The sequence below is a fragment of the Desmodus rotundus genome, chromosome 8, assembly GCF_022682495.2.
Source record: "Desmodus rotundus isolate HL8 chromosome 8, HLdesRot8A.1, whole genome shotgun sequence".
In the NCBI taxonomy this organism is placed as follows: Eukaryota; Metazoa; Chordata; class Mammalia; order Chiroptera; family Phyllostomidae; genus Desmodus; species Desmodus rotundus.
In genome coordinates, this window is record NC_071394.1 from 106,205,032 (window position 1) to 106,493,389 (window position 288,358).

A 288,358-nucleotide genomic window follows, 5' to 3' on the forward strand; every position below is an offset into this window, starting at 1 on the left:
GTTTATCGCTCCAGGCTAGAAATGAAGGAGAAAAGGTATTTAAAAGATCAAGATCTTTTAGTAATATAATCTAGAATAATCATTGTTAGAAAAATAATTTTTAACCAAATGTAATATCTACATGAATTTTCTGCTGTAGAAGAAATCTTCTTTCAAAAGATTACATATTAACAACTTATAAAAGGTAGAACAAGTGAGGAATCATATGTCCCGCTTGCTTTGATTCACTCTAATCACACATTTCAGACCAAGACCCTCTATTTTTTAATCAAAGTTCTCATATTTAATATATCATTTTCAAATAATCTACAATAAATATTTGCTTTCGTGCTACTTTGGTTCTAAGCCAGTGTTCGTTTGCCGAATGAAGTCTGCTCTTAAGTGTATTAGAAATTTCAAAAGGTTTTGTTTTAAAGCACTAAACATATTGAAAAATAAACAAACATGCTTTGTAGGCAAAACACACTCTCACATACACACACACAAATACACCTACCCTCAGTTTTAACAGATCGTTAATAAGACGAACATGACTCACTTATTGAGTGCTTACTGTGTGCCAGCCCGGGGTGAGCACTTCACAGATACTATCTCCTACCACGCACTACAGCTTTCTGAAGCAGACTATGTTTCTGCTCCCATTTTATCATCATTTGTATAATTCTGATAAACTACTGGAGCTTAAAAGTGTTGAACAAATTGCTCAAGGTCATATCCATTAAGAGTAATAACCTTAGTTAAATAAAACATTAGTCTGAAATGGAACCCTTAATACATACGAACGAACAATATTGTTAATTGATTTTGGGAGAGTTGCTGAGGATTTGGCTTTCCCACACACGCACCTTCAAGGTGACCTAAAGTACTGTACGAAGGAAATAGCTGCAGAACAAACAAGAGGCTGATTAATACATCACCCTTTCCATCCCAAATAGAGATCTCCATTTATCTCACTCATAATTATAATTCAAAATGACCCTGTAGGAAATATCAATTAATAGTTTGCTGTGAATAAATGTTGACTTGGTCTCTGATTCACGTTCTGGAAATAATGAGTTGGTTCTAGTGGAGCAGTTTTTGCTGGTCGCTGAATTTCAAGAAGCACAATATGAAGTTCAACATAAAATAGACATAATCATCAGGGGATTGGGTGACGGTCGCCCCTCTGAATGATCATTGTCATTCTGTCTGTGTTTCTATTGGAGTTTTAGTGAAATTCTTAAACAGTCTCATGTTTGGAAGTTTTGTCTTTCCTGATTCAATAAGTAGCCTCATTTGAGGGCAAACTTTGCAAAGTAACTACTATGGAGAAGTCACATTATTTCAATACTTGTCAGGGGCCATCTTCATCCCTACAGACCATGTGCCCTCACTCCACGCTAGGGCTCTGTGCCGGCAACACCCTGCGCGCTGGTCTCGACGCAGTCAACGTCATTCCTTTCTTTAAGCATCACACAGCACGTTGCCCAAAAGTAATTCTGTGGTTTCCACTCTACTAAACTGAGACACGTGTCAAGTTAACATCATGGCTAGACCGGCAGTGCCCTAGAATTTCAGAAGAGAGTCTGCATTGCCTCACTCTCCTCATTAGCCAGGCACTCCCATTTCTGATTTTATCCTTCTTTCTCGGGAGTGTGATTCGTACTTCAGAACGCCCTGGGCGCTGCGGCATGTGTGTCCCTTGACCGAGAAAGGAGAAACTATGATAGGTTTCCTGCTGACTTAACTCCCAGAAAAATACCTGTTCGGTAAATTCAGTTCCTTAACAACATCTTTATATTTATTTTTTGAAGAAAAATGTGACAAAATGAAAACACCAAGTTTTACCTCGGTTTAGTGCTGCTACAGCTGTAACTTATTCTCAGCCTGAGGTGACAGAGGGGCTCTGGACCGGGTGTCAGAAGGCGAATTCTAGATATCGAGCACTCTGCCATTTGCCCTTTCAACCTCCTGAAGAATTCGTAGACGCTCTCCCCCCTCAGCTGAGTTTATTCACCTCTGAAATGCGCTCATAGTGAAAACCCCACACCAACTCATTCATATCAACTACGCAAATAGTTAGTTACTGGTCCAAGGGTTCAAGAAACCAACAACAGACACTTAATTCAATAAAATGCAAATGTAATGGCCAGTACGGCACTGCAGTTTATTCTGTGAGAATCTAATTAGAGTATTTTAATGTTCTGTAGGAGACTGTGATGGGAAATAAATGGGTAACTTAGCTAAGCTAGGCTCTCCGAGTTACATATGTTAACTGTACTGTTAAAATCCTGTACTCAATATCTTCCTGATTAATTTTCAGAAAGAGTCTCAAAAAATTTCAGATTCCTTTATCTTCCAATATGTCTATATGGACACTTACCTATGGATGAAACATGAGAGGAAGTAACTGAATGAGTAGCATTTAGTTGGGTCATTTTTTGACTGGGAAGTGCTAGAACTACATTATGTCCAAATAACAGTCGATCTAACTTAAAATAAATGCAGATAATAACAAGCTTTCCACACAGCCTACAAAAAGGAGTTTATTTTACAAAGTTCAGCGGCTCGGTCCCATGCCACACCGCACTAGTTAACACTAGTGTAGGTAGCACGTTTATCACTGTAACACCAAATGGAGTTTTCCTTTTAATTCATCATTGCAACAACTTACTTAGTTTGCTGTAACAAAGCACTGGCTTAAAATGCAGCAGTGAACTTCCCTTCCGATTGAAAAGATGTATGTATCTCCAACAGTTCTGAGCAATGCTTTCTATGGTTTTGTTTACCTTGTTCTAAAATAAAATGACAATTCATTTTTCACAAACTAGCTGAAGAGTCTTGCAACATATAGTTTTCCTTTGAGGTAAATTTAAAAGAGGTTTTCATGTGTATGTATTTTTTTCTTAAGTGGCAAATGGAAAATATCTCCAAAAATGTTGCCTTTTGACATCTGGTAAAAAGCCTTGTAAAGCGGGGGGATCCACTCTATAAGCAAACGACAAGCTCTGAGCACCATAATTTGCCCCTCTTTCAAACACACAATTTTCCACATGCTAGAGATTGGTGGTTTCTTTCTTGCTTATTAGAAACACAATAAAATTATTGCTTTTGAACACCGTTCTTGCACTAATGCATTTTATACTAAAAAAGTACGTATTCTAAAGTGTCCTATTTTTTCATTTTGAGGTAGCTATGCTTTTTAAAATTTACTTACTTTCTTTACTCAATGTAGAACTATGAAAAACACTCCAGAGTAGAAGGCAACAGATTTCATGGCTGGTCTGGGTCCAGGCATTAGCTTTTAGGAAATACCAGTTTTTGGGAAAATATTGAAACTCATTGAACCTCTTCTTTCACAACAATAAAACTACACGAGTTAAGTCTTCCAATCTTCCAGGTCTACAATTCTAGGAGTCTATGATTTCATAATCTAAAGTAGGCAATTTTATATATGCAAGACTGTGTGAGTCCATAAGGCATATTAGTTAATTCTGGTGTAACTACCAACAGGAGTAGCTTCCCACTGCAAGGTTTCAGAAAGCAGAGCTGTGTCTGACAGTAAAAGGCGTCCTTAGAATGCATCCTCTTCATTAAGACTTCTCTTTCTTCCTGGTTTCTGACAGTATTACGTACAGCTATTGAATTTGCTTCCAGTGACCTATCTTTTCTTTTAGGGAACTGTTTATCCTAAATATAATAGATTTACTTTTATCATAAAAGTCAAATGAAACATGCATTTTTATTACATTAGTATCTCTTACAAATATACGAAAAGAAGGAAAATGGGTCTGTACCTAGCACATGATATGTACACTAAAATAGCTTGCATGCATAATATTGTGCATTGAACTATCCTGTACTATCATTCAGGAGTCACATAAATTTTTGGTATTTACCCATAGGTATGTAGTGTTACCTGTATTTTATACATGGGAAAACAGGCAGAGGATAACATGGAATCTACTTATGATTACATAGTCTCTCTGAGTAGGTCAAAGATGAAAATCCCTACTCTACCATCCCAGGGTAGATAGCGCTCACCACTGCTATTTCCCCCCACCTCTGAAACTTCATAATTGGTATATTTATAATTATCTTTATAGCACTGATGAAACTTTTGGGAAGAAGAGCACTAAGGACATTCTAGAAAGAAACAAGCAAATTTTCTGAGTAGATTAAATGTTCTCTGTCATCTGCCACAGCTGCCATTAGAAAATACCACAGATTTGGAGGCTTAAACAACAGAAGTTTATTTCTCACGGTTCTGGGAGCTGGAAATCCAAGGTCAAGGGTCTGGTAAGTTTGGTGCCATGGCGAGGGATCTTCTCTTGGCTTGTAGGCGGCCCCCATCTTGCTGTGCGCGCACGTGGCCCTTCCTCTGTGCGTGCAGAGATCTCTAGTGTCTCCTCTCCTTCTTGTAAGACACCAGCCCTACTGGAGTAAGGCCCACCCTAATGACACAACTTAACCTTTACTACCTCCTTAGAGAACCTACCTCCAAATACAGTCACACCGCGGATTGCAGCTTCAAAGTATGAACTTTAGAGGGACACAATTCAGTCTGCAACGGTATGGTCACATGAGTAGATATATTTGCCAATACCATATGCTTCTGATTTGTCTTTTCAATGTTTGTAAATTCTACCTAAAAATGTTGGTAAAAAAATTATAAATTGAGGGTTGGAGAGTGAGTAGAGGAATAGATAAAACAATAATTACATGAAATAATAATTAGAATGTTGAATGGTTTTAAATGTTGGTAATATGTATAAGGAGATTCATTATTCTATCTACTTTGTATATGTAATCATTCTGTTTATTTGCATACATTTTAAATTTTTATAATAAAAAGTATAATAAATGAAAATGACATGGGTCAACGGAAGATACTTTGTAGATGAAAAGTCTATGTCATAATCCCCTGAGCTGAGCTCCAACCGAGCTATGTGTGTATTGTGTTTCTTGGGCAGGTCATCTTCTAGGCTTGATTTAGAGAATGCACTCATTATATAGATTTATTGAGTGCTCATTGCATCCAAAACACTAGGGACTCCACAAACATATGAAAAGATGCTCAACATCATTAACTATCAGAGAAATGCAAATTAAAACCACAATGAGGTATCACCTTACACCTATCACAATAAAAGAATGGAAAATGCAGAAAACCTGTAAGAGACATATAAAATAAGGTAAAAAGCTCAAACAGACATTTATTCAAAGAACCATAAAAGGAAGAGAGAGATTTGGGCAAAAATAATACATGAATCAGAGATTGGCTGAGAATTTGTAACAATGATCAACTCCAGACATCAAGCCTTATGCTTAAGAAACTCTAAAAATCCCAAGCAGGACACAAAAAACTTATAGTCAAACTGCTGAAGGTGAAAGATAGAGAGAAAATCGAAAAGCAGCCACACAGGGCAGGGAGACATTGTCTTCAAGTGCTCAGCAGTGAGACTTACGGATGACGGTTAAACATAAGCAATGAAAGCTGGAAATCAATAGAATGATACGTTTAAAATTCTGAAAGAAAAAGATTCCAGCCTAGAATTCTATATCCAGCAAAAATACCCTTCAAAAAGATGTGAAAAAATATGTTTTAAGACAAACAAAAATAGAGAGAGTTTGCCACCAGTAGACTTACCCTAATATATATATATATTATATATATAAATGCACACACACACACTAGAGGGAGTTTCTCAACTGACCGAAGATGAAAGCAGGATAATGCAGCAAGTAATGGAGAGCAACAGAAAGGGGAGAAAAGGCATAGATATGAATAAAAATCAACTGTATAAAATAATTACGTTTTATAGGACTTTTAAATACATGTAAAAATAAAGTGCACAACAAAAGCACAGAAGTTGAAGGAGAGTAAATGAAGTTCCAGTTTTTAAATTCTTGCTTTCTATGAGAAGTGCTAAAAGTTCTAATTCATAATAAACTCTAATAAGTCAAGGATAGATGCTGATATATTTAGAGCAACCACTAAAAGTTTAATACATAAATGTATAACTAACAATTATAGAGAGATGGAATAATGTTTTTAAATACTTGATTAATCTAAATACTGGTAAGATATATATTTTTTTTTTCCTTTTTTCCTTTTAAATGGAAGTAGAACTCCAGCATCCATTGGAAGTAGATCTTTGGTTTATTTTTGAGGTGAATAAAACAAAGGAGAGAAATTAAAAATTAAGTCATGAGTATTGACAATAAATATTGTCAATTTATATGTGGCTTCTAAGGATTATAAAGTACTTTTTAGGAATTATGGGAAGCTTGAAGTTTTATTTCTTAAGGTGAAGAAGGATCTAATTTACTCAAAGGAGGTCTGTTCATAATCCAAGGAAATAATATTTGATAGATGTGACTTTATCTCTGACACCTCACTACAGCGTGTTCTGTGAAACTACACTTGAATTAAAATTTTTTATTCTTTTGAGTAACTGCATCTCTCAGTGCAGTGTTCAAAGAAGATATTTTTATGTGAGTATATTATCTGAAAGCAAAATCTCTTAAAGGGAACTAATCATATGCTTGTGAACACACACACTCAGAAGCATGAGTGGAAGTGACTGACATCACAGATGCTCCACATACTGAAATTTCAAAGTAACTGAAATTTCTTGAAGGGCCATCAACATCTTTCTTATGAACGCCTATTAACTATTTACATATTAACTACTTCTTTGGAATGGAACATTTTAAAAAATGATTACACACTTTATAATACACTTAACCCAACTAAAAACAACAATATGTATTGGGTTGGCCAAAAAGTCTGTTCAGTTTTTTTCCGTAAACTAAAAGGCACATTTCTCATTTTCACCAATAACTTTATCAATTTGGCTATTTTGACTATGTCAGCTGTCTCCTGCGTGGTATGACGTTGGTTGTTCTCAACGTCTCAGTTTGATCCCTATCAACCTCAACTGCTCTACCTGACCATGAAGTCTCATCCAGCAAGAAATCTCCAGCACGAAACTTCACGAACCACTTTTGACACACTTGATTAGTAACGGCACCTTCTCCATATGCTGCACAAATCTTTTTTCTGTGTTTCAGTTACAATTTACCTCTCTTGAAATAATAAAGCATAATATGCTGGAAATGTCATGTATTTTCATCCCATCTTCAATATTAAAATGGCTACACATAAAGTCACCAATTTTGATAAGCTTTTTAAAATGCACATTGATATGACAGCTGTCACAATATAATCTAATAAAATTGTTTCAAACTTCATTTGAAGTTTGTCTTTAAAGACAACTAAGCGCTATTAGAGCCTTCTTACAGAAAAAACCCAAATGAACTTTTTGGCCAACCCAATACTTCACATTCTTGTATGTGTATTTGGGTAAATGTACATATGCATTTCTGTAAGAATTATGCCTGGGACTAAAATAGCGCGGATATGCAACTTTAAGCAATACTTACAGCAACTTTCCCAAGTGCTTACATCAATTTATACTCCCTCTGACAGGGCAGCAGAGTCCCGGTTGCTCCAGATCCTGTCCTTGGGACACTTAGAATTACCTCTGTTTTTCATGTTTTTTAGCTGGTGTTTGGCTATGTAGTGAAATTGCATTTTTTCCAGCTTTACGAGGTATACTTGATAGATAACATTGTGTGAGTTGAGCACAAAATGATGAGTTGCTATACATATATTGTGACGTGATTACCACATAAGATTAGTTAACGCATCCATCACGTCATATAGATATAACTTGGGGGTGTGTCATGAGAACAAAGATCTACTCTCTCAGCACATTTCGAATTCACAATATTATTAACTACAGCCACCATGCTTCACATCAGATCCCCCAGAACTCATTCAGCTTACACCTGAAAATTGGTATGCTTGCCATTCCATAGGTTACCTTTTCATTTTGTTGATTATTATTTTGTTTGTTAGTTGGTTGTTTTTGCTGTACAGAAGCTTTTTAATCTGATGAAATTCCACCTGTTTATTTTTACTTCTGTTGCTTGTGCTTTAAGAGAAAATCACTGCCAAGACCATTACCAAGGAGCTTTTTCCATAGGTTTTCTTTGAGTTTTATTTTTTTCTAGGTAAAAGTTTGTCACAGTTTCGTTTATCGTTTCATAAAGCCAAACCTTAGCTGTGTTGACCTTTTCTATTGTTTTTCTATTCTCTGTTTCATTTATTTCTGCTCTACTCTCTCTGATTTCCTTCTGTAGGTATCCTGTTCGTGGTGTCTAGCAGGCCACAAACATGAGCAGAAGGAATATGTAAGACTTCGCGACCCAAAGGTGGATGTGGTCCTAAATAATTCGAGCGAATATGCTAAAAGCTTGGTTCCATAGAACACACATTATAATGGTGTTTGAATTGTTTTTACTCTGCAGTTGGCATAAAAAGCTTTCTGTGTGCTGAGCTGAAACAATAATCAGCTTCTCTAGCATTGTTTCTTGAGAAAATATACTTCAGATACTAAATATCAGTTTATTAAATTAGCCATTTAATACTACTCATTTACACATTGAAGAACACAACTCAATTACAGATTGAGGTTATAATGTGTGTATAAAGGCTATCAGTGTTATGATAAAAATTACTAAAATTTTATAACCATGAATAAATCTTATCTAAAAGAAAAACTCCTACGTTTTAAACTCTGAAAGTTAAAACCTGCTATCTTTGCATGTATAGAAGTATAGTATTTCCCCCCTAATTACAGACCTCAGCTAACTTTCTCCTCGGCATCTGACTTAAGTCAGAACAGCACATCCTTTCTCAAAGTTAGACAGTAGTGAAGAAGACTTCATTTCTCCCCTGTGGGAGCTGATTGCATCTGGCCCCTTGACGACTTCCTGCCACGTGGGTCAGGAGGGTCAGGAGTGTGGGAAAGAGTGATGGTCACTAATGACAACCTGAAGTGCACACTGGCTACCAGACTTGGAGCAAACGGGCAGTTCCATGAGAGAAATTAAGCGGAGGTTATATTCAGCTCCAGAAATGAACTGAGTGGAGGTGCAGCAGGGAAGAGAACAGCTCTGAACTCAAGAAACAAAAGGACATTCCTCAGCAAGCAAGACATAAATGGCTTCTTGCATCCCAGAGGCTGCTTCTGCTCCAGAGAATTAGAGTTGCTTTATTTGTCAAACAAATGTCCAAAATACACAGTGTGCTTTAGGACCCCAAGTAAATAATGTTATCACATTATTACCGAAACCCATTGCAGCTCTTTTTAAAGCACGGCTTTCTGTACACCCATATGTTTACTCAGTCCAAGGTGAAACAGCCCACAGCAACCCTATCTTTAGAGAACACACTGCATGAGGCATGGACACTTCTTCTTTAAAATATTCTTATCTAGTCTCCTTCCCCAAAGTATCCCTGTGTCGCCCTTGTTTCACCACGTACTCACCTAGGCATTCAACTCCTCCCCTTCACTGATTTCTGCAAAAAAAAAAAAAAAGAAAAAAAAAAGAAATCAAAAATCCAATTACAGCAAGTCTTATGAAGTTATATATTTATCGAAGATGTGGAATATTTGGAGAGATACTACAGAACATTCGACCATCTCTCTAAACTCTTCCTTCTCTCTGTACCACTATCTTCAATTTCCTCCCCTTCTCTGTTCGAACTGATTCAGTGTGCCCCTCTATCGGTCAGGACAGGCTAGGGTGTGCTGTGGTACAAAACAATCCCCAGACCAGTGGCTTAATACAAACATTTACATAGGAATGAGACCTTCACTGATGGCCTTGGGGGTTACCTATAGAGATAACCTGAGCCTGAGATTAAATTATATCTTTTATACCATGGATAGTTATTGAGATAGTGAAAATATTATAATAGGCCAAGGAAGGCCCTGCAGTACCTTAAAAGGGGCAATTAACTTTATTTTGGCATATTGGTTACTAAATTAGTATTTGTTTTAGAACCACATGGGGACTTTAAAAAAAAGCAGATATCTGGGCCCCATCCACAGTTACTTTGATTCAGTAGATATGATGTGGGGTCCAGGATGCTAAATATTCAACAGGCTCTCCAGGTATTTCTGAAAATTATCCGTGTTTGAAAATTACCCCTCCAGTTCAGGGATCAGAAAACTATATATAGCCCTCAAGCCAAATCTGCCTCCTCACCTGTTTCATTTTTTTTTAACTTTTTAAGAAGTTAATTTATTTGAGTTGATTTTTTTTGAAATATAAAAATTGGTTGTATTTTCCCACCCCGCTTTTGTAAATAACGTTTCATTAGAATGCAGACACACCCATTCATTTATGTATTGTTATAGCTGCTTTCGTGCTATTCTGGCACAGAGTTGAATAATTAAGAAAGAGACCATATGGGCCACAGAGTAAACTATTTACTATCTGGCCCTTTGTAGAAGAAAGTTTGCAGACTCCTACTCTAGTCTGTTTCATGACTAATTTCCAGGTTCAAGTTATTACTGGAGATGAGAACTAAGTACGGCAATGTGGATAATCACTACTGAAAACAACACCTGAACTGAATTCTTTACAGATTGTCTTCATTTTTTTTACATCTATTTGTATTTATTTTTTAATTGTTATTCAGTTACAGTTGTCCTCATTTTCCCCCCCATTACTCTCCCCTGCCCTACCCTCCTCCATCTTCCACATCCAGTCCTCCCCCTCAACCCCGCCAGACTTCCCTCATCTTTATATGAGAAATATGATTCTTTTATGTACAGGGGCGGACAAAAGGAGATTTACAGTTGTAATACAAATAAATAAAATAATTAAGAAATAATAATAGAGGAATAAATCGTGTTCCGTGTACTCACAGCAACAAACCTACTTTTGACCACCATGTATATACAGATTACCAGCCAAATTAATTTTTCCTGAGTTATACTGCCCCCTAGTGGTATAAGTGTTAAATCACAGATGTTTGATCAGATAAGATATTGCCCATCATTATGTAATTCCTGAAATCAGAGTCATACATAGACTTTGTGGCAAAGGACTTTGGGAATCAGAGTTCACTTGGTAGAACTGAGGAGCATTAAACAGCCGAGGAAAAGGTTAGCAACTTTCATGAGAATTAGAACCCCTTCCTTTTATAAAATTCCTTTCTCTTCAAAGACTATTTCCCCATGTAGAATTACTGGATAGGACATTTATCCCAAGGTGATACATTTTCTCAGGGATATTCTGCCCACTTGTGATGCCATGTCTGTCTCTAAAATTGAAGCACAAACTACCAAAGTGGTCAAAACCGCAGGTGCGTTCTCTATGATGACCTGTGATAAAAGGACAGGAAGTGTAAACAGGAATCTGGATACATGCAAACATATGTTAAGGTTAACAAAGGGGATCACACACATGTTGGCATTAATGAGACAGCAGTGGATGAACCCATTGGTTTTCCCCCTCCACTATCGATTAAAATCTTCTCAGAAGATTTTAAAAATAATGATGGCTGGATCCCCACCCCCGGAGATGCTGATCTAATTGGTCTGAGGAAAGGCCTAGGCGGCAGTATTTTTTTAAGTTATCTGAGTGACTGTGATGTGCGGTTAAGACTCATCATTCTACAGCAGTGCTTCCCAAATGTTAAGGAATATTCCAGTCACCTGGGGATCTTCTTCTCCACACTTTGTGATTCAGTAGGCCTGTGATGGCACCTGAGAATCTGATTCCTAACGAGCTTCGAGGTGATGCTGATGCTGCGGTCTGTGGGTCACGTTTTGAATAGCAACGAATTAGGTCATCCCTAGCCAGTTTTTATACAATTTCAGTGGTTCTGAGATCTTAAATTATGTAAGTACTTTTTGGGAGTTAACTAAACATGAAAATTTGCAAGCTCCAGTCTCAGAAATTAAAATTCAGCAGATCTCAATTTTTAACAACTGTCCCGAGTGATTCTGAGATTCATTGTCTGAGAATCACACACACACTAACCTGCACAAGTAACATTTATTTTTACAAATGACACTTTTTAAAAGGTGGCAACAGTATTTGTAAATTTTACGAGCTACCTTGACCTAATGTGAGAAAATTTTTCTCTTGTTTCAGTTGTGAGAAGACATTACTCCCAAAGTCAGTGGCTTAAACCAATACAATTTTATTATATCTCATGATTTTGTGTGTCAGTAGGGGTTGGCCAGGTGATTCCTCTGCTCTGAAGTCACTTCGTTGTAAAGAGCTAGCAAATAGGCTTGACTGGAGTCCAAGATGACTTCACTTCATGTGCCTGATTCCCTCCTGGGGGAAAGCTTGAGGGTAAGAGAAAGGATGACTAGCTACTTTGATGGAGGGAGTGAGAACTGGCCTGCATCCCCAGAGTTCTTTGGGGCAAAGATTGTGTTTCCTATTGCGGCAGATGTCATGATAACTGAGAGATTTTCTCTAGCCCCTGGAAGGGATGCCAGTGGACAGCCCTCAACCGTCAGTCCCCACAGGGATTGTTTTGGCTGAAGAGAGCTGATAACTGGCTGGTGTGGGGGTATAAAGTCCCAGGCCCTTCCCCCACCCCAAGTTAGGACAACTCTACAGGGTATTCTCTGCTTCTGAACTCCCAGACTGGCTGAGGTCTCCATTGAGACTGCAATGAAGCTCAACTTCTCCGGCTTCCCAGTTTTGCTTCTTTCCCTTTCTTTCCCTGTGTATTGAACCGAAGGTCACTCCCCAACATGCATCGTGCATGGTTATGTCCATCTCGGAGTCCGCCTCCTAGGAAACCTGACCTGTAACACCTGTGGATCAGGTGTGAGCCCCCGGGGGTAATAAACCAAGTTGGATGATCTTGGGTCCGTGGAAGGGACACCCTGGAGAGATGAACAAACATCAGCAGAGAGGATGCTTAAAGCTCACTCCTCCCACTTGAAAGCTGGGGAAGGAGTATAGAGCTACACGGGTCTGTGTGAAGAAAATTGAAGATGAAAGATTTCCAGTTATGAGGGGGAGAAACGTCTTTCCAGACTTACAAAACCACCTAAAAGGGCCAGCTTTAACAATTTGCCTACGGTTCAAAAAGCACCAACATCCAGCCCACAGCAGTGTCAATCAAAGAGGAGCCTTTCCTGCACTCTCTTCGGTCCTCTCTCCCAGGGCTCCAAACCTATAGAATTTACAAGGCAAGAGTTAAGCGGAGGGGCAAAAACACAAGATACGGGGGAGAAGATGCCACCCCTCTCATCTCTGACTTTAACGTCTAAAACAGTCCCCCTCTCTCTTTTCCTTTTTAGTCACCTAAACCCTACCCCCCCACCCCATATAGCAATAACCTATCTTTTCCTTTATTTGGTGAGTTATCCCACAGTTTCTCTGATATGCAGTTTCCATCCAGTATCAGTTGTTGCAAAACATCAAAAACCTTCACCTCATGTAAGGACTGTTCCTGGTGGTCTCAGGCTGCAAAGCCTAATAGCTTTTTCTTGGCTGGTATTCTGTCTTGCCGGACTTTCCAACTGTTGGCATACCAAGAGACTCGTAGTGAGGCACAGACCCGGCGCTCTATAAATTCCTCAGATTTCCCAATTGCCTTCAGAGAAGAGCGCTTTTGGCAGGGCGGCCGCGGGACACAAACAGCAGCAGCGAGGGGTAGGAGCTGGAAGCCCAAAGCCAGTGCTCAATGTAGGGTACGCACCAGTCAGGGAACCACGTGCTCAATGTGGGGTACGCACCAGTCAGGGAACCACGAGCTGGTGGGGGCAGCTAGGAGCAGCCTTGAGTGTGCGCTCCACCGCAGGCCCCGACCTAGAACAGCGCAGGTCCCAGCGGCCGCTCGCCCCGCCCCTTTCTATACAAACACTCGGCCCACCCTGGTCCTGCTGTCCCGCCCTATTCCGTTCATCCCGCCCCTCTCCCCGCCCCATACTTCTCGCCCCGCCCCTCTCCCCGCCCCACACCTCTCTGGTTGCCCAGCCCGTAGGCTTCCGCTGGACCCGCCCCGCTTGCTGTGTCCCGCCCCTCCTAATATTCGAGGTAGGGGCAGCTTTGGGCACCATGGGGACCGCTTCGTCGCTCGTGAGCCCTGCGGGCGGGGAGGTAATCGAGGACACGTACGGGGCGGGCGGTGGAGAGGCCTGCGAGATCCCGGTGGAGGTGAAGCCCAAGGCCCGCCTGCTGCGCAGCTCTTTCCGCCGGGGTGCGGGAGCAGCGGCAGCGGGGGCCGGGCCGGGGTCGCTGAACCGCGGGGCGGGCGGCGGCGGGCTGCTGGGGGCTAGCTTCAAGTCCACTGGCTCTTCGGTGCCGGAGCTAGAGTACGCGGCGGCTGAGTACGAGCGGCTGAAGAAGGAGTATGAGATCTTCCGGGTCAGCAAGAATCAGGAGTTGCTGTCAATGGGCCGCCGAGAGGCCAAGTTGGACACGGAGAACAAGCGGCTGCGGGCCGAGCTGCAGGTAACGCCGGGCTTGGGCGCGCAACCGGGAGGCCTCCACGCCTGGGGAAGTGAGGTCCGGGCGGCCTGCGCTTGACTGCGTAGCTGTTCCCGGATCCATGCCCATCCTGTCTCCTTTCCAAACCAAGTAGTTTTGCAAGATGAGCAGAAACGGCTGTGCATATTAATTTGAAGGGGCATATTATCTTGGGGTCTAAACTGATTCCTTAACTAATGCCACCCCTTTTCTATTTCTGGTTCATTCATTCAGTGGCCTTGAAGCAATTAACCTGAAAGTGTCCCGAAGCAGCAAATGCCAATCTCCATGGGGCCCTAGAGAAGTAGGTTCACACAGGGCACACACACACACAATACTCTGATACCATCTGTTGAAACAATTCAACAAAATCTTCCCTGGAGTCTTTAACTCCCCCCTCCGCTAAAATTTTACAGACCTCTAAGGTGGGATATATGTCTCGGTTTCTTTGTGTGGTTCCATTGCTCTTGGGTTTTAATGACCCTAAAATGAATTTTTCTGGAAGCCCCTGATCGTCACCATCTTAACTTGCTGTGGTTGAGGTATAGTCCAATTCCCTTAATCCATTTAATTTACTAAAAAAAAAAAGCCTGACCTCCCTGTAGCAGATCTGTTTTAACTCGTTAAAATAGTATGTAAAGCGAAAGGTTTCTTTTCTGTGATCAGAGTTGTGAGACTTTGTGCCATTGGTTTGGGGCCCCTTTGAGAGCTGTCGTTTGTTTACTCTCCTTCTTTGCTATGGAAGACACTCCTGGACAGTCCAAGTGTCTTGGGTGCGTCACAGCAGGAATTGAATAAATACCTCAGACTGAGTTTTCTAAAAGGAGGAAGCCTTCTTTTCCTCTAGACTAGGCATGCTGGTCAATCCTCCCACCCCCCACATTAGCTGTTGTATCATCAACACTTGTTCCCTGGAAAGACATCCTTATCAGCAGTGCATCTGTTGTCTTACCAGTTTTCCCCCCCAGCATTCTTAATGCACTTGCTTGTACAAAATGGTTGTATGCATTTCACGTATCTGATTTCATGGGTCCAAGCCACTGTCCAATAAACTCTGCACATTGGAAATAACTGTGAGATGGAGGTAGAAGAGAACCAGTGTCAAGTGCAGTAAGGGTGGGCAAATGCCACATGCAGTCTCAGGTTGCTCCTGTTACCAGTACTGATTCCTTATGTAACCTTTTTAATTACTTTCTCACATACCTAGGCATAAAAAAGTCTTCTGTATTTATTTAATGCATTTTGTCAGACATGCAGTGGAGGAGGTCTGTGGATAAGATGAATAAGACCTGGGGACAAGGAGCACATGGTCTTACAGAATTATCTTTCAAGTTAAGCTTAGAAATTATACTTTTTGTTCTCTGAAAGATGGGGGTAAGTGAGGTGTAAGATTGAGAACTTGTACAGTAAAGAGCCCTGGCTGGTGTAACTCAGGGGACTGAGAGCAGGCATGAGAAGCAAAGGGTTGCCGGTTTAACTCCCAGTCAAAACACTTGCCTGGGTTGCAGGCCAGGTCCCCTCAGGGGGCCACGCAAGAGGCAACGACACGTTGATGTTTCTCTCCCTCTCTTTCTCTCTCCCTTACCCTCTTTCTAAAATAATGAATTAATTTTTTTAAAAAAGAACTGTACAGTAAAGAAAAAGTCTTTTCTATGGAAAACTTAATGTGGAAGTGTCTTCATTACAGTTCAAGCATGTTTGCATGTTTTTATTATGTGTTTAAATAAAATGGCAGTATATAGTGCTTGATCATTGGTAAAGTAATGATAAGTAAATTGTTAAAATTCCGATACATAATATGTATGTAAGATAATGTAAAATTGGGGAAGAAACAACAAGGTAAATTATTTCAGGCACTTCAGAAAACTTACCAGAAGATACTTCGGGAAAAGGAGAGCGCTTTGGAAGCCAAGTACCAAGCGATGGAGAGGGCAGCTACCTTTGAACATGACAGAGATAAAGTTAAGAGGCAATTCAAGGTATTCCTTACATTTTTATTCTCAAAATGATAGGGAATAATAACTACCTATATTCAAAGTTCATATAATGCTGTGATAAAAGTTATAGTAAGTAATGTAGGAGTCATGAAAATTCTAAGAACTAGAGAACACTTCACAGTTTTGAGTTGAACCTGATAAACTTGAGATAGTTTCAAAGAAAAGGTACAAAAGTGAACATTTTAATAAGGGTTTTTAAAAGAAGTGGAGTGTTTCTCTGTGGGGGGAGGCATGCGGAAATGCTTGGGGATGTTTTGAATGGGAGGGCATTCCTGGCCTTCAGTGGAAGCGGGGGACACCTTCGCTAACCGTTTCACAGTTCACAGGACAGCCCCACTGAACGGACATGCACCCTGCTGTCATCCAGCGGCCCAGCTGGAACCAGTGGGGCGGGGGTACTCAGGTTATTCATCCTACAAAGGAGGGGAGCAAGAACCAAATGGATGAGAGATTTTCCCCTTAAAAGTTGAAGACACTGTTTTTATTATAGCAAATTTTCAAAATCTAAATTCTTCTTTCCAAGATTTTTAGGGAGACCAAGGAGAATGAAATTCAGGACTTACTGAGGGCCAAACGAGAGTTGGAGAGCAAACTTCAGAGGCTACAAGCTCAGGGGATCCAAGTATTTGATCCTGGGGAGTCTGATTCAGATGACAACTGTACAGATGTTACTGGTGAATGTATTTCCTATTTATAATATCTTGGGCTTTCAGTATAGGTATGATGCTATTGTAGAGCCAACTTTGAATCCTTTTACTTACCAGTGATTGCTGTTGTAGAGTTGCATTTTTTTTTCTCTGGTTCTCAGCTCTTACAAAAGCTCTTTTCCATGAAGTACATCATGTTGTCAGGGGGTGAGGTTTCTTGTGTCTTGTCGCTCTGCCAGCCTTAACCCACAGCTTTTCTCTCTCTAGTCTAAGATAGCTCCCCCAGGTGCCACCGTCACATCTACACTTTAGCCAGGGGAAGAGGTAAGGGTAACATTCCCTTCCTTAAAAGCAGAGTCTAATAGCTATACAAGTTACTCCTACTCAAATCCCATTGGCCAGAACTACCCCTGGGATAATTGGAAAGTATAATCATTAAAAGGAGAGCCTTGTATCCACCTAAAGTTTGGGGTTCTTATAAGAGGAAGAAGGGGAAAGTGGATATTGGTGGACAGTTCGTAGTCTCTGTCACGTTGTTTTTCCACGTAATGGTGTCGTCTTTGCCACTATCAGTTAGAATGTCTGCGTGGTAGTTCTCTGTGCAGTTTCCAGCGCAGTTTTGTGAACTATTCAAAAAGTTTTTATTTTATAATGAAACATAGGAAATATGTTTTTTTCTAGAAATAAAGAAAAGCCTGGTCCTGGCTGGTGTGGCTCAGTGGATTGAGCACCAGCCTGCTAAACAAAAGGTTGCTGGTTCGATTCCCAGTCAGGGCACATGCCTGGGTTGCAGGCCAGGCCCCCAGTTAGGGTCTTGCAAGATGCAACCGATCGATGTTTCTCTCCCCCTCTTTCTTCCTTCCTTTCCCTCTCTCTAAAAATAAACAAAATACTAAAAATAAAGAAGAAAGAAACGCTTGGAATCACAGAATGAAAGCGTCTACTGTGTTCCAAGAAAATAATTAATAAAGTGTGATTGATATTGAAAAAAAAAGAAAAAAGATTCTATTTTAAATGTGGTAGGAAAATACACACTCCCATTTATTAAAAAAAATTTAATTATATTCTTACAAACTGATACATTTTGGGGTGAAGTATGGCAACTGATAATTCCTTTTAATCTGTATTTTAGTACATTTGGAATCTGACCAGCATTCTAGGATTTTCTTTACTAAGTTTTCAGGGTGGTGCGGAATGAAGTGTTTCTTATCGGCTTACGGTGACTAAGAAGATGCTTTTATGCCCCACAGTAATCCTGGTGGTTATTTCAGATTTGACACATGTTAAAAATGTACAGTGTTTTAAAACTATGGTATTGTTATCTTGGCAAGTTAATATTTCCTCCTAGGTCTTTCTTCATATTTTAATTTAAACGTGAACAAACAATGTCTGAAGGAATGTCACTCATTTGAAATTCAGAGACCTACAAATAATCGTATCAGTTTTGCCAGAAATTTAGCCCAACCTCCAGTCTACTTATGATTAGATAAGGATGCTTTATAGGTATTCTGGCAAATATAATTTACATAAGTACATATAGATTCAAACAATTTTGTTGCTCTGGGACATTAAAGACAATGTATTGTGTACATCTTTAGCTTACAGCCTAATGAATTACCAACATTAATTACTATTGTGCTAGTAATAAGTAATAGTATCCCTTTGAAATTCTTTCCTTCAAATTTTACATTGATATTTAAACCATATAGTTAGAAGTTTTTTAGAATTTTTGTGTGGGTGTGTTTTTATGTCTGTTATTACAACCCCTTGGGCTATTTTTTAAATTAAAGCTATGGCGGTGACATTGGTTAATAAAATTACATAGGTTTCAGGTGTACAGTTCTGTGAAACATCATCTGTAATTGCACGGTATTCTTAATTTTTTCCATCTTTCTTTCTCTTTTTAATTCCCTCTTTGAAACTGAGATGATAACCAGAATTACATTAACCTGCACCTTAGAACTTGGCAGAAATGGGTGACAAAGTACTTTCACAATCATTAAAGTTCAAATGTATGTTGTATTTATAATACTGTAGTTTTTTTTAAAATTAGAAATCTTGTTCATTATGCCTGGTAAGTTTTTGAACATTCAGATAAAATCTCTTGCTTTCACAGCTGCTGGAACCCAGTGTGAATATTGGCCGGGAGGCGCCTTGGGAAGTGAACCTTCCATAGGGAGTATGATCCAGCTTCAGCAGTCCTTCAGGGGCCCTGAGTTCGCGCACAGTTCTATAGATGTGGAAGGACCCTTTGCAAACGTCAACAGAGGTAACACACACCATTTGCCGATTACCGTGGCTAATGGTAGTGACTGTTTATGTACTAAAATCTGGTGCTGGGACAGCTACCATTAGCAGAACCTGAGATCTGTATACTGGATGTCTTCCGTTGTCAAACCGTCATGACCTGGTGCTGTCACTGACCAGGGCTGATGACATTACCTTGTTCACCTCAGGATCGGGTGGTGCTCCATGGCCAGACTGTCCGTTCGTGTTCCAATAACTGAACTGATGGCCTGCATTCTCAGGTGTTTGAGCTGAACAATGAGAGTCTAATGTAGAGCCATTGAGAAATAGTAGTTTTTAGTCGTTCCCTGTGCATCTTTGATGATGTTAAAGGTCAGAGCAGGTTGCAGAGTAGAATACAAAACCTCAGTTATGTAATGCAGTTTTCTTAGTCAACAGTAATGTCATTATTTTTTATACTTTGGTATCTAAAACAGCTCTAAGATCTACTTAGAATTTCAGTACCAGTGCAGATCTGGGATGTTATAAGTAGCTCTGCTCTTTTTTCTTAGAACTGTAAAATTATTTATCTATTAGCACAATAAAAAGTATTTTTTAAATTATGCCTTTTGAGTTAGCTAAATATTTCTTTAAATGTTTTCACACTAAATAGCAAATGGTTACCATCATTTTACACCATTCTCGTACTTTCCTTTTGACTTAATATAATTCAAGAATAATAAGTAGGTAAAACCATAGGCCAGCCTGGTAATGTAGGCTCTTCTCAAGTAACAGACTTTTGAACAGCCCATGTGGCCGAATTCCATGACATTTGACTGAAACCACCAGCACCCCAGCAAAAACCACTGGTGACACTGATTGCTTTAAGTCCCAGAATAGAATTTCACGTCAGGGAACTGATTGCCTTCTAATATGTTATTCTAAAAGTTACGCCAGTATTAACACGTGAGATCAGATTCCATTCTCAGTGCCTGTTATGTTTTTCCTGACTTTCTAAAAATCTTGTCAGATGCTTTCTGGTGATTTTTTTCATGAACTTATGAAGGATTTTATTTTCAGATGACTGGGATGTTGCTGTAGCTAGTTTATTACAAGTTACTCCCTTGTTTTCACATTCTCTATGGAGTAACACTGTCAGATGTTACCTCATTTCTACAGATGAAACCCAGCCTGAAATGGATCTTTTCCTTAAGGTAAAGATATTTATAAATTCTGCATTCACTGATTTAAAATATAAAGTAATATTGTTTCCTATTTCTGATTCTACTACATTTAAACCTAGTAGTTTGCTACCTACTCAATTATATGTCTTAAAGAGCAGGAAGCATTTTGGTCTTAAGAGAAAATCTCGCTCACTATTGTCAGTATTTTTAAGTTAAGGTCTTGGAACTTTGTGCTTTTGAATGCTTCATTACACATTTCCACAATGCGTAAGTCCCTTGTAGATAGTGCCTGCTTTAGTTAGTATCTGTCTGCTCTATCCTTGAAGCTGTACCGGGTTATAACAAAATTTAATCCTTGTTACGGCTTTTAATTTTTCAAAGCAGCCATTGGGGTTGATGTAAGGCAGGGGTTGGCAAACTACAGCCTGTGGGCCAAATCTGGCCGGCTGTCTACTTTTGTATGACCCGGAGGAAAGATTGTGTTTTACATTTTTAAATGGTTGGGAAACATCAAATAAAGAATAATATTTTGTGACATGAAATTTAAATGAAATTCAAATTGTAGTGTCTATAAATAAAGTTTTATCGGAACACGGCCTTGCTGGTTTGTTTACGTTTTGTCTGTGGCCATTTCTCACTGCCATGGCGGAAGAACTTGTGGCAGAGACTGAATGGGCCACAAAGACCTCTGCTGAAGCAGCCAAGTTGTTAGGCTGTTATTAATTTGTGAAAATATTTGCCATCTGGCTTTTTACAAAAAACATTTGCCGACTACTGTCTGTTTTTTCTAACTGAATTTTAAGTAAATCTGCATGTCACATGCTATACCTGGTATATTAACATCTTTCAGATTGTTTAATAAGTTCATTCAGTGCTTTTTTTTTTATGTTATTCAATTTTGGTAAAAAGGTTAATATTTTGTGAACCAAAGTTTTCACTCACTAACTGAATATAGGTTATTCCCAAACACATGTTGAAAGAATTACTAATATATTGCAGAATGAGAGTCATCATTACTTAGTAACTTAGTTTGTTATGACCAATGTTTTTATTTTATACATGTTTGTTTAGTGTTCTAATATTTCATGGTGGGTACTTTTTTCCTATATAGACCTATGGACTTATATTTTTCATTCTTTACAACAATAAAACATAAATCACTTGGAATAATAGTAATAAAAATAAATACCAAAGCAAAATAACCTAATATTTTTCTCCCATTGTTTTAGGCTTTATCATTTTCTGAGCTAGGAAACAGCCAAGTTATTAAGCTATTATTATTTTCATTTTATAGAGAAACTTGCCTTTTCTCTTAAAGATTTTTTAAAAATATGATTGTATATTTTTTAATCAGAAAATATCCAACATAACCTGTTATAAAGCATGCTTTCTTTATTTTAAGTAGTATGAACTGACTAGATCTGTAGTTAAATATGCTGTGCTTTTATATGTTTTAACTTGTTTTTAGGACTATTCACCTAAACTTAAAAGAATGTGTGAGACAATGGGATATTTTTTCCATGCCGAACATTTTCCAATAGATACTGAAAATCAATACCTCACTGTAAGAAAGTGGGAAATTGAGAAGAGTTCATTAGTTATCTTATTCATTCATTTAAGTTTACCAAGGTAAGCTGAAAATTTTGTAATTTTTTACAGGAGTTTAAGCTTCTAACTTTTCCATTATTTGCAAAGTCTCATGAATTTGATCCATCATTGTGAGCCATGTTTCACAGTATGAGAGTTTTTTATATTAGATTTAAAAAGTTACATATGCTTTAAAATTTAATTTAGTGCGCTCTCACCATCTAGTAATGAACATGTTCTATTTTAACGCTAAGCTGGAACAGAGCTATAAAAACATGCATTTTTGGAAAGCTTCCCTTGTTCTGCACCTGGGCCTTTTTTGGTCCCTTGTCATTGCGGTAACTCCCATTATGGACATTTAGGTTGACTGACTGCTTGTTGCTGCAGTGCAGTAGAGTTAAAGAAATACTGATTTCCAATCTAGCTTTTTGTCGGAAGACTGCGAAGAAGCTTTCCTGAAAAATCCTGAAGGCAAACCACGATTAATTTATCATCGTTTGGAGGATGGGAAGGTCCGTTCTGATTCTGTCCAGCAATGGATTGATCAAGTTTCTAACCAGAACAAGACCAACAAAGTCAAGGTAAAATTCATAGGGTTGGTTTTTATGAACATGCTTGGCAGAGGCGAGTGCTGGAGCAAAGGCCATGACACGGAAGTGATCTGGCACGTTCGGAGAGGGGAAGGCAGGCAGAGTGCGTGGAAGGCAGAGTGAGAAGAGTAGAAAAGGTAAGAAGAGGCTGATCGTGAAGAACCCTGGAGACCATTTTAAGGACCTTGTTTTTATTTTACTTGGAGTGAGATGGGAAGCCATTGGAGGACTGTAGCAGCAACAGCAGAAGAAATTTAATTCTCAGAAGGATCCCTTAGGCTGTTAAATTGAGAACTGACTGTGGTTTAGGGCTTGTGGGAGAGGTCAGAGTTGGAGGCATGTTGTAGTCATCCAGGTGGGAGATGCTGGTGGCCCGGACCAGGGTGATGTAGAGGAGGTGATGAGAAATGGTAGGATTCTGGATAGAGTTTAACAGTAGAGTCAACAGATTTCCTAACAGATTGTGAACCTTGAGAGAAAGAGGAATAAATAGCAGTATGTGGCTAAAAAATATGACCTGTGAGTAGACAACTCAGATTCTTTTCTGATTTTTTTTCCAAACTTCTTTTTCTTTTCTCTCTTTTTGGTTTTCTGTCTACCCCTGACCAAGAATTAGTGTAAGGAGGAGCCCTTTTATAATAACCTGCCCTAAGAGCATGGGGAAAAGCAAAAAACTGGTGAGTGGAGAAGGACTTGATCACCCCTGCCCTGATGGTGAGGTGCACTTCAGAACGCAGATTGCAGGCTCTGCCTGACTGCACACGGAGTTAGTTTGGTAAATGTTTATAATGTTAAGACTACAATAGAAAACAACTCTAGGATTTTTTTTCTTTTCAACTCTAGAATTTTTTAAGTTTTTAGTTCTCTTTATTTCAGCCAGAAAATAAGATCAAATGTGAATACAAGCATTTTTATTTTATTTTATATTTTTTAAAGATTTTATTTATTTATTTTCAGAGAGAAGGGAAGTGAGGGCAAGAAACACCATTGATTGCCTGTCGCACACCCCCAACCAGGACCTGGCCTGCAACCCAGGCGCGTGTCCCGACCTTTGGTCTGCAGGCGGGTGCGCACTCCACTGAGCCATACCAGCCAGGGCACAAGCATTTTTCTTATATCATTTAGTATCGAAAAGGTAGCTTGAGACCAGCATAACATTAAACCAAAGAGCCTAAGCCAAAAAAGTGCTTTTTTATTATAGTTAATCCCCAGAACCATTTCTGTCTTTGTTTTTCATTTTTTTATTATCAGCTTACTCCACCAGGCCTCATGAGAAAAGATGCTAATTCATCTTTATCTCTATTATTTTAATTCTATAAATCTTGCTTTTACAAATTCTTGTACCAGAAGGATGAATTTATGAAAGTAAGATAAAATAAGGTTCTACCATGTTATAAATGTAAATGCATGCTAAACCATCATGGAAGTTTACCTGATAGGCTTTCTAAAACCGTTGTCTTATTCTAATCTTAACAAATGTCAATCATTTTAGCAATACTCATGTTCTTTACAGATAGGGCCTTCTTGCAGCAAACTCACAAGACTGTTGTACATCACCAAATAGTATTTTGCTTTTTTTGTTTTGTGTAATTAACTTTACTGGCATAAAAATTGATTTTGATGTATTTTGAAGGTTATGTATGTTGAATTGTACAGAAATATGTAGACAAAATTTGGACACATAAGCAAAAAGCACACACTGTTAGATAATAGCATTGTTCACACTAAATCCCTTGTGTGACCTTGGACAAATTGCTTAACTGGCCTCAATTTCCTCTTCCATAAGATGGGAGTGATCATAGGGTCCCCTCAGAGGGTCGTTGTGAGGGTAAACGTCTAATACACGGAAAGTACTTAGAACAGTTTATGGCGCGTAAGCACTAGAAAAGTGTTTACCACCCCCACTTCCTCCTGTTATTAATGCTTTTTCTTCTTCATGTTAAACTTTTTTTCCCCCCAGATCATTGATCACTCAGGAGATCCTGCAGAAGGTGTATATAAAACTTATATTTATGTGGAAAAGATTATTAAACAGGTAAATATGCATCCCCTGCAAGATTTCATCTAAAATATTTAAAGCTGCTTTCCATAAAATTGGGTTTTCCAGAGAAAATCACTTGTTTTCTGAAAACAACGCTCAGGGAGAGTGCCGTTGTTTCTGTGGGGGTTTGTCCTGTGGGTCATTGCGGAATTACTAGTACCGTGTATCTCTCTCTCTCTCATCTGTCCCACAATGCTGTTTGATGCGTCAGTACCGAGAAGTATAATATTTATTACCAAAGTGCTAGTTAAAAAGTAAGAGAAAATGTTCACTCCTTCAACTTTCGTGTATTTGAAAACCCCCCAAAATTTTCTACTATATTATTCCTAACAACACAGAGGGGTGAAAAGACCTCTCGGGGTCATGGAAGTGTCTGGAGCTGAAAGTTTCTATGATGTCTCAAGTATTACCTTGAAAATGTATGAGTATTATATATTCTGCTTGATGGTATATCTGTGGTTTGTTTTTTTTTAAGATTTTATTTGTTTATTTTTAGAGAGAGGGGAAGAGAAGGAGAGAGGGAGAGAGAAACATCAATGTGTGGTTGCCTCTCACACGCCCCCTACTAGGGGCCTGGCCCACAACCCAGGCATGTGCCCTAACTGGGAATTGAACCAGTGACCCTTTGGTTTACAGGCTGGCACTCAATCCACTGAGCCACACCAGCCAGGGCTATTTTTAACATAGAATATTTAAAATCACGTATCAGCAAAAATGTTAATAATGATGAAAAAAAAATAAGCGTTCACCTTTAAGTCAAATGGGCACAAGAGGAAGATGTACCATGTTTAGCCTGTGGTTGCCGTACCTGCTGAAACCTCCCCTAGGGGCTGGGGGCCCAACTTGAGAAGTGTGGAGATATGTTATCGGAGTAAAAGAGTGAGCCCCAAAGCATAATGATAAGACTTCTGGCAACACATTTTGTACGATGTTCTTTAGTATAAATTTTGACATCATCAGTTTTGATTTTCTGAACAACCATTTGAACTTCAGGACCAATTAAATAAAATGACTTGAGCATAATAAGTGCCAGCAAGTGAGATGGACATACTTGCCATTTTCACCCCTGGGAGGACCACAGATTTGTAGTGATATAAATGCTACAGATCACAACAGAGATATTTGATGTCAAGAACCTCATCTAAGTCATTACATCCTTATAAAAATGCAAAGGAGCATGTTTCTTAGTATTTGTACAGCCTTTAAAATTATCATCAGCCAGACAGAACCACAGATGTTGTATGACATTTTTCAGAAAGCAGGTCCCATGGGAGTCAGGTACCCTTCTAACTCTATTGTTAATAAAAGACAGCGGTCTTTGTCTTCATTGTTTTAGTATTTCTTTTTCTATTTTAAGACTAGTGTTTTTATAGTTACAGTTTATTCTTGTAGGCACTATACCACAGCCGTGGTTTTGGACTCGGTCCCCCCAGTAGGTGAAGTCCACCTCGGCCTTTGTGCTAATGCCGCTGAAAGGTTTTCCTGTGTTTCATTAGTTTTCATGTGCTTGCTCTTGGTGCCCAGGACGTCCTAGGCTTTGAGGACACAGACCTGGAGACTGAGGGTTTGGGGAGTGAAGATTCCATTCCCGAAGACGACGACTTTGGTGATGTTCTGTGGGACATACATGATGAGCAAGAGCAAATGGAAGCTTTTCAACAGGCTTCAAATTCAGCCCACGAATTGGGATTTGAGAAAGTAAGCATCTAGAGTATCGTTCCAGCAAAGATCAGTCTGCATGTAAAGGCTGTGTGATGACTGTGTCTTCACCTAAATATAGTCAAGGTTAATATGTGTGTTAGCGTCTGCCCTCATGGCTTGATTATCTGTTGTGAGACATGGGCTTACACACGTGTCATGTGAAAGGTACGCGAGATGAAATATACTTATGAACATCAATCAGTTTTAGTTACAGATTAGAATTCATCAACCATATGTTCATTGTGCTACCCTCTGTCATTCACCAGGTCAAGATTAGGACATCTAGGAAATTTAGTAAACACAGTAAGCCTGTCTGTTCTCCCAGTTCTTGGAGAAACCAAAGTATCAGGCGTTCAGAAAACAGCACAGTACTTAATGTGATGGGCAGACCACTCCTTCAGCACCCTTAAATATCTAGAAATGAGCTAACAGAATTTGAAGTGCTCAAAGGGTCTATGTCCACGTTCAAAATATTCCGAGTGCTTTTTAAATTAATGTCAAGAACTAGTATTTTAAAAAATATTGTATAGTAGCTGTCACAAACAGCTATATTTTTATAGAAATTTTATAATTTAAACTGTGTGTGTTTATGTCCCGATTCTTCCATTTCTAACCATGCTTGGTCAAGTTACTTAGCTCTAAACTTTGACTTTCTTGTCTATAAAATGAGAATAACTAATAGTACCTACCACAGGGTTGTTGGGTGCATTAAACCAGATTATACATGTAGAGCACTTGGCATAATGTCTGGCACATGATGAATGTTAAATTGTTGTTACTTTTTTATATGAGGGGGGGGGACCCAATTTACAAAAAGTTGTGTATTCTTACATGTTTAAACTTTAGTCACCTTCAAAGTGCGCTCAATTTGATGCAACACACCTATCAGGACATTTTTTCCACTGCTCAAAACAGTTTTTGAGTTCGTCTTTTTTGATGCCTTTTAAATGCTTCTGCCATTTTTTGTTTCACTTCTTCCACGTCAGCAAAGTGTTTCGTTTTGAGGACTTTTTTCATACAGGGAAACAAAAAATAAGTCACTCGAGGTGCGAGACCTGGTGAATAGGGAGGGTGGGACATGGGGGTCATGTTGTTTTTTGGTCAAAAACTGCTGAACACTCAGCGCAGTGTGGGCAGGTGTGCTCGTAAATCACCCATCGTGAAATGGGCAAACACATTGAGAGAGTCTTCACAAAAATTCTCTGAAGCTGAACGCAGCCTTTCACACCACCACCAGCTGGTGCACTGATACAGATGTGTTCCTAGAACACTCAGCTAGTGGGAGAAGCTGGCACTCAAGGGGCCTGCCTTCCAGAAGTTCACTGGGGGGGGGGTCCACCCTTGTAAGAGAGGTATTATCATCATTATTTTATAAATGAAGAACCTGAGATGCAGATTATGGTTTGCCTAAGAGCACACAGTGAGTAGATTGCAGACCTGGGATTTGAACCAAAATCTGGCTCTAAATCTTACACTTTTTCTTCTATAGCAAGAGGTCTTAATTTGGGAACCATGGGTCAATAAATGGGCTTTATGTGGGACAATGAATTAAATTGTTAGGATATGCGGGGTCATAAGTCAATAAAGCTTTTGCTTCTTCAGAAACTCATTGCTACCATTTTGAGATCCTGGATAATATATTAGGTATTTACATTTGACAAACAGAGGAATTGAGAAATTATACCAGGTAATTATTTATTGGTATTGCTGGAAATTTCTGCTGCCCTAAAGCTAGCCACAAACTATTCACTACAAATTCTTTTAAATCCTTATCAGCTGTCATTTAGACCACTGTTCCAATTAATAAACATTTCAGCCCTCCTTAACTTGAAAAGGAGATTCAAGTTAACTTTGGAATCTCCTTAATAAGTACTAAGATATTTTGGTTTTCTGAATGTTTCCTTTTCATCTCTGCACCAGTTTTTAGTATCTGGGGAAAGCCTGGGAAAAATGGTTCTTGGACTTTGCCCAGAGCTCAGAAAGATCTCAGGTGGCCTGTCCTAACCTGATTCTCTGTAGCAAGCCTGCTCTGGTTTGGACCTACCCTCAGGAATCCCTGGACACTGAGGTGGTCTCCAGGACAGGTGTATTGACCGGGAGATCAAGGATGCCTGCGGGTCGCCCCCTCAAGGCATTCTTTGCTCTTTTCTGTAGTTTAGGGGCCTCCCTGCAGCATGGCGCAAAACACCCGAGTCTTGTAAAACCCCACGGGGATCTTAACTGTCCCTCCTTCATTTTTATGTGTAGAAGAAATTGTGGCCCATTTGTAGTTTACTGCCTCAGGTATATTTTAACCAACCATAAAAATGAGCAGTGACGAGGGTGCTGTTGACTACAGGTAGGTTTCATTTTCTCACGCAGCTTTTCTCCAAAGAGTTCAGAGGATAATCAGAAGTTGACTCTGTTGGCTGTTCTAAGAAGATGTGCTTCCTTACAATTTGAATTCATTTTTATTTCCAGTATTACCAACGCCTCAACGACCTCGTGGCAGCACCGGCGCCGATCCCACCCCTTCTTGTTTCTGGAGGACCAGGTTCTGGAAAATCCCTTCTTTTATCAAAGTGGTATGATGCGCACAGCCAAATTGTTATCATGGTATCATTTGAATTACCGAATTCATTCAGTAAAATGTAGTATCGCCTGTCTGCCTTGCTGCATAGTCTGTACTGAGCATTGAAGGAGCAAAAAGCGGTGAAATAATAGCTTTGTGCCCTGAAGTGTACACAATTTAGATGTCAGAGAGAAGATACAGAGTGAGAAATGAATAGAAATTTGTGACTGTGTAGATAAATGTTGTGGGTCAGAACTAAGGGAGCGCTTCGTAGGGGAGTGGGCAGTGTGGCACAGAATGAGGTGAATTCTAGAAGGGATGTGCCTTTATTCTCAATTATTGGCTTCATCTTAAAAAAAAAGTTTCATTGGGATTTTAAATATGTGAAACAAGGCAGAGACCATTTGAGTCATAAAGAATATAAATATAAAGGATAACCTTTACTATGAATGTAAACTAGTTCTTCAAATTATGGGCTAAGGTTCATATAAGCTAATAAATTCTTTAAGTTTCATTTTAGTTCATATTATATAAAGATAAGTAGTAAGAATATTTTTATTAATAACTATTGACATTGAAGAGTTAGCATATGTTCTTTCTTATTCTCTTTTTATTTAAAGTTATGTTTGGAAAATACTATTTTTGTATTTAACTATTTTTGTATTTAACAAAGAAACTTCTTTTTCTGTCTAATACCATATTTGTAATTAGAGGTTGATGCTCATTTTACTAATACTTTAAAGTCAAATATACACTATTTTGGCTTACATTTGTGAATGTCAATTTGTAATTAAAATGAATCTATAATTTTTAACAGTTAATTTAAAAGGATCTAAAAGTAGAGAAAAATGGAAATTTCCCATATTTTTAAAAAATTGGCCCTGTGATTGCTGATAGGTAGCATGTGAAAATTAATGCACTGTGAACCCTTTTCTGTGACAGTAAAGTGAGCTTCACTCTTTCAGGATTCAATTACAACAGAAGAATTCCCCTAATACGCTCATTCTTTCTCATTTTGTGGGGAGGCCCATGTCAACTAGCTCAGAGTCTTCCTTGATTATTAAACGACTTACTCTAAAGGTATAGTGTGCCATCTTTTGGAATTACCAGAGTTTTTATTTAGATTCAGATGTTACTGGGGCTAAGAACCTGACGATAAACCAATTTGCAATATTACCCATTTGTTTTGGTTTTGCATAAGGTAAAAAATACTAGTCAGTGCAATTCGTGGCTGAATTTTGGGTGAAAGTGCAGAGGTAGAAACACTTGCCACCACCAGCTGTGATAAAGCGTAACTGTGTGTGTGCTTTACCTGTGTGTGTTCTCATCTGGTAGCTGATGCAGCACTCTTGGTCGGTTTCTGCTCTCACGTTGGATCCTGCTAAGCTTCTAGAAGAATTTCCACGCTGGCTAGAAAAACTCTCTGCCCGTCATCAAGGCAGCATCATCATCATCATCGATTCCATAGATCAAGTTCAGGTACTGTTTTTACTTTGCAGCCTATTGATATACTCAGAACAGTACGAAATATCAGTAATACTATAGCAGGCATTTAATTTACATGTTCGTGAGAAGAAAATGTTGATGTTGTTTCTTTTACTTCTGCTTAATTTCTAAAGAGGAAGCATGTGGATAAAAAAAAAAATACCATTTGCCAGTAGATGCTGATATCTTGTTGGGAAAGACCAAATGAATTTTCTCAAGTAGCAAAAGTTGTTAATTTTGACATATTTTTAGGGCCTGGGTGTTTCCTTAAGTGTCCAGAATTCAGATCGGCAGCAATTACCTTTTGCCACTTGTTGTTCGAATATTCTGAGATAAATCATCCAAAAAATAAGATTTTATCTTTAAGAGTAGCGTGAAACTTACAGAGAATTTTTATTTAACTTGGGGAGCTATTACTGGGTTGTTTTGAAATATTTTGAATTAATAGATTGAATTTTGTTTTTATATTTTTAAGCAAGTTGAAAAACACATGAAATGGCTGATAGACCCACTGCCAGTGAATGTAAGAGTAATTGTTTCTGTGAATGTAGAAACATGCCCTCCAGCATGGAGGTACGGCGCTAACTTCAGTTCTTTCCGATTGCGTGAAATGTTTTAAGTGCAAACAAGGCAAGGTTTTCGATAAGTGTGTGTGTTTTTCATATTTTTTATAAAAGTGGCAGTGAGGATGGGGAGAAGTGGCCCGTATCAGGGAAAAGATGCAAACTGTAGGATTCGGGGGGAGGTTAAATCTGGGATGTGAGAGAGCGGAAAGCTGGGATGACTCCCAAGTTTCTGACTTGAGAAATCGAGTAACCTGTGGTCCTGTGAACTGGATGGGAAGCCCAGAGGACAGGGAGGTTTGTTTTCCCACATGGTTAGTTGGCGGTGCCAGTCATAACTTGATGTCTAGTAGGCAGTTACATTTATGGATGAAGAAAACGGGGAGAGGGCGGGACTGAGACACCTGTTGTCCTGAAATGCGAGCTCACTTCGACAGTCCTCCCAGAAGGGGTGCCGTGTGGGCTTCCATGGGGCAGTATTTCCCCACCTATTTTTGCTCCCACAGGAGCTTTTTCAGTAAATGTTCTCACCTCCCCACCGAGAAGTTTAATACCACACGTATTCTATGTTAGTTTATGCATATAAACAGATATGTGTGTATATTTGTGCTTCACCCATAAAGAGAATAAGATTTTTCACCCCCTCCCCCAACAGTCTTCACCATTCCACTGAGAATGCGTGTTGTAGAGTGATTAAATTTCAGTTGGATTACAAGTAACTTGTGGGCAAGGACTGGTCCTGTACTGTTCCTCGTGGGTATAGTACACAGAACTAGAAATGTTGTACCACTTCACTATCTCATGTACATGCTATTTTATAATAGTCTTTGTTGTGATTAACTGTTGAAAATAATGATACACATTAGAATAAATGAAATAATATTACTCAATCGGATTGACAGATTAGTTTTGCTTTATTTTATAAAGGCAGTATATAAAATTAATTCTTGTAATGGATTTTGACTTGTGGGTAGAGTACAGCTTTTGTGGTATTATTAGAAGAGAATTTCATTTTTCTTTTCTTTAAATAAAAGGTTGTGGCCTACCCTTCATCTTGATCCTTTAAATCCAAAAGATGCAAGATCTGTTATAATTGCAGAGTGCCACTCTGTAGACATTAAATTGAGTCAGGAGCAGGTGAGTACTTTGAATTATGCTGCTGTCTTTTACTCTGTATCAGCTTTCCTGTAAAACACCTTACATGAGACCTAAAAGTCAATATTCTCTATTTTTACAAGGAAAATTGAGGTTAGTAATTACTTTGTTAATTAAGTGCATTTGCTCTTAAGTTTATAACAGATACAGAAGAAGCAATAAGAAAGATTTTGGTTGTAGGTTTACTTGACTGTATTATATTAAGCAGGTATTGTAAAAGCCATACAAGCATTTGCATGTCGCCCTCCCCGTGGCCCAGCACCCCTCGGCAGTGACGCTGCTGATGAGATGGCAGGACCCGTGTCCTTCCTGCAGGGACATTTGTCGCTGGCTCGGTAGTAAAGACCGCTTAACCCCAGGGTGGTTTTGTATTTGTTTTGTTTTTTGGTAAACTGGTGCAGGAGAAGCAGCTAGAGCGACACTGTCGTTCTGCTACAACCTGCAATGCTCTTTATGTCACCCTTTTCGGCAAAATGCTTGCGTGGTGGTAAGTGGTGATTATTTTACACGATCTTCTGCATGTTTCGTGTTTGCTGCAGACTGCTTCCTCACCATGTGACACGGAGAACTGATCACTGTGACACTGTCTTGGGCCACTCCGATTCTCTTTATTCTAACAGTGATACTATCATCCTGTGCGAATGTGACTTACGGCTGAAGATCAATAATCAATAGCCCATGAATTACCATGACTCATTGAATATGTTTGTGTAATTTTCATCATACTAACCTTTTCCCTACTGGGGGTTGCAAACGAAGGCCGTCTTTGCCCTCATTTGGAGCCCACCCATGAGGGCTTATTGTTACCTGCTTGAGACTCCCTAGTTTTGGCGAAGTGAGGAATCAGCTGAGTCATAAAAAGTTATTTCCGGTGCCCTTGAATATTAGTAGGTAGATATGTAGGTAGGAATTTTTAGTTGTCTCTGTTGGCAAATCCTGATAAACCTTTGGTTTCAAAATAGATTATTTCCTTTTAGATAATTCATTAGAAATTTGCATTTAGATAAGCATTAAGAAGCTACACTACTTTAATTTCTTCTTTAGTACTGCCTCAGCCTACTTGTTTGTCCATATGCAACCAGAGTTAAAAATGATTAATTGTTTTGGTATTCATTACAACAGATGGTAATCCTAGCACAACTCATATTCTAGACACTGAGTCTAGTGCTCTTGTCTCTTAATTCCACATTCTCATCTTAAGTACCAAATTTGAAATGAAAAAATCTTCTAAAACGTTGACTTGCCTTTGGTACTTGCCCTGTTCTTTCCCACTGTTCCCATGGTTGCGCAGTACATCTGGCCTCTGTGAACATCAGTAGCTTGAATAAGTACAGTTCAAGAGTGCAGGTCCCTTTCCATATATTTCACAGTGTTTATTGAAATCATCTATTTGAGAGGGACTGTGGGCCATTTGTTTTTTTTTTGGGTTTTGATTTTTTCTCTTTTTTAGATGTCTTTTTAATTAAAAAACAAACTACTGGTAAATATTGTGTAATAATTTAAAACAAACACCCCTGTTTACTAATTTTCTTTAGCCTGATATTTTCCTAATTCTGTCTCTAAAAAATTTAATTTGCATGGCTAACTAATATTTAGGTGGCATGCTTCTAGATGATAAGAAACACATCTTACTCATTTTTATCTCCTGTAACGCATAGTAATTATTTGAATGTAATAAGAACCAGCATTCATTTATTGAATTGAATGAAATGCTACACTGAGATAAACTTGACCCTAGCAGCCCCATAAAACTACCATCTTCCTCCATCATGTTTCAGAATTCCTGTGTAAAAAATAGAGACCATGTTGATTTTAATCTACCCCACGTTTTTCACAGATGTGGGCAGTCCGTGAGGGGTTAACTCTGTTCTCGATTCCAGCAGCGCTGGGAGAGCAGGCGGTTTGGATGACACCCTTCGTCGGTGTTTGCAGTGCCAAGATACTGCGTCGTTGTACAGGCTTGCTCTGCGCTCTCTCCAGGAGTCCGTGGCAAGTGATGCGGATAAGGAACTAATGAAACAGGTAAAGTGCGGTACACTTGGAAAGGAAGATTATTTTGCTTTTCTCGTATTTGTGTGAATTGAAATAAATAGCAAATAACAAATTTTGGTAAATTTGTGCTTGAATACATTTCAAGCAGCTCTAGGAATGTGTGCTTGTATCCAGAACCGGTATCTCAGGAAATTTGCATTTTCCTAATTATTGGTATTTTTTATCTTTTCATGTTTATTGGCTATTCTTGTTTCCTCTGATGTGAATTTTTTGTTCAAGTCCTTTAAACATTTGTTAATTGAGCTGTTTGTCTTTTCCTTATACATCAGTGGGCATTCTTAAATGTTCTACATACTGAGGACAACTCCTTTGTTACCGAGTTTACAAGGAAATGCCCTGTTCCTGTTTTTTGTTTCTTATCCCCTAACTTTATGGTGTTACTCATTATGCAGAGTTTTATTTTGAAGTCAGAGTTATCGACAGTTGCTTTTATGGTTTATGCCTGAGTATCTTCTTTTTAAAATCCTTTGCTATCGTGAAAGTGTTCTCATTTTCCCTTCAAATCAGTGGACAGTTTTGCCCTTCAGGTGTAAGTCCCTAACTCCTGTTGATTTGTTTGTGTTTATTGTGTGAGAAGGAGTCTACTGTTTAATCTTTTACCAAATAGTGCATCTTTTCTACTGATTTGGTTGCCATCTGTTGATAATAGACACATGAGTTCGTTTGTAGGGTTTTCTCTTCCAGTTTTGCCTATTTGTTGCCATTACCAGTGTCTAAACTATTAGAACTTTAAAGGGAACTTCAATATTTGATTGGGCAAGCCCCTTCTTAATATTATTCTTCACAATTGTCTTGGCTAATTTCCCATGTGTATTTTTAGAACCAGCTCAGCAAGTGCCATGGAAACTCAAAATAAATTTTTGGAATTGCTTTGAATTTAGAGACTAAGTTGAGGAAATTACCAATAAGTCTGCTCCTTCATGGAAAGCTAGATGGCTCTCCGTTTAGTTGTTGTCTTTAATGATTTTCAGTAACATTTTCCTTCCTTCTCCATAAAGGTCTTATATGTGTTTGGTTAAGATTTGTTTCTAAGGACTGTATAATTAAAATATTTTATTTGTTTTTAATTTTTATTGAAGTTTAGTTGGCATAAAGTAGTACATTTGTTTCAGGTGTGCAACATAGTGATTCGATATTTATCTGCCTCGTGATGTGATCACCACACTAAGTCTAGCAACCATTTGTCACTTGCCAAGTTATTATGACGTATTGACGATAGCCCCAGTGCTGTATACTGCATTCCTACAGTATATTTTATAACAGGAAGTTTATAACTCTTATTTCCCTTCACCTTTTGTACACATCAAGGATGTGGAAAAAAGAAAACCCTAATACACAGTTGATAGGATTGTAAATTGGTGCAACCACTATGAAAACAGTACGGAGATTCCTTGGCATTTAGAAGAAAACAAAAGCACTAATTTGAAAAGATATATGCACCCCTGTGTTCACTGCTGCATTATTTACAATAGCCCAGATCTGGAAGCAACCTACGTGTTCATTGATAGGTGAATGAATAAAGGTGTGTATATATACACAGGGGAATATTACTCAGCAATGAAAGGAATGAAATCTTGCCGTTGTGACACCATGATGGACCCAGAGAGTATTATGCAAAGTGAAATAAGTTAGAAAGAGAAAGACAAATGAAATGACATTGTAAAATTTGTTAGTTAAACTCAATTTTGATTTCTGAAAGCTTACTTTATATTTAGCAACATTGCTGAACTCTTAATAGTTTGAACCTGGGTCCATTTCTATGTTAATTTCTCAGGTGGGGGTTCCATGGGGTTTTGACTTTTCATCTTACTTCTAGCCCATAAGTGTCCTTGTCTTTCCCCAATGTCTGTGGGCTGATGTTTCCCTCTTGTATCCCTTCCCTGAGGGGACAGCCCTTGGAAGGTCCTGGTATTGGCGAGCGTTCTAGTTCCAGCTGCTTGTCTCCTGGGGCATGTCGGCCCACCTTCCCCTAGGGACAGCACCCTAGCACTTAGCCCTCTGATTTTCACTTTCCTATCATTTTTGGCACCTGAAGTATTTCCCCTTCTTTTCCCCAGGCTCAACTGTGCTTTTGGAAATGTTTTGTTAGCTGTTGTCTGATATTAACAGGGATTTGTAGCAGAAAGGCTATTTTCTTCCACATCTTCCCAAAGAATTGGAACTGTTTCATTAGTTTTAATAATACATTTCCTGCAGTTGTACTTTTCACTAAGCTTTTCTGTATATGTGTTATCTTTGGCCTGCTGTATTTCATATATGCACTATTGTCGACATTAAAAATAAAACTACCGGTCTTCTGTTCAAGATGGAGGCGTAGGTAGACACACTGCGCCTCCTCACACAACCAAAAGAAGGACAACAACAATTTAAAAACAAAAAACAACCAGAACTGACAGCAAATCGAACCGCACGGAAGTCCCACAACCAAGGAGATAAAGAAGAAACATTCATCCAGACCGGTAGGAGGGGCGGAGACGGGCAGCTGGGCGGAGAGGACTCAAGGCAACGCGGCTGGTGGACCCAGAGAGGTGGCGGATTGTGGAAGGGGACAGGCAGTGCGACAGCTAGCAGACCCCGCGGCCCCACATTTTTGCGCACAGATAAACCAGGAGGAACAGCGGGGGAGCGAAACAGATCAGGCAACCCAGGGCTCCAGCGCGGGGAAATAAAGCCTCAAACCTCTGATTGAAAACACCCGTGGGGGTTGAGGCAGCAGCAGGAGAAACTCACAGCCTCACAGGAGCGTTCGTTGGAGAGACCCACAGGGGCCTAGAGCGTACACAAACTTACCCACTCGGGAACCAGCACCAGAGGGCTCAATTTGATTGTGGGTAGCGAAGGGAGTGACCGAAATCTGGCAGAGAGTGGAGCAAGTGCCATTGCTCCCTCTCGGCCCCTCCCCCACGTACAGCGTCACAGCGCAGCAACCAGCATTACCCCGCCCCGGAGAACACCTAAGGCTTCGCCCCTTTACGTAACAGGTGCACCAAGACAAAAAAAATGGCCCAAATGAAAGAACACATCAAAGCTCCAGAAATAATTCAACTAAGCAACGAAGAGATAGCCAACCTATCAGATGCACAGTTCAAAACACTAGTAATCAAGAAGCTCACAGAATTGGTTGAATTTGGTCAAAAACTAGATGAAAAAATGAAGGCTATGCTAAGAGAAACAAAGGAAAATGTACAGGGAACCAATAGTGATGGGAAGGAAACTGGGACTCAAATCAACAGTGTGGACCAGAAGGAATAAAGAAACATCCAACCAGAAAAGAATGAAGAAACAAGAATTCGAAAAAATGAGGAGAGGCTTAGGAACCTCCAGGACATCTTTAAATGTTCCAACATCCGAATTAGGGGTGCCAGAAGGAGAAGAGGAAGAATAAAAAATTGAAAACTTATTTGAACAAATAATGAATGGGAACTTCCCCAATCTGGCAAAGGAAATAGATTCCAGGAAGTCCAGGAAGCTCAGAGAGTCCCAAAGAAGTTGGACCCAAGGAGGAACACACCAAGGCACATCATAATTACACTACCCAAGAGTAAAGATAAGGAGAGAATCTTACAAGCAGCAAGAGAAAAGGACAGTTACCTACAAAGGACTTCCCATAAGACTGTCAGCCGATTTCTCAAAAGAGACCTTACAGGCAAGAAGGGGCTGGACAGAAGTATTCCAAGTCATGAAAGGCAAGGACCTACATCCAAGATTACTGTATCCAGCAAAGCTATCATTTAGAATGGAAGGGCAGATAAAGTGCTTCTCAGATAAGGTCAAGTTAAAGGAGTTCATCATCACCAAGCCATTATTATATGAAATGTTAAAGGGATTTATCTAAGAAAAAGAAGAGAAAAAATATGATTAGTAAAAATGACAACAAAATCACAGTTATTAACAACCACACCTAAAACAAAAACAAAAGCAAACTAAGCAGACAACTAGAACAGAACCACAGAAATGGAGATCACATGAAGGGTTATCAATAGGGGAGTGGGGGGGGAAGGTACAGAGAATAAGTAGCATAAATGGTAGGTAGAAAATAGACAGGGGGAGGGTAAGAATAGTATAAGAAATGTAGAAGCCAAAGAACTTGTATGTATGACCCATGGACATGAACTATAGGGGGGGAATGTGGGAGGGAGGGGGTGTGCAGGATGGAGTGGAGTGAAGGGGGGAATGGGACAACAGTTAATAGCGTAATCAATAAATATATTTTTAAAAAATAATATTAATTAGAATAAACATGATCAAATCCATAATATATATATATATATATATATATATATATATATAAAGAAATAAGCCAGGTGGCAAAGACAAATACCCTATGATCTCACCTGTAAGTGGAACCTAATGCGCAAGACAAACAAACTAGAAAAATAGAACCAGAGATGTGGACATAAGAAACAAACTAACAGTGACCAGAGAGAAGTGAGGAGGCAATAGTGGGGAAAAGGAGGGGAAGGGCCTAGTCAAGGAACATGTATAAAGGATCCATGGTCATGGACAATAGGGACTGACTTAGGGAGCGTGGCGGGGAGGGACAGGGGAGAGCAACAGGGAAAAATTGGAACAGCTGTAATTGAATAACAATAAAAAAATAAGCTACATTTGGGGAAAAAATAAAAATAAAACTACCAGTTATTTCATTAGCAAAATGGGTTTATTCAAGAATAGCAGAGATTTGCAACTGCGGATAAGCAGGCCATGGCAAAACCATAGGCCAGCCTAGATAACAAAGGAGAGGGGCTTGCTTTTACGAGGTTTAGGAGGAAATTGGGGAGAGTTGTTTTGAACAGAATCATTGGAGAACAAGAATTCAAGGTTGTGACACTTTCTCACTGGCTGCAAGCGGTGGTTAGCACGTTGTTGCTGGGGTGGAAAGGGGTCCCCCTTTTTCTTAAACATGGGAGAAGAAATTCCCATGTGATTAATATCCTCTCGTCAAAATAATTATCATTCTCCTTCCCGCTCGTTATGCAGGCTGCAGTGAGTGATAGGTGCATGAGATGATGTCCCTTCAGGGCTTCCCAACTCGAGTTTAAGTGAGGTTTCCTTTATTTATTTTCACTCTATGTTATTCTTTAAAAAAAATTTTTTTATTGTCGTTTAAGTACATTTGTCTCCATTTTCACCCCACTACGTCCCCCTGCCCCACCCTCAAACCCACCCCCTTTGGCTTTGTCCATGGGTCCTTCGTACATGTTCCTTGATGGCCCCCCCCCCCGCCCCAATTATCCCCTATTATCCCTCTCCCTCCTCCTCTCTGGTTCCTGTCAGATTGTTCTTTATTTCATTGTCTCTGGTTATATTTTGCTTGCTTGTTTGTTTTGTTGATTAGGTTCACTTAGAGGTGAGATCATTCGGTATTTCTCTTTCACCGCTTGGCTTGTTTCACTTAGCTTAATGCTCTCTGGTTCCATCCATGCTGTCTCAGAGGGTAGGAGCTCCTTCTTTCTTTCTGCTGTGTAGTACTCCATTGTGTAAATGTACCAGTTTTTTGATCCACTCATTTACTGATGGGCACTTAGGTTACTTCCATCCCTGGCTACTGTGAATTGTGCTACTATGAACATTGGGGTGCATAAGTTCTTTTGAATTGGTGTTTCAGGGTTCTTAGGATATAATCCCAGCAGTGGAATTGCCGCGTCAAAAGGCAGTTCCATTTTTAGTTTTCTGAGGAAATTCCATATTGTTTTCCCCAGTGGCTGCACCAGTCTGCATTCCCACCAACAGTGCACTAGGGTTCCTTTTTCTCCGCATCCTCTCCAACATTTGTTGTTTGTTGATTTGTTTATGTTGGCCACTCTGACTGGTATGAGATGGTACCTCATTGTGGTTTTAATTTGCATCTCTCTGATGGCTAGTGATGCTGAGCATCTTTTCATATGTCTCTGGACCCTCTGTATGTCTTCCTTGGAGAAGTGTCTGTTCAGGTCCTTTGCCCATTTTTTAATTGGGTTGTCTGTCTTCCTGGATTGGAGTCATGTGAGTTCTTTATATGTTTTGGAGATCAGACCCCTGTCTGAGGTATCATCTGCAAATACATTTTCCCATATGGTTGGTCTTCCTTTGATTTTAATGCTGTTTTCTTTAGCTGTGCAGAAGCTTTTTATTTTGTTGAGATCCCATTTGTTTATTCTTTCCTTTATGTCTCTTGCTCTAGGGGAAATATCAGTGAAAATATTGCTGCCTGGAATATCTGAAATTTTCCTGCCTATGTTCTCCTCTAGGACTTTTATGGTGCCACAACTTATATTTAAGTTTTTTATCCACCTTGAATTTATTTTTGTGTACGGTGTAAGTTGGTGGTCTACTTTCATTTTTTTGCATGTAGCTGTCCAGATCTCCCAACACCATTTGTTGAAGTGTCTATTTTTACTCCATTTTATGCTTCTGCCTCCTTTGTCAAATATTAATTGACCATAGAGACTTGGGTTTAATTCTGGTCTCTCTATTCTGCTCCACTGGTCTCTGTGTCTGTTCTTATGCCAGTACCAGCTGTTTTGATTGCAATGGCCTTGTAATATAGTTTGATACCAAGTACTATGATCCCTCCTACTTTGTTCTTCTTTCTCAAAATTGCTGCAGCTATTCTGGGTCATTTATGGTTCCATATCTTATTCTTGATTAGTGTCTTTTGGGAAGTGTGTTTCATTCTAAAATATCTGTTTATCAGTTTCTTAAATCATTTGAATTACAAATTTGAATAAGAAATCAGTGAGCTTAAAAGAATTATGGAAATTTTAATGACTGTTAGTGTGTGTAGAAGTACTTTATGATCATTGTTAACTTGTTTTTCTATCTAGATTCTCTGCCTCATAAATGTTAGTCATAATGGTGTGAGTGAATCAGAACTGATGGAACTCTATCCAGAGATGTCCTGGCCTGTCTTGACCTCCCTTATTCACAGTTTATATAAAATGTGTTTGTTGACTTATGGTTGTGGCTTGCTCAAGTTTAAACATCTACAGGTAAATGTCATTTTAATGAGTATTGTTTTGTGTAGTTTTTACTTACAAATGTCAACATATTGCATGCTGTATCATACCATATAAATATTATTTTAAGTTTCAGTTATAAGACAAAATTGAAATCTGAAATTTGGTATTACAAATTCTTTTGTAATGATTTTAGGTTAGATGTAAAATTTGGTTAATAAAATTTGGCTTATATTTAATATTATATGCAGTACCTTCATGAGATGATTATTACTTTAAAAGGTAATTTCTTTCTGGAAGAGAAAGTATATTTTTTCCTACTTTGTAATTCATTGAATTGCAGGGGTAGTTATATATGTGGCGTAGTTAGGTATGTATTAAGAGCTTGGACCCTGTCAGTCAGTTGGCCTCTGCCTACAACCAAGCTCGTTAGAGCTTAATAGCTACGTAACCTTGGGCCAGTTTTTCAAGCCTTGGGCAGACTTTTCCAGTCGACCACAGGGGTTGTGAAGAGAATTAATTGCCGTGGTCCTTGGTCCTTGTGAGGTATGAGACATGGTGTCTAGCACATAGTAGTAAATGTTTAGGAAATATTGACTAATATAATTTTTATCTGCAATGCCGTGGTTGGTTTATATGTGGATACAAATGGAAACAAAGTCTTTATTATATTTGTAGGTATGAAATATTTATAATTTTACAGGCTTATCTTTCTCCTTTATTGTTTTCTTTTTAGTACTTTTTAAATCCACATCTTTAGTAGTTTTATTGAAGTATAGTTGACAATACAACATTAGTTTCAGGTGTACAACAATGATTCTACCCTTACATTTCTGAGATTTTTTAATATATTAACTAAAAGTTTGAAGTAAATTATGTTTTGAGTTCTTAAAATATTAGTACAGGAATTTTTATTCTTGTATCAGTTTATCACATAAATACATCCTGAATTTTAAAATATCCTAATAGCATTTTTAATATATGACAATAAGAATGAAATCATTGTAAAATACAAAAAGAGACTGCAGTATTTTCTCTTTTTCCTCCCTAGGCTTGGGAAACCGTTAGACTGGAGTACATGGAAGATGCCGCCACTGCTTCCTCTTACAGGCAGAAGCTAATCAATTACTTCAGCAGGCAGCTGAGGTATTGTCAAGGCCCACGGTGTTCTTTGGAACTTCTGCTGCCCACTTCACCTCTGTGTCCTTAGTGCTCTTTCTTATCTTACAACTTAATGTATAAATATTTAATTACTACAAAAAGATTAAATTCTCTCCCTATTCTGTTAATGTCACAGGACAAAAGGTAAAGATTTTAACTTATGCAGGATCATTTCATTACTTTCATCTTATTCCAGTTAAGTAGTTTTTTAAAAAATATGCTGTGTATATCTTTGTGTGTATATGTGGGTTCATTGAGGGTCAGTGTTTTGTTTTTTTGTAATTCAATTTTAGGAAAATACTTTTACAGTTTGGTTGGTGTCCCTGAATGTAACTTTATATATTTCTCTAGTTATATTGGTAAAGTTTCTACTGTTGGTCATTAAAGAGTCAGAGGTACATATTAAATACATTCCTCCTCCTTCAGCATCGGTCTGAAGCCTTTTGAAGCGTTCTCACTGTAGTAGGTGCCGTGAGTGTTGTCCCTTCTCTCCTGCAGCCAGGACCCAGTGACTTGGAGAAGCGCCGATGAGCTCCCATGGCTTTTTCAGCAGCAGGGAAGTAAACAGCAGTTGCACGATTGCCTTCTCAATCTCTTTGTGTCTCAAAACCTCTATAAAAGGTAAGAAACTTTTTTGTGGAATGCCTTTCCCCAGAAAAACATATTTAAACAGGTGTACAGCTTAACAAAGAAAAATAGCATTTTAAAATTAAAAATTGGTCCAATTTCAGTCCTACCTGAAATATAAGACAATGGGGGAGAAATTTAAGACAGTTTGCAAATTACAGCAAGATCTAGTTTTTTCTAGGAGGAAAAAAGTAAAAAGATAGAGAATGGCTACTTCATGAAATCAGAGCTAGGATGATCTTTTTCTTTTTTTTGATTACATTTTATTGATTATGCTATTACAGTCCTCCCAATTTTTCTCCCTTTGCCCCCCTCCACCCAGCACCCTCCACTCCCTCAGGCAGTCCCACACCATTGTTCATGTCTTTAGAGTCATGCTTCTAAGTTCTTTGGCAGTCCATTTCCTATACTATGCTTTACGTCCCATGGCTATTCTGTAACTACCTATTTGTACTTCTTAACCCACTCGCCTCTTCACCCATTCCCTCACACTCCCCTCCCACCTGGCAACCATGAAAACGCTCTCTGCATCCATGATTCTGTCTCTGTTCTTGCTTGCTTATTATGTTTTTTAGATTCAGTTGTCGATTGATGTGTATTTATTGCCATTTTATTGTTCATAGTTTTGATCTTATTTTTCTTAAATAAGTCCCTTTAACATTTCATATAATAATAATTTGATGATGATAAACTCCTTTAGTTTTCTCTTATCTATGAAGCTCTATCTGCCCTTCGATTCTGAATGATGTATTTGCTGGGTAGAGCAATCTTGGTCTCTACTTTTCATGACTTTGAATATTTCTTGCCAATCTCTTCTAGCCTGAAAAGTTTCTTTTGAGAAATCAGCTGACAGTCTTCATGGGAACTTTCCTATAGGTAACTTTTTTTCTCTTGCTGCTTTTAAGATTCTCTCTTTATCTTTAATCTTTGGCATTTTAATTGTGATGTATCTTGGAGTGGGCCTCTTTGCATCCATCTTGTTTGGGACAGTCTGTGCTTCCTGTCTATTTCCTTCATCAAATTAGGGAAGTTTTCTTTCATTATTTTTTCAAATAGATTTCCAGTTTCTTGCACTTTCTCTTCTCCTTCTGGCACCCCTATGATGCGAATATTGGAATGTGTGAAGTTTTCTCAGAGGCTGCTTACACCATCCTTGTTTTGGGGGGTTCTTTTTTCTTCTTGTTGTTCTGATTGGTTGTTTTTTGCTTCCTTATGTTCCAAATCATTGGTTTGATTCTTGGCTTATCCACTCTACTATTGTTTCCCTATAAATTGTTCTTTATTTCACTTAGTGTGTCCTTCGTTTCTGGCTGGATCTTCTTTATGCTCTTGAGGTCCTCCCTAAGTTCCTTGAGCATCCTTATAACCAGTGTTTTGAACGCTGTATTTGATGGACTGCTTATGTCCGTTTTGTTTAGCTCTTTTTCTGGAGTTTTGATCTGTTCTTTGTTTTGGGCCATGTTTCTTTGTCATTTGGCAGCTTCCCTGTGTTTGTTTCTCTGTATTAGGTAGAGCTGCTATGACTCCCTCTCTTGGTAGTGTGGCCTAATGTAGTAGGTGTCCTATTGGGTCCAGTAGCACACCCTTCCCTATTACCCAAGCTGGATACTCAAGGTGTGCCCTTTGTGTGGGCTGTGTACATCCTCCTCTTGTAGTAGAGCGTTGATTGCTGTTGGCAGGTCAGTGGGAAGGATTTACCCAGGCCAGTCAGCTGCAAGGACTGGCTGTGACCAGTGACCTCCAACCTGTGCCCTCTGTGGAGGATCCGCTGTGCAGGGGCAGAGTGATGGTGCTTCAAGGACGTCTGTACCTATCCACTGGGTGTGCAGTCTCTGGGGTTTCCTGGGTGGTAAATGCCAAGGTCATCCATCCCCTTGTGTTCTGCCCAGGACCACTCTGCAAGAGCTATAAAGCAATCAGAGATGGGTGCTACTTGTGCTGGGCTTGGAGATTCCAAGGCAAAGACAAGCTGTGAACCTAGGCTGGCTGCTGCTAGTGCCAGGCCTAGGGCCACTTAGCAAGAAGTATGGGGACTGGTGGCTCAGTGAGGCCATTATTGCTAGTTTGAGGATTAAGGAAGTTGCAAAGCATGAGCCAAAACCAGCCATTCATATGGAAAAGTCACTGGGGTGGACCCATAAGCTGGGTGGGACAGTGTCTCAAGGGATTTGCAGGGAGGGGCAAATGGTGTTAACCAGGTTGATGGAGTCTCAGGTGTGGCACCATCCTGCCAACTCTGTGGCTCTGTTGGGGGGAAGATTCAGAAAAGGGACAGTGACCTCTGCTCTCCTTTCTGTCTGGGAGAAAACTGCCCCCCAGGTCTCACCTTGATGCCAGATACTTCAGTTCCTCCCTGTGTGCCACTGGTGCCTTTCAAGCTGATACCCCAGTGCTGGAGCTCAGAGGGATTGAGTCTCAGTAAGTCCGTGTTTGGGTTCTTGAAGAAAAACCATTTGGGACTCTAGAAGTTTCTTCCACTGACTCAATCCCCTCTGGTTTTTGCAGCCAGAAATTATGGGGACTTATCTTCCTGGCACTACAACCCGGGACTGGGACTCCTCACTCTGAGATATCCCTCCTGAATTTTTATCCATCACATCTGGGTGTGGGACCAGCCTGTCCCTCCTATGCACCCTTCCTACCAGTCTGGATGGGTGTGGTTTCTTTAATTCCATAGTTGTCAGACTTCCATTCAGCTAGATTTCTGACAATTCTGAGTGATGGTTGTTCTACATTTTAGTTGTGATTTTGATGTGGTTGTGTGAGGAGGAGAGCTGTGTTTACCTGTGCCACCATCTTGTCCGAAGATCTAGAATGATCTTGAGACAGCTTTATATCTTAATCTTGCCTTTAAGCAGGTTTGATTCTAAATCACCTGGAGAGGCAGTTCGTGATGTCTGACTCTCCAGGCTGTCAGATACCTGAGAGTGTACTGGGCTCTGCAGAGAACCTGACTGGTGTTGAGTTTAAAGAAGCGAATACCCTTTTTAAATAAGTTTCTTTTCTGGTATATTTGAATTTACCAGTGTTAGAACCACACATTCTTATGAGCCAAGCTTCTGACCCGCTAAGCCTCACAAGGGAATTTTTCTTTCTTTCTTAGAAATTTTGGCATTTCTCATAACAGCTGCATCATTTGCTTTTCCTCCTGAGTGAACTCTCAAATTTCACTGTACCTTTGCTGTACCTTATAGCTGATTTCTCATCTTCATTCCAATTTTTTGTGGTTCTTTTGAAATCAGATTCATGCTTTGGTTTACCAACTCGCGTCCTTCTTATTATCATCTACAGACGATTAAACTTACTTTTATTATTCAGTTCCTTGATGAAAATACAAAGTAGATATCCTGTGACCGGTTGCCAGCGTTTCATTCATTTCTTCTGTCCTAATTTCCATCACTTAAAATACTTTTTGGGGGGTGAACTCAGCAGTAGACTACATATCCTGAAGTACCTACAAAGAATTTTGTAAGTTTTCATTGATGAGTAACGTAACGATGTTACTGGTAACAACCCCTACTATGGAGTATTTTCTAGGTGCCATAATCTCCTCACAGGAACACCTGAGGCAGGTAGTGTCAGTGTCTCCCATTCTGCGGAAGAAGTTGAGATCTCAGAGGTCACCCATCCTGTCCATGATCACACACAGCTAGGAGGCAGAGACTCGGGTGACAGTCGGCGTCCACAGTCTTACCTCGCTGCACTGTACTGGCTTACTAATAGATTGTCCATGACTTGATGTGAATTCCAGCATTTTCACTTGGTAATGGCTGTTAACGTTTGTTTTTCATTAATTACTGTTTCTTGTTGAAACAGAGGACACTTTGCCGAGTTGCTGAGCTACTGGCAGTTTGTTGGCAAGGACAAAAGTGCGATGGCAGCAGAGTACTTCGATTCCCTGAAGCAGTACGAGAAAAACTGTGAAGGCGAGGAGAACATGATTTGTTTAGCAGGTCTCTATGAAACCCTGGGGCGATTTCTCAAGGACCTGGGCCTACTCAGCCAGGTAACTCTAGCTGGAGTAGGAGCCAGCGTGGGCTTTTCCTGCTTACTCGGCTGTCCTTCCTGGGAGTTTCCGCAGGCTTCATTTGTTGTGCTAATGAGACCTAGGCCTTCCAGCCTTTCACTCACTTTAGTTGGCCTTTAATCTTTTTTCCCCCCAGGCTGTGGTGCCTTTGCAGAGGTCTCTAGAAATTCGAGAAACAGCTTTAGATCCAGATCACCCAAGAGTAGCTCAGTCCCTCCACCAATTGGCAAGTGTGTACGTGCAGTGGAAGAAGTTTGGCAATGCAGAACAACTGTATAAGCAGGCATTGGAAATCTCTGAAAATGCCTACGGTGCGGACCATCCACATATTGCCCGTGAACTTGAGGCACTTGCAACTCTGTACCAGAAACAAAATAAGTAAGATTTAGATCACTAATACTCTGGCTTTGTGACAGGGAGTTACAGCTCTAAATGTAGTCATGTGGTAGGCTCATTTTGTGGCTGTGTACCTTTCCTTATCCTGTGTCTTTAGAATGCATCACGTTTAAATACTCTCTGTTGGCCTGCGTCTTCATGGGGTGAACAGAAAATGAGAATTGTAAGATTCATCTCTATCTGAAGATGAGTGATGGGTAGAGCATGGAGTTTGGAGTCATAGAGTTGTTGGGTTTGAATCTGGGCTCCTTCACTGACTACTAGCTTTGTAACATTGAGTGCCTTTATAACACAAGGGGCTGCAAACCCCTGCCTTCAGCCAAGTCCAGATGGCCTCCTGCTTTGTAAACAAGGTTTAATTGAAACACAGCTGCATATTTTCATTTACGTATTGTCTGTGGTTGCTTGCTTGATTCAGCCACAGAGTTCTTTCAGTAGTTTTGACAGAGACCACAGGGCCTGCAAAACCTAAAACACTATCTAGCCCTTTGCCGGCCCCTGGTATAACAAAAAGTATCTATTAGGCACCCACTGAGCGGCATCTTTTCCTCTATCAGAAATCATTTCTTTTACTCCATCAAAACTAATACATATTGGAATTTTTTTCTTTTAATTTTCAGAAGTATTGTTCATGCAAATTTTGTATGAATTTCACATTTATATTTGACCAAAAATTAGCCTTTACAGAAGAAGGTGATATATATAGTAAACTAAAATTTTAGATTTTCATTTAGTTAGGTTGTCCTTTAGAGATTCAGAGTAAGTCAAATTGGTTAAAAATCTGTTAAACGCCTGCTACTTGGAGGACTAGATTTGTTTTGTTCGATTTTGTTTTATGAAGGGTTCCGTTAAAAGATTTTTAATTCCACCCTGGCCAGGTGGCTCAGTTGGTTGGAGCATCATCCCGTACACCAAGAAGGTTGCAGGTTTGATTCCAGGTCCGGACACATACCTAGGTTGTGGGTTCCATCCCTGGTCGGGGCGCGTACGACAGGCAACAGGTTGATGTTTCCTTTTCACGTCGGTGTTTTTCTCTGTCTCTTTCCTCCTCTCTCTCTAAACAGTAAACATATCCTTGGGTAAGAATTTTTTTTTTAAATATTTTAAATTCCATACGACTTTTAGCAAAAACACTATTTTTTTTTTTTTAAACCACTGTTTTGATAGCCAGAAAAACTTTACAGTAGGTAAGGAGTGCTTTCATGTCACTGAAGTATGATGCTTTGGATATGTTTCTTTTGTTGGACTCACTTTGCTTTTTTTTTTTTTAAGATATGAACAAGCTGAACATTTTAGGAAAAAGTCCTTCAAAATTCGTCAGAAAGCTACAAGGAGAAAAGGCAACTTGGTAATGAGAGATTTCTTTTGTACTGTGTTGGACCAAAGGGGAAAGGAGCCTCCTGACTAGCATAATGTAGACGCATAAGCCTCACGTGTTTTAATAACTTTGGGTGTTGAAGCAACTTCTAGAAAAATGCCGATTAATATTTTCTTACTCATGTAGAATGTGTTTCAGTATTGTGTTGCTGAGAGGTACAGCCTAGTAGACTCCTAAGAAGTAGAGCTGTGCACTGTGGTCATTGTTTCGCGGAATCATCGCGCCGTGCACTTCAGACTTACACTGTGTTGTGTGTCGCTGTTTTTTAAGTGAAAACCGTAACAGTCATTTGAAGGTTAGACTTTGGAAGATAGACTTGAAAGCTGCTTCCATTCTTTTCTTTAAGAGGTTGGAAAAGGTAGTAAAAGAAATTTAGTTATCGTTTTATGTTGGATTCAAAAGCAAAGAAATTATTACCCTTGAGAACAAAAAAATTATTTTCACATATCTAAGCTGTTGATAAAATCTGAATAGAACATGTTTGTTTTAACTCGAAATGCTATGTGCAATTTTCTAATTGAAATATATTTGACAGATAAGTGTAAGTTTAAGGAATACAACATAGTGATTTGATACATTTATGTATTGTAATGATTGCCACTGAAGTGATAATTAGCACCTCTATTCACATCACATAACTATCATTTCTTTCTTGTGGGAATTATTATGCTTTAGTCTCTTAGCAAGTTTGATGGTTATAATACATTACGGTTATCTATACTCATTATACTGTGCACTCATCTCCAGGACTCATTTGTCTACTAGTAGTAAGTGATCTGTACAATCTAAGTGTTTACCAGTTGGCTTGGTGACTGTTTGCAAGTTAACTCTGTTTCCTGATCTTTTCTGAAGCTTTTCGGGATCCAGTTCACTTTGCTAAAACATCTCATAATTATTTTCACAATAGTTTTTAACAAATTTTTGAATGTGATGCTATGGAGAGATATATTTTCAATAACCATTAGATTAGTTTAGTGTGATACCTAAAATAATTGTAACCTTCCCTAGAGGGAACAGAAGCAGAAAGGCATTTTTAGAGCCCCACTATATTGTTTGGGAACCAAAGACCGCACTTGCGTAGTGACTGCTGCGAACTCTGTGTCTGCTGCAGTACGGATTTGCCCTTCTGCGGAGGCGGGCCCTGCAGCTGGAAGAGCTCACGCTGGGGAAGGACAGCCCTGACAATGCTCGGACCCTCAATGAACTGGGCGTTCTCTACTACCTTCAGAATAACTTAGAGTGAGTACCACGGCGTTAGTAATGTAAACACGTGTCCATTTTTTTCTCTTAGATGCAAGCTGTTCTACATTTCTGTCAGGTCAAGCTAGAAGAAATAGGTAGAACCCGTGCCACACTTCCTGCACGACATGTTATGAAGATAGCCACACCTGACAAAATCCATGACGTCTTCTCTTCTGCTCTTCCACATTGCTTCCTTAGTAACTACACAGTCATCTGTGGCTTCCCTAGTGTTTCGTATGTTTGTGAAAAGCGAGTTTGTGTAGATATGGTACATGAGCCTCACGGAAGAAGAAACTTGGGACTACAGGAGAATAAAGAAAAGACTGTAGATGGATTCTAGTTTTATTCTTCAGTTTATTGGACATAAAAGACAAAATGATAATATTTATGCTTTCTGAAAAAGAAGTGTATTGGGGCTTCTCTGGATGTCAGAAAAATATAACAAATTTGATAACTGTGGATATCAAAAAATATAACAGGTTTTTTAGTCTACTTCACAAAAAGGTTTTCTAATTTAAAATTATTAAATACTAACCCCAAAGGAAGAAAGAGCGAATATCAAAATCTTTTGTTTGCATTCGTTCTAATTACTTTAAAGATATAAAAAGCTTCTTTGGAAAATATTTATAGGTGTGTCTTTTAGGAGAAGTGAAGTGGAGAACTGAGGCAATCACCCAGTTATTTATGACCTCAAACTAGCAGGGAAGCATTTGTAATTTTTGGAAAAGAGCAGGAAGGGAAGAGGGCTGGGAAAAAGGGAGAAAGGATTTTGAGCTGAATCCTTCATTTTAATTCCCTTGGATTTAAGAATAAAAATGCTTCAGTTCTCCACCTGACACGGACTAGGGATTCTGCTTTCTAGAGAATGAGCTGTTTAAACCATTCTGGGGTTTTGTTCATAGAACAGCTGACCAGTTTCTGAAGCGTTCCTTAGAAATGAGGGAGCGTGTCCTAGGACCAGATCACCCTGACTGTGCCCAGTCTTTGAACAACCTGGCGGCTCTGTGCAATGAGATGAAACAGTACGATAAAGCGGAAGAGCTCTATGAAAGAGCTCTAGACATTCGGAGGCGAGCACTAGCTCCTGACCACCCTTCTTTGGCTTACACAGTGAAGCATCTTGCGATCTTATATAAGAAGATGGTAAGTAATCCTTGGCATGCTTACATGTGTATTACAATATACCGATTCAACCATAATTGCTATGAGCAGAGCCATTTGTTTTCTGATGGGTAGATTATTTGCTATGAGCTTTAAAATCATAATGTCATTTTTTAACAATAGCTGAGTGGACTTACCTAAATTAAGGTAATGGCTTGGTTTTGTTAAAATGCATTCATCAGTATTCCTTTTTTTTTTTCATCTTCACCTGAGCACATGCTTTTTGATTTTAGAAAGAGGGGAAGGGAGGGAGAGAGAGAAACATTGATTAGTTACTTCTTGCATGAGCCCTGAACCCACAACCCAGGTATATACCCTGATTGGAAATCAAACCCACGACTTTTTGGTTTTGGGGATGATGGCTCCAACCAACAGCCTCACCGGCCAGGGTTCATCAGTATTCTAATTAAACTCAACTCTTCTATTACATTTCAGAAGTTCTAAAATTCAGCCAGTGTTAAGTTTGCTATGTTAAGCTACTGTAAACATAGATCACCCAGTTGTTGTAGCTGAAGGAAGAGTTTTTGTAGTTGATTAAATGAGCATTTTAATGTCACTCTCTTCTTTGTCTACAGTTATATATAGTGAACTAAACACCATTCTTTGCCAGAGGGTTCTAGTCAGAGTGATGTTTGGAACTTTCATAACTTTTCTTTAAAAAAAAAAAAAAAAAAAGCCAGAGAAGCTTGCTTTCATTCAGCACCATTTACATTCATTGTTAGACTGTCTCGAGACCTAGTGAGACCCTTCCTGGTCCTCCAGGCACAGAAGTTGTTTCAGTAAAAAGGCTGCATTGTTGTTATTTGTCCGTGACAATTAAAAATTAAATAAGTGGAAAAGTCTGGAAAAGATTTGGTGGGAAATTAGTTTTTATTTTGATGCCATCTCTAAATTATGTATAGTAGCAAACATACAGGGTGGGGCGAAAGTAGGTTTGCAGTTGTTCATACGGCAAATAATACAATAATTAATAAATAATAATACCAGAAGAAACTGTGTTTCCTGTACTCACAACTGTAAACCTGCTTCTACCCCACCCTGTACTTTGTCATGTCCTTACTTTACCAGCGAAGATGAGTAATAATAGGTAATCCTAAAGGGCTTTCTGAATTATCAAAGAAAATGTTTCTGTATTTAATACAGTTTTACTTACATATTCTATTAGATTTCAGTTGTCTATGAACTTAACCATTGAACTGGGAGGTAATGCATCTGAATTTTTTTCTCCAAAATTACTTTTTACTACAAAATTTTATTTATGGAGAAGCTCCGAGAGTATTTGTTGCTTTAATATTTTTGTTAGATTTCCCTTTTATATTTCAGGGGAAACTTGACAAAGCTGTACCTTTGTATGAATTGGCTGTTGAAATCCGGCAGAAATCCTTTGGCCCAAAGCACCCCAGTGTAGCTACTGCCTTGGTGAACTTAGCTGTCCTCTATAGCCAAATGGTAAGTTCCCACACTTTCTCTCTATAAATGAATGGTTTTAAGGTAGGAAATAGAGGTAAATATGATGTGGCAGAGTAGAAATAATTAAAGGAAATATAAGGTTATCTCCTAATGCTACCTTTAATACTTGAGAAATTATTGACGTCACATTCTTCTTGTGTAAAGCACTGACTGACTGTTTAGTGCGTTGCATAGGCTTAGTATTTTTAAAGTCTAGAGACTCCCTGCATCTCTGTATCTAATGTTATCTTCAAGCTGGGATACTTGCCTGTGATAGGTGAGAAACAGGTTTGCACCCACTGGTCAGTAAAGAAACAAGTTTGTGTTCATATAATTGGATTAAGGTGAACGGTTACCAAGCCAGATCTAAAACTAGTTTCTGATTTTCCATGTACTGCTTCTCCCATTATGATTAGTCATAAATTAATCTGTTTATCCACATATTTTAGAAGGATATTAACATTTTAAAAGTACTTATCCAACTTGGTCAGCTTAATCCGGAGTGCATTAATAGTGATTTCATAAACCCACTGTGTTAAAGTGAGTGTTGTTACCTTTTTCAATAAGAAAAAACACATCAAAGCATTGCCACTGTATGAAAAAGCATTAAAGATTTACGAAGACAGCCTGGGTCGGATGCATCCTCGAGTTGGAGAAACATTAAAAAATTTAGCTGTGCTTAGGTAAGAATGTTTTCACTTTCCTCATACAGCCGAACTCCCTTTTAGAATACCTTTTAATTTGACTCATAACAAGATGACAAAAATTACTTGTTGCTGAATGTTTTTTCTTGGAGGTGGAAGGGTTTCTGGTTGATTTACTTCAAGAGATACAGTAATAGTATAGAGACGCAAAATGAAGGTTGCACGATGCATTTTGCAGAGGAGCTTACTGTGGCAAATAGTGAAGGATGGTTCACATTTGCAGCCAGATGGCTCTGGAATAATATGAGCAATGTGCTGTCCTCAGAGTTAATGTACCATTACGTACATGGTGACTCCTGCTTTGTGTTTGTTTAGCTCAGGATACAGAGAATACCCGACTTCCCTTGGCAGTTTCCCTGCACCCTCCACAGCACGGCTTTAATGGTGCCCGTATGAGGCACTGAAGTTCCTTAGCAGCACAAATAGAAAGGAAAAGAGTTTGGGTATCCTTTTTTTTTTTTACCTGAGAAAATCAAAAAAAGTACTAGGGGAAAAAAGAGCAATTATTCACTTGTTTTTTGTTGGGTTTTTTTTTAATCCTACAAGGTCATTTAGAATTGTTAGAAGGTTATATTTTGACTTTAAGAGGTTTTTCTCCCCCTCTCATAGCTATGAAGAAGGGGATTTTGAAAAAGCTGCCGAACTATACAAAAGGGCGATGGAAATAAAAGAAGCAGAAACGTCACTTTTGGGTGGAAAAGCTCCTTCCCGACACTCATCAAGTGGAGATACATTTAGTGTAAAAACAACCCATTCTCCTAATGTTTTCCTTCATCAAGGACAAAGGTAGTAGCAGCAAGTACAACTCATTGCAAATGCACCTCAGGATAAAATAATGAAAAAACATTTGGAACATTAGAACTTAGAACTTATTAAAATGTTTTTTAAAAAATTTATTTTTACTTTATATGACTGAAGTGGTATTTGTATGAAATTCGATTGGACTTCATTGACGTTTGAGTCATGATTTTGTCAGTTTCGGTTGAAAGAACTAACCTCCCTGTTGTATGGGATCCGAGGCTGTAGATACACCCGAGTCCGCAGGTGACATGAAGAATAGATTGGCCTCTGTTCAACAGGAGCTGGCAGAGTCGTTAAGACAAGGAGTTCAAGAATTCCATGTCCTTTTCATCTCTCAGACGCTACTGTACCTCACCATTCCTTATCTTGCTTTTCAGCAGTCGTCTGGCCCAATTCTCTACCTCAAAGAAAAGTTTTAAGAAATAAAGGGATAATGTTTATAAAAAGTATGACTTGTCGTCTGTAAAATGAACTAGTAACAGGAATCTCTGCTACATGTTTCTTATTCTGTCTTTTCCTTGAGCAGATTGGGCCAAGCCCTCTGCTTTCTGTGCGCTCTCCATTGTATAGTATTTTACTGTGTAGTATGTCTGTGTCATCTGAAATCATTAATGCAGTAGCAAATCAAGCTTGTTGGCATTCTTTGACCTCACCTAAAATATGGACACGGCGTTCTACTCTGTCCTTCCTTAAATGACCTAAATCCATCTCCTTATTTATCTCAAACTCAAATTAGTCTGCCATTCTATACTGCAAATTGAATATTTTTATAGGTTTTATAAATACTGTCATTTTATATTGTTTTGTACCATTTATGTATTTATATATAATAAAATCTTCAATTTTAATACTTGTAAGATTCTGATATGTAGTAATTGTAAAAGTGAAAAGATATAACAACCATGCTTTGCTGTTTTAAAATAAATGCAATTTGATGTTCCCTTTTTTTCCCACTCGTTTATATGAGGGTTATAGTTACATAATTAAGAAATGCATTGAACATTATAAAAAGGACTTAAATGTCACTACTTGCTGAGTAGTTTCCTTAACTTGAGCTTTGGTGACTATAGGATTTTAGTGGCTTTAAGGCCTGGCTATTTACAGGTGGTCCATGAACTACCATCTGTGAGCTTATTAAAAATTCAGACTTTTGAGCTTCCCCCGTACCTACTGAGTCAGAATCTGCAATTTAGCTAGATCCCTAGGTGATTCGGATGCACATAAGCTTAAGAAGCAGACAATGGTGACTTAAAAAGAAATTAGGTAGAATCTTATGAAATGAACATCCTTCTTCTCCTTTTTGAGAGAAGTTCAAGAGGGGAAAAAGATCAAATATGACCATAATACATGTTTATGGGTTTGCCAGCTATGAAAGGCACAAAGTAATTTAATTTACAAATATACTGGACATTAATTTTATAATTAAGCTATTAAGAGTTTAAAATTTAATTATGTAGTGATAATACATTATAAGTAATACATTAAGTTTAAATACCTTGAAAACTGCTTTAGGAAATAATTTGAGATCATTATTAAAAGAACCTTGAAAAAAGGCAAAACTAGCAAAAGAATAATATCCATTTATTCTTTATTCCTATAAAACTTGGACTTGAAAAACAAAAAGTGGAAACTTAATATTTTTCAAGTTACTAATATTATTCAAGTGACTTTATAGTAAAAATTCACTAATTACATTTGGGGTGATTATATTTCAAAAGATTTAGGTTTAAATATAATTTTTAAAACTATTTTGATCATGTTTTCACATAAAATACATACTTGAAAAGAGAGCTGGGACAGATATGTATGTGTATTTGAGGTTCTCAACCAGGGATATTATGTTCACGTTAATATACTCCTTCACCGAAAAAAAGAACCTTCAACAACTCAGTTATAAAACTGAATTGGTAGGATCCAAATTTTGGTAGTAATCATTTATTAAGAGTCTGTAGAAAAAGTCTTTAATGCAGTCTGGGTGGGGCTCAAAGCTTCCTCAATACTCTTCAGTGGTCATGACCTTTTTGTGTTGGTCAGGGTATATACCTTTTTGTAGGTATTCGGGGAGGATTTTTCTATAAAGAAACCAGAGTACCTATTTTCTTTACTACATAAATCATTTGAGTAATACCACAAACCATTATCAATGAGGGAAAGGGATTAAAGTTGAACATACTGTTTTACTAGAATTTAGGTATTTTGTTCTAAGGCAATCTTGGGAGCGTATCTGCATCTTTCACATTAGAAACAACAGTATTAAATCTTGTCGAGCACTACGGGTTGATTTAGTCATATAAATTTCAGTAAGGATTCATGTCTTATAATCAGCTGCCTGCATATACAAGTTTTCAAGATAATCAGACTGTCAAGAGAACACTCTAGATTACAAAAGATACCTGTTACCAGTTTTCTGGTGAAATAATCCAATAACTTTTTAATGGAAGATATATCAAAAAATTAGACAACTTAGCCCTGGCTGGTGTGGCTCAGTGGATTGAGCGCTGGCCTGTGAATCAAAGGGTCGCTGGTTCTGGGTTGCAGGCCAGGTCCCCAGCAGGAGTGCAAGAGGCAACCACACATCGATGTTTCTCTCCCTCTCTCTCCTTCCCTTCCCCTCTCTCTAAAAATAAATAAAATGTTTTTTAAAAATTAGACAACTTAGACAAGATCTGTTGATATAAGACGTCAGGAGTATGCAGTACCAAGAGCAGACAAAATGTCCTTAAAAGATGGCAAATTCTAGCTATTATACTTTACCAAACTATTAAAATTTTAAATGATAAATAAAGCCTTCCCAAATTAGCGTACCAGAGGTTACGAAGGAATAGGATTTAGGAAGGCTGAATTTCTTTTTTGAAATTCAAAACATCTCTAGTAACTAGAAAAGTTTTTTTATAATGAATGCACTAAATTCTTTAAATATGTCAAATGACCTACACCAAGGCAACATACATTTCAAGGCTAGAAAACGATCCCTCTACTTCCCTGACATTCCTCTAAACCGAAGAATCACAATACGGTCCTAGAATCTCAAACTAACATATCGAACACATCTGATACCTGGGGCTTTCTGAAATAAGTTCTTAGAAGTTTATTTTACAAGAGGAGAATGCACTTTTTAATTTTTTACTAACATTTCCCCCCTAAAGATACAATTTAGACATATTTTCAAAGCAAAAGGATCATCAGAATAGGAGATAAGCATAACAACAGCCTACAGATCTTGTCTTGGGTTGTGGATCTTCCTCCCTCTGACACGGAACACAAGTGAGATGGGCGCTCGCTCGGATAACAGTTACACATGCATGACTTTGTACTGATCTCCCAACCAATGGGGATTTGTCACAGCCAAGGCTCTCTCAGCCTTCGGTATTTGTATGTAAGTCCAGAGAAAACCGGTGTATCAATTTATGATTTAGTGGTCATGCCTGGGGAAAATGGTACACTTCCAGTGAATAAGTATGTGTCAGTCACTGCAGAGGCACTTTAGGCCTCTTTGACGCCCACTATCCAGGAAAAACCCTTGTCAATACTAGGGAATCAAATTTAAATGGAATACAGTGTTCAGAAGGTAACCCATATGAGGGTTCTAATCCAGATGACTAGCCTACAAGCATCCCTTGCTCCTCAGTGAAGCACACTGATTCCAGACATGTGTCCCACAGCGCCATGGTTTCTTTTCCTGGGTCAGTGGGGAAATAGTCTGTACTTCCTCAAAGTAGCTTTATCTGTCTATCCATGAAAAACATGTCCTTTGGGTTGCCCGACTGGCTTTGAATATATAATTCACAAGTTTACAAACTTTTCCAATGACTACATTTCAGTTTGTAATCAGGAAACGTTTGAGGGAATGTTTGCATTTCATAGGTTAACCATTTTAAATTCATTGTTGGTCAAGTTAGTAGTGGTGGGCAGTTTTCTTGTAGAGAGCAATTCCAAAACACACGGCCACTAGCGCAAACCCACCAGTTTTACTTCGTGTCCTTCCCCTGCTATTTCAGGACCCCACGCTGCTTCACTGCCCGTGACCACAAACCAAAGGATTACTGGAAATGAAAAGCATGTGTGTAGCATCAAATCGGTCCTTTCTTCCATCCTTCACAAAGGCCAAAACATCTCAATGGCTAAGTTTTCAATAAGATTTATAACTGCCTAAAATAATCCTTTGAAATTTTCTCACTAGAATGAAGTTACTGACTTAGTTGAGGATGGGGTAACAACAAGCAACAGTTAAAAGTATTTTCAAAAAGTATAACAATTTAGCAAGGAATACACATCAATTGCTATTGCCCTAAATTTTGTCAGTTTTTAAAATGACTTTTTTTTTAATTGCAAAGGAACAGGCTTAAACACAGAAAATAAATGTAGTCCAGTCCATTATCTATATATTCTTCATCTTGGCCATGAGATCTTCCAGGCTTTCACCAGAATCTTCTACTGTTACCTGAGGTACGGAATCTTCTTGCTATCAACAGAGGAGGAAAATGTAGTGAAAAAATAACCATATACAATTCTTGATGCTTAGAAATATAAGCTTTAACCATGTTCAACAAGTTTACAAAGTAAATTTTTTTTAGTAAATACGCCCTCTAATTTTTAGGAGAGACAAAGTCCTTTTACTTTCCACATCAGTCTTTTGACTACCAAGGCAGTAATTTCAATACTCCTGAGCTATACTCTTAACTGGTATTGTGGCTAAAACCACCAACTTACAAAAATATTTTATCAAAATCTATTTTACTTGATCCATTAATGAGTGAAGAAAGTTTAAATGTGCTGTGCACATGTTCATATTAGCACCGACTACTTCTCTCGCACATCTTAATGCCTATAGTGTAAAGTATCTAATATGGGAAATAATACATTGGCATTATAAAGCTGGATGAAGATGAAAGATAAACATTTTCTCTGATATGATATTTACTTATGGTAAATCAGATTTTAGATGTACCTTTTTGGGAATTGTGTAGGCCACTGTGATTCCTTCAGGTAAGTTGGGAACTGGACCTGAAGAATTTTTCAGTTCCTCTTCTGAAACCTCAGATACCAATTCAATACCTGCAGAGTTAAATTAGACCTTTTAACAGTTTTAAAGGAACTTAATAAGCAATAATAACTCAAAACTTGTATACCCTTAATTATAATTAGATTCTCTAATTATGTCTCATGCTGCCCTTTCAATTTATGAAAGGCTTCCTACCCCACTCATTGTCTTCATGTATTATCTCTTCCTCTTCCTGAACGGCCTCCTGTTTGGGCAGTGCTGCTACTTTTTTCTGTAGAAATCAAACAGTGTCAAAGTGTTTTTACTCATTCTCAGATGCATTAAATCAAGAATTCAGACAGGCTTTTTATCCTACCAAAAGGAAAAAGGACTTCGAACAGAATTTTTTATTTTTGAAGCATGGTGAATAAATTAAAAGTTTTAAGAATCCAGAATTCAATTATTATTCCACATCTAAACAATTTTTCTTTTCAAAGTTATTATCCTATGCAAAATGCTGTCTCATACATTCTGACAGACTGACATGTACCTTGTATTCTTCCTGCTGTCTCCTGCAATTTCTGTCATCACACTGAGGATTTGGCTTCATGGACATAGTAGGAAAAAAATCCTGCATTGCATTGTATCCAAGGTAAAAACTAACAGTACCAAAATTTAACAGAAACCTAGAGAAACAAATCAAAGTAGACTTAAATACACAAAAGTAATTAAAAGAAAGTAATCAGATTTTTAAAAACAATTTTGAAATAGGTAATGAGTTTTGCAACAAGAAACCAAGAAAACAAAAATTTATTGTCTTATTTACAGGGCCTGGTTCATAGAAAATATTTGTTGAATGACATTAAGAAAAGATTACTTTTATCAACCATAGAACTCTTATTTTTCAATATCTAATAAAGATTAAATGCTGCCAATTAGACTATGGTATGTTAACAGCTTTAAGAAGCATACTGATTTCAGAGAGATTAAAATATCACAGAAGTGTATCTTAAAAATTCCTGAGATATGATACTAAATCTAATTTTAAAAAAATTGTATATATAACTTACTATAAAGTTTACAATCTTAAAAGTACAGCTCAATTAAATTTTATAAAAGTCTTCACCCATATAATAACTACCAGATCAAAACACAGAACATTTCCAGCATGCATAAAGCTTCCTGTACTTGCTCCCGGTCTAATCGGATTCTTTTTAGAAGCTTATATATACAGGAAAAATCATATATCTATATAAGATAAGAAACAAAAGCAAAAATACTTGCAAATGTATGTTCTTAATATACAAGGAAAAGCAAAAAAACTGAGTGAAGAATATGAACAAATAATTCACAGAAAAACTTCAAATCACAAATAAAATTAAGAGAGATATCCATTTTTCACATATCATATGGACCTACATTAAAGAGTTTTACGATGTCAAATGATATCAAAGGTGCGGGCAAACCAGGTATGCTTACAACATGATGGAAATGTACAATCCCTTTGAAAGAGAAAGTTAGTGTGTCTGTCAACATAAATTTTACATAAACCCAGAAATTCCACTCCTAAAAATTTAAACTGTATAAAAATCTAGTATACAAAAATAGACAAGCTGTTGTTTGCAGCATTATTAATAACAGCAAAATATCTGTAAGTAGCCTAAGTGTCCCCCAACAGAGGGGCTTGCTAAACGTGACATCCGTAAGAGAACACTTCACAGCCATGATTCTTTCCCCCTTTCTGTGTCGTTCTACCAACTGTTTTGTTTAGACAGGGCCTACCGAGGTCAAGCCATCTGCTCCTATATAAAATAGCTCCAGACAGTCACCTTGAGAGTTCTCATGTAGGCTTTTTATAGTACCTTTGCTGGTAGCGGACACTTCTGATATCAGAGTGCCCCCTATATCATGTCGCACACAATAAGCTTATTAACGTTGTCAAGTGACCAAAAAAATGACCTGAGAGAGAGTGCACCTAAAGGAGTTTTACTTTAAATTAAGTTTGAGTTGATTAAAAAACTCTTTGACATTAATTTTGGCTGTGAAGAAACTTTTATCCTATTTAGCTACAGTGTAGATCTGAAATTTTCAACCAGTGTGCCCCAAGAATTTTTAAAATGTAGAGTACCTGACTATTTAGTCAGGGGCACTGACCTCTTTTCCCTGAGGTTGTCAAATAAAAAATGACAATAGCCAACACAACAACAGCTGTCCTATGTGAATGAGTCAAAATTATACCCATTTTTGTCAGATCAGCAAAAAATATATTTTTTGGTGTGCTGCAGAATTTTAGTTTACATGTGCCATGAGATGACAAAGGTTGAAACCAGACTTAGATGGTATGGTTGCTGGATATTTGTTTTGGGATAATGGAGATATTGCCCTGGTTAATATTTAATCACATTCATATTACTTTTAGTAAGAGTTAAATCCAGAGAGTGGAAACACATGAGTTTATGCCTAAGTCTCCAACCTCTGGTCAATAGAGATTTATATCATTTGGTTAAGGAGTCATATATAAACATACCAGTACCATTATACCATTTAACAAAAGCTTTTCCAAATGCAGACAGTGACACAAGCGTGTATGCATATTAATATATTACACACATTAGTAATACAGTTGAGCCTTGAACGGCACAGGCTTGAGCTGCACGGGTCCACATATACGTGTTATTATTCTTTCAGTTATATAGTCAACCCTCTGTATCCCTAGGAATGTGCAGATGCAGAGGGCCGACTATATGCATTGTTCGACACCACTTTATATAAGGGACTTGAGCATCCTTGGATTTGGGTATCCGTGGGGTTCCTGGAACCAATCCCCAGCAGATACCAAGGGACTAGTATTAACTGGTTAAGTTTTGGGGCGAGTCAAAAGTTATATGCGGATTTTTGACTTCACAAGGGTAAGTGCCCTAACCCCTGCACTGTTCAAGGGTCAACTGTCCATTTAAATTATGTCTATTAATGTACATTACATACAAGTAAAAGTATGTGAATATTATACATAGCATATAAAATTAAAAAATATATGTATATTTATGACTAAATTTCAAAATCTAAATTAAATACGTATCCGGTAATTCCAATACTTAAAATACTTCTTAAAATATCTTTATTTGTATCAAAAGCAACAAGACTATTCAGAAAAATTACTCTTCACTCACTTCAACACATTCTGTACCAAGATCCCAGCAACCACTCCCATCGTGGTAGGAAGGCTGGCTGCACAAACGCCCTCTCGTTTCAGAGTCTTTTCATCAATATTGGCAGCAACTACAAGTGGTGGGGCGCACTGCGGGAAAAAGGAGAAAGTATATGCCGAAAAGGGGAAAATGTGTATGTTCCAAAGAATATTCCACCGTATTCAGTTTGTTTTTTCTTTGAACTGTAATATACTCTCAATGCCTGTAGGAACTATAGTACTTAACAGTGAGAAATAACCCCAAATGAATTATGCATACCGCAAAGCAAGCAGATTCTCCAGGAATTATGAGCTGTATGTGCCCCGAAACTGCATTTTCACTGACCCCAGACTCCATCCACGTTTGTGCAAGTTCATTACAAGCCTTGGTAGAAATAGGTAAAAATAAAAGAACATAAAAGAGCAAGAAAAACTGAGGTTGAACTAAGTGTATTTTAATTTTCTGAATTAAGTGTAAATTAATAAGTGTAATAATAAGTGTAAATTAATTTTATTCCAAAATTAATTTCCAGAGTAAAAGGGGTAAGTTGCAAATAATGGAATTCCTTGGCCATCATCACTCTCTGTTTAAAATAAACTGGCAGGTAAGCAGTCATAAGTAACCTAATTAAATTGAAACACAGTTCATTGGCTTTCTTATTAATGTAAAACTTCATTTTTCTAAAATTATTTCAGCAACAAAAAATGCCAAATGTCATTTGAAAAGCTGAAAACACAATAGTTTAAGAAGAATTCAGTTTTATTTTTGAGAAACCATTTTTAAAGGCAATTTATATATATTTCTACATTTACAAGTAACAAAAGTTAAAACCAAAGCTGACAAGAATAACAGTATTATAAGAAATTCCTTTATTTAAAAAATTGTACATCACAAGTATCTGCTATTTTATTTCCTCTACAAGTAGAGGAAACTGGCATGAGAGAGCAGGACGTTGAAATATATGCCCCAATAACAAAGCTAGACAGGGGCCCCAGCTATTACAGTACATTTCAAAGGTAGGCAAGGGGAACATTAAAAATAAATAGAACCCATTATAAAAGGGTTTAAATGCAGAACTACTTTAGGATGGGGAATATACACGGATAGAATAGAATACACAGGAAAATGGATAAATCCGTAAGTACGACATTTCACACAACAGGAATACTCACTGTATTTATTGCCATTCGAGCTTCAAAATTGTCCACACAGCTAAGAACTAGGTCAACAGGTTTTCCCTCTTCTAATCCACCATTACTTAAATTTATTTAAGAAAATAAATTTATTAGGAAAAAAATCAGGACACAAAATACATTCAAATTTATTTGTTCAGTCACACATTTATTGTTTCAGTAAATGTTTAAGTATAATTATGAAATAGTAAGTAATATTAAAGATCTAATATAAAAAGAGTATAAAGTAACTATTAATATAACATCAATGATAGTTCAGTACTTCTTATGAGATGTACAAGGATGCAAGTATAAAGTCTATTTACAAAAGTTACCATTTACCTATCGGATGCTTTCAGACTTTCATTCAAATGTAATAAAAAGTTAATTGAATACAATTCATTATTTCAGTGGTAATACAAGAGTCTCTGCAGAAAACCACTTTCAGATAGAAATATATTATAGAACTCAGAATGTATAATTGAGGATTCCTTGTTATACTATTATGATAATGGGGTTTTTTGGTTTGTTTTTTATTTTGTTGTTACCACTGTATTTTGGACAATATATACATACTTTTAACTGAGCTCCCACTATATAAAAGCTATACAAAAATTAACTTTCAAAAACAAAAATACATTTCACTCTACCAACTCAATGAATTAATCAACAGTATTTTTTCTAATAATACTTGTTTAACTGAGCTGGACATTGTGCAAAATATTCATAAATAAAATTTTACCTTATTCTATCCATAAAGTGTTGAAAGTTTTCTACTGTGGTTATATTATAGTTGTGTACTTCAAAAAGAACATCAGGATTAATGTTCCTAAGAGGGAAAAAAGGAATGAATATAAAACCTACTAGTAGGAATAGTAAGAGAAGGCAGGAAAAAAAACTAAAGATCACTTAACAGAGATCAGAGAAATGGAATTCAAGCTATTTAATGAAAATCCTAAGTAGTCTTCTATCTCTTAATACATAGATTATCAGAAGGCTTACAAAAATGTTCCCACAATCTGTGTGCTGAGAATTAAGCCTTATCACCTCTGTTAGCTATGTCTCAGCCTGACATAAGAGTTTCTTTGTTCCTTCATTCAATTCCGTGCAAGTATGTGCAGGCCCACAAAGAAACTTCCTAGAATGAGGGTTGGCCTACTGTGGCCTTTGGGCCAAACCACCCTGCCACCTGTTTTTGTAAGGTCTGCAAGCTAAAGAGTGGATTTACATTTTCAAAGGGCTGCAGGAAAAAAAGTCAAAAGAACAACTACTTCATGAGATGTAAAATATATAAAATTTTAATTTCAGAGTCCATAAATAAAGTTTTATTGGAGCAGAGCCATGCTCATTCATTTTTATATTGCCTACAGCTGCTAAGGCATAGTTGAGCAGTTTTGAAAGAGGTTATGTGGCCCTCAAAGCCTAAAATACTTACTATCTAGCCCTATACAGGAAAAGGTTGTCAGCCCAGATCCAAGATATAAGAGAATCTTTTGTGTAAGTGAAACCTGCATTTTTATAGAGAAAAGTCAGGTCTATTTATACATTAGGCTAACTCATACCAAATACACAAAGTAAGATTTCAATAAATATGGTCTTTAATTGCTATTCCATTTACCTCAAAGTATGTTCTGCTGCTTGAACTTTACTTAATCCTGCTTGATGAGGTTGAAAGAAAAGTCTATTCATATTGGCCAGTTCCACCTTGTCATAGTCAAAGAGTAGCAACTAAAACGAAAATAGTGGTATTCTGATGAAAAGTATAACACGGAATGAAATAGTAGGCTTTACATTAGATGGGTTTAACAGTTTGACAGTAATAATAAACTCTGAAACATTGGGTGCCATATATTAACTCATTTAATGCTCATATGAGGTAAGTGTTTAACACACAGATACTGTTATCCTCATTTTAGAAATGAGATTAACCAGAGCACTTACTCAAAAACCACCCAGCCAATTTGTAGTGGAGAAGGGATTCAAATCCAGACAGTTTCAGTCCAGCATCTGCACCCTAACCATGATGCTGTACTGCCTCTCCAAATGATTAATGTTCATTCCATTTCATTCCAAGTTCTTGCTAAAAGCCAAGAACCATTAACAAAATTTCAATAAGATAAAAAACAAATGCCATAACTTAAAACTATAGTATAGCACGACTCATTTTGTGAATATGACACTGTAACTACCCATGATGCTATGGCTACAGCATTATTCCAAAAAGAATTACTAACTAGTCACTTCCTGTTTGCTGCTATATATTTAGGTACCACACACCACACACACACACACACACACACACACACACACGAGACTTTAACAGGGCCCAAAGATCCTATTTCTTATCAGTAAGACCAGGTTGGACCCAAGGATTTCCAAAGTCCCTTCCTTGATCTAAAATTCTGTGACTTTGTAATACAACTCCCAGCATCCTAAACTTAACAGTAAAATAAAAAATGAATTTTTCTTCTTCCCAATATGGAAACTAAAAAAAATTAACCCAGTGCATAAAAACAACACCTAGGTAACCCTTAAAATCTTGCTAGAAAAGATACCACTTATGTCCCCTATGATAATTTTCTAACCCCAGAGTCTCCAAAACATGATTTATTTAAGTTCATTCAACAATATTTATTAGATCAGGCCATTAGATCAGGCCAAGCATTAAGTTTGAATGTCGGCCTCATAACTGATTTATGAGTAAATTACAGGAAACCCTGTACTTGGAGTTAGGAGGAGTGAGTTGTAACTCTGCCACTAATTAGCTCTGATTATGCGTGAGCCACTTTCACTTTTCAGGCCTGCATCCTCATCTGTAAAATAAAGCAGCGGATCTGGATCTGGTGATCCAGGGAGCACTAGGGATTCCAGAAACTTTCAGGGATAAAAAGGGCTCTGGCTCTCTAATCCTCCACTTTCCTACTTTCCTATGTAAATCCTTAGGGTACAACCTTAAGTGTGCATTGGAATCACTTGGGGAAGTTTTTAAAAAATACAGATGTTTGGGTCCCATTCCCAGAGATTCTGATTAACTTATTATGTGGTGCAGTCCTGACATCAGAATTTTTTTAAACTTCCCAGGTAATTCTAATTACAGCAGTATTTGATAGTCACCGTTCTAGACACTTGATACTCAAAATGTGTCCTGGGCTAGCATCGGCATCACCTGGAGCTTGTTAAAAGACAGGAGCACTTCCCCAAGTTTAATATGCATACAAATCATCTGGAGATCTTGTTAAAATACAGGTCCTGATTCAGCATGCCTGGGGTGGGGCCTGTGAATCTGCATTTCTAATAAGCTCCCAGGTGATGCTGATGCTACTACTTCAGGGACCATACTTTGAATAGCAAGGATCCAAAGGTTCTTAAAGTGCCATCCCTGGAACAACATCAGAATCACCTGGGACTTGTTAAAAATTCAAATTCTTAGGTCCACCTGAAACTTTCAGGATCAAAACCACTGGGGTAGGGTCTGGTAATCTGTGGTTTAATGAGCCTTCCAAGGGAGTGTGATGCACAATCAAACCTGAAAACCATGGATCCCCAGGACCTGTACTGTCCTTGGTGGGTCGGCCAGGGCACTTCCGTCAGCTATAAGCAGCTGTTGGCTGGCTTTTGTGAGCCTCTTCACAGACTTTAAAATGTTAATAAACACTTAGTATTTTGGAGTTGTCTTGTTTATATTGATAAATGAGTGACAACTTTGAAATTACTTTCTTTTCAAAATTTTGCATGTGCAGTGAACCAACATATTTAAAAACCAGGGATAAACTTTATGGGAAAATGCATGCTTTATGAAAATGACAAATTAAAGGGTACATAATTTGTGGAAAGCTTATGTATTCAACCACTGTATATCTACCATCATGGACTCAAGCTTTGTAAGTCTAAGACTGGTAGACTGATACCTGCAATAAAGTTACTTCTCCTTCCAATCCACAATCTAAGCCAATTTTGGAAAAAAAATAACATACATACATACATGGGTTTAAAAAATCTGGAGCATTCTCCAGTTCAACTTCAGATACTTAAGGCCAACCTGTTTACACATTACCCCAAACAAAAACATTCCTGAACACAATTAGGTAGTCCTTGTTTAATCAGCACTAATACCAGCTTCCATTTGGGTGGGGCTATGTCTTAACCCTCTTGGGTAGAAAGAACAATCTGAATAAATATACCACAAATCAGTAAACCATTAGTAATAAGGGGAGAAAAATCCTAATTTGTACCTGATTTACTCCAGAAGTGAGTAGTTCTCTACCTAATAGGCAAAGAGAAAGGTTTTTACCTTACCAATGCCACATCTTGTCAGCATTTCAGCAGTCACACTACCAACTCCACCAACACCTACTATCGCTACAGCAAAGGTACGGATTTTCTGTAAAATGCAAAATTATATGTCTTGATCAATTAAGTCTTCATCAAAAATTATTTTCATTTATCGAAATCATCTTCAAAAAAACTTGGGAAGGTTTATCATACCTCATAGTCGCTTACAATGCCCATTCGTTTCAATGCCATCAGGCGGCTTAAAACAAAGAAAAAAATGTTTTTACAGGTTACAATCTTAGTGACATAGGTAAACATACATCACAGAAAATAGACACCAAAAGTCAATCATTACTAATCCATTAAAAGAGAAGAAATCTTTCAGCTGAGTTTTACTAGATGAAACTAAATCATTAGGTCAGCTTTAAAAACACTAATGACTAAGTACCTTCCCAGACCATGCAACAAGATTTTTAAAAGATTTTATTTTTATTTATTTTTAGAGAGAGGGGAAGGGAGGGAGAAAGAGAGGGAGAAAAACATCAATGTGTGGTTGTCTCTCGCACACCCCATGCTGGGGACCTAGCCCACAACCCAGGCAAGTGTCCTGACTGGGAATCAAACCAGCGACCCTTTGGTTGGCAGGCTGGCACTCAATCCACTAAGCCACACCAGCCAGGACACAAGATTTTTTTTTAATTGGAAATAATTTCCCCTCAAAATTTCTAAGCTATAACTCCAGTGTCTTCTGGAACTTCATGATATGCCTTAATGAGAATCTATTTTCATCTATTGTGCTGAGTACTTAGTGGACACTATCAAATTGGGTACACATTTTTCAGTTCTGGGAAATTTCCTTGAATAATTGGATGGTTTCCTTGTTTGTTTGGTTTGTTTTCCTGACTTGTTTTCCTGGAACTCTTTATTATTTGGAAGTTGGACCAGTTGGACTGGTCCTCTTATTTCCTTTCTCCTATTTTCCATCATTGTAGTTTTCTGTTCTATTTTCTGGATTTTTTTTTCAACTTTATTTTCCAACTTTCCCATTGAATTTTCATTTTTGTTATTCTCCACTTTCAAAAATTCTTTTTAATCATCTAAATGATTTTTACTTTTTGGTATCACCTTGTTCTGTTTCATTTACAAAATATCACCTCTCATCTGGGGATAATGTTGGGGATGTATTCCCCTTACATAGTCTATTCAAGTTAACATTTTTATTTTGCTTCTTTCATGAGAGGAGCTTCTCTTATCCTTTGTTCTGCTCATACTTAGGAGCCAGACACTAATAAAGGCAAAGATGTGGGCAATCCTGTTTGACTTTGGGCTTCACTGTAGGGTGATCTGGCTGGGCTCTTTAGTTGAAACCCACAATGTCACCGCCTGTCAGTCCTTCTTCTTGGCTCTCTCAGATTCCCTAGAGAATCTTTCAATTTCCAGCATGACAGGTGTTTAAGGCTGTTAGTGTGCAGGTGTTAAGTGGAAGAGCAAGGCTGGGAGTCCTAGCACTCAATATGTAAACAAAGACCTGCTTCAATTAATAGGAATCCTCTATTTTACTCTCTTTAATGAGTAAATCTCTAGTCTTCATGTAGGGAAGAGGCATTAGCATTACCTCAGCTACAAAAAGTGATATAGGAAACCTGGGATCTGTTTATTAAATATACTTTCAACCATATCTTTTTTAGTCCTACTTAAGCCCTTGTAGAAGTACTGTGCCCAATCCTAAACCTTTGGGCAATTCTGTGATGTAAACTGTAGGCTTAGGAGTCGACCTCACTGGATCCACTAAATCGGTTCATTGGTCCCTTTTCTAGTTTCTAAAATTTTGTTACTATAATCTTCAAATACAGGGTCCCGCCCATCCTGATTATTAATAGAAACCGTCTACTGTCATTTTGGTGGGACTAGGTAGACAGTGATAATAAACACCTGTGATCAATCTGCATCTTCACCATGATGCTCTCCTTAATCTTCATAAGCAACCCTGAGAAGAGTGTACGGCAACCCCCTTTTACCAATGAGGAAAAGATTCAGGTTCATTAACTTGCCCAAGATCAGCCAAATGGCAAACAAAGATTCAGAGCTGGGTTTTTAAACTAGTGTTTGAAACCAAGTTTTCTCATTTTTAAGCCTCTGCTCTCCCTTTCAATTTTCTCCATATGCTTATAATTATATTCTATTTCTCATAATTTTACCATTATTTGTGTTATTTGATCATTATTTCACAACCACTGAGTCTCCCAAACTAAAGCAAAGGTCTTTGAGGGTCTGAGGCTTTATACTTCTTTTGAATCACTTGATGCAGTTGAATGATGTTAAGTACCTACAAACCCCTGTCCTGCATTTTTTGATAACCCCGTACTTTACCATAATTCTTACCACTCACACTGCAATCCCATGTTTAACTTTCTATCTCACACTCACCTTGTAATATCTGGAGGGAAATGATCATGTTTACTTTGTATTCCCCAGTGTCTATGCATAAGGAACAGGCAATAAATGGTAGATAATACCATCCTGGAGGGCTAGAAATGAAAAGGGGCTCACTGAATGTTTGCTGAACGAACACTCAAAAAATTAAGGCTGACCTTTATCAAATTTCCATGTACTAATGAAGAGCTTTGGGTGAAAACCGCCATCTCCTATGTAGCAGTTTTAGTAAAAACAAATGGTGCCATTAAGATAGAAAATACTAAATGTTTGTATTTGAGTTTTGAAGGTTTGGTTGCAATTAATATAATGTCAATGGATTGTCTCACATTAAAATAATGCCTGAAAGATGATTCTAAATATATGATCCACATCTCCTTGCTTTCCATTCTTGAATGGAAAAATTTCAAAATTTTCATTTGTAAAATTACAAAATGTTTAAGGATGCCAAATGGAACAGTTTCCACTCATTCTTATTAGAGATGTCAGTTCATACTTACTCAAACTCTCAAAATTTTGGATCACAAACCCTTCATATTTGGAAACAGTCAAAATACATGCACCCTATCAATTATATCTCAATAAAATTGAAAGAAAAAGGAAAAGAAGAAAACAGAATTAAGACAACATGCTAATTTATTAGATCTGATGAATGAGAGGAAAACAAGAACCTGGAATGATTTCATTTGATTTGGGTTAAAATGAACTCTTCTGTAATTATGGAACAATTAGAACTTTGTCAGGTTTCTCTATTATAAACATTGTAATTAAAATCTTTGTGCCTAAATATTAATTTTCATTTCAGGTTGGTTAAAAAAAACTCATGCACTCCAAGACTTCCTCTGAGGCTTTTTATGTCATAAATAAAACCTTTAAAAAAGTCGAAACTCTCCTGCTCTTTAAAGGAAAAGAGCAACAATAACATCTTTTGTCACCTACTTTAAAACTTTCACCTACTTTAAAAAGTATCCAAATTTTAGCCACACTACTTAGTGGCTTATTTATTTTTACTGGGGAGACAGTTCCATGTGAATTTCGGAGTAAAATAAATCTAATGCCAGTCCTTCCTGTGTACTACCAGCTCCCTGACCTGAGGCAAGTCACAACAGCTCTCTAAGCCTCAATTTTCTCATCTATAAAACGGGGTAAAATAGTAGCGGCCATCTCCTATAGCTGTGGGGGGGGAGAAAATGCAGAGTGACGACGCATGAAAAGTGCTTGGCAGGTAGGGGAAGCTCACCTAACACTAGTATACGCAACTGAGCAGTAACGTCTCGTACAAAGCTTAGCATATACAAACTCGTCTAAGGCTCTTACACATACATTTCCAATCCTCCCAACTCTGACAGATAATACCATTATCCCCATTTTACAAGTGAGGAGTTGAAGCAGTCAGGTTCATAACTCGCCCAAGGTTACTCAGCTACTAAGAGCTGGGGTGCGAATCCGATTAATCTGAGTCTGGAGGCGTTACTCTGAACCACTGCGCTGTATTCGGCTGCGGAGTTAACTTGCGAAAACAAAGAAAGGAGGAGGGGACGAACTGGTAAAACTCAAAGGCTTTAGAGCTAATCAAGCTATTCCCACCACGCCCCCAATTTAAGAAACATTGAGAAGCCTTTACGAAGCTCGAAGGTTATGTTTAGCGGGCTTTACGTGCGATGTCATCTTTTGAAAGCTGTTACTATCCATTTTCTGAGGCTGAGCGGTACAGCCGGGAGCCGTAGAAACCTGCAGACGTGGCCCGGACGGGCGCAGGAGCAGTACCATATGGCTGGTTCACTTGTCTGGGTTTTTGGTTTCTGTTTGGTTTTGCTTTAAGCGAAAGAACATCTTTTGACTCGTACTAAGGCTTGGCCTTGTCTGTTGGGGGCCAGGACCCCCAGAACAAGAAAAGGGAGAAGGGCTGCCATGTGAGCTGGACGAAAGGGAAGCGCTTCACTCCGGGCCGTACGGAGACCTCGTCCTCGCCACCCCCCTCCCCCCGGCCCCTCTCCGACCCGCGGTCACCTGTAGGGGTTGGAGTCCACCACCTCCGGGCTCATCTTCTCGATGCGGGCCCGGCCGCCTCCTCCGTCGCCGCCCCCGAAGGCCCGCCGACTTGTTTCTTGGGCCAGTTTTCGCTCCAGCTCCTCAACCCGCCGCTGCAGCCACTCCACAGACTCGGCCATGGCTGGGACGCCGGTCGCCAACGCTCCCAGCCCCGGCCGCCGCCGCCGCCGCCGCCGCCCCACGCTGACAGGTCTGCGGGGCTCCTGCGGAGTATATAAGGAGGCACCTAGCGGCCTTCCCAGCTCAGAACCCTGGGGAAGTGCTCTCGGCGCCTCACGGAAGGACACGTCTCGGCCACTCCCTCAAGCCTCCTGCGGTACCGGTTCCGGTTGCAGTCATCCCTCCCCCTCAGGACACAAATGATCAGAAGCCCCTTTTAGGTTCTTTCTTTGTGGGGTCCTAAGAGACCGGGCAGCAGCAGAGCCAGCCTCCTAAGTGTCCAGAGCGGGTGGCCAGCGATGTAGCCTTTTAAGTTGGTCGACTAGGAGAAACACCAGGATCTTTTATCACTGGGCTCGAGGTCCGGACGGGCACTTTTCTGAACGGACCTATATAGGTCTTCCGCCTGCGAGTGCAGTACATTTAGAAGTAGAAGAGGCCTCTGCGTTCTTTTTTGCCGGTAACGACTAGTGCGGCTTTGCCATCTTGAAAATTGAGGTCTCCAATTCTGACGCTGACTGATCATTTAAAATCCTAAACTACAGAACGTCCTACCGGCGTTGCGCCACTGGAGCCGGAATCTCCAGAGTCTGCCGGCCGGCGTTGCTCAGCAACCGTGCCCGACGTGTGTGATTGGCGTGTGTGATTGGCTGGAGCCCCGAGCGCGTGCGGACCTCGCCCCCCGGCCTCGCCCACTGGCTGTGGAGTAGCAGTTCCTCGCGCCGGAAGTATTTGTGGATTCAGCAGTCATGAAGACAAGTCCCTCTGGCGATCGGGACGCGGCCGAAGTGCTGCCTCAGCACAAGTTCGACTGCAGGTCCCTGGAAGCCTACCTCAGCCGGCACTTGCCCGGCTTTGGGGCAGAGCCTGAGACCAAGCTGACCGTTGCCCAGTACAGGTATTGATGCCAGCTTTCTCCACCTGTGCATTGTGATTTTCTTCTTTGACCCCGGGTGGATTCCCAATTCCCCGCACCCCAGTTTCTTTTCCCAATGACGCATTCTGCAGGCAGGAGCTGGCATCACCCGTCCCATGCATTCCATTCGGGGTATTTCCAATTCGCGGGCGATCGTGGAAGTGATCGTAGTCACGATTCCAAAACCATGAGAAGGAATCTTGGTTAAAGAATACAGTTATGTACCTCGAAGGTTCACTGAGGCTTGGAAGCTCTGTGGGATATACAGAGGCCTTGTCTCAACTTTTGGTCTATAACCATAAGATCTTCCCCCCCGCCCACCCCCAGAAACAGGTGAAATTCCTTTATAATTGGCCACAGTCTAAGAGGCTGAGTTAATGGCACCAACTAGGGGATCCGAATTCTAATGCTAGATCTTCCACTTGGCAAATGACAGCGCCACTTTGGGCTTTAGTTCTTTTTGAAGTGAGGCACTGAAATGGCACTGAAAGATGATCCTGAGAATACTGTTCCCTATTAGGGTGTCCAGTGCCTTGGGCTGTGAAAGAATTCACAAAGAGAAGAAAAGGCAGAGATCAAAAGTTTTGTTCACTTTCCAAGGAGAGAAAGGGGCTGGTGCGAAGAGATACACCCACTGCAAATTGCAGGGGTTTTAAGTTTTTATTGGGTGACAAAGGGGGAGGGGGATGGAGCTGGAGCTCGGCAGTCATGTCAATTAGCTGTAAATCAGGAGGTTTTGGGCTGATTGTGCAGGCTTCGGTTTGTTTTACTGTTTTCTTTGGGGTCAAGGTCCAGGCCTCCGGTCTGATTTGTCTTGTTTATTAGGTTTTGAAACAACTGTGTGGGGATACTTTTAGTAATCTCGTCCTGAGAATAGAGGCTCAGAGAAACAATAGTTACTTATGCATGACAAGCTCAAGGGAAGAGATAGCCAGCTAAAAGGGGTTTTCTGTCCTTTCTTTTTTTCAAATATCTTTTATTGATTAGGCTATTACAGTTGTCCCTATTTTTCTCCCGTTGCCCCCGTCCACCTGGTATCCCACTTCCCTTCAGCAGTTCCCGTCCTTAGTTCACGTCCATGGGTCGTGCATACAAGTTCTCTGGCTTCTCCATTTCCTATACTATTCTTAATCATCCCCCTGTCTATTTTGTACCTACCAATTTTAATCACTTTTTAATCACTGCTCCTTTCCCCTATTCTTCCCCTTGCTCCTCACTACTGATAACTGCTAAATGGACTCCACATCTATGATTCTGTTCCTGTTCTGGTTGTTTGCTTGTTTTTTGTTTTTGATTCAGTTGTTGATAGTTGTGAATTTGTTGCCCTTTTAATGTTTATAGGTTTGATCTTCTTTTTCTTAAATAAGACTCTTTAACATTTCATGTAATAATGGCTTGGTGATCATGAACTCCATTAGCTTTACCTTGTGTGGGAAGCACTTTATCTGCCCTTCGATTCTAAATGACAGCTTTGCTAGATAGAGTAATCTAGGTTGTAGGTCCTTGCCTTTCATGACTTTGAAAACTTGTTGCCAGTCCCTTCTTGTCTGCAAAGTTTTTTCCGAGAAATCAGTTGGTAGTCTTACGGACACTCACTTGTAGTTAACTCTCTGCTTTTTTTCTTGCTGCTTTAAAGGTTCTCTCTTTATCTTTAACCTTTGGTATTTTAATTATGATGTGTCTTGGTGTGGTTCTCTTTGGGTCCAATTTCTTTGGGACTCTCTGAGGTTCCTGGACTTGTACGTCTATTTCCTTTACCTAATTAAGGAAGTTTTCTTTCATTATTTTTTCAAGTAAGTTTTCAATTTCTTGCTCTTCTTATCCTTCTGCACTCTTATGATTTGGATGTTGGTAAATTTAAAGTTGTCCCAGATACTCGGGGGTTTTTTAATACTTTTTCTTCCTGCTGTTCTGATTGAATGCTTTTTCCTTCTTTGTGTTCCAAATCATTGATTTGATTCTCAACTTTAATCTCTCCACTATTATTTCCCTTCAGTTTTTTTTTTAAAGATTTTATTTATTTATTTTTAGAGAGAGGGGAAGGGAAGGAGAAAGAGAGGGAGAGAAACAGCAATGTGTGGTTGCCTCTCGTGCACCTGTACTAGGGACCTGGCCTGCAACCCAGGCAGGTGCCCTGACTGGGATCAAACCAGCAACGGTTTGGTTTGCAGACTGTCACTCGATCCACTGAGCCACACCAGCCAGGGCCTTTGTAGATTTTTCTTTTTTTTCACTTAATGTAACTTTCATTTCTTTCCCTATTTTTTTGCCGTACTCAATGAGTTCTCTGAGCATCCCGATCACTAGTGTTTTGAACTCTGTATCTGATAGGTTGGTCATCAATGTTTCATTTAGTTCGTTTTCCTGGGATTTGTTCTGTTCTTTTATTTGGGCCATATTTCTTTGTCTCCTCAATTCAGCAGCTGCCCTGTGTTTGTTTCTGTGTATTAGGTAGAGTTGTTTTGACTCCTTGTCTTAGAAAAGGCACCTGTAAATTGTGTGGGATGGGGCCTTAAGTAATCTCTAGGGTGGGGCAACCTACCTCACCCGCTTTGTGGCTCTGTGTGGGAGAAGGGCTAGGAGAGGGGACAGTGCTGCTGCCTGGCTTCTAGAGGTTTGCCTGGCATGTGCCCCATTTCTAGTCACTTTACCCACTTCCTATATGTAACTGGTGCCCTCCCAGCTGCTGCCCTGGTGGTGAATCCTAGAGTGGAAGGGTTTGGGTATGTTCTAAGTCCTTGTGGGGCCTTTAAATGGACTCTCCTGAAAATCTGGCAGTTTCTTTCACTGCCCAAATCCCCACTGGTTTTTACAGCCAGAAGTTATGGGGACTTACCTTCTGGCACTGGAACCCTAGGCTGTGCAGTTTGGCCTGGGGCTGGCATTGCTGGCTCCTAAGGTATCCCTTCCGATTTATCCACCACATGTGAGTGTGGGACTGCCCATTCCACTACCGCTGCCACCGCCTCTCCATGCCACACCATGTCTGCTATCCTCTCTGCCCTTGTCCGCAACTCTGCCCCTCCTACCCATCTGGATGAATGTGGCTTCTTTAAATCCTTGGTTGTCAGAATTCCATACAGCTCGATTTTCTGACAGTTCTGGTTGTTATTTGTTTTGAGATATAGTTGTAATTCTCTCTGTGGTTGCACAAGGAGACAAAGCATGTCTACCTATGTCTCCCATCTTGACCAGAGGTTCAGTTTTGGGGTTTTTTGTCCTTTTATCCTACACTTTGAATCTGGCTCTAGTCTGATGTTTTATAATAGGAAATAAATTTTATTCTAAAAATAGTGTTTAGATAAATAGAGAGTTAGAGAAACAGTCCTAGCTTCCAGAAAATTATTAGAGATCTACCACTTGCTGAATGGAATTTAAATATATTACATAAACTCTCTGAATTTCCTAGTCTATAATAAATAAACACCTGTTCTGAGTAATCCTGAAATTAAATGAAGTATTTTACTGTAGGTAAAAGGAATTAAATATTGCACCAGAATCATGTATCAGTGGCATTTATCACTAGGGCTTATATTCCTGATCCGTGAAAAAAATAATGGCAAAGGAGATGGATCAAAGAGAGTTTTGAGTTATAGAATTAAAAGGTCCCAATAGATGATGTAGGATGAAATAGAAGGTAGAATAAAAAAATAGCTGAGGCTTTAAACAAACTAAAACAGATCAAAGTTCAAATTTCAACTATTCCACTTGCTTGGGAATCTGGACAAGTTATTTAACTCTTTTGAGCATTGAGTCCTTCTTTGGCAAAATAGAGATAGTAAGATTTATCTCTTAGAGTTGTTGGAGAATTATCAAACTGAAAGATACTTAATTCTGAGTTAGGGTCAATGTTACATTAATCAGGTTGTGCTTGATAAATGGAATTAGTTGTTGCATAAATAGTATAGACACACCTCGCTTGTGCTTAGCTTTCTTCACTTCACAGATGTTGTGTTTTCTACAAATTGAAGGCAAGACCTTTCACCAGCAAAAAGATTTAAGACTCACTTTACTGCAGTAATCCATAACTGAAGCCACAATACCTCGAAGTTATACCTATATGGATGGAGATATTGCACAGAAAATGTGCATTTATTTCCAAGACACATGAAAAAGTTTATGAAGATTAAAGACATGTTAGGCCATAAAGGAAGTTTTAAAAATTCTGAAATTGCCCTGGCTGGTGTGGCTCAGTGGATTGAATGCCAGCCTGTGAACCAAAGGGTGGCTGGTTCGATTCCCACTCAGGGCACATGCCTGGGTTGCAGGCCAGGTCTTCAGTATGGGGTGCATGAGAGGCAATCACACATTGATGTTTCTCTCCCTTTCTCCCTCCCTTCCCCTCTGTCTAAGGAGAAATAAGTACAATTTAAAAAATAAAAATAAAAATTCTGAAGTGTCAACTTAAAAAAAATTCAGAATATAAATGCCAAAAGTTTAGAAATCAGACGAAGGAAGTTATCAAATACATGTTTAGAAACTAAATGACTCATGGAATTAAAAAGCCAATAATCTATAGGAGACTGTTCTGCCTGGCGTGATCCCAGCTCCCACTCAGAAAGGCCAGTGGAGAGTGAGGTCCAGCACACAGGACCCACACCCACCTCCCGTGGGGAATCAGGCCCTCATTGTACCTAAGCCCCTGTAAGACTGCTCTTGCTAAAACTCCCTCACCCTGAATTGAGGCAGCAAAAGTTTACTGCATATCTTTAAAGTAGCTTCCTAAAATCTATGCTAAACCTTCCAAGGACCAGTGTAACCAGCTTAACCACTTTTCCCTTTACATTTGTAAATATCTTTCCTTTTTTTTTTTATGTAATCAGCAATGCCCTCTCCTTTGTTTTCTGTAACCGCCTAAGGCGAACCTGTGCATAGTAAATGAGGATCATCCTCAATGTAATGTGCTGAGAAAAGCATTAAAAGCCTGTCAAGGCAAAGGTCGATGGGCTCTCCTCTTGAGAGAGTGGCCACGCAGTCCCTTTTCGTCGTCCTCCACAGGACTCGGTAGTTCATGTGTGTTTGTCTATTGCTTCCACAGCACAGGATCCTGCTGGCCAGGGTCCATGTCAGTAATCTATGGATAATAACAGAGTTTATTAAAGTTCAGCATGCAAAAACCAATTGCATATCTGTACTTTAGCAACAGTTAAAATGTTATCTTCAAAAACATGCAGTTAATAAGCTCATCAAAAATATAAATTGTCTAAATATTAATCTAATATGTGGGAGGTGTTTGCAGAGAAAATTATAAAACTTTACTAGGATCTTAGGATCTTAAAACAATTAAATTGAGAGATGCCAATGTTTATGAATAGAAAATTTCATTAGTAAATTTCTTTTTTCCCACCTGATGTATAGATTCAGTACAATGGCAATCAAAATCTTAATTTTTTTCTCTAATTTGAGAAATTACTCCTAAATTTTATGTGCAAGAGCAAAGAACTAAGAATAGTAAAAAACTTACAAAGAGGAACAAAATAAGAAATTTGAATTAAGAAGGTATGATATTGACACAGATGTAATTCAATGAAATCATAAAGTACCCACAAAAAGATCCACATATCCGTAGAATTTTGATATATGACAATGCTGGCATCAAGAATCAGTATGTGTAGGGGTGGACTTTTCAATAAATTATACAGGTATAATTATTATTTGTATAAAAACATTGAAATTAGACCCTTTCATTACTCTGTCTCACAAAGTTCCAGGTAAATTAGTGTTAAAGCAAAACTAAAACCATTTGGAAGACATATAGGATATGATCTTTGACTTTGGAGTAGAGAAGAAAATTTTTAAAAAGATGAAAGCACAACCATAAAGGAAATGATTGATACATTTGCAGTGAAAGACACCTTAAAGAAAGTGAAATTAAAAAAGAAATGTTTGCAATATATAAAAATAATGGATCAAAGATTAATAACCAGAATGTATAAAGAACTCCAATAGCCCAACAGAAGGATGGTTAAAAGACTTGAAGATGCCCAAGGTCATTTGCATTGTAGTAATCAGGGAAAGGCAGGTAGAAACATGAGAGACCATTTCACACCTCCGTATTGACTTTCTTTTTAATATGACAATTTCAAACATTGCTCAGGATATGGAGCAACAGCGACTCATAACCACAGTTGGTAGGAACATGATTAATACAACTGCTTTGGAGAACAATTTGGCGTGATTTTGTAAAGATGAAGATAAAAAGATATACATGCCCCATGACACAGCATTTTTATTCTTAGGTATATACTCAAGAGAAATTGTATTAGGGTATCGAGATAATCTACAAAAATGTTCATTGCACTGTTCATCATAGCAAAGATACAGGAAATGATACAATGTTCATCAGCAGAATGGATGAATAAATTGTAGTATATTTATATGACGGGATACCATACAGCCCTGAAAATGATTCAGCTGCCACTATATAAAACAACACAATCACACAATGGACAAATAAGCAGTATATTGTTTAAGGATCTAAACTTCAAGGGAAAGGTAAATTTAAAAATCAGGACAGCAGGTATTCTGAGGGGGGAGAGGCACACAGAGGGCTTCAGAGATACAGTAATTTTCTTGAACTGGGTAGTGAGAACACTGGTGTGTGTTTTGTTATTATTCTTTATCCTTTACAAATTTTGTAAATATCCTTTTATTCATGCAAAATTTACTTTTGAATTTGCAAAAATTAAATCATATTGGAAAAACAAAATATTTAGAATTAAATATTGAAAGCATTTTATATAGCTTAACAAAACGGACATTTTGCTGCTAAGTGTCTAATATGCACCTGGCACTGCTCCTATCACTGGGGCTATCACAAACAAAAAATCTTGCCGCCTTGGAACTTTCCTTCTATCTACACAATACAGACAATACATAAAATCACTTTCTAAATATTACAGTGTAGGAGAAGGTGGTATGTATTATGGAGAGAAAGAATAGGCAGTGTTTGGGGGGGGGGTGGGAGCAGGAAGACCTCATTGAGAAGGTGACGTTCAGCAAAGACTTGAAGGAGATGAGGATATGAGCCATGCAGTATGTGGGGTAGACCATTCCAGGCAGAGGGAACGGCAAGAACAAAGGCTCTAAAGAGGGAGTGGGCCCAGTCTGTTGAGGGAATAAGCCAGTGTGTCCAGAGGAGTAGAAACAAGGGCAACAGGCCCCTGTTGGCAGTTATAAAGACTTGGGCCCTTACTTCAGGTTGAGATGGGGAGAGAAGGGTTTTGCAGGCAGAGGAGGGACTGAGTTGTCTTTTAAAACAAATTTCTTTGCCTGTTGTGTTTGACTGAAGGGGGCAAAGTCCAGGAGACCAGTTTGGAATATGGTGCAGTGATCCAGCAGAGGAACGTTAGTGGTGTGGATCAGGATGGTAGTGTAGAATAGGTGCAAAGTGATCATATTTGGGATTTATTTTGTAGGACCGATCAGATGTTGGGGGATGAAAGAAAAAGAGAAGAGACAACTAGTATTCCATTTTTGTCTTGGTAACTGGATGGATGGAGTTACCATAAAATAAAGTAGAGGTGACTATAGAGAAGCAGATTTGGGGAGAAATGTCATAACTTACTTCTGGAATGTTAAGGTTTAAGATGCCGTTTAGATATTCAGGTGGATATGTACAGTCAACCAATATGTGAGTCTGCAGGTCAGGGCAGAGGTCTGGACGAGACATGTACATGTAGGAGTCCTTGACATAGAGATAGTATGCAAAGCCATGAGACCATAGAATTTACTTAGACAACGAGTCTACATAAAGAAAGAGGTCTAGAAACTCAGTCGCAGCCCTGCAATAGTAAGAGGTTGAAGAATTAAGGAGGAGGCTGCAGAGGAGCATATGAAGGAGGGCTGGAGCAGCAGGGAAAAATCGTGGTTTGGTACCATTTAATAGTATTAGTGACCTTGAAAAAGTAGTTTTGGTGGAAAGATAGGAATGAAGCTTGATTGAAATGCATTTAAGGGTAAATAGGAGAGGAATTGGAGAAGGGAATGTAAACAACTCTCAAGTTTTTCCACAAAGGGGAATAAAAACATTCTAAGTATAGGGAGAAGTGAGGTCAGGAAAAGTCTTTTAAAAAAAAAAGAGGGGGGAGCAGGCAGTGAGTAAGGTACTCTCTTCTACCTGCGTTAGTTACAGGTTCTCCAGCTGCCACTGTGTTACGTCTGCTTTTTATCATCCAAAACCCATGGTCTGAGCTTCTGGTGGCGCCAGTCGGCTTTCCAACACTGAAATGGATGTATTTGCATTTTGTGTTTCTTCTGACATTTCAGTAGGATTTGGGGAAGAAGGAAAATATATCTTTGGAATTGACCTTTCTTTCCTCTTCTCTAGGGCAGGACAGTCCAATCCAACCTTTTATCTCCAGAAGGGCTTCCAAGAATATGTCCTCAGAAAGAAGCCACCAGGTTCACTTCTTCCTAAGGCACACAAGGTATGGTATGCAGATGCAGTAATACCTTCTTTGCTGACAAATAAGTGCCTTTTATACACACAAAACCCATTTAAATTGCTTTTAAAAGTCATCTCCTAATTATTAAATAGTAGAGAGTACATTTTATTCCTTAAGATAAAAAATTTTACTTGAATTATATTTCCCATTTTTGTTTTGAAAAAGGATTTGAGGCTCAAATTAAGTTTATCTTTAGGCTGTTAATCTTGAACAACACCCAGTCCTCTTATGAATTTCATTCCTTCCTGTACAAGTGGCCTGTATAGTCATCCAGTGGATATTTTTAAAAAATTTTATTTACGTACTTTTAGAGAGAGAAGGGAGGGAGAAAGAGATGGAAAGAAGCATTGATGTGAGAGAGGAACATTGGAAACATTGATCGGTTGCTTCTTGAACATGCCCCCACTAGGAACCAAACCTGCAACCCAGGCATGTGCCCTGACTGGGAATCAAACCGGCGACCTTTCGCTTTGCAGAATGACATCCAACCAACTGAGCCATACTGGTCAGGGCTCCAGTGAATATTTTCAGTGCTACTCATTTATAGATGTTTTGTACTTTGGTTATATATTTAAATAATGTTTTTAAAAGCACACTATATCTTATAATGATATCTATTCACTGAATTATTTTAAAATATTTCCTGTGACAATCCCCTGATCTTTTGGTGGTAAAAAGAAATATTATTGAATGCTCATTTTATATTCTTTATTCTTGTATTCTTTAAATATTAGACTTAGTGAGAATTATAATTTTTTTTAATTGAATCTTTCTGTTTTCAGAAAACGTTATCTATGAATTTTTAGAGAAGAAAACAGGAGAATACAGGAATCAAAGTCCTGGAAAGCATTAATATTTGTAATTAGAGTATTATTATAGCCATAGGTGCTTCCCTGACCCAGCTGACTTCTCAGGCTGTTAAGGAGCAGGCTTAATATCACAGTGATGGAAAATGCTGATTTTGATTTTCTTGATCGCATATCATATTCCCAGAAACATGAAGTAACTTGGATGTTTAAGAGCAAAAAGGTTGGGTAACTTGTATTACGCCTCAACATGGCATGGCTGAAGGAGAATCCCTACCTATCCAGAGATTAATGCTCCCCGAAACAGTTCTATTTGTCTCTCTTTTTGATAACATCCTACCGGAAGACATTAGAGCATAATACAGTGTTCTCAGCTCAAGGGTCTGGAGTACTTTGTTTCAACTTCCTTTATTTTTCCCAAGTCGACACTGAAAAAAAGCAAGGCTCCCACACCATCATCCACTTTGTGACTCCCTAACCCATCTGTCCCCACCACCACCATCCCATCCCATCCCACCCTCATTTCCAAGCAACAAGGTGTTACAAACACTTCTTTTCTACCGCCACTGGCACCACTGGCTTCTCTCACCTTGGTCATGGATTTAGCCACTTCCCTGCTGCAGTTACTGCAGCAGCACCTGCTTATCCCTGCTATCACAGTGAGCTGCATGGCTGCTTCTCCTTAGGAGTGATCAGTTGCCACCGTCTGAGCCTGGGGCAAGGGGACTTTGCACGTAGATGGGTTGGCATCACAGTTCTTGTGTAGGCTGTGTCCTCAGCCTAAGTGAAAGGCCCATACACCTGTCCTGGTCAGGAGACCCATTTCTCCTCACCATCTTATTTGGGCTCCTGCTGCAGTATATGCCTGCTTCTCATTGCCTCCTTCCCCAAGAGTTGTCTTGAGCTCTACAGCAGCCTCAGTTATTAGGAAGGATCCCCATACCCCTGCTACCTCCATTGATCTCCAGAAGGAGCAGTTGCTTTTTCCTTCTTCTGGTACCCACTGGCTTGCCTCAGCATCCTGTGGCTGACTATGCCCAGGGCCTTAGAATAGAGACTTGCCTGAGCCCCCAGGGGAGACATGAGAGAGAGAGAGTGAGCCAGTGATCGGGGAACTGCTGAGAACAAGAGATGTTTTATGATAATATCTGGAATATGGCGGTCAGGACCTGTTGCCTTCATATTCCCAGAGCCAGGATTAAGCCCCATGAATATACCTATTCTTTTTAGCTTAATTAAATTATGTTTTACAATAATACTAACTTGACATTATATAACTCAATATTAAACTTTCCATTGTTACATGTCAATTATACCTCAAAATAAAAACTATTCCTGCCCTGGCTGGTGTGGCTCAGTGGATTGAGTGGGTTGCAAATGAGTAGGTGCCTGGGTTGCAGGCCAGGTCCCTGGTAGGGGGCGCAGGAGAGGCAACCACACTTCGAAGTTTCCCTCTCTTTCTCCTTCCCTTCCCCTCCCTAAAAATAAATAAAATCTTTTTTAAAAAATTCCTCCAGAAAAAAAAATTATTATGTTTCAGTGCTGGTCCAATTTATAATAATTGCACTAAGACTATGTTTAAAGAAAATAATAAGGAAATTATTATCCTCTGGGTTATTTCAAAATTGAATTCTAGCCTTAATGTTAACTCCCAAGTAGTTATTAAATTTCTGTTTCTAATTTTTAATAATCTACCATCCTATTTAGATTGATAGAGAATTTAGAGTCCAGAAAGCTTTGTTTTCGATTGGATTCCCTGTCCCCAAGCCTTTGCTGTACTGCAGTGATGCTTCCATCATCGGAACAGAATTTTACGTGATGGAGCATGTGCAGGTAAATTAACCTTAATCTTACTTTGGTGTGGCTTTTATTTGTAATTAAGAAGTTAGATGTTGATAATGATAGTTTATTGTCAGCATTTTAGGTGATTAGTTTGCTTGATGAAGGCTTAAATTTTGGTTTTAATTTGAGCACAGTGTTTTCCTCTAGGTGTCAGTAAAGAGCTATGTGTAATGGTAAAAACCAAACTGTCCAGATGGTGGGGGGAGAAACTCCAAATTGAAAATCAGTCCATTAAGAACAATATTTTAAATTGTTTAAAAGATTTTTTTGGTAAAATATAACTTGAGAGTAATTTTTTTTCTTTAAATTCATCTTGTATTTTCCCTTGTGCATGTACAGTCATATTAGACATATTTCACAAACGAGTGTTTTTCTAGGGTATTCTACAAAGAATTGGTTTGGGTTGCAAACTGTTACCCTGGTATTTTTATAGGCAGTAGGGGATAGCAACACTAAAAAGAGTTGGTGAAAAAAGCTTTATCTTGTTTTAAATTATCTATTGTAATTGCTTCCATAGGGTCGAATTTTTCGTGATTTCACAATTCCTGGAGTTACCCCAGCAGAACGCTCAGCCTTATATGTGGCCATCATAGAAACCTTGGCTCGGTTACATTCTTTAAACATACACTCACTGCAGCTGGGAGGATACGGTGTAGGTGCTGGGTACTGCAAAAGACAGGTAATGGATCCACATCACTCTTTTTCTAAAGTTCTCAGAAGTAATATACATTATTGGTCAACATAAAAACCTATTACTTTGTGGTTCTCTGAAACTTGATTCTAACATTTAATATCAGCCTTTAGTTGACTTATTTTAAGTATAAAACAATTTTATATTTTTAGATCTTATTTTGTTTAGCAAGCTTCTGTAACTGACAGAATGTAAATGAATGCAAACTTAAAGCTATTTCAGTCCTTTCATCTACCAGCACTTTACTAATATATTTTTATACAATTTTTCCTTTTTATGTTGCTTTAACAGATACTTATTTAGCATGACTATGTTTAATATGTGCTGAGTACTGCATTAAATAGCAAGAAAGCAGAAATAAATTCTCTCCACAAAGGAACTATGGTCATTTTAAGAGACCAATACATGAATCTCACTTATATGAAACAAGAAAATGGTATAAAAGAGTATATAATCGGAGAACCAAGATGGCAGCATAGGTAGACACACTGTGCCTCCTCGCACAACCAGAACTGACAGAAAATCGAATGACAAGGAAGCCCGACACCAAGGAGATAAAAAATAAACATTCATCCAGACCGGCTGGAGGGGTGGAGATGGGCAGCCGGGGTGGAGAGGACTCGCGTGGCTGTGGCGGGACTAAGACGGGCGGAGTGTGGGACGAACGGGGCAGGCAGTCTGACCACTGGCAGACCCTGCGGCCCCACATTGGCGCACAGATAAACCGAGAGGGCCGGACTCAGAGTGGCGGAGAACTCGGCAGGCAGAGAGGCGAGTAGCACCTCGCAGCCCCACATTTGCACACAGATAAACCAGGACAAACAGCGGGAGCAAAGCAGACCACACAACCCAGGGCTCCATCGCGGGGAAATAAAGCCTCAAACCTCTGATTGAAAACACCCGTGGGGGTTGGGGCGGCAGCAGGAGAAACTCCCAGCCTCACAGGAGAGGTCATTGGAGAGACCCACGGGGGCCTAGAGTGTGCACAAGCCCACCCACTCAGGAATCAGCACCAGAGGGGCCCAATTTGATTGTGGGTAGCACAGGGAGTGACTGAAATCCAGGTGGAGAGTGGAGTGGGCGCCATTGCTCCCTCTCGGCCCCTCCCCCACGTACAGCATCACAGCGCAGCAACTAGCGTTACCCCGCCCAAGGTAACACCTAAAGCTCCGCCGTTTTAAGTAATAAAAGCACCAAGAAAAAAAAAATGGCCCAAATGACAGAACACTTCAAAGTTCCAGAAATAATTCAACTAAGCAGTGAACAGATAGCCAACCTATCAGATGCACAGTTCAAAACACTGGTTATCAAGACGCTCACAGAATTGGTTGAATTTGGTCGAAAACTAGATGAAAAAATGAAGACTATGCTAAGAGAGACAAAGGAAAATGTACAGGGAACCAATAGTGATGGGAAGGAAACTGGGACTCAAATCAACGGTGTGGATCAGAAGGAAGAAAGAAACATCCAACCAGAAAAGAATGAAGAAACAAGCACTCGGAAAAATGAGGAGAGGCTTAGGAACCTCCAGGACATCTTGAAACGTTCTAACATCCGAATTATAGGGGTGCCAGAAGGAGAAGAGGAAGAACAAAAAATTGTAAACTTATTTGAACAAATAATGAAGAATTCCCCAGTCTGGCAAAGGAAATAGACTTCCAGGAAGCTCAGAGTGTCCCAAAGAAGTTGGACCCAAGGAAGAACACACCAAGGCACATCATAATTACATTACCTAAGATGAAACAGAAGGAGAGATTCTTAGAAGCAGCAAGAGAAACTTAGAAGCAGCAAGAGAAAAGAACACAGTTACCTACAAAGGAGTTCCCATAAGACTGTCAGCTGATTTCTCCAAAGAGACCTTACAGGCAAGAAGGGGCTGGCAAGAAGTATTCCAAGTCATGAAAGGCAAGGACCTACATCCAAGATTGCTCTATACAGCAAAGCTATCATTTAGAATGGAAGGGCAGATAAAGTGCTTCTCAGATAAGGTCAAGTTCAAGGAGTTCATCATCACCAAGCCCTTATTATATGAAATGTTAAAGGGATTTATCTAAGAAAAAGAAGATAAAAAATATGAACAGTAAAAATGACAGCAAACTCACAGTTATTAACAACCACACCTAAAACAAAAACAAAAGCAAACTAAGCAAACAACTAGAACAGGAACAGAACCACAGAAATGGAGATCACATGGAGGGTTATCAGCAGGGGAGTGGGAGGGGGAGAGGGGGAAGGTACAGAGAATAAGTAGCATAAATGATAGGTGGAAAATAGACAAGGGGAGGGTAAGAATAGTGTAGGAAATGTAGAAGCCAAAGAACTTATAAGTATGACCCATGGACATGAACTATAGGGGGGGGAATGTGAGAGGGAGGGGGTGGGCAGGATGGAGTGGAGTGGGGGGTGGGGAAATGGGACAACTGTAATAGCATAATCAATAAGTATATATTTTTTAAAAGTATATAATCTAGTAGTGTTTATGTACTCATCATGAAAGCGTTTCCATTCAGATGGTAGATATCAGTATGCCCTTGCTTAAGTGGGGAAAGCTTCCTGGTAGAGAGAGATCTTGCACTGTGTATTTAAGGAAGTATAAAACCTAGAGTGATAGGGAACCGGTGGCGAGCATTTATAATCAAAGGATCAGCAGAACCAGATATGTATGGGGCTGATTTCCTTTGTGTGTCTTTTTGAGGGGGTTGAGGGGAGAAAAAAGAGAACTAAGGTTTAGAGAGTACTTACTATATGCCATGTCCTTTTAATCTCTGTAACAGCCCTAAGACAGGTATTGTTACTCCTATTTTGCAGATGGGGAAACAGGTTTGCAGGTATCACAAATAAGTATCTTAGACATAATTTAAACTCGGGTCTGTATGATTCCAAACATAAAGATCTTTACTGCATTAAATTGAACAGATAACCTTGAGGAGTGGAGACACTGATATAAGCAGATAAATAATGTGGTCTCAGTTGATGGGGGACTTAGAATAGGTTGACTTGTTTACATTCAAGTCTAAGAACAATAAAAAGTCTTTACACTTCTCATACTAATAATATATTTAGAAGATTCAATGGGTAATAACAAAGAGTATTTAAATGAAAAGTAAAAATCTCCCTTCTTCTAGCTTCCATATTTCCTTTTTTAGGGACTGTTTCTTGTGACTGTTCCAGAGTTTTTCTGTGCCTATTTATTTGTGTGTGTCTATACGCACTCTTCTTTTTCTTCCACAAAATAGTTGCCAAATAAAAACAATAACCCACATCTCTTGATTCCTAGGCCAGTATTGTGTGTGTGTGATAAAAACCTATGTAAGTAAAATGGAGCTAGATAGAAGAAAGACTTTAAGTTTTTAGGCTGATATTAGTGTTTTAGACTGATAAGACCTTCACTTACAGGCATTTGTCTTGAGCATTTAAAAATAAAACTAAATTTGGTGATTAAATTGTGCTTTAATTTTAGAAGTACTAGATCATACATTCCACTCTAGCCGTATCATTTTTCTTATTTATATGCCTTCAGGTATCGACCTGGACAAAGCAATACGAAGCCGCAGCTCACCAGCACATCCCTGCCATGAACCAGCTCTCTGACTGGCTCATGCAAAACTTGCCAGAAAATGACAATGAAGAAAATTTGATTCATGGAGATTTCAAACTGGATAACATAGTTTTCCACCCGAAAGAGGTATTGTAAGCCATGTTCACAATGAATTAAGTAGGTCTGACATGGACACAAGTTCTAAGCAGATGTTCCCCGCCTGGGGTGCTGAAGGAGGCCACCCACCCCCACTTCCCCCCCACATTCGGGACTGTCTTCACCACTCTAACTTCTAGAAACGAGTCCTGCGGATTTTCTGACATGGGTAGTTGCCTGCCTTTGAGGATGGGTCTAACTCTGAGTGATACCTGACTTATTGTTTAAATAGGATGTGGGGATTTATGTGTGTGTTGCTGTTTTCTTCAAAGACAAATTTTACTGTTTATACCAACAACTATATATGACTTAGGACATTTAATTTTATGTAATAACCTTACTCCTAGTTTCATCTTTTTATTAAAAGTTCTATAATCTTCTTCTTTGCCTTCTTCATCTACTGTTTGTCCTCTAGGCTTGCATATGCTTCTTTTGTTTTGAAAAGGTAAGATACATACATTTTAATGGAACTCAGTAGTACAAAAAGCATACATAGAAAAATTTAAAAGTGTAGAACATGATCAACAAAAAGAAAAACATTCATTTGTGCTGAGGTTTCAGGAAAACTGTCATAAATCATTTTGTTAATAGGTTAGCAAAATGAACTAGTTTAAATGTTCATCTCAACCACTAGGAGTTATACTGAGCTTTTTATAGCTCTGTACACAAGCAGGCATAGAGGGGATGCTAATAAACGATTGCTAATTAATTTACACTAATTGATACAATTTGATTAACCATCAACTTTTCTCACTGGCTGTTGTTTTACAGCTTTGTGGAATTACCTAAAAAATATTTCAGATATCTTGAAATGTAACTGTAGAGGAATTTCCAATTTCCACTGAGGAAAAAGTTAACCATTTATAGCATACAATAAGTATCTCATCTTCTCTGGATGTTAAGAGCACAGAAGCAAATAGAATGATAAGAGAAAAATGTACATTGTTTTTCTTTAGCTGATAAAATCTAGCTAGTATAGTAGTTTGTAATAACAGTATAAGCACAACAATGAAAGGTCTTATAACATCAAATCATGGTGGAAGGAAGTGATCTATTTTCCCATGGTCCTAATAGCAGATTTTAATTGCCTGTTATATACCAGGCTCTGTACTTATTCATTGAATAAATACATATTGACCACCTACTATGTGCCAGGTACTTTGCTAGGAACTGGTGGAAAAACAGACATGCTCCCTGCCCTCCGTTAATTATGACATTTAACCCTATGCAAGGAGGTGTCTGTTGTGACTGAGAAAATTAAGGATCTGAGAAGATAACTGTCCTGTCTAGAACTATACAGCTAATATATAGTTAGGTCTGTCTAATTCCAAAATCCACATTTTTCCACAAAGCTACAATAATACATATAAGTGTGCCAGAGGAGCAAGGGAGGTCAGGCATACACAAAGTTACATAAAGGCCAGCAATTCACACTGCCCAGATGACCTCTCTTGTTTTATCTGGCGTGGATAATTTTAACTAGATTATTGCTGTAGCCTCCGCACTGGCCCTCCTGCAGTCCATTCAAATGCCAGAGTGACCCCCCAAGGCAAACCCTGTCATGCCACTCCTCTGTGCCGAACAGTCCAAGGGATGTTCCCCTCCCTATACCCCCCACACTCCTCAGCCCCTTGAAGTAATTCATTTGTAATCTTTTTATTTAAACAAAAATACTATACATGTTATCTGCAAATTGCTTTTCCTCTTGTATTTATAGTTGACTGTCCTGTGTTCTTAACATAAAGATATATATTCCCTTGATACATATTGTTATACAAAATAGAATGAGGGACATGTTCTGTTTTATTGATTCCAAATTACATGACTCTCTTGTTGCTGTATAATGGTAGCCTTTGTATTCGTAAACCAAACAACATCTTTTATAACAATTACATTTTTTATACTCTGGGTTCTCTTTAGAACACACAAATCTTTCACCTTTTTATAACAATTACAGTTTTGTCCTTACACTGTAAAATAACTTACTTTAAAAATTATGATTGCTATAAGATTGTAATATTTGTTATGTCATAAGATTCATCACCAGAGCAAACTCTTAATTACATATAGCATAAATTCTTAAGCCATGAGAAGTTATCTTACCAGAACTTCTTCTTTACCACACTTATTCCCAGCTGGGAGGTTTCCACTCATTTCGTCTCTGCCCATGATGGGGGAGATTAAGGCTGTGTAAAGGAAAAGCTGGAGAACTGGTGGATCAGAGGACGCGGCTCTACACAATCAAGGCTTATAGTTAGTTTGTAAATGAGATGTGCCACTGTGGGTAAAGCTACAAACTATGGCCTCGGCTTTGCTTTTGATGGAAAATATGATTTGGAATGGATTCTGTTTCACTTATTTCCTCATTTTAGTTGTTTTCTATCTAAAATGTTTAATTCTTTTTATTTTTAATTACAGTCTCGAGTTATAGCTGTACTGGATTGGGAGCTTTCAACCATTGGTCATCCTTTGTCAGACTTAGCTCATTTATCCCTGTTCTACTTTTGGCCAAGGACAGTTCCAATGATAAATCAAAGTTCTTATTTTCAAGAAAACAGAGGTATGAAAACATAATGATGCCTAAGTTCCTATTAATATAAAATTATCTTTAATATTCCTCATGATTTAAAAATAGGATTATAGCCTTGGCTGGTGTGGCTCAATGGATTGAGTGCCGGCCTGTGAACCAAATGGTCACCTGTTCGATTCCCAGTCAGGGCACATGCCTGAGTTGCAGGCCAGGTCCCCCGCTGGGGCTGTGTGAAAAGCAACCAATCAATGTATCTCTTGCACATTGATGTTTTTCTCCCTCCCTTTCTCCCTCCCTCCCCCTCTCTCTGAAGTGTAAGCAAATAAAATATTTTAAAAATAGGATTATATTACAATTTTAGATAAATAGCTTTTATTTGTTTTTTAAATGTATCTAAATCATTTTTTATTGCTTTTTCTAATATTACATTCAACTTCCAGTAATTTATGATAAAATGTAATCGTTCGTATATGGTTTTATTTTGGAAATCAACATTTAGATGTTTTGTTATGTGGACTAATAGTTATTATATTTAATTTTATAAACATGCAATATTACGACATTTTGAAATATTCACCATGAGATTTTTATTAAAGTTCACAGTAAGTGTTGTTTTTATAGGAATACCATCAATGGAAGAACTAATTTCAATATATTGCCGCTGCAGGGAAATTACTTGTATTCTTCCTAACTGGAATTTCTTTGTTGCCCTTTCATACTTTAAAATGGCTGGAATAGCACAGGTAATTAATTGTTTTTAACATGTGTTTCACCATTATTTATTATGGTACTACTGACAGTAATTTCTGGTGTTCAGGGGTTTTATATTTCTTTTTTTATCCTTAGATCAATTGGCTTTTCATAATGACAAATACCAGGCATGGTTAAATATAAATTCAGAATTGAAAGAATAGGAATTTGCAAGGAAAATTTTGAGTAGCAAAATTTGTTACCACTTTTTGGTATATTAAAATTAAAAGATAGAAGAAGGGAGAAAGACATAATGATAAAAAGAGAAACGTGTATGAAAACTGGTTCTTTTGTGAATATACAATGTGAGACACAGCTAAAATCTTTTACTGTTGTGTGCTTCAGACTTTAAAAGCATTTATCAGACTTCTGGTCAAGATGGCAGTGTAGGCAGGCATGGCTCACCTCTTCGCACAGCCATATCAAAATCACAACAAAAGTATAGAGTAATCATCACTCAGAACCATCAGAAGTCAAGTTGAATGGAAGTCTGACAACTACGGAATTAAAGAACCCACATCTATCCATATTGGTAGGAGGGGCACAGACACAGAACTGGCTGGTCCCATACCGACACGTGGTGGATAAAAATTTGGGAGGGGATATCTCAGGAACAAGGAGTCTCAGCCCCATGCCAGGCCTCCTAGCCCCAGGTTCCAGTGTCAGGAAGATAAGTCACCACAACATCTGGCTGTGAAAACCAATGGGTATTGAGTCCATGGAAGAAACTTCTGGAGCCCCAAGCAGTTCCTCTTAAAGAACCCACACAAGAACTCACCTACTCAGACTTGCTCCCTCTGACCTCCACCTCCAGGATGGCAGCTTGAAGGGTACCAGTAGCACACAGGGAGAAACTGAAGTGTCTGGCATCAAGGCAAGCAGAGACCATTGTCCCTTTTCTAAACCCTCTTCGCACAGACCCAGGCTGGTGCCATATCTGATATTCCATCAACCTGGCTAACACTGCGTGACCCACCTTGGTGATCCAGAGAGGCTCTACCCCACCCAACTTACAGGCCCACCCAAGCTGCTCTTCCATAAGAATGGCTGCTATTGGCTCCTAAATCCTATCAAACAGGCAACAGCTGGCCTCAGTGAGCCCTGGCAGCAGGCAGATTAGAGTCACAGCTTGGCTTCACCTGGGAATCTCCAAGCCCAGCACAAGTAGCAGCCATCTCAGATTGCTTTACAGCTCAGGCAGGGTGGTCCAGGGCAAAACACAGGTGGGGAATGACCTTGATCTGCACCACCATGGACCTGTGCACCCAGTGGACAGCTACAGACCACATCAGAGCACCACCACCCTGTCCCCGCATAGCTGATTCCACAGAGGGTGGAGGTTGGTCGTCAGTGGTCACAGCCAATCCTTGCAGCTGACTGGCCTGGTAAATAACTCCCATTGATCTGCAAACAGCAACCAAGGCTCAGCTGCAAGAGGAGCATGTACTCAGCCCACACAGAGGGCTCACCTTAAGTACCCAGCTTGGGTGATAGGAGAGGCTGTGCCACTGGACTCTACGGGACACCTACTACATTAGACCACACTACTAAGACACGGAGTCAAAGCAGCTCTTTCTAGTACATAGAAACAAACAAGGCAGGCTGCCAAAACAAAGAGACAAAGAAACATGGCCCAAATGGAAATCAAAACTCCAGGAAAAAAGCTAAACAAAATGAAGATAAGCAATCTATCAGGTGCAGAGTTCAAAACACTGCAAGAAACTTAATGAGGACCTCAGCAGCATAAAAAAGATCCAGTGAGAAATGAAGGATACACTAATTGAAATAAAGAACACTTTATGAGGAAACAACAGCAGAGTGGATGAAGCTGAGAATGAAAGGAATGATTTGGAACATAAGGAAGCAGAAAACAACCAATAAAAACCAACAAGAATGAAAAAGAATCCTAAAAAATGAGGATAGTATAAGCAGCCTCTGGGACAACTTTAAGAGGTCCAACATTCACATCATAGGGGTGCCAGAAGAAGAGAAAGCAAGAAATTGGAAATACATTTGAAAAAATTATGGAAGAAAACTTCCCTAATTTGGTGAAGGAAATAGACATACAAGTTAAGGAAGCACAGAAAGTCCCAAACAAGATGGATGCAAAACAGCCCACTCCAAGACATATCATAATTACAATGCCAAAGGTTAAAGATAAAGATAGAATCTTAAAAGCAGCTAGAGGAAAAAAAAAAGTTACCTACAGGAAAGTTCCCATAAGACCGTCAGCTAATTTCTCAAAAGAAACTTTTCTAGAAAGGACTGGCAAGAGTTATTCAAAGTCATGAAAAGATAATGTATCTTGTCCTATAGGCAAGATTGCTCTACCCAGCAAAGCTTTCATTTAGAATAGAAGGGCAAATAAAGTGCTTCCCAGATAAGATCAAGTTCAAGGAGTTCATCATCACCAAGCCCTTATTATATGAAATGTTAAAGGGGCTTATCTAAGAAAAAGAAGATGATCAAACAGTAAAATGACAACAAACTCACAACTATCAATGACTGAACCTAAAAACTAAAACTAAGCAAACAACTAGAACAGGAACAGAATCACAGAAATGGAGATCACATGGAGGGTTATCAGCTATCATTGGGGAGGGGCAGGGGGAGAAAGGGGAAAAAGGTACAAGGAGTAAGAAGCATAAATGGTAGGTACAAAATAGGGGGAGGTTAAGAGTAGTACAGGAAATGGAGAAGCCAAAGAATCTATATATACAATCCATGGACATGAACTAAGGTGGGGGAATGCTAGTGGGAGGGAAGGTGCAGGGCAGAGGGGAATAAAGAGGAGAAAAAAATGGGACAACTGTAATAGTATAATCAATAAAATATACTTGAAACAATTGAATCTAAAAAACAAACTAAGCCAACAAGAACAGAGACAGAATCATGGATACAGAGAGCATTTTGATGGTTGCCAGATGGGAGGGGGATGTGGGGGAGTGGGTGAAGAGGTGAGGAGTTAAGAAGTACAAATAGGTAGTTATGGAATAGCCATGGTGACGTAAAGTACCGTATAAGAAATGGAGTATCCAAAGAACTTACACAAATGACCCATGGACATGAACAGTGGTATGGGGATTGCCTGATGGAGTCGGGGGTGCTGTGTGGAGGGGTGTCAAGGGGGAAAAATTAGGAAAATGTAATAGCATAATCAATAAAATATAATTTGGAAAAAAGCCATTTATCAGTCAGGTCTGTTGATGAGGAAAGAATTATCTTTGAACTTCCCCAAATCTAGCATAGTACCTATCAAAGACTAGCCTCTTAATATATGTTTCTTAGTGAATAGATAAGTTTTTCCATTTTCTAATGTCATATTTATGTGATTGAGCATAAATTCAGTTTTTTAAAACCACAGCTTAACCTAAACAAATGCATTCTTTATTATAGTAATTCAGTTTCTGTATACTTTGAATATTGGGGATTTATTTAAGAAGTTGAAATACTTCAGTGGCAAGGGGCTAGGGCTTGGAGGAAGAAAAGGTAAATAAGAGATTTTCGAGACAAAAAAGAATGAGAGGATTAAGGAAACTAACGGTTATTTTTCTCTGTCCTCGGAGTTCATGCCATCCAAAAACAACTGAAATATCTTTTAGGAAATGGTTGTGTTACACGTCATCCTGCATTTTACAATCATATTAATCATATTAGTTAGTCAAGTTGATTGGATGGGTTTCTCAAAACACGGTTTATGTGATGTTTCTATATCTGTCAGTTCCCATGAATCAGATATCAAAGAGGCTTTGAATTGTTTTTAATCCTCACCTGGGGATGTGTTTTCCTTGATGAGAGAGAGAAACAGGCAGACATCAATCCATTGCCTCTGGTACTCGTCCCGACCAGGGATGGAACTGGCAGCCTAGGTATGTGCCCTGACCAGGAATCAACCCCACAACATTTTGGTGTACAGGATGATGCTGCAAGCAACTAAGCCATTCAGCCAGGGTTGGGCTTTGAATTTAAAATGGATTTTCATTTCAAATAAAAGTTTGATATGAGTTATGATTGAAATTAATATCATAAATTATATAGTGGTAGTCTTAGAGATGATCATAAACTTTTAATTCTAACTATAAATATGAAATAGAAATGATGGAAAACCTGTTAGTATTTTATTACATAAAGAATTGTATAAAAATAATGAGATTCAGTGGATTGTGTTTTGGTGGGGAAGGAGGGGAAAGGAGAGAATATATTATGTTGGAAGCACAGAACATGGAGAATTAAGAAAAAAAGCTGGCCCTGGCAGATGTGGCGCAGTGGATTGAGCCTGTGAACCAGAGGGTCACTGGTTTGATTCCCAGTCAGGGTACACGCCTGGGTTGCGGTCTGGGTCCCTGGTGGAGGGCGCATGAGAGACAACCACACGTTGATGTTTCTCTTCCTCTCTTTCTCCCTCCCTCCCTCCCCCTCTCTCTAGAAATAAATAAATAAAATCTTTTTAAAAAGAAAGAAAGAAAGAAAAGTTAGGTAGCATTCTGCTAAAATTGTTCAAAGGAGACAGTTTCACCTGAACTCTAGGTCCAAAAAATGAGGTAAAATATTCTTAGAGGTCATCTCATTGCTTTCTCTTTGGTTTTACAGTTTTTAAATTTTGTTTTGGTTCCTTTAGATTTTCCCTCATTATGAAGGGAGAGCGGTGGTTTTTAGAGGTGGTGTGATTTGTGAGTTTGGTATCTTTGGTTTCTGTTGAGCTCTTTATCAAGTTTGGTTTGATTCCCAGTTAGTTTTGTTAGGATGCGAGTGTGTTAACCAGATGACATAAGTATGACTATTTAATTTAGGAGGTGATATATAATTATTTCTTCATGTAGATTAATGGAATTGATCATCTCAATCTCATTTTTATCTTGGTGCCCTGTGAGTTTAGTGACTCACAGAGCTGGGAAACTACAAAGACTGGATAGTTGAAGAACAGTTTTCAATAATTTTTCCTTGTTCTCTGTTAATTTACTTACAGGGAGTATATAGTAGATATCTTCTGGGGAGTAATGTATCTGAGAATAGCTTTCAGTTTGCCAATGTTGTGCAACCTCTGGCAGAAACTGGATTGCAGCTTTCAAAAAGGTAAGCAAAATAGATTCTTTGGCTAACTCAAATTAGAGCCCCTACTAGGTAAAATTAGGTATAGTTGTAAACTTGAGGGGAATGGAGATTGCTTTTATTTCTTACACCGGGATTGCTGCTGCCAATCAGAATAATTTGCTTGGTCAATGTCTTACCTACCTGAAAATAAATTGACTTCAAATACAAAGAAAATACTCGTATTTGTGATTAAAAGTATTTTTGACAACTTGAGTATATAAACTTTTAAGGATGTAGATAAAACTCCCAAATGTTTCCTTCTAATATTTGTTACTTATATATACCTATCTAAAATTATAAATTACATAAGGTAATTTGTTAAATTTAGAAATACTGCTTTCTTCCACTATTGCATGCCATGAAATTTTATTCAGATGTCTTGTAAGCGTCATTCAAATCCATGTCTCCATCAGTGAAGCACTTTTGAGGCATCTAATACACTTTGCCAGCCACACTCCCATCTAAGTGGTGTGATATGTGGCACTTACTGAATTCATGGATGATGCTGTCCCTGGAAATTCTGTCCAAGCGACAGGTACTTATAGCATAATGTTAGCACAGTCTTGTTTTTACAATTCACTTTATAGACGAATATTTGTAATCTCCACAACGTAGCTGACTGTTGCTCATCATAGTGATCTTTAGAGGTGTTGTTTATAAGGATACCCAGCAGTTATACTTGTGAGGCATATACTAAGAGTAACCATTAAATTTATGTACAATTTTTTTTGTTCCCCACCCCACTTTTTTAGATTCTAACCAGTGACTTCAATAAAGGTTCAAAATTATCATTGATTGAGGTCATGCCAGGCTTATGTTTTCCCCAAATAATGTTTAGGCATTAAAGTTTATGTTCAAGATGAAGTGATTCTGCATTCACCCCATAATATGAAAGACTTATGAAAAAATTCAAAATGTGGCAACTCCTCCTGAGTGCTATTTTTGGGGAGTTAGGGAAGACTTCACATCATATTCAGAAATACAATAATTGGATATCTTCATAACTTCTTTCTACAAAGATCTTTCAGAACTGCACTACCGCAGATGGAGAATACCCACAAGCTGTTTGTGCAGACGAGGAGAGGCCAGGAACTTCTTACTAGGGTGAAGCGTTTCGTGAAGCAGCACATCCTTCCAGCTGAAAAGGTAAACATCTGTGAACAGCACGTATTTATGTTCAAGGACTATGGAATTACTTCTGTTGTCTCTGCTTCTAGGAGTACCATGGTATCGCATCTTTGCAGGCAGTCCTTAACTAGGTGCGTTCCTGACCTTAGCACTGAGCCGCTCCAGAACCTGATCCTGAAAAATCCCAAGCTTCTAAAATATGCCAAGGGAATGCTACAGATAAATCTGTGGGATTAAAATGAAGTCAAAAGGAATTAACTTTTTTTGTAAAGTTGAGATCCTTATTATATTAGAGTAAAACGCTACTTTGGGGGCCTTTGCCCAAGGCAGTGACTTTAAGGTGTTTGTTTGGTTTTGGGTTTTTTTATAGACCCCTTTGAGAACTAAGAGAACTGTAGAGGAAACAAGGTAGGCACACCCAGAGAATTCTGAATGTCATTTCAAGCAGTTTACAAATACTACCACCCTCTCCTCACACGATACTATTTTAAGGTATTAAGTTTCAGTCAGTTCACTGAGGGTAAAGAAGTAACATGGTACATTCATTCATTTAGTTAACAAAGAACTATCAGGGATCAAATAACGGGTTAGACACCTGGAAAGCCATCATTGAAAGGAAAAGAATGAACAGAATAGACAGGGCTTATACTCCTGTGGGGCTTATACTTTAGCGTGAAAGACAGACATTAAATAAGAGATGATAAAGGCTGTGAGGAAAAGAGAAAACTATTACAAAAACACGTAAGGCGGGTGGGATGAGGTGTATGTGGATAGAACACCGGTGTAGCTTGTAAGGGTCCGCTTCTAGCCCGTTTCTGCCTCAAGTTAGTGGTCCTGGGCACACAACAGTGTCTCTTAGAGCCCCGGTTCTTTATCTACAATGTGAATAGGTGTGACTAAGTGCACAATAAATTCCCATTTTAATCTTTTATAATTCTGAGAGATCTAGAAATTTGGCAAAATCAAATAGGAAACTGAAAAAGAAATTCTTTCAACAAAAAGTTCAGTCAATATGTGTTTATAGGGTGGTTAATGTTATTGCTTGAATTATATGAATAATTATATTTTAGTGAAGATCTGGTATGAGATTAATTTTGCTCATACAGTGGGGTATAGTGTTTTTGTGGCTTATATTTATTTTTTATTGTATTTTTCCATTACCATTTAGTCCCCTTATACCCCAGCAATCACCACTCTGTTGTCCATGTCCATGAGTCCTTTTTCCTTTTTGCTCAATCCTTCCACTCCCTCACCACCCCCACTAGCTGTCATCCTGCTCTCTGTGTCTGTCCCCATTTTCCTGTTCATTAGATTCCACATATGAGTGAAATCATACGGTATTTGTCTTTCTCTGACTGGCTTATTTCACTTAGCATAATGTTCCCCAGGTCCATCCATACTGTTGCAAACGGTAAAATTTTTCTTTTTTACTGCCAAGTAGTATTCCATTGTGTAAGTGTCTCATAGTTGTTTTATCCACTCATCTACTGATGGACACTTGGGCTGCTTCCATATCTTGGCAATTTTAAATAACGCTACAGTGAACATGGGGTGCTTATGTTCTTTCGAATTAGTGTTTTGGGTCCTTCAGATATATTCCTAGAAGTGGGATAACTGGGTCAAAAGGCAGATACATTTTTAATTTTTTGAGGTATCTTCTTACTGCTTTCCACAGTGGCTGCACCAATCTGCATTCCCACCAACAGTACAAAAGGGTTCCCCTTTCTCCACATCCTCGCCAGCACTTGCTGTTTGAGGGTAAACTTTTTAAAAGAAAATACCACTTAAATATGAAGAAATCCCTTCTAAAATACTCAGTTCTTATTTGTGTTCAGTGTTTAAGTTAATCACTTTGGAAACTTTCTGCTCTAGTTAGTATGTATACAATTTTGAACTTTAAAATTCTGCACTTTTGGGTATCAACAAGAAAATGCAACATTTTTGGTTCAAGATAGCAGCATTTACCTCTCCTCCTACAAATGGAATAAATTGGTGAAAGCATAAAAACAGGAGGGGGACATATCAGGGGACTAAAGTTTCGAAAAGAGAACAGAGAAAGCCATTCTGTGAACTTGTCACAGAATGTAGTACTGATACTACTGCACAGGAAAAGGTAGCAGGGCCCCTGGAAGAACGTGGCAGTTAGAGACAGTTGTCTCTGGGTTGCAGTATAAATTCTGCCAGTTAGTGATACTGAGTGACCACGAGCAAGTCTTCTTTGAGGGGAGGGGAGGCCAGATAGTATCATGATTAGGAGTGAACACTCTGGAGTCAGATTATTTGACTCCACTTTCCAGATGTGGGACCTTGGGAGTTTTAAACGTATGCTTCAACCTTCTTTAGTGTGAATTCATGCTTCTCATTAAAATACAATATTAATATTTTAACCCTGGCTGGTATGGCTCAGTGAATTGAGTGCCGGCCTGCAAACTGAAAGGTTGCCATTTCAATTCCCAGTAAGGACACATGCCTGGGCTGTGGACCAGGTCCCCAGTTGGTGGCAGAGGCAACCAATCGATGTTTCTCTCCTCTTTCTCCCTTCCCCTTCTCTAAAAAAAGTAAACAAATAAGGATAGAATCTTTAAAGCAGCAAGAGGAAAGGAGAGAGTTACCTACAAAGGAGTTCCCATAAGACTATCTGCTGATTTCTCAAAAGAAACCGTGCAGGCGAGAAGGGGCTGGAAAGAAGTATTTGAAGTCATCAAAGGCAAGGACCTACATCCAAGATTGCTCTATCCAGCAAAGCTTTCATTTAGAATGGAAGGGCAGATAAAGTGCTTCTCAGATAAGGTCAAGTTAAAGGAGTTCATCATCACTGAGCCCTTATTATATGAAATGTTAAAGGGACTTATCTAAGAAATTGCAGAAGATCAAAAACTCTGAACAGTAAAATGACAACAAACTCACAACTATCAACAAATTATCCTAAAAAAAGAAAAACAGCAAAACCAAAAACTAAGCAAACAACTAGAACAGGAACAGAATCAGAGAAATGGACATCACATGGAGGGGTTTCAGTGGGGAGGGGAAGGGGAGGAATGGGGGGAAAAGGTACAGCTAAGAAGAAGCATAACTGGTAGGTATAAAATAGATGGGGAGAGGTCAAAATGGAACAGGAAACAGAATTCAAAGAACTTACATGTACATGAAAGAGCCCATGGACATGAACTAAGGGGGGGATGCTGAAGGGTTGGGGGGTGCAGGGCAGAGGGGGGATAAAGGGGGGGAAATTGGGAAAACTAATAGCATAATCAATAAAATATACTTAAAACAATAAAATATAATTTAAAAATTAAAGAGGAACCTTAAAGTCATATAAAACAGGATTTGGGGTACTTTTGTGTCATCAGAAAACCCATCACATTTTTTATTCATAAAACAAATACTTGATTGTAGGCAATTGCATTAGGAAGTTGCATTGACTTGTGGGAGCCAGTGTTTCTCTTGGTTTGATGAAAGTTTTAAAAATTATTTGTAAGGTAAAAAGCTTATCAATTAAATTTTTAAAAAATAGTCTTCTTGAGGGCTAGAATTTTGGAGGCCAGCCATGATCTTTATCTTTTTGCCAGCTTTTTGGAGATATAATTGACATGTAACATTGTAAAAGTTTAAACGTGCACCACCTGTTGATTTTATACATTTATAAATTGCAAAATAATCATCACTATAGAATTAGCAACCACTCTATCCATCCCATCACTTAGTGACCATGTCTTTTTTGTGTGGTGAAAACATTAAAATCTACTTTTAGCAATATTCAAGTCCACCATCTTTATTTTAATCTGAAGGCTTATCATTTTGATTTTCTCCCCCCAAATTAAAAACATTTTTTTTAACTTTAAGGAAATAGGAAATATATGTATAAAAGTTTTTTTTATTTCTATGGGTCTTCTTTGAGATTAGTTTCCCTTAATAGTTAATAACATTTCTTTCTACCCTTGTCTTTGAAGATATGTATTACCATTACTATTACTGGGTATTTGTATTCAGTTCTTTCTAGATAATTATTTTTGTTTCTTTTGAAATTTTGCTGATAATTTAGGATTGAAGATTTTTCCTTGCATATAGATTTCTAACTGGGTCTTATGGCTTGTTTCTGTAATAACACCCTTGGAAATAACTTCTCCCTTTTTCTTGATTCAATTTAGCTTCAAACATTGTTCACCAATTTTGTTCCTGTTTGTTTTTGGAAGGCTCATTTCTTTGTGAATTAAAGATTAGAATAAATTGTCAATTGGAATATAGTTTGCTTTCTGGCTCTTCTGGTCACCAAATAATTATTTTATTATTGGTAAATTACATTTAAATATAGTAAACTCTCAGTTTCTAGACTCCAAAAAACTAGAAAGATAATTTACTAAAAAATAAGATTCTGCCCTGGCTGGTGTAGCTCAGTGAATTGAGCACCAGCTTGTGAACCAAAAGATCACCAGTTCGATTCTCAGTCAGAGCGCATGCCTGGGTTGCAGGCCAGGTCCCCAGTAGGGGGCACATGAGAGGCAACCACACATTGATTTTTCTTTCCCTCTCTCCTTCCCTTCCCCTCTCTAAAAACAAATAAAATCTTTAGAAAATAATATTCTTTTAGTAATACTTAATATTAAAATATCCTGAAATATTATTATATTTCATATTGCTTTGAAAAATGTTTTATAAGAAGATGTTATTCAAGATAGGTTCAGGATTATGGATTATTGTTTTCTAATATGGTGTGTAAACTATGAATAAAATATTCTGAACCTGAAAAAAATAAGAGAATGGAAATTGGATTTGGAAAGCAGAACGGATCATATCAAAGAATAAACCACAACATAGGAAGCCACATCTCAAAAGAATTTGGAAGTAAGAGAAGACTATAGCACAGCTGGTAACTTTTTTTTTTTTTTTAATTGAAGAGTTAACCTATAGGTGGGCTGCTTGGGTTGGTCTCTAATACTCTTAGGTAGCAGTGGTGTTTGCCCTAGACAGAAGGCTGCAAGAGTACTCTATACAAGCAAACGATCTGTTTCAAAGAAGCCAGGGCTCCAACATACCACTTAGTGCTCCAGAGTAGAATCCCCTGTTTTCTGGCTTTTTAAAAATTCTGGTGGGGATTTGGTGCAGACTCCCACTTGGCCTATCAGCTTGCCAGATTCCTACCTGCTCACCCTAAACAGAAGCCTGTCTGTTGACATGCTCATGCTTGCAAGCACAAGCCACGTAGCCTTGCTCTTCCATTCATAAACATGAAAAGGTAGTCAAGGGAGCTCAGAAGTCTCACAACTTGGGTTAGGATGCATCTGCTGAATTTAATATCATGCAGCTATTAAAACATTTATAAAGAATTTGCAGTAAAAAATGGTTATAAGTAAAAAAACAACCGGACTATAGCTTTAAAGGGAAGATTGTCAGTACTTTGTGTGGCAGGGAAAGCCACAATCACTTTGTAGTTGTAGATCTTTCAGATCTGGAATAGATGCACTTCTAATAATGTGAGCTCTTTCTTCCTTTAAAAAGTTTTACCAGCATCTGTAAAAATGGTTTATACTGTAGGATGATTCTGAACAATAATATTCCCTATCTGTGAACATACATTTTTGAAGTGATATTTGGGGAAAACAAATTTGCTTTTTCAAAATGGAAGGGGGAAAGCCTATAAAATGCTATCAAATACTGTAAGTTTACAAAGACTAAAAGTTAGGTTTAGAAAACAAGATTGCATCACATAATACAGAAACATTTTAATAGTATATAACTTTAGCTAGTAAGCCTATTAATCACTTTTTCTTGGTACTTTTACATATTTTCCCAATTTTCTATAACAGGAAAAAATAAGCTTTATTTAAACTATTTTAATGACTTTTTGAAACTCCTTGGATATATCATAAAGGTAAAACATAATTTCATTATCTATGAAAATGTTAAAAGCAATTCTTATTTAAAATGTATAAGGATAAGGAGTCCTGAAAATAGCATGTAAAACATGCTAGCAATAGGAACAATATGACATGTTACTGAGAACACACTTTAACATAATAACATTCATCTTTTTTTCCTACTGAGTCTAATAACATACTAGTAAAGAACTATTGCTTCTTTCTACAGACTCAAATTTAACGTGAAAAATGTAGTAAATTGCAAATTATTTGTAGGCTCAGATTTAAGTTTCGGAACCAACAGACCCCATCACAGTATCTCAGTCAGTGAATGAGGTGGTTAGGTGGTAAAGGTGATATTTTGGGAAAATTGATCAGGCATCAAGCATATTTTCTGCTTTCTTCTTCCACCAGTAAATTCTTTTTTAGAACTAAACTCTTTAAGAACTAAAGGAAGCTCTTTGTAATGAGGTATTTTATTTTAATCCTGACCCTTACTGTGCCACAAACAGAGTTTGCAAATCTCTAAATGGATAGATTTTAGAACAGGGAGTGTTAAATAATACACGTTTTCAAATAATCATATACCATATTTTTTGGACTATAAGACGCAACCACCCCCCAAAATTTGGGAGGAAAATGGGGTGCATCTTATAGTCCAAATGTAGCTTACCTGGCTCGCTGCAGGGAGGGGACGGCCATGGAGCGGGGTCACAGGAGGCAGGAGCAGGACCACATTTTTTGCTTCAAAATTTTTTTTCCTGTTTTCCTCCTCTAAAACCTAGGTGCATCTCATGGTCCAGTGCATCATATAGTCCGAAAAATACGGTAAACTCTGGCAGCATTTCTCAGAACTGTAGTATCACAGGCAGTCAGAGAAGAGGAGTTTGTAAATGTATTGCATAATGTGTTTCTTATCAAGCACAACAGCATTGACTATTTCTGTGGCAGTACGAGGCATGGGAATAATAAACAACCCTAAACAGGAAATTTCAGTGGCTTCCTGACAGAAATAACAAGTGCTGTTCATCCTGGTGCCTTTGAAAGAGCCGTTCTGTGTCTTCTTGAAGTTTTTACTAAATGTAGCAGTTACCCAGACCAGCAATTCGCAACCGTTTTCCTGTCACGGCACACATAACCTAATTACTCAAATTCCGCAGCACCCTGTGATATGTATTTTTTGCCAATCTGACAAAAAAAAAGGTATGATTTTGATTGATTAACATTGGACAACTATTGTGGCGTTGGCTGTTGTCATTTTTTAAATTTGACAATGTGAGGTAAAAGGGGTCAGTGGCTCTGACTAAATAGTCAGGTATTGCATATTTTAAAAATTCTTGCGGCTCGGCTTCCGGCCAAGATGGAGGTGTAGGTAGACACACTGTGCCTCCTCGCACAACCAAAAGAAGGACAACGATTTAAAAACGAAAAGCAACCAGAACTGACAGAAAATCGAACTGTATGGAAGTCTGACAACCAAGGAGATAAAGAAGAAACACTCACCCAGGCCGGTAGGAGGGGTGGAGACGGGCAGCCAGGGCGGAGAGAACTCGCGGCAAGGCGGACCCAGAGAGGTGGTGGATTGTGGAAGGGGGCAGGTCATGCTGCAGCTAGCAGACCCCACAAGGTGGTTGGAGGCAGACCATGAGGCCGCACATTCTCACATAGATAAACCGGGAGGAACCTCGGGGGAGTGAAGCAGACCGCGCAACCCAGGGCTCCAGCTTGGGGAAATAAAGCCTCAAACCTCTGATTGAAAACACTCGTGGGGGTTGAGGCAGCAGCAGGAGAAACTCCCAGCCTCACAGGAGAGTTTGTTGAGAGACTCACAGGTGCCCAGAGTGTGCACAGGCCCACCCACTCGGGAATCAGCACTAGAGCAGCCCAGTTTGATTGTGGGTGGCAGAGGGAGCGACTGAAATCCAGCAGAATGGAGCAAGCGCCACTGCTCCCTCTCGGCCCCTCCCCCACGTACAGCATCACAGTGCAGCAACCAGCCTTACCCCGCCCCCAGTGAACACCTAAGGCTCCGCCCCTTTAAGTAACAGACGTGCAGAGGCAAAAAAAAAAATGGCCCAAATGAAAGAACAGATCAAAGCTCCAGAAATAATACAACTAAGCAGCGAACAGATAGCCAACCTATCAGATGGCACAGTTCAAAACACTGGTAATTGGGAAGCTCACACAGTTGGTTGAATGTGATTGCAAATTAGATGAAAAAATGAAGACTACGCTAAGACAAACAAAGGAAAATGTACAGGGAACCAATAGTGATGCGAAGGAAACGGACTCAAACAAATCAACAGTGTGGACCAGAAAGAAGAAAGAAACATCCAACCAGAAAAGAATGAAGTAACAAGAATTCAAAAAAATGAGAGGCTTAGGAACCTCCAGGACATCTTTAAACGTTCCAACATCCGAATTATAGGGGTGCCAGAAGGAAAAGAGGAAGAACAAAAAATTGAAAATTTATTTGAACAAATAATGGAGAACTTCCCTAATCTGGCAAAGGAAATAGACTTCCAGGAAGTCCAGGAAGCTCAGAGAGTCCCAAAGAAGCTGGACCCAAGGAGTAACACACCAAGGCACATCATAATTACATTAGCCAGGATTAAGCAGAAGGAGAGAATCTTAGAAGCAGCAAGAGAAAAGGACACAGTTACCTACAAAGGAGTGCCCATAAGACTATCAGCTGATTTCTCAAGAGAAACCTTACAGGCAAGAAGGGTCTGGAAAGAACTATTCCAAGTCATGAAAGGCAAGAACCTACATCTAAGATTGCTCTATCCAGCAAAGCTATCATTTAGAATGGAAGGGCAGATAAAATGCTTCTCAGATAAGGTCAAGTTAAAGGAGTTCATCATCACCAAGCCCTTATTATATGAAATGTTAAAGGGATTTATCTAAGAAAAAGAAGATAAAAAATATGAACAGTAAAAATGACAGCAAACTCACAGTTATTAACCACACCTAAAACAAAAACAAAAAAAGCAAACTAAGCAAACAACTAGAACAGGAACAGAACCACAGAAATGGAGATCACATGGAGGGTTATCAACAGGGGAGTGGCAGGGAGAGAGGGGGGAAAGGTACAGAGATTAAGTAGCATAAATGGTAGGTAGAAAATAGACATGGGGAGGGTAAGAATAGTATAAGAAATGTAGAAGCCAAAGAACTTATATGTACGACCCATAGACATGAACTATAGGGGGGGAATGTGGGTGGGAGGGGGTGGGCAGGATGGAGGGCAGTGAAGGGGAGGAAATGGGACAACTGTAATAGCATAATCAATAAATATATTTTAAAAAATTCATGCAGCTCACCAGTTGAAAATCGCTACTCTATACTAACCATCCTTCAATAAAAGGAACATTTTAGTACATTACATATATGACTAAATTGGTGGAACAATTTTAGAAAATAATTTTGTGATCTGGAGTTTTGACAATGTTCATAGCTTTTAATCCAGTAAAGCAATTCTAGTAGCCCAAGTATAGGTGTAGAGGGAGGAAATTAGGTACAGAGATGCTATGCTAGCAAAATATTGGAGAATGCCATTATAGTCCAAGCTTTTAGTTCATCCTGATGTTTCAGTTGGACAACTTAGAGACTACTGTTACTGTTTTATGCGGCTATTACCCATTGTGTTTATCACTTTATTTCCTGTTTATTCCTTCCTGCAGCTCAGATGTTTCTTCAGGTTCCCTTAATGAGAATCTTCTTTCTTTTTCTTCTTTTTCTTTTTGCCCCAGGGGAGGGAAGTAATGATGTATCTTCATCTCTTCTCTCTCTATATCTGTCTATCTCTGTGCCTCTATACCCCTCTGTGTCTCTGTTTCTCTCTTTCTAATGCCTTTATTTTGCCCCAATTCTTGAAAGATCATTTTATTAGATATAGAATTCTAGATTAACTGTTATTTTCTCTCAGCAATTAGAGATACCATCCCACTGATATCTGTCCTCATTTGTTGCTCTGAGATGTAAGCTCTCAGTCTTGTTTAATGATATGTGACCTTGATCTTGTCCCTTTAAGAGCTTTTCTTCCCCTTTGCTTTTCTGCAGTTTGACTGTGCTCTGGCTTCATAGTGCTTTCTGAATTTGAGGGCTAATGTCTTTTAGTTCGGAAAACATGTCAGATATCTTCTCCAGCATTCTATCTCTCCTCATTCTCATCTGAAGCTCCAATTAGGCTTATGTGAGAACTTCTCTGTGTTCGTCACATCCCTTAACCACTCATATTTACCTTCTATTGAATTCTGTGCTTCATTCAAGAAAGGAGGAATTTCTTCAGATTCTTCTTCTGATTGTTTTCTTTCCAGCTGAATCTAATCTCACTTTTCAACCATCCAAAGAGCAGCAGTTTTCAAAATGTGGATTGTGTCACAATTGCCTGGAAAGCTAGTAAAGAATACAGAAGCCCCAGGCTCACTGAAGTAGGAGAGGGCCTGGACCCTGGTTTTTTACCAAGTGCCCCAAGTGATTCTGAAACCTGCCAAAGTTCAAGAGCCACTGCCACTGAGTTTTTAAGTTTAATTACTATTGTTTTTCTTTTCCTCAAGTTGCACTTAGTTCTTTTCAAATTTGTCCAGCTTGATAATCCTTTGTCATATTTTTATTTCCTTCCTTTATTCTTGAAATCTGTTAGACACAACTACTTTATATTCTGTGTCAGATCGTTATTCTATCTATAGTCTTTGGGGAGTGTGTTTCTGTTTTGTTGAACAATTGTTTTTGCTGATTCTTGCGAATGGTGGCTTGTTTTCTCAAGTGTTCGGTAATTTTTCATTTCGAACTCATGTTCTTTGAAGTGGAATTTAGTTTTATCTGCTGGGATTATTTAAGGCTTTGTTTAAAGCTCTTTCCCCAGAGAGGATTTGCTTTGGATTCTGCCAGGTCCTTTTTAGTCACTGTCACCAGGAACAATGTAAACTTAATTTTTGGCTTGAGATTTTAGGGCCCCACAGTTCTCTGAATTCAGATCCCAAACTTGGGCAAAGACAGGCTTCAGGCTAGAAATGTGTTTTGGGTTTTTTTTTTTTCCTGTTTCATCCTGTTGTACATATGGCCTATTCCGCATGGTCTGCCTCTGAGGGGTGAGGTTTTATTTTCTTTTTTTTTTTTCCACTTAGCTTTTGTCCATTAGGTACCCTGGCTTTGGTGGAGGGAAGAGATGACCTCTGATCCTCCCCCTTGCCCTGTTTGGGGCATTTGGCTTTGTCTCCTGACCACTGCCTGTGTCGCCCGTTGCAAACTAAGGCCCAGGCCAACATGGATCAGACTACACCCCTCAGCCAAATGCGGCTCCAGGGCTCGCTCACTCCCAAAGAGTTCAGCTTTTTTAATTCCTGGCCTCTGAGGATTTTTAAAAATTTCCTCCCGGCACAGCTATGCATTACTAAATGTATTTTTTAAATTATTTTAAATATCTCACCTGATATTTTTAGCTGTACCACACTGGGAGGGGTTTCTGTGACCGTCTGGCGTGTCATATTGCCGAAAATGAAACATTCAAACCTCATTATAGGTCTTGGGACTCTATTATCTAATTTTGAGGGAGCATAGTTTTGTGAGCAGCGAGCCTCTCGAATATCTTGTACGTCTGTGTCTGGTTTTAGAAAGAAATATTAATGATTTAATAGCTGAAAAATGCTGCTTTACTACATATGTTTTGTTTGGATATTAACAGTTTATGGCATTATTTACCTTGTAATAACTTCAGCCAGCGAACTTTTTTCTTTTTATTACTTTAAGGAGGTAATTGAGTTCTATGTTCAAAATGAAAATTCAGTGGACAAGTGGAAAAAACCTCCAGTAATTGATAAACTCAAGGTAAGAAAAATAAGAAAACCTTTAATTTAACATTGGAAAATTTATGTGTAGGTTTTTTTTAAGACCTTAGTTTGTTTTTGTTGCTGCTGTTATATATGTAGAGGATAATTATATCAATAATAACTTTTTTTTTAAATTAAAAATAGAATCTACAATATACAAATTAGGTTGCATAGTGTTTTATGTATAGTGATGAAGACAGCCTTTTAAAGCTGGTCAAAGGAAAGAATACAGTGAACACTACTTACCACCATCTGTCACTTACTTGAGACTAAAGTCAACGTAGGCCATTCGTCTTACATGGGCTCAACCCAAATTTCATGTTTTCAAATCACAATGCAAAAGCGTTATTCGGCATAATTATGTTCAAGTATGGGAGTTTTTGTAATTGCCCTGTTCAGTAAGAAGTACTCAAGCAAATTTAGTTTTTTAGCCAAATCCAAAGAAGCTTGGAGGAAAAGTCATTTCTTTTTCAGTTAAGAAATTATCGATCATGGTGAATTAATAATGACTTGCTTTTGCATAATAGGATAAAATGAAGTAAATAAGTTCATAAATGGCTTTTTTAAATTTCAAAAAGCCTAAGTATCAATATCTTAAAATAGAACTGTTTTAGGTCATGGCACATTATGATCACTCTGGCACATTCATCCCCTTGACAGGAAATGGCCAAAGCAGAAGGTCTCTGGAACTTGTTTTTGCCAGCTGTGAGCGGTCTCAGCCAGGTGGACTATGCCCTGATTGCTGAAGAAACAGGAAAATGCTTTTTTGCCCCAGATGTCTTTAACTGCCAAGCACCAGGTTACTACATTATTAAAAACACATGTTCTCACATATTTTGAGCGGTGTTTAAACTTTCTCTATTTTATGACAAGGAAGTTTTTCATACATAAAGTTGTTGATTTAAATTTGTCTATAATTTTACTTCTTAGTTACTTTGATTTAGATATTAAAAACTGGATCTAATGTTCTCAATGGACTACTCTTTTGTTAAACATCATTGCATTAAGAGTATTAGTTAATAGAATCTGCCACCCAAGGGATTTATAGTGTAATAATGGGTTGCAGTTTCCTGATTGGGTGTTTGATATTTCTATGGCTGGTTGGCATGAATAGAGAGTTCCAAATCTTTTGGTTAGCCTCACTGTCCTTCCATTCATTCACCAATTATTTATTATCTATTATCTACTATGTACCAAGCCCTGTTTTAGATCCTTGAAATATATCAAGGAGTAAAATAAAGATTCCTGCCCCCATGGAGCTGATCCTCTAATGGAGGGAGACAAAAATAAGTGATAAATATGGTAAATAAATAGTGTAGTAAGTTTGAAGATGAAAAGTGCTTTGGGAAAAAAGAACTCAGCAGGGAAGGGGGGCTCTGGAATGCTGAAAGACAAGGAATATGGATTACAATTTAAAATAGAACAGTTGGACTAGGCCTTATTTAGAAAATGACATTTGATAAAGACTTACTAGGAGAGAGTTGGCCATGCTGGTATCTGGGGGAAGAGTTCTCATAGCCTAGGGAACAGAAAATGTACGGCCCGAAGGCAATAATGCGATAGGTGTGTTCCAGGGATAGCCAAAGAGGCCAGTGTGGCTGGGAGAATATAGTAGAAGACATCAGAGAGGAAAGGACCTTATTTATAGGTTGGGCCTTATAGAGCAAGTAAGGGCTTATCACAGTGAAATGGGAAGCCATTGGAGATTTGAGCAAAGCAGTGACAAGATGTGACTTAGTTTTTAAAAGTATCACTTTGGCTGCTATGTTGAGAATTAACAGAAGGAGGGAAGCAGGGAGTTTATTGTAATAATTCTAGTGAAAGATGATGGCAATTTGTTCTAGGGGACTAGCAGTGCAAGGGGTGAGAAATGGAAAGATTCTAAATATATTTTGAAGGCAGAGCCAAGAGGATTTCCTGATTGGATATGGGGTACACATGGGGAAGTCAAGGACGCCGCTAAGGACTTTGACATGAAAATTGAAAGGATGAGGGAAGGAGACTAACTTTTCTTTAAAAAGATAATATGGAATAATAGATACTATGGAATATAATCTGTAGAAGGTGTTTTCAAAACTGGATTTGCAGAAGAACCACCTAAGGAATTTTTAAAAATCCAGATTCACAGGCTCCATCCCTGGAGATTCTGATCCAGTAGGTCTAGGGTAGACCCTGGGAATACTCTGATGCTGGCAGGCAAGAACTGGCAGCTGATGTGTAACAGAGGGGTGAGGGTATGATGTCCTATAGTATTCCTGCACAAGTTAGGCCTCAGTATTGTCTCTTGGGCTCATTGTATGGCCCCGTGCTAAAGCTCTCCCTAAAAGAGGTAGTGAAGGGTGGAATTGCCAAAAAGAGGTATATTGGATATCTGAGAGAAACACGATCTGGTGTTTTAGCAGAGTGTTTCCTCCCTGACTCTTTATTTGTTTGGAACAATTGAGAAAGTTCCTTCTGTTGATGACTGACCTTGACCCTGGTGTGATTTTCCCTCTTCAAAACCCCAGTTTATCAAATCACTGTTGTAGTACGTTTTAATCTAATAATGAGGCTGTTGTAAAAGTAAAAAAATCTATTCGCAAAGTTTCTAAAGATTCATCTCATTGGTGTGAAGCGATTACACCATACTGCATAGGTGGCTTACTTTTGTGGAAAGAAAACGGCTCATCTTTTAAAACTTTTTTATTGTTACTCAATAGTAAGAAATATATTTTATAATGTGACCCAATATATAGCATATATAGTAGTTTTATGAGTCTTCATTGATGGATAAAAGGTGGGTTGGGGGGAGATGAAGTGGGAGAGAGATACTTATATGTTATTGGAAAAAAAGGCTTGCCCTGGCTGGTGTGGCTCAGTGGATTGAACACTGGCCTGTGAACCAAAGTGTCACTGGTTCGATTCCCAGTCAGGGCACATACCTGGGTTGCAGGTCAGGTCCCCAGTAGGGGGCACGTGAGAAGCAACCACACATTGATGTTTCTCTCCCTCTCTTTCTCCTTCCCTTCATCTGTCTCTAAAAATAAATAAAAATCTTTTTTAAAAAAGAAAAAAGGCTTTATGAAACAAGTTTCCCTTACTACATTCACGTATTTTTCACTGAGTCTAATCTAATGTAGTCTATTTTAATCTATTTTAGTTTTTATAGATTGCTAGCCATATTCCACTAAATTGATTTCACGACACACTAATGGGTCATAACATGAAAACCAATGCTATAGAGGACATCCTTTGCGCATGCGGCTCTGCCACTATTTCTCTATTTGACTTGTGAACTTACTTTTCACTAGATGGTCATGTTCTTTTCTTAGTTTTAAAATTTCATGAGTATCAGTTGTACTGTGTAAATGATATCACCAAACCACTGAAATTTTAAAATTGGCCAGGGAAATGCATTTTCTTTGATCAAAGTATGATCAACAACTCTCCTTAGCAAACAAGATGTATAAAATCATAAGTAGAAAACTAGGCATTTTCTATTTGTAGTGGAGATCTCTTCATGAAGGGCTTGGGGCATTGTGTTTTGGAGCATTTCCAAAGCAGGATTAAAAGGGTATGTAATGGATGCCAATTAAATACTTTGGGAGGTTTCTTAAGTATAAAAGATGGATTTCAAATGGCTTCCAGTCAAGATGGTGACATAGGCAGACAAGGCTCACCTCTTTGCACACCGACATCAAAGTTACACCTAAAATATGCAACAGCCAGCACTCAGGAACATCAGAATCAGGTTGAATGGAAGTCTGACAACTACGGAGTTGAAGAAACCACATCTACCCAGACTGGTAGGAGGGGCACAGATGCAGAACGGACTGGTCTCACACCCACTTGGATAAAAATTTGGGAGGGATATCTCAGGATCGAGGAGCCCCAGACCCACACCAGGCCTCCCAGCCCAGGATTCCAGTGCCAGGAAGATAAGTCCCCACAACATATGGCTGCAAAAATCAGCAAGGACTGAGTCAGTGGAAGAGGCTGCTAGAGCCCTAAGCAGTTGTTACTCTTAGAGAACCCACAGATGGCCTCACCTACTCGGACTTCCTCCTTCTGAGCTCCAGCGCCAGGATGGCAGCTTGAAGGGCACCAGCGGCACTCAGGGAGAAACTGAAGTGTCTGGCATCAAGGCAAGCAGAGACCATTGTCCCTTTTCATCCCACAGACCCAGGCCGGTGCCATATCTGATACTCCATCAACCTGGCTAACACTGTGTGACCCACCTTGGTGATCCAGAGAGGCTCTACCCCACCCAACTTACAAGCCCACCCAAGCTGCTCTTCCATAAGAATGGCTGCTATTGGCTCCTAAATCCTATCAAACAAGCAACAGCTGGCCTCAGTGAGCCCTGGCAGCAGGCAGATTAGAGTCACAGCTTGGCTTCACCTGAGAATCTCCAAGCCCAGCACAAGTAGCAGCCATCTCAGATTGCTTTACAGCTCAGACAGGGTGGTCCAGGGCAAAACACAGGTGGGGACTGACCTTGGCCTGCACCTCCATGGAAACCCCAGGACCTGTGCACCCAGTGGACAGCTACAGACCACATCGGAGCACCACCACCCTACCCCTGCATAGCTGATCCTCCACAGAGGGTGGAGGTTGGTGGTCAATGGTCACAGCCAATCCTTGCAGCTGACTGGCCTGGGTAAATCCCTCCCATTGATTTGCCAACAGCAACCAAGGCTCAGCTGCAAGAGGAGGGTGTACTCAGCCCACACAAAGGACACACCTCAAGTACCCAGCTTGGGTGATAGGGGAGGCTGTGCCACTGGAGCCTACAGGACACCTAGTATATTAGACCACACTACCAAGACACGGAGTCAAAGCAGCTCTACCTAGTACATAAAAACAGACACAGGGAGGCTGCCAAAGTCAGGAGGCAAAGAAATATGGCCCAAATGAGAGAACAGATCAAAGCTCCCCAAAACAGCTAAACGAAATGGACAAAAGTAATCTATCAGATGCAGAGTTCAAAAACAGTCTTTCAAAAGGATGCTCAAGGAATTTAGTGAGGACCTCGGCAACATAAAAAAGATCCAGTTGGAAATGAAGAACACACTAATTGAAATAAAGAACAATTTACAGGGAAACAACAGTAGAGTGGATGAAGCTGAGAATCAAATCAATGACTTGGAACATAAGGAAGCAAAAAACCGTGCAGAACAGAAAGAAGAAAAAGGAATCCAAAAAAATGAGGATAATGTTAAACAGCCTCTGGGACTTTAAAGAGATCCAACATTCACTTCATAGGGGTGCCAGAAGGAGAAGAGCAAGAGATTGGAAATCTATCCGAAAAAATAGTGGAAGAAAACTTCCCTATATTGGTGAAAGAAATAGACATGCAAGTCTAGGAAATAGAGTTCCAATTCTGATGGATGCAAAGAGACGTCATTGACACTCCAAGACACGTCATTATAAAAGGCCAAAGGTTAAAGATAAAGAAAGACTTGTAAAAGCAAGATAAAAGAAGTTAGTTACCAGTAGGTTGCCATATGGGAGCAGGGAGGGGGAAGATGGGTGAAGAGGTGAGGGGATTAAGAAATGGAAATAGGTAGTTACAGAATAGCCAGGAGGATGTAAAATACAGTATAGGAAATGGAGTAGCCAAAGAACTTATACGCATGACCTATGGACATGAACAATAGTGCGGGGATTGCTTGAAGGAGTAGAGGGTGCTGGGTGGCTGGGGGCAAAGAGGAAAAATCGGGACAACTGTAATAGCTTAATCAATAAAATACAATTTTTTTTAAAGTGAATTTCTACTCAAGCTACGTAAATTATTTCCCAAGTAGTTATAAAAGTTTATAGGAAACATATATCATCTTCCAATTTGGCTTTTTTGGGTTTTACCCTTTAATAAGTCATACAATATTGTATATTGGAATGCTGAAAATAGCGATTTTAATTCTAAAGCTATTAGTGGAAAATTGGGGGTCCATTGGGCTGATTAGGGAAGAAACTTTTATAGAAGTAATTTACCTTGGCTCTTTTCCCAACCCATAGATAATAGGTTCGTTGGGCCAGCTTCTTGTAATAAATTGGTAAACCGTTTTGGAGAGTTTATTTTCAACATTTCCCTCATTTGAACTATAGAAGAAACACTGAATTTAAAACAAGCAAAGAAAACAGTGAGCTTGGTTAATTTCAACTCAGGACTCATTTTCTTCCTCAGCCAAAAAGAATTTTAAGCTTGTGTTAATCTACTGAGAATTTTGCATTTTAATATGATTTTGGCTCCATTATGAGTATCTGAACAGAGTACAAACGTATTTTGAGAGACTTAACTTAGACTTAACTCAATTTTCATAGGCATTTTAGTGACTGTCCTAAAGCCATTGTAAGAGGTGATATTGAAAAATTCTTTCTCAAAGTCTTATAAGTAATCAGTATTCAAGGGGAAGGTTTTAGATATTATTTTTTGAAATTTGATAGGAATGAAAATCAGAGAAAGGCATCTAGAGCATTTTGCTCTGTGGCAGACATGAGGCTTTTCTTTCTTTTTTTATTTTTTAAACACCTGAGAGTGATACTGTAATGTCATCATGGACTGCACAACACCTGCTGAGGGTTGTGGAGGGTCTTTGTCATTTTCCACCCAGGGCAGGGATTCTGTGTTTAGCATCCTTGAAATACAAGCTAGTGCATTTTTTAGACGGTGTTGGGTACACAGTAGTAAGAGCAATGTGAGAGGTAAAGAGACAATAATTACTATGTGAGTTCAGGAGATATTTCTGACTGGGTAATCAAAGGTTCTTCATGATGAAGGTGGCTCAGAAGCAGGGATTTACTTAGGAATGATGGGTAGGATTTCAGTTGAGAGAAGGCCTGGCTGGTGCAAACATGTGGAAGTTAGAGAGCAGAGAGTGTGTTTGAGGAACTGGAGTCTCAGTAGAATAATGTTCATTATTTTCCAGGAGTGTTTCAACCCTGGCAGAGCATATTTGCAAGATACCCAGCAAAGGTTAGGCCAGTAAATTGTTTTCATCATCAGTCCTAATTGAGTTAGAGCTCATTAGAGCCACGCTTCATGGAGATAAAGTGGACAAGTGTCTGTGATTCAGAACAAGCGGAATAAATATGCACTGAAAGCTATGTACTTGTAAATACTGTGTGGCACACCTTTGTTGTAAATCATATTTACTATTATGCTTCAAAATATTGCTAGCAAACATTTGCTTTAAAAAGATGAACATCTATATTATCTACATAAATTTTGGACTTCATATTAATAAAGTGTAAAATTCAAAACAAATGCTTTTCTTATCACATACAGACACAGGGAACATGGAGTTACTCCACCTATATGGAAGTGAAAAGCAGAAGCAGCAGTGGCTTGAGCCTCTTCTTCAAGGGAGCATCGCCTCCTGCTTCTGTATGACAGGTAAAAGCAAACCCCTCTTCTCCCCTCGGGCAGTCCGCCACCAGAGGCATTGTGGGTGAGCTGAAGCAATGTGGCTGTGGCGCCGTGTGGCAGGCACATTTGTTTGTGGTCAGAATGTGAATGGCTTTGTTTTGAGACCAGTTTTAAATTTGGGCCCTTTTTAAAATTGTGCATTTATTTGTTTTTAGAGACAGGGGAAGGGAGGGTGGAGAGAAGAAAAGGAAGGGGAAGCATTGGTCTGTTTCCTCTTGCACATCCCCTGTCTGGGGACTGAATCTGGGACCCAGGTATGTGCTCTGACCGGGAATCAAACCAGCAACCCTTCGTTTTGCAGAACAATGCCCAACCAACTGAGCCACACCAGATAGGGCTAAATTTTAGAATTTTTAAATGTGCAGAATAAAAGTTGTCCTCCCTGAAGGGAGGACAGGAGGTATTGTTTTCTGGTAGGCATTAGCACCAGAATACACCTAGTTTCATAATATTTTGTCTTTTCTAAAATTGTCACCTATGGATATTAAAGATCATTTCTGCCTTTATGTATGAAATATTCATCTTTGTGATAGTTTTGTATTGATACTTACAAAATACTTAACTCTGCATAAACCCAGAAAAGTAGAACTTTCGCCAATGCTGATCATATAGCTCAGATTATCTTATGGGGAAATACAGCTAGGAGCATGTTAATAAAAATGGTTTGGTTAATAAAAATTAAAAAACCATCTGTACATAGGAAACACTAATTAAGAAGTCTTGAAGAGACAAACATATTATTTCATAATTGAGATGAACTAAACTAAATTTCATCTGGCAATAATTTTGGCCAGATTTTATTGTCTTCTATAACATTACATACATTTGTAATAGCAAGCTGCTCTCTATTTAAATCACTTAGAGGCATTTATAACACCTGCAGTATGATGTGTTATCTATCTATAAAGCACTAATTTGAGGTGACGGAATAAGTAGAGTCCACGCTTTCTGAAGAAACTGAGTCTTTAATTTTAGAAACTGAGCACAGGAAATATCTGAAGGACCCATTTAAAAGAACATTCTGTTACCAAGTGCAGATAACTATGATTGAGAGCTGGCCTGTGGATTCTGAAATTCCATGCAGTAAAGCAGTTGTGTAACAGTTCCATGGAAAACTTTCTGAAGATACTAAGGGCTGAACGGGCTTTATAGAAAGCAAAATAAGTAAGTCAGTGAAAGCATGCCCGATGGAATTTGCAAGGCATAGTTAGAAATTGTTTAAGATAGTAAACTGTATGGTAAGGAAATCTGGCTTGTAAATATTTAGTACAGACTTCCGTTGTGGGAAGAACAGTCTACTCTTCTAAAGAGTAGTTTTTAATCTACTCTTGATGGCTGGAAAAAGGATTGAGTTTTATCCCAAGTCATATATCAATGAGGAAACCAAGAACACAGTTCAGATTGCTGATCTCCACTGTTCTAACTACTTCATTCATTTATTCTTCCAATGAACATTTATTGAATACCTACTATTTGTAGTTTATGGGAGAACCAGGGTGGAATGGGGGAAGGATAGAAAGATGAAGAAGACTAAGATGTTCTCTCTGTCCTCAGAGAGTTCACATTTCCCTCTGTAAGTCTCTTTTGTAAACTGATATCTGCCTTCCTGTAAATTCAGCCTTTGTTTATTTGTAGAGCCTGATGTAGCATCCAGTGATGCCACAAATATTGAATGTAGTATCCAGCGAGACGGAGATAGCTATGTAGTTAATGGCAAGAAATGGTGGAGCAGCGGTGAGTATTCAGACTGATCCTTTGTGCTAGATGCTGTCCTAAAATAATATGATACATAGTTACTACTTTTACAATGACAGTTCTTTAAATTCTGCCTTAGCATTTTCAAATTTAGAAACAGTTGACAAAAAGAAAAGTAATTTTATAACATGTCTCAATTAGGTGATGTTTAAGAGCAGAAAACATCTTTTTCTTTTACTGTTTGTGACAGGTAAAATTCATATTAATGCACAATATTTTTGACCTTTGGAATATCTATCAAAATTAAATTTTAATAGGGACATATCATATGCACTATAATAATTTATATGTAGTTGTTTTTAGAGAGAAATTGTACGTTACCTAAAATAATTTATTGCACTACATATTTTCAGGTCTTAAAAATACAAGTTTTTAAATTAAAAGTAAGAATACATAGAAAAATACATTGTTTAGCCAGCTCTCAGTAATAGACTCACATAAATAAATGAACCCTTTAGAAAGTTATAAAAGTAACTGATTATAATAATTATCAGATGTGGCAGGCTTGAGGCTCGCTTCCAGAGTGTGCATGAGAAATCTAACGGGAGAACCAGTCCACTACTGAAGCAAGGTGACAGGGAAGCAAACTATGTGTTTAGAAACTTACCAGCAATGTATTAAAAAGGCCAGAAAAGCTTTTTATATACTTTTTTATTGTTGATTGTTATTTTTGGTGTTTTATGAAATCGCTTACAAATTAAGAAACAAGAAAAGAAGGGTAGATGAAATTTTGCTGTATAGTTATTCAAGTATTAAAATTATGCAGGAAAATCATCTTTATGTAATATAAAATAATAAGAAATGCCCCATAATGTAAGCCTCTTTATTAATGTTAGATGGCCTAACTTATAGCATGATGTTCTTATTACTTATGCTTGTTACTACTATTTTCCGACATTGTTTAATTTGCATGTTTTATGCATTGATTATTTTGTTTCCTCTTCTTGGCTTCTACCTGCCCTCCCCGCCCCGCCCCCGTTCCTCACCCCAGCTCTTCTTTATTGTAAGTTGCGACCCCATGTTTCAGGTTTGAAGTTCAGAATAACGCAGATGTTTTATCTCAGGGCAAAGCATCATTCATGTGTATCGAAGCAAGACAGAAGGCAGTTTTACATTTAAATGCTGAATGTACTGGTTGGCTCTGTAGGGACTTCGGAATCCAAAGGAATCTCCACATTTAGTCTTTGTCTTCTCCAGGACCCATATTTCTTGGCAACTTTCATAATGTAGTTTTTAAAAGAGGATCCCATAAAAACATACAGGATGGGGTTGAGGCAGCTGTGGAAGAGTGCAATGCTCTCTGTGATCTGGATGGCAACGTCCATGCGTTTGCTCATGTCGCAGTCAGTGATCAGGAGGTAGATGATGTCTATGGTTTGGCAGAACTTGACAATGTTATAGGGCAGCTGAGTGACAATGAAAACTATAACCACTGTGAAGAGAACTTTGAGGGGTCCAGATTTCTTAATGTTTGGCATCTTGATGAGGGTCCTTGCTGTGATAAAGTAGCACACGCCCATAATGAGAAGGGGAATAACAAATCCGATGCAGATTTCCAGCATTTGAATTGATGCCTTCAGGGATGTTTGCAGGTGGTATGGAAAGATGGGAATGCACCTAGCCATGTGATTTACTGTGTAAAAAACCAGCTGAGGTATACTCAGCAAGATGGCAAACATCCAGACACAGAAGCAGATGAGCCGGCATGGTTTTCCCACCCCCGAATGGCTCGGGGCTTTAGTTACTGCCCAGTATCTGTCTATGCTGATACAAGCCAAAAACTGCATTCCAGAGACAAAGTTGACTGTGTACAAGGCTGAAGTGACCTTGCACATGATTTTCCCTAAAACCCACCCATGAACTGCATTAACTGCCCAGAAGGGCAGAGTGAATAGGAGGAGTAAATCCGCCACCGCCAGATTCAGGATGTACACATCTGTTTTGGTTCTCTGCTTCTTGTAATAGGCGTAAATCGCCACCACTACGGAGTTTCCTGCGAGTCCAATGATAAAAGCTATTGTGTAGAAGGCAGGCAGGAAAACCTTGGCAAATTTCCTGACCTCTTCTTTTACACAGACCACTTCATACTGACTGTAGTCGTGAGTGCCGTTTATCTCATTTTCCTCATAGTAGTAATCCATTGACTGGTTGTGTTCCAAAGCCATGGCTGCAATCTAAATGGCAAAAAGGATACATGATACTCACTTTAATGTTGATTAAAAGGAAACACTTTTTATCTAGCATATGTTTTGTTCTCTTACTAGAGAATAGTTTGTTGCCATAACATCCATGAGCCTGAATCTGCCATTTTTTTGAAATCCTTAATGGAAGCCACACTGGAGTATATCCCCAAGAACTTTCTTCATCCTTTGTCTTTATAAGTCTGGGTGCAGGAGCTGGTATTTACACAAAGAAGCTAAAAATAATACCCTGAGGAATTTTCTTAATCATTAAACCCTAAATAAAAGTCATGACTTCTTTTGTGAAAATAGTTTTTAAAATATGAAAGTTTAGTCAGATTTCAACTAAAAAGAATCAAAAATGTTATAATTTTTACATATACAAGGTTGTGATTTATATGCAGTTTATTGACCAATTAAATAAATATACTTATTTTAATTACTTAAAATAAAGTTTCTTTTTACGTTATTTATTTATAAACTCATGTTTAAATCTTATCTGAGCATTTATGCTCAACTTCATTAGTTAGCATTTATAAAACAGTCTCTTCTAGTTCGCCTTCCTCCAAATGCTGTCCCTGCCTGCTCACTGTCCACCACTGTTTGGTAGCCCTGTCATTCCCCTGGTCACCCAAGTCCACTAGTCACTTAAGCATGCACCGTGCTGACTTCTCTCTTACCTTCATCTGTGACTTCCAGACAGCCCTTCAATTCTGATTTTTACCTTCCAAATAGATCTCGAATCTGTCTCCTCTTAGTCAGCACTCCCTGTCACCTCCACGCGAAAAGGCCAGCACTGTTTCTTACATGGTCTCCTACAGTATCTTCCTAACTGGCATCCTTGGCAAACACATTTTCTTCCTGCCACCAGAGTGCTGTGTCTCTGAAACACCAATCTGTTACTCCCCCGCTTAGCTCCTCACCTGAAAGACACATCTCTTCACCTGAAAGATGCAGTCCAAGCTCCTTGGCATGATATCCAAGGCTCCCCCCATAATTTGGTCCTACCCGTGGTTCCTGCCACCTCTCTCTACTATGGGCCCCAGCACTGTAGACAGTACTAGTACTGAGTAGCCCGAGCTACAGTACTCATTCTGTTCCTTTACCTGTTACACTATTTCCTGTCCTTCCTTTGAAGAGCCAGTTCCTACTCAATGAACTTAGGTGTCACCTGTCTCCCCCAGGAAGATTTTCCTGATCCAAAAGCTATATATACATACCTCTCAGAGAACTGACCCTATTCTATGGAAAAGATGTGTTTCCTAGACTACTTTTCCCCTCTGTGTTCTAAGTTCCCTAAGATTGTAATTAATACCTTACAGAGTGCCTGGCACACACTAGTTGCTCAGTAAATATGTATCAAAGAAAGGTTCTCCAGCAGATATGAAGCTATTACTCTCCTGTCTCATCATTGTTATTTTACTATATTGGCTATTAAGACCCAGAATTCACAAGTTTTAAAATGTATTTAATAACTTAAAATGGTTTTATTAGAGTGCAGAGTTTTGTTTTGCTTTTTCCTTAGCCTTTCTGTCTCCCCTTGGTTATTTTTATCCTTGGAAGAAACCCAAATATTCTTATAGAATCAGTAATGAAAATATTTTCAGAACAGTGTGGCACGCCCTGGCTGATGTGGCTCAGTGGATTGAGTACCAGCCTGCGAACCAAAGGGTCGCCAGCTCAATTCCCCATCAGGAATCATGCCTGACTGCCAGGTCCCAGTAGGGGGCAAACAAGAGGCAGTCACACATTGATGTTTCTCTCCCTCTCTTTCTCCCGCCCTTCCCCTCTGTCTCAATAAATAAATAAATAAAATCTAAAAAAAAAACCCAGTGTGACAACTTACAGTACAGTTTCAAAATAATATTTTTATACTTGCTAACCTTTGGGGGTGAGTAAAGCAAAATAAAGAAGGCCCCCTGAGGAAAGACACCACATAAGAAAGTTACTTTAATTATGCAAAAACCAGGTGCCAACAGTTTGAAATGACTACTTTTACCCTTAATGCTATTTGAAAGTTCCAATCTGGAAGATTACTCTGGTTTTCATTAATTATTAACAAAAAAATAACTTTGTTCTTTCTTTCTCTTTCATCCCAGAAATCTTAAACCTGATCATAAGGAAGAATGCGGCCAAAAAAGATAAGGTTTTAAGGAAGGATGTTTTAAAATAAGAATGGATCTTACTAAAATTTTGCATAAATAAGGATAGGAATGGAAATTATTTCCAGAAATGATCCTCTGACAGATGCATAGAAACACATTTAGATGTCTTTGTGATTACTACAAGAATAAAAAAAAAATTAGTGTTTGTAAAACAAAGCAACAAAATGGTATAGCAAAAGCTGTTTTTTATTAACAACATTCCATAGGCAACTAATGGTATTAAAATAATACATTTTCTTCTTGCTATATTCAGATATTTGTTTTAAGATCAAAGTGTACAGCTGTTTTCAAATAGTTGTGGGGTTTTTTTTTTTTTTGCACAGAAACATAGATTTTTACGCATGAGAGCTCCCTCTACAAAGATAAATACACAAAGTCTTTGGGCATTTAAAAAAATCCTAAGTCAGAATGAGAAAAGAAAAACCAACCTGTTTCAGTGAGCAGAGAGCAGCAGTCTTGAGCGTGGTGTGAATGAACTCCAAAGACCTCTTCTTAACTGGGTTACTTTTGTTTTCGTTTTATACCCCGCCTTTGTCTTGCATCCAAGAGGGCTTTCCTGCAATTTAACCTTGTGGGTGCTTGATCTTTATTTTATGTGTAACCATCCTGTGAAATCAAATCCAAGTTCTTAAGTGTCCTAGGATACAAACCTGACAGAATCTCATCTTGTTTCAACAACTACAGGCCTTCCAAAGTTTCCACTTAGCCAAAAGCAACCAGAAAGTACCTGTAGCTTCGGAACTGACTGCGACGCCGAAAGAATTCACCCCCCAAGAGCGTCAAGGCAGCTGACAAGCACTTGCAGGTTGCGGCAAGAAAGTCTCTCTCGAGCTATATTGCCTAAGAAAGAAAACAGAATGGTTTTTCCACCCAGAAAGTTCTTTTTAAAGACTAAATTATCAAAGATGAAATTCTAAGTAATCGTTAGGCATATCTAGATTTTAATTTTTTATGCCACATTAATATTTTACTTGAACTATTAGACTCCGTTTTGCTTCACTGTACTCCCCTAGCCTTGATCTCAGAGAATTCCTTTCCCCGTGACTTTAAACCCCCTTGCCTTCTTGTAACGTTTTTCTTCTGGCCAGCAGCCCATCCTGTGTCTCAGTAAGTTGTTTATTTTTCCCACGTTTTAAACAAATGAAAATTAGAGAAAGATGAGACATTTATGTAGATTTAGCCCTTGTGGTTCATTTGCACTCTCCTCACATTTACATAACAGTCCTCTCATTCACTGTACATTCACGCACGGCTGGGCTCCTCTCCGCCTGCACAAGTTATTTCAGACCCGTGACATTTTTCTCTCCAAGCAGTTGCTCTGACTCAGTTCACAGAAAAGAGGCTCCTGGTCACTGTGTTCTCTCTTCCCACACCTTCCCACAGTACATCTCAGAGGGTACCACCAGATTCTTCTTTTTACCCACCAGGCTTTGAGGAAGAGTCATTTTCATGTAACTGAACCAGCACACCAGGAAAAACAGTCCCTCGATCGGTGGTGTTTGTCATTTTCCATTGTGTAAACACTCTCTCTATGGCCAATTTTAAGCTACCAACATGAAGCCACCGAAAGGAAAATATCTAAGAGGAGAGCAGAATCAGCTCTCCTGAGCCAGCTCTAGCATGCTTCTCCCAAAGGAGGCACCTCTTCTCTTTACCAAACTGATGGTTAATCTCTTGCTGCCTTCGGAAGGATGCTGCTCTTAACATTATCCCTGACCCTGCCCTCTCTGGACTATTTGGTCCTTCCCCTCTCTTACCTCTTGTTCCTCTTGATTTGATACACATCGGGGCAGGAGGAAGTGAATGAGCAACCTTCCACGAAATTCTTAGAGTGGCCTACAAAATCCCTCCATCTCTCATTGCCTCTCTGACTGTATTTCATAGTACTCACCCCTTTTCTTGCTTGTTCTGCCACACCAACCTCCTTGCTGTTGTGGAATGTACCAGGCATATTTCCTACTGAGAGCTTTTCTACTGGCTCTTCTATCTTACGGAATGTGCTTCCTCTTAATGTTTGCAAGGCTCACTCCCTCATCTGCTTCAAGTCTTTGTCCAGTCACCACCTTCTCACTGAGGAAATGCCCCGCCTCCACCTATAGTTCCAATTCACCTCACCCATAGCACTTACCATGTGCTAATGTACCCTGTCAGGTGTCTGTTGTCTCTCGCCCTGTTGGAGAATATAAACTTCATCAGGGCAGGTACTTTCGTTTGCTTCTTCACTGGTATATTCCAAGTGCTTAGAATAGTGTCTGGCACATAGTATGTCTGCAGTTAATATTTTGATTTAATAAATAATCCTACATTTCCTTCCGATTATTACCTCATTTTACTTACCCTTGATGCTATACTTTTTTTAATTAAAAAAATTTTTCAGCTACAGTTGACATGCAATATTGTATTAGTTTCAGGTGCACAGCATAGTGGTTAGACATTTGTATAACGTAGAAGTGGTCCCCTTGATAAGTCTAGTCCCCACCTGACACCGTTCGTAGTTCCTATAGTATTACCGACTGCATTGCCTATGCTGTACTTTACATCCTCGTGTCTATTTTATAACTGCCAATTTTGTACGTCTTAATCCCATCACCTTTTTTACCCAGCTCCCCAACCCCCTCCCATCTGACCACCATTAGTGTGTTCTCTGTATCTATGAGTGTTCCAGTTCTGTTTGTTCATTTATTTTTTTTTTAGATTTCACATACAAGGGAAACCATTTGGTATTTTTCTTTCTCTGACTGACTGATTTAACATAATACCCTATAGGCCCATCCCCGTTGTCACAAATGGTAAGACCTCATTCTTCATGGCAGAGTAATATTCCACTGTATGTGTGTGCCACATCTTCATTTCTATTCATCTATAGATGAACACTTTGGTTGCTTTTATATCTTGGCTATTATAAATAATGCTGCGATGAACATAGGGATGTATACATCTTTTCCAATACATGTTTTGTATTACTTCGGATAAATACCCAGAAGTGGGATTGCTGAGTCCTATGGTAGTTCTATTTTTATTTTTTCGAGGAACCTCCATACCCTTTCTCACACTGGCTTCACCAATTTCAGTCCCACCAACAGTGCACAAGGGTTCCCATTTCTCCACATCCTTACCAACACTTGTTTGTTGATTTATTCACTATTCTGACAGGTGTGAGGTGATAATCTTATTGTGGTTTTAATTTTTATTTCCCTGATGATTAGTGATATTCAACATCTTTTCATATGTATATTGGCGATCTGTTTGTCCTCTTTGGAGAAATGTCGGTTCAGGTCCTCTGCTTCATCTAATCCACTATTGACTCCATTTAATGTATTATTCTTCATTTCAGTTACTGTTTTCTTCAATTCTGACTGGTTCTTTTTTATGGTTTCTCTTTCTTTGTGTAAGTTCTCACTGAGTTAATCTCCTCTTACCCTAAGTTCATTGAGCATCCTTATAACCAGTGTTTTGAACTCTGTCTCTGGTAGATTGCTTGCCTCGATTTTGTTTTTTCTGGAGTTTTGTCCTGTTCTTTCATTTGGAACATGTTCCTTTGCCTCCTCATTTTGGCAGCCTCCCTGTGTTTGTTTCTGGGTATTAGGTAGAGCTGCTATTGGCCTGACATAGTAGGTGTCCTGTGAGACCCAGTGACACAGTCTCCGTGGCCACCTGAGCTGGGTGCTCCAGGGCTGTAACCTTGTGTGGGTTGTGTGTGTCCTCCTGTTGTACTTGAGCCCTGACTGCTGTTGGCGCGTCAGGGAGTGGAACTAACCCTCGGGCTGGCTGGCTGTGAGGTCTGGCTGTGACTGTGGCTCAGGAGCTGTTGTGCAGAAGCTCACCCCATGGAGCTGGATTTGCTTTAGCAGGGCTCTGGTGCTTGCTGAGTCTGCCTTTTGGGTGTGTCATTTGTGGAGCTGATTGGGTGATGCTCTGGTGTGATCTGAAGCTGGCCACTGTATGTATTGGTTCTGTAGTGTCTTCTGGGGATTGAGGGGTGCGGGGTGAGCTGCTGTCTGTACCCTGTCCAGGGCCACCTGGTAATAGCTACAAAGTGATCTGTGGTAGTTGCTGTTTGGAGGTGCCTGCAAGAGGCTGTGGTGCAAATCAAGGCTGGTTGCCACTAGCGCTGGGCTTGGGGCCATTTAGCAAGGGGTACAGGGCAATACTGAGGCCAGTCGCTGTTTGTTTGGGGTTTGTGGACCTTTGAGAGACTTTTTAAAGGTCCGTCGTGTGGTTCGAGACCAGCCACTTGTGTGGCACAGCTGCTGAAAGAGGTTCAAGGTGGGCGTGTAAATTGGATGGGACAGTCTCAGGGAATCACCCTGGTGGGGCAAGAGTAGTGTTAGCCAGATTAATGGAGACTCAGGCACCTGCCTGTGCCTGCCCTCTGTGGATGGAGTGGGCTTAACAAAGGACAAATGGCTCCTGCCAGCATTTCCGCCAGCACCTGCCAGCTGTGTCAGAGGAGGGCTCAACAAAGGAACTATAGTGCCCGCCAGACCTTCAGTCCTGGATGGTTTTGCCCCTCCAGCCCTCATCTTAATGCGAGACAGTTGAGTTCCTCCCAGTATGCCCCTGGTGCTTTACAAACTGCTATCCCTTTGCTGGAACTTAGGGCGAGTGTTTGTGAGTGAGTGAGTCAGGTCCTTTAAGAGGGTCAAAAGCAGCCCTCTGGTCTCACCTCCACAGAGGGCCGTGCTGATTTTCACAGCCAAGTGTGAAGGGGACTCCTCTTCCTGCCACTGGTGTTCCAGGTTTGGAAGCCCAGTGTGGGCTGAGATCCCTCGCTCCCCAGGGGTGACGCCCGCTGTAGACATACACTTCCTGACTCTTAACCTCCACTCATGGGTGTGGGACCAGCCCGTTTTGTGTCTCCACCTCTACTGCCAGTCTCAACATGACTTCTTTATATCCTTTGTCATATGAGTTTTAAACCTAAGACCAAATGAAGTGTATTTCACATCAGAGATTCAGTGTTGGTAGAAGAAATAGCCTTGGGAATTTGTGGATGGCTGACTGTGCTTCGTATCATGTAATTGTCCACATCACTTTCTTTGCTGCTACAGACCGCATCCATACCAACGGTCACGCTCCTTCCCCAGCTGCCATCTTTGCTCGTGGTAGAGAATGATCCTGTTTAATAACTATGTGGTTTGTAAGAGTCTAAGAAATTAAAACTCATCAGCAAATATGAGGGAGCTGTCCTTTTCTGCCTGACTTAATCCTGGCACTTGTACAGTCTTGAAATGCCGGAGTTTGGATCAGAAACAAAATTATTTTATCTACGCCATCTGTTTTCATTCATGAAGGTCTGGGACACAGCAGATATGTTTAAATGTTTGCTAGTCTATTCAGATTTCCTCTAATATATTTCATCTGTGACATTTGGTATCCTGTTCATTAACTAAAATAATATAAAAGAGCAAAACTCTCTCTAGAAGAAGGATGTTTTAGCTGCTGTACCTGCCAAAGTCTGCTTGTAGCCAAGAGGAGATGATATATTTGTGAGGGGTTTTTTCTATTTTATGCAACATCAATGCTAAATCAAAATATTTCAGCCCTTACCACCTATGTGCTCACTCTTACTTCCTGTATGTAGTGACCCCGAAGGAGAGCCACTCTAGAGGCTTTGAATTTTTTAAATCTGCATTGTTTTAGATTAGATTGAGCAAAGAATTATTTACTATTTATCTATTTATTGTCTTCGAATTGTACCAGATACCTGAAATCTGCTGGCCACTACACAGTGCTGTGGCAACAATTTCTCATGACAGAAATTTCAAGGCAAGAAATGCTACTGGGCTCTACTAGAGAAAAATACACATATTCCAAGTATTAGGGAGTGGGGCTTTTGACTAGGGTTTAAGGAAATTGGAGAGAAAATTTTATTGTGAAGGGTTTAGCTTCTGGTTATCTAGGATTAAGATCCATGAAGTCTTAGAAGATTTGTCCAAAGTGTTTTTGATTACCAGGATAGAAATTGAGAAAGAAAAGTTCTCTAATGAAAATGAACCTGAGTCATACCATTATGACCTAATCTGATTTTCAGAAGTATGGTCACCAAGGAGGCGAAGAGTTATATGGGCAAGTGGCCTGACCTGTCGGCCTGTGGGCCTTGAGGTTTCCTATGACTAAAACCTCAAAAACCCCAAGGAGAAAAATACCCAGTTGAAAAATTAAAAGTGAGCCCCTCTACAAATAGAGAGGCTCTTTATAATCTCTAACTAAGAATCAGTGCGAGGTTGCATGTTATTGCATATCTAGGTCCGGTCAAGGGTGAGAAGAAATCCCCCCAGCCCAGCATCTTCAGATAAGAAATTTCAGTTAAGATCCACGGTGCTATGCCGGTGCTGTCACTTGCCATTTGAATCATCCTAGTGCTCTCTGGGTTGATCCTCGGACTGAAGGAGTTCAGTTTTTTACCTCCTAGCACCTAGGGAAGCCAAAAGGACACAGTCCTGTGGAAAGAACAATGATGATTTGGAAATTCAGACATGGTTCCATAGATGAGGAGAATCAGGTGGACTCACTATCCAGAGCATAACATCTGAGATTTTTAAAACTTAATTTTGAAATCTGTGAATGGGGGCATCCTTTCTCGTTAAAATTTGACAGGCGCAACAACTGAAACATCCTTCTCTAAAAAGAGACTTTTCAGAACTAATTAGAAAATAGATTCCATTAAATTTGAAGGAACCCAAATTATAGCCATTGGTTTTTAAAACAATTGCATTTTTTAAATAAAGGGTTTTTTTTTTTACTTTCAAGTCACAAGTCACAAATACATTTCATTTTTATAATCTTTTAATTTTTAATTTTTTAAATTATAGTTTACGTTCAGTATTATTTTGTGTTAGTTTCAGGTGTAGAGCATGGTGGTTAGACAGTCCTAGACTTTACAAAGTGCTGCCCCCGATATCTGTAGTACTCCCCTGGCGCCGTACACAGTTACTACAACAGTCCTGAGTACATTCCCCGTGCTGAACTTCACACCCGCGTGACTATTTCCTGACTACCAATCTCTACGTCTCAATCCCTTCAGCTTTCTCACCCAGGCCCCAACACACTCCGGCAACCACCAGTGTGTTCTCTGTATCTGTAAGTCTGTTCCTGTTTTTAAAACAATTGCATTTTAATCTTAGCTATATTTTACATGTGTAATTCACAATACAGAATAATTGGGATTAGAATTTTAAGATCTTGGTTTTACTGGTTTTAACATTTTAGAGCTTCTAAGATTTCTAATTTTTCTTACATGACCATATTCTGAGGTGATCATTGCATTTCTAAAACTTCAGGGAACACTAACAATAGGTACATGAATATGTAAAAAGTGGTTTTGGCAAAGTTTAAAGGAAAGAATCTAAGGGAGTCCATTCATAGTGTGGTGGAGTCAGCACCTGAAATTGACCTTCTCAAAGATCAACAACTAAAAAGCTACCAAAAAAACTTCCTAAAAACTCTTAGGAGTGACCAAAAGCAGGCTGATTTTGTAGCAGAGTCAAAGCTGGAAGATGAGATGAGCACAAGGTGAGGTTTCCACGTTCAGGCTTTGAGGCCCCAATGTGGTGCCAGTCTTTGTGTCCTAAGAAACCAGAAGGCAGCGCCTGGGGTAGCCACTGCTGCTGGGGAAAGAGGGAGTAGGGTGGGTATTCCAGGAGAGGAGGGAGTCAGAAAAGGGGAGTTTCGGGTTTTACGTGTAAGCTTTGCCCAGCTCTCTGGCTGACTCCTGAATCAATGACCTACACAGGGCAGACTCAAAGCGCCTGGGAGCTAAGCAGAAGGCACTAAACTGGAATTTGACCTCCCTCCTACCTCTATTTGAGACTGATCCCACAGTTTGTTTCTACCTAAGTTAACTGCCTGATAAAACAAAAACATCAATGCTCTTTGGAGGGATATAACAGATCCAGATTCTTCAAAACGAATCACAATTTCTAGAATACAATCTAAAATTACCAAATGAAGGACCATGGAGACTCTAAGGGGAAAACCCAACTCCCAAAGGATAGAGATACTAGAATTATCAGACAAGGGCTTAAGGCAGCAATGATAAGTTTGCTCAGCGAAGTTAGAAAATGAACAGAAAACATCAGGAGAGAAATATAAAACAAAAAACCAATTGGAAAATATTAGAACTGAAAAGTAAAATATCTGGAAAAACATTCACTGAATGGGCTTAGTGATATAATAGAGATGAGAGAGGAAATAGTTAATGAACTTGAAGATAAACTGGTAGGAATTATCTCATTTGAAGAAAATATGGAAAGAAATGAGTCTTTCTAATTTCTTTGGATATTGTCCACAGAAAGCTGTGGACAATATCCAAAAGTCTAAAATATGTGGGATCAGAATTTCCGAAGAGAGAGGAAGAGATTGCCATTTAAAAGAATAACATCCAGATAATGGAATATTATTTAGCACTATAAAGAAATGAGCTACCAAACCATGAAAAGACATGAAGGAAACTTAAATCCAGTTTATTAAGTGAAAAGGCCAGGACTCCAGCCATATGACATTCTGGAAAGGGCAAAACTAAGACGACCAGTGGTTGCTAGGAGTTCGGGGTGGGGAGAGAGAAACAGGTGGAGCAAGCAGGATTTTCAGGGAAGTGGAAGTACTCCGTATGGTGGGTACGTGTCATGGTGCATTTGTCCAGACCCACAGAATGTACAGCATCTAGTGAACTGTGACATAAACTGTGAACTTTGGGTGACTGGGATGGGTCAGTGTAAGTTCATTGTAACAAATGGGCCACTCTGGTGGGGGGTGCTGATACTGGTGGGGGCTGTGCATGGGTGGGGGCAAGGGGCGTACAGGGAACTTCTGTACCTTCCCCTAAATGTTGCTGTGAACCTAAAACTGCTCAAAAAATAAAACACACGCACACACTCTACAAATTCGAACACTGTTATTCATTATCGGCTGTTTAAATAAGTATGTTTAACCTGACTTAAGGGGCCCTATTGTCCAATACCAATACCCAGACTGCCGACTGTTCAGGGCTTTGTACAGTGCTCTGTTTGAACAACATTACATTTGTCTTGTATTTATGGAAATGCTTGTACTTTTCTTTCAATGAAAAACAGATTCATTTATTTTTAATATCATAACTTTCTAATTTTACTTGAAACAGTTGGACTTAGTAATGATTATGTTGCAAAATCCCAGAAGGCAGGGAAAAAGGGTTTTGCTGTCTACCTCATGTGTAATGGAGACAGTAAGTCATACATCTGGAGAGAAAATAGGAGAGACAATTTTGCCTATTTGTTTTTTGATTACAGTGTGGTATTTGTTAGCCAACTGAATGTCGATTTTTTAAAATGTCCTGTTCTAAGTTAAAAGGCTTCTCCTGTACTCTCTAGGCACGAATGGAATCCTACAGCAATTCACGTCGATGCGACTGCAGGTCCTGACAGGACTGGAAAGCAGTCGTGTGGCTCGAGGCCTAAGCCACTTTAAGGTGTTTCCTTATTTCACCACCAGCCTGGGCATGGATTGAGTCAGTAGTTTAGGCACACTGGCGTCTTCCCCTGCTCTCCCTTTCCCGGATGAAGGTTATTTTTAGTGGGGTTTTTTTAAATCGGTTTAAGTGTGTTGTAAGGCAGAGTGTGCATGGCGGATTTCTGGAGCTGTGTGTTATCACAGAGACGAGGAGAAAGTGCCCCACCCTATGCAGGAAATGCTTCTCCACAGCCGTGTTGAAGGTTCAAATTAAAAAGAGATTAAGAAAGAGGAAAAAAACAACTTACTGCAGTTTACTCAGCAAGACTCTGTCTCTTCCTCCTGTGGTCTACATTTGTTTACAAGGCGGTAGGCTAGTTTTTAAAATGCTTTTAAATTACTATTATTATTAAATTAGAAATCATAACAAATGAGAATGTATCTAACAGCATACTGTTTCCCATCCCTCCACAGCCCAACACCATACCGGAGAGAAAACTCTTCTAGCATTTTCTGGTTTTAGTTCTCTGGTTTGTGCTATAATTTTAAGTAAAATGTTTTTTACTCTCTCCAAGTTTATTCATTTTAGGCGCTATCCATCAGCTCTCCAATTTGAATATGACCGTTTCACTCATTTGGAATGTAACTGCCATTTCCACATATATATTATTGTTTTCAATATTTTGATTACTTTTAAACGTTAAATGATCTCTAATCTTTCCTCTCCATCCTCATGGACAGAATCTCTTCAAGCTTAACTTCATAACATGAGGATATGAGTGCACTTATGCTTTCTTTACCCTTTATCCCTTCCTTCCATATCGCACCTCGTGTCCGCCACAGCTTCTACTTTTACGTTGTCGGGAGAACTGGAGTTTATGTTGTGTCTCTACTGTATGGTTGACCGCAGGGTGACTCACCTTCGAAACCCCACACACAGCACACTTGCTTCCTCGAGCTCTGTTCATATTGCTCAATGCCAGTCTAAGTGTGGTAGATTACGTGTCCTTCTCTAACTGAGGCAAGATAATATCCCCTTGGCCATTCGAAGGAGCAGCAAGGTCAATTAGAACAGCTTACTTTACACTCTAGGCAGTACTTAAGTTCATGCCCTCTTGTAGCTGGCTTTATATTTGGACCATGGCTCACATGCACATTTAGAAAGTATTTTCCTGGAATTTCTAATAGTCATTTTTCTCGCATTGCATTGTTTGCTTTTATCATTTTCTGCTGTTACACATCAACACACAGTTCTAAATTGCACCTGTAATTCATTCTTTTCTGGAGGCCTCTCTCTGAGAGTCTTCAGCCTGATGCGAGTCTAATCCTTAATACCTTATAAGGGACTTGTGTTTTTCTCTCTGAAACCATTTAGGATTTCTCTTTTATTGTTGATGTTTTGACGTGTCATAAGCACATATATGAAGATTCTTCTTGCCAGTCAGTGGTCTTTTTAATCTGAAGACTTTTATTTTTCAGTTTTAGAAAATTCTCTTCTACAAGTTTCTTTGATAAGTTCTTCCCTTTATTTTTCTCTTTATCGGACCCCTTTTAGTCTGATGTTGGACTCTATGTTTTTGCTCTAAATGTCTCTATCTTTGCCCTCCTATTTTTAATCTCTGACTTTTTCCTTTGCTTATGGAAATTTTCTTGATTTGATTTTTAGTGATTCTGTTGAACTTTATGTTTTAGCAATCATAGGTTAATCACTAAGAGTTTTTATTTTCTTGTTTTCTGATGTTCCTGTTTCATAGCATCCTTTTCTGGTTTTATGACTGCAATACATTTGGGTCTCTTAAATTACATTAACTAGAGGTTTTGTTGTTTGGTTTAGCTCAATTTTGTTTTGTTTTAGGTTCTGTTTCTTTTATTTTGTTCCTCGAGGGTCTCTTATAGCTTATTTTGGACAGTTATTCTCTTTAATGCTGTGGGCTCTCTTCACATACGGCAGGTCCTTGGTTTTCTGTTCATACTTAAGAGAAGAGGAAGAGTAGTTGGTTGTCTTCATGAGTAACTCAGAGCTCTTTTCCAGCCACGTTTCTCTCCTGAGCAAGAATTCTGAATGAGACCTGGTGGAACAGGGCTGGGACTCACTTGAGAGTCAGCTGATGGGAAGCTCCCTGTCAAGTCTCAGAATGACTTTTTTCAGATTTTCAGTAACACACTGTGTACTTTTCTCCTTAGGCTGTCGGATACTGCCCTGTGAGAGTGCCTCCTGATACATCGGCCCACTAATAAAGCTTGTAGCCTCACTTCTCAGTTACACCTTCGGACTCTGGGGCCCGAACGCTGTCCCTCTGCAGTCCTTACGTCACTTCCCAGACTCTGACTTCTGTGTCCACGTCATTGGTCAGCTCGCTCTGTCTGCTTCCCAGGCATTTACTGAACTCTCATCTGCTTGTGACCACCACCACCACCAATCCCATGCCTCACCTTCTGTATGTTTTCTGTTAAGGTTAGACCTTCATCGTACTTCTATATTTTTATATCAATGCGAGACAATTTTGGCCATCTCGAATCTTTCCAAGTTGGATTTAGAAAAGCTATCAATTCAGTTTTCCATTCTGAACTCTAGCAAATTGTAGATTGTTTCCACTGTATAGTTTTCTCTGTTTAGTGCTCCCTCAAATAGACTGAAAATACTACGAGAGCTACAGTTCTACATTCGGTTTCATTTGTTTTTTTATATAGATCAAGAGATTCAACTACATGGAGCTTCAAAACCTCAAATGCAAGTGCTAGGGTTTAAAGTAGACCCATTCTCTCTAACTTTTCAGGTTTTTTAACCCCTCCTTGCCTTGCTCTGTTTCTTGCCTAGTCATCTTTTCTTCTAGCACCAATTCTTCCCTGTGTCCTCTTCTGGGTCCCCTCTCCGGCTACAGTGACCGCACCTCTCTTCCCTCCGGGCCCTGCCGTCCATTACTCTTCCTGTTCACCGTCACAGGAGTGTTCCCAGACACGCCAGTGTACCGGCCTGTCCCTCCTTCGTGTCGCTGCTGCACGCATGTCTCCTAGGCGTACTCTTTGAACAGCTTTGAGACACAGCAGTTTTCAGCTCATGTTCAGTCGGGCTTCATCCCTACTCCCGCCCCTTCCTCCCCCTGTATTATGTGAAATAGATTCCAGACATCACATCATTCCCTTCAGATGTTTTATTATGTTTCTCAGTTGGGGCTCTTTTAAAAGTGTGGCACAGCCCCCTTAGCACACCTGAAGTTGTGTCAGTGTCATTGGGTGTCCAGGAAGTATTCACATTTCTAATTGTTTCGTAATTGTCATTAATATGTTTTAGTTTGTGTAACTGAATTTAGCATCGAATGTCTAAAAATTACTGTTGGTTGATATCCATTTAAAGTCATTTTTAATCTATAGGCTCCCTCTCTCTTTTTCCTTTTATTTCAATTTAATTGTTAAAGGAACTGGATTATTTGTCTCGTAGATTTCCCAGTGTGGGTTTTACTGGTTACCTCCCTGCATTGTCCCTTAATATGTTCCATGGCGTTTTCCCTTTTAAACTCCTGGGGTTTTATGGCATTCAGCTCTGTGACATTCCTAACATTTCTCAGGGAATCTTCATGTCACTCCAAACCTCTTGAAACCACTTTTTATGAGAAGTTAGAACAAAAAATAAGATAATTTGTTTAAGAGCTTATACAGATGTGTATAATTTAGTCTGACCCAGTCTAACTTATGGCTTTGTAATTAGAAAGCCAGTTAAATGGTAGTTTCCTTGTGGGGCCAGGTTTTTAGACTTATTGGTGAAAATGAAACATACTTTTTTGCTATAAGGCCATAGACCTCTATACTATAATAAAGTAAAAGTTTGCCTTAAAATGAGAGAAACTGTATTTTCAAATTTCTAACCCTAAATAAATAAACGAGAACCTAGGTTTGCTGTAGCCAGAATGAGCGCCTCCTGTAGGTGGAGCACAGCATCGCCATCTGCTCCACAGCGTGGCCAGGGCCAGCGACGGGGTCTGGGACAGGGGCTGCGATGCTGGAGCGGGCGAACCCCGCCCTGCTCACTGCTGGGGAAGTTAGTTTCATTTCTCAGCCATGGGGAGTGAGTGTCAAGAGTTTTAATTTTTAATGCCTTCTTCTCTACGTGTCAGAAAGCGTGGGCTCTAAACGGGAGGAGCTGCGGCCTGCAGTCTGACCCGGTAGGAGCAGCGGAACTGTCCTTTGGTCTGAAGGCTTGTGGCTGCGTCGTGGCTTCACCCCTGCTCACTGACATGCGGCCGTTTTCACAGACAGAGCCCATTCTTGGCCTCGCTGGGTCATTTCTCCTGAGTCAACACAGTTTTGTACAGAAGGGTTTTTTTTTTTTTCCAATAAATCAAGGATTTTTCCTATTTGTTTTTTGCCAGAGATAAACTTGGAATGATTAGAATTTTTAGGGTTATAATGTCAGACTAAAAATTTCCTTTTATGATGTTTTCTTCACACTTTCCCCCTGGTTTTAGGAGCTGGGAATCCAAAGTGCAAAATTGCGATTGTTTTGGGAAGAACTAAAAATACCTCAGCAGCCAGGTAATAAAACAGTTGTGATTGAAAGTCTGTATAGGGTTACCAGTCAGTCTCTCTCTCTGTCCATTTAATTTACTTAAAATGCACCATTTGGGCTCACAAATCATAATATAAAATACATCATGAGATTAAATGTCATATATTTGTATTTTACAATTATTTTGCTTAAAGATGTATCTAGGACACATTTTAGGAGTGTTGCCGCACATTCTTCACTGTGGAATTTCCTGTATTAAAGTATTGCTGTGAATCCTAACAGCTTTTTGGGTCAGATTATAAAACAAAATTTTTGCAAACTGTCTCTAAGTAATTAAGTGATGTATGAATCAGAGGTGATGGTCTTGAAATGTTTAACATTGTATATCCTCAGTTCCCATTGTTGAGCAATAAGAAGCCCCAGTTAAATAACTTCTACGTATTTTCAAATCCCTCTTACTGTTTCGGATCCCAGCCCGCATCCCACTCTGCCTGGCGTGTGCTTTTTACACCCATTCCGGGCAGCACTGCTTACATGACCACACGACAGCGAGAACACAACTGCGGTTCTGCCTACCATGTCTTGTTAGTCCACTTAGCAGGCTTCTCCTCACGTCTGTTTTTCTTGTGACCAGACACGAACAGCACAGCATGATTCTTGTCCCTCTCGGCACGCCTGGGGTAGAAGTCAGAAGGCCTCTGTCGGTTTTTGGCTACATGGGTGAGTGGCCCGCCAGCACGGCTGTGGGGGGGAGCTGCAGTGCATGGTGTCACTGAAGGGGAGAGCCAGCGCTTCAGTGTACGAGATGTGTTCTTAGAAATCTTTGGCCCCGACAACCGTCTTAATGTACCTGCCAACAAACAAAAGGACAGGTGGCGCAGCAGTGCACCTCGTCTTGGGGGAGGGCAGGTTGTACCCAAGGAACGACAGCTCTGCCGGCCGGCCAGTCTTCTGTCCGTCGTCCAGGAGAATGGATTCATGAGGTATACGCGGAAAAATGAAGTCTGGTCAACCCACAATAAAATCCGTGTTTAGCTTTCTTAATCAACCTATAACAGCTGTTAATAAGCAAGGAGTTTCGACTGATTTGAATGCAAAACTTTTCCTTCCCTCTGTCCGTGCATGGAATTTCTAAGAAGCAAGTGCACTTCATCTCCTGCCACCCAAGCCAGGCTCATGCCCACCATTCCCTGCGGCTCGGTCACTCGCTCAGCGAGCATCCGTGTGCTGACCGCCGTTCTCAGTGCTTGGTGTGCTTGAGTGAGAACAAGAGACTGAGATCTCTGCCCTCGTAGACCTTCCATGGGGGGAGGGAATAACGACAAGCCTGTAAATAAGTACATTTGAAAGCATGGTGATTATACAGCACTTGATAATGTTGTGAGAAAGTTCACTGAACTCCGGGGTCCGTGGGGAGCTGGCCTTTTCGTGAGTGTGGAATATGGCCCGTGAAAACGTTCACGGGACAGAGTAGGACTTGCGGTTGCACAGGCCACTTGACACGGTCGTCTCGGTGGGAGGCTGCGGTAGAATGTACCCGCGGGTTAAACGGGGCATAACGGGGATAAACAAACTCACCGAAGCAGACTGTGCTGGGAAGTCGGGTGCAGACCAACAGCCTGAAGACTCCCGAAACAGGTTTATAATAGAGATTGGCTGCAAATGCCCAGCTGCGTTAGAATTTTCAGTGTGACCAACTCTCCGGCACCTCCCCAACTCCCAGTGCCCAAGGCCAAAAGAAACAGTGTGGAGAAGGTTGATTAGTAAGGCCTATTCTGACAGGAAAAGGGTGTGGAGCGAGCAAGAGATTATCTCCAGAACTTGGCGGAGGCGAGGGGCTCCGTGAAGACAGAAATGTGAATGTGTTCCCAGCCCCAGCGCAACACCAGCACTTTCAGGAGGGGACATGCGGTAAACAAGCCTAGGCTGGCAGTGAGCATCCCTCAAGGGCCAGCCCGCACTTCATCTCTGTGCTGAGCCCGCCCCATCCCTCAGAAGCCCCTTCGCACCCAGGCACTGGTTTCTACAATGAAAAAATGAGAAATTTGCACTGCATTACGGACTTTCATTTTTGAGCTATAGAAACTTTTTTAACCCCAAACAAAATTTTCTTTGGGAGCCCATATATAAAAAACTTCAAAGCAGCAGCAATAATAAAACAATAATGAAATGGTCTGATCGGAGCTGGGCCGCCGTCTTCCATTGTAAAAGCTCTGCAGCTTCAGAGGACGCGTTCAGAATGGACGGAGGTTTCCCCAGTCTCTCCCCACTCAAACATTTGACGAGTTTTCCGGGCCGGGGATGCTGGGGCTTCGGGCTCCAATCCACCTGGGAAGGCCTGTGACCTACGAGGCACATGAGGTGTACTTTCTTTGAGTAATTATACTTCAGCAGGTTCATTATATGAGACTGGTTTTTTGTGTGTGTGAACTCCTTTTGCTCTTTAAAATTTTATTTTCTATTTGATAGATAATTTGCATGGAGGACATTTTGAGATCCATTTTAACCAAGTGCGAGTGCCTGCCACCAATTTAATACTAGGTGAGATATGTTTGCAAAAGTGATTCTATGGTATTGTGTATTAAGATATTTTCGGGTCTAAATATGAAAAGATACGAAGTCCACCTTAATTTCATTTTCCTTCTTACTCCATTTACAGGGGAGCATTTTCCCATTTTGTGGATTTTCTGATATAGAATAATGTTTTATTAAAGTGTTTGTGGTTTTGTATCACATCAATTAAAAACATAGCTAGAAAACTACATAGTTCAGAGCAACACACTGTTTCCTAGAACATGATCTTCAGGCCTCTCCTTGTTTTAAGAAAACCTCAGAACTCTCTGAATTCAAGTCCCCCACACGTTAAAGCGTAATAACTTTGAATACTGTGAGTCTGGAATGATTCACCCTCTCACTGACTGGAATCCCACCAGCCTTCAGGGAATCTCAAAGGGCACCCCTCTCAGGGAGGCGTCTGTGTTCCTCATCCCATCCACTCAGCAAGCCCAGACGCCTGCGCCTGCCCCGCCCTAAGGTTGCAGCCTCCCTCCTGTGCCTGTCTCCCTCCTTCTCCACATCCCTCACCCTTAGTGTCCTTGTCCCCAGTCCCTAGTGTAGGGGCTGTGTCTAACCGACCTTTGTACCCCTGCAGCATTGACAGATGGCTGATGCACAGGAAGTACTCAAGATAGTTCTTAAATTTGATCACGTTTACTGATGGTGGTTTAAAACCTTAGAAGTCAAAAGTTCCGTCAGTCTATAATGAACCTGATTGTAGAACTGACTCTTTCCCTGCCAGAATGCCCTTTATCTGTGCTGAGGGCAGCTCACCATTTGCTCAGGATTTGTGTAAACACCACCACACGTGGGCTGTAGTCACCATCGTGCTCCCTTTTCTTCCTCACAGGTGAGGGAAGGGGATTTGAAATCGCCCAGGGCCGCCTTGGACCTGGCAGAATCCATCACTGCATGAGAACAGTGGGTTTGGCGGAACGCGCTTTGCAGATCATGTGTGAGCGGGCTGCACAGCGGGTGGCCTTTCAGAAGAAACTGCATTCCCATGTGAGGATCATTACTTATTTCAACTTACTGTAGCCCGACACACCACACTAGCCCTGAACCAAACAGCATTCCTTGGTCAGACATTTCCTCTACATCGGGGGTGTCAAACTCATTCTCACCGGGGGCCACGTCAGCCTCGCGGTTGCCTTAAAAGGGCTGAAATAATTTGAGGGCTGTATAAATGTAACTACTCCTTAACTGTTAAGGAGTTGAAATTACATTAGGCCCTTTGAAGGCAACTGTGAGGCTGATGTGGTCCCCAGTGAAAATGAGTTTGACACCCCTGCTCTACATAAACAAGGTAATTCTTTACCCCAAAGCATATTTACATCTATATTTAAATATAGTCTGGTGAGGGATAGTTATCACTGTGAAAGATTAAATAACTCCGAAAGTGCTTCCGCACCTCAGCACAGAGTGTGGACAGATTCCCATTCTCAGATGGGAGTCTCAGAATTTCTCCGATTCCCATTCTCTAGAGAGCCTGGTATGTCCATGAGGGCTGTCGTAAGGGAGAGGGGTTGCCTTGTTTTGGGGCTTTCTGGAATGAATTAGGGTAGGTAAGCGTAAGGACAGAGGGAAATGGCCTAACAGTGAGGGGAGAGAGACCTAAGAAGGGAGCGGGCTGCTTTACTGGGGAAACGCAGGTAGAAGTGGAACCAACATCTGCTGGGATGTTCGTGAGTTTTTAAACTCTCACCCATAAATCGCGCATGAGTCTGTTGTTTACAAAGCACAATGAACAGCATTACGTGTAGGCACTATAATCAAAATTAGGGAACATTTATCAAGAGAGAAGAAGGGATCATTTCAGACTTCTTGGAAAACTTTTAAAGAAGTGGGATATCCAAATCATTCCCCCAAAAAGCCCTTCTAACTTTTAAGAAAACAAGAAAAATTATCGTTAAATATTCCATCCTTTCCATTGCTAACATGTTAGTGTCAAACGTGTCGTGGCAAAATTGCATTTGTGTCCATTGGACATGTGTATTTTAGTACACTGATGCGCTTGTAAAGTGCACTTGTGACCGTCTTATAGAACTTTGCAGCATATTTTTACTTTAAATTTCTATAGACTATATTTCTTTTTGTAAAATATTATTCAGCATATCTATGATTTGGTCATAACATTGTTCTTACAGAAAAGTACAGCCTGCTTTAGGGCACGCACCCAGGAATCATTCATGGGGAACCCCTTTAGCACACAGCTAGGGCAAGCGTTCCCCTGCTGGATGGGCTCTGTGGGAGGAGGCACGCAGGAGTGAATGGGTACTGCTCCCCATGCTGGAGGAGGAGAGAAAACGTTGCTCACGGCTCTCTCACCTCTTCTGCCCTTCTGGTTTCACGATCGCATCCCACCCCTGGCGCAGGGTGAAGGGAGGACATGGGGAGGCTGACAGACAGATGGGCATCTCAAATACGCAGAAGCACTCTTCTCAGTTGCTGCTTTCATGAGACAGGTTTTAATACCGTATTAAAGGGAAATTTCCCTCCTGCTTTTTCAAGTTAATGTATCAAGCAGAACAAGCCTGGGCTTTTCAAAAATATGACTCCCTTCACTGGAAACTTCTTGCTTTGGGCACAAAGAAAATGATCTGGCAGAAGTAGAAGAGATGTGTACACACGTTATAAACAAAAATCTGGGCTAGTTTTTGTGTGTGTGTGAAATTAACACTCCTTTTCCCTGAATTCAGAGACGCCTTCCAGCTGCCTTGTAAATATTCCAGGAGATAAAGCTAACAGCTCCGTACGGAAATTCTGTCTTAATAAGTCACCTGGCAATGCCTTGGAGCACTTTCTACCCACTTAACACTTCTCAGCAAATCTGGGGTCTGTTCACGAGATTGTAATCACACAGTTTTACAACCGCTGAAAGGAAACTCACCACTGGTTTTTCTGAAGGTGGTGGCATGGAAGTCCAGGGTCACCGCAGGGAGAATGGAGCTTGTTGCTGGCACAGCTCTTTACTTGGCATTGATACCACCCTGGCATGGGTGCTTAGGCACCTCATTACAGTACTGGTGCATGTGGACGTCTCTGCTGGCATGAGTAGGGGCAGGGCCGAAGAAGCATTCTCTGTGGTGTCTGGCTTGGGTACAGTGGTTATTCCATGTAAGTCTTCTTTCTTGCTAGGCTGCCCCTACCCAACCCCTCAGCTACAGAGAGTAAGCTTTTCTTGGGCTGTTTTTTTTGCATAATTCTTTCTGCTCATTGGCAATTCCAGGTTGCCGGCTCCTTCAGCTCCAAGTCCAAGATATATGAGGCAAAAAGAAGACCCAGGGAAGTCACCACCAAGTTGTTCTTTTAGTCTGGAAGTCCCTAGCAGGTCTGCCGCCTTCTCTCCACCCTTTGGAGTCCTCTTAGGTTTGTTTTATAGAGGACGCCTAGGTTTTTAGTTGCACTTAGCAAGAGAAATGGGTGAAGTACATCTTTTCTATTTTCCTGGCGTAGAAGTCACTGGAAGTACCATTTTCTTAATGTGTGTCAGCAGTCTACAAACCACAGCACAGAGCTCTCTGAGAAAAGAGGGGAATGGGCCTGGAGCTGAGGCTGAAGTGCAATCTTCTGCCCTCCTGATCTGGGCATGTGTGCAAAGCACATAAATGAGACAACCTAGGTGAAATAGACTAATTCCTCAAAAGCCACCAACTACCAAAGTCACTGAAGGTGAACTAGGTAACCTGATGGTTCCACAACTAGTGGAGAGGTTGTATCAGATGAAAAACTCTCCCACTTAAAAATATATAGAGGCTTGGGGACAGTCCTTGGACTAGAATGCTTTGACGAAAGTTCAAGGCCGTGTTACAAAGGAAGTAAGACATCGGCTTATCTCCTCCTCTTTGCGGTCCCTGACCCCTGCAGGAGGTTGTGGCTCACTGGATCGCTGAAAGCCGCATTGCCATTGAAGAGATCCGCCTGCTGACCCTGAAAGCCGCCCACAGCATCGACACGCTGGGCAGCACTGGCGCCAGGAAGGAGGTGAGGCCCCTGCAGCAGCACCTCCAAGCCCTCTCGTGTCCCTTCCAATGGGCACGCCGGGTTTTGTGGCACTTAGATGGCATTGAGAACATTGGAAGCTTCTGTGTGATTTCTGGTTTAAAGATTATAAAGGTCACTCGCTAGTTTTCCTTTCACTGAGCTGCTTCAGAGCATGATTTTCAGGATGCAGAATATCTGCAGCATTCTTCAGATGCAGCAGCAGGGATTAGGGAAACCCGAAACTCCATACCGACTTGGAATTGTGCCCACTGTGTCATGTTCTGCCAGCGCTGTGACCTTGGGCAAAGTAGCTAACCCTCTGCGGGGAGCCTGGGGTGCCAGTGAAGAGTAACCCACACACAGACTCTGCAGCACTGTGTTGCCGCGTAGTGAGTGTTTCATAAAACTGCTTGTCTGTCCTCTGCCGCCTTGTTTCTGGCTTATGTGGAGTAAGAACATGATCAGTTAATGCTTAAAGCAAATAAAATTGCTAAGAGAAAACTGATTAGTGAAAACTCTTGGATGCTTTTTATGATCCCTGTGGTGATGAATGTAACCCATCAGCTGCCTGAAATTCTTTCGGAAACAAGGCAAGTCATACGTTTACAAAATGTGACTTGGGAGAGAGACCTCTTTCCAGGAGGCCCACATTGACTGAAATATGGCCACTAGCTGCATTACAGCGGATCTCTTTGTTGGTTTTCATCAAAGATCCTGTTTTAGTGGTGAATGCATGTGGAAAATTTCCTTTGTTAGAGTTGGCAAAGAAAATACAGATTACGTCAAATTCTGCCGTGAGGTGTATTGTGGAAGAAAGGAACATTCTTTTCCTATCTTGCTTTTGTAGATTGCGATGATTAAAGTGGCCGCCCCGCGGGCTGTCTGCAAAATCATTGACCGGGCCATCCAAGTGTGTGGAGGTGCAGGCGTTTCCCAGGATTACCCTCTGGCTAACATGTGAGTAGGTGGTACTTACGCTGGGGACGTCAGTAACCGCCCACAGTTGACAGGCTTGGAGTTATAGATGCCTTGCCACTAATTGTTTAAGAAGAAAATAGAGATACTAATTTGCTCTAAATTATTGAAAGCTACATAAGTACCAGTCATAGATTTTCAGCCGTGCAGGAGGTCAGCGCCCCACCCCCCACATTGTCGAAGGTTCAGCTGTAACACTGGTGCTTTAATACAGAGCTCTTATACTGACAATGGCCATCTGCTTATGTGACCCCCCACACGGGTTCCTGGGTAGAAGAAACAGCATGGGGGTTCACCCTGAACCAGGGAGGAGAGGCAGGGTCAGAGATGGCCAAAGGGAGCCCAGGGCCAGGCGAGGCATGAACTTAGGTTGCCTTACCCCTCCACTGCGAAGCTCAGCCCCGCGTGACCCTCTCACAGCCAGATCACAGGGGCTGGGAGTCAGGGAGGACTGCCCGCCTCCGCTGCCACCTTCCTCCCCCTGGAGAGGTGCCCCTTCGGTTCCCCCATCAATTTTTAACCTTAAGTAAGAGCTAAATACATAGTACTACGTATTTTTAGTATATAAGTAATATACTTCACTGCTTGTGGCTTACCTATGCGATCTCTAGTTCTAGCAATTTCTAGTAACCTACAGCAAAGCAAGACTGAGATGAGCTCACTGCACTGTGCCATTTTAAAGTGGCCTTTCAGAAGTCCTTGGGCTTCTTCACTTGATTTTCCCTGTGCTCTTTTTCTCATCACTGCCTTGGCCAGATTTCAAAAATGAATAGTTTGACTTAGAACCAAAGTGACTGGTGTTAAGGTACCATGTTCCTCCGATAACGCCTGCCGTCCCGCCCTTTGTGTTTGCCCAGGTATGCCCTAACTCGAACTCTGCGCTTAGCGGATGGGCCCGACGAGGTCCACCTCTCAGCCATCGCCAGACTGGAGCTGAAGGACCAGGCCAGAGGCATGAGGGCCAGGATGTGAGGCGGAGGGACAGCCTCTGCCCTGCAGGCAGGGGCGTGGCTGCAGCGCTGGGCGCTCAGGTCTGCAGCAGCTTGAGCACAGGGCCAACTATCCGCTTGGGGAAAGAGTTGAGCATCTGTGTGATCAGTGGGTTTTAATTAATTTAGGTAAGAAATTCTATAGCTGTTGTCATTTGGTCTAATACCTAAGTGTTTAGCATTTCGTTTTTAAACACTCAAGTAGTAAAGAGATAATGAAGCAAATTGGAGAGCTAAAGCATAAAAATTTTTTACTTTTCGAATGTCATGAATTGTTCCTTAAATATTAAAGGAATATTTAACCATTACTCTATAAAGAACAGAGCAGGGTCTCCTTGGCACTCGCTTCAGAGCTGGTTTAGTGCTTTGCAGTGATGCTTGCGTCCGAGGACGATGCATGACTGATGGGTCATTTTACAACTCCCGCACTGAGAAGCTGCTTCATGACGCAACAGGACGCATTTACACATGAAGTCTGAATGCGGTTTAAAGTTCACTAGAAAATGTGGCATATTATGAGAAAGCGTAATCGAGGAAGATTTACTTATGTTGATGAGAGAGTGGACAATGTAAGCGACGAGAAAGTCATTTGATTTTGAGAAGAGATTACACACAGTCTGCCCCAGTGAGTCCTGTCGACCCCCTGTGGCTCTCAGTGCCTTGGCCTCCGTGACTCTGAGCACTTGGGCTGGCCTGCGCCACTGAGGAAGGGAGGTTTGTTTTTTTTTTTTAATTTTGATTTAAATTGATTCTCAACTCAGTTACTGGTAAACTTTAAGTATGCATGGAATAACTTGGGTATGTGAACTGGCTTTTTCAAATGTAAATTTTATGAAATCTAACTACAGAGCAAGTATTTTGAATGAAAATTTAGCATCTGAATTAAGAACTACAATGTATAAGACACCAAATTTTGAAGACTTGGTATTAAAATAATATTTTTATTAACATTTACTTTATTGATACTTTTAAATATTGATTACATGTTGAGATGGTAAAATTTGGATACACTGAATTAAATAAAATATATATATTTAAATTAATTTTACCTCGTTACCTTTTTAGTGTGGAAGGCATTGGAATAGTAACTGGTAAATTTTTAAATTTCAAATGAAAGTAGTTTTATTTCTAAAAACTATAAAACTGTTTTATTAGAAAGCTTACATATCATATGAATTTCCTGATGTCCAGAGATTATTTCATCATCATTTAAACATCTGGGAGTGGGGGTGGGGAGCAGACATTTGTCAGAGACTAGTATTCGAGTCCGTAGTACGTCACATGGACTTCTGAAACATTTGCCTTTGAGCCTTCACCTCTCGGCCCCCATTTCTGTTTCTGCACGTTGGAATGAACTTTAAACCCAGAGGACCCCGACCTGTTGAGGGTTTGTTGTGGAATCACTGCAGGCACACACAAGCGCCGTGGCATTTGCGAAGCACAGTGAAGTACTGTAAAGGGCAGCCTCATGTAACGTGGATAAAGCCTTAACCCAAGCTCTGTCACCCTATTACTAGGTTTAAAAGTTGTGACCGAGAAGTCAGTGTTGTTTCCAAGCAGTTAGAATTAAAGATTATAACTGGTACTTATAATTTTGTCATAATTAAACACTCAACTAGTCTTTGAGGAAAACTGGCTAAATTGGTGGTTGTGTTTCAAATTAATCTATTTTTTTCTATGTCAGGTACACACCTGTAAGGCAAGTCGCTCCACATGATCCACACTCACTTCTCTCCTCTACCCTTTAGTTTATTCGGATAAAATGTTACAAAGAACAGTAGGGTTTGGATTGAAAGGGAAAACCCCAGTCTTCAAAGCATAACATACGATCGAGGGACCCTTTGCCTCCACCACAGTGACTGAGTATAAGCCCTGGAGCTTCAGAGCCATTTCCCAGGGCTCCTCGGGCTGCCACCAGGTGTCACTGTGCAGCAGCCCTCCAGGGGCTGGCCATCCGGGAGGTTCGAGGTGCACTGGAAACCTGTAGCTTTAAAGTAAGAAGTTGTTCTTTATAGCACCCACAGGTGGGAAGGAGAGAGCTCACCAGCCCGCACTTCACCATCCAAGATTTGCATGTGGTTGGCAGCAGGGGGAGGGGCCCCATGAGTGCCCCACAGGGAAGTTACCACAAGTAACACGACTAAGCGGTCACAGTCGTGGTCACAGTCATGGTCACAGAAGGCCTGTCAGGGCCTGTCCAGGGATCTCTCTGGTGTTTGAGGTGGCTGACATTTTAACTTTGAGAACACACAACAGAAAGTTCAGTTGATCGTGGAAGAGCTGATTTCCTCATCGCTCTGGTTATTTACAAAGGTTCCCCAAGGTCCACATCGCCCCAGCTCTTCCCACAATTGTGGCCTATTTACATGCCACAGGCCTGCTCCTATTTCACGCAAGAGAACTGAAGTGGGTGAAAAGCAGCATTTAGGTCCTTTAATAGGTTGCATGAAGCTTACAGAAAAACATTTTTCTCATTCTTCTTTAATTAAGCTACTATAGTTTCTAGGAAGTTCCACAGGAAGGTACTTCTTACCCAGGCTTCTGAGGGCATTAAATTAAATCAGTGGAGGCCTTAATAAAGGATTTTACAAAGTGAAATGTAGTGAAGCAAATGTCTTCCATGAACAAATGCCCTCTTCAGTCAAGCCAGCTTCGCTCTTTCACTGACACTTGATGAGTCCGCCCCCAGGAGTAAAGGGGTCTGGACCAATCAGAGAAGACCTACCCTGAGATTTCCAGAAGCCTGATCCAAAGTCATCTTATCAAAAGGTCGTTTCTTGACTCCTTGTTCTAAACGGGCACAGCATGCTTTGCTGTTCTCCACCTGTTTATCTGCCATTCTTTTTTCATAGCATCCATCACTTGCCATCTCTTACCTACTTATTTACGGTCTGTCTTGCTACAGTGTAACCTCTCTTTTCCCCTTCTATAGTTGCTTATTTAAATTTGTTGTGTAGTGGGGTCTCCACAGCTCCTGGAACCATACCTGGCCTCCATTAGGCACTCAATAAAAGTATGAATGAATGGCAACTTGCAGGCTCACCCAAGCCTTTCCAGTGGCTTCTCCAAGCAAACAGACAGTCTCGGCTCCTGCTGGGGACTTTCCTAAAATCTCAAAGATCCATAGACCCCAAACAAGCAGGTTTGGCCTGAGTATGCCCATACCTTTGCTAAGTGGCCCAGGCCTGGCACTAGCAGCAGCCAGCATTGGTTTGCAGCTTGGCCTCTCCTGGGCACCTCCAAGTCCAGCACAAGTAGCAGCCATCTGCAGATCACTTTGCAGCTCACACTGGGTGGCCTGTGCAGGGCACAGGCTGTGGCTACCATGGCCTGCACCTCCTAGGACAACCAAAAGCCAGTGCACCCATGGACAGCTTTAGACAATGCCAGAGCATCACCCAATCACCTCCATGAACGACACACTCAAGGTGGGCACTCACCGGGCACCAGAGCCCTGCTGAAGTGACTCCTCTCCATGGGGTCAATCCCTGCATAGCAGCTGCTCCACTGTGGTGCAACTAGTCCTCCCAGCTGATTGGCCTGGGGCTAAATCCCTCCCATTAACAGGCCAACAATAATCAAGGCTCAACTACTACAAGAGGGTGCATACTTGCAGCAGGCAGCATAGGTGACCCGGAAGGCTGTGCCATGGGGCCCTACGTGACACCTACTACAGTAGGCCACTCTACCGAGACTGGGAGATACAGAAGCTCTACCTAACACACAGAAATTAACATGGAGGCTGCCAAGATGAGGAGAAAAAGAAGCATGTCCCAAAGGAAAAACAGAACTCCAGAAAAAGAACTAAATAAAACGGAGACAAAAATCTACCTGATGCATAGTTCAAAACACTGGTTATAAGAATGATCAATGAACTTAGGGGAAGAAAAGATGAACTTAGTAAGAACTTCAAAAAGAGATAGGAAACATAAAAATGTTGATAGAAAACATAAAGAACCAGTCAGAAATTATGAATAAAATAAATGAATACATTCCAGGGAATCAACACTACAGTAGATGAAGCAGAGGATCAAATCAGCTATTTGGAAGATAAGGAAGCAGAAAAATACCCAGTCAGAAGAGCAAGAAGAAAAAGAAATCCAAAAAAGTGAGGATAGTTTAAGGGACAACATCAAGCACAGCAACATTCACATGACGGAGATGACAAAAGGGAAGAGAGAGCGCAAGAAATTGAAAACCTACTTTAAAAAATGATGACAGCAAACCTCCCTATCCTGGTGAAAGAAATAGACATGCAAGTTCAGGAAGCACAGACAGTCCCAAACAAGATGGATGTAAAGAGGCCTACACCAAGACACATCATCATTAAAATACCAAAGGTTAAAGATAAAGAGAGAATCAAAAGCAACAAAAGAAAAGCAGCTGGTTACCCACAAGGGAGCTCCCGTAAGTCTGTCGTCAGATTTCTCAACAGACCCTTTGCAGGCCAGGAGGGATTTGCATGAAACACTCACAGTGATGGAAAGCAAGGACCTACAACCAGGATTACTCTACTCAGCAAAGCTATCATTTAGAATCACAGGACAGACAAAGAGCTTCCCAGACAAGAAAAAGCTAAAAGAGCTCATCATCACCAAACCAGTATTACAAGACATGTTAAAGGGTCTTCTTTAAGAAGAACAACAGGACTTCCGGCCGAGATGGAGGTGTAGGTAGACACACTGGGCCTCCTCGCACAACCAAAAGAAGGATAACAAATTTAAAAACAAAAAGCAACCAGAACTGACAGAAAATTGGACTGTATGGAAGTCCGACAACCAAGGAGTTAAAGAAGAAACATTCATCCAGACTGGTAGGAGGGGTGGAGACGGGCAGCCAGGTGGAGAGGACTTGTGGCAAGGCAGCGGCTGTTGGACTGGGCAGTCCCACATTTACGTGCAGATAAACCAGGAGAGCCAGACAGACCACACAACCCAGAGCTCCAGTGCAGGGAAATAAAGCCTCAAACCACTGACTGAAAACACCCATGGGGGGTAGAGGCGACAGCATGAGAAACTCCCAGCCTCCCAGGAGAGGTCGTTCGAGAGACCCACAGGGGCCTAGAATGTACACAAACTCACCCACCAGGAATCAGCACAGAAGGGCCCAATTCGACTGTAGGTAGCAGTGGAGGTGACTGAAAACCAGCAGAGTGGAGGAAGCACGATTGCTCCCTCTCGGCCCCTCCCCCACGTACAACGTCATAGTGCAGCGACCAGCGTTACCCCGCCCCAGTGAACACCTAAGGTTCCGCCCCTTTACGTAACAGGCACACCAAGACCAAAAAAAAAAAAAAAATGGCCCAAATGAAAGAACAGACCAAAGCTCCAGAAAAAACACAACAAAGTGATGAAGAGATAACCAATCTATCAGATGCACAGTTCAAAACACTGGTTATCAGGATGCTCACAGAGTTGGTTGAATTTGGTCACAAATTAGATGAAAAAATGAAGGCTTATACTAAGTGAAATAAAGGAAAATGCACAGGGAACCAACAGTGACAGGAAGGAAACTGGGACTCAAATCAACAGTGTGGACCAGAAGGAAGAAAGAAACATCCAACCAGAAAAGAATGAAGAAACAAGAATTCAAAAAAAATGGGGAGAGGCTTAGGAACCTCCAGGACATCTTTAAATGTTCCAACATCCGAATTATAGGGGTGCCAGAAGGAGAAGAGGAAGAACAAAAAATTGAAAACTTATTTGAGCAAATAATGGAGAACTTCCCCAATCTTGCAAAGGAAATAGACTTCCGGGAAGTCCAGGAAGCTCCGAGAGTCCCAAAGAAGTTGGACCCAAGGAGGAACACACCAGCACATCATAATTACATTAGCCATGATTAAGCATAAGGAGAGAATCTTAGAAGCAGCAAGAGAAAAGGACACAGTTACCTCCAAAGGAGTTCCCATAAGACTGTCAGCTGATTTCTCAAAAGAGACCTTGCAGGCAAGAAGGGGCTGGAAAGAAGTATTCCAAGTCATGAAAGGCAAGGACCTACATTCAAGATTACTGTATCCAGCAAAACTATCATTTAGAATGGAAGGGCAGATAAAGTGCTTCTCAGATAAGGTCAAGTTAAAGGAGTTCATCACTGAGCCCTTATTATATGAAATGTTAAAGGGATTTATCTAAGAAAAAGAAGGTAAAAAGTATGAACAGTAAAATGACAACAAACGGTTATTAACAACCACACCTAGAACAAAAACAAAAACTAAGCAAACAACTAGAACAGGAACAGAACCACAGAAATGGAGATCACATGGAGGGTTTTCAACAGGGGAGTGGGAGAGGTAGAGAGGAGGAAAAGGTACAGAGAATAAGTAGCATAGACAGGGGGAGGAGGTTAAGAATGGTGTAGGAAATGTAGAAACCAAAGAACTTATATGTATGACCCATGAACATGAACTAAAGGGGGGGAATGTGGATGGGAGGGGGTGTGCAGGGTGGAGAGGAATAAAGGGGGGAATGGGACAACTGCAATAACATAATCAATAAAATATATTTAAAAAAGAACAAAGCTCAAAAATATAAATAATAAAAGGCAATAAATACGTATCTGTCACTAGTTACTTTAAATGCAAATGGATTAAATGCTCCCATCCAAAGACGCAGGCTGGCTGAATGGACAACAAAACAAGAACCCAACACAGGCTATCAAAGAGAGACCTCAGATGTGAGACACAGACTGAAGGGAAAGAGATGGAAAATGATATTCCAGGAAAATGGAAATGAAACAAAAGCTGGGGTAGCAATACTTACGCCAGAGAAAATAGACTTTAAAACAAAGGCTATATATAAGGAGACAAACAAGGACCCAGCAAATCCACTTCTGGGTATTTATCTGAAGAAACCCAAAACACTAAATCAAAAAAACATAAGCATCCATATTTTCATTGCACCATTATTTACAAAAGCCAAGACATGGAAGCAACCCAAGCGTCTATCAATAGATGAGTGGATAAAGAGAAAGTGGAGCATATATAGAATGAAATAAGACTTAGTCATTAAAAAAAAGGATTGGAATCTTGCCATTGCAACAACACGGACGGGCCTAGAGGGTATTGGGCTGAGTGAAATAAGTCAGACAAGAGACAAATGCCCTATGATTTCATTTATACAGAGTTGGGCAAAACTAAGTTTCCAATTGTGAGAATATGAAACACAGAATTTATTCTTGTATTATTCATTAATCACTGTACTATTTTCCATATAAACTGCAAACCTACTTTTGCCCACCCCTGTATGTGCAATCTAAACAACAAAATAAATGAACAAGCTGACCAGAAACAGACTTAAAGATACGGAGAACATTTTGATGGTTGCCAGATGGGAGGATGGGTGGAAAAGGTGAGGGGATTAAGAAGTACAAGTTGGTCCCGGCTGTTGTGGCTCAGTGGATTGAGCGCCGGCCTGTGAACCAAAGGGTCACTAGTTCAATTCCTAGTTGGGGCACATACCTGGGTTGCAGGCCAGGTCCCCAGTAGGGGGTGCTCAAGAGGCAACCACACATTGATGTTTCCCTTTCTCCCGCCCTTCCCCTCTCTGAAAATAAATGAATAAAATCCTAAAAAAAAAAATAAAAACAGGACAAGTTGGTAGTTACAGAATAGTCACAGGGATGTAAAGTACAGCATGTGGAATATAGTCAATAATATCATAATAACTATGGGTGATGTCAGATTGCTACTAGATTTATTAGGGTAATTACTATATGAGTGAGTAATCACTGAATCATAATATTGTACGCCAACTATAATTGAAAAGTAAAAGAAAAAAAAATTTTAAGTACGAATGAACGAATGATGAGCATGGATGCTCTCCTGACCCAACTTGCAATCAGTGAGAGGACAAAACATTTATTTCTAGGTCTGAAAGAGAACAGAGCAGAAAGCCTGCGCACCGGCCCCTGAACAAAGGTCGGACAGCAGACCCAGAACAGGGGACAGGTAGCTGGAGAAAAGGGGTCTGACAGAGGGCCTTGGTCCCCTAGTGGTGGCAGAACGCACAGCAGTTTGGTCGATACAGCTGACGAAACAAGATCTTTAATGAGTATTTAACAACCCAGGGAATGCACATGTACTTGTCAAAATTCTGCTGCTGCAATCAGCTCGAGGTCCAGAGGGAAGTCAGGAAAGCTCAGAAAAACAAAACCATTCTTGTGTAACTGTTAGAATTTTCCAGTTTCCCAAATAAACAGGATTCTGGGAAGTGCCCTCAATTTCAGGCAGCCAAAGAATATTTAGGGTTTAGGATCCGGCCACAATTTTTTATTTCTTCTTTTTTTCAGTGTCTCTTTCTGACTGTGATGATCATGTATTTATCATGGAAACCCACACACATTCTCACGTAAGACTGTGGTGGTGGTTTGGTTATAAGTCCTGTGAAACGAGGGCTTCCCTCCGCCTTACGTTCGCCCAGAAGTGTGTGAACGAAGGGCGATTACCCTGGAGTGGCGCCCCCCTCAGGACACAGAGGTGAATATTGCTCCCATGCAGAACGGCACGTGGACAGCGCCTCCAGAGGGCATTCTACCAGCACTGCTGCGCCGCCGGGTGACGGCCGACACCCTTTCTAAACGGGAGAGAGCGGACACCACGCTGCCTTCTCTCCCCACCACCCTCACCTCCTTGACCTACATCCTGCTTCCTTCCTCACTCCACACCAGCCACATGGGCCTTCTGCTGTTCCTCCAAGATCTGTTCCCCCAGATCTTTCTTAAATTAGAAAGAATATTTATTGTTTCCTGGTAAAGTAGACACCCTTCTGGGGAAAGAGTCTGTGCGAAAGGAGCCTTCCTGGATTTCCTCACTTACCGCAGCAGGCTGGGACTCTCCATGCAAACTTTCCTCCTGTGTGGACCAGAAAGCTCTCCATTGACTACCGGGAAATTAGGCTACTCTCATTTTACTTTTCTTTTCCCACGCATGCAAGTATTCAAATCAAAACCCAACTGTTAACAAGCGATCTGTCCGAAGGCACGTTTGCCCAGTCCACTGGGCCAGACAGACAGAAGTGGGCCTCACGCCCACATCTGGCAATCAGGTGGGGATGCCTAACCAGGGATTGAAGAAGTCCGAGCTCCTGGTCAGCTGGCTGAAAACACACAGTGTGTCCAGTGAGAGCTGAGATTCCCTCTTTAACGAGGGTTTTGGGCCCTGGCTGGTGTGACTCAGTGGACTGAGTGTCCGCCTGCAAACCAAAGGGTCCTGGTTCGATTCCCAGTCAGGGCACATGTCTGGGTTGTGGGCCAGGTTCCCCAGTGCGGGGTGTGTGAAAGGCAACCACACATGAATGTTTCTCTTCCTCCCTTCCCCTCTGTCTAAAAATAAATAAAATCTAAAAGAAAAACAAAAACAAACCAAAAAAAAGGAGGGTTTTTGGCATAACAGGACAGCTCTTTGGCCACAGTGGTATCTGGTCTAGAAGATACTTAACTTCATCTCCAAATCTGCCCTTAAATGGACAAGAACAAATCCTGTCGAAATGTTCTTAAACGGCACACCGAATTGTACAAGATTGAGGCTGTCATAAAGGCGACAGTCTCGCCAAGTGCACAGAGCCCTGACCCCAGCATCCTCCTACCCCCATCCTCCAGGACCACCTGGTCCTGCCTACTGCTCCTCAGTGGCCACTTCCAGCATCCAGAAGCCTTGAGTGGCCTTCAGCCTCACAAGTCAGAGGTGGCCTAAACTAACGAACTGCCTAACAACCTTAAGGCCAAGGTCCTAGTTCAGGGTCTTTGCACTTGCTGTTCTGCTTGCCTAGAGAGTTCTCTCCCTACCCCGTATTCCCAAGGCTTGCTCCTTTCCTGAAAATGTAATATTCTACGTGTTCCTTCAGGGATCACACCATCTAAATTTCAAACACATACCCACACTCCACATCCCCTCCCCTGGTTTGGTCGTCTTAGAACTTCCACCGTGTAACATACTTTTCCTTTTTATCTAGCTGACTTAACCCCCTTCCTCCACAAAAAAGTACCTTTAGCAGGGGAACGTTTTTGTCTGTTGTGCTCACTCCTATATCCTTAGTATGTAGGACAAAGCCTAGAACATGCATAATAAAGGTCCTCACTAAATATTTGTTGGATACATGAATGCAACTCCTCCAGCTGGAGGACAGGGGTCCCAGGAAGTTTGCTTAACATCCCCCTCAGTAGGGGGGGATGGGGGTCAAATATATGGTGATGGAAGAAGATCTGACATTTGGTGCTGGGCACACGATGCAATATACAAATGACATATCATAGAACCGTACACCTGAAACCTTAATAATCTTACTAACCGTTGTCACCCCAATGAATTTAATTAGAAAAAGAAGTATGGTAGCGCAGGCTCATGTGTACTCACTGTGTACTCACTGGCCATGCAGATGCCTCGAGGAAGACGTAAAGCCGTGCTTCTCAACCCTGGCTGAGCATCAGCATCCCAGGGAGCCTGGTACAGACTCGGTAGCCCCAGCCCCCAGCCCCAGCGTTGTGACTTCGGTGGTAGTAAGATGCACCAGGGATTCTGGTGACACTGGGGTCGAGGGAACAGACTCACTTCCTGCCAAATGCTCATGGGGTTTGTCAGCATGTTTGCCTGCCACCACCAGGAAGAGGCTGGCTTCTGTGAGCCAAAGGGATTCCGTGAGGCGGGTGGAGGTGGAAGACCAAGGTGGAGTGAAGGGCCTCACCAAGGCATGGGTGGGCCGAGCGACCCTTGCAGCGGCTCGCCTTCCTCTGACCTGTCCCCCCCCCCCCCGCCCCCCCTCCCCCTATTCCCCGCTTCTCTCTCCTTGCCTTGTTTGCTCCGGCTCTGAGGAGCCTCTGGTTGGCCAAACTCAGGTTCCAGGCCCACTCTGGCCTGTCCTGGAACAGGACGAGAGGAGAGAAATATAATGCAAGCCACATGGGGGATTTAAAGTTTTCTAGTGCCACATTTTAAAAAGTAAGAAGGAACATGCGTAATTAATTTTAATGATATATTTTATTTAACTTAATATATCCAAATATTATCATTGCAATTATCAATAAGATATTTCATACTTTCCCCTCCAAATCCAGAGAATATTCTACATTTATAACACATCTTAATTTGGAAGCTGAATTTTCAATGGAAATACTTGAACTGTGAGATGTTAATTTATGTAGAGTTCATAACATTTAATGAAAAAGTCGATTAACTTACTCAAATTCTTAAAAGTTTTCAAAAACTGAATTGAACATCAGTTTTTAAATTTAAGTAAGTGAACGAAAATTAAAATTTCAGTTCCTTAGATACATCTCACATCCTCAGCAGTCACCGCGTGACCAGTGGCTACTGTACTGGACAGCACAGCTCCGTCCGCTCAGCTCCCACAGTTTGCGAGGTCACCAGGGTACCTTCCCACCCAACCGCACTCAGTGGGGCAAGGACTTGGGGCATTAATAGAAATGGAGAACGGATGCTGAGCAGCCAAAAACAACTATCACTACGGCAACTAAGGGAGGACAGTGATTTTCTCTCATGTTTTCATCTAGGGAAGGGGAAAAAGTTAACTCCAGTGCATTTCCTGTATTTAAGATAAAAATAAAAAAAAAAACATCTCAGCACGGCAAGAAATCAATTGCTAAGTATTTCTAGTTGACCAAGGATCCTGTGCTCTAAACCTCACTACAGATTATCTGAGGGGAAAGTGGTGTTTGTTCAGGGTGGTTAGGTTTCCAAATAGAAACAAAACGTTGGCTCCAATACATAGGAACAGAGAAGAGTTTACACTCAAGTCTCTTAAGGTTATACAGTTGGTTTGTGAGCCAGAGTCCTCTCAGTTTGGTGGGAATTAATACAATCTTGTCATGGCCAAAGGAGACATTTTTAATAAAATTCAAAACTGGACCATCAATTACTCTCTCCCACATTCTCGGCAAAATTGTTTGTAATAAAGTTTTTGGCTTCAGGGGAAATTGTCCCCAAATGGCTTACTTGCTGCATTTCATTCTGTTTAGTTCTTCAGAACGCCTGTCTCTGTCTCGGAGATGCTAAATGAACTCCCCACTATAGGGGACTAAGCTCTGAATCAGCCTGGAGGGATCAGCCCCTCCATGTCCACCTCTGTTCTGCACCTAGAAGGGTAAGCGCCCCTCCTCTGGAGTGCTGAGCAGCGAAAGGGCTTCTTCCCACTGCCTGTGCTCACAGGTGGTCATGGCTGCCGCCCTTCAGGCAACACAGACCTGCTGATGCTGGAGGTCTACCCTCCCCCTTTGGTTGAAGTTAGTTTTAGATACAAATCCATTTGAAACCCTTCTGCAACTAGTCTCTTTCCAACCCTGCAAGACAGCTGGACGGAGTAATTAATTCCTGTAAGATATTGTGATACTATTTATCACATACTATGTTAATGCTTTTCTTTGTTCTATTTTTAACCTTTCCTTTGCCGGCAACACTCGAGACATAAACCATCCAGAAGAGGCAGAAACAGCCACTCACAGAGCGCTAATACTTTTGCCAGAAGTGGAGCATGAATGCTGAAGGACTTTGAACAAATTCCTTCCTATTCAGTGTTAGCTTCGCTGCCTCATGATTCTTCAAAGTGCATTCAAATCAAAAGGCTTTCTCGCTGACATTCTAGTTGGAGCAACAAAGCAGTAGACCCAGGGAACCTAGAGAACACCAAGCCACCACAGAGCTGAGGGAGGACCTGGGCGATCCTGGGCAGGAGGATGCCCCGCTGAGTGAGATCCTGGGTTGTCCTCGCCCTCAGGGGGACTTCCTCCAGCTGCCACTGCAACCGAAGCCCCCACCCATTTGTGCTGGATAGAGCCCAGTTTTTATCAACCTCACCACCTTGGGATAACAAACTGGTACATACACAGGAAAATGATGGGAAATATTCTGAAAACCTGCCCTATTAAGACCCCATTCCCACGGTAAAACTCGAGGACACCTGCAAGATGAGCCTGCAACAGCTCCCACTGAAAAACCCAGAAGCAGGGAGCAAGGTAATGGGTGGGGTTTCTCCTCCTGTGGGACGCGGGCCCCACCCCCAAACCTCAAAGGGCCAGATTCCGAGTAGCTGGCATTGTTGGAAATACTTAGAAGACAAAGGAGACTGGCCTGGGGCAGGAATTTATATAATTTTGCCCACAGGGCACTGACTGAGGACAGCCCACGGCCTTATGTCAACTGGTGCTGGTTGTGGTTTATTGTTACCGGCCATTTTGTGCCACGTGAATTTACACTATTTTTAAAAAGTCATAAAGAACTGACTTACACAAGTACGGTCTAATTCATTCGCCAAGTGCTTACTGGGTGCCTGTGATGCTCTAGGTATAATGCTAATTCGGGGGACGTAAAGGTGGACAAGACGGACGTCACCCCTGCACTCGCCAAACCTCCCTCCTGTGGGAATGTGGTCGTGGGGCTGCATGCTCTCGTTAGGAGAGTCCACATCGTCAGGGAGTCCTGAAAGGCTCCCAGATCTGAAAACGAGAGGTGGGAGGAAGAGAGCGAAACGTTCTGGACAGAACAGTGTGTGAAGGACTGGGGGTGGAGTGGGGTTGGCAAGTTCTAGAAACTGAGTTCATTATTGTTGGAGAGATACAGCGATAGCAGGAGAAATACTGCCTCATTAAGGGCTCACAGCCGGAGACGAGGCACTGGCCTGGGCCCAACAGCACCAGGAGCGGTGGAAGGACATTCAGCGTGGGACGGGGAGGATCGGGTCATGGCTGGGTTTAGAAGTAGGACCCCATGGAGAATGGACTCAGTCCAGACTGTTAGAGGCCTATGCAATGGGGGAGGCAGCCTGGAGACAGGCTGTAGAGATGCTCAGACGAAGCAGCAACAAAACAATTAATTAAAAATGGGGTGGAGACGCCAGGACTAGGACACGTGGGACTGATGTTATCTCGACCTCATTTATTTTGACCTGGACTTACATGGAGCGGAGGCACTGTTTTTAAGAAAAATGTGTCATGTCAGTTGTCTAAACTAAAACATTTAAACAAAAACAATGGTGTGCAGAGTGCTCATGGTTCTGGCTGGGCAACGGGCTAGAGTCGGAGGGTCACTCGGGTTTTGTTATTTAATGGATCTTATATTTATTTTTCCCTTTCACGCTCTGATGTAGCTGGGATGTAGGGGCTCATTAAGTAGATCCTTTCCTGTATATGATGGGATCTCCAGAACGGCCAGCCAGTAGCTCGATGGATCCGTCTCCCTCTCACCCAGATACACACACATTCTCAGTGGAAAGGCCATCTTTCATTTTTATTGTTGACACAATCACAGATGTCCACCCTCTGCCCGTCTCTACCCACCCTGTCCCCTCTGGCTATCACCACACTGTTGCCTGTGTCTATATATACGAGGTGTGTCGGGAAAAAGTCCAGCCATTGTTCATATAATGAGAATGGTTTGCAAGACATCCATGTAACCTGGCAGCCAAGGAGTGGACTGGAATGCACATGCATGAACAGTGACGACTTCACTGTACCAGTCAGTGGGGGAGGTAGATGCCATTGAGTGAGCATGTGTACCATGTGGCCGCCACATTCAAAATGACTGAGCGAGTACAGCAATGAACCTGCGTCAAACTTTGCCATGAGGCTTGAACATTCCTCCAAGGGAGCAGTTTGGATGATTCAGAAGTCTACAGCTATGGGCAACTGGTGACTGGCAGCTTCGTATGCGCCCACTCAGGCATCATGTCTCACGCAGAGATTTTGGCAAAACTTCAAATCACCCAGGTGACTCAGCTGCCCTACAGCCCAGATTCGGTGCCCTGCAACTTCTGGCTTTTCCCAAAACTAAAATCACCTTTGAAAGGGAAGAGATTTCCCCATTGATGAGATTCAGGAAAATATAATGGGGCAGCTGATGGCGATTGGGAGAACTGTGTGAGGTACCAAGGTACATACTTTGAAGGGGACTGAGGCGTCACTGTCCTGTGTACAATGTTTCTTATATCTTGTAACTTCTTCAATAAATGTCTCTATTTTTCATATTACATGGCTGGACACCTTCTGGACAGACCATACACACACACACACACACACACACACACACACACACCACACAGTTGGGTTTTTTTTGCTTAATCCCCTCACCTTATTTCATCCAGTTCCCCATTCCCTCTCTGAGACCAGTCTGTTCCATGTTTCTGTGCCTCTGTTTCTATTCTGTTCATCGATTTTGTTCATTATTTTTCTGATTGGCTTATTTCACGTAGCATAATCATCTCCCAGTCCGTCCATGCTGTCGCAAAAAGCAAGACAGAGAGGCCGCCTTGGTCACACGCTATTTATCATCTATTGGGGCTGATTTTTTAAACTGCTTGCCTCTGTCCGCCTTTTGTCTACAGTGCCTGTACCACACTGTTCTAATTCTCTAGCTTCTTCATATACTTTAAAATCTGATGAGCAATTGCTTATCCATTTTCTCTCCCATAGTTTCATAGTATCTCCCAAATGAGCCATAAAATCATTTTGTGGAACTGTTTTGAGATTGCTTTGAATTTACTTTAAGGCCATCTCTGCAATATTGAGCCATCCTACCCAGGAGTCTCAGGAGAAGGTCGGTCTTTATAAAAATCCTGCACATTTTATGTTATGGTCATTCCTAAATATTTTATATTTTTGTTGTTGTAGGTACTATTTTTTATTGTATTTCCTACACATTGTTTACAGGTACAAAAACTGCTTTTTTAAAATTATGGTTTTACTGATTTTTCATTTCCCCTTAATATGTGCTGATTTTTCTAAACTTAGTTTTTATGTTTAATCAAATGTGGACATACCAGAGTTCAAGAGTCAAATCACTGTTCAAAGTCAGTTATGAAAAACATCAGTGGCTCCTCCTTCCAACCCAACATGCAAATTTCCCGTTTCCACCGGCAACCACTTGAACACTTAACAAGCATGGCTACCTACTTCTAAGCCATGCCATTATACTACTAGTCATCTCCATTTTTACTCTAAAGAAACTTCAAACCTTCAGAAAAGTTACATGAATAGTGTAATCAACAAGTATACGCCCTGATCTAAATGCACTTGTGCCACATCCGCACCCACACACACTTCTGCTGCTGGAGAGTTAGTAGCAGACATCACGTCACTTACCCATAATACAACCATCACCCTTACGTACGTGCCAGTGGAACCCAACCTCCCATGTCGGACGTACTGTGATTATTTTGCTGTCTGACCCTTCTGAGCTCTTCTCTCAGGCACGTCAGCCCCCTTTCCCTGGTATATCCGAACACAGAGGTTGTCCATCAATTTCATCTTCGGGAAGAATAGGTTCCCAGAGCCTCCGGCCTGGTTGTGTTCTAAGTCAGGTATGAGCTATTGTCTTAATTTAGGATCTTTTCACCACAATGTGGAGAATACCTGCTTCCTTACTCTGCTTTAGTGGAGAATATCCTTCAGGAGTTTCTTAGAAAACATTCATGCGAGGTAAACACGAGACCCTGTGTGTTTGCGAACTTCAGTTCTGTCCCCTCACTCTAAGATCCGGGCTGTGAAATCATTTTCCCCGACTCCTGCAGGCATCGTGCCGTCTTCTAATTTTAACTGTTACTGAGAAGTCCAGTGTTACTCTGATTCTCGTTCCTTTCCAGGAAATGTTCTCCCCTTCTCCCGCCACACCCTGGAAGCTTACAGAGACTTCCTGTTTTCGTGTTGTAGTATTTCACAATGACCTGCATTTGTACAAGCTGATTTTCATCCATTGGACTGGGCATCCAGTAGCTTTCTGGGAACGTTTTTGAAGTTTTTACTGTGTCCTCCACCCATTTAGTAGTTTGGGCCGCTGTACAAAATTCCATCAACTGGTGGATTAAAACAACAAACATTTATTTGCCAAAGTTCTGGAAGCTGAAGTCCAAGATCTAGGTACCAGCAGATCGAGTATCCGTCGAGGTCCCTGCTTCAGGTTTCGAAATGCTGCTTTCTCACCGTGTTCTCGCAGCAGGAAGAGCTCCAGGGAGCTTTCTGGAGTTCCTTTTATAAGAGCACTCATCCTGTTCCTGAGGACTTAACCACCTCCCAAGGCCCCGCCTCCTAATGCTGACCCTTTGGGGGTTAGGATGTAAACATATGAATTTGGGGGCCACACAAACATTCATTCAGCTCACACCTTTAATTTTCAAAACTCGTCTCTCTTCCAGGATCTAGGTCATTTTGCACAATGGGCCTCCTGGACTGAGCCTCCCATTTAACCTTTGTCTCCTGTTGTCCCATCTTTTCACTCTGCTTCAGGAAATTGTTCCTCAACTTCATCTCCCACTGTCTCCTATTGTTTTTTACTTCTGCTGTCTTTCTTTTCATTTTTCTAATTCTTGGTTTTAATTCTCTAAAAACAATTTTAAGTGGCATCTGTTATTTTCTGGATGTAATGGCTACCTCAGAAGCGTTTGAATGATAGCTTTCTTTTCCAGTGTTTTCTTCTTCCTTCATTGTCTGTTTTCTCCAAATTTGCCTTTTTTTACCCCCTCCCCGTTTTGGCCTCTTTCAAGCTTTTCCTCTCCTGCCTGGAGATAGGAGTAGGTTGTGCACTCTCAACGCAAGGTCTGACTTCAGAGGTTTTCCATTAGCCCGAGCTGTTTTAGGAAAGTCCCAGTGGCTTACAGGGTGTGGTTTCACCCAGCTCCACAGCAACTGACCAAGTTTCTGCTCCAAACTCAGGAGGCGCATAAAGACCCTGAACTCCTGTCGATTATCTTAAGGCTGACAAGATAGTCTCTGGCCAACTCTTACATTTAAAGCCAGGAAATCTGCTCCATTTCCTGTGTTGGAAAGCTAGGAAACCAGATAATTGTATAGGAAGGGCTGTTTTGGGCCCTGTAAAATATTAAAATGTGTTAAGAGTGGGATTTGAGCTTAAGTTCTATTTGCAGCAATGTCACTGATCATGTGCCACTAAATATTTGTAGAATTACTTCCATATGTCCTTTCTGCAGAAGACAAATGACTCATTCCTTCACTACTTCCAGGCACGTCTTCATAAACTTTTCCCTGAAATAAAGAGGTTGAGAACATGGGGTTCCTCTCTTCCTGCTCACACACTGCGAGGACTGGCAGGAGCCAGGAAATGAGGCAAACGTTCCTTTCAGACATCAGATTTTATACATACTGCCACTGGAGACCCGAAACACACAGCAACCGAATGAACCTTGTTTTATAAACCAAACACCAATTCAATGATAAAAAAATGTAAGCATAAGCATCAACTCTCATATGTATATAGAACTGACACTTTCCGGGGCCTTACTCTTCTCTTGCAAAGTTATCTCCCAGATGTACAGACCACTGCGGAGAGGGAGGTGTTCTGAGCCCTATTTAGGGTCACACACCGACAGCCAGAACCGCAGCCTGGATGGCCCCCAACCCAGAACTCATCTGGCTCCTCTTGTCTCCTTTATTTTTATTTGTTTGTTTGTTTGTTTGTTTGTTTATTTATTTAGAGAGGGTGACAAACATCAATGTGTGGTTACCTTTCACATGCCCTCTACTGGGGACCTGGCCCACAACCTGGACACATGCCCTGACTGGGAATCGAACCGGCGACACCTTTGGTTTGCAGTCTGTGCTCAATCCACTGGCCTGCACCAGCCAGGGCTCTTCTTCTCCTTTAAACAGACTGGGTGACAAGACCATGAGTGAGACACAGAATTCAACTCAAAGTCCACAAAACCACTTGGGGTTCATGTGAATGAGGATGAACTATATTTAGCATCAACACCCAGGACTTCAGGCACCCAACGGGCTCTGATGTAACCTGGATACTCAAAATTTCACACATACTTAAAAAAACAAAACAAAACTACAACCAACACCGGAGCCAGGAGCCAGTCAGTTACCAACTTCTAACACAGTGCCAATCCCCAATTTCGGTGTGTGCTTTAGAGCAGCCTTGGTGGGCTGCCCCCACCGCCATACCCCAGCTTCAGGACAGGCTGCCAGTTGTTTCTGAAGTTTAAGCTGAATTTATACCAAGTTCATTCAATGGCCAGGAGGCTCTGATTTGATCAGTCCCTTGCCCTGAAAATCAAAGAGCAAATTCTCCTCTCCCTCTGCTAACTGGTCCTCCAGGCAGCTCAGGCCACTATAACAAACTACCATCGGCCAGGTGGCTTGCATCACAGAAATTTATTCCTCACAGTTGTGCAGCCTGGGAAATCTGAAATCAAGATTCTGGCAAGGAAGGATTCACTCGGAGCCTCTCTTCCTGACTGGAAGGCAGGGCTGCCAGCTGGCCGTGTGCTCACCAGCTCATGTGATTTCTTCTTGTGTGCACGTGGAAGAGACAAGAGGACAACACGTCGTCTCCTTATAAAGGCACTAATCGCATCGTGAGGGCCACACTCTCATGACCTCATCTAACCCTTTTACCTGCCAAAGCCCCACCTCCAAATACATTGGGAGTTAGGGCTTTAATATATGAAGGGGGGGGGCAAACATTCAGTCCGTGACAATGAGCTTCCCTGACGTCCTGCCCTCCTATCTCCCCTCATAAAAGCAGCAGGAGTGCCCCTGATGGTGGAACTACCCACTGCAAGCAGTTCAGTCACTCAGACAACTGATTCAACAATGGACTCAGTAGAAAGTACACTGTTCAACGACTTCCTGTAATCTCTAATTTCTACTTTATTTCAAGGGAACTAAACTTCAGATTTTTCCCCTGAGGCAGCAAACTGGCAACCTTTGGGTCAAATCTAATCCACAGGTACTTTTTTTTAATGCCCCGCTTGGTTTTAAAAACTTTGAATGGGTTGCCTGTACTTGAAGTCTAGTTTCACAGGGAAATAAGCCAGTCACACACTGACAAACACTGTATGATCCCACTTATAGGAGACACTTAGTCAAACCAGAGAGACGGAAAGTAGAACGGTGTCTGCCAGGCGCCAGGGAATGGGCGATGGGGAGAATCCTGTTTGCTGGGTTTGGGGTTTGCTTTACAAGACGGAAAGTGTCCTGGAGGTGGATGGTGGTGATGGCCGCTCAGCACTATGAATTATTTACCACCGCTGAACTGTACACTCAAAAACGGTTTAGATGGCGAATTTTATGTCATGTGAAATTTACCACATTAAACAATTTTTTTAAATAAATAAAAATGATGCAGGAACTAGAATGAAGAACCTTTCTTCCACTGGTCAAAGACAGAACATTTTTAACTTCAATAAAGACACTGCTGCCCCTTGAACAACACAGGGGTCGGGGCGCCAACACCCGTCACAGTTGAAAATCTGTGTATAACTCCGGACTCCCCAGAAACTTTACTGATAGCCTACTGTTGACTGGAAGTCTCACCAATGATATACACAGTCGATTAACATACATTTTGTATGTTATATGTATGTTATACTGTATTTTTACAGTAAAGCTAAAGAAAATACCTTTACAGTATTGTATTGTATTTATAGATATAAGTCTACGTCATCTGTTTACACAATGAATCATCTGTTAGTACCCAGGTAAATATTGTCTTACATGACACAGAACATTGTAGATGTTATATGTATTACTCAGACATCAAAAATTAAAAGATAATGTAAAAAAGAAGTCCATACTCTCATGCAGGTATAATGATTCCTGCGCTGGCTATGGGAAGCCGCAGCACGATTACTTCACGGTAGCCTCGTGTAATCGATACGACGGCCTCACAGCAGCCGAGCCTCCGCAGCAGTGAAAGCAGCGGCTACAAGTGACGGCTCATAGTACTGCAGTCCTATTCCAATGTACTACTGGGAACACTGTCACTTAAAAAGAAACACCTGTGATGACAGGCCGCTTTTCCAACCAGAGACGGTCCCTTAATGTCACTTTGAAAGCAAAGTTATGAAATAAGAAAACTAACACATTACTAATATAAATATACTATCGCTCACCTGAGGCCTATGTAAGGACAGGCTATTCACTCTCAAACATGACTTGCGCAAGATGTTCTGTAGGATGGACTCTTGGGCCACAACTGGGAGGACAAAGTCCCAAACTGTTCTTGCCACGCAACAGTTTCATGCGGAGACACACACACACAGTTAACAGTGAGTTCATAACTGTGCAACAAGACGAGCGCCCACTACACAGGTTTTCCTCCTCTGCCCTGAACATCGCCCTACAGGACAAAAGGACACCAGTTTGATTCCCGGTCAGGGCACAGGCCTGGGTTGCGGTCAGGCCCCGGTTCGGGGTGTGCGAGAGGCAGCCGACTGATGTTTCTCTCCTTGTCTTTCTCCCTCCGTTCACCTCTCTCTATAAGTAAACAAAATCTTAAAAATAAATAAAAAGGTAAAAAAAGAAAAATACGTAAGAACAAAAACTAAATACTAAGGAACAAAATACGTAAGAACAAAAAACTATAACACATAAAGGTTTTCCTCCTCGTCTCCACATTGAGCAAGCTGAGGCGGCGGCAGAGGCAGGCACACTCAGTGTAAGTTCATGGAAATACATGGTAATTCCTGCCAAACTTCTATATGGTACCAATCCTTCTTCTACCATTTGCTTTCATTTGAGGGCCCATGTCATAGAAAGGTCCACATTATAAAAGACAAAAAGCAGTCTTGAATAACCGGAACCCTTCTGCCTGACTGTCCGATGTCAATTTGTTTTCTGGCTCTGCTTCTTCTAAGTTTTCCTCCTCATCGTTTGGCACTGGTTCAGAAGCACTCATCTCCATCAAGTCACCTTCTGGTAATTCCTCCTGTATGGTGTCTATTAGCTCCGGAATTTCTCCAAGATCTGTATTTTGAAACCCTTTATCACCCACCTTTGCCACATCCACAATTTGTCACGATTCCCTTGACTGGCTCTGTGGTAAACCCTGTGGAGTCATGCACAATGTCTGGGCAGTTTCTCCAGCAGGAGTTTACTGTTTCGGACTCGATGACTCTCACCACTGTTTCCTGTAACAAGGACGGCATCTGCAATGCTGTAACCCTTCCAGACTTTCATGTTCTCTCTAATGGGGTTCTGCAGCACCGACAATCCTTTGTCTAGAGTGCCACGTGGTAACGAGCCTTAAGGGTCCTTACGACATCTACAGGATGAACCAGAATTAATGTCTGGAGATAAGCAGACCGCTTTGATATCTTCAGTGAACTCATGGGGCTCTGGGTGGTCAGAAGCATTGTCCAATATCAAAAGAACTTTATTTTTTAAATATTTTATTTATTTTTAGACAGAGGGGAAGGGAGGGAGAAAGAGATGGAGAGAAACATCAATATTTGGTTGCCTCTTGTATGCCCCACACTGGGGAACCTGGCCCGCAACCCAGGCATGTGCCCCGACTGGGAATTGAACCAGCAACCCCTTGGTTTACAGGCCAGTGCTCAATCCACTGAGCCACACCAGTTGGGGCCAATATCAAAAGAACTTTAAAGGGCAGTTTCCTAGCAAGGGACTTCCTGACTTCAAATTATTGATGGAACCAATCCAGAAAAAGGGTGCTCGTCCAAGCCTTCTGTTGTACAACCAAAAGACTGGAAGCTGGTGTTTTACCTTTTCCCTTCAAGGCTCAGGGGTTAGCAGATATATATACCTATGTATCTTTCTGTATCTATAGATACACGTATGGCAGTTCATCACAAACCCCGCTGCATTTGCACTAAGCAGAGTATCCATGCCTCCCTGGATGTTGCTACAAATGTCCTGTGTGGCATTTTTTCCCCCCAGAATAGGGCACTCTTCTCTGCATTAAAACCTGGTCAGGCAGATATCCTTTCTCCTCAGTGATTTTCTTAATGGCACCTGGGAACTTGTCTGCTGCCTCTTGGTCGGCCGAAGCTGCTTCTCCTGTGATCCTGACATTTTTTAAGCCAAACTGCTTTCAAAACTATCAAACCATCCTTTGCTGGCATTGAATTCTCCAGCTTTACCTCTTTCACCTTCCTTTTGCTTTGTCATATAATAACTTCGCTTTTTCTCTAATCATAATGGAGTCTACAGGCATGACTTTCTTACAGCAACCCTGCACTCACATAAAAGCTGCATTTTCAAGGAGATAAAAAGGTATTTCACAAATGTGCAAGATTTTTGTGCCTGCTGGCATAGCTGCAGCAAAACTCTGTGATTTCCTTTTCGTTTTCTACAATGGTCCTTGTACTGGATCCATCAATCTTGAAACGGTGGGCGACCACAGCTGCAGACCTCAATGTACACCACGTATCAAGCAACTCAACTTTTCTTATAACGTTGTAACTTTTCTCTGCTCCTTGGGAGCGCTTCCAGCATCACTAGTGGCACTCCGTGTGAGTCCCACGCTGTCATTCATGGTTTACAGTATTGTACTAAACACGGAAACATACCAGAACTGCAAGAGATTTTTTTTTTTTTTTTTTTTTTTTACTGCAATACGCAATTTACTGGAGAGGCGAACTCTCATGTGGAGATGATTAACATCATACACATTTTAAGTGGATACTCCCAACACGAATTCACCACAATAGCAACAGGTGGCTACGAAATTATAGTGTAACATGTACTACAGTTAATTTTATGCAGTTATAATATTGCATCTTTACGCTTGCGTACATTTCTCTAGATTGTGAACGGCATCATGCAGTCTTTATGTGCATGGTTGATAAATTTTTATCTTTTTATCACAGATTGAAGATAATTTATAATAGTAAATTATAAAACAGACTAGCAGCTACATGTATTTCATGCATATATGACATACCTTTTTCTTAATTTTTTCAATTATTTCTATGCTACGTGGTTTGACTGCAAGTTTTTTCTCATTGTCACATCTCCAAAAAAATTTACACCGAAGTGGCCCCAGAGAGTTCAAACTCGTATTATTCAAGAATCAACTGTTAAGTGTTCACAATGGAAACATCAAGTATGTGTAAATCTATGATACTAAAAAAAACACTACAATAACGGTGCTGGTAAAACAGTAAAGCAAACTGGTCACCTTCCGAGCATGACAGGGAGCCAACCCATTATCGTGACAGCTGATGGAGGAGTGAACCGAGCCTTTACACTGCCCTCCCCACATGAAACGTGCCGTTGGGTAACAAAGAGCTGCCAAAGGGCGGCGTTTCCTCGTAGTATTCCAGTCAGAGAGGACCAGGAGAGTGGCACTTTGTGGCTCCCCTGCTGCTAAAAATCACAAGATAACAGATGTGTACCTCTCGAAGGAAGAACCCAACACCCCGCTAGTCCTGCCAAAGGGATGAAAACTGAGTTTGACCAAGCCTCTGGACCCACAGGACAGAGGAACAAGCTGACCTGCACCAAGAGGGAGTGATGGGCAACTTCCAGACTGTGGGAAAATCATCAAATCGAATTGCCTGGGGCCTTCAACAGACGAGTTGTTGGGAAAGGAAAGGGATGTACAGAAAGTCAGAAGATTAAGAGACTCAAAGCCATGTTTAAAAAAAGAGCCCTGGCTGGTGTGGCTCAGTGGATTGAGTGGAGCCTGCAAACCAAAGCGTTGCTGGTTCGATTCCCAGTCAGGGCACATGCCTGGATTGCGGGCCAGGTACCCAGCAGGGGTGTGCAAGAGGCAACCACACATTGATGTTTGTCTCCCTCTTTCTCACTCCCTTCCCCTCTCTAAAAATAAATAAAATCAAATCAAATAATTATAAAAAGGACAAAACCAAACACTAGTGTTGAGGTGATACACTATGGAGGGACACAGGTAATTATCAGACAGGTGGTCACTTTTGGAGCGAGAGGCTGATTTCGATGAGGCTTTGTGAAGTTCAGGACCTGGGAGATAGTTTCAAGGGTGATATGTTTTGCAATGACTCATTAAAGTAATCTGTTCAGTGGGATTTTCTGTATGTGTGTTTTAATTTACAGTAAAAAAAAATGTTGGGGACATCTCTAATAGTGTCAACAATCAAAATAAAGTTAAAAAAAGGAGAAAATAAAAGGAATAAAAAATAAATAAAAGCAATTAAGGAGAATTCCTCAATCTCATAACTATGTTTTGAAATTAAAAACAAAAAATGTACATTAACAATGTATAAACAAAAACATTATTAAATGTCAAGTACAAAAGAAAAAAAGTGTTTAAAAACAAAAAACTCAGTCTCCCCAGTCACATCCACTTGCTTGAGACTGCTGCTGTCTTAGGATGGTGGCTCAGGCCAAAGACACTGGGGTCAGGTAGAAGCAGTTTTGATTTCTTCCTCTGTTACTTACTAGCTGTGTGACTTTCGGTAAGTTGCTCTGCCTCTCTGAGCCTGATGTCCTTCACCTGGAAGATGGAAACTGTGTCATTACCAAGCCCACAGGTCTGCTCTGGCAGGTCAATGAAGGGATGCACGTGTGACACTATACAATGAATGGCACACAGTAAACAGTCGACAAGGATGAGTTTTTACTGGGACTCAGCTATCGGTGGTGATAATTTAATAGGCCTTTCTTTACATATTATTAAATATTCACAATATTTACAGTCCTCTTAGTATTTCAGGAAAATATATTTCTGTGTTGATTTATACTTTCCTGAAACACCAACTCCCAAGTTAGCCATTATACTCTTTCTGTGAACATATCCTTATGACAAAGTACTGTCCAGGAACTAAAACCCTATTTACTTATTAAAATATTTACATGGCTGTATTACTTCACAATCTTTATTCTGAGATGATAAATCCAATGGAAAATCTTGAATTAGCGATTAATGACAGGAGTAAGTCCTCCTGCCTAGCTCTTCTTACACTTCGACTGTGGAACAAACGTGGTTCTTGCGTGAGCAGACCTGCAAGTCTGGGGCGCTCCTCCTCCTCTAGAAGCACCTGGACGGGCGCCACGTGCCGAGGTCCGCCCGAAGCCTGTGATCGCACTAGCAGGCCTGCGTGCCGAGACCTGTGTTATCGGAAATGTCCTCTCGCTCTCTCAATTCGTCATCTCCTAAAAACATTGGAATTAATGTCTCTGTCACACATATTAAAATATTTATTAACAGTCTGACCCATTCCTGAATATTGTCTGGAAAACAAATGAGACGCTGTTTCTGGAAATTCAGATACGGCTAAAATAACGACGGGAGGCAGAAACGCTCATCTATGTCAGCGTGGCTCTCTGTACGAGAAGTGTGAACATGAGGTGAAGTCTGTCTCCTACCACCACTAAATCTTAGAAATAAGTGAGGTAATCAAAGGAGAAAATCAAACTAAAACAAATGTATCTCATTAACAAAGCAGTCAATTCCCTTTATTTTTAAAATTTTATATACACATATGAATGATCTGTATAATGTACATTCAATATAGAAAGCTTTATATATGTGATAATGTATAGAACATTTCACAATTACACTAATCTCTTACATAACATCTTGACATTTGCTTTAAATTTTTTTTGCACAAGCTCCTTTTTCCTTCAATTTGGTATAGCCAGTTACACATACCGATGTGCAGGGCGAACGCTCGGAAGGTTAACGACTGAGGGGAGGGTGCCAGTGAACAGGCACAGGGACCAACCCGAATAGTGTTCGGCTGGGGGAGGAGGACAGCCGCGCAGACTCAGTTCAGGAGAGGAAAAGACCCTTCTCCAGGGACAAGTGACTTAGCCCAATTTCTGTTGACTGCAGTTCGACCCCACAGTCAGGCTAATTAAAAAAAAAAAAAAAAAGACATTATAAAAACTAGGAAGGAAGTTTTGTCTGTTTGATTCACAGTCTTGTAAACAGATACAAAGGAACAAAATGTGCTTACATCCATCAAGAAAAAAAATTCTTGTGTACCCACATAGGTTGATCCACAGAGTGCTTTCTTATAATGTGATGCAATCAGAATTACTGACTTTTTTCCTAAATAAAAATATATTCATAGAAAAAGGAATAACACTGTCATGAAACCAGGAGAAAGGCAGTAAGAGTTTGCTTCAACGTATCAGCTGGAGGAATGTGGACTGGGCACCGACTGGCCTTTCAGCGTTCACTGTCTTTCACGGACGTTTCAAGTCTGAAAGCCAAGGTCGCCTGCCTCGTGGTCTACAGGAGGCGGCAGATTAGACATGACTGACGAGGATGTCCCTGCAGTGAGGTAGCCAGCAACCCCAGGTCCTGCAAGAGAGAAAGAAAAACACATGCCTTCTAGAGAGCAGGGCCACGTGAAAACTCCGACCTTTATAAAAATGTCAGGTCCCCATCAAGTAGCCCATCACAAGAAACTGATCATCTTTTGTAATTATCTAAATGTACAACACTAACAAACAGCTATTTAGTACTATTTTCATGGTTTGCCTTTACTATGTGACAAAGTTAAAAATGATTTCAAAATTTCTGTTGGACAGTAACAATGCTGTGAAAATATGGAAAAAATTTCCCTTCTTACATCTGGGAAGTTCAGTTTTTCAAAAATTCCTGGCCACTGAAAGATAGCTATGTCAAATTAAAAAAAAAAAAAAAAAAAAAAAAGGAACAGGAAAGAAACTCTACACTCGGTCAGCCCATCCGAAAGTCATACTTGATGAAACTCCCAACAAAAACTGTCCATCAAGTTAACCTATTTTCACTTGGTGCAAAGAAATTCTATTGTAACAAGTAACACCAAATGAACACGGTTTGCTACACCGAGGTCTCAGAAAGAAAAGGCAGGCTTGGAACATGTCATAGGTCAAAACAAGAATGCTACAGGAGACGGCATCACGATTTTAGTTTTCTATTTCTTCCTTGATTCTAACCATCTCTATTGCATAAAAATGCTACAATGCCAGCATTTATCGAGATGTGTCCTACGAGCGTACGATGGCTTTAGGTCCTCTAGTTTACCGTACACACCACAGACGTTTGGTTACATCTCCGGGTCGCTGCATGGACTGCACAGAGTACTTGCGAGACACTGCGGCATAACACGCATGCTAAGCCATATTTCACAGCGGAGAGTGTAGGAGACAAGGCAAACAGCTAAGGAACATTGAAGGGCTGGGACCAGAAAAGCAGTGGAAGCGGCATGCATTTAGCAAAATGGTTCTCTACCTGCTTCAGGGAGCTACACAGAAGTTAGCAAGCTGCCTGGCAGAGCGGATCTAAAGTCCGCTCCTGAGGTGAAGGGGGCTGCTGCCAGTTAGAAGGGAAGGAGAGACACCTGAGGGGGAAAAAAGAAAGATAAGCAGCACAGGAAGTTGTGAGGGGGGCACACAGCAGAGCAGTTTGATGAGGGCTGAGGCGTAACAGGGACTGAAGTAGGACGAAAGGGCACCACTCGGATCTTCACCTGTTCACCTCACGAGCACCTGCATCAGGGTGTGACGGGGCTCGTTCGGCCGAGAGAACACTGTGCCCCGCCTGTGGTGCCTCGGCCAGAGACAAGTCAGCCCGCGTGAGCTGAACATGCCACGCGCGCACCCCGGCGCTCGAAACCTTGAACTCATGAAACTTAGAAAAAGAATTTTCCCCCTTTAAGGCCCCGTGAGCCTGCGTCCATCACCCCCTGCCTTCCACCAATGGCTGCTCAGGAAAGAGACCGAGGTCACCGCGCGGGTGGTCGGAGCGACGGCAGCACACTGCTGCTCCCTGTGTCACTCCCCACCACCCTATGGGCGCTGGGGCATCAAGATCACTGGGAACGCGGCGCACGGGTCTCACCGAAGACCGAACCCTCTGGGATAGGACCCCGCGCGCTCCAGATCCGCACAGTTCAGGAGCACTTCTGACGGCGGGCTCAACTTGGCTCACATCGAGCAGACGATGAGAGCAAATCGTGAGTGTTACGTAGGGAAAATGGATGTGGGCTGCGGCTCCAAAACTGCGCAGAGGCACGCGGGCCAACTCAGGGGCGCTGCTGGGTAATTTTAATTTGAGATACACAGACACATCTGTTGGACACCATACAAACAGCGACTTTCAAGGTAAGAGTGTGACATAACTACTTAATAAACTTAACTATTAGGTTTCCTTTTTGTCTAGGGAGAGATGAAAAAAATCACTAAGATAATAAGGAAACTGAAATGAGAACGTTTGGGAACTTCTGGCCTAAAATCTACAATGTGAAATGATGGGTCTCGAAGGATTATCCAGAATATTTTGGCCCTATCACTTGCTTCTTTAGGAGAGACAAACTAATCCCTGGACATTTCTGTAAACGGAGTTGGAGATGCTCTCTCCCTGACCCCCTGGCCTCCTAGAGGACGAGTCTGGTTTCTAGGGGCCGGAAGTTACAGTCTGGTCACTGGGATGGGATAGAGCAGCCGCGTTCTCCGGAGAAAGGTAGGAGGAAAGAGTAAGGGTTGCCAGAAATGCAACATGTGGCGATAGTGTGCAAAGGCCGTCAGACTTAAAAAGTGAGAAAAGATGAAAAAGTAACAAAAAATTCCACAAAACGGAACTGGCTGCCATGATGGAGTCGTGGAAGGAACATGAGCTTCGGTGAAAATGAACACAGGATTCTCAGGGGGGAAAGAGAGAAAGGAAGCTTTGCCTCAGCGGCCAATGTTCTATGGTAAACGGACACTGACCTCAGGGAATCTTTCCTAACACGGCTCACTCTCCTACCAGCTCTAACATCCTGTCTTGGACAGGAGTGAAATCAAAAACAAAAATTAATAAAAACCAACTCTGCAAAGAACTAAAGGACTGGTTTGAGGAGAGGTCCACGAATTGTACCCATTCTCCCTTTAATGACCTTAGGAAGCCCACTTAACATTCCATGTGCCTCTAAGTAAGTGTGTGCAAGTAAGTTTTCTCATCTCCAATTCTAGCTCCTAAAGGCATCTTCACTGTGTCCTGCTTCTCTTCCTCTCCCTGTTGTTCCTTCACCTACTGATTTTCTAGATGCTGTAAATTTGAGAATTGTCACTCACTGCTGAAATTATTGTTATAGGGCCTTGAACTTGTTTGTACCAAGCTCTTCTAGAACGTGATAAATGGCTAAGTAACCCAGGGCCCTGGATAATGAGCAACCATGGCTTCTCTGCATCACGGGTGAAATACTGCTGAGGCCTTTCCAGGTGGGCACTGATCAGAAAACAAAACTGTACTCCGGGCCACAGAGCCAGCCGCACCTGAGGAGTCTCGTCCCAATTCACCAACACCGAGTAACCTGCCAAGGTAGTTTTTACATTTTTACTCCAAATCCTCAACATGTGACTGAATGACATTTGCTCAGCAGCCAGGAAGAGGAAAATCATTAAATGTATCTTTGTTCATTCTCACCTTATTTCAAAATAATGATTAACTTTCCTTTATTTTCCCCATCTCCTAAGCAAATGCCCATACCTGTCTAACTCCCCCAAAGGCACCAGAAGGAAGGGCTGGTGATGTGTGTTCTCACAGCACCTTATTTCATTTGCACATTGATCAGAGAGGGGCTGGGTACAATCCGAATCTTCTCAGGGTTGGGGGGTGGGGGGCATTTAGAATTACAATTCAGCATAAACATGGTCTATATTCCATGGGGATCCCATCACATAATGGGATTTCACCATCATTAGTGCTTGCCCCTTTTATCAAACTCATGTCACACCATACACCGATGCAACCCCCCACCACACTGGCAACCCAAGCAGTAAGCACACATCAGTTCAATCGGCAGGACTTGAACTTTTCAGATTTAGTCCTCCCAAAAGGAAAGACCAGACAGAGCTCAAGCGAAGATCTTCTCAACTAACATCTCAAGAACGCAACATCCCAGAATGACGACGCGCTAGGAACCGGACAGTACTGGGGCCAGTAAGGTTGCAGCTGCTCCAGGCTGCCCCACGTTGGCACACCCGCGGGCTTCAGCAGTGGCCTTCAGAATGGTCACAATCACGCGAGACCCTTTCCAGGCTGAGATTTATACCATCTTGACCGGCTTGGTGTGAAACCTGAGCAGTGAGCCAGCCCGAGGACGTGAAGAAATTCGTGAGCAGCAGCCTTTCTTTTCCCCAACCCTCTGCCACCCCTACACCTCACCGCAGCTGCTGCTCACACCGCATTTCGGAAGCCACCCCAGGGACCCAAGTAAAACGAAAGGCACAGGCAGGAACCCCGACTCACTCTTCTTTTTCTCTAGTGACTTATTAGGGAGTTTGGACAAGGGTGAGGACCAAAATGGGTCTCTGAAGATAAGTCCCTGTGTCTTCTGTATTCTAACCACAGATCTTGGGGCCCACAGCCTTCAGCACGTCAAAGACCCCTCCTCGCAGTCTTTTACCCCACCAAGTCAAGGAATGTTGGCTATAATGGGGAACAAAAAGAATCAGAAGAGGCCTGCCTGCAGGGAAGCTTATCATCGACACCCTACTCTTTTTTAGAGCTGAATTTTAAACAAGCTTAGGCTTAGCCAGAATAAAGTAGATTTTCTAATCATAACTGTTATTTCTGATTAGACATTTCTCCACAGTTTTTACATGTTCAAGATAAACAATTTAATACAGCCACGCTCCAAATCTTAATACAAAGTAATGAGTGTAATGCCACAAGAATGAGGTATTATGTAAACATTTGGAAAAAGAGTCTAAAGAGGTAGTTTTTAGTGTGCCTGTAAGAACATTTTCCTAATTAGAAGCTATGGCTCTACACCAAATTTTAAAGAAATATGGAATAGACTAAGACCATATTCCAGGTCCTTCTCGCCACAGGAATCACAGGACAGGGGTGGGAGAGTTAGAGGGGAAACCTGTAGCATTCCGCTCTTAATGTACACATGCCACCTGCAGCCAAAGCACCACGTTTCCACAGTTTAGGGCTCTGCTAAGAAATTCTAGCGGATTAATATTAAGGTGGTCACAAGTGGGGTCAAAAGCTGTTACCACAACCTAATCTAAAATAAAAACCAAGCAAAACTTTCCCCAAAGTCCTTATTTTTGAATATTCAAGATTTAGTCAGGACCTGATTGAGGAAGGGGCGGGGGTGGGGCTGGGTGGAGGTGGGCAAAGGAGAAAGAGTGGGGACAACTGTCTAGTCTTCACGACGTATAAACATCTATACTAACAATCAGGATAATTAAAATAATTACACTGGTGTGAGACACAGTAGGTAATACTTTTTCTCTCTCAATTTACCTACATCATCTCTGGTTAGAGGAGGATTTCAGGGCTGACATTTTTTTATATATAGTGCTGAGCCTCGAGCAACAGGGGGTTAGGGGCATCCACCTCCCATGCAGTTTAAAGTCGAAGTATAACTACACTTAGCCCCCTTCATACATGGATTCCCAACCTTGAGGTTGACCCTTGAACAACATGGGTTTGAACTTCACGGGCCAACTGGAAAACAATCCACATATAAATAGATCTGCACAGATCAAACCCACACTGTTCACGAGGCAACTACTACAATTTCAGGCAGACAGTGAGAACCACCTCCTAGTCTTAGGGTTAATTTCAACTGAAAACCTTTACACCAAAGACCATATATACTTCATTTATACCCAAGACTCTCTTTCATTTTCAGCACATGGCAACAGAATGCTAAGACTTTTCTTTTTAAACAGAAGCCAATATGAAAATGAGCATTTTAAAATTATTTTGTATTTAAGTGTGTCAAATGAACAAATGTCCTGAGCTCCGAAACTATATTACCTTTTGACCCCTAAGAGGTAAAGCATCCTTTCCTTTACGGTACCCACATATTTCCTCCCATGAGAGGATTATCCAGAAATATTTAGTGAAAGGACAGATTAATCACTGGAAACTTAGAAGAAAAATAGTTCACATATGAATATACATATTTGGAAACAATCTGTTATTTTGACAGAAATGGAATGATGCTACCATGTTTCTGAGACTATTATTTCTGATTAGATATTTCTCTAGTTTTTACACATTCAAGATAAACAATTTAATAAAGCCATGCTCCAAATATAACCTATGACGCTACCAATTAATTCAGTTAAACCTGAGCAGAGTTCACGTTTCAGCACATATTCAACACAACCGCAGGTCACATGCTGTCCAGGACTAAACCCAGAGGTCGCCTGCATGCCCACAGCACCTCCAGGACAGGCAGCACCTTAGGAAAACCCTCTAAACGCTCTCTTAGTCTAGTCAGGACAAAAGGAGGGTGTGGGTGGCTTCTGCCATGTCTTAAGGTAACCAATTAGGTGTGATTTACCTGTGAGGTATCCTGCTGTTTGTGAGTCAGAAATAAACAAATCATGTTTCTGATCTTTGAAGGCACTCCAGACTGAAGAACGAGACAGGATTTCATTCACCTAGGGAAGTAAAGCAAACTCTTGAAACATAAATAAATAAAGAACTGGATAAGGAGAAAAAGCAAACTTCCAAGACAGAAGGAAGATGGCCAGCTGAGGAAGGTCCACAAATGGACTAAAAAACCTCGCACTCCTCAAATCCTCTATACCAGGTACAGCTCATTACACTAAGCCAGAAGAAGCCCCTCAGCCAGTCATCCCTCTAAACTTGGACTCTATTATTTTGCACCGGCATTTACTGACTCGTGTGTGATTTGGGCAGGAGGTTTTCTCGTTACAGTAACAACCAGATGACAGTGTGCTATGGGCTCCTGCGACTCCTAAGGACGGGGTATGGGGAGAAGATGCTGAGAACTCAAGCTAAAACTTACAGCTGTCTTTCAAATTACAGATTATGAGTTGTTAGAAGTTTATGAGATCAATTAAGACAATTATGATCAAAACACTTCAGAAAATAAAATAGGTTAATATAGAACGCATCAGAGTATCACATGTAAAATGGACAGTGCTGTGATTATTAACACACACACACACACACACACAATTATAAATAACATTGTATGTCTCCTGAACTAAAATGAAAGACATATTTCTTTCTGTGTACATAGATTTTTAAAAGTTTAGGAAATTCCAACTCAGAGATTATCTTTTGCATGTCCATGTTCAGATCAAATATGTGTCGTGCACTTTGCACAGGCCACACACACCGCACACAGGATGAGGAAGACAGTCTGTCTCTGAAACGCTTACAGCCTAGTAGGAGAGACGGCGCCACATAATTTAACGGTAAGCGTTAAAGGAGAGAGGTACACAGGGGCCGTGTGAGTCCAAGAGACTCCTTGTCCCAACCTCGGAGAGAAGCAACAGTGCGAGTGATTGGTTGGGAAGGTAGTGGAGGAGTTGCTGTTTCAGAAACTATCATATTTCTTTTCTCTCTGGGAGTGGAAGGTGGGTGTCAGGGTTCCTGTGCTAGTTCCTTCAACAGCAGTTCTGCGACAGGTCAAGGGGAAGACAACTGCACGCACACTGTACACAGGAGTGGCTTTGCTTGGCGTTCAGAACACCCAAAGGCAACACCTCCCAAACACGTTACATAAACCTAAGTTAATTACTGTGGCAACACATGGTGTCTCTCTTCTTGAAGGTCACCTTAAATTGTTCGACGATAACACTGACATAATGGACAACGGCATAAATACATTTATTTAGTTGGAACACACAAACACAGTGAGTGGATTCACTAAAGGAAAGCTTTAAGTCAATTTAAACCTACAAAAGAACACTGGTAGGGAGAAATACCCAAATGCCCACCAGCAGAGGCGTGGAGAAAGGATGGGTGGCACATGCGCACAGTGGGCTATTATTCGACCTCAGAAAGGCAGGCCCCGATACACACTGCAATACGGACGGGCCTCGAGAACATACTAAGTGACAGGGGCCAGCCACGAAAGGTCACACAAATTCCATTTGCATGAAATATTTGGAAGAGAAGTCATAGAAAACAGAGTGGTGGCTTCCAGAGGCTGAGGGGAGAGAGAGGTGGCAAGTCACCACTTAATAGGCACAGAGTTGCCTTTTGAGAACTAGATATGGTGGTAGCTACGCAACACTGCTTATGTACTACATACCAATTAACTGTCCACTTTAAAATGATTATTTTCATGTTACTTAAATTTCACCTCCATTAAAGAAAAAAAGGAGAGAGAGAGTAGATAGGGCTATTCAGTTAACAGTGAGAAATTTCTCAGAAGCAACATAATAAAACCAAAAAGGAAAACTAAGTTAACAGAACTGACTTGAAATCAGCACAAGCATGCAGCTGAAACGCATTAATACATATCTATGTGACAAAAAAGGAAACCAACACTTTGTAAGTGCTATACAGAAAGGAGATGAACTAAAACGCTCTGTATCTACTACACGGCATGATGGGATGTTTCACGGCTATGCTCATCACCACCCAACAGTAACTCCTAGAACGGAAAGGTAAACCGAATCAGCACTAAACACTCAATGTTCTTCAATGCTGAAGAACTTCAGCGTTTTCTTCCTGAAATGCCTAACATGCTATCACTACACGGAAAAGAACCTTCCTGGGTGACTACCTGAGCATATGGTTTGCGTCTTTTCACTGGTTATGAGGCAGCTATGCTAGTCCATCCTTGGTCTTGTGATGGGCTCCAGTTACAGCCCAGAACCACACCTGTAAGTGGAACCTGAGCAGAGGTGCATGTATCACCCTTGGCCAAGACCCTTGGCTTTAAGAACGCCTTGTTGTATTGGCAGGTCTGTGCGACTCACCTGTTCCCCATGCTGCAGGCTTCGAGTCATTGCCTTGAGAGCTTTAACAATCTGAGCCTTAGTGGCTGCTGGGCTGTCCAGATTTTCGAGGCCAATGCCTTCAAGTAATTTTAAGAGGTACGGGACCAAATCTGCTTTCAGGGCCTGGAAGACAGTATTACATACACACACATGCTGAAAAATAACTGCAAACCATCACTGAAGAAATAATTTCGCTCCCAGCACCATACCTGGAAGAGGACAAGCTGCTTTACTGTAACGTCAGGTGAAGATTTTTTAGTGTCTTAACAATAATGGCATTCTCATCAGTGATTTTAACCCCTGCCGTCAGTTATTCTAAATGCTACCCAATGGCTACTCTTTTTAATCTTCCCAACACCTAACGACACAGGCACCACTATTACCAGTGATGGACAAAACACTGCATGGAGGGGGAAACACACTGGGAGTCGCAGGTAAGGCAGTGATCAGGTAGAGATCTGCAAAGGGCAGAAGTCGAGCTTTCAGCCGCTACACTGGGCTGCCTACTCTGACGACACTGCACTAATGGACAACAATATTTGAAGTACCTTTATATCTTTTTCACATTTTCTTAAAACATCAACTTTTGCATTTACCATTTCCTCCCAGCCTAATAAAAGCTAGATAATCCTGGAGGACTCACAGTTTTCAATGCCCACTCAAACTCAAAGGGAAGCGGTGGAAGTAACATTTAGTGAGTGTACCTTTTTACCAATATTTTTCTCCTAACGAGGCTGTGAAGTAAGCATAACTTTTATTTTATAGATGAGGAGTCCTAAGGTTCAGTATCATGCCTGAGGTCACAGAGCCATCAAGTGGTAGAACTAGCTCATGTTCTTTCCAATACAACCACCCCCCAGAGCCAGTTGTAACTGTGAGCCTCAGAACATCCAGTTAACTCCATGAGGTGTATGCAATACTTCTGACCTGCCTAAGCCGGGGGGGGGGGGGGGGGGGGGGGGGGGGGGAGGAGATCCAAGAGGAAAAGGAGCTGGGAGAAGAGGAGGGCCACATAAAAAAGACACGGGGCCTTGCATCCAGGCTAAGGTTGTCAGATGTCACCTGGTCATGTGGCAGGTAATGAGAAACCTTTAAAGGGGTTTTAAGATAAATATAACTGAAGAATTATATTTTAGAAAGACCAGCCATTATGGTTTTTAATTTATTGTATGTTTTTTGTTCTTTCAGTGTCTGTTTACATTGGTACCCACCAAGCCTTACTTTTATCAGGTGAGTAGTCTCTTTGAAAAGGACAAACAAAATCTTGGCATGTTTCTTAAATATGACTTAAGAAACAAAGGAATGAATAAAAAGAACGAATCTTTCCAAAGAGGATGGAGCAAATTTTACAAAATAAGCCAAGGGTAAATGCTTATAGACAACCAAAATTCTACATTTAAACATGGGTAAGACTTCTGGCAACCGGGCCACCTTTCTCTGTGGGCACATACACACGTGTGCCTGGGTGTGGGCACATGTACATAATCTATAGTCACGCATGCACGACTCCCAAGCTACCTCTCTGCTCAACCTCAGCAAGGGAAACCAGACAGTGCTATATCAGTAAAAACCGATTTTTCTGGTATGTTTGCTTTCCTAAAAGACTGTTGAATCTGGAAGTCACTTACTTGTGCTACTAATTCACCCTGCTCCTTCTGAAACATTCGATTGATTGCTTCACAGGCTAAACCAACAACATCTGGTCGCTTTTTCATGCCATTCATCAGTGGGCCAATGGTCTCCAAAGATGCCATGGCTCGAACACAGAGCTAAAGGCCCAAAAAGAGAAGGTTACTTGCAGAATGACAGTATTTTATATGCACAGTAAATTTCATAATAAAATATATGGAAAACCTACATTCAGTTTACGTTAATAATGAATTGAATCAAACTCAGTCTTCTATCAACTACACCATTAAACTGGTTTAAGAACTGCTACAGTACTGTGTAGTTCACGTGCAGAACAGCACACAGCAGGGCGGGGACTCCCACCGCAACGTGCATTAGCCAGGAAGAGGGAGCGCAGATAAATTCTAGAACTGTAATCTACTAAATGGACTCATCAATACCTCGTTTTCAGACAGGGCGTGGATAACCCGAATGGCACTCTTAGGAATGGCATTGTTCCTATGACTCATCGCCTGGATGACTTTGGGAAGATGGCCCAACGGTGGGACTTGATCTGCCAGCTGAGGCTGAGCATTGAAGAGACATACTGTAGCCGTCGTCAAAGTTTCCAGGGTTTCTCCCTGAAGGGTATAAAACAGACCAACTATGAAATACTGATACAGCCCTAAACATCCTTGGCAATTATTTGGTGTTTAAAACTAGGGATCCACAAATTTCACGCACTGCTACTTGAAAATTGATTCACAAATCCTGTGAGAACAAACTTCCCCATCTTGATACAAGGCGTAAGTTTAAAGGAGTTTAAGATCTTAATCTGGGCAAGGTCACAGTTCATTTCTATTGCAGGTTTAAGAGACCCTCCCCTACAAAACAGTACCAGAAATTTTTAGATAATTTCATAGAAATGTCAGTGTCAGAGAACTTCAATAATTCACGAGAATGCAGAACTAGTGTTTTCCCCGCTCTATTAAAAATCCTACTAGTTAACATGTCTGGTTGCCAAAATGCACTTTCTCCTGTGCATGATGAATAACAAAGACCTGTAACATACCACTATATGCAGACATATTCGTAACAAAATACACTGCAAATGAACATGGAAATTGGGATGTGCCCCAAAAGAAAAGTGACATAGGAGAAAGGTTTTCCCTTTCCAGGTTTCTACTTTAAAGATTCCATTATTTAAACAAGCCATATGTAGTAAAATCCCAGTAGAGAAAATGTGACTATGGAAATAGAAATATGTAAATATTTCTATACTAATATATTTCTAAAGTTTTGCTAAGCTAATAATAGTAACTAATAATTTCTAAGTACTCAACACATGCTAGACATTATGCAAAGTACTCCACATACATCAAAACCCATTAAACCTCTGCCTTAGGGGAAGGTGCTGGATCACTCAAAAACGAGGCGGGTGAGGCCGAGTCATGAGACATCACCCAAGGTCACAGAGCTCAGTCAGTGACGGCGTAAACTGAGGTTCAGGAGCACCCAACAAGACAGTTTGGACTCTTAAGAACCTCTTTTTTTTTTTTTTTTTTTAAGGATTTCTACTTTTTTTTTTTTTAATTTTTATTGTTATTCAATTACAGTTGTATGCCTTTTCTCCCCATCCCTCCACCCCACCCCAGCCGAACCCACCTCCCTCCCCCACCTCCACCCTCCCCCTTGGTTTTGTCCATGTGTCCTTTATAGTAGTTCCTGTAATCCCCTCTTCCCACTGTCACCCCTTTCTACAGCCAGCTTGTTTAATTCAACAACGATCATGGATGTACTCAATTATTTTCAATCTAAAGATTCAAATTACAGAACCTTATATATTATCAGGGTTTCTAACTCACCAAACCAAGACCAAGGCTACCTTCTCACTCACTCCTACTTTCCAAGTAGCTTTGGCTTCGAGCACGGGCTCAGAGTTCACCCATGCAGCTCCTGCTCTCCTGCCAGTTTCTATAACCTGGGTCATCCCTGCCATATATACAAAGCTGAGGAAAGAACACGGCCTAGCAGAACACACTTCCATTTAGGCTTCTACACTGAACATTTAGGTTTCTCCTTAAAATTATACAGCTACTGGAAATGGGTGGCAGAAACCTTTCTGAACTTCTACAGCTGTCAGAGATAGCATCTTCTGAGTATAGACACCTATAACTGTGATTCAGAAAAAACCATTTTACTAAGGAGTTTCACTTTTGAGCATTCCAAAAAAACAGATGGGCATATCTGAATCTGAATGTGGCTGCTGTATTGACAGAGGCAGCCAATTCTTAATGCACAGTGAGGATGGTGGTGTAACAGAAACCCTATCAGTGTATTTAGCAAACTATTTGATGGCTGAAGCTTACATGAGGATTGTTCTTCTCGAGGAGATCAGTTAATTTTTCTAGTAGTGCAATAAGAAATTCTCTAGGTTTTCTTAGAACCCAGGCTGGTTGTGCAATAAAAATTCTCAAGAAAACGCCTCCAACAGCAAGTTCACCCTCTGCTTCTCCAAACACCACAGTAAAATCTTCGGGCAGCTGTAAACAGAGAAAGAACCACAGTCAAGTCACTCAGTCATCATTTCTTGTACATTAAACAATAAATGCAAACTCTATTAAAGACGTGATTATGAAATTAAGCAGTCCTTAGTCATTCGTATAATCAAATCATAATTACAAGTTTTATTGGATCAAAATTCAGAAAAGTTGTTTTGATTACTTAATTTAAAAGTAAGTATTATTCCTAGTTTTATGTTTAAAAGCTTATTTTCCTGTCTGTGGCATACCACCCTGAACGTACCCTATCCCATCTAAAAGCTTATTTTCCAGAGGAAGCTCTAAATGTCTTAGTAACAAAGTATCTAAGAGGTTGGCATTAAACTGACTCAGCAGGAATTTTTTCAAATATAGAGTAAAACGATTAAGTTCCTTTCTCTGAATAAAAGTATATTTACCTTCCAGCTTACATCAGGGTTGTCTTGCTGATTTTTAAAGTGCCTTGGGGGAAAGAAGGAGGGATATCAAACTTCAGTCACAATACACTTTTATTAGCCTTTAGAGTAAATCTTAGAGAACTGACAAAGTGGCAAACGTTTGCCCTTCCCGATGACTTTACCTGAAGGCCCTACGTCACTACATGCATCTTTACTTACTCTAGCATCATTTCTCTAACTGTTGTGGACACTTTATCTCTGGAGCTATCATTCCAAATTAACTCAGGGTTTTCATGGGTTCCTTCGAAAATATGGACAGCAGCTTCAGGGTTGTCTCTCATGGCATCCATGAAAACACTTGGCAGAAATTTCATTAATGTAAGTCGAACCTATTTAAGGAGGTTTGAGAAAAAAAACTATTGGAAACACTCAACATTTGGTTTGTTTTACATTTCTTTAAGATATAATATTGCTGTAGTTGTGTTATGGCTGACAGCAGCCACTATGACCCAAAAGTCCTGGAGTGGGACAAGAGATAAACCTTGGTTTATGCAAAGGTAACTTGAACAAGCCTCACTATGATCTGCTCCTACTTACCTATCTAGTTTCATTTCCATCCTCTGCCACAAATTTAAGAAACTTTGAGAAGTTCAGTATCACTGGTGTGTCAAGTTTCTAGACCCACTCTTCGGGATCATGCTTTGCACATGCTGTTCCCTCTTCCCAGAACACGTTTAGCTGGCCTGGCCTTCCCAACTCTACCCCACGCTCCCCACCCTCAAAAACAAATTTTTCTCATGCTTTGCATCCTACAAGTATTTTTAGTGCACTTATTTTGCTGAACCATGTTTTATATTGTACTGTAACTTTTTCCAAAAAGGATTTAAAAAGCAGCTTTTAAAAAAATACACCCAACACACACACACACAGTAACTGCAAACTAGTGTGAGGCATTAAGTACAAAGACAAAATGAAAGATGGGAAGGCAGGTTTTTCCCTCAAGTCTTCACACGGTTCTCTCTCCTTTGTGTCTTTCAAGTCTGCTCAAACCTCACCTTATGGGAAACTCCCCTGGCCCAGGTGTCCTGCTCATTGCCTGTATCCAACAGCCCCTGGCACGCAGCAAATACTCAAAAACTCACTTGAATAAATGAGACTAATACGAAATCAGGACACAAAGGAAACATTAAAAGTTCTGTAAAACTGCTGGTGAGAGACTACAAATTTAACCCCGCACTTCCTCGCAGCCAATGAACTAAAAGAAACAGCATCAGTTACATGACAGACAGCACCCATAAAATAGGGAGTATGTCACTTTTCTTGGTCGTGACAGAATTCAAATAGGAAGTGATAACTCAATGGTTTGTTTACTATTAGTTGTCTAAGTAAAAAAAAAAAAATTACATAAGACAAATCCTTTGATCATAAGCCTTCAGAGTTATGCCCAGGTTATCCAGCTATTCTAAAACAAGCATTGCAAACCAAGGCCAAACCTGGCCTGCCACCTAATTTTGTTTATAAACTTTTATTAGAGCCCTGGCTGGTGCAGCTCAGTTGGTTGGAACGTTGTCCCGTAACCAAAAGTTTGGGGGTTTGATCCCCAGTTCAGGCGCATACTAGAGGCAACCAATCAATGCTTCTCTCCCTTCCTTCCTCTCTCTTTGAAGAAAAGCAGTGAAAAAAAATGTCTTTGGGTGAGGATAAAAAATAAAAAGCAAAGTGCTTGTTTAAAAAAAGTTTTATCAGAACACAACCATACCCATCCGTACAGTTACTGTCTATGGCTGCTTTCCTGTTAATGGCAGAGTTGAGTATTTGCAGCGATCACATGACCCACAAAGGATACTTTTCACTATATGTCTTACTGTATGTCCCTTTACAGAAGAAGTTCACCAGTCTCACCACTACCTCACATCATGTGCAAGAATTCACTCAAATGGGTTTAAGACAAAAATGCAAGAGCCAAAACTATAAAATTCTTAGGGGAAAACATAGGCATGGATTTTTGTAACCATGGATTAGGAAATGGTTTCTTAGATATGACATCAAAAGCACAAGTTGCAAGAACAACAAAAAGATAGTCTGGACTTCAAAAGACACCATAAAGAAAATGGAAAGACATCCACGGAATGGGAAAAAATATTTGCAAATCACATTATCTGGAAAGGGACTGGTATCTAGACTACATGAAAACCACTTACAACTCAATACAAAAAGACAAATAGCTCAATTAAAAAATGAGCCAAAACTGTAAACAGATACTTGTTTAAGAAGATGTGCATATGGACAATAGACAGGTAAGAAGATACTCACTGGCCACCAGGGAAATGCAAATCAAAACCAAGAGATACCCCCTCACACTCACTAGGATGGCCAGAATCAAAAAAGGCATATCATAACAAGTGCCAGAGAAGATGTGGAGAAATTAGAACTCTCGCAATGCTGGTGGGAATGTAACATGGCACAGTCACTTTGAGAAACAGTCTGACAATTCCTTGAAAGGTTAAACTAATATTACCGTATGAGTCAGAAATTTCACTCCAAGAATAAAAATACATATCCACACAAAAACTTGTCGGCGTATGCTCACAGAAGCATTATTCAGAGCACCTAAAAAGCGGACACAATCCACGTGCTCAGCAACTCGGAACTGGAAATAACAGTGTGGTGTATCTATACAATGGAATATTATTTGGCAATAAGAAGGAATGCAGTATAGATACTTGCTGCAACACGGATGAACCTTGAAAACATCCTAAGTGACAGAAACCAATCACAAAAGACCACATATTGTATGATTCCATTTGCATGAAATGCTTAGAATAGGCAAATCTATGGAGACAGAAAGTAGGTTAGTGGTTACCAAGTCCTGGGAAGAGGGGACAAGGGGAGTGACTGCTAAAGGGAGTTTTTTCCACCCTGGGTGGATGAAAATGGTCTGAAATTGATTGTTGCTGCCCAATCTATAAGTATAATAAAATCACTGAATTACATGCTTTACCTGTGAGAACTGTGTGGTATATCAATTATATCTTAATAAAGCTGTCACCAATAATGGAAAAGAGTTTACTAACCCCAGTTCTAGAATCTCTTGATGCAAATCAGTTTTTCAACTAAGGAGCTGACACTTGTATTTTGCTGTACAGAAAATTTAAATATAAATATATTCACCTCGAAAAAATTTGTTCCTCATGTATTTCTAAAGTAAAAAAATTACTGAAGAGCTCCAAGTCAACAGCAGTATATCTTTATTTAAGTACCTAAAACATTATTTAAAATATGTAACAAATATTATAATTATATACTACCCAACTCTAGCTTTAAGACAACTCTGTGTTAAATATCAGTATTCATGCTTTCACGGACTCTTTCTATAGGCATCCAAATGTAATCTCCCTCATCTCATCAACTTTATTAACTTTATTAACAACAGACTATTAACTTTATTATGCAGTGATCATAATAACTTTATTCCCAGGATACAAGTGTTTCAGGTCTTGGGACAGATTCTCAATACCTAGACTGTGAGATCAGGTAAGATAAAAATAACTGAGTCTTGTTTTACTGATGTCCAATCAGGCTCTGGAAGCGGGGGCTCAGGAGCCTTAATCGCATGGTGCTCCCTCCCAGCTGTCTCTCATCTCCCTCTCACAGATGAGCTTCATGAACACCATTTCCTGTGCGACTGAGTTAATTACAGAACAAGGAGACTTTGACTGCAGCTGTGTCTGGACGGAATTCTCTGCAGAAGTATCCTCTGTCATGACCTACCTATACTTTTGTTCTTTCTTTAAGGGAGATAAGCAATTATCACCACGATCCAAACACTCTCTTAAAACTTCTCAACACCAGTGCAGGCTGCCCCGAGTGCAATTTCTCTCAAACTAATAATATATGGGAACGATCAGGTATGGCTCACCGCTCACCTTTCCCATTATCGTTTCCTTATCCTCACCGAAGCCCTTCTTGGACTTTGGTAAGCTGCATGAAATCAGTATCAGAGTAACAGATCTCTAATAATTAATTTATTTCTAAAAACCTATTTTGTGCTCACCTTTGGACCTATTAGTTTATCTGCTGTCATTTTAGCAAAAAGTTCTGCTGTTTGGGCTCGAACCTGTGGATGTGTTGAATTGCAGAACATATCCAGTAAATAAATCAGAGCCCCTATGAAGGAAAAAGAGAATTACTATTTATACTATACATAAAAATATAACATTTTTAATCAGATTTTATTTTCAACCTTATTTTAACTCAATGCAACTGATTTTTTTTTTTAAACTAAACCTTCCAAAGCATTCTTCTGCTTTACATACTATACAAAGCAGCTCCAACATTACTGAGCATAACTGGATGAGAAAACACTCTGTACATTACCTTTTGCCATTGCTTCTTTGATTATTTTTGTACTTGATGTCAAAGCGTAGAGTGTTTCCAGAACAAGCTGACGACCTACAGAGGAAGAGCCATTCAAGGAATGCATCAACAGTAAGCTTACATTTATTTACTGGCTATCACTTCTGTGCCAGGCACTGAACTAGGTGCTCTAAACAGGGTCTCATACTTAGATCTTCACAATAACCAGCGAGACAGGCATTACCATGGCCCTGTTATGAATCAGAAAGCTGAAGCCCAGTTTAGCCAGTCTGAGGTTTGGCATACAGCGTATGGTATACCTTGGCTTTGTATCGAGGTCTGTCTGAGTCCAAAGTCTACATTCACAATCAATGTGCTGTGCAGTCTTCCTACCTCGTGGCTCACAGCACAAACGAAATCTTCTCATATCCTGCCTGACACCTGAGGACACTCTAATCAGGCAACTCAGATCTTTATCTGGTGCTACTATCTTCCAGAGAGGAGCAGGAAGGAGCGGCTGCAACATACTGTTCCAATCTAAGACTGAACAACATCCTTTTGGACACAGTTTGCGCACCTCCCACTCCTTGTCATCAAAGTGTACTGAGCTACTGGACTGACTCTTCTAGAGCCAAATGGCCATGACAGACGGTTGGCCAAAGAAGTAAAGAGTTGGCACAGAGGGTGGAGGCTGCCAAGGATCAGATTAAGACTAAAAGGACAAAGGCTGATTAGCTGGACTGGGCTAAGTTACCACGCAGGAGAACAATGCTAATAGTACATGCTGTATTAAAAACAAATGAGGTTGATACATTTTTAAAAAATTGATCTCATTTTGGTGGCAGTAGTCTCTATCATTACTCAATCAGTAAAGAACAAATAATGAAGAATTCAACTCTAGGATGAACAAAGGGTAATTTTTATCTTAAGCACTTTTTTCTATCATCCAAGACCAAGTATGCTTTTTAGCAAATCACGGAATATTAGTCAATCCTCAATTACTCATGTATAGTGTAACTCAACAAACTGAAAATCCTCAGTTACTTCACTTTGCTTTTGGACTTCATCTCCAACTTTCAACTTTTGATATGGGAAATGCAAAATAATTATATTAATTTAATGATACAACATAATTAGGAAAACAAATCCAATGTAAAGAATGCCACTTAAAATATTCCCAAACTAAACATGGATAACATTATGTCAGAGGCTTTGCATCATCTAGTAACTGCTCCCCTCTGTGAGCCGGCCATGCTGTGGTTTCTGAAAGTCCACTTGTTAGTATACGTACTTGACGGTAACGAATGTAGAAGAGCCAATAAATTGGACAAAACCATTGATTCGGCAATATTGTTGACACAGTCTTGGTTAGATGTCACTATATTCACAACCTGTAAATTAATCAACAGGATATTAAGAGTTTTGGAAATAATTTCTGACCTAAATCAAGTTAAGTCAAATTAGCCAGACTTAAGTAAAGACTTTACAAAAGTGAGAAAAATATTTGGAGGACAAATTATTTAATTTTTAGAAAAAAGTAATTCTAGAAGATTGGCTTTATTATTTGATCTTTTGAGAAATAACAAAAAATGTTAATGCTCATATCTGTATTATGTACATTAGCTTCCTTTTAATTTTGAGGTAAGATTTAGGTATAATGATCTAGCGAATATCTTAGCAACAATTCACCATCGTGTGGCTTATAAAAGCCTGCAGTCCGACATGTTCCAGAACTGTGGTGTATATGGTAGTATTTCCCGATTACAGTTTGGGGGCTCAGGGGGATGCCAGGAAGACAATGATCCTCACTATGTGGACTGCTTTTAGAGGGAGAACGTAAATGTCTTCAGGGCCCAGAACAACAGGCTGTGTCTATGTTCCCATTCAAAAGATACAGGCATTTCCCCCCAAAATGAGGACCTCTGAGTCTAACTTACAGCACTCATCTAAAGACCAATGTCACTTGAACCATGTAGTCAGCACCTCACAGTAACATATCCTAGATTTAACAGCGTTTATTTAAAATGTTACAGGGTACTTGAAGGCATTAAGTAGACAAGCATGTATTTCAACTAAAAGAACATGTCTGTTAAACTTTTTAACCAATTTAATTTTTATTATTAAAAATCTACTTGAAACAAGAATGCAATCTAAGAACATGTCACACATACCATTCCTAAACCACTCATTAACCCATTACTCCAGGGTTGAATGTGGTGGGTTTTTTTAGTAACAAATTGTGTTACAATGAGCACGATCTTCTGAAAATTTATCCTGGGGGCTCACTCTGGGTTGCCTGGACAATGGACAATGGACAAGCCCCCTGTGACCAGAGACTTCCTGCTTCTGCCAGAGGAAAAGGCTCAACCCAAAGAGCTTCCCAGGAAACCAGTGGTCCCCTTCTCCTGAAGGAGAGACATCTAACTTCTCTTGGACCCCTAGGCCTACAGGTTTTAGGAATCTGGCTTTCCTGGACAGCTCCTGCAAACAGTGTAACACCCCAGCTGTCTACCTGTACCTTCACTGCAAAAGTTGCTTTTGTACTTGACCCATAAGAAGGGAGAGCAACTGGGGCGAGGGCGTAGGGTGTTTCCTCTGGAACACAAACCCAGTGTGTAACCAGCAGAGTTCCCTGGTCTCAAACGTCCCTCCGTGGGAACATGGAGAAATTAGAGGAACCCTTTCTTGTTGATCTGTGGCTTCCAAGCACAGTCCATTTCTTAACTCACACCACATGACAACATACAATGTATCTCAAGTTCTAATGCCTAACAGACAATGACCACAAAAGGAATGACCTTGAACAATACTTCATAACATTTGTTCTTCAAAATGAGTAAATTAATTTAAATTTTAAAAACTTATTCACTTGGCTTAATAGGCAAAATGAAAACAAACAACAACAAAGAATACATGTAAACTTCCATTCAGCTTCAGACAGTGGTTAACCAAGGCTCAAACCATGTATCATGAAGTGGTAGGAAAGGCAACATGCTTTAGTACAACATTCTTTTACCTCCAAAGCCAATTGCTGCACTTGACCAGCTCCATGGACTCGAAGAAGAGAAAATATTAATTTAAAGTGCCCAATGCATTCACTTTCAGAGCCTAGGGAATAAGAATAAAATGTTCATTTTTTATTTCCTAGAAACGTCCTAAATTGCAAACCTTCAGAAAACCAGCACTCACTGTTGTTTACTGTCACCTTTGTTCAGTATGTGTGACAGGAGGTGAGTGAAGTATTTCTAAGCAGCAGTGTATCTTAGGCAGAGTAAGCTATTAGAGTTTCTTGTGTTTGTTCTGTTTTCATTTCCATCCCCACCCTTAGCCTCAGGCTAGAAACAAGAAATTTATCAACTATAACTCAAAATTAAAAGGTGTAAGGTGGTAACTATACTCTTTATCTCTAGAGCTTAGAGCTGCGACCCCCCTCACTGCATCCTGGCCTAACTATGTTTTGGGAAAATGTGAAGTCATTTGGATTTTAGTAAGACTGGGTTAGAACTCTGCCACTTGAGAACTACATTACAAACAACTGATAGGCATATTTAAAGGCTCCTTGTGAAAATATGGAAAATTGAATGGCATTTCCATGCCTACCCACCTTAAACCCCAATCCCACACATTCACTACCACTTTGTTGCCAATAAAACAAAAACATTAAACATTCAGATTTTGTTCAACATGTATTTCCTTTCACTTTATGGTAGTAAAACATATAGTACAACTTGTAATCTTTTGAGGCCTCATAAGATAATTTACCACAATCCCTCGACTTAAAGGATCTGAAAATATTCTGTAAATATTCTAAAATATTCTAGAAACTTTAAATTCACTTTTAAACCACTTCTTAATAGGTAAGAATTACCATAAATACATTGATGTCACATAAACCATGCTTCTGAATTACAAGTGAACCGGTGATCCTAATACATAAAATTTATACCTGCTACCAAAATGTCATCTCTGTGCAAGTCCTCCCTCAATGTTAGTAAGTTCCAAATCAGTAACTCGCTCTGCTGCAATCACTTTGTACCTAACACACCACTAGTAACGTTCTACTATGCCAGCTCCAAACAATAAAAAAATAGTTTTCTTCAGATTTTATAACACTGCCTTTAATAACATCCCAATCAATGTATACCTTGAAAATGACTAATTTTCCTAACAACACTTAATTACTGCTGTTTTACTTGAATAATTTGTTGGCAATAAACAAAAAGTCAGAATTTAACAGTACTATAATATATACTGAAAAGAGCAAAAAAGTACCTGAAAGATAATTGTTAAAAGTCACTGAAATTCAATTCACACTGTTTTAGGTTTTATATTCTCTATTTGTTATCACAGCTAGACCTGGAAGGAACATTCAGATTTTCACTCGTCTAGCTCCCCTGGAGTCAAGTAGAGTGGTAATGTTTTTGGAAATGTCCTCTTAAAGATGTTAAAAATAAAAATTCTCACACTTTCATTATTTCAAATTTTATATACCAAACTTTAGGCAGTTTTTGAAAAATATGAGTGCCCAGTCCTGACCAGTGTGGCTCAGCTGACTGGGCGTCATCCTGCAAAGCAAAAGGTCAAGACACATGCCTGGGTTTCGCGTTTGGTCCCTGGTCCAGGCACCTGTGAAAGGCCGATCAGTGTTTCTCTCTCACATGGATGTTTCTTTCCCTCTCTTTCTCCCTCCCTTCCCCTTGCTCTAAAAGTAAATAATTTAAAAAGACTAACAGAAGAAAATACTTTAAAAAAATGAGTGTCCACATGACATGGCATTTAGATCATCTAATAGACCTAAGTTAAGCACTCATACTTGGTATATCAGCTATGTCACCAATTTGAAATTTTATACTGTCGAGTTATTCTGCCCTCCAACCCACTGAGATTCGTATAAACATGGTGCACTGATCTCTCTGTCCAGCCTGCTGTTTACAGGTAAAAATGTTATGGGGTCAATTCCTCTTAATGTTATACCAAACACAGCATTATAACCCAGTATTTTTCCCTGATAATACTGAGAAGTGGAATTTGGGGGCCCTCTATTGTAAAAACCTTACAGATCAAGGGTACAGTCACACACCTGGGTTGTATTTTATGACGTTCCTCAGAGCCTCCAAAGCCATTTCCACTCTCGGCAAGCGGTCTCCATGCTGCTCTGACTCCACTTTCGCAGCATGTGTGATGGCCATGAACGTGTGAAGATACTGCGCCTGGGAGCCTATGTAATCCAAGAGACTCGCAGCAAACGCTTTTGGAACCTAAGTAGAGTAGAAAAATATTTAAAGACATGTGTGCCCTCAGAAATAACTTATAACAAAGACTCCAGAGCAAAAAACGAACAACAAAAAAATGGGCGGGGGGAAAAACCCAGTTGCATTATGAGGTATCTCTCAGCATTTTCTGTCCCATTACATTAGAGATCAGATACACTCCCATCAGTACTTTATTATAACAACTCTCAGATTAGTGTCTCTTCTCTTTGCCAATAGAAGTAATTGATAACATTAAATGTAACTTCTATAATTTGGTTATATTTAAAAACTATATATACTTAGAATATAAACTCAAAGGACAGTTTTCAAAGAAACTTTACAAATCACTGAATTCATTCTGCTTAACAGATAAATAATATACATTATGGTTTAGTAAATTCCTTTTTTGCAAAGGGTAAAGTCTAAAACAAAGCTTCACTTCTTCTCTCCTTATAGATCAATCACCAAATCCTCCTTGCCACCCTCGCAAAAAACAAACAAAAAACCATACAACAAAATATTCCTACACGATCCCCAAGCACTAAGAAAAAAACAAAACTCCTCATTTGCTCCTGGAAGTGACTGGGGATCATCACAAGAGATGAGCTGGTGTGACCCCCTATTTTCTTAAAAAAATTTTTATTTTCCACATGTATTTTCTTATTTTCTTTTAATAATCGGCCAGAGCAGGACTTCTATATGGTGATGTGACATTCTACAGAGTGGAATTGAGTGTGTAAAATGGCCTGGCACGTCCATAAATTGAGACATATATACATGACACAGTGCATAACATAAAAAAATAGCTGGGCAAGGAATAACTTCTTATAAATGAACCCACAAACTTAAATTCTTCAACATTCAAAATAAAGAGGCTCATAAGTTATCAATGGTCACCCCATCCCACACCAGGGTGGTATACAAGCATTTGGCAAAGAACAGGAATTACTTCAATGTATACAGTGTGATAAACTAGTAGCTTTCAATAACAAATAGGCAAAAGTATCAGACAAAACTAAAAGTAGACGGCTTACCTCTAGCTGGAAAGTAGGGACTTCATTATACACCCGGACAAAAATCTCACCTACTATAAGTTCTTTGGCATGATCACTATAGACAAATTCTGATCCGTAAGTTTTGTCACAATCACCCTTTTTAAAAAAGAAAATAAACTGTTAGATAGCAATCAGAATCATTAGTGTCTGGTTTATAAAAATCTACCCATATTCAGCTTAACAACTTAACAGACAAGTAACTTAAAAGACCCATTCATTTTCCAAAGGGAGAAAAAAAATGTGGTGGGATAAACATACAGCACTCATTACAAGTGGAATAGGCATGAAACTGTTATTTCTAGTCTAAAGATGACTATTATAACTCATTTGGAAGTTTCAAAAGGTCACAGAGGTTAGCCAAAGAAGCGCCTTGGCGCTAGTGCTCATAAGCAAGTGTGACACATGGCTCTTCTCACTCCACGCAGCAGACATTGGGCCTAGTCAGATGTGGGGCGACAGAGCTAAGAAATGAACATATTTGGACTGGCTTCTAAAAGTAATATATTAAATAAAGTGCCGGAAAACAGAGTCTCTGAATAAATAGGTTGACAAAATCTCAAGACAAGCTTCTATTTCATGAAAAAGGAAATGAGAGAAAAGAGGAACAGGAGGGAAAAAAAAGTCCCAATGAATACAGTTTAGGTTGGACTAAAATAATATGTAAAAGTATAAGATAAACTGTAAAGTGCTAAAGAAAGAGATGTTGTTTTCAAAGATTTTACTTATTTATTTTCAGAGAGCGAGGGAGAAAGAGGAAGAGAGGGATAGAAACAGCAATGTGAGAGGGAAACACTGATCTGTCACATGCACCCTGACCAAAGACCTAACCCACAACCCAGGCAAGTGTCCTGGGAATCGAACCAGCAACCTTTCATTTTGCAGAATGATACCCAATCAACTGAACCACACCGGTCAGGGAGAGAAGATGCTGTATGTCTCTTCTGGTAAAACAATGGATGATACATAGAAATTCAAGACCAATTTTCCCCAGCTTTGCAATTCTCAAAACTTCCATCTATATAGAGTTCTGTATGACTATCATACAATAAGTTCAAAAAACAAACGTCGAATAATTGAGGGTGTAACAGGAATGGTTACTCTTTAACAAATACCGAATTAACAAGCAGAATTATCATTTAAACCACCAAGACTCAACTGTCTAGTGTGCCCATTACCCAGGCTTTCTCCTGATCGCCCATCCTACTGTTTGTTGTTGTTTTAATGGTTTAACAGCTTCCCCACTGGAAGCTGTCAGGTTAGCAGAAATCATTCAATTCTGATACCAAAAAGCAACTTTGATTTACTGGGGAAAAGAGGCGGAGGAGAACAACTAAAGGAGGGCTTCTGGATATAAAAACTGGTTAAAATAGAAGACAGCTATATGTATGTAAGTGGTTACAAAAACAACCAAAAACTCCTAATGTATTTAAGTACAATAAGAAGTGTTCTTATATGGACCAAATAATAGGTGGCAAAAAGCTATAGGCTTGATTAACACCAAATGCAGACAGAGACTTCTGTTTTGTCAATATTAAGTTACATTTCCAGAGATTCCATCAGAGTAAGTCACCCAAGAAACTTGTAATACAATAACATACTTTTTTAATCATGCTTTCCTGTTGAGATTCAAGAAATTCAAGTAGTTCTGCCCTTGTTGAATTGTTCCATATCAAATAGGGGTTCTCTGTGTTGCTGTTAAGCATCTTCAAAATCTAGGGAACAATGTAAGTTTTATAACATTTAGAACAAACACTGAAGTTATCATTTATTAAAATTGTCTGTTACAGTCGGTAATAGGCACCTTAGGTATAATGGAGCTCAATAGTAAGGATCTCAATAATTCTAACAAGTTTGATAATGTCCATTTGCAGCTGAGACAAATCAAGGCTGAAAGAAGGCAAATTATTTGCCCCAGGTCTCACAATCTTTAAGTGGTGAAAATGGGATTCAAATTTGAATGTTTCACTTCACACTGTTTTTAATTTTTTTAAAAATTGATTTTAGAGAAGCAGAGGAAGAGAGGGAGAAAGGGGAGAGAGACAAACAGACAGACACTGATTTGTTGTTCCACTTATTTATGCATTCATTGGTTGATTCTTGTAGACGCCCTGACCAGGGATCAAACCCTGGTGTATCAGGACGATGCTCTGACCAACTGGGCTACCTGGCCAGGGCCCGACTTCACATTCTTAACATTGGCTCTGCTTTGGTGAAATTTACACAAGATATTTTGTGTTAAAGCAAATAATAAACAGTAAACATAACCTTAAGAGAAACCACATTGCCTTTATACACATATATTTGAAAACAAAATCTAAGTCTTTATGAAACATACTCCTAGGAAGGGAAATAAAATGTATGGGCAGAGAGTCAGTTCCAGTTTTGCTGGCCAAGCCCTAATTCTCAAAAGCAGTAAGCAGTTTCGCAGACAGAGCTTACGACTGCTCCCCTGTCCAGTGTGCTCCCCCCTGGCTCGCTCTCCTCGATGGTAAATATGCATGTCTACTCTTAACTCTCCTTTACATGTTTTAGTAAAAAACGTTTTCATTTGCAGAGCTCTATGTGAGGAGGAAAGCAGTATGTTATTACCTCCATCGTACAAAAAGACATCCAAATCCTGTTTTCAAAATGTTAAATGACTGGAAAAATATATCATTAGGAAAACAGTAGAACTTTGAGAACTAGCAGCTTAAAATAAGCATTTAATAAATCCAGATGGCGTTCAGGCTAAGATTTTGAAATGCTACTGTTTTTTTGTTTGCTTTTTTTCCCTGTAGTAGTTAATTAACAACTTGCTAGTATTTCTGGAAAGAACACTTCCAGTAAGCAAAACTTATCACTTTAGAAAACACAAAGTCCAGAAAAAGAATGAAGACCCTGAGTGACATCCAAAGCCCCCCTCTGCTGTCCAGGGGCACCAGAAAGCAATGCCCGGCACTAACACACAGACCTGATCAGACGGATTCAATAACAGATAAGCCGCTTGTAAATTCTAAAAATACAATCTAAGGCTTCAGAGTAGTCTATTTAATGGATTTCGGTAGGTTTAACTCTCTAAAGAGGCCAAAGAAGTTGGGAGACCTGCCAAGGTCATACTTATTTTTGTCCTTAATGTATGTGTGTGTATGTTTGTATTTACTTTCAGGGTTTCAACCTTGCATCTAAGTAAGTTCTAGCTAAAGAAAAACAGCTAAAGATAGACTCTGGGTCTCCTGACCCCCAGTCCTCTGCACGACGTAACGCACCCTTCCAAGTCTGCTCTCCTGCCTGTCCCTTTGTGACTCGAGATCGGTTAAGAGAATTAGGGTGGCTCCAAAACTAAGGAATGTGAAGTTCATTTATATTTACAGAAAGACTGGGCTTACAGAGAGTGTATCATTAGCAACAATCCACAATAAAATAAATTTCTTGGTTGAGGGAATAAGCGTGTAAACATTTTCAAATTTTAGGTTTCCTACAGCAATATTCATCCAAATTCATCCAAACCCAGGCTACCTCTGAAGCACATACCTCTGTAGGACTGACCACGGCAAGTTTTCTAGCAATATAAGGTGTCAGCATGCCAGACAGACTTTTCCGGATGGTTGGATTTTCTGGGGTTGCTTGCTCTTCCGGCAGATACCCTCCAAGCCGACTAAGAGCACGGACACTCATTTTGGCAAGGCTGTTTGCTACTTCCTGTTTAAAAAAATTACGACATTAAAGTAGCTCTGTTATCTTACACAGGTAACCCAATGACTTTATGAACTCAAACTGTATGGAACATATTTAAGAAGCAGAGAGCAAACAACCAAGAAAGATACAAGAGCCCCAACACTGATGTTAAAGGGTTTATGCATTAGACCTTACTCTTTTGTTTATACAAAGGACCGTCAGCATCTATGAACTCATTTACACCAAAACAGAATCTTGTAGGTAACTGGAAGAAGCGCATTTTGGGGTTGGTTGGGGAATAGGGAATAGGCAGGAATATTTGACTGCTAAAGGCACACACTGACAATAATATGAATAATGAATGAGAGTAAATAGGGGACAGAGAAAAAAATGTGTGTAAAAATCAGGTAAGCACTCAAGTGTTTGAGGGAGCTAGTCCCAAAAGTACTGTTATATTCCCCTGTATTACAAAACTATAATTTTGCAATCACAAAGGTGACATTGAGTAATCAAGAAAAAAATTAAGTCATTCCCAGCATTTGCTACTACAAATTCTCTTGTCTTGAATCCTTCCGGCATAAGTGGTTAGGATAAAAAAAAAAAGTTTGGGGGCTTAAAGAGCAATAAACTTAGTTATCTCATGAAACAGTTTATGCCTTGGGGATTCTGGAGAGCTGAAGCTTTGCTTCACACAAACCTATGGTTTGGGTTCAAATTCAATCTTAAAGCAGTATTAAAGTTACCTGCTGGTTGGTTTCTTCACTTTTCTGAATGCCACTCTCTTCTAGTGTGTAGTCGTAATTAAACAGATAACCAAGCATATGCCACAGGATTCCAGCCTGAAATAGGTGTGTCTGTAGCCAGAAATCCACAGCAAAAGAACTGACACACTCAACCCCAAGGGCGGCCACCCGTGGAATACTCTGAGAGAATGAGAATTATGACATGAGTTAAAAGAAGCTCCTAAGAGAAACTGGATGCATGTCCAGCTGGTTATTTTATAATGCGAAATATTTACCTCCTCTTATATTTTCATTTTCAATTTAAATCTGAATCCTACATGCTTCAAAGCCTAAAATTAAAAGTGACCCTGTGACAAAACAGAGTTGCTATCTTTGAGGCTAGTGTGCAAAGACTTGGTACCAGTTTTCTTCATTTCACTTCTTGAATTTTCAATTTTTTGAAATAGTGACAAGGCATTAACAGCAACTCACATGCCAGTGTACTTAAGTGTATTACTATCTTTAGTGCGGGTGTACAAATCTACTTCTTTAGATGAGAGCTTCTTCTTACTAAATACTTCTAAGGACACTGGGTAAACATAGCTGAGGACGCGTTTTCACCAGGTCCCTTACCCCCGGATAGCTTAGTCTGGATCAGCACCCCGACCCTCTTCTCTTCCAATACAACTCTCGCTCTGCCTGTCACGCTCGCTCTCAGGTCCGTGAAGACTCTCCCACGAGGCAGTGACTTGCCTGGTTTCAGGTTTTGTGTGGGGTCCTTTCCTTTCAGTAGCTGTAGTCAGGCTAGTCTTCTCCCTTTCGTCTAATGTTCAGATGAGACCCATTTCTCTTTAGATGTGTCACTCTAGTCTCACTCTTTGTGGGTCAGTTTAGGAACAAAAGCCTTCATTTACAACAAGGCTTCCAGGACAAATGCTATTAAAGATCCAAATAATTAACTTAAAAATAATTTGGGAAAAACAACTTGTTTATAAATTGGAGATTGGCTACTTGACAAGAAAACTCATTGCTGACTATCCAGAAAGCATGAAAGACGAACTCTCTACCTTGCCGAAATACAGCACCCGGCAGAGATCCTTGATGATGTCAGGCATTTCTGTGATCTTCTCTCGGCATTCTTCAAACTGCGCGGCCACGCTATAGCATTTGCTTATGTGCCCACACACCTGCAGACACACCAGCGGGGGTGGGGGTGGGGGGAGTCACATGTGCATTCCTTAAGACAGTGGAAGTCAAATCAGCAGAGATTTGTGACTAATGCTCAACAGTATATATAATGCTCCAACATTAAACAGATTATTTCTATTAAATCGCTGGTACTTCTGGTTCAGGTTTCCTGTAGATGAAGGCTGGCACATCATGGCCACTACGGAACATGGGCCAAATCGACCACGGCTTGTCATTATACAACCAGGGAGCTAAGAATGGTTTTTACATTTTTAAAGAATTATTAAAAAAACAAAACCACACCACAAAAATATTCAACAGAGATTGTATGTAGCCTAAAAGCCTCAAATGTTTACTCTCTGGACCTTTATTAAAACCTTTGCTGACCTCTGGATTAAAATATTTTTGTCCAGCTTATTAACACTGTAGAATAATAATTCTATTTATGCACTACATTTCAAAGTAGAAGATGAAACTCAAAAAGCCTGTACTCAATTGTTTTATACGTGCATTCTAAATTTTGCTGACATAAGCAAAGCGCCACAAAAAAGGTGCATTCTACAATGATCCTAATGAATTCTTGATGGATTTCCCATCAAAGAATTCAACTATTATAACCGTTAACAGAAAGCAAGGCAATTAAAATATTAGGGATAGGGGAGGGAAGCAGAAAAGGAAGTCAGAGGAGTAGGTGGAAGATAGGTGAAATAAGAATGGCAAAACAGCAAATATTCGAAACCGGGTAATGGGGACGTAAGGGTTCATTATACTATTCTGTACTTTAAGAAAATAAAAAGCCAACAGATCACAAGTGATTTAGTGCAGTGGTTCTTAAAGTATGATACACAGACCATCATTATCACCCGAGAATCTGAGTAACCGAGTATTTTCTCAGGCTCCCACCCCAGACCCACTGAATCAGAAACCCTGTGGGCAGGGTAGGTGATGCTCAGAAACTATGGTTGAATGAGCCCTCTGAGTGGTTTTCAGAGATGGTAAAGTCTTAAACACAGGCATAGTGTAATTTTCTTGGAACCATATGTTTCAGCCTCACCTGTACTGACATGTCACTTGGTTTACTAGAACGATTCAACACAGCCACACAGCGACTAAACGCCTCTTGCAACACCTGCAGAGAAAGAAGCCAGCCATTAAGCTCCCATTCTACTTGAAGACTGAAAAGCCTTTTCTGGGAGAAATAAATATGAATAACCTTTCAGTATTAGATGCTTGGTAAGCGAATGTTTGCTCAATTAACATCTGTTAAACAAATAACAAAGGACTCTTAAAAGTTTCTTTTTAAATGGTCTCAATAAGATACTTTATAAACAATATTCAGCTCACCAATTTTGAATCCAATACTCTCCAGTACACATTATGAAATAAAGCTCCATTTCTACCTTTAATTTTTACTAGAATATAGGGAATATAACATTGTTATCTGTTGGCATAAATTAAACAAACTGTATCAACTCCGTTTGTACTTCGCAAATTCTCTATTGCCAAGAGTCATACAATGTGCCTGAACTAGTGTGAAGGTAAACACAAAGGTCACTGCATGTTACCTCGATCCCATTTTCCCTTCTGAGCTCTTCAGCATTGAGGGCTGAGCAGTTGACAGTATGGAAAGCTAGCTCCACAGCAGCAGGTAACAAAGGTGACTCTTTTGAGAAAAGGAGGTCATCTGAAGTTTCCATTGTTATAGTCCTAATTAGCATGGGGTATCCTGCATATTTGTAAGGCTGTAAATCTGAAACAACAAAGGTCAGTGTTGGGAGAACAACAAACAAAACAAAAATTGACCATACCATGACTTTAAGTTAATTTTGACACTGCACTTATGTTGCCCTAAAAAAAAGGATAAAATACTCAACATCTTAAAGGTCTCCTAAATCTAGTTTATAAAAAGAAATTAAAACAAGTATAGATCCCTTGGACCTTTTCTAGAAAACTTGGTTTGGTTGATTCTCTAAAATGTTTCCACTAGTAAAAGAGTATTTTCTGGTATATTAACTGAATTTAGTGCGTAGTGGTTTCGACCCTCTGCAGAATATTTACTTTCTACACTGTCCCTGTGATCCTTGCAACTTTTCACCTGATCAGAGACAGCAGGACACAGCCAGCACTGTAGTAATCAGAGACCATAGTAACAACTGTGATGTTCGTGCTTTGTGAAAAGAGATAGTCAGAGACAACTGATTTAAATGAGAGTGAATATATATATTTTAAGATTTTATTTATTTTAGAGAGGGGAAGGGAGGGAGAAAGAGAGGGAGAGAAATATCAATGTGCAGTTGCTTCTCATGTGCCCCTTGTTGGGGACCTGGCCTGCAACCCAGGCATGTGCCCTGACTGGGAATCGAATCGGCGACCCTTTGGTTCACAGGCCAGCACTCAATCCACTGAGCCACATCAGCCAGGGCAAGAGTGAGTATTTTATATTCTACTTTCTGAATAGTAATTCTTTTTCTTTGTTTTCACCAATATCGTAAAATGAACATTCAAAAATACTGAATATAATTTGTTCTAGAAATACAAGATAGAAACAATCTATTAACTGTGTATTGTTGGCCAGTGGTTGGTTCCATGTGTTGGTAAATTTAAAAGTGAAAGCTGCAATGTACAGGCACCCAACTGCTCTGTTCTTTTCACTAACCTGTAAGGCAGGAATATGCAAATTACTGGCTGTGACTTTTTAAGTGCCTATATAATCCCTCTTGAAATCAACATAAAACTTTTACTTTTGACCAATAATCTGCCTTAAATTACCTCATTTTCAAAGTGGTTTTTTTTAAAGCCCGCTGTAACCAGTCCTAGTAACCCTAGTAACACATACATGTCTCTATGTGGTAAGAAAGAACAGTGAAGAAATTTTAAGCCTATCAGATTAGGTCTCCTATCTCAAAACTTACTGGGTATAAACCCCCCTGGAAAAAGTGTAAAACATATCCTGAGAAAAACATTCTGACCTTGAAGACAAATCAGTGATAAGCCACAAGTGCACCTTGTGGCTACTAGAGTTACTAGCCATTAAAAAAGAACTAATGGTTTGAAAAAGACACCTTTGAACTCCTTCTGATTAGCAATAAATGTCATATCACCAAATGCTTACAAATGTGTTCTGTTCACGTCATACTCAAAAGTGACACGGTCACTATTCTCTAACGAGCCCACCGCTAGATCCCCACGCTCTTCCCCCCAACATGTACATAAACTGCAACGCCACTTGTCTTCAATTACCCAACACTCCACGTGCTTATGTCGGATGCCCTGTCCTGCCTTCCTTTTCTCCCAGCATCGCCCTGCAGAGCAAATGGATCGCCTACCTGGCGCTGTGAGCCCAGTGCCAATGGACACCTGCCATGCTGAACCTAATCCACACCGCAAGGTCTTACAAGTTTTCAACACAGCCCTAGCTCTCTGGCTGCCACTGGCAGGGTTACTGCGAAAGGCTCGGCCAACATGCTGGAAATTCCCAATAACCCTGCACCCTGCCATCACAACTACTTAATCTGTAACAGTGTTTCTCAAACTGAGGGGTGTGATAGCTACCACAGGAAGTAAGCGGTGTGATAAGAAATATATGATCATTTGAAAAGACCAAAACAGTCTTGGCATTTGCAGCCTCTACAGGCATGGGGAGTCACGGCAGGCGCAGTATTTCACGCGTGAACTAGCACCGAATGACCCTTGAACCAAACACCGCCAGATCCATTTTAGATGTCATTTAATATGTTTGCTGCTAAATATCTGAACATAAAAATAGCCAAGTACCTCCACAGAATGGAAATGTCCTTCAAAAAGAAATAATGAAACCTTGCTGGAAATGCAAAATACTGCAAGACACAGGTAGGAAGTAGAAGGTATAAAATAACATTTTGGGCCTTCCTATAAAAACCTACTCTTTTGCTGTATCTAAATACAATTTCAAGAGCCTTTTGCAATAATCATTATAAATATATTAAAATATGCTACAGAAACAAGTAACATACTAGAATTTGCTGGAAGGTAAATTAAAATTCTAACACAACACATGCCTTACCTTCTTTATGACGGTTGAAGAGAATGCTCTGCGTTTTCAGAATTAAAATTATGTTCTCTGGATCTGGTCCGTCCACTATTTTTACTGATTTGGTACATAAAAATTCATATGCTTTATTTACTTTTTCAAACATATCCTGCATGTAACCGAAGATAATTTACTTTTAATATGGAACATCTCAAATCGCAACTAAAAGAGAACATACCTGGTTTATATTTTACCAATAACTTCTTTATATATATATATATATATTTTACATTAAGAAATTCATTCCAGCCCTGGCCGACGTGGCTCAGTTGGTTGGAGCAGCGTCCCCTAAATGAAGAGTTCACGGGTCTGATTCCCAGTCAGGGCACACGCCTAGGTTGTGCATGCCTGGGCCGCCAGTTGAGTCCCTGTTCAGGTGCTTATGAGAGGCAACTGATGGATGTTTCTCTCCTCTCCCTCCCTCCATTCCCCTCTCTCTAAAGTCAGTAAGGATGTCCTCAGGTAAGGACAAAAATAAATAAATTGTTTTAAAAAAGAAATTCATTCCAACTGTAATTTAGCTGGTATACTTTTAAGGTGAAACTTTCCCCCCTCAATAGCTATTCGATGATTTCAATACCATTTACTGAAAATGACTTCCACACTGGTTTATACCATACATATTATATTTAATTGCTATACACTAGAGATAGTTTGAGCTATTATTAAAACAATGATGATAAGAGTTTCACTGAGTACTATGGCAGGCCCTGTGCTAAGTGCTTTACAAACATTACCTCTTTTAATCCTCCAAACAGCCATGTGAAGTATGCATTATTATCCTCATTTTTCAGAAGACATTAAATTCCTTGTCCTAGAGTCAGAGTCAGCTGGTGACACGGCTAAGACGCCCAGACCTAATTCCTAAAACCATGCTCCTACACTACTACACTATCTCATGTTCCTGGATCTGTATGTTGATTCCTGAGCCAGTGTCACATGTGCTGTCGCAGCTTTACAGAATATTGTAACATCTGGTAGGTTAAGTCTAGCAATTTAATGCTGATTCCAAATTTCTTCCTATCTTGATTGTTCTCTCTCCCAGATGAATCTGAATTGCTAAAATTTTCTCAAAACTGTCCTAAGCTTTTGATCTAAAATGCCCTAAGTACGTAGAAGTGGCATCTTTTCAATGCTGTCTTCCCATTCAGGAACACTGTCTGCCTCTAAAAACAACAATGAATTGGAAATTACTACAAGTTACTAAAAATAAGACTATCAACCCTAGTTTTAATGGTTCTTATCTGATTTCATGTTTCACAAATTGGTATTTTAATAGTAAGCTGGAAGAAGCAGTATTAGGGAATGCTGGCAGCAGATGACTTTGAGTTTGAACCAAAATTTCTATTTTTTCAGTTAGATATGAAACCAGATGTCATTAGAAAAAAAAATTACACAAAGCAATCTGGATGGCAATGGCATCATCTACAAATGAATCAAATTCAACCACAAACCTAACTTTTAACTAGTTACGTGAATGCCAATTAGAGTTAATTCTCAAACAGGCATGGGCGAGGGGAAAGAATGAAATCTCTAAGTTACTGGTCTCCGGGCCAGTCTTTGTGGTAAACTGGGGAGGACCCACGGGCTAGAAGATAAACACACCCTGGGCACACACCGTGAGGCAGGTGCTGGCACAGAGGGTGAGCTTATCCGACTGCTGTCTGCAATGGCAGTACAGTAAAACGAGGCCGACCCAAAGCCCTAGTTCCAAAGGCAGTACCTACCCTTCCTTCTGGATTCTTATCAGGATGGTACTTTTGTGCCAGTCTGAAGTAAGCTTTTCTAATCTTGCTCTCATCATGCCTGTCAAATAGGAAAATTATTTTATGAATACAGTAAGGTACAAGAAAAATATTTACATAATCATCAAAAATGATATTGTAAGAACCTAACGTTATTGTATATGATCATAAGGTGTCAAATTAAACTCAGTTAAATTTAAGTTTATCCTTTATGTTATCTTTACATATTAAAAATAAAACCTAAATTTTTCCTATGCAAGGTTATCATTCACTTTCAATTACAAAATAATATTTTGGGTTTGAAGAACTAAGAAATTACTTACAAAGTAAGTTTCCAAAATACCATTCTGAACTCTATAATTCTAAGTTAGTTTAACCATAGAAATTCAGTCTAGGGCCCCAGCTGGTGTGGCTCAGTGGATTGAGCACCGGCCTGCAAACCAAAGAGTTGCTGGTTTGATTCCCAGTCAGGGCACATGCCTGGGTTGCCTGCCAGGTCCCCAGTAGGGGGTGTGCGAGAGACAACCACAACACACTGATCTTTCTCTCCCTATCTTTCTCCCTCCCTTCCCCTCTCTCTAAAAATAAAGAAAGAAAGAAAAAAAAGAAATTCAGTCTATACTTAAGAAAATGCTTTTTTAAGGAAATGTATTTTAAACTCTATTTTCTCTAAAACATCTATTCTACTATAAAACCTCACTGATAAAGTGAATCTGCAATCTTTCCTCAGCACCTGTCATTCAGTGTCTCAGGCACAATTCCATGAAATCTCTTCCTCATGCATAACACAAACTGCACGAGGAAGGGGGAACACAACACTGAAAACGACTCACGGTCCCTGTCCTTGAGGGAGATTAAGCACTTCATAAGCATCATCTATTGACATTGTAGGTGGCTTCTTTTCTACTTCCTTCTTCCAGGCCTCAAGGGTATCTTTTAGAAGCTTAACCTTGAAGACAGAGAATTAAAATTTGTGTCTATTAAAATAAAACTACTTCAGAATATAATTTGTAAGCTATAGAATTCTTGTGCTATCCAATTGACATTTCAAGGCTATCCAATTAGCAGTTTTCTGAAATACAAATAACCAAAATCGACCTTCTTACACTGTTGAAGTTAGGTAGCAAAGTATCTGCTGCAGGGCTATATTCTTCTATTTTTAAAGTGACACCTGTTAAACACACATTCAGAAAGCACAGAAAATACCGTGGTGAGAAAGCAAGCACTGCACGGCAGTGCACCTCTCACAGTGCTCCCACACCGCCGCTGGTACACAGGCGCTCAAACAAGTGTAAGGAAGTGTGAGCACAAGGAAGCGTGGGTAGCAGCTGCGAAGAGAGCTAACATTTAGTGCACGCCTAAATGCCAGATGCAGATCTCATTCTTATATAAACTCTCAACAGTACATCAAAACATTGAGATTTTGAGAGATAGATACATGATTCCCAGTGAGTAAGTGACAAAGCTGGATTCAAATTTAGGTGACTAAAAAGCCCACACTTTTTCGATGATCTCATGTTGAATCCAAAAATGTCGCAGACTCTGCCTGCATCCATTTGGTCAGAGCGCTGTAAAGAGGCAGTGACTGGTGGCACAAACGGCAACTGTTCTGAAACCTTTGGATGGTAAGGATCATGGTCACCCTCTGTCTGCTACAGTAGCAGTCCAACTGTGGGCTCCCAGGTCCACTTCATTCCAGGCTTCCAGCAGATCCAAAGGCTCAAGTTGGAAAGGTCCCAAGGGCACTGTGGGTGGGCGGGCGGGCAGGCAGTAGACACTACTATACCAATAAGCAGGTCACACTCACTGCCGAGTATGTGTGCCAGGAACTGCTATGCTCTTTCACGTGAATTCTCAGCTAATCTCCCTAACTACCACACGAGACAGCTGCTGTTGTAAGGAGTACTAGTACTATTACCACAACAGAGGTTTAGAGAAGTCAAGCAATGCACCAAATGTTACACAACGGTCAAAATGAGACTCAATCCCACACTGCCTAACTCCAACGTTTGTGAGCTTAACCAATCTGCTATAAAGACAAGCTTCCACCAAGCTATTATAGCATACAATTGTACTATATATATGAAATTAAGTTTGTTTTTCTCGCAGAAGATCAAGATTGTAAAATTCCTAATACCCCCTCAAAAATTATCATTCGGTTTGGTATGTACACCCAAATATACTGAACTATACTTGGAGCTGTACAGTGCTTAAAGTCAGAGGGAATACTTAAGGAAACTACCATCCTTCTCATCACAGAAGAAGGAAATACCCAGAAGTGATTAGAGGTTATTTTTATATTTTAAGAAGGCATAAATTAATCTGCTAACTTACCGGGTCTTTAATTGGCCAATCTGGAAATCGGAGTGTATCACAAAGTTGTTTGAGGTAATAAATATTACAAAATAGTTCATTTTCTAGTTGTGGATAGCTGATAACTGGGATGGGGCAATACTGATAAAGTGCTCTCGTGTTACTCTGAAGACGAGGGGTGAAATCAGCAAGATGAGCTGCAATCTTCTCTATCATGAGGCGCCTACAATTATAAAAATCTCCAAGCATTATGAAGGGATCATTTGATTTTAAAGAAAAGGTTAAGACAGGTAATCATGCAAGATAATTACACAGGTCTTCTTTAGGGTAACTCAAATTATTTAGAATACCCTGAGAATGTTACTCACTATGTAAAGTAACTTAACTTTACTTACTAAGTTACTATGTAACTTACTACGTAAAAACTCTCAATGGAGACCACGGAGAAAAAGGCTGATATTACCAGTCCTTCCTATTGAAAAAAATCAGTCATGAGATGGTCAAATGGTATGAAATTTGCATGCAGCCCATGGGCACAGCCAGGGGACTCAAACTAGCTATCACCCCAAGGAAGCTTACTGCATGATATTTATTTTAGGTAATTTACCACAAGCTGGGATCTAGCCCTCATTTAAGCAGAAATCTGATGTGATCAGCATGCAAAGAACTATATCTTTTGGATGGGGGAAGCATATTAATCTAATCAATCTCAGGAGAAAAATATTATATAGAAAAACGGTTGTAAGCGTTTCCATATACCTATACATTTTTTACCAATGAAAAATATGACTATCATACAGAATATATTCAAACTGGCGGCCAGCACATCCCAAGCCTATCAGTCAACCTATCAGAGAATCCAAATGAAAACCCTCAGTGAAGTCAGCCAAAGGAGAGTGAATGACTGACTCAGAAGATCGACTTCCGTCATCCAGCTGAGAGGACAGCGGGTTCTCCACAGAGGTGGCCTTGACACGGGAACTAACCAGTGCCAAATCTGTCCTGTACAGAGCCTGTCTGAACACTGACATCTGCTTCTGGGCCTCTCCTTTTCTTGGTTTCCACAGGCTTTTCCTATGGCATTCTCCTCCTAGTAGGGACATTTGTTAGGAATGTTAACCTCTAGGTTAAGGTCAAAATGTTCTGGCTATGGAACACTCATTCTAAAATGATTTTGGGTATCTGTGGTCAGGTCCATTTTCTGTGGGCATAGTTTTTAATCAGAGGACTACAGTTCTATTTCCAAATACCCAAGAGGTATGTCTTGATTTTATCTCCATATGTTCCATAAATATGTTAGTCCTTTGCCTAAAATGTTACCAGTTCTACAAACTGACTTAAGAAGCAGCAGTGATAGCAGTGTCTACTTTATATAAAGCCCCACTAAGGTCACAGAAATCTTGTCAAATCATGTCAGAACTGAAAAAAGCCTATTGCTTTGTCACTTGATTCGGCACCAATGACTACTGTAGCTTTAGATTTTTCAACCAGTAAAAGCAGTTCTTTTGATGAAACAAACCAGATAGCAAGAGGCAAAGATTCTGAATATGAAATACAGTCAGCTGGCTACTCACCTCATTTCACTGCTCCAGATTGCTTCTGGAGTGTCAAATTCTCCAAGAAAAATCTCAGAAAACTTTTCAGACTCATAATTTTCTAAGTAACAAACCATTGCTTCTGGTAGGATATGCCCAAGTATACTTCTTTGAAAAATATCTTGTCCTTTTGTCTTTAAAACAACAACAAAAAAAATGTAGTCAGAAACACTAAAGCTATCTTTCAATTTTCCAGTGAGCATTTAAGAAAAGACAACTGGAACAAACTGTTTTTGTGCTTTGGAAATTTAGACAGAAACATGGCAAAATGTGAAGTGAAAGGTTTATGGTATAAAACCGGTTTGGCAAGTGCTCCAAGGAGGAACTAACACCCTCCAGCCCAGCAGCAGCCTTAACCTCCTCAGGGCTGGGGCTGCCAACTGGCCTTTGACCCTGTAAAACAGTAATGGACAAACCAAGGACGACATGGAAAAGATTTTCATCAATTATTCTGTATTACATTGTTGGCTACATGGAAAAGATTTACATCAATTATTCTGTATTACATTGTTGGCTGCAGTTCCTACCTGAACCTGCTTCTATTTTCAAAATCAAATCAGTCCAGAAAATCAAGATCTTAAAGACTCTATCCTCAAGAAGGAGTCTTGTTTGTTTGGCTAGGATTCAGATGGAGAATTTCTATTCAAGTAAGTAAAATTAACTGTACTAAAAACCCCATATTCTCTGGCTGGCCAAATGGAGTCAGGGTAATGATCACACTTAATCATAATAAATACTTAAACTCATTTCTTTACCTGATGGAAATAAAACCCTAAAGACACTAACTACTTCTCTTATTTCCTTCTAGGCAAATGGAGGATGTTTTATTTCTCTAGGATCATCAGATCCTATGAGAACATTTTCAGCATATTATGCTTTACCATTTCAAGAAAGGTAAAAACACAATTGAAATGCAAAACAAAAACTGTGCAATGGATGGAGGAGGTGCTGTGACTGACTGAATGTGTCAAAAATGGTTTGTGAAGTTTCGCGCTGGAGATTTCTGGCTGGATGGTACTCCACGATCAGGTAGACCAGCTGAAATATTGACAGCGATCAAACTGAGTCATTAATTGAGAACAATCAATGTTGTACCATGTGGGAGATAACTGACATACTCAAAATATCCAAATCAATAAAGTTACTGGTAAAAACAAAAATTTTGCCTTTTATGGAAAAAAACTAAACAGTCTTTTTGACCAGTCCAATATATAATTTCTCATACAAAATTTGAAAAAAAGATTACATATGCATAACTGCACACACAAAAAGGAAAAAAAATGCCCAAAATGATTAATACTACATTAAAGTGGCAGCATTAAAAGCAATTTTTAAACTCTTTTATAGTCTCATTTTCTCTTTATATAAAGCTATGAAAATTATACTATCACAGCCATCTCTTTAATATTATTGGACAGAGACTGTTTTCTAATGCTTCACTGGCTGCTCTACAAAACATGCAATTTAATCTAGTGTCAAGGTGGTATAACATTCCCTGCTTAGTCTCCTAAACAATGGTCTGCTTTGGGTTTACTATTCGGCTCTGAATAAAATCCGAAAATCAATGCTCCATGAAAACAGCCTAACAAAATTTGAAACACCCTTCAGTTATTTGTTGACAACAACTATCAAATGCATATACTAAGTTTCAGGTGGTCAAATCCACCAGAGTAAGTCTCATCTTTTTCTCAATTCCTACTTTTCCTTCTCAGTAAAATGGCAAGAACACTTGAAAGTAGCTAAAAAATTAAGTAGCTTCAAAAAAGAAACTTAGCAGTTCTGCCGTGTTGGAATCTGAACAAAAAGTAAGTTGAAGTCGTAATGAATGTTAGCTGATTATATGAGACCAGGTATAGAAGGAAATATTTACGAAAATTAATCCAAATGGTACGCAAAGGGAACAAGTTATATTCAAAGTGGTGTCAGGTTACAACCGACAGCTTCAATTTGAATATTAAATCTAATAGCAACGTTTATTTTCATTAACAAAACATTAGCTTGGACTTCCCATATGTAAGGTGCCACAAGGAAACATAAATGCCTAAAACAATCCCTGCCCTCAAGTGCTCACAGTCTAGTAAACAGACACAGCTCAGGAAGCTTTGTTGCCAAGACAGCTCACCCAGTGTGATATTACGTGTTCGAAGGGTTCATCTGGCTTACCTCCTCTGACTTGAAAGCTTGTTTGGTATGTGTGTACTTCAGAAACCTAGGGGGAAAAAATTACTTATCAGACACAGGAACTGGCTTAGATTTAGTAACCTTAGTTTTCTAAAGATGAGGTCTTTATATATAAATAAGAGCTATAAAAGGTAACTTATAAATACATATTGCCAAAATATTTAATTTCTAATTAAGCCAAGAACTTAAATGACTTAGAAATGTTTGAAAATTATGGTCATACTATCCAACTTTAAGGAAAAAAACAAAATGAAAAATTGCATGCACAATATGAGTACGTTTACATTCAATATGTATGTTAAAATACTAGACGATAAAATTCTTATATTATTTGGTAAAGTGGTATAATACTGAGTAATTTCCCTCTATTCTTCTAATTTCTAAATTTTCAGACATATAAACTACTTTTATAATGAACAAATTTAATAAAATCAATGATGTACTCACACATACACACAAAATCAATTAATCTCTCCACATACAACTCAAACAATATATCATTAGAGTTCTGTCTGGCCAAGAGGGAGGCGTAGGTAGAAACACTTCACTTCCTTGCACAACCAAAAGAAGGGTAACAACCAATTTAAAAAACAATAAACAACCAGAACTGCCAGAAAATGAAGCTGCACTGAACTCTGACAACCAGGAGAGTTAAACATTCATCCAGACAGGTGCACTGAGACAAAGAAATACGGCCCAATGAAAGAACAGATCAGAACTCCAGAAAGAGAGCTAAGTAACGAGGAGAGAGACAACCTACCGGGTGCCAAGTTCAAAACACTGGTAATCAGGATGCTCACAGAACTGATTGAGCTCAGTCACAAAATGAAGGAAGAAATGAAAGCTGCACAAAGTGAAATAAAGGAAAATATACAGGAAACCAACAGTGAAGGGAAGGAAACAGGGACTGAAATCAATAGTTTGGAACTGAAGGAAGAAATAAACATTCAACCAGAACAAAATGAAAAAACAAGAATTCAAAAAATGAAGAGAGGCTTCAGAACCCCTGGGACAACTTTAAATGTTCCAATATCTGAATCATAGGGCTGCCAGAAGGAGAAGAACAAGAGCAAGAAATTGAAAACTTATTTGAACAAATAATGAAGGACAACTTCCCCAATCTGGCAAAGGAAATAAGACTTCCAGGAAGACCAAGAAGCTCAGAGAGTCCCAAAGAAATTGGACCCAAGGAAGCACACACCAAGGCACATCATAATTACATTAGCCAGGATTAAAGAGGAGAGAATCTTAAAACCAGCAAGAGCAAAGGAGACAGTTACCTACAAAGGAGTGCCCATAAGACTATCAGCTGATTTATCAAGAGAAACCTTACAGGCAAGAAGGATCTGGAAAGAAGCATTCCAAGTCATGAAAGGCAAGGACCTACATCCCATATTACTCTTTCCAGCGAAGCTATCATTTAGAATGGAAGGGCAGATAAAGTGCTTTCCAAATAAGGTCAAGTTAAAGGAGTTCATCATCACCAAGCCATTATTGTATGAAATGTTAAAGGGACTTATCTAAAAAATAAACGGACTTATCTAAGAAAATAAAAAAAAACTACGAACAATAAAATGACAACAAACACAAATATCAACATCTGAACCTAAAAAACAAAAATTAAGCAAACAATAGAACAGGAACAGAATCACAGAAATGGAGTCCACAGGGAAGGTTATCAGTGGGGAGGGAAGGTACAGGGAATAAAATGCATCATTGGTAGGCATAAACAGGGGGAGGTTAAGAATAGTATGGGAAATGGAGGAGCCAAAGAACTTGTATGTATGACCCAAGGACATGAACTAAGGTGGGGGGGGGAATGCTGGAGGGTGGGGGAAAGTAGGACGGAGGGTGGATAAAGGGGAGAAAGGAACTGGGACAACTGTAATAGCATAATCAATAAAATATACTTTAAAAAGAAAAGAGTTCTTACCGAGCCACAGGAAGCACATTGGAACCTGTGTACATCATGATGAAGAAAAACACTCCACTGAGATAGAGACGAGGTAACTGTGGGTTATCCTGCATAATATGGTGTAACAAAATAGCGACCTTCTCAACAAGGATTGGGTCAAAGGTCAGCAGGAGCTAAAAACAAAATAAAATGTTTTGTTGTTGGGTTGTAAAAAACTTGCAATATCATTATTCGTTTTAGGTTTATGTATTTTTTTTGTGCTGAGGTCATAGTTTCTTGTAAGCTTGTCTATCAGGTTCCAAAAAGATTTGAAAAGTGATTCATTTTATTTCATTTAATACAGAGATATAAAATATTAAAATTGATCAAAACTTATTCAGAACAAGTCCAAACATGGCTGGAGCTGCTTGTCATGATTAGAGGTAAAATTGTTTCTTGTGCAGGAATCTTATGACAGAAGGAAAAAGAAAAGCAGCTACGCTTTGGGTTATTTCAGTTCAGCTGAGTGGAAGTAAACCATCCCCTAAAGAATACTAGAGACCTCAAGGAGCAGGGCAGAGAAGAAGGTAAGAAGGTAACCAAGTATCAGTAGTTTTCTGCTACCAGAAAGTACCAAAGATGTGGTATCTAGAAATTTGAGCTGGCAATACTAAAAGGAAAATCTGAGACCACACTAATGAATCTGGGCTAATAAAAATCATATAACATTGCTAGAATAATTACTTGATAAAAAATTTAGTAAGTTTTATCTTAATAATTAAGTGGCATTTCAGTTTTCTATAAACAATTACTTCCAAAGAATCTCCAATTTGGTGCCAAATGTTACTAATAAAAAAATATTACGACAAGAGTAAGTACTAGCTCAGACTAGATCAAGTTCTAGATTCACATGAGACTGAATAGCTGTATGTCTTTTTTAATTGATTTCAGAGCGAGAGAAGGGGGGAGAGAGAGTGAAAGACAGAGAGCAGCACTGATTTGCTGACCCACTCATTACGCGCTCATTGGCTGACTCTTGTATGTGTCCTGACTAGGGACCAAACCCGCGCCTTTGGATATCAAAACAACGCTCTAACCAACTAGCAAGCAGGGCAATAGCTGTGTCTTTAATTAAATAGTTTACATTTCTCTGTGTTTTGGTGTCTTAACCTGCTCGACAAGGTATTTAAGCGTTTAGTACTATGACATATTTTCAAAGGAAAAATTAAGATACAATAACACAGGATTTCCCTAGTGTTAACAGTGGTTGTAATTAAGGACAACATCACTTTAACAAAATACGGGAATTAGCAAGCAAAAAACCCAAATATCTGAAACTGACTAAACCAGAAGATGTAGGACATTCACTGGTATCTAGGTTGTACCTCAGACCGCTCTAAAAATTCTTAAGGTATACCAAATGCTCTTAAAGTTGAATGAAGCACAAAAATCTGTACCAACCAAACATAGATAATATCCCTGAAAACTACTACTACCTAACCATGATCAGCAAGATTAGGGTCTCTGAGAATATAGAAAATTAAAAAAAAAAAAAAAAAAAGCAAAACAGCTTCTCAAAAATATTTTCTTAACTCAGTATAGCTAAAAGTAGCTACTTTTATCATTTAAATTCTATTAAATCATTTTAATAGTTTATATATTACTAAAAAACTGGTTAATTAAAATAGGTCCCCCCCCCACACACACACGTAAGCTTTATGTTATGTTGACCACATCTCCTAAATTTGTTTTTCAGTCATCCTTTCAGGGTCTGAAATTCAGCAGCATTTGTGTTTACTTCTTTCCTTTCAGTTTCCTAAGTCTTAGAAAACGTTTGGGAGAATTAGATTTTCCAGGTACAATCCTTCATCTACATGCTGAGGGTCCAGAAGAGAAAACAAAATACCTCTCAATGCACCACCTCACACATATACGGCAGCACAGTCCTCTAGGCGGGGTGCGTGTGTGGTAGGGGAGGGGGGTTGCGGGGGGTGAGTAGTGGAATATTAAGAAACAATAACTGCACTGCACTCTCATTTAGGCACCTGAGCAGAAATGTCCACAACAGAAAAGCATACATCTTTTGAAATGCAGGTATGCTTAAATAACAGAAGCTAGCAAAGAAAAAAAAAAAAAAAGTTGATAGGGCATTGTCACTGTCAACAGACAGGAGGAAAACACTGACCTGGAATGTCTGGGACCTGACTTATTCGAGTTTAATGGTCATTTGGAGTTGGGGTAGTTGAATTCCCAAAGAGAGAGGGAAAAAAAGAGATGCTTCAGGATATATTCAACACGATCCCAGCTCAATGCTTTAGATCAGCTGCTATCCGTGAAAACGTAAGTGAGGCAAGCTGATGAGACAGCGCGTGTTTCACAACGTATAACCTACCTACCACGTCCCCATCTGTGGCCTGCTGCTGTCCTTTCCAGTATTCCTAACATCAACCTGTACCACACACCAGAGTACATCGCCTTTCAGTTACTACAACGGTGTGATTTTAACAACGGAGAGTAACTGAGACCTTCTGAGAATAATTCTGGAGTCTGGAGGCTTTCCATGAGTAGGTTCTTGGATACACACTTTTCCAGTCTATTCAGAGGATCAACTCAATTAGGTGTAAGTGAAATAAATATAATCCAGGGTTTAGGCTTTTTGAAAATGGAACAGACTACATGGAAATGAAACAAAGACTGGGGCTTAGAGTAAAATTAAATAAAAAAAACGATTCTCAAATGATCCCTAATTTGGTAACAGAACTCACCTGAATAATGTGGGGAAGGCAAGCACTGTCCGACAGCAGTCTTTTCACCCTGGGTAAAGGCCGAATGATGGCGTTATCTTGATCCCTGGAAAATATTTCCTAAGGTCAACTTTTAATATATTTATTAAAATTTGTATGATCAGAGCATATGACATTCTACTAAGCATGAAGCATGTTACCTTACTTTTTTGTTAATGAAGACTAAGCTCTCATACAGCTGGGAACATGATTAGGTATTTTGGTTTAAATCTATTTGGCTGTTTAATATGACTTCATTTCCTTCCATAAGATTTCCTTGATAAACAGTACCCTAGAAGAGCCAGAGACTCTTATTTATTATTTAATTGATTAAACTTGGTGTTGTCCAACACTGTCAGCGGGTATTTCCCCCCAAAGGGCATTATCAAACTTTGTCACATAAATTGAAACTTTAATTTACCTATTCTCAGTATTTTCCAAGTGTAGCCTTAATTTAATGCTACATTACTTCTAAGTACTATTTATGTGGCTTTAAACCTGACCTGAATTTTAAAGAGAACCGGAACCATGAAAGCCTCAAGTGTTATAAAATTGACAGTTTCACAGTAATTTCCATCACAAAATATCTTTACTACAGTAATAAAACAAAACGACATATATGTGAATATTTTACAAAGATTGCAAAGTTTCATTCAAGGGTCTTAATTTTGATTATCACTGGGTAACAAATTCTCACCTTCACTTGTAAAATGGGGTGAGATACGGGTGTAGACTCACGCTTTTATACCAGGAGTGGCTAACCCGACAGGTCAGGAGCTGGCATGCACCGCCGTCTACAGACTGCAGTACACTTATTTCAAAAGTTTACACCTAATTCACATGAGTAGCAATAGTTACTATTGCTAGAATGCGGCTAATAAGCCTCCATTTAATATCATTATTTGAAGTCTCCCAGAGAAAGATCCTTTCAGCTACTTTGTCAACATAATTTACAAATTATTTCTTACATCTTTTTCAAAAAGCTCCAAAATTCAAAGCAGCATTCCCCCAAGGCCAGAAATGGAACACCTTAGCTCTGAATCACCAGAGTAACCCCAGCCATCACAGAGGAAGCACCCTTACAAATGGGAGAAGACGTTTAAGAGTCCCTGTTAACGGTGGAAGTGTTCAGTTACATTTTACCTGCTTGGAAAATATCCACACATTGTGATCAACATGTTCAATATAAGGGTAGCAAGGTCAGTTTCATTTAGCACAGCCTGTCCGCTGGCTAAGAGACACCACTTAAGCTGAGGTATTGACTGTAGTGGTCGCCATCCATCCATGCCTTGAGCCCAGCATCTGGTCTTTGCGTTTAACGTTCCTTTGGTCCACAATTCTTGCATCTAAATGAAAGCAAAGCATCATTATTACAAACAGACAAGTACAGCAAAATAAAAGGGTTTATCAGTGTTTTCTATTTTCTAGTAAATACAGACTAAACTATGAAGTAAACATGCAGGTTCACTACTCAAGAACAACAACCTGCTGTTGACAAGTCTTTGGGAACTCAAATTTGGCTACTAATATAAGACAATGATCATTTAGCTGATCGACCTAAGGAGTACAACACTGGAAAAAATAAAAACAGTAGGCAGAGTGTAAAATGACCAAATTATACAAACAGAAGGCTTGGTCTTTTATAAAATTATCTGGCTACATTCCAACTGAGACTGGGAGGCTGAGGATGGGAGGGCAGGATCCAACAGCAGATGTTAAGATGGAAACTGCTGCCCTGGCAGGTGTGGTTCAGTTGGTTGGAAGGTGGTCCCATAAACTGAAAGGTCACAGGCTTGATTCCCAGTCAGGGCACATACCTGGGTTGCAGGTTTGGTCCCTGGTCTGGGTGCATACAAGAGGCAACCCACTGATAGTTTCTCTCCCATATCAATGTTCCTCTCCCTCTTTCTCCCCCTCCCTTCCCCGCTTTCTAAAATCAACAAGCATGTCCTTGGGTGAAGATGAATACATATATATAAAAGATGGAAATGGTCTTTGGACTGTACAGGCAATTTTGAATAAATTTTCAGACTGTATATTAAAATTTCCTGTTCATACCATAAAGAAGCATCATAGTCTGACATAATTATTAAGGTAGCAATTGCTATATAAAATTCATTAAAAGCCTGAGTGCTACTTAATTTAAACACTAAGGTTTAAAGACATGATTTTGTGTATGTGTGTGTGTGTGTTTTCTAGAAACGCAGACCATCTAATTCTTCATGTGGAAATGGAACCCAGAGCCCTTAGAGCTGATGACAGTAATTCAAATTAAACTTTTAAAATATTCCAACATCTCTATATGTGCTAAGCACAGGGGAATGAGAAAGCTAAGACTTCCGTGAAAAACTTCTTTGAGACACATACCTCATGAAATCCATATGGGCCACTCCTCTCTTTGTCTGCGTTGCCAAAGTACCATTCCTTTTCACTCTCTCTTTTCATATCTGGGGCAGCTTCAATTACATTGCTCTGAAAGTTTTTAAAAGATTTAGTTATTTTTCAAGGCAGAAAGTTAAGGGAACAGAAGTCATAAAAAGTTATACAGTACTAATTTCTTAGGTTTCATTCCTTCAGAGATTCACCTAAAATTTTAAGAGGCCTTACTTTAAGAGGTAAGGGTTAGTACAAAAGAGCGACTTCATTGTTAACACACATTTGAAGTAAATGGTTCCTACGTTCCCTCGGCAATCGAAGTTAAACTCAAAGGCATCTATATTCCTGAGGGTCATTTATAAATTCTCAGGGCACTAAAATTTTAGTAGCAAAAAACACTGGAAATTGCTATAAAAATAAACATATACCATTAACTTTAAACCACAATGCTCTAAACACTGAAGTTCTTCTTTTGAGGGAAAAACTCACTCCAACTGAAAGTTTCAATACGCACATGAGATCAGAGTTAAAATGCTTTAAAAAAAGTTTTAGTGGTTTTAAACACTTAGTTTCAATCTACTACCCTCACTACAGATAATTCTTATAATTTCATATACCTATGTTTATGAAAATGTAGACCAGAATTTTTATATAATTAGTGTATTTTATGAAAACACGGTTTTTAAATACTCTCGTAACTATCAGCTTTCAGTTATTTATACAGAGAGGGTTAACAGCAGAGACTTCAGGGTTCTAAGTCAGGCTCTGTCCCTTATTTGTTGACCTTGGGCAATATATGGTACTTGGCCTCCCTGTTTCTTAGTGTCTTCATCTGTAAAACGGGAGGGCTGCTGGGGATTTAAAGAGTTAATATATTACATGTACCAGAACAGTTTCTGGTACACTGTCATTCCAAGCAAGCATTACAATTACTATTATTCATATCTGGTAATAGAAAAGGCCGTACTCTAAATATTCAAATAGCATTTCTGTTTACACTTCCACCAAAATCTAAAAGGATACAACTCCTCGCACTAGAAGATTGAAGAAAAACAAAGAATAACACCTAAATAAATAAATAAATATCGATCTCCAATGAGCTAAGTATAGATCCTTTCTAAAAGTCAGATTATTAAAAGAGGCTTTTCAGGAGACTAAAACTCTGTCCTTTCACTGGCTGGTTTCAAGAAGATCCCCAGATACAACGTACATTCTCAGTGGCTGTCAATGCTGAAAGTTCTAGGTGCATATTGACGAATACAGTTTAAATCCTAAAGGTTGCATTGCCTCAAAATAAGACACATTAGAGATGCAATTACTTTAAAAAAACAAGAGACATTGGAAAAAATAAAAGCGAAACTGCCCATTTTGGATTGTTCTTACAGTTATTTTAACTTTTTTGTGTGACTTAATCTCCCAGGTATTAGTACTATAATTACTGGAGGAATACATTCATGGCCACATATACTGACACATTTTAAGATTTTTATGATTCTTCTGATCCTAAAATTATACTCCTCAAGAACGACAAACTTGTAAAATCTAGGTTAGCATACATACTTGCAATGGTACTGTAGCTCGGCTTACATGGAGATGTGCAAGGGTAAGCAAGTCCACAAGGATTCTAATTCCATTTGAATCCATGAGGTCCTTAACATTTTTCTAGAAGACAAAAACATTTTTATATAATCTAAAATCTTTCTCTCCAATATGTAGTAACACCTAAAGGCTCTCAAAGAAGAGAATACATGGATCTCTTCGGAAAATTTAACATACAAGGGAATTACTTGGTGTTTTCAGGATTTTGTATCCAAGCAACATGAATTCAGACAAAAAGGCCAAAGCCACATCACAAACAGATCACATAAAAAAAATTTTATTCTGAGCAAAACAAAACAAAAATAAAAACAGCAAAGAAATCAAAGCCTGGCAAGAATAACAGAGAATATCTGGCAAGAACTTCTCCTTCTAGGAGCTGAAAGCACACAAAGCTTTTTATTCTAAAAAGTTTAAGAAAAGAACCGTGTCTGGATAATTAACTCAAACTGTAATGATTTATCTTTTTGTAACACACTCATGTGACTTTGGAAATAACAACATGTATGCAAAAATACTGTACCTTATTAAGGATCAACTTATTAAGGAAGAGGATCAACCGATCTCTTTCAAGTTTATCTGTGCACTATTGAAATAAACAAAAACGCAAATTAAACACTGCCATCACTGGACAAAATCAACCAACAGCCAATAAGATATGTCATCTTTTCAACATTGAGAAAATCAGAGAAAACTGTCAATTATTACAATTCTTCAATGTTTTATATTCTCTGCAATTTTATATAACTTCTCTAATCTCCCTAGAAAGCCCAATAGTTTAAATGTCATAAACAAATTAATATACAGCTTTAAGAATATATGTAAAATTTACAATGAATGAATTAGCTCAAACGATACTCTTGAATTAGGTAAAAATTTTGAAGAATTGGTTAATGACATAACTCACATCAGGATACACACAAAAAAGGAGAGTGTATCTGCCTAAAATACAAATACTATGCCACAAGAACTCGGGTTCCCTAGAGTAACAGCAAATTAGAATCTGGTGTAACAGCAAACAATAAAAATTCTCACCTGGTTATGTTATTGTCTAGGCATGTTTTGTGATCTTATTCAGAATCAGTTTTCTAATCTACAGCTGAAACTATTATAATAAGAATAGACGGCCATTTGCAAAATTGGTGAAATGGTTCTAAAATAGTTCTCTAAAATTTAAATTGTTAAGTATAAGAAGAATGTAAACACAAATGAGAGAATGAAGTGTATACCCTGCAACAAGTAGCTAACACTCAAATCTGAGCTGCTGATGGATGAACTGATCAATTTGTTCTTTCCACCTACCATGCTCAGTGTTAAATGATAAACCTTCTAAAATTGGAAAACAGGTGCCAACTCACTTCCATTTCATTGCTTACGGCTGTAGTACTGAAAAGTTTCACTATCTTCACTCTCTGAAATTCAGTATGCTAGCATCATTTAAAGAGTTTTCCAAAACAGAAAACCAACAGTACACACAACTCTTAAAGTCACTGCTCCTTTCACACTGGTTCAGCTCTTCTACACCACAGACTGACAAACAGCTCGCTAAACTCGTTCAAAAGCAGCAACTAAAAAAATGCACTGACATGGACAAGTACTAACTCATTAGTCATTTTCCTATTCATCTAACCTATATATATATATATACATATATATATATATATATATATATATAAATAAATAAATATAATGTAAGTTACAGAAAAAGTCATGCAGAAAGCTTTGGTAACAGAATTTAAATGTAGTTTTGAAAATTTAACATGTACCCCAATGACACTACCAAATAGCAGTTTCCTTAAATGACGTCCTTACCCTCTCCAACATTCCAATGATATAGCGGGTATCTGTAAAAGGTCCTATTTCTTCATGACATCTGCCATACACAATAGCAAGGGCTTGTAAACATAAACACTTCATGTTTACTTTTGGGGTGAGCAGGAAACGATGATAGAGCTCATTGAAAAACTCATACCTAGATTGAAAAGAAACGTTTACAATAAAATGAGCCATGAAACTAACAGTGAAAATAAATATGTAGTAGTCTTCCGATATCTTTGGGGATATACTCCAACACCACCAGCAGATGTCTGAAACCATACATAGTGACAAACCCTAAATATACTACGTTTTTCCCTATACATGCATACCTAGGATAAAGTATAATTTATAACTTAGGCACAGTAAGAGATTAACAACAATCACTACTAATATAATAGAACAATATACTTTAAGTTATTTGAATATGGTCTCTTTTTCAAAATATCTGATAACTGATTTGGCTATTAACTGACTAATGGGCAAACAGCAAATACGCTATGGATGTAAAGGACAAAGGACCGATTCACGGCATGGAGCAGGATGGTACAAGATTTCCTCATGCTACTTAAATGCTGCACAATTTAAGGTTATGAATTGTTTATTTCTGGAATTTTGCAGTCAGTATTTGGGGACTGTGGTTGACTACAGGTAACTAAAACCACAGAGAGAGAAACTGCAGATAAGGGGGACCACTGCAACGAGATCTGAACACTAGCTTACGATTTCTTAATTGATCCACTTTCTTCATTCTCGTCTTCCTCCAACAGTAATCTCAGGTAATAGTCTCCTATTTTGATTTCTTCTGCCAGGCACTCATACTTAACCTTTATTAATAAAAGCAAATTATATTACTTTAGCTTACAATAGATTTTTGACAATTTCCATATAACCACTTCTTAAATTGTCAGAGCTTTATCCTTTTCTTAATAAGGCAGCCTTTAAATTCAGGGAAAAAAGCTGATCATTTCTTAAAATATCTGATAGTTCATTACCTATTAATGTGATTATTTCAGTTAAATATTAGCAGAATTACACACCAATGTTATCAATGTAAAACTCACTGATAAAAATTCACAGGACTAACTGGTGTCCATGAAGGCTTAAGAGAAGGAAGAATCAGAAGGCTTTTAAAGGATAACCTGCTCCATTTCCTTCTTACCGTGCCGTGACCACGCCAGGAGGGAGTGGTCCTGCACCACACACAGTTTGCCCAACTCACACAAGCTACTTCAGGTCGTCCCTCATCTCCCAGCACATCAACTACAGTTTACCAAGTATTTTGAGACAGCATTCGTTCTCTGTGTGAGTGGATACAGGGGATGAATACTGCACTACAAACAGAAGGTGATACAGGGGAGAGGAGCCCACGATCAGGGGTTGAGGCAGTACCGTGACCACTGTATTACACTCAGGCTGCTCATCACAAATGAAGACTTGCTAGCAATTGTAAAAAGAAATTCCTTGACCAGGAATTTGATAAAAGATTATCAAAATTCTTTTTCCAAAGCCTAATATAACTGATTTCTAAAAAATAAACTATATTTAATCAAATATTTAATGTAGATCTTTCACTTTCTCCCTACACATTCTGAGCATTCAAGTCATTCAACTTCTATTTATTAAGCATGTATTGTTTGTGCCACACACTATTCCAGTCATCAGGGGCACAACAACAAGTGTAAGAATTTCTGTCCTCACGGGAGCAGCAGATAAGAAAGTACAATATGTTACAGTCGGGTGATAGTAAGTGTGACGGAGTGAGATGAAACAGGAAGGGGGGAGACAGAATGCGTGTTCGCGTGTCTGTGCATGCACATGCATGTGTATTTTTAAATAGGGAGGCCAGAGAAGGCCCGCTCAACGGCACTCAGGAAAAGACCCAAAGGGGATGAGAAAACAAGCTGTAAGATTATCCAGGGGGAAAAACGTTCTAGGCAGAGAGAACAGCAAGTAGTAAGATCCTGCATGGAGAATGTCAATTCGGTGTTTTCAGGGAAGCCATTGCCGCTGGAGCAAGAGAGAGAGCGTGAGTAGGAGGAGGTAAGATCAGAGAAACAATACTTGGGGGTGGGGGTACACAGATGCTGTCTTGTAAGTCATTTTAAGGACCCAGGTTTTTACTAAGTGAGATGGGAAGTCACAGGAGCACCAGAGGGCCCTGAGCAGAGAAGTGACACGATTTATTTACATTTCAAAGAGATCACACTGCTGCTCTGTTGATATGAATTACAGGGAGGTAAAGGGGGAAACGAAGGTTGCTACAATCCCACAGAGAAAAGTGGGCTGGGTTCTGGATTAATTTTGAAGGTGCATTAAATAGGATTTTCTGACAAATTGGATGTACAGTATAAAAGAAATTTCAAAGGGTTTGACCAGAGAAGCCATTCATTACCCAAGATCAAAAAGACTGCAGAAGAAATGGGTTTGGGAAAGAAGAAGAGCTAAGTTCTAAATGCTTATTAGATATCCAATTATAGGATACAAATAGGAAGCCTAGGAAAGAACGTCTAAGTGGGAGACAAAGAGAAGGAAGCCGCCAGTAAATAAAAAAGCACTCCAAGCCAAGAGAATGGATGAGACCATCGAGCCAATGATCATAAATGAACAAAAGTCCACGAACTAATGTCTGGGGCCAACCAACATTTAGCAGTTGGGGAAATGAGGAAAAATGAGCCAATGAGGAATGGCCAGTGAAGGAAGACAAAACCCAGGAGAATATAGACTCCCAAAACCAAGGTGAAGAAATTATTTCAAGAAGGAATAAATGAACAAAATCCAATCATTACATGTTTTGGAAATGAAGTTGGGTTGAAAATCAAAGGCGACAGGGTGATGAGCATGTTCAAATACACAACTGCAGTAAGGTTTAAATTATACACACGCACACAAAATTATCTACCGCCATGTTTCTGGTTCTCCTTTTGTCATTCTTCACATCAGTATTTTAATATTCAGAATCAAGTTACCACAAAAAATTAATGAAACAAGCTACAAAGAACCAGAAGAATAGGCTGTGTCTCCATGGAGAAAGAATCTAAAGGGAAAAAACAAGCATGGAACAAACCTGGAATGCACAGAATCAAATTTATTAAAACTGCTATATGACTCTCAGGTGCAAAGCTAAGGTACTTAACAAAATTATTTTTTAAATTTTTGTCTCATGCAAAGTTTTCCAAAGTTTCCTCCATAAAAGTAAGAGGGAAAGGTAAGAGTATATATAATTATAAATTTTAAAAATCACTCCAAAAATAATACATGCTTATTTTAAAAAATGAATATACTACAAACATTAAACTTCACCTCAAATTCATGGTGGTTCCAGGAGATCACATTAGCGCTGCCAAGCTCTCTGTCAATGTTAAATGCTCTCATTTCAGACTCGAGACTATCTCTCAGTTCCTCTCGTGTTTTGAAATTCCAAATCAGGTTTGATCTGGCATGGTCCTGACCAAACCTAGACACGCCCAGAGCCAGAAAATAGTGGGAAGCAATAAACGTTAAAAAATATCCCTTACTACATCTTACAATAATTTTTAAAAAACAGTAGAATTAATAAACTTTAGCAAGTATACAGAAAGAAAACATCTGTAAAGTAAGTATAGTAAAATGTTAACGGTACAATTTTAGTGCTAGATATACAGGTATTCACTGTATTCTTTCACCTCTTCGGCATGTTTGAAAGTTTTCATAATAAAATACTGGGGGGAAAAAACTCAAAGTATAAAACAAATCTGTGTAAATTTCAAAATAAAGAATCGATATTTCAATATTTATTGTGAATATAAATCTCAGCCAGAAAATAATTACAGTTAGATATCAAATTTCAAGTTGAGGAAGACACGAACTTCTGGATTATTGGGTGCAGAGCGTGTGGGATGAGCAACATTCTGTATTAGAACCTTACAAACTACCTAAGAAAGAACACTGCTACGTTGCCAGGCTCTGACTGGTATTTTCAAGTATCTTTTTATTCCTGAAATAATTAAACCATTATAATAGAGACATCAGACTGCACTGGAGATGAACAGGCTTCGTTCCCATTCACTCTCAATCTGTAACCCTCCCAGAAAGTCTGACACCAGAGTTCCAGGCGAGCTCTAGGGGACACAGCACAGCTGAGGGGTTCCCAAGGAAGAAAATCAAGGCATATTCCAGATTGGTTATGATTCCTCTCTAATGCATATGTCAAATTTATACTATGATGGAGAAAAGGCCTAAAGTTTACCTGTAATAGAAGAGATCCCAATTTGCTTCTATTTTTATTCTTTGTCTTCTCTTTCGAAGAACTACTGGCTTTTGATTTATATTCTGGAAAAGAAAGAAACTTCATAGTGCTGAACCTGGAGCTACCAAGTAGGCTCAATCAGAAGATCACTTTGTAAGTGATGAGAAACATCTCCTGGATCAAATTTTGGCAGAAACAAAAACTACTGAAATAAAATCTATAAAATATGAACACAGAATATCAGATTATATCAAGTATAACACTTCATTAGCATATAGTTCTATGGTGTTGCTGATATATTTTCTTGTAGCCTAAACTTATTATTTCAACACCAAACTGCATTAAAGTTTATAGTGATGACTAATAAAAAATTTGTAACAGTCAAAAACAGTGACTTATTTTAAACATTTACATGCAGTTAATACAGAAGCCATGGGAAAATAATAAATGCAAAAGATTATAGATTATTAAACTCTACCAAAGCCAAGAAGAGCAAGTATAAATTGAAAGAGCTAATGAGCAAGAAATCTACATTCAGACACATGTGAAGTGAGGCTTGAATTTAATTTATTAGACAAAGAATATCAAAGACAACTCCACATGCCAGGCAGCTTAATGAATTTCACACAGGCAGCAGGAACTTAAACTCACCACATTGTTTCTGTCCTGAATTTAATTGTAAAAAGGAAAAAATAAAAAAAATTTAAAGAAAAACAAGAGAGTGAGTCTATATCTTCTAAGCTATGTCTATTATACAAATTTTACAAGGATGTTATCAATATAAATCACCTTCACTTTAAGACAGAAAAAAAAGACCCACCTGTCTCTCCTAGACTCAAATTTTAGGCAGGTATAAACCCATTGAAGAATTCAAAACAAGCTATGGCCCCTATTCCAGAGAAAGACACATATGTAGGATTTACAACTGGAGGGGAAGATTTTAAAGATTTCTTGAAGTCTCTACATGGCCTGCAGGTTACAGATCTGCTCCAAGTAAAACTTGCAGAGATTTCAAAAGAGAAAGTAGATAGTAGTAACAGACTAAAACATGAAAATCTCTAACTTTATTAAATTAGTGAATTATATAAAAACAAAGAAAAGACACTAGATGATATCGAGAGATTAAAGGTAGTATATTTTAAGAACATAAAACTTATTGACCATATTAGAAAATGTTTTCTACAAGTTTTAATTCTATGCACTATGATGAAAACTAATGTGAGACTTGAATGAAATGTATAAACAATTAAAAAATGTGGTATAAGTGATAAATATTTCCTTAAAATCTAAACTAACAAGTACTTTCTTCAATTTCCCCTTCCCTCAAGGACAAAAGGCTGGCAGTCTAGAGTAATGAAAACCTGCGAGATAGACAGAAAAAAGACAAACACTGCCCCGGCCAGCGGGACTCATTTGGTTGGGTGTCGCTGGGCAAACTGAAAAGTCTCCAGTTGGATTGCAGGCGGGTTCGGGCACAGGGCTGGGTTGCAGGTTTGGTCAGTGTGTGTGCAGAAGGAAGCCAATGGGTGTTTCTCTCTCACATCCATGTTTCTCTCCCTCTCTTCCCCTTCCCTTCCCCTCTCTCTAAAATCAAAATTAATTAGTTAAGTAATTAATTAAATTTAGAAAAAAGACAAACTGCTCTCCAAAATCAGAGCTGATTTAGAGACTTAAGCTAAAAGCCCCAGATAGCTAAACAAATCCCTAAATTGAAAATAAACATAAATAAATAAAAAGTAATTTTATGCATTAGCCAAAGGTTATTATTAATCCAACACAAAACATTAGCTATATGTAGAACTGACTTCATAAACATTCTGATTATATATGAAATGCAGTTAATTTCAAAGACTAGCCAGTTAATAATCTTGACAATGGTGAATTTTTAAGACTTTAGCTAAAAATAAGATCATCCCAAAATTTGGTGTCAATATTTATGAATAAAATAATCACAAAGGTTATTCACTTTCATTAACAAATTAATGTTAAAAACAGTACCCCAACAGAAATCATTAATTTGCTACCAAAACTAATTGACCAGCATTTATCTATTTGACCACATTTATCTATTTGGTATCATTATCTGCTCAAAACTTTAGATAACACCCCACGTAAATGAAACCAATAGACCAATAAAATATTATCAGTATTAAAATACATTCCTTCCCCTCTGAATAGCTGTCTTTAAATAACACATTATCCACATTTCTAGCTACAACAGCTTCAGGGCACTCTCCCTCTCCCTCTCCCTCTCCGAGCACGCTCCCCGCCCCTCCTCTTCCGCAGGCAGTTACCTTTAAACTCACTCTCTCAGATCCCTTCTTTTGCCTCTGTAACTTGTCTCCTGAACCCATTTATCTACTTCTCCTCTGTGACTTTCTAAATAAACTTCCCCTTATAGTTTGAAAAAGAGCTAAACAAAACAGCTTTGGATTCAAGCTCAGGCTATATACGATGTATGAAATCTGATAGAAAAAAATTATTTTCAGTATAATTACATTCAATAGTTTAAAACAACTGTTATTTAGAAATGGGTTTAACCACCTGAAGCCAGAAGTTTGTGATTTTTAGTAGCGGCAAAAATCACGCATATCATATCTGTAGATTTTCATTGTTCAAATGCTACAGATGAGCAGGCAAGTCAACAGCAGGTTTACAGTTGTGAGTGTGCAAACCAGAGTGCATTCTCGCATTATGAGTTTACTCTTTGCCATATGCGTTAATAAATGACAAAACCAGGTTCAGATGTAGATTAATCGATTCAAAGTTCAGTATTCCTAGCCATCTGAAAGCCTATCTAATGACTCTTTATACTGCTTACGTCACTCATACAAATCAGCATTAACCTTTATTCTAAAGAACTTATTCTGGTCTCAATTTCAGATACACACACAGGACTCTTAATATATGTTCTGTTGCACCTGATGCATTATGTTTAGATATTCTGAAAATTTGTAAGAAACTTGTTTATTTTAGAAAAATACTTATATTACTTTCCTTGAATAAGGAAACAGCTACCATAAATAAAGAGATGGCTAAAGGAAAAGAATGCAAGTGTGGTCAACAAAAACTGTAAGATCTAGGCATTTACAAGACACCTTAAATCATTCTTAACAACTGCACATTCATCCCATATAGAAGAATGTATATTACTGAATTAGCTTCTGCAGCACAGACTACATATTGAAAAATGAGACCAAAACTGTTATAGATTTGACCTCGATTTGAGGAGCTAATATGGAAAATTTTAAGTGCACACAATAAGTTTAACTAAAAAATATGCATCCCATTTTTAAGACACTTGTCTGGCTAGCACCGAATTAAAAACCTAAACAAGAAGAGTACCTTTATTTTTATAACTACAAAACAAAGTTCAGAGAAGGAGATACATATATAAATGAAAAAGTATGGAAACTGAAAGTTATGGAAAAAATTAACAGTATAATTATATACTAAATTTCATATTAAATACCCAATTATGACCCTAATCACTGATTCAGAAAACTATGAATTAAGAAAAATTGATATAAAAATGTGAATCAGAATTCGGCAACTTTTCTTCAAGTGCCCAGTCAGGAAAATCTGAGTGCTATCTTGGTGAACAGCAACAGCTGAAGGAAACCCGGGATCTAAGGAAGGGCGAGAACTTTGGAAGCAGACTTCGTTTTTACCTCTTTCTGTGCAATTCCCATTCTGTCTCTCCAATGCATCAACACAAGATCCACTTTTTCTTTGGCAAATTTTTCAACTTCTTTAGCAGCTTTTCCAGCTAGTCTTTGCCACTCTGGGACTTTATTAAATTTTCCATACTGATCCTGTAAAATAATGTTGAAATCCATTATAGTCCTGTTTGCAAACTTACTTTATAGTTATAAAATTTAAGTATAGCTCAGTTACACCATATACATGATTAAATAAACATGCTTAAATAAAACAAGATGACAATTGCTACAATAAATTATACTTTTTGTTCAAGAAATCTTAACCTTCTATTTTGTTTTCAACATTGATTCCTTTTAGAAGATTGGCAAGATTCAACTGGGAGGTGGGTGCAGACAAATGTGATGAGGGCAGAGAAGAAAACATATACAAGACAGTAGACAGTAAAATATATTTTAAGATGTTGACTAGTTTTCTCAAAGATAACCTTATTAAGAAGCCAACCTTAATAATTAAAATAGCTTTGTAAGAAAAAACCTGACCTAAGCTGACTTTTTCAGGGCCGGCCTCTTTCACCAGTGACACTTATCAATTTTATGTTATGCACAAAACATCACATTACACACTTTAAATGTTTTTTAAAAATCCAATCCTGAATGTAACAATAAACTGCATTAGAGAAAAAAAATACAAAATTATTACTATTCAAAATTAAATTGTGGTGACAGGTGCACAACCCTGTAACTATAATAAAAATTGTTAAATTGTACACTTAAAACAGGTGAGTTTTAGGGATGTAAATTTTATCTCAATAAAGCTGTTAATATTTTTGTCAAATACTTCTATTTAATGCAGTGAATTCTTGGCATTTTTTCCTAAAATTTTTAGTTTGCATCAGACTAAAGCACTCTTTCACTATGCAAAGATATTCAGGATAATCGTATTTACCATCGCTATTTTCACATTATCTCTAACATGCATCCGATCAGCATCCTTCTCAGGAACTGAATCTGAGCTGTCCAAGTATGTCAGCAAACCTGGCGGCTAAAAACAACCAACAAACACAGAACATAATCCATTTTCAAAACTACTGCACAAAAGAAAATTTAGTCTTCAAAACCCAAATAAATACAGAGATTTAGTTATAGAGGGTAGCATTTATTACAACTCCTTTGATAAGTATCTTTTAAATTAAAAACAGACTTTAAAAAACCCTTTTAACAGTATAAATAATTTATCAATAAAATTTCATTGGGCAAGACTCATACAAATCTTTCGAGTTATTCAACTGACTTACCAAAATGCGCTTCAACAAGTTTGTTGCAGTTGCATTATCAGCTGTCCAGAGTCCCACTAAATGTCTACTTAGCTGTCTGAAAAAAGCAGACGTTGAGAAAGGTTTGCTGCTTTATCTCAGCTAGAACAGAAAGGAATTTTTAAAAACAAAATATCACATGAGATATACTACAATTAAAAAATCACTCTGATGATATTAAGTATTTTAATTAAAATGCTTCCTTAATAAACTCATTAATTTTCAAAGGACCTGAACATGAATTAGAAGGTTCTTACCCTATTTAAAGTTTGGAAAAAACGCAGATTTGATACAATTGGTTTGTACAAGGCTTGATACAGTGGTCAAAAAGAAGTATTAGACTTGATGATACAATTACTTTGTGTAACATGTCCTGACACAACGATCCCAGTGTTCTGTCATGCTCTGTAATCCTGAACATGAACAAAATTCTACAACTATGTCCTAATAACATTTCTGGTAAGGTCAGAGATAGGAAATTTCACTTTTGGAGTTTAGACTTAAAACTCGTAGAACACATTATTCTACTCATCCCACTTTTGAGCTAAAAGCATATTTTGGTTCGAAATGAAAATCTAGATCCATGTTAAACCTGTGACTTATTTATTTGTCTTAATCCTCATGCTGACTTTTGTCTCCTAAGCGGGAAGCTCCTCATGAGCAGGGATGTCGACCCTCTGTGCTTTGGTAGGGATTCACATGCCATTTGCTACAAGAATGGGCATAAACCCTGTGAGAGTAATAACCAAATAATCACCTATTGTCATATGTATTTAAACATGTTTCATTCCCAGAAGAAAAATGTTTAATACAAAAGCCCAAATTATACTTTCTGTCACTAAAAAAATAAACATTACTAAAACTGTTCATTCCTGTGCCTATTTGAAAACTAATACAATGAAATAATTACAATTATCCTTGTAATTTCTTTCACTGATATTTGGTAGGGATCATATTAATGATTCCTAAAAAGGCTTTCATTGGAGATAAAAGAGATAACATTTTATAGTAGCAATTTGTAAAAAATAAAGCAATGCAAAATGAAAAGTGGTATTTTTATTACAATTGGACAGTTTTTCAGTATTGTGATTGATCACCGAAGGAAATGTAACTGAGTAACTATAGTGAAGAGGAACACAACAAGCAAACATCTAACACGGGAGTTGAATGGAATAAGGTACCAAATAAGTCTACTGTAATGAAAGACGGTATCTAGCATTGCTAATAAGGCAATACACCAAGGAAATAACCTTCCTTTTGTGTCTTTCTGTCCTCTCAGGCAACACAGAGAGTACGTTTGTGACTAACATATACGAGATGCACATAGCTTCTCATAGCATAAACAGCAGTAAACTACTGGCAAGGCAGCATACTAAGACATTCAGTAACTGAACACAGGTGATAAAGGAAATATTTATAGCATCATAAAGTGAACGAAGTCAGCAATTTATTATGTGAAAAGTCAAAAAGAGCCTAATTAAAATATTTATACTTTTTTAATTCTACGAGTCATAACATGGTGTGCTGAGTATATCTGAAAGGGTCACATGTTGGGAATTGTAAAGTTTTAAAGGGCTGGAATTCATATAGCCTGGAGCAAACAGATCTATGTGTTTCCTTACATTTAAATAATTATTTTTAAAAAGATGATTTGCCAAAGGAAAAATTTTTACAAGAGATTTAGACCAGGCCTACATTAGGCTGGTTAGATGATACTAAGGTTTTCTTTATTCTTAGAGTACCTAACTGACCAAAGACATTTAAAAACTGATGTTTTCATACGGGGTCACCTGCATGCAGGGTGGCCAGATGGAAGTATAAGGAGAAAAAATCTGGGCAAGTGGTTCTAGTACCATAAGCTTCTAGGCACTCTTTTCCACATTCTAGTCCCATGACTACGGGTGTGAAACCTCATACTAGGAAAGTGGGGGGGAAAGCAAATACATTTCTTTATTTTCTCCCCAGTTACCCAGGGGCAGAAACAATGATCATTTGGGCACAATCCTTCTATAGGAAAAGGAAAAGGAGAATGAAGTGAATTAAAAGAAAACACTATGTAATCCAAACACTTACTCCATTTGTGTTATGAACTGTATCTGAATCCATTCTCTAAACAGCAAGTTAATTTATACCAAATTAAATTTAACCTACCTATTTGTAAGCATCCTTTGATCTGAGCTTATTGTAAACATCGCAGTATGCAAGTGTCGAGGTAAGGCACCTTCACTTAGGGCAAGCTCCTGCATTTTTGTAGCAATTTCTTTGTCACCTTCCTTTGGAAAAAGGGTAAAATGATCCCTAAAGCAGCAATCTGAAGAAAGCTATCCTAATTTTTCAAAACTAATTTGACAGCTCTAGATAAAATAATTATTCAGCACTCAATATAAGTAAAAACTACAACTTCAATTACCCAAAAATAACACAGGTGAGTAGTACTACAAGTAATTTTTAAAGGCCCCAGCCAGGTAGTTCAGTTGGTTAGAGTGCCATTCCAATACATCAAGGTTTGGAGTTTGATCTGGCCAGGGCACGTACAATAATCAATCAATAAATGCATAATTAAGTGGAAAAAAGATCAATGTTTTGCTCTCTTCCTTCGTGTGTCTGTCTCTTTCTCTCTCAAATCAATAAATGAAAAATTTAAAAAATGTATTATTTGCCTTTGGAATGAGGTTTAAATGTTTCCAGGCAAATTTATCATATGAATTATGCTTTGCTTAAGTTAACATTAAGTTCATTCCCTAAATACATAACAGCCAACAAAGAGGTCACAGGAAAATCAGCAATTTCTACCAAAGGCATCTGCAAACCTGGCTTGTTTTTGTTATTAGCAATCATATTCATTTTCATGATAAACACAATTCTTTATTGTTTAAAGAATGATGTGAGGTAGGGGCAGTTCTTTTTATTCTGACTTGACTTGACTTTTACGGACTCACTCTGGAGACAGGACAGACAGGACTACTAATCAAAGGTAATCACAGAACTGTAAGTTAAGCAAACAGTGGGATATTTAAGACAACCTGTCGAAAAGTAAAAATACAATGTTACCGAAAAAAGTACAAGTGTATAGCACAACTCAATACGTAGTATGTGTACAAGTATACATACAGTATGAATATGTATATATCATCATTTGGACAAATAAAAAGTGTAGAATATATGCAAATATATACATAGCATATATATGTACATATATCATTTAGAACAGCATACAGTCCGAGAGGAAATTCACCAAAATGCTAATAGCAGTTATCTCTGGATGTTAAAAATACAGGTGATTTATTTTTCTTTATTCCTTGTATTTTTTCTCAACATCCTAATGTTTCTTCAAAAATCATGCACAGCCTTTACAATCAGAACAAAATACTTTAAAATACTTGCCAGGATTTCAATGTAGTCTTCCTTAAACAGACATCAGTTTTTGTCACTGGTTATAAATCTGTAATGTATGCTTGTGCTGAAGCCCAAAGTCAGCATTTGTCATTATACCTGGCACTCAGTAAATATTGCTGCATGAATGGCAACACAGTGGTGGAGCAGGGTCAAGAATACACTTTTGTTTGGTCTCTTGATCCTAACAGTCCTGGGCTACTGCAAGCTCTGTCAATGAGATGTGGTACTTACTTTGGAAGCTAAAATGAGCATAGAACCCATTAGATAGAGAGGGAAAATTAGCCTTTAGTTGTATATACACAATAAAAAGGAAAATAACCTTCAGTGGTCCACCAGTTTAATACCCATACATAATTTTTTAACAGTTACTTAAGTGTGCTATTTCTAAGCTCATCACTTAGCTACAAGTTATATTTACGAGAAACAACTGCTGAGTTTTTTGATAAAAGGAGAAAACACCCTTACATTTAATCCAAATTACTGTATGACAACTAAAGAATACAAGAATTCAAAAGTCATTTAGACTGATGCTATTGTAAACAGCCAGTACGCAAGTTGACATTCACAGTCACAATCTCAACTTCTAACAAATAGAAGGCTAAAGTGACTACATTGGAGAAATAATATCCTGTGCTGACAAGACCATGTCCTGATCTCTCAGAGGTCAATTACAAATGCACTTTAGCATTAGGAACTAATTTCAGTTACCTTTCTTATTCGATGCCACTTTGCTGTGAACTAACTCCATTAACAGATTTCTGTGTAATCTCAGTATCTAGAGATTTCAAAATCATCACCACCAATTCTCTAAACAAAGGAGCAAGAAAGAATTCTAACATTTAATTCTTTTAAAATAAAACAAATGATGTAGGATCAAAAAGATCTTTTAAAAAAAAAAAAACCTTTATTTGTTGTAAACCCACTTAAGAACTAGAAACTCTGAGTTTATTATTGGAATTGCTCCTGCAACTATTTTAAACTAATTTCTGAAATTAGATTTAAAATGATTTTCCTTACACACAAAAAATTTGCATGTTTCCAATAAAAAATTTAAAGGCAATTTTGTTATTTTCCATTAAAATAGCCAATCAACATTCAAGCAAGTTTAAAATTTCAAAACTGTTCTCTTACCTCTATTATTGCCTTCATAACCAATCCAGCTCCCTTTATAATTGCCATGGAAGGATGCTTTATAACACGGGGGAAAAAACGTTATAACAGAATGAAATACTTTTATTCCAACATACAGGGGTAGGCAAAAGTAGGTTTACAGTTATAATACAACAATTAACAAATAATACAAGAATAAACTTTAGCCCTCACGGGGTAGCTCGGTTGGCTGGAGAGTCATCCCCATAACAACAAGGTTGAGGGACCAATCCCTGGCCAAGGCACATATGAGAAGCAACCAATGAATGCATGAGTAAGTGGAACAACAAACCGCTCTCTCTCTCTCAAATCAATAAATAAAAAATTTGAAAGAAAAAGAACTGTTTCACATACATACAATTATAAACCTACTTCTGCACATCCCTGTATTTAGTTTTTGCTCTTAAGGAGCATATATAATTTTATAAATGTATAAGCCATAAAATTAGTAAAGAATACACAAAATTAGTTCAAGTGTTCTTACAATCTAGAGCCTCACAGATACTAAAACAAAAAGAACTTACATTCATACGAAAGAGCTGACACTTATTTGATCAACTATATATTATACTTATTTGAATGATAATTATACTTCTTTGAATGATGTCAAATATTAAAACAGAAATTGCTATTTATAATATAAATTAATATAAAATAAAGCACGCATATACATAATAAATACTACAACATCATATGAAATAACAGATGTTTTCAATGGTTTATGAGCAGCCCTGCTAAGGCTCATGTTATCATTTGAGACTCTGTAAAGATGAGGGACCTTTGGGCCTACCACAGAAAAAACATGACTTTTTCACCACTTTTAGATGGAAAAGATGGGCAATGAAGTCAAAACAGTGATCAAAAGCCATTGACAGAGCTCTTCCACAGAATTCTGTGGAATTATATGTCCTAACATGATTATGTAGTAGGTTATATTTATTTATCAACATTACCACAAAAGCACAAATGTATTATTTTAAAAACAAACTGACCCCCAAAAGAGGTTCTCTTGGATTAACTGCATCTGATTAGAAAAATACAAGCTCTCACCTGGAAGAGTTTAAAGAGGGTTCTTCCATTGGATGCTACCATTTCTAAGAGCATATCAAACTGTTGCCCTTCCGTTGTCTCACTATAGGGGGCACAGAGGGCAAAAGTGAGGAAGTCCAAGAGTGAGCTGATAACTAGCGCACCAGTCCCGTGATCCTGAAACAAAGCAACATATTGCTTTGACTTAGGACAGAGAACTTCACTGAAAACATAGCATTAGCCGGTTTCTTTCTGTTATGCTACATATTAGAAGTAAACATTTAACTACTCAACGAGATGTTCAAAGTTTGAAGTACTCCTCATTTTACTAATGTAACAAATCCACTGCTTACCATATCTCAAAAGGAAATAAACTTCTATCACATCTCAAGAGAATAAAGAAGACTCCTCAAACATGTATAACTAACATTAATGTGTTTGTATTAAAACCAATCTTTCACAACACTTGCAAAGCTCTGGCAATTTGTTAATGTTCCTTCTAAGAGGTTATAGACTCTCCATTTCCAAAACTGTTAACCAATGGCTGGAAAACAAAGATTAAGCTTAATTTTTTTTTAGGACAGCTTATTTTACAATGACACTTTAAAGGAAAACAAAAAACAAAAAATCTAGAATACCATTATATCTAAAGGTTTTGCAAGCCATCCCCCCAGATGAATGTATACAGTCCTAAAACAGTAATTATTCTTAGTATTACTAGTGACCAAGCTGAACTGCAACTAAATACTGATCAAAGTCAGGCGCTACAATGAAAACAAACAAACTGTTGACGTCACAGTTCTAGAACACTTCAATAACGTGCGGTAGCTCTCATTAAGACAAATTTAATTATAACTTACCACATGAGAATTAAATTTCTCCAGTAAGTTTTCCAGAAACTTCTTTGAAGAGAGAAGAGAAGCTTTGTTTAGCTGTTCTTGTCTTAAGTCATAGTCATCATGCATGGGCTATTGATTAAAAACAGGGGTAATTCGTGAGCACTCCCATGGTGCTGGCATCACACACAAGACATTTATAAGGAGTTTTCACTAAACACAGAAAAAACTGGTAACACCAGGAGGCAGCAGTGGTGATGCCCCTTGGATCTGATGAAACTTTACAATGTGCCTGCCCATTGGGTTACTAAAGACAGTACTGTACCAGATACTTCCTCAGAAGCCCCCGATCTCCTTCCGAGGCAAGTAACCTATTCCCACTCCACCAATTTTATAATTTAAATCTGAAATAAACCTTAGCATTGAAAACCAAACACTAAAATTCACAGCAAATACTTCTTTGTCTCAAGGTGATTTTCTTTTGGCTGTGGGATAACTGAGAGTATAAAAGGATTGCAGAAAGCTAGGAAGGAGTACAGACAAAGTCCTCATTCTGCTCCTGCCTTCAGCTGACCTCAGGCAAGGTTAAGTTACTTTACCTCTCAGTCTTCTTTTTCTCAGCTATGGAGTGGGAATAACAGTAGTACTTTTTTCATAGGACTATTATGAAGCTTAAATGAGAAAATTCACGTAAAAACGACACAGCCAAAACATAACATGCAACGAGGGCTCAAGGTGTTTCTTTCACACTACTGTATTTTATGTTCTAGCATCCTGCTAATTCTTCTAATCCAATTATTTGTAGTAAAGATAATAAAATTCACTTTTGGTAATAAATGCAAGGCCATGTACACATGATTACTTACTTTCACTCTATATTACTAAGCTTGCCTAAAATACTTTATGTAAGAAAAAAAGTACTATATATTATATACGAAACTGAAGTGAATCAGAAATTTCGAAGATACCAAACAACTGCTTCTCCCCCACACAGGCTGTCACCAAGTTAAATCTCTATCAAGCCTCCATCCTGCCCCAGCACCCTTACATGATAACCCGGTCTGCCAGCCTCTGACTTTACCTGTAATCAATTCTCCACATACCGCCCAAGAACGTTCTGAAATTCAGACCTGACAGATCGCTGTTCCTGTGCTGAAAATCTTTCAGTTGTCTCTCACTAAAGGATACAAATCTAGCTACCTTGTCTGATACAAAAGCTTTTTATGACCGTCTCTGCACATCTCTGCATGCAGCTCTTAATCCCATGCACCCCCAGAACATACCTTATGATTCAGTCCTACTTAATTATTTGGTGCTTCCCAAACACGCCTTTGTAATGCTAACCCTCTCCCAGGAAGCCTTCCCCCAGCTGGAAAATACTTGCCTGTCCTTCAACATTCAGGTCAAGTTTAACGTCTCCCTGAAAGACTCTCCAAGAATCATTTACCTTCCCCTCACCACAAAACCAAAATTCAGGGATTCTGTGGCTGGCCCCTACCTACTTTATATTGTACGCATACGCCTTCCTTACCAGACTGCCAGCAAGTTCAAGGAAGGAACACCGTCTTAACATCTTTGTAGTTCTAGTAATAGCACAGTGCCGACTTTATAGGATGTGCTAAACAAATGTTCATTTGCATAAATAAATGGCTATGAGCAATTTAGGAAACACAGAAGCACTGCGTTTCACTGGTAAAATTACAGTCTGGGTTTGGGGACACTACCGGTCAACTTAAGGGAAACACCACTTACACACATGAGGGCACAGAGCATGTCAACGGCGGCGTGGGTCACTCCATTGTGGCTCCTCTTGAGTGCTTTCACCACCTTTACTCCCAGCCTCTCCCGAAACCTTGTCGAACAACAAGCAAGCAAGCAAGCGTACATTAACGGTTATCGGAGCATTATTCTATTATTTTACTATTAAAATATAAAACAGTAATTCATTAGGTTTCCACTGCATTACTATAGCAATGGCATATTTGGAATCCCATCTTTGTTTTCATAATAATTTTCTTTTCTTTGAGGGGGAAGATTTTTTTTTTTGAAGTTAATTAAAACGAAAAGGCATCTAATTTCCCACTCAAATTCACTGCAACAAGAGTCAGTGATATTACTGGTGAGTATGATACCAGTATCTCCCTTCAGTTTCATTCACCTTCCTTTTTTACTTCTAACAAGTAAAAACTATCTATCACCATATAAAAGGCATCAGGTTTAATCAGGTATAAAAAGGTAAATTGTTGATTATTTGTCAAAATTCTCTAAAAGTTACGTTTCAGAAAACAACTTACTTTGGAAGCTGCGTGAAGGCCAGAAAACCAGCTTTGGAAGCCACAAGCCTCCTCACAGCCTGGAACTGGCTTTCCAGTTCTGCGTTCAAAATGCCATCTCCCTCCTGGGACAGTAATGCTGTTATGGCATTATTGATCAGTTTTTCTTTGTTTTCTGAGAAGAGACCCTGGGTGAAGAAGATTATTTCAAAAAAGTTTCCATACTAAAAGTTAATGACAATGAATAAGCTATGATACAATTTATCTTACATCCTGTGTTACTGCATGCAGAACTCCACTATATGAGATATTAGCATTGAACCTGAATACAGCATCTGCAAAGTTGCCATCTGCAAGGAGATAAAAAGATTCAAAAGAATTAGAGTTTTACACTCCTAATTCTTAGAGGATTATCAAGGAAATGGATGGAAACACAATTATATATAAATCAATACTCACTTGGCGGTGTAGCCAGGAATCTGAGATGAAGGCTCTCTACTTCCTCATCGACAGGCATGCTGAGTAAGCCCCACCGCTGACCTTTATGGGTTGGTGTCATTTTTACACAAACATCTCTGTTACCAGAGGCTCTTACTCCATCCAGCAAACTTGCTAATAAGGAATCTCTAAGCAAGGTTAAAAATAAAAAGGTTTTACAATGGAGAATTAAGGGGAATTTTGATTCAGAAGGCAGCCTATGAGAACTGCTTAGGGGACCCTGGGTACAAGGGGAAACACAGGGGCTTTAGGGACAGAGTCTGGAGTTCCAATACTGGCCTTTTCTTTTTTTAATTAATTATATATATTTTTTTAAAGAGAGGAAAGGAAGGAGGGAGGGAGGGGGGCCAAAGAGAGAGACGGAGAGACAGACGCATCGACTCGTTCCACTTCTTTATGCATTCATCGGTTGCTTCCTGTATGAGCCCCAAGAACCCACAGCAGTGGCCCATGGGGACGACACTCTAACCAACTGAGAGACCTGGCCAGGGCCCAAGAACACCACCTTTTCATGTGAGGTCAAAAGACCTCACGTGTCTCTGGTGAGACACCCACTTGAAACTTTCGCCATTTATTATTGGGTTTTTTGTTTATTTAATACTGAGTTATAAGAGTTCTTTATATCAAACCCTTTATATTTTCTTCCTGTCTGTGGCTTGTCTTTTCCTCTTCTTAATAGGCAGTTTTAAATTTTGACAAAGTCTACTTAATCAACTTTTTCCTTCTATGAATTGTGCTTTTGGTATTGTATCTAAGAAATCTTTTCCTAATCCAAAGTCACAAAGAAATTGCTTTAGTTTCTGCATGTAAGCTATATTGTGAATAATGGCTCCCTCTTCTGAGGGCTACTATCAAAATTAAACAATATAATGTACATAAAGCTACATAATGTACATGACCATTTTTAAGTGTTGAGATCCTTACTCTAATTAGAACATCTGTGCTATTTTCTTCAGAGGTTCTCTTCCTTGAATTTAGGACAGGAAAAAATGAAACCTTTTGCTAAACATGCCATTTTTGTTGACTACAGAAGCATTCTGAAGTAAGAAACTGGTCATACTACAGGAAGTGAAAATACTTCAATAAGGCTGTATTACACACAGCGCCAAATGTATCAGAACTGTTTCATCTAACAGCATGAAAGGGCTGCCTGGAACGCAAACACTGCTGATCCCACGGCAATGGCTCCGTGCGGAAAGGGAGATCCAGTCATTCACAGTAGAGCAGCTTCATACCTGTGTTTGCCTCACAGGAGGCCTTTAGGAGCTAGAGCATCACCAGGAAAACTCGCAAGTTTTCACATCAACAACCAAGTCACAGGAATATAAAATCACGTAGGCCTACTCTACTGGAGGATTAGTAGCTAGCCCAGCAATACTAACCTAGAAAAAGCCAACTTCAAGTACTCACGTTAAAGTAACTTGCTGCTGTGATCCAACAATATACATATAGTTAAAAAGCTTAAGTTTCAGAAATACACTTTATTTTCATTTCATTCAAAATCAAGTCACCATTTTTTTTCTCTTCAGGAATTTGAAAATTAAATGATTTAAGGTCATTTTAAATATACAACAAAATAATGTTGTCTTTTCCTAAATTACATGAAGTTCTGGATTACAAATCTTTGGTTTTCCTCTTTGATGAAGCACTTTGCCATGCACATACTAGAATTTCAAAAACTTGATGAATTAAAATACAAAAATACCTCTCTGTTGAAGAATATTTCCGTATCTGCCCTTTTATAAATTCAATGGTAAAAAGTTGTGGATTTTCTGAGTCACAAACCAATGCAAATACCTAATAAAAGCAAAAAACAAATTCAACAAAAGGTATTTAATTTTATGGTATTTTGTTAGAAAAGATACACATCATTTTTACAAAAAATCAATATTTAAAAATATAACTTGCTTACAATATCAGAATTCAAGAGCTGCTTGCTTAAGTCTCATGCAAATTTTCATACAATTATTGAAAGAAAGTACCATTCACTGTGTACTTTGAAAATAAATTTTGAAATATTCCTTGTTCTAAAGATCAATAAATATAATAATGTGAAGAAGTAAATGCAGATTCATCCTGTTTCCCATTCTTTAAGCATGAAAAAATGTTAAAAAAGAAAGAAACTTATTTTAATTCATTAATGGGAAGAAATCTTTTCTAAGCTAACATTGACGACACTTACTTCTCCTAAAGGCTTCAATGTTGCAATATTATAGGTGGCTGGATCACGTTCTACTAAACATGTTTCTGTAAGCGCTAGCACTCTTTTTACAGGTTCCTTCAAACAAAATTGACACATAAAAAAGTTATTTAAAAATTGTTAAAACCAGATAAACAAATTTTTATTTTTAACACACAGGTCTTACCGAATGTCTAGGTGATATTTTTTGGACTACAAACTCTGCCAAAGATGTGATGGATTCATCAGTGCTGTATTTTCCAAAGCGGAGATTCAGATATTGCTCAAATTCTAAAGGTTCTTTTCTGATCCGCAGTGAAATACCTATGAAGTTGCCAGCATGATCTATTGCACTCTTGATAATTTCTTCTCTTTGCTCTGATGCAAATAAATGCTGCACAAATTTTGAAATTTAAAAGATCAGGGTTGAGGTAAGTAAAATGTAACCATACTGAATCAACTCACAGGAAAGAGAATGTAGTAACAATTTTGGATGAAAAAAAAGTAGTAGATCTTATCGGAGGTAACTAAATAGTGTATTGCGGATGAAACTTTATCACTAAATTAAAATCACAAAGTTTGGTATATAGAGCCTTAAAAATAACTCACTGAACAGAAATTGCGGTTTTCATCAACACGTGGAAAACAGTGCTCTGGAGCTTTCATAAAGGATCCCTGGGACACCTCAGCAAAGTCAAGTGGAGTTGGTGGGTAACTATGTGGGCAGAATTTCAGTTTCAACTAAGGTAGCTCTGATTTAATGTTTTCAATAGTGGGCTTTCTTCAAAGATTACCTCGAAGAATGTTTAAATCTCTACAAGTCATTGGCCTATAGATATTACAAACCAACCCCCAGGAGTGTATTTACAAAGAATAAGGTACCACTACTTGCATTTGGTGCCTGAAGGGCAAAAATGCAAAAAGTCCTATAAAGGTGGTAAAGTGCCACATAAGAAAACAAAGCCCAGAATGTCAATATCTCCCTTGCAGAAAAATGCCAGATCAGATTATATTTTAAAAACTGATTTTATCCCAACAGCTTATCTCAGTTACTATGGATGCAGAAGTTACCATATAAAGATTTGTTGAATGAATCTGTCATGCTATTATAACTGTAGTGAACTGGCTCATTTTAGCTACTGTATTTTAAAAGGCAGAGTATGCTTAAAAAGTGGATGATTAAAATTAAAACTGCTTGATGCCACTAGGCAATAAAAAATGTAGGCAATTGAGAACTATCACAATTCTCATCCTTAATGTTTACCACATACATTGTAAGGCTTGGTTGAATGACTGCAATACAGTTACCCAGTTAAGGTCTGCAAGGCCATATTCCTGTAATTAGGTACGTTTTCCACCACAGTGTTTGATGTTAATCATTACGAACTTCCACCGCCCAGGGAAGTGACAACCCTTTACACAGTGTCACCACAGCAGACGTTAGGCTATCATAGGGTGGGAGAAAGAACTAATTTCCTCTTTTGGGTGTAGATTCAGAGGTTAACAAAATGCCTACATGTATGTTCCCGGATGAGGGACACTAGGATGGTACTCATCACCTGAATAGAGGGTTACCTAGGATGGAAAAAAGATCTATAGTTCTGAAGAACTAGCATTTTGTAAATCAGACTGTTTGCCCCTCCCCTTCATTCTTTTTACCACCCTTTGCTACCCTCTACCAGGGGTGTCCAACTCACAGCCCAGGATGGCTATGAATGCAGCCCAACACAAAATCTTAAATTTACTTAAAACCTTTTTTTTGCTCATCGGTTTTCATTAATGTTTGTTGTGCATTTAGTGTGTGGCCCAAGACAACTCTTCTTCCAGTGTGGCCCAGAGATGCCAAAAGGTTGGACACCCCTGTGAGTCTAGCCTCTTATGTATCTGAAAGTCCAAGGCAGGCCTGGACTCCACTAGCCAGGGAAGCATAATGTATGTACAGAACACTAAATCTTGCAGTAGTGTTCACAGGCCATTAAGGTGCTCTCTCTCTACTGCTCATCTTAGAGATGTGGGGTTTCAGGATGGAAGCTAGGATGTTTCTTATTAAAGAAAAAACAAAGATGGTCATCATCTGTAGCTCAGCTTCTAGTACTGATAAACAAACAGGGGCTAAGCATCTTAAATGGCTTCTGCTGTACTCCACAATTTATATGTAATTCACAATTTTAAGATAAAATATGCAGAAATTCCAAATCTGAAGTTTCAACGCATATTCAGGTTCCACATTACAAATAGCTGGGCAAAGGAAAAAGGACTATGAAAACAAGAGATTTTAGATTACTTTTCAAAGAAAGCTTAGAAACTGGAGAGTAGACATTAATACTAATAAAAATAACAATTCTAACCTACCATTTATTGAGTACGAAACCACACACTGCTAGTATCTTACATAAATTATCTCACCTCATCCTCAAAAAAACCCTATGACACATATTATTTTCATTTTAGAGAGCTGCAAATTGAGATTCAAGCTCTTTGATACCAAACTCTAAACTCTTAATATCATACTTCCTCCAAAGGACTCACATGAAATTTCAAAATAAAGTGGAGAAACCATTTTCCTTCAAATGCACATACCTCTTTTTAAATGATATTTTTAAAAATACAACTTACCAATCTACTAAATCCTCCATAAAGTATACAGAACCCTCCTTGACAATCAGAGAGGTCTACAAATCCTTCAATATTTCTGTAGTCATAGGAACAGAGGACTCTGTTAGTTGCAGGATTAATTTGGTCAAAGCCTCCAGGAGTTACTTCCAAAATGACAGGTTTTCTTGTATCACTCCAGTGATGCTTGTAACAGTTATATCTCTAGAGAAAAATATTAATTTTAGGTTCGTATATATGCTTACCATAAAATAAAGTTACATTTAATATACTAGTCATTACTGAAACAACCAAAAATCTAAGCAATACTATAAATATTTAAAGCTACTATCCCAATTGTTAAAACATTAATTTTAGCTATTTGGAAGTTTGTGTTTATTTAATTAAGAATGTTCACTCTAACTGAAGACAACATGTCCTTTTTAAATTAAGTTTTGGGTTATAATATCTTATAAGGTAATTTTAAGTCACTCTTATGCAAATCTATAAAAAGAAAATAAAGGAAAATTTAAATAGAAATGTCATTCTGGAAAAGTTTTATTGGGAAAAAGATTTCAACTTTTGTTGATGGATTCTTTTAATTAAGGTAGATATGGAAAAGAGCTAAGTCACATTTTGGGGCAGTGACAGTATTTAATTTACTCCACTTAGTTCTGCATTTATTAGTTGATTCTTAAATGTGCCCTGACCAGAGATGGAACCTGCAACCTTGGCCTGTTGGGATGAAGCTCTAATCAACTGAACTATCCACCCAGGGCTAGTATTCAAAGCACCTGAGCTACTTCAGTATATAAATATAGATTTTCTTTCTACACACACAAAAAAGCCAAAGCCTCAGTCTGACCTTAAGCATTTCTAATCACACCAAAGTTATCTTTAGAAGTTTGATCTCAGGGGGGAGGGTGGAGGCAGGGGAGGGAGGTGGGTTCGGGTGGAGTGGAGTGGAGGCATGGGGAGAAAAGGCAGACAACTGTAATTGAATAACAATAAAAATTAAAAAAAAAAAGAAGTTTGATCTCGTTAGCAAGTAAAATTCCATTTAGACCATAACATTCTTTTGTAAATTGAAGCACCTAGTATCAAAAATGATTAGAATGATCAACATCCATTTACTACCCAGTTTAAATTCTTAGAAGAAAGAAAAGGTTTAGTTGAGGCTGCTAACTAAAGTTATGATACAGAAAAAAATAATTTAAAATACAGGCAAAATGAGGCAAAGAGAATATAAGGATAATAAAATGTCAGATGTAAAATGACTATCCTCTTGCCCACCCAAAAAGTTCACAGTTTCCTATCCATCAATATGGTCAGCTACATGACTCAAGAGTATAACTATTTCTAATAATGAAGAAAGAGAAATTCTCTTGTAGGTATTCAGAAAAAGAGAGTAAGGCACTAAATAATAAACACCTCCCTAACATTCCAACACTAAACCCAGCAATGGGGTTCACAGGGTCATATCATGCCAAGTCCCCTCCGCATTATTGATTGGTGACATCATATCCGTTACAACTCCATAAAAGGAATTCTGCAGAAAGACAAAAGGGCCTGCATTAACCCAATTTATATTTAGTGCCTTAATTCTGAACTAAAGGACAGAGCAGAGCGATACCGCTCCAGGAGTGAGGTAGAAGGGTAATCACCAAAAAGGTGGCACTTTTCCAATCTATGCTTATTTTCACGCTCGAAACCCGCTCTGCAGGATATTCTCCATTCCTTCCAGCAGGTAACTGTCATAAAGAGACATGCCTCAAGGAAACATATCACTATCCCTCAGGACTGGGAAGGCCAAAAAGGGACTTAAAGACCCTAGGGGCAATTTTGAAGGCCCGAAGGCCAAACTCAATTCATGCAACAGTGCTGTTTAGCCAGCACAGCATCTGCGGGCAGGAGGAGGTGCCACTCTTTCCTGATGTAGTAGCAGATGGGGCTGTCCTTCAGACCATCTACCACAAAGTCTTGAAAAGTATTAAGCTACTCAAGTTAACTGACATAAAGGGAAGCTTACAAACAAAATCTGTAAGTATGCTTCTGGAAGCATACTTGCAGATGAGATATACAGAAAGCTCACCTGCTAACATAAAATAATTAAAATAAGAATATCAAACTATGATTTATAGAAATTGGTGTTTCACAGGAACAAGAAACAAGCAGTATGCCAACTGCCATTCAACTACATTAAATGGTTCCTGGGCAACCAGCCAATTGCTGGAGCTAAAATCAGTAAGGCTTCTGGGATGCTACAGTAGACGACGAGGGCTTTAAAAAGAGAGAGAGAGAGAGAGAGAGAGAGAGAGAGAGAGAGGAACGGTACTGCCAGCATATCAGAATTCACTTCCTATCTTTTGCCAGAAGCCAGAGTTCTGAACAGTGCTACGAGTTCAGGCATTATTGTGCCCTCTCCTACCGCCACAATTAAAAAGCACACTTTCTCATGAAAACAATGAAACATTTCAAGGGAGTGAAAAAGAATATAAACTCCCATATCCCCACCCCAGAAGTCTCTGATTTAGTTTAAATGCTGCTACAGCATGACTAGAGAAGCCCTGGGAAAAAGTTAAGAAGATTCAGATAAACAACCACGGCTTCCCTAAAGCTGTCGGCGCACCACACAAAGCTACATTACCAGCCAGATCCAGAACAAGAATGTATGAGGAGACACTTCGGATACACCCCAGCCTTACAACTTTCATACTTCTGAAACAGGCAACGTGCACATCAAAAACTGCTGCGTGTTCCGGCACTCGTATCTGCAGTGCGGTGTTACCGCTGCTCTTCAGAATACTGAACAAAGACAGCGTTGTCTTTCATGCCCACAGTTCTCTGCCTAAAGATTCTTCCCAACTACCAGTACTAACAGTCACAAATCTAATTCCTCATATGTTAGCTTCCTGTTAAACTACATTCACCTCTCTCTATCATGTAGTAACAGGAGACATTAAAATTGTGTTTCCTTTTTCCCCTTTAGCTTTGCCAGAAAAAGAACACACAGATCATGGGATGATTTTTATAATAAAGGGCAACATTTGAACAACTAAAAATAGATAATAATAAATGTTAAATACTTACCCTTCCTGTGATTTTTCCTTCTGAAAATTCAGTCCTAAATCTCTGAAAGAGAAAATATAACAGCAGTTAAAAACAACAGACTAGTAGGAAAGAATCACAGATCAGTCCTTTCTATCTGGGACAAGTAAAACCCTAACTTGGTAACCATGATATTAAAAAAGGGTATTTAATATAAAGTATGTAGAACTTTACTGGCAAATAGATGCAGTAATCAAACATGTAACTACTTTGTTCTGTATATGCACTTCAAAAGACCAAAGCTGTAATTACACAGGACTTTCCAGTCTTCCATCTAGGGAAAAGTGAAAGTTTCAGTGTTGTGCTGAAGATCAGTAAGAGAAAACAAGCGCGGTGGGAACAGAGGCTCAGACATTAATATCTCACTTTAATATAACTTTCATTTTTAAAGGAGGAGAAATTTAGTTTACTACCAGGGAACTGCTCTTACCAATGCTTCTGTAAGAAGTTCTGTTCTGTGCTCTGTAGAAAATTTTAAAGTTTCTGACTTTCTGCCACTGCCTTTACGAAATGTGAGGTTGAACTCTGTTCCTTGTCCTTTCCCAACAGGGCTGATGCTACAAATGTCTCCATAAGGCCACTGACAAAAGAAAGGGATTATTTTAACTGGTGCTATAATACAGTGAAATGCAACAATTAATTTCATCACTTTAATTTCATGATCACTGATTAAATGATAAAAATTGTACAAAATAATACTGAGGTCTAGAAGACATTAAGTCCTATAGTAACTCCATAACACAAAAAAATTTTAAAGATTTTCAGTCATCTGAGACAATGATAAAAAATCCTGTCTGTATTCCAATTTTAATTATTAATGACATTAATCTAAAGCAACTAAAATAAATACACAGAAGTAAAACAAATTGGGGAATAAAATTTTATCATTACCTGCAAATCTGTTTAAAACGACAGAAGGAATCTGTAAAACATGCCTACCTTAAAATTACAAGGAGCTAGAATATATGTAAATATGTTACTTATCATTTTCAGGTTAGTCTTGTCTTTATAATCAGCAATCCTAGTTCCATGACAAATATTTTCCAATCGCTGCACTTGTGATTTATGTATTACACTAACAATATAGCCTTTAAAATTATAAAGAATTATAAAAAACTTACCAATTTTACATGAGCAAGATGGCTATACCCTACAGTGACATATCAGAAAGTTATACCACTTAGGGCCTAGATAAGCACATTCTCTTCCTGCCTTCCCCTTTATTTATCTATTTTTGGTCCTGAGCATTGAGCATTATACATCAATCTTTTTCACATTTGACATTCCTAACCTGAAGTTTTAACCTGATTTTCAGGCCTGGGAGTTATGGGTCATATCCTGGCTTTTAAAATTCAAAGGAGTTCAAACACCTAACAGCTTCTAACATGATTACCTGATTTGTTACTTCTAAAGTATTGGGATTATATGTAGTAATCGCATGGGTTCCAACTGAAAAGACACGCTTATACCTACAAAGAAAAACAAGTACTTAAATTTACTCTCAAGTAACAGAAACACTTTGTAACAAAATATATGCGATATCTACACAAAAGAAACATTTCAATAAACAAACAGGAGTGTTAGTTGATTAATTGTGACTAAATACAGCTTAGTTTTATATTATCACATTTTTTAACATTCTAAAAATGTTGTTTGTATTAAAACCCACCCACCACTCATTATACTGTGAACTACTAAGATCGTTAAGGAGAAAGGTATGACCTAAGCAAGCAGTCTTGTGCTGTTAGTACACATGAAGTTAGCAGAGCAAATGCCAAAATATTCTAATTGGAAAAATTTTATTAAAATAAAAAAGACACTGTACACTATTAATTCTTCCAAAAAAACCTTTTAACAAAACCATGACACAAAGGAAGGAAAAGCTATGACCTGCAACTGGTCAGTCACAGCCATATTCTGGAATCTTAATCATTTCTGTGGAAGCAACTACCTATAACATTTAAGTGTTGCAATTTTATAGAAGTAGGAAGCATACACTCCAGACAAGCAATTTTCACTTCTCACTTCACTTCCTTCACTTAAAGTAAAAGACGTGTAAAGAAGAAAAACCATTTGGGCATCAGTAATCCTTTAGAAGAGAGGCATGCATAATGATAAAAGTGAAACTGAATTAGAAAACCTATTTAAAACTGAAGAATTTGTTCCTTAGAATAAAATAGGTAAAACCTTAATTAGTCTTAACAAAATAAAAAGCAAAATTAAGAATAAAAGAATTTATAACCACAGACACAAAAAATAAATGTGTATAAATCTTTGCTGATAATTTGAAAACTAAGAATAAATATCAACCCCAATACACAAGAATTTAAGAAAGCTGCAAAGAATTATATCCCAAAAGCTTAAACAAAAAGATGAAACCTTAAAGGACCAGTTAAATCCCATGCTTCTTAAATTGTTCCAGAAAACAGACTAAGGGACAGATTCTCAATTGTTAGGGATACTAAAATCTGGTAACAACACAAAAAAGAAGAAAAAATCCCACCAGTCTATTTTTTTAATTAATATTGGCAATAAATGTCAAGTAGCCCATTAAAATAGTAATACAACATGACCAAAGAAGGTTCATTTTAGGAAAAAGTTCAATATTAGAAAAATCTATTAATAAAATTGACCATATTTAGTGGCATATTTACATTTTAGTAAGAGATTTTTAAATGGATGTTAAATGGAATCAAATGCCTTTTTGGTATCTATGCAGATCGTGCTTTTCTGCATTAAACTACTAATACAGGGAAAAAGACACACATTACCTTAAACCATCAGACTCAAGGGTAACACACTAGGAGTATTACCATGAAGATCAAGAGGAATTTGCCGTATTTTCATTTTGCTAGTGTCCAGTTTTTCTGATCAGTATATTATATAATAAAAATTACAAAAGTTATTTCTATTTGGGGGAAAATGGTAGGTTTTCATTAATCTTTGCTAAATATTCACATGAAAAGAATGGCTATATTACCAGTATTTTACCCCCTAACTTCACATAGCTAAAGTCCAGTGGGAAACTGAAGAATGAGAGCTTCCTTCTACCATAAAAACAGTCACCTGCTGCTTAGCCGGGTGAGGGATGAGGGTGAGGGATGACGACTGATAAAGTAGATTAGGATTTACCTAAACAGCTCAAAAGTCTCAGAACTTCAGGGGCTTAACCAATTAATGGAAACAAAGAAAAATAAAAAGATAAGATCTTGTTAAATCAGCATTTGCCTTAAAAGAAAGCATAATGAAATCTAATGTTAGATAGAAATGTGAAATCACAAATTCTAACTTTGTGATTTAAAATCATCTTGAGGGTCAAACATGCCAATTTTTATAATCCTGAAATGAAACTACAGAATGTATATTTTACCCTGGAAGCAAAAGTATAAAAATTAAATACCTGAAATGTTCCAAATATCAACTGATGCTGTCACATGCAATGTCTTAGAGGAGCTGAATTAAGAAATATCCTTTGCAATTCCTGATTAACTTCCACACAACTAAGGCCCTTCTATAAACATGTTTCTCATGGAACTTTGTCATCTAGATTAACACTGTGCAAAAGAACTTTCAGAGATGATGGGAATGTCCTACACCTACAGTCCAATAAGGCAGCCCTGAGCTGTATTATTTACGGTTCAAGACAGGGCATTCACGCCAGACAGCTACTGTGTTGGCCGCTGTCATTTTTTAATTTGACAGTCTAAGCAAAAAGAGGTTAGTGCCCCTGACTAGTAGTCAGGTACTACGTGTTTTAAAAATTCTTGCAGCACACCGGTTGAAAATTGCTGTTCTAAGTCATAAAGAATAGACAAAGATTCCATAAATTCATGGAAGTGCATGTCTTCATTACCTTTCAAAGTCTTAACTTCTAGCACAGTACCCAGCACTGAATAGAGATGTTAAAAAAAAAATGTCTGTTAAGTAGCTAACCAGGCCAATCTATCCAACAATAAGTCAACACGCATTCAAATCTATGACCCACTGCTTTACTCCTGCTTTTAAAACGTAAGTCAGATAGCAACCAATTTCACACCAATTCTTTATTCATAACCAATATAACATCAGGAAAAGGATAAATGCATATTTTTATGAAACAAAATACACTTTATTCACTATCTGCAAAGAGAAAATAAAATGCCACTTATAAATAACAATAATTTGCTGTTTTCAGGGCTTAGGATGAATTTGTTGATTAATTCTTAAAATTATCATACTAAAAGTTTTTATTACAAAAATAGATATGTTAAATTGTTACAAAAGGAATAAAGACTAATGTAAACAAAAGATGAGAAATTTATGACAGGAGATGCCACATACATACGTAAGACAAAGAAATGTGAAAGCAAACAACTTTTCGTTCAACTAAGAAATTAACATTCCCTATTGACTCTATTTATTGGACTTGTTTTCTTTTTACTCAGGAACTAAAATTACACACATCAATAAATGCCTACAGAAAGAGCAGCATTTCATCCACTCCTTAGGTTTTCACAATTACAGATTTATTTTTTCTAAAGCAATTGCTTATTAAGAAATATGGTTTATATTATCCATTAACTATGTTACTTAGAATCATGAAACTAATGCTATTCAAATAAATTAAAAAAAACTGTTGGAGGCAACTGCTTTATCTATGGGGCTTTTTTGCTCCCATAGCAATTGGTGATAAACAGTAAAAACAAATAAAAAAAGTTGTGTTAGTAATAGAGCTGATGAAGATAAGAAAGATCATCTGAAAGCAAAGAAAGCCCACTGAAGCAAAAGCTGAGGAAATAATCAAGTTTTGGATTTGGCAGGTGATGTTCCTATTTTTTAATAGACAGAATAAACATATTAACTTACATGAAAACACACTCTTATGTTACTTTAACTCCTGCAAATAAAAATGTTACATTATTCTTCAACTTTCTAGTCCTTATGAATATTGCTTTTCTGTTTGAAACAATGTTTAATAACATGATTTTTTTTCATATGGCAACTTTAAAAAATAAAACTAATGTGTTGTTTCAGATACTGTTTTTAGTACTACCATGGATTGACCCAGTACTATAAATGAGCACATAACTCTGTACTTGGTTCAATGACACGGCAATAAATAAGAGAACTGGCCCCTTAAAGACTTAGTTTCCCCCCAACATTTTATTTATTATTAGGAACTATTCAGACATCTGAAATAGACTTCAAAGTAGTAAGAGCTAAGACACTTGTCAGTCATTGTCTAAAAGTTAATTTTAGACTTGAATACTCTGAACTAGCTTGCATCAATTAGTCATGTACAACAGCATCAACAGAAAGAGATACTATAAAAATACTGGCCACCATCACAAGGTCATATTCTTCTGCAAAGCAACTCATAGTATTCAGTTCTCCCCAACTAGAGAAAATTCAACCTTGCTTCCTATCAGAAAAAGCTTATGTTTCCTATAAAATAATGGTTGTCAAATTTCTTGAGGTCATAAAACCTTTGTGCATTACTTCTAAAATTAAGATCCTCAGTTCCTTCAGTGGCTTGTGTATGCAATGGGCCTTAAGTAAGTCAAACAGATCTTATCTAATTAAGAGTTGAAAGAAGCTTTTATGTTGCCAGTCTATAGTTCTCATAACATGTAGCTTGAACCTTTATAGTTCTGTGGGCAAAGTTGGCTAGTTTTAATGGCTCACTACTGGCACAAGCGAACTAATTAACCTTTCCAAACAGTAATTCTATTCCTTTCCCAGTACTCCAGCTATTGAGCATTGTTCTTTAGAACTAAACCAATATACACTTCCCCAGAAATTTCGCCCTTTGGTCCAAGTTCTAACTTTTAGCTTCACACAGACCATCCCTAATTTTCCTGTCAATCAGATTTTCGATTTGAATTCTCTTTCCTAGGTGTAACACCCTAGTTCCTTCAACCATTTTAAAGTAAGTTTTGGCCAAAAATTTCTAGAAGGCTTTAGGATTCTCAGAAATGCCTAGGTTTTAAAAGCTTGAAAATCCAGTTACTTGAACTAGAATTTTAGTCCATCAAATGAAGTTAAGGATAAGTGAAACAAGGTTTTTCAAAGAGTTGGCACCTCAATGGTAAGTAAGCACTGCTGAAGCTCATACTTACGCCCACCAGTTCTGGAATCACACTGCCAGGATTCAAATACCGTCTGGACAACTCACTTTCTATGTACCCTCTGATAACTTGATAAACCTCTCTTAGCTTCAGTTTCCCTATATGAAGATGTTGATTATATATAAATATATATGAATATACACACACACACCCCCCTCACAACGTGAAAATTAAAAGAAATAATTCATGTAAAGTGCCTGTCACTTATTGTTTACAATCGATAAGTGTTAGTTATTCTTACTGCCATTATTCTGATTGATTATGGAGGAAGTGGCTCAAAACTCCAACAGTCACTTAACTTCAGCCACATAACTGTAATAAGTATCATTATGTCTCCAGTAGTTATGACTGCTACATTCATATTTGAAACACAGTATCATTCAAATGGCTGTATTACCAGGATGCTCTGACTCTGGTCGAACTCCACTTGAAAAATCAGTTTCACTGAAGAGGGCTCATTCACATCAGAAGTTGCACTCCTCCGAAAAGAGAAAGAGGGTACACAGGACATACTCCCTGTGCAAGTATCTGTCCCAATAACTCAGTGAGAAAATGTCCCACTTCTCTCAGAGTATTTTCAATCTCAGGGTATTAAGGAAAAGACACAGAGATCTCCCATATACTCCCTCCCTGTCACCATCCATGCGCAGCCTCCCCCATTATCAACATTCCCTCACTGGAGCGGTACATGTTACAAATGACGAACCTGCACTGATACACCATCATCGACCAAAGTCCACAGTGTACATTAGGATTTACTCTTGGTGCTGTACATCCTATGGGTTTGGACAACTGCATAATGCCATGTACTCACTATTACAGTGTCATACGGAGTAGTTTCATGGCCCTAAAAGTGATCCGGGCTCTGCTTATTCAGCCTTCCCTCTCCCCTAAACCTTGCTACCACTGATCTTTTTATTATCTCCAAAGTTTTTCCTTTTCCACAATGTCATATAGTTGAAATCATACAGTATGTAGTCTTTTCAGATTGGATTCTTCCACGATGTAATATGCATTTAAGCTTCCTGGCTTAATGATTCTTTTCTTCTAGGCACTGAATAATATTTATTGTCTACACGTGTCAGTTTATTTATCCATGCAGCTACTGAAGGATCAAAATGGTTGCTTCCAAGTTCTTGTAATTATGAATAAAGCTGCTATAAATATCTGTGTGTAGGTTTTTGTGAACATGAGCTTTCAACTCCTTAGGGTAAATACTGCAGAGTGCAATCACTGGGTCACATAGTAAGAGGATGTTGAGTTGTGTTAAGAAACCACCCAACTGTTTTCCAAGTGGCTGGACCATTGTGCCTTTCCATCAGCAAAAAATGACAGATCCTGTTGCTCCATATCCTCGTCAGTATTTGGTGTTGTCACTGTTCTGGATTGGTCTTTCCAATAGATATGCAGTGGTACGTCTACATTTGCATTTCCATGATGATAAATGATGTGAAACATCCTTTCATATATTTGCCATCTTTACATTTTTTAAAAGATGTTATCTATTTATTTTTAGGGAGAGGAGAAGGGAGGGAGCAGTGAGGGAGAGAAACATGAATGTGAGAAACATGGATCGGCTGCCTCTCCTATGTGTCCTGACCAGGGACCAAACCAGCAACTGAGGCATGTGCCCTGACCGGGAATCAAACCAGGGACCTTTCACTGTGTGGGGTGAGGCTCCAACTGACCCATACTGGTCAGGGCTGTACATCTTCTTCGGTGAGGAATCTATAAGGTCTTTGACTCATTTTTTAATCTGGTTGTTCTTTTATTGTTGAGTTTTAAGGATTCTTTAATATCAGTAATAGTCCTTTATCATATTTGTCTTTTGCAAATATTTTCTCCCAACTTGTCTTTACATTTTTGGTGGCCTATTTCACAAAGAAGAAGTTTTGAAATTTAATGAAGTCCAGCTTACCAATTCAATTTTTTCATGAATCAGGTCTTTGATGTTGTATGTAAAAAGTTATCACCAAACCCAAAGTAACGGAGATTCTTCTCTGATGTTATCATCTTCTAGGAGTTTTACAGGTTTGCACTTCACATTCAGGTCTGTGATCCATTTTTAGTTAATTTGTGAAAGGTTAAAGTTTGAGCCTAGATTCATTTTTTTGCATGTGATGCCTAAGTATTCCAGCATCATGCACTGGAAACACTACCTTTGCCCCTGGAGCTACCTTTTAATACAACACTGTATGTAAAATATAAAATTCCTATAAAGCAGATGTGATCCTCTTTGCACTTCTGGATAAAATATGTTCAAATCCTAAATTGTCTGATAATAATCACAAAGAGTTACACAAAGAGAATTCAGGATCTACTCAACTGGCTGAGTATTCGAGGGTGGCAGTTTTAAGAGCTAAGAGCAATAAAACACAAGGGAAAAAACCTCAGGCTTCCTAGGGCTGTCAAAGTTGGTGAGGTGTATAAATGCCAGGCAGCTAAAGAAAAGAGCATCATCTCTCCTCTTGTAGGATTTCCTACTTGTAAGAAAAGTATCAAATTCACCACTTCCACTTTCCCTCAACTCTTCTTTCAATTTCCTCTATTTAGGCATTACACAGACTATCGATGAAGCAGACGATGAATGTAGTGGGCACCTGCCATTGAATTTCATGGATTGACCACCACATGTACCAAGTGCTGAAGTGAAATCCTGTGCAGATACTAAAATGCTACTCTGAAATTCAGAGCATTTGTTACAATAAATGTATGCAAATATGAAAGTGATCCATAAGTAGATTTTAGGAGACCTGTAATTTCCACCCCCCAAAATTTTAAACTTACATTAAGAACATAAGTTTGAAGTTTTCCACAGTGAAACTGCACTGCTCCTTCCTATCAGAAATCGCTCGCTTACAGCGAAAAGGAAACTCTGCTCTTTTATGGAGGGAAAAAGTGCTTTTTAGCTCTGAAAGCAACAAAACACTATTGAAGGAAATTTAAAGATCTAAATAAATGAAAAGACATCCCTTATTCATGGATCGAAAGAATTAATATTAGGGTGGTGATACGCCCCTAATGAATCCACAGATTCAATGCAATCCTTATCAAAATCCCAGCTGCCTTTTTTACAAAATTGACTAGCTGACACTAAAATTCATATGAAATGCAAGAAATCTAGAACAGCCAAAATAATCTTGAAAATGAACAAAGTTAGAACCTCAAACTTCACAGTTTCAAACTTGGTACAAAGCTATAGTAATCAAGAAGAGATGGTACTGGCATGAGGATAGCCATACAGGTCCATGGATAGAATTAAGAGTTCAGGAATAAACCGCTACATTTATATTTATGGTCAACTGATTTTTGACAAGGATGTCAAAACAATTAAATGGGGAAAGAATAATCTTTTCGATAAATGGTGCTGGGACAACTGGTTATCCACATGCAAAAGAATGAAGCCAGATCCCTACTTCAAATTATATATAAAAATTAACCCAAAATCAAAGCTGTGAAACTCTTAGAAGAAAACACAAGAATTAATCTTTGAGACCTTAGATTAAGTAATGTCTTCTTAGATAGAACACCTAAGGCACAAATGGCAAAGGGAAAAAAAAACAGACTGAAAATCATCAAAATAAAAAAAACTCACCCTGGCTGGTGTGGCTCAGTGGACTGAGTGCCAGCCTGAGAACCCGAAGGTCACCTGTTCGATTCCCAGTCAGAGCACATGCCTGGGTTGCAGGCCAGGTTCCTGGTTAGGGACGTGTGAGAAGCAACTGATCGATGTTTCTCTGGCACATAGATGATTCTCACCCTCTCTTTCTCCCTCCCTTCCCCTCAGTCTAAAAATAAATTAATAAAATCTTAAAAAAAAAAACCCACTGTGCTTCACAAGATGCCATTAAGAAAGTAAAAAGACAACTCCCAGAATATAGAAAATATCTGCAAATCATGTATCTGATAAGGGATTTATATTCAGGATATATAAAGAACTCTTCACAATTCAACATTAAAAAGGAAATAACCCAATTAAAAAATGGTAAATGATTTGAACAGACATTTCATGAAAGATACACAATGGCCAAGAAGCACATGAAAAGACACTGAACAGTCATAAAGGAAAGGCACATCAAAACTACAACGAGATACTACTTCATAGCCACTAGGATGGCTAAAATAAAAAATTTTTAAAAAGACAGTAACTAGTGTTGGTAAGGATATGCAGAAACTGGAATCCTCATAATACATTGATTACAAAATGCTGCAGCCACTTTGGAAAAGTCTGGCTCTTCCTCAAAAAGTTAAACATAGAGTTACCATATAACTCTAATATAACACCATGTAACATCAATTCCACTCCTGGGTATAAACCCAAGAGAACTGGAAATATAGATTCACCCATAAAATGTACATGCACATCTATAGCAGCACTGTTCATAGTAAAAAAAAAAGTGGAAAGCTACAAATGTCCATTAATTGATGAATAGCTAAAATAAAAATGGCATTATCTGTAGAACAGAATGTTACCTGGCAACAAAAAGGAAAACAGTACTGACACATGCTGTAACATGGATGAACCTGAAAACATGCTCAGTGAAAGAAGCCAGTCACAAAAGACCACAAAGTGTATGATTCCATGTACATGAGATTCCTAAATAAGGAAATCAAGAGACAAAGCAGATCAGTAGCTGCCAGATGCCGGGAAGAGGGGTGATGGAAAGCAATGGCTGATACTGTATTTTTAGAGGAGATATTTTTGGGCAGTTATGAAGGCGTGCTGATAACGGTTAGTGGAGGTGGTTCACAACTAAAAAAAACTCTAAGTTATACATTTAAAAAGGATGAATTTTATGTTGTATAAATTATATCTTAATAAAATTCATAAAAACAAAAAAGGTTCAAGGTATGAACAATGGAGGTAAGGAATTGTGCTGAGAGAACAGAAATAGTTCTGCTCCAAATTATTACACAAAAAGGAGGACTGCCTTAGTTTTAGTCACTACGAAGAACCTAAGAAAAATTTTCCACACCTGAAACCTATAATTTTATTAACCAATGTTATCCCAATAAATTCAATAAAAAAAAATCTTTCTGATGATCACAATTACTGACAAGCTCACAAATCAAAAAGTACTATAGTAGCTTGTTCTTTAGAATTAATGCAACAGTATGCTATAACTGTATTAAAAACAGAAATTATATTATGATGATCACAGCAATCTACCACTTGAGGAAAAAATAAGAACATTTAAGTATACAAGTTTTTTTTAAGGCTGCTTAAAGACCTAAAGAGACTCCTATTACCCTGGATATGCCAATTTTCTCTCTAACTTTGCTCAATCAAATTAACTGAAGAAAAAATTTCAAGACAAGTATTCTACACGGCTAACAACTATGTCCTCTACTTTAGGAACTCATACAATTGAGCTACTAAAAGGAAACAAAATTAAACACTCAGATCTTTCAAAATCATAGTCAGTTTGCCAACGAAAACCAGAAGCTCTACAGAATTCAGATGTTGCACCATTCTAAGAAGTTATTACACTATTTCCTAAAAATGAAAAGTTAGAAACAAAAACTGAAGTTATTTACTGGCTTTGCGCACATGTCAGTTTATCGTCTGAGGCCTAATCTGGAATAATGTAGTCACCTATCTGCCAAAATGTGACACACCCACTTTAATCACTACTATTCAAAAGAACCAGAGACTACACTTGTTTCTTCAATTGGTCAACAAGAGTTATTCATTGAATACTCAATGTATTCGAGGCATCATTTTAAAACCTTCACACCGTTCACAGCATGTCATTTAATCCTCACAGCAGTCTGAGGGGCAGGCAGTGCCATCCACTTTACAAAAAAGAAACAAAGCATCTACACCTTGTTCTGACCCGCAAGCTACTAAAAAATGTCACTGCCCCTCACAAGGAGAAGAAAGGATCGAACCCAATTTTTAAATTTCATTACACACCTAAAAAAGATTGCAAAGGCACTACTGGTACATTGTCTCTGACAGTCAAATGGACTTGAAAATGTGCTGACCACACACAGGCTCATCTCTGGACAATGAAGTTGTGAAGTTAACACTGTTACTACTGTATAACCTCTATTTTCCTTTTAATTGTTACTTTTAATTCTTACCAAACTCCTTCCCAAGACACACAGAAAACCAGAAATGTCAAAAGAAAAAAGACCAGTAATTACTCTGAATGTAGCATTTCACCTGAAACACACACAGATGCTTTTCAGCAGAGTGCGAACGGCATCCCTGAGTTGTGTGGTACGACTCATGGTACGGCAAGAGCATTATTTACAATAATGCTTTACGGAAACACAGGAAAACGAAACCAAGAGAAATACTTACTTCCCCCTCCATGAATGTTTCGTTGTGTAGAAACATGCCAAATCCTTATTTTCCCTGATTATGTTCATTTTGTGCTAAGACCTGGAAGATAAAAATATGGGTGAATTTATTGTACACCGTTATCCTCAGAGTTTGTCCTGATTCTCCCATGTCATATTTTCATAGCTGCCATATGGTACTGATTTGGAGGCACAACTTTTTCGACTATACCACAGGTTTTCAATGGCAGGGAACAGTCTATTCACCTCTCTATCACAGCCTGTAGCAGACCATACTGTGGTTGTTCTCCACTGCACTGGGCATCCTGAGGACAGAAACTGTCCTCTATCAACGTCCCAAGTGTAGAGAATCTAGTAAAAAATGTTTAAGTAAATGAATACTTAAATCTCACACGGCCAAACACTGCCTTGACACGTAACAGGCACCTGAAGATGTTTGCCAAGTGACAAGTTGATCTGAAAGGTTTCTGCTGTGGTGCTAAGAGCCAGCCATTTTGCTGTCACTTTAAAGGGAACCTACAGTCAATAAGGTATAACTGAGATATAACAGTAAAATAATGCATGTCCACAGCAAAACAATCTAAAATGTTCATAAATAAATCTTTCATCCTAGCATCTGAAGATGATTATTCTAGCCTTCCTTCTATTTAGGGAAAATAGGTGGCTTTTTAAAAAACAAAATTGAGATTGTCATTAGTACTGCTTAACCAATTTGCACAGAATATTAACCTTTTCCCTGTGGAATTAAATATTCTTTAATATGTAAACATGATTTCTAAGGTTACACAATATTCCATTGTATGAATATTCTAGATCAAGGGCAGAAATTTAGAGTGTGTTTAGGAACTTTTATAGCAGTTTGGTCAGTGAACTCTGGTTAAACAGGATGTGGAACAGTTCAGGACGGTTGAACTTGGGTAAAGAACCACCTACGGTGTGAACTTCCTACCAGCCTCATGCACAGGGACGATGTTACGTGCAATAGTTTACAATCACCTAATTAGTTTGTTGGCCATAACCCTGAAGTATACAAAATCCAGAACCCATTCATTTCATGAAAAAATTTAAATTTAGATAATTTTACAGAATTGCTTGAACTGGCTACTAATATAGACTGATGATAAATTTTGAAAATACATCATTTGCTTTATAATGAATCAAAGTTTAAATGAACATGGCCTTTTATTTCTTTTGTCACTTGGCTATTTTTTCCTACCCTCAATAATTAGAAATGCACTCTAAAAGTATTTTAAGATTGATACTAAAGTATCAATAATGCAAAATGAATGGCTGGAACTGTGATTCAATTAAGCTTTTTTTAATGTCTTTATAGACTGGTCTAAATTTTTTAAATCAAGTATTCTTTTCATAAATAGAATAAAATCATTTTCTTTCAAAAACATTTTTTAACAGCTTTTTCAAACAATTCACACACCATAAAACTCACCCTTTTAAAGTATAAAATTCAGGGGTTTTTTTAGCATGTTCTGAGTTCTACAATGAACACCACTAGTCTTAGAACATTTGCATCACCCCAGAAAGAAACTCTGCTAGCAGCCACCCCCCGCCCCTGGCAGCCAATGATCGGTTGTACTGCCACTACAGCTTTGCCATTGTGGACACGCCACACAAATGCAATCGTACAGTATGTGGTGTTCATGAACCGGCTTCTTTCCCTTAGCATAACATTTTCAAAGCTGTTGTGGCACGGATTAACTTCCTTCTATTATATATTTAATACCACCTCTTGTTTATACATTCATCGGTTGATGAAAATTGGTGTTGCTTCTACTTTTTGGCTGTTATCAATCACACTGCTCTCAACATTTGGTTTGTGTGAACATGTTTTCATTTCTCTTAGGTATAAACCTGAGTGGTAGAAACATTTTTAAAGACACCAGTTTTTTCCGTTTTTACATATTTTTAGAAGATGTTATTCATCTATTTTCAGAGAGAGGGGAACGGAGGGAGAAAGACAGAAAGAGGGGAAGGGAGGGAAAAAGAGGGAGAGAATACATCGATTGGTTGCCTCTCAAATGACCCCACCTGGGGACATGACCCGCAATCCAGGCATGTGCTCTCACTGGGAATCAAACTAGCGACCCTTCGGATTTCAGGCCAGTGCTCAATCCACTGAGCCACACAAGCCAGGGCTAAAGACACCTCTGTTTTGGAACTGCTTTCTTCATTCCTCTTACTTGTTTTTGCATTAACAAATTAGTGAAGACTTCTGTACTCTATGTAGAATGCTCTTCTGGATATCTACATGGCTCACATCTTCACCTCAAATCTGTGTTCAAACGTCACCTTTACAATGAGGCCTACCCTAATTACTTTGTTTTAAATGGTAACTTTCCTCCTCATTTTTCACTCTCTACTCCCTCTCATTCCTGCTAATTTTTCCTCCATGGCACCTTTCATTTCACAGTTTAATGTGCAATTTCTTACTTATTATTCATCTAACCCTACTAGAATACCCAGAGGGAGGTATTTTTGTCTGTTAAGCGCACACACACACACACATACACACACACCCCCTCCAGAGCCTACAAGAGTGCCCTACACAAAACAGGTGTTCAGTAAGGATTCAGGTGACAAAGAAATGCAGCAATCCCACAGGAAATTCTGATGTCCACTTCAAACCTGATGTTCTAAGAGGAACTCTCAAATAAGGTTTTGTCAGACTTTCTGGAAAAGCATCAATTCACAGTCTGAGGAATAGTAAGAGAACCACAAGTAACAGCAAGTTTAGAGAAACCTTTATTGTTATCAGAGAGGAAATTTCTTTTAAGAGTCAACTGACATCTTCCTCCAAGTATGTATGGAGACAGCTAAATATAGTCCTGCCAACTGGGGTGTTGTTTTGTCTCCCTCTGCCTCTCTCTCTTTTTCCTGGATTGTGTGTCTGAGATGACACAGGAAGCCAACCAAAACTTATTAAACCAGCAAAACATCCCTGCCTTCTCAATCATTTGAAGCAAATGATATTGGTGAAATGAAATACAGGATCTCTGAGAATACGCCCCAAAAAAGAAAAACACAGGCGTACAGATATTTTCCCCTTATACACTGTGACTGAAGACTGCGCCCTGGCTGGTGTGGCTCAGTGGATTGAGGGCCGGCCTGCAAACCAAAAGGTCACCGGTTAGATTCCCACTCAGGGCACACGCCTGGGTTGCAGGCCAGGTCCCCAACTTGGGGCGTGTGAAAGGCAACTGCTCACTCCATTTGTCAAACATTGATGTTTCTCTCCCACTCTTTCTCCCTCCCTTCCCCTCTCTCTAAAAATAAATAAAATCTTTCTTTAAAAAAAAGACTGGAACAATGGAAGAAAAAGGAGAACAGAAAAGGTGAATGACTCATATCAAAGAATGGAGGTCTGGATCCCCAGTCCATAATTTAGCTTATCAGAATGGCTGACTCTGTACTAAGGGCCTGTCCTGAGAAAACCGACAAGGAAGAAAATGTGTTTGAGTGAAGAATGGCTGACATTTTAAAATTAAAATGAAAGTGAGAGGAAAACAATAAAGAGCTTTAAATGACAGCCACAAAGAACTTAAGAGTATGACCCAGAAGGAAGAGATGCCTGATAAACCCTGAGGGTTCAAGGGTGAGGGTGGCTGGGGCGGGGGACAGGGGGCAGGGTGGTGAGGGGTGGGGAGAGAAGCCAAACAACCTCACGACAACAAAGCAAGTTTAAGAATTAAAACAAAACAAAAAAAACACCTAAAGAATAACCTCGTATGTATCACTGATTTGGGGGAATATGTAACTCAAATAGATCCTATAGGAGGAGAATTTGTGCAAGTTTACATCAAAAAGGCTTATATACAATTTTTTGGAGAGCTATTATCTTGGACATGATGAAAGCACCAGATTCCAGGGAGTGCTTAGTTTACAAAAGATAAAAAGAGAGGGAGAGAAGACGTAACACATTAAAATGAAATTTAACTACTAGAAGACGCACAAATCGGCCACAGTGTATATAAAAAGATGTTCAATGTCGCCATCAGGGAAATGCAACTCAGAATCAAAAGATAGCACCTCACACCTGTTAAGATACAGAGAAATAGGAACCCTTGTACACTATTAGTGGGAATGCAAAATGATACAGATGCTAAGAAAACAATGTTAAAGTTCCTCAAAAATTAAAAATAAAGCCACCATGTAATCCAGCAATTTACCCAAAAGAACTGAAATTAGATCTCAAAGAACAGCACTCCCATATTCGTGGCAGCATTATGCATAATAGCCAAGATGTGGAAACAGCCTAAAAGCCCATCAAGGAATGAATAACGAAAAAAATATATATACGAAGAACACACACACTCAACAGAATACTATTCATCCTTAAAAAAAGGAAGTCCTGCAATATGTGACATCATCGGTGAACCTTGCAGAGAGTATGCTAAGTGAAATACACCACTCACAGAAGGACAAATACTGCGCAATTCCACCTATGTGAATCACCTAAAACTGTCAAACTCACAGAAGCAGAGAGCAGAATGGTGGTTGCCAAGGGCTGGGGTGAAGGAGACATGGGGAATATGCAAGATGAATACATTCAAGAGATCTGCTGTACAGCACGGTGCCTGTAGCTAGTAATACTATACTGCACACTTTAAAAATCTGTTAAGAGGATAGATCTCATGTTAAGTGTTCTTAACCACACACACACAAAAAAAATAATTTAAAAACTATTGACTGCCTGGCCGGTCAGGTGAAATACTGTATTCCTGACGCAGATTACTATGCTGACAGAAAAATACAATGTAGAATTTAAAAAGTACTTCAGCCCTGGCTGGTGTGGCTCAGTGGATTGAACACCAGCCTGCGAACCCAAAGGTCACTGGTATGATTCCTGGTCAGAGCACATGCCTGCCTTGCAGGCCAGATACTTGGTTGGGGGGCCTGTGAGAGGAAAACTGATGGATGTATCTCTTGCACAGTGACGTTTCTCTCCCTCTCTTTCTCCCTTCCCTCTCTCTAAAAAAGTAAATAAAATCTTTTTTAAAAAAAAGAATTCAAAAAGTACTTCAATTCTCTGGAGTACTACAGTCAATAGAAGTTCCTATGGCCACAATCAGGCACACCTGTTAATTGTACTCTTTTAGGAAACAAGTGATGTTGCTATTCTGCATCCAATTCTGAGTAACAACCACTCAAAAAGGCTAGTAAATGGAAGTGATGTTCCTGGTAGAAAATTACTCCTCAAACTGAAAAGTCTGCTTTCAGCTATATTACATTTAAGTGGGGATATATTTTTCCGAGGTAAGAGAAGAGGGAGATACTCACTTAAGTAGCCACTCAACCTTAGAAATAATGGGGAAATTCAATGCTATTATATGTGTCTGCATAGGTTCAAAATGGAAATTAGGATAATGCTTTTTCATTTTGAACTCAGTAAAGATTACCTTAAAATTGGAAAGGCTAGGTGACCCTAACCCCAAAATCTGACATTCCTGAAATTATGCAACCAGTTTGCACTGAGTACTAATCACATGTTAATGCTTACATCAGGCATTTACCACACTTTTATCTACCTCATTTTATCTCCGTAACAACACCAGGATGCACGTATGATCATCCCCAGTTGACTGACAAGAACACTGAGTCAGAGAAATTAAATCACTTCTCCAGGCAGCACAGCTGGTAAGCGGGCAGACCAGACTTTGGACTCAACCCGGTTAACTCTACCTTCTATGTACTTAACCTAAACTGTGGCACCTTCTCTCAAATTTAGGAAATCAAAATAAATACATTCTGACCATGTAATTAGAGATTTAGCATTTCACAGCACACTCCTAGATTAATTAAGAACTAATTCCAATTATTTATCTTCCCCTGGAAATATGATTAAGCACTTGTTGGAAACAACTTTGAAAGCCACAATTTCAAGCAGTGAAACAAATTACCATACTCAACACAGGGCAAAAAATAAAAATAAAAGCGTAGCTGCCAATGCTGAAAAACTCGACCATCTAAAAGTAAATTTTAAAATATTTCAATCTGTTGCCCTGGCCAGGTAGCTCAGCTACTTAGGGTGTCACCTGATACACCAAGGTTGGAGGTTTAATCCCAGGTCAGGGCACATACAAGAATCAACCATGAATGCATAAATGAGTGGAACAACAAGTCAATGTTTCTCTCCCCCTACCCTTTTCCTCTCTCTCAAATCAATAAATAAAAATTTAAAAAGTATTTCCATCTATAGATAAACTTAAAAAAATTTTAAACGAAGTGTTCAAAACAAACATGATGATAGAAATGCTAACAATATGTGATTTCAGGATAATCTTTAAAGTTCAATAGAAAGATACTCTTTTAATTAGCACTGAACTTGTAAAATAACAGATTAATGAAATCTGAGGCTGGGAACTACTTCCCAACAGTATGGTAGTAACCGCTCTAAATTACTAAATTTTCAAGGAAATCTATTTTAAATTCTCAATAAAACCTCAACTGCTTTGTGATAGTCATTTCATCTAATGAAGGTAATTGATCTGGAAACTGTATTAACTTTTTCACACCATGAGGACACTTACAGACATAGTTAACTCACTAATGGATAATGGCGAAGCACAGATACCAGAAAAATAGAACAAGAATATTTGTACTATGTATCATTCAAGCTGAGAGTTAGAACTCAGATTTCATCCCCTTCACTTCTGTAAGTATCCCACTTCAAATTCTCAAAGACCTACCCATCTTTTTGATGTGAAAAGCTCAAGTTTACATGCCAATTTTAACTAAATCACATTGAAAATATCTCCAATTTTTCACAAGTCAGCTTCAGTTTTTATCACAACACCAAGAGAACGTTTTGTAACTTCTCAGTTTGTCCTTTTGAGAGAACTGTACTAAGGGTTGAAAAGTCAAATTGAGGGCAATATAGGCATTTTGGCTAGATTCACCTTTTTCAATGAACTCCTTTGCTTCAAGCTTTCCAGCACTTATGTTCTCACATTATCTAATTTATGACTGACAGCAAAACTGACAATCCACTTAAGATCATTTATGGATAAAATGAGAGTGATCTTGTAGAAGCTGTGATTTTGACACAAAATTGCAGGATTTGAGAGTCCACTGAGCAGAAGCCTACGTCAAACTGAACAAAATGCAAGATGAAGGGACTCAACCCCACAGACACCAAACAGATGTTGGGCTATAAGCAAAAGAACCTGCACACAGAGCAAAACTAAGTGTACGTGCATGGCTTATGTTAGTAAAAACTTGAACAGAATACTCGCTTAGCTAAGAATGAATGAGTGTACTCAGAAAAATAATGCATTAGTGAGTGAATGAAGAAAATGGCATTAATGAAGGCTATATGCTTGAAACCACGTATTTTGCATGACCAACTGAAACTGATTTTTACACAAATTAAGAAAACTTCCCAAGAGCAGATATGATATTAATTTTTCCACTCTTGAGTCCATAGATAAAAGAATAAACTCTTTCATCATTAACTTTGCTCTCAAGTAATGAATTAAAAATAAAAATTTGAGCCATGGCTGGTGTTGCTCAGTGGATTGAGTGCCGGCCTGCAAACTAAAAATACAAGTTTGTCTGGAAATGCATCAAAAACTAAGATGGACAGAAAGATAGGCAGATCTGTATTAAAGCGAGCCTAGTAAAATGTCAATGTGAAAATTTTGGAGTGGGTGTCTAATGTAAAGTTCTTTCAACCTCTAGGTGAAAACACTTGTGTTTGGGAAAACCACCTTTGACTTCATTTTCTGACCTAATTCTCCTACAATATAAACACTTTTTCTGCTACATTGTAAAACTACATCTGAAAATATGGTAAGTATTCATATGATAGGAACTAATGTATGCCTATGAACTTACTACTTCCTCATAAAGGAATATCCTATTGAAGATGCAGGGGTGGGGGCAAATCATTGCTAAGACAAAAGCTAATCCTTTTGTGTGATTAATTTTGAATAATAACTAAGGAGAGGATTCCTTATTACTGGCTTCTTAAAGATCTACTTTTTTATTTGTGACTGGATTCAAAATCTGAGTGGATCACATCACCAGGTTAGTTCAGTTTCAAATAAGAGCTAAAAAAATTAAAATGGTTAACAGAACATTAATTTTTACCCCAATTAAAAAGCTACAACTAGACTGACTTAGATAGAATGTGCTGTGTGTGCAGGAAAACTGTTATAAACTTTAACCTTCTTTTTAAAATTTTCAGCTTCGTGTTTTAATATGTAACTCAAGTATAGGCAAGAGCATTCCCTTCTAAATACACAATGCAGTATGTGCCGTGTGTATGATAACCTACGTTAAAGACCTATAAAGGAGATCACAGCACGGTTTCAGTACATCCGATCTCAGCTCGCTTTGGAAGAACCCCGTAACTCTGAAGACTGTTAGCGAGAAGGCCAGGGGGGATATCAAATTTAAGCTGACAATCTTTTCTCCAAATAATCACTCAGAAATTATAATACTGAAATGTCTGCATTGTCTGTCACATCAAAATTCTGTTTAAAATACTTCCACCACCACAGGGTAGAACAAAACTATCAAGATTCCCCCTTCCATTCCTTTTTTAAAAACCTATTCCTTTCCAGTTAGAAACTGGAAACATACTCATGAAATTAAAAGGCAACAGAAATTCAAAAGCTAAATCTGAACACTTTAAAAAATATATTTTATTTATATTTAGAGAGGGGAAGGGAGGGAGAAGGAGAGAGAAACATCAATCGGTTGCCTCTCGCACACACCCCCTTATTGGGGACCTGGCTCGCAACCCAGGCCTGTGCCCTGACTGGGAATCCAACTGCCGCCCCCTCAGTTTGCAGGCAGGCACTCAATCCACTGAGCCACACCTGCCAGAGCCGAACACTTTTGATAGTGTCTTAATGAGGAGAGGGGCAAGCATATATACCATAGCGGTTAATTTTGTTGGCCTTATCTATTCAATATAAATCAACTATTTTAAAAGATACTGCTTCTTCATATTTTAATCACATGTATGCTGATGTCACTTGAGGGAGTAATCCTTATTTGTAAGGGAAAATTAACACTGTTCCCAAGAAGCATGATTATGACTCTTCCCTTTCCAGAACTTAAAAGTGCCTTGAAATATTCACCTGAAAAAAACCTAAGAAATGTTTTCGCTTAAACAAGTCTGTGAAATCAATGTTACTGATAATTTACATATTTTTGTTTGTACTCATTCTTGAAACTTTTTAACCCAAATTTCCATTTCATTTTTGAAGCTAACTTGACTTATGCAAGAACAAATTGTACTAGTTCAATAAACTCATCAGCTCACAAACAACCACTTAATAACTTTGCTCTATTATGGTCAGTAGACCCTACTGGGTAAGAGACTTTCATTTCCCACACTTAAATGTATAGCTCTTTTTCTATCACTATAGTAAATGCACGGTGGGGGACAAAATTTCCTAAGCATATGACAAATGAATCTTACAGTTTTACACTAAGCATCCTAATACCCAAACACTGTTCTCTTTATACTTAAGTAAAAGACAAGGAGTTCAAATTGCTCCAATTTCCCTTTCACCCAATACAAATTAGCAACATGCAGGTTTCTAGTTTGGATCCGAAATAGCCCTATTATTCTTAACTCTGCCATAGTGCTTCACAGTTTACAGAACACTCCTATCCATCAATTAACTTTAAAAAAAAAAAAAAAAGGAGAATCCCATTTTGACAATTAAACCCAGAAGTTCTAAGGCCGGGGTATCCGACCTTCTGTTATCACTGCGCCACACTGGAAAAAGAAGAGTTGTCTTGGGCCACACACATTAAGTACATTGCAACACATAATCACAGAGAAAATCTCATAATGTTTTAAGTAAATTCACGATTTTGTGTTGGGCCGCACGCACATCCATCCTGACTGCATGTGGCCCTCTGGCCACAGGCTGGACAAAGGCTTGGGGAGGGGGTGGGGGAGAATGGCTTATGTATTTTAAGATTCGATAAACACCCAAAATACATTCTGTATCTCAACTAGAGATTTGAGGAAGAGAGACACCTCATAGCAGTAAATGATTAAGGAATACAAGTCTGAAATCCATGTGTAAAAACTTCAATTTTAATATAATTAGTATAGAACTTATTAAATATTAGAAAGAGTCTCCTACATTCATAACCTTATCAATCCTTAAATTGTGTCTAACAACTCTACTTGGCAAAATCAGAACATCAAAACAATTATTTCAGATTGCTTTAGGGATTTTGTTTTCAGTCTGTTCATCATAAGACCAAACTTTTACCGGTCAGTTGCAAAGAGATATTGCCAGTGGGCATGTGCTAAATATGGGAACAGTGCTTGCGCAGTGTAGTCGACTTCTAAGGGCAGCTGACAGTGCTGAACCCACAAAGTCCGACTGACTTTAGACTGCTGTTTCAGAGATCACTCTCCTCATAGGTAGTCTGTAAAAGTACAAGGAAAACTGAAATAGGCAGCCTGTTGAATAAAGTTAAAAGCACCTTAAAAGAACTACCAGCAAATTAAATGTTTTTCTTTACTGAATGAAGCCCCACCTAAATGTACCTTTGCACAGGTAACTAACTGTCTTAAGTTAACAAAATTGATCTCAACCATATCGACTTAAGTTACTTGGGACAAAGATATTCCCTAATTCTGTGATTCTCAAAGGACTTCCTATGATTAAAAATCATGATTAAGAAATATGATTGGCAGGGGCTGAGCAGGTGAACACCACTGATGCAGAAAAATGTGCTGAAAAATGTGTGACACTATGATTAGAAACTCTACTAGTATTTCGTGAATGGCACTAGATATCCCTCAATGCAAAAGAATTCAGATTGAAGAACTGTTCTCCACTTTCGAACATCTAAGTGGTCATTCACATAGGTAAAAATCTATTTTTAATTAAGCAATCCCCAAATTTAATTCTATATAAAACACAAATCACCAAGTATTTTTTCCAGTTTAATATGCACATAATCTTCCAGGAACGCACCTAGCGTGTAAATTGAGATCATACTTTGAGCTCTCTTGGCTTTTGTTTGAGAGTGTCTATATTTTGTCCTCAGTTTTGAAAGGTATTTTTGCTGTTTTTCTTTCAGCATTTAAAGTTATCATTTGTCTCCTTGTTTGCATGGTTTCTTTGCTGTAACTTTTATCTTTGTTCCTCTGTATTTAATATTTCTCTTTTCTTTGGCTACCTTAAAGATATTCTTTGTCCTTTGTTTACCTCAATTTGAATATATCTAGGTGTGTTTTGTTTGCATTTTGGGGGGCCAAGTATTTATCCTGCTTATTGTTCTTGAAGTTTCTTGTATCTGTGATTTGATGCCTGACATTAATTTTGGAAAATTCTGTATTACTTCCTCACATATTTCAATATTTCTTCTCTATACTCCTATGGGATTTCAATTATGTATATATTAAAATGTTTAATAATATCCCCAAGCTCTTGGATTTTGTTCTTTAAAACATTTTTGTTTGTTTGTTTCAGGTGGGTAATTTCTACTGACATCTAGTGTTCACGGATTCTTTCCTTGGTTGTTCAACATCCACTGAGGAGCCAAAGGTCTTCTACCTCTCTACTGTGTAATGAAGTTTCTAGCATTTCCTTTTGGTTGGTTATTAGCTTCCATCTCTCAGATGAAATCACCCATCTGATTTTGAACATTTTCCACTTTTCTGTTCATACCTTACAGGCATCCAACCCACAGCCCGCAGGACGCACGCAGCCCAGGACAGATATGAATGCAGTCCAACTCAAAATTGTAAATTTACCTAAAACCTTTTTTTTGCTCATCAGTTTTCATTAGTGTTTGTGGCCCAAGACAACTCTTCTTCCAGTGTGGCCCTGAGATGCCAAAAGCAGAGATACCCCTGCTTAACATATTAATTACAGTCATTTTATATCCCCTATCAAATACCATCTATGTTAATCAAACTGTAGTTCCGATGATTGCTCTTTCTCCTCCGAATTTTTTTGCCTTGTGCATGCCTTGTAATTTTTTGTTGAAAGTTGAAATGTTGTATAGGACAGGAGAGACTAAGATAAATAATTTTTGTGACTGGAAATGGACACACCTTTTCTTTGCTAGGTCTTTAGTGCAGGGTGTTAATCTACTTAGGAGTAGTGCTAGCTTTATGATTTGCTGTTGCTATGGTTATTCTCAGTGTACCACAGGCTTCAAATACCTGGACAATAGCTTGTGGCTCCTGTAGGGGTTCGATGACTAAAGCAGTATTTGCTTGATTATTTGTGCTATGCTTCTGTGCATGCATACTCTTGTTCTGCCCCTAGTAGTATTCCGCAGTTACTTGTTATTCAACCCTTCTTAACTTGGTGGCAGAGAATCCCAGGGCAGGTACAGTCTCTGTTGTTCTATAATTAACATTCGGTCTTAGGCACACTCTGTGTACCTGGATCTCAGAGCTGTGATTCCCCAGGCCGCAGTTTGGGCTCAGTGGGCCTTCCCCAGAAGATTCGTTCCCTCTTCTTTTAACTCCCCCCAGTGCAATGAAAGCTCACCAACAGGGCCAGAGAGAAGCCCTTCTCTCAGCAGATTAAGACTTTTGTTCCACAGAAGAGACAGAGAAGTATCAAAGTAGAGTTTCCGTCCCTCCTGAACGCTTTGCTGCTATTCCCCTCCTCTACGTCAGCACCAGAACAGATACTGCCCAGGACTCTTTCCAACCTCTTCTAGGAGTACCCAGTGAGGTTTGTGGATAAAGAGATTGGAAGAAGGTACACTGATCCCTCACCACTGTGCCATCTATTTTAGATGAACTCTTACCAGTGTCCAGTTGTGTCTAATGAAAGTGAATGTGAATTCATGTCTCCTCTTTCTCTCCTTAAATTTTGGGCCAATGGTTTGTTCTGTGGCCTCAACTCGTTAAAAAATTTCAAAAAAAAAAAGTTATGATTTGAAGTCAGTCCAATTCTTTTTGTTTTAACAGTGGCAGCAAAGCTCCCTTTTGTACCAGGGCCAAAGCCAGTGGTTATATTATTTCTAAACTATTTCGGGGTAGTAGAAGAGGTGTTACAAATTACTTGGAATAAAAATGAGGCTTTTAGTGGTTCTGATAAAATAGAGAAGCACTGACTTAAAGGATGTTTTTGAAAACAACTCCCCTTTAATTACTTCTAAACATCACAATCAACATTTAGGCCTAAAACTATTAGTAGCAACCAGATTTTTCCTAAAGTTTATGCGCATAGCCTTGTTTCTGCAGGCATAACTTGGACATATTGCAGGTTTGGTGCCAGACCAATGCAATTAAGCAAGTATCACAATAAAGTAAGTAGTAACCTTTTTGCTGGTGGAGGATCTTGACTTCTATTTGTAAAAAAACACCACATCTGTAAAGTACAACTAAGCGATGTGCAGTAAAAAGAGGTATGCCTGTATGTCATTAATTTTAAGCACGTCAATCATGGATGCAAGTTTAAAGTTATGAGCAGTGGGAGCCTCAAATTCATTTGTGTAAATAGAAATGATTGAGGAATGGAGCCAAATTACTTTAGAATAGATCTTCTTTATTTATTTTTAAAAGATTTTATTTATTTATTTTTAGAGAGAGGGGAAGGAAAGAGGGAGAGAAACATCAAGGTGTGGTTGAGTCTCACACGACCCCTACTGGGGACCTGGCCCACAACCCAGGCATGTGCCCTGACTGGGAATCAAACCAGCAAGCCCTTTGGTTTGCAGGCCAGCACTCAATCCACTGAGCTACACCAGCCAGGGCAGAACAGATCCTTTTTGTTTCGATCATAATTTAGTATCAATTGAGAACCAGACTGCACTATCAACCTTTTTACAAATTGTTTAGTTACCTAGACAACCAGCTTCTATTTATTTATGGATGTTAAATTCTTACAAATCTCATGCTTTCCATGATGCCATACTTTTTTCACTGGTAACATTCTTATTTTTGGGACCATTTACTTATTACTGCCACTTTAGAAAAAGAGGATTATCCATTTCTCTCCAGTAGAACACAAATGGTGGTGCTTTCCAAGAACTAGACTATAAAGGTTCTTTATGTTTCTCTTAATAAGCTCTGACTCCTCTTTTCCTCTCTTCATATGTTCTACTTCCTATTTCCAAACTAGGAGTATAATGTAATGTTATCTAAACAAGGTCTTATGTTCTATTATGATATTAACAGCAAAATATAAGTTTGAGATATAGCCACTTAAACACTGTTTCATAGTACCTTTAAAATGTTAAGGTTTGTTATATGTTAAATTAAGTCAAACAATAAAACACTCCCAAACCAAAGAATAGTGAAACCAAGTCTTTTTAGAGTATCAAATTTTTGACTAGTAGTTTTCTAAATTTCCTTTCTTTTTTAAGGCAAGCCCTGTTTCATATTCCCACAAACTCACAGAATACTGGCAATATTCTACAAAGCATGCCCACTGTGAGCAATTTCCTCAAACTCCCCAGACAGTACTTTTAAAGTTAGAAATTTACCAGAGCCATAAAGAAAGAAATACAGTAAGGAACACGAAATCGCTGGGGCAGCTCCTGGAGAAACAATGAAACTTTACTTTTTTTCTGAAGACACTGCACTCCAGAAGGCTCAAAATAACCCCGGCAACAGTATCAGACAGAGGCCCTTCTTTTTTGAGGGGTATCAGGGCGGGGTCAAAGGGAAAAGGAGGAGACAAATTACTTTAGGAAACCATGTCCACATCAGGGGGTCATTTTTTAATTTTTCTTTCCCCCCAAGCAACTGATAAAGGACACACTCTCAAGACAAGAGTGGTTAATTGAACACCCCACGATAACGAGACAACTCAAGGGAAGGCATCCTCCAAAAATGTACCAAATCAAATCTGCGTTTAACAGCGTCTAAATCCTACGTTACCTACCCACCCCAAAGGCCGCATTCAAAAGCAAAATCACAGCAGCAAAGGCCATGGTGCATAGGCTACTGTGCAAAAAGGGAAAGCCTTGGGGGGAAACCTGACTTTGGAAAAGGAGGAGACTGGAGAGGAAACGACATGGATGCTCCCCATTTCCTACCAAAACTAAACAAAGAAAGTCAAAGTATATGCGGGACGTGGGGAGGGAAGAAGGGCCGCTGACCCAAGGAAACAAGAGTTGCCAGCATCTATCAGAAAGAGCGCTAAGACTAGCTAGGAGGCTGGAAGGGAGTCCCGAGGGCGGAGCCCAGAGAAGAATAAGGGGTGTGTGGGGCAAGGATGGGCAGCGGAGAGAAGCCGTGGTGGGTAGAAAACAAAAAGCGAGGTAGGGCTGAACCAGGGAGCGCCCCGGGCGAATGTCCGTAGGATCCGGGAGGGGTTGAGGGGGTCCAACTGGAGGAACCAGATCAGCAGCTTCGGGAGGAGGCTGCGGCGGCCAAGACACCATCCGTCATTTTCCCTGCCCTTAGCCCCCCTGAGTCCCCGCGGCATGGGGAGAAGGTAAAGCAGAGTCTGGTCCCCGGAGTGGTTTACCTTGCAGGAGGCTGGAGAGGATCCAGCTCGAGCTCCTCCCGCCACCGGCTGTGCGGCCAGAGCGGGATGAGGCGACCTCCGGCCTCCTCCCCTTCACTTCCCCTTTTCCCTGCCGGGGCTCTGTAGCTCCGCTGCCGCGGGTTCCTTGAGCCGCGGCGACGCTGCCTCCCCACCCCCTCCGCCTCCTCCCTCTGCCTCTCAGAGGCTCATTCTGGAGGCCGCCATCTTCGTTCAGGCTCTGAGCGACCGCGCTCCACTACGCCTGCGTCGCCCCCACCCAGGCTGTCACGAGATCCGGTCAGCTGATCTCAATTCTTCCGCCTTCTGCCCCGCCCCTCTTGTGCATTTCCCCGCCCTCCCTGTCCCATTCGCCTCTTTTCCCAGAAATTTCGAGTTCCACTGTTCCGCCCGCCCAGCCCCATCAGCAGTTACACATGCGCAGAATGGCGAGACCGGCTGTGGTTTCCGGAGTCCACGCAGCACATGAGGGGGACCCGCCCCTCAGCGCACGCCGAGAGGGGCACGCCCCTGGGCGAGGGGAAGGAGGGCCACGCCCCTCGGCAGGTGCCTCGGACTCCCGAGCGCCGTTGCTGAGCCAGCCCAGGGTTTCGCACTTTTAGTCCATTGACGTCCTGTGTTAAGAGCATTTTTGCAGCCTAGCCCTTGATGTCAAGTGCCACAGAGTATCTGCAAGGTAGTCTGAAGCTTCAGCCTAGCTGTCTGGCCGGATTGCCCCCCCCAGCAGATTCACGACAGATTCACGTGCTTTTGAGGCTCCCAAAACAACAGTTGAAAAGGATTTAAATTTTGGTTGGTCTGGACAGTCGCAAACACCAAAGCTTGGGAGCTGCCTGTGGCCTTTTGCTGGTGGCAGTGCCAGAAAGATGTAATGATAGCTCCACTCATTGTCTGCTGATCATGTGTCAAGAGCTTAATCTTCAGCTGTGAAGTCGTAACCACTCTTGTTTTGCAGATACAACGACGCCCCTCCTCCCCGCGGTAGTGGGTTTGGTGTTTGAACCCCAGCAATCTGACTTCATATTTGTGCCCTTGATACCATCTCCCTGAACATCCAGGAGCTGGAGGAGGGAAGTTGGTTAGAGAAAAAAGGGGAGATGTTATGTATTACCTGTGGGTAAAGATTTAATTAAAGAAGTTGAGTGTCCACTCCCAGACCTACACTCTAAACACAATAGCTCAAGAGTAAGTAAGTATGTTACTGGGCAGGGGCCTCGCCCTGAGTCTGCCTAGGGCCAGCTGTAGCGTGTGGCTTCTTGACTTTTTATGGGAAAGATTTCTATGCGGAGCGTTTTTTAAAGCTGGGGACGGTGAAAACAAGGAAGGGCTTAACCATGTAGAGGAAGCAACGGGAGAGCCTAGACTGGGCTGCCTTGGTTCGCTGGGAGGTCAGAGAAAAGGCGGCCTTGGCCACAGGTTCAGGGGATCAGCCTGGGACAAGCTGTCAGCTGCCCATTGCCCTAGAGTTTAGGAGACACCTGCCTGCAAAGAAAGAAGTGGGGAAGGGGGGGAGAAGGGAAAGGAAATGACAGAAGCTGCTCCCCAGAGGAAGAGCACCCCTGGGTCGTTCATCTTGAGGCGTTTATAGTTTTCTTACAGGCAGGAATCATAGGGGAGATCTCAGGGGAGGGTTTCAGCAGAATATTCATCAGTTTTCCAGGTGCGTCCTTTAAGAGTTGTGGTCTTTGCTGGTTGGTCAGTGCTAGGGCAGAGGTCCTTAGTCACTGCAGTTCTGACTTTGCCCACCAGGTTTTGCTGCTTTTTTGGGCCTGGAGCTGAAATACAATTGAGACCTACATGTTAACTCCAGGGAGGCAAGGTGACCCTGGGGGCGAGGTCCTTTTTTTCCTCTCAAGTTTGCCAGCTGCCAGGCACTTGGGACCTTTGTCTTGGTGACGATCTGCACCTGGATGTCAATTACTCAGACATTGTGTTCAGCTGCCTCAGTTTCCCTGTGCCCCTTGCCAAGGAGTTTTCCTAGCTTCTTGCTGTCCTGTCTCAGTTCTGCTGCAAACTTCAAAGTATGACAGTATAGGATGGCTTGCATGGATACATTACTTTATGAGGGGTAAAGGTCTCCGATAAGGGGTGTAATATTCTGCAGAGCAACCATAAAATTGCGATTTCTCTGGAATCCTTTTCAGTGGTTCGCTCATTTTTTTTTTTTTAGAGACAGCGATTGCAGAATGAAAAGTGTAGACAACAGTTCTCACAGACTTTGCTTCGTGACTTTATTGCCCCTTTGCCCTACCTTGGGGTAGAAAAAGGCTGCATTTACAGTAGACTTTCCTGTCCTGCAGCGGTAAGATAAGGTGCGACTGAGGGGTGGTACCAGGAATAGCCTGGGTGTCGGAAGACAAAACCCTAAAGAGAGTAGAAAGAAAAGAGAAAAGAAACAGGAGGGCTGAGTTAAGAGGCTTTCTTGGCTTACCCCATGGAAACAGAAACCTGTGTTTACCTTCCAGGTTACCAAGCCTTCCAATAATCCCAGGAGTAGGTGTGGGGTGTATTATTTCTACTTTATAGATGAAGCAGACCCAGAGAGTCCAAGAGACTTGCCCAAGGTGACCTAGCTCCTAATGCTTGGGTCGACCTTTAGTCACAGGACTTGTAACATCAAGGCCAGTGAACTATTAAACCTGCATGCTGCCTCTCTGTTCAGCATCTGGGACAGATAAAATTGATTGTGGGACTCAGAAGAAGCCTTCGGCATCACGAACTGCCCCTCCCCGCCCATTCCCCGTAGTGAAAAATTCCCTGCCTACCTTTTTTTTTCCCATTTTGCAAATTTAGGAACCATTTTCTTTTCTTTTTTTTCTTTTTTTTTTTTGAGAATTTATTTTTTTATTGTCGTTCAAGTAGTTTTCTGCCTTTTCCCCCCACCCCTCCCCACCACCCCAGCCCTCTCCACCTCCCTCCCCCATTTCCACCTCCCCCTTGTTGTTGTCCATATGTCCTTTATAATTGTTCCTGCAAACCCTTCACCCTTTTCCCCCATTATCCCTTCCCCTCTCCCTTCTGATCACTGTCAGCCTGTTCTCAATTTCAGTGTCTTTGGTTATACTTTGTTTGCTTGTTAGTTTTGTTGATTAGGAGGAACCATTTTTCTTTATATTCACTTTGCCCTCCCTTTCACGAGTAGTTTTTTGGTTTTGTTTTTTCTTTTTCTTCCTCCTTGGGACATCCCTTTAAGTATTTGCCAGTACAGATAATAGTCCTATCTCATTCCCTGTCCTCTGCTTGTCCTTCTAACCCCCCCAACCACCGCTCATCTTCAAAGGTCACGTCTCCAGTGCTTTCTAACTGTTGCTTACAGGATGTGGTTTCAAGGCTTTTGACAAATCCCCTAGTTGCCCTTAATTATATCAGCACCAAGTTTGTAGTATCCTTCTTAAACTACTAAAATTAAACACAAGCGTCAGGAAGGACATGAGGACTTGTCTCATCTCTCCCTATTCTGTTAAATCAGTCCCATGTGCCACCACCCCATTCTTTAAAGAGTAACAAATACAAGGCTGGACCCACAGACTTCTCTTTCTGGTTATATCTTTCTATTCAAAATCCAAGTTTGCTTTAGCTTTTCTGACACTTTCATGGTGCACACACATCAAATTTACCGTCTTAAGGAGAACCACACAGAAGATGTTCTTCTAAATTTTGTGATACAATATTTCACAGCGTCTTAGATAGCGATAGCTATTACCAGTGGCATAAGTTCATATACAAACAAGAAAGGCTTAAGATTTCAGGGAACCCACAAGATAAACATCCACTTATCGAACTCCATATTGCTGTTAAACAGCCTACGTAATTACATCAATGCCCAGATCCTTAATAAATCCCTAAGAACTCTGCGTGATTCAGCAAGATGTGAACTGTTTCCAATGTATTAGCCACTAACCTATGTGGCAACTGAATACTTGAAATAAAGTTAAAATATACACTAGATTTAATATAAAAAAAAAGTAAAATATGGCCTTAAATTTTTTTTATATTGACTACGTGTTGAAATACTATTTGGACTTATATTGGGTTAAATAAAATACATTATGAAAATCAATGTCACCTGTTTCTTTTTGAAAATGTAGTTACTAGAAAGTGTGAAATTTTATGTGTGGGTCCCCTTCTGTTTCTGTTGGACGGTGCTGCTGCAGGAAGTCTCGTGCAGATACGGTGTCAGAAAACACTTTTCAGCTGAGTTGAAAGCTTGACGATCCCACAGAATTATCTATTAGACTTCATTTAAATTTTTATGTGCTTATTTTTTTGTCTCCAGTAGTTTTTCTCAAGGTTTATCTCACCACATATATTTAGTTTTTTGTGTTCCTCTACACCCGACTAATATAGTGCAAAGACTTAAAATTATTGACAACATCTGGCAAAAAATGACATGGGGATTCCTTAACATAGATACATGTGTTTCTACTCACATGTATTGTAGTTTCCACACTTTTAAAAACAAATAGCCTGATTTCCCTTGCCCACTTAATCCTGTCCCAGAATCTCTAATTTTATTATTAATAGATTTCATTATTATTAATAATGAAAATGTCTTTTTAAGAACTATAATGCTACTTGTAAATAAAGGACTTTGGACTTACAATATTTTATCTTAACAGAAACAAGCTTTGAGCCCTGGCTGGATGGCTCAGTTTGTTGGAGCGTTGTCCTGTACAGCAGAAAGGTTATGGGTTCAATTCCCATCAGGGCACATACCTGGGTTCAATTTCTGATCAAGGCGCGTACAGGAGACTACCGATTGATGTCTCTCTCTCTCTCTCTCTCTCTCTCTCTCTCTCTCTCTCTCGCTCGCTCTCCCACTCTCCCTTGCTCTCTAAAATCAATGAACATATCCTCGGGTAAGGGGTTTGGGTTTTTTTTTAATGCTTTCATTTAATTACAGGAAATTATCTAGTTTCACCATATTTTCAGACTTAGGTCAAGAGGGAAAATGAAATACCTGCTCTGTGGCTTAACAACTTAAAACCATTATTGAAATATTAACTGATTAAGGAAGATGCCTCTCTGTATCCTCTTCTCTTATTCAAATTAACCCCTACACTGGTCTGTTAGCAGTAGATACATTGCTGAGGATTTTCCGATTCAAATGTTCTTAAGAGTTAATCCAAACACCTCCAGCATTCCTGGATTTGAGAAAAATCTAGAGTCTTACATATTTTTTCCATAAAGGATTTTGAGGATTTCCAATCTGCTATGAAATTATTAAATTCAGACATTTTTAGTTATCAGCACTTGAAGGAAATATCAGGTGGTAAAAGGGTCGGAGTCAAGTCCCTTACCCTCCTTGCACTGTAGTTTCCTCTGTAAACTAAAGCTCTTGGTACTTACTCGGAGAGACAGTAGTGAGAAGGAAATACAATAACTCACGTGGAGTACCTGCCTACTAAGCACTCAGTAACTTGTCTTTTCACCATAGTTAATCTCAGGATCTCCAGCTGGTTTATATAATCCGGTGCTTGAGTTTCCTTGGACTAACCATGGGAAAGTAAACAGAGGTTTAGACTATGTGTTATTACCCAAAGGGAGGAAGTTCAAGTGTTCATCCTTGACATTCTTATGAAAAATTATAATATAGTTCGCGCCCAAAATGTGTCATTATTTTTATTTATATGTGTTAAGCAGACAGTTTAAGATTATCTACAGATGTTAAAATGAGGTAGAAGATTTTTTATTCCTGAATTTAAATCTCTGTCAGCAAACAAATTGTTGTATAACATGAATAAGGCCAGATTTTGCAAAATGTCTCTCATGAATAATACAGTAAGAAATTCAAATAGACTATGGCTACATGGTGCCTTAGTGGTCTGTTTTTTAATGTGAATCGTAATAATTCCTACATCTGGGGGTAGTTTTGAAATAGATTTTATTTATTTTTAGAGAGAGGGGAAAGGCGTGAATCATAATATTTCCTACATCTGGGGGTAGTTTTGAAATAGATTTTATTTATTTTTAGGGAGAGGGGAAAGGCGGGAGAAAGTGAGGGAGAGAAATATTGATCGGTTGCCTCTCTCACACCCCCACTGGGAACCTGACCTGAAACCCAGGCATGTGCCCTGACGGAGAATAGAACCATCAACCTTTTGGTCCACAGGCTGGTGCTCAATCCACTGAGCCACACCAGCCAGGGCAATGATGCCTTAGTTCTGAAACAAGCAAAATGTAAATCATTATTTAGCACTTTCCAAAAAAAGTTATTAATTTGTTATTAAGGTTTTCTATACTATCCCAAATGGACAAGGAAAAGATATTCTAGTTAACCCAAAATTCTGAATAATTTTGGACCAGTTTTCAAAGAAATACCATGTCATAGATCATCCCGTCTTATGTCTGTCATTTACTGAGTAGTTACTTTCTGCGCTGTTACTTTGTGTATGGATTTGTATTGCCTCATTGAGTTTTTATCACAACCCTAGACACACACTGTTATCATCCCCATTTTAGAGGTGAGAAACCCAAGGCATTAGAGAGAGTATTTAGCTTTCCCAATGTCTTATCACTAGAAAGCTACAGAACCATCCAAACCAGGTCTCTTGGATTTCAAAGTCCCTAGTCTAAACTACCGTATTTTTCAGACTATAAGATGCACCTAGGTTTTAGGGGAGGAAAATAGGAAAAAAAACCCCACTCCACCGCCGCCGCTCTGCTCCCCCTCCCCCAGTGAGCCAGGTAAGCTACATTTGGACTATAAGACGCACCCCCTTTTCTCCCAAATTTGGGGGGGGGTGCATCTTATAGTCTGAAAAATATGGTACTTATGCTTCACTTAACCCACAAGCTCTATTAGCTGTGGTTTCCTCTGTCCTGGGTCACTCAGGAGTCACCTCTGGTCATAATTCCACTAAAAGCTTATATTAGAGATTTTTTAAAAACAATTTTATTGTTATTCAATTACAGTTGTATGCCTTTTCTCCCCATCCCTCTACCCCGCCCCAGCTGAACCCACCTCCCTTCTCCATCTCCACCCTCCCCCTTGATTTTGTCCATGTGTCCTTTATAGTAGTTCCTGTAATCCCCTCTCTTCACTGTCCCCTCCCAACTCCCCCCTGGCTATTGTTAGATTGTTCTTAACTTCAATGTCTCTGGTTATATTTTGTTTGCTTTTTTCTTTCGTTGATTATGTTCCAGTTAAAGGTGAGATCATATGGTATTTGTCCCTCACCACCTGGCTTATTTCACTTAGCATAATGCTCTCCACTTCCATCCATGCTGTTGCAAAGGGTATAAACTCCTTCTTTCTCTCTGCTGTGTAGAATTCCATTGTGTAAATGTACCAGAGTTTTTTGATCCACTCATTTGCTGATGGGCACTTAGGTTGCTTCCAGTACTTGGCTATTGTAAATTGTGCTGCTATGAACATTGGGGTGCATAGGTTCTTTTGGACTGGTGTTTCAGGGTTCTTAGGGTATAATTCCAGCAGCGGAATTGCTGGGTCAAAGGGCAGTTCCATTTTTAGTTTTCTGAGGAAATTCCATATTGTTTTCCACAGTGGCCTCACCAGTCTGCATTCCCACCAACAGTGCACTAGGGTTCCCTTTTCTCCGCATCCTCTCCAACATTTGTTTGTTGATTTGTTTATGTTGGCCACTCTAACTGGTGTGAGATGGTACCTCATTGTGGTTTTAATTTTCATTTCTCTGATGGCTAGTGATGCTGAGCATCTTTTCATATGTCTCTGGGCCCTCTGTATGTCTTCCTTGGAGAAGTGTCTGTTCAAGTCCTTTGCCCATTTTTTAATTGGGTTGTTTGTCTTCCTGGAGTGGAGTCGTGTGAGTTCTTTATATATCTTGCAAATCAGGCCCTTGTCTGAGGTATCATTGGCAAATATGTTTTCCCATACTGTTGGTTCTCTTTCTTATATTAGAGATTTTTAAACAGAGGAAAAACAAATAGTGCCAATCACACTTTGTTTTTAGTGCATTTTAACAAAATAACATGGAAGGACTTCAACTTGTGTTTTATTCTTATCAACATCAATTTTATAATACTGCATTATATTTTTATTAAAATGTAACATATAGATAAATTATCTCCCCCAAAATGTTGTGTTTATAATTTCAAATAACAGAAAATATGACTTACCCCCACCTGCAGTCTCCCTCAGTTTCAGCCCCATCTGTGGCCTAAATCAGGAGTAACAGAAATGGAATGGAAATAGTCTGTTTCTAGTGGAATCAAATAAATGACAAGGGGGAAGTGAAACTGCAAAATAATACAACATCAACAAATTAAACTGCCTAGGGTTGAAGTTGGTAAAGAGGACATTTTCAAAGTCGTCTTTTTTTGAAGTACAATGGCTGTATCTTAGTGTTTATTACATTATCAGCTGGCTGGTACCCAGAGTCCAAGTCCACACGGTAGATATCAGGAGATTAAAAAATCAGGTCCTGGAAGCTATTTCCTTTGTTTCCCTTAGTCTCACTCCGTAACTCCTTCACCTGTTCTTCCATTTGATAAAAGATGCCTTGGGAAAAGGGGAAAGGCAGTTCAACATTTGGACCAATCTCGCAACACTTAAATGAACAGATAGATATATTGCAATATGGGCAGTTAACGGTGGAGAGGATCCAAACGAAGGATAAGCAAGGATAACTGGTTTTCTTACCAAACGTGTAATTTTTCCATCTCTCTCTCTCTTCCTGTCCAGCTTTAATTTTTTTTTCCTTTTGCACTTTTTATCACTCTCTCAACTTCACTCAAGGAGACTTTTACATTAGAAAAGGACCAAAAGGCAGTCACCTGTCAACAGTACGTAGTCAGTCCATTCATTACTCAGCCAACGTTCATCACAAAGGCGCCCTGATTAATGTTGTTTGTAAGAGTCCACATTGACTTGAGTGGCATTTCGATGATCCAGTTTCAGACTGTTAGAGTGGTTTTGGTGAAAAAGGTAACCAGCCGCTCCTTGCTGCTGTCCCTTTGATTGCGGTGTCAAACATCTCTTCCACCACAGATTTCCAGGAAATGGAGAATCCAAATCCACACGTCAGACAGGATGGGGTGGTGACTTGAATGTCCCAACAGGAAGTCTGACCTCCTTCAGCTCAGAATGCCATAATCTCTATTACAAAGCATTGCTGTTAACTCATAGCCCTGGGAGCTCACTCAAGCCTCTAGCAGCTCGGACTATGAGAGCTGAACTTCAGTTCTGCCATTTGAGGGGCTAGAGTGAACCATGTAGCACCGCAAACCCCAATAAGCCTCTGGATTGGCAGCTGCTTATCTGATTTTGCATCAAAACCTTGACTATACTTGTCAAGTAGAGTCATCACAATCTTACGAATTAATAAATCAAAATTTCCAAAGAGCTTATAAAGATGGCAAAAGAATTTATTGAGAATAGCTGAATGCAATCTTTTGAATGAGAAGGATGGAGATTTTGCAAAATATTAACTTCTATAATAACAAGTAAAATAGCTGCAAAACATATAGTAGGAAGCTAATAAATAATTTCCATTCTGACCTGCTATCCCTCTTTCCTCTTTGTGACCCAGTCCGGTCGCGAACAGAAACTATCTAGGCTCATTAAAGCAAGCTGTTGCAGAATCTGGACTGTTGATTCAGCATTTGGCAGAAGAATAGAAGGCTGTTCAGTGAAAGCCTTGACTTCATTTCTGTTAGGCCAGCAAACAATAGCGACACACTGGTTTTGCTGATCAAAAGAACAAAGAAAACAAACCTTGCTGAACACTTCTATTTCTATAAAGGGAGGCGTTTTGTCCCTTTTCTACTCTTTTTCTGGCTGGTATCAGGAAGTTTTAAGGAGCCAGGCCAAAGAACACGGTCCAGCTCTCTGACTAAATAAAGGCTTTATGGCAGAATCCATGAAAATCAATAACAATAAATGTCTTTCTCCCAGCTCTTCTCTTCCGCCTTTGTTCTG

At 39.4% G+C, this 288,358-nt stretch overlaps 5 protein-coding genes and 1 long non-coding RNA gene across 11 annotated transcripts; 2 read left to right on the plus strand and 4 right to left on the minus strand.

Annotated features, from left to right (window-relative positions):
* The first annotated feature begins 13,896 nt into the window (after window positions 1–13,896).
* On the plus strand, window positions 13,897–54,939 carry NPHP3 (nephrocystin 3). 3 transcript variants are annotated; one of them, XM_045199733.3, is made up of 27 exons: window positions 13,897–14,331; window positions 16,200–16,325; window positions 16,867–17,017; window positions 19,107–19,259; window positions 20,297–20,430; window positions 21,869–22,029; window positions 22,412–22,568; window positions 24,538–24,612; window positions 26,143–26,316; window positions 28,780–28,883; window positions 29,836–29,950; window positions 30,206–30,349; window positions 30,831–30,928; window positions 31,953–32,055; window positions 32,475–32,560; window positions 33,954–34,095; window positions 40,932–41,096; window positions 42,115–42,209; window positions 42,723–42,845; window positions 46,668–46,857; window positions 47,015–47,256; window positions 48,547–48,622; window positions 49,764–49,891; window positions 50,797–51,037; window positions 52,379–52,504; window positions 53,072–53,187; window positions 53,818–54,939. In XM_045199733.3, the coding sequence occupies exons 1-27, from the start codon at window positions 13,936–13,938 to the stop codon at window positions 53,996–53,998; spliced, it is 4,002 nt and encodes a 1,333-aa protein (XP_045055668.2). In that variant the 5' UTR covers window positions 13,897–13,935; the 3' UTR covers window positions 53,999–54,939. The 3 variants fall into 3 exon arrangements, with proteins under 3 accessions (XP_045055668.2, XP_045055669.2, XP_045055670.2); XM_045199734.3 differs by having other exon boundaries at window positions 33,957–34,095; XM_045199735.2 differs by lacking the exons at window positions 53,072–53,187; window positions 53,818–54,939 and having other exon boundaries at window positions 52,359–52,504.
* LOC123480302 (uncharacterized) lies at window positions 47,121–51,737 on the minus strand. Its single transcript, XR_006656235.3, has 3 exons — window positions 51,193–51,737; window positions 48,227–48,330; window positions 47,121–47,236 (listed from the first exon to the last, which is right to left on the minus strand). It is a non-coding gene; the product is annotated as an uncharacterized lncRNA (long non-coding RNA).
* Window positions 54,940–56,166: 1,227 nt separating the features above from the next.
* On the minus strand, window positions 56,167–72,800 carry UBA5 (ubiquitin like modifier activating enzyme 5). 2 transcript variants are annotated; one of them, XM_024566094.4, is made up of 12 exons: window positions 72,066–72,800; window positions 67,836–67,881; window positions 67,642–67,731; window positions 64,969–65,078; window positions 64,093–64,179; window positions 63,351–63,435; window positions 62,458–62,562; window positions 62,161–62,288; window positions 59,541–59,676; window positions 59,207–59,282; window positions 58,958–59,064; window positions 56,167–58,471 (listed from the first exon to the last, which is right to left on the minus strand). In XM_024566094.4, exons 1-12 carry the CDS (start codon window positions 72,224–72,226, stop codon window positions 58,388–58,390), a joined length of 1,215 nt encoding a protein of 404 aa, XP_024421862.2. In that variant the 5' UTR covers window positions 72,227–72,800; the 3' UTR covers window positions 56,167–58,387. The 2 variants fall into 2 exon arrangements, with proteins under 2 accessions (XP_024421862.2, XP_053785554.1); XM_053929579.2 differs by lacking the exon at window positions 72,066–72,800 and having other exon boundaries at window positions 67,647–67,731; window positions 67,836–67,855.
* A 212-nt stretch (window positions 72,801–73,012) lies between these two features.
* On the plus strand, window positions 73,013–147,406 carry ACAD11 (acyl-CoA dehydrogenase family member 11). The gene is made up of 20 exons (XM_024566093.3): window positions 73,013–73,164; window positions 81,512–81,611; window positions 84,143–84,268; window positions 84,795–84,956; window positions 88,489–88,653; window positions 91,081–91,222; window positions 91,814–91,935; window positions 96,909–97,015; window positions 98,053–98,179; window positions 109,768–109,845; window positions 110,508–110,646; window positions 117,115–117,222; window positions 118,891–118,989; window positions 137,248–137,314; window positions 137,923–138,008; window positions 139,758–139,829; window positions 140,695–140,849; window positions 143,712–143,828; window positions 144,676–144,785; window positions 145,661–147,406. Exons 1-20 carry the CDS (start codon window positions 73,016–73,018, stop codon window positions 145,773–145,775), a joined length of 2,346 nt encoding a protein of 781 aa, XP_024421861.2. The 5' UTR covers window positions 73,013–73,015; the 3' UTR covers window positions 145,776–147,406.
* ACKR4 (atypical chemokine receptor 4) lies at window positions 120,051–124,119 on the minus strand. Of its 2 annotated transcripts, XM_045199737.2 has the most exons (3): window positions 124,083–124,119; window positions 123,784–123,961; window positions 120,051–121,184 (listed from the first exon to the last, which is right to left on the minus strand). In XM_045199737.2, exon 3 carries the CDS (start codon window positions 121,173–121,175, stop codon window positions 120,126–120,128), a length of 1,050 nt encoding a protein of 349 aa, XP_045055672.1. In that variant the 5' UTR covers window positions 121,176–121,184; window positions 123,784–123,961; window positions 124,083–124,119; the 3' UTR covers window positions 120,051–120,125. The 2 variants fall into 2 exon arrangements, with proteins under 2 accessions (XP_045055672.1, XP_024421863.1); XM_024566095.3 differs by lacking the exon at window positions 124,083–124,119 and having other exon boundaries at window positions 123,784–124,031.
* A 24,498-nt stretch (window positions 147,407–171,904) lies between the features above and the next one.
* On the minus strand, window positions 171,905–278,709 carry DNAJC13 (DnaJ heat shock protein family (Hsp40) member C13). 2 transcript variants are annotated; one of them, XM_053929387.2, is made up of 57 exons: window positions 278,440–278,709; window positions 263,001–263,081; window positions 255,429–255,459; window positions 251,977–252,052; window positions 251,014–251,163; window positions 250,566–250,607; window positions 247,500–247,700; window positions 245,071–245,277; window positions 244,887–244,982; window positions 244,410–244,501; window positions 242,666–242,832; window positions 242,477–242,556; window positions 242,228–242,394; window positions 241,686–241,785; window positions 239,958–240,065; window positions 239,119–239,274; window positions 238,051–238,107; window positions 235,675–235,796; window positions 233,506–233,581; window positions 233,157–233,252; window positions 232,220–232,363; window positions 228,549–228,631; window positions 227,624–227,777; window positions 225,044–225,147; window positions 224,318–224,477; window positions 223,029–223,091; window positions 222,470–222,571; window positions 220,901–221,005; window positions 219,677–219,879; window positions 218,516–218,600; window positions 215,790–215,944; window positions 213,839–213,884; window positions 211,655–211,809; window positions 210,102–210,303; window positions 208,601–208,716; window positions 207,750–207,828; window positions 205,996–206,131; window positions 203,519–203,703; window positions 203,008–203,082; window positions 201,833–201,952; window positions 200,787–200,966; window positions 199,900–200,067; window positions 197,988–198,101; window positions 196,369–196,485; window positions 195,163–195,340; window positions 193,099–193,190; window positions 191,374–191,473; window positions 190,104–190,178; window positions 189,781–189,893; window positions 185,946–186,115; window positions 185,748–185,790; window positions 185,158–185,331; window positions 183,250–183,429; window positions 182,809–182,949; window positions 181,160–181,303; window positions 178,759–178,858; window positions 171,905–172,784 (listed from the first exon to the last, which is right to left on the minus strand). In XM_053929387.2, coding segments are annotated over exons 3-57 (6,663 nt in total). In that variant the 5' UTR covers window positions 255,431–255,459; window positions 263,001–263,081; window positions 278,440–278,709; the 3' UTR covers window positions 171,905–172,677. The 2 variants fall into 2 exon arrangements, with proteins under 2 accessions (XP_053785362.1, XP_024421952.2); XM_024566184.4 differs by lacking the exon at window positions 255,429–255,459.
* Between the last annotated feature and the right edge of the window lie 9,649 nt (window positions 278,710–288,358).

Bases quoted from the DNA above. Each gene is read 5' to 3' on its own strand.
- NPHP3 (XM_045199733.3), top strand. From the start codon at position 13,936: ATGGGGACCGCTTCGTCGCTCGTGAGCCCTGCGGGCGGGGAGGTAATC. The intron at 20,431-21,868 runs GTAAAGATATTT...ACTTGTTTTTAG, and splicing joins AAATGGATCTTTTCCTTAAG to GACTATTCACCTAAACTTAA. The intron at 47,257-48,546 runs GTAAGATTTAGA...TTTTTTTTTAAG, and splicing joins CTGTACCAGAAACAAAATAA to ATATGAACAAGCTGAACATT.
- UBA5 (XM_024566094.4), bottom strand. From the start codon at position 72,226: ATGGCCGAGTCTGTGGAGTGGCTGCAGCGGCGGGTTGAGGAGCTGGAG. The intron at 65,079-67,641 runs GTAAAAACCTTT...TTTTCGTTTTAG, and splicing joins CAAGATGTGGCATTGGTAAG to TTGCTACTCTTTGACTATGA. The intron at 62,563-63,350 runs GTGAGTATTCCT...ATTTCTACCAAG, and splicing joins CTCGAATGGCAATAAATACA to GCTTGTAATGAACTTGCACA.
- ACAD11 (XM_024566093.3), top strand. From the start codon at position 73,016: ATGAAGACAAGTCCCTCTGGCGATCGGGACGCGGCCGAAGTGCTGCCT. The intron at 137,315-137,922 runs GTAATAAAACAG...TCTTGTGACCAG, and splicing joins AAAAATACCTCAGCAGCCAG to ACACGAACAGCACAGCATGA. The intron at 144,786-145,660 runs GTGAGTAGGTGG...GTGTTTGCCCAG, and splicing joins GATTACCCTCTGGCTAACAT to GTATGCCCTAACTCGAACTC.
- ACKR4 (XM_045199737.2), bottom strand. From the start codon at position 121,175: ATGGCTTTGGAACACAACCAGTCAATGGATTACTACTATGAGGAAAAT.
- DNAJC13 (XM_024566184.4), bottom strand. From the start codon at position 263,068: ATGAACATAATCAGGGAAAATAAGGATTTGGCATGTTTCTACACAACG. The intron at 186,116-189,780 runs GTGAGCACAAAA...CTCCTTAAATAG, and splicing joins ATAAACTAATAGGTCCAAAG to GTTCGACTTACATTAATGAA. The intron at 183,430-185,157 runs GTAAGCTTCAGC...TATACCCTTCAG, and splicing joins TCGAGAAGAACAATCCTCAT to GGAGAAACCCTGGAAACTTT.